Here is a 288,358-nt window from a genome sequence, read left to right as displayed (position 1 = left end):
TCACAGCCCCCACTGGGTGATATTAGAGGGTCCGGAAATTTGCTCTTTACTGCTGGGATTTTTTTTTCAGGTATACCCTTTGCTAAGTTTGAGTCATTTTCAAGTCTTATCAACTTGAAGTTTATTGGCAAAGGCACATACTACAACTTGCGAGAACAGTATATCTTTCCAGTTGCTAAATCAACTTGGGAAGAAGAACAGGCCAACGTGTTCTCCACTTTAAAGTCCAGAGAAAGTGGAGCTGTTTTGGCAGGTGATGGTCGTTGTGATTCACCAGGCCACTGTGGAAAATACTGTACTTATACATTTCTTGACGTTGAAAGTCAAAAAGTGGTTGACTTCAAAGTTGTATGTGTTTCAGAAGTGGCTAATTCCAACCAAATGGAAAAGAAGGGATTTGTGGACACCTTGGGACATGTCGAAGCCAATGGCATAAAGGTTGCTGTAATTTCCACTGACAGACATCCTCAGATAAAAAAGGAAATGAGAGTCAACCATGGTAACATCAGGCATGCTTTTGACCCATGGCATGTTGCCAAGTCTGTTAGCAAGAAGCTGTCTGCAGCATCAAAGAAATCAGGCTGCTCTGAGTTGGCAGCATGGATTCCTTCCATTGTGAATCATCTGTGGTGGTGTGCAGAATCCTGTGGCAAAGATCCTGATGTTTTGCGAGAGAAGTGCCTATCAGTCATTCACCATGTGACCAACAGACATGAATGGCCAGGCAACCAACACTTCCATAAGTGTGAACATGATCCACTTCCCACTGAGCAGCAGCGAAAGAAGAAATGGCTAAAGCCGGGAAGTTCTGCACACACTGCACTAGTGAATATTGTTAAAGACAAGGCTCTTTTGAAGGATCTTGCTCACCTTGTAGACTTTGTCCACACTACATCTCTGGAGGTTTACCATTCCTTGTACCTGAAGTATCTTCCTAAACTGACACATTTCTCTCATGAAGTAATGAAAGTTGGCACCATGCTTGCAGCCCTGGATCACAATTTTAATGTCAATAGACCCCAGGTATGTTGTTATTCACATTACAGAGGTACAGTATGATTTGAAAAATTCAAGGCATGCAAAATTCACGTTCCTAATTGAATTATAGATCCATATAGATAAGATTGACACATTATGTCATCCATGTGCAAACAAGTCAATACCTGAGACTGCCCTGTCATAAGCCTTAAAATAGCATACATTTGAGTAATTTCTTAACACTGGTGTCAGTAACTGTCCTTTCCTAAACTGTACTTATTATCATAATAATTTATAATTTGTGCCACAAGGTTCTAGTTGAAATATTTTCTTCAAAAAGGCCCTCAAACTCTGACAAGTAGTCATTTTTTTACTTGGCTGTAATCCAAACTGGAGAGTCACAGGGGGAGCCAAGGTTCAAAATATCATGGAGCAAGGTTTCAAAGAAGTTTGGTGCCGAGCCAGTTTTGGAAAAAAAACATTATGATTACCTAGAAGATATGTTGCAAGCAGCATTTCACTTGGCAGCATGAGGGACCAAACCTACTGCACGGGTTAATGACAGGTCTGGTATAATGGCTCCAAAGGAAAGGCCAAGCAGGAAAGAGATAATTGAAACACGACAGCAGCTATCTCGGTTCAAGTAACTAATTAAAATTCCCCCAAGTTGCTTCTTAACATTGTTTTTTTTTTTCGAGAAGTGGCAAGTTCTGTTTTCATGCATTTTTAGGAGGATTACAACTTTTTCTCTGATGATTGCCAATGATTTACAGAAAAAAACATACACTTTCAATTGTGAAAGTCAATAATTTTATTGACCACATTATAATGGTTTCTTGTTTATGTTGTTAAAATATGTAAAAAATAGACTTCTTGTCCCAAATGAACACATTTACCTTGAGAATAATACATAATTCAAATTCATCATAAGCATCAGTAATCAGAGTGCAAAAGTAGCAGTAAAAATGGGTGAAATGGGTTGGTTAGAAAGCCATTGTATGTGTGTTGTAATTGATTAAAAATTTGCTTTCAAGATGAATGTTTTAAATATTTAAAAAGTCCCTCCATGCTTGTTGAAGCTCACTGTCAAAGGCACTGTCATCATCATCGTCTCCAGGAAGATATCCAGAGTAAATCCCATCTTCACAAGGAAAAATTTCCCTGATAATTTTTACTGCACAAGAGGGGATAACACGTCGAATTTTCTTGCCAAGGTACCCATGAGCCCACCAGGTAAACTGTCCATAAGCTGCATAACGAAATGACCTTAAGACAACAATATTCAATGTTTAGAAGATAACAGAAGACAATACACAGGTTTGCTGCTAATTATACCAGACTTCCTTATAGACATTGACTGGCTTACTCCTGGCTCACATTCAAGTTACTTCAAGTCCATCCTAACCCAGACTGTAGCACCCCCCCCCCCCTTCAGATAGAAAATCTAATGTGGGTTTTGGTGACAGGCCACAAGCAAAGTAACATTCAACAGCAATGTAGATCTTGTATAAAATAAGTCACCCTTTTTTACGAAGCTCTTCTAAGCACCCCTTCCCCTGAGAACCTTTTTTCCAATCAAAACAATAAATGACAAACTGTTGAACACGAAATATATTTTATTGGCAACAACCACAAAATGTCAATACCTGTTGGGCACTTGTTGTCTGTCTGGAAGACCAGCACTTTCCCTGTCGTGCAGAATCGCTAGTGCTGTCCACAACACATCTTGGTTTAAACAAACTGCTCGAAAGCTTTCATTTTGAGTGATACATGTCAACCCTAAAATAATAGAAACAAACTTCATTCAGTTGAAGCAGAAGGTATCTCCTGCCTATGCTGTTTATCTTTAAAATTTCATAAGACATCAAAATCTAGTGTTCTCAGTGACCTTTGTAAACAACAGAAGATTGCATTCATACTCAAAACAATCCTCTCGTGTCCGAGTAACTGTGTCGAATTTTGGCAAGAGATTTGTTACAGTCGGGCGATTTGTGAGAGTAAAGAAGTGCCTTTTAGAAGAAAGTAAGCGAGAGATTCAGAGATAGCCCCGAGCAACCACGAGACCATGGACCCGGATTTACCGCAAAGAATACAATTATTCGGATTATAAATGTTTATGTTTCTGATACCCCTTCGGAAAACAGAAAGTGAGATTAAATTATATATTAAAACAAAATTAACTAACCTTCTACCAGTTGTGACAAAAAAGGAAGTTCTTTGCAGCAGACACATTCAACTTCACTTGGCATGACACTACATCTCTCACATTCACACCAAGACAGATCCGTTCGGCGACTTTCAACTCTCGAAGAATCTAACAAAGCTTCTTCCTCCCCAGAATCAACCTGTTCTTCCTCTCCTTCCTCACTGGAAGAATATTCTGGTTCAAGCTGATACGGCAGAATAGACATTGTAGAACTGATACTCAGTTTGTTTGAAAACAGATGACTGGAACATGTGCCGGACGAGCAACCTTTTTTCGTCATCACCCCAGAGAGCCTTGCGCGCCGATCAAAATGGCGATTGCGGGACGTTCGAAATGGTCGCGAAGGCCTCCTTTGAGAGGCCAAAACAAAAAATTTAACGGGAGAAAAATTTTTTTTGTCCGAAAAATCGTTTTTTGGACACTTAAAGAGCATTTTAAGCGATATTTTCAAAAACAGTGGAGGATCCCTTTAAGAGGCAGTTAGAAAAATTTCATTGTTTTGGCCAAAATTCAGAGCAAAACCGAAAATAAAATGTTTATTAAGTTCCGCCCTTTACAGACGGAGAAGTGATCATAATCGTGTGATACGGCCAGAAAGTTTGTATCGAACATGGATGCAAAAAAAAAAAAAACAATCACCCTGTTCAACCAACCTTTCACCTTCAGCGATGTTCTTGCATCGATTGTAAATTGCGGACTTTTGGCTTCACACACATAAATTCCTGAGTCTGATTCTCTCAGAACCGAAATAGTTAGGGTTCCTTTGTCTACTTTCATTCTCTTTTCGTCCCAGGCCCCCCTTGCTCGCTTCCAAGAGACGAGAGGAACAGTCTTCCCTGTGGCAGAACAGTTCAGAGACACTGACCCACCAACCCCATTGGTGAGCATGTCGGGTGGCTTTGAGACAATTTTTTGTGCCGACCAAACAAACAAGGTCGTAACTGCGGAACCTTCTCCAAGATGGTTTCTGGCTCTGCACTCGTGCGCTCCAGTGTCCTTTCTTTCCACATCAACCACTGTCAAATCCTGCTGATGGTAATCTGCCCTCTTTTGAGCCAAGGCACCGGTCAATCTTTTCCACGACACGATTGGTTTTGGAAAGCCGGTCACGTGACATTTAGGTAGCGTAATTTTTTTGTCCCACCCTTGCCTGAGTGGGACCTGAAGCAAGTTGAACATGTGGTTTGGCTAAATGGAGTTGATTTAAATAATTGATATTAAAGAATAGTAAAAAACAGATGATGAAATAAATTCACGCCCAGTTTCTTCTGCATGCCCATTCCTACTTTCAACGATTAGCTTCGCAGACTGACTCTCGGAACCAAGAACATTTCTTCCAACGCAAGAGTAATTTCCAGCGTCGCTAAGAGTCACGTGATGGAATTATAATCTCCCACCCCGAACGCCAAGGTGAGAATTACTTTGGAGATGAGTGTCATTTGTCCCCACCCACGTCATAGTCGGTTGAGGATTTCCACTCACCGAACATTGGAACACTGCAGTTTGATTTTCTTCGAGCGTTTGCTTCATTGGAGAAACAACAACTACAGGGAGAGAGATAGGTTCCCCAGGTTCTCCCTTAACTCCGGGTGGCCCCCTGGGACCCGGAACCCCTGTGATACCCTGTGCACTCTTTTGACCTGGTGGTCCGATATTTCCTTGCTTTCCGGAAGGCCCTAGTTCTCCTCTAAAACCACGTGACCCTTTCCTTCCTGTAGATCCACGCGGGCCTCTCCTTCCCCGTGATCCTTTTGGTCCTTGCAATCCTGGTGGCCCCTGTACGCAAATTTGTTCTTTGGGCGAACAAAATGATCGTGGTGACCATGAATTCATGGTCTTGTTTATCTCACTTCTAACCACCTCTATCGTAACATTACCAGGGTTGGCTCCTTTCTCAGGTAACTTGGAATGGCGACGGCTTCTGGCGTTAACTGGAAATTTATTTTTTTTTCAAAAAGTGTTTGAAAATTAAAGCGGTAACACTTTTAAATCTCCTTACCAGACAATAATCTCAACAGTGGTTTATTTATACAACGTTTGGCTCCAAACCAGATTCGTCTAAATGACGGTTACCTGGTTCTTACTAAGCTTTCCGTCGCTGAAAATTTATGCGGGCAAATAATGAAAGGAGGCTGCCTTATTCTCGAGCAAACACTGATTTTCTTTTGCTCGCTTTTACGTGTATGATCGCCTCGTTTAAACGAGAACCTAAATTAAGCTCAACCTTTCCTTGTGGCACGCAAGAGTACCTCACGTTTTTTCACCCCCCACCCCCCCCCCCACACCCATTCCTCACGTTTCAAAACGTTTAGCTATCCGAGACCTTTTTGTGCTGTTATTATGATAAACAGCAGACGTCGCACTGTTGTTTTAGTCATTCAGCGATGGACCCTTCATATTCCTGGAGGGTTTATCTGGCCAACAATACATCGAATATATTAATCCAAGTTACTGAAAAAGGGATATCTTTGAATGATCAATTGCATAATGTTACTCATATGATTGCTCTCTTGAACTTTTACAACGATGATCGCTATTACTTTTTTGCTATCGACCCCTCAGAAGTGAGTTTATGTAGTTATTAAAATAGACAAATTCATTAGCCTCTCTAAGTACCATTGTGACTCCCAATTTCTTCACCAAAGTAAGCCTCGGCAAAATTCAGGGGATCGAAAAGAGTTCGCCAGGAAAATTGTATTTCGTATCGTTGTCGTAGTGAGGGTCCTTTACTAAATTATAAGTTGACGAGAGAAAGCATACTGCCTTCGGTCATATCTCTGCTCTCCTGAGCAATATTGCCATCAAAGTTCCCGACAAAACCAGTGCTTTCAGAAGGTTGGGTACCTGCTGCTTCGGTAGAATCCCTCATGGATTCATGTATTCGCCCCACTTCCGCCATAACATCTTCAACATTATAAACTCGCTGGTTTATGATCTCAACACCAACCAAGACGGTAGAACAGAGCAATAAACATACGAACGATACTGGACAAGCAAACTTGGATGAACAGCTGGGCACATCACCAACAGAGGGGCGATCTTGTTTTTGAAACATAATAAAACGCTATTGGGATTGAACCGACTTGTAACGCTCCAACATGTTTTGAAAACCAGCCGAGACACGTACGATCGCGAAATGTAATACTGACATGCCAATCACTTGTTGACAAAAGTGCAGATTAACTTCCTTTCTGTCACGTTGACATCAAAAGTCAACACACGGGAAATTAAGCCATTAAATATCCATATTTTAGAATTCTTAGTTTCCATACCCATAGCGTAAATATGGATAAATAGACACAAGCATCTTCCCTTAAAGCGCGGCCTGCCGAGTTCAATATTAACCTCTAGATTAACATTCAAATTCTCCACACTGTTACCTGATCATTTTCTATGCCTCTGGTAAGCAGAAACTCCTTGAAAAGTAAGCTTAATGATTATTATTTCATCTCGCTAGGCTTTAGACTGAGCTTCTATGAGGAAAATGCTCTCTCTCTCTCTCTCTCTCTCTCTCTCTCTCTCTCTCTCTCTCTCTCTCTCTCTCTCTCTCTCTCTCTCTCTCTCTCTCTCTCTCTCTCTCTCTCTCTTTCTCTCTCTCTCTCTCTCTCTCTCCAGATTCATGGCTGAGTATCTGCTAATATTTTCTCCTCTTCTTTTTTTGATATAAAATTTTCCAATATTTTCCCGTTTCTACAGTGGAATATCAGTCTATTTTTCACTTATAATACTTCTATTCAAAGTTACCGACCAATAAGAAATCTTTGGTCAGTTTATCAATCTAAACACGACCAATGTAGCAAATACTCAATCTTTGGTACACGCATCGAAAAAATCACGAAAATAAAAAATTTTGGCGGACTTTAAAGGTCTTCAAGTTCCTTTTTTATTGCCGTAAAACCCCTCTGGGATCTGGAATATTTTACTTTCTAAACCATCTTAATTTTAGAACAAAACTGCGTTCCCACATATAGTATCAACTCGACTTAACAAGTCAGAATTTTTTGACAGGGTCAATTATCTTTTTTCTTTATAAAATCATCATATTTTACTTTAAATTGTTTTTTTTTTTGGTAGGAAAGTTCTGCGCTTGTGAAAGAAAACATGTTAAACCTGTTTTTTTTAATTATATGTCACAATTAAAAGATTTTATTGCACAAAAACCACTCCGTAGCAAATAACCATTTAACGTAGCAAGTACCCACTTTATGTAGCAAATACCCATTTCTACTTCTTTTGCTCTAGAGAAACATTTTCTTTGGTAAAAGATTAAGTTTTAAGGAACTATTTGGGTATTGCTTAAGAACAATCTATCCCTCTGTATTTTTCAATTTAAAATATAACACCCTTTACCGACAAAAAAAGCGTACACGCGCATTTTTGTAAGAAATAGTTTCGTTTCCAAATGGCTGAAACATTAAGCAATTAAAAGTGTTGTGAAAAGGATTTTGCTATGTTTATGTAAGTTAAATCATGATAGCATCTTAATCTTATAAACGCTGCACTTTACATAGGTAGTTTGAACGATTACGAGCGCTTATTGTGGTGTGAAAAATTTCCTTCAAGTGTTACTTTAGATAGCATAACATGCATCAGCAATCAATCCTTATTCAAATCTGAAAGGGACAAAAATGTTTCCAGTGTTACCCTTGTTCTGCTTTCACTGTATTTATAACTCTGTTGGAATGTGAACCTTATTCTTTTTTCTAGTGTAGGCCTAACGTTAACTTATATTAACTAATTGAGTTTTAAATCGCGCAAAGCTTTGTTACGATGTAATCTTAGTTTTGATTCATGTTTAAACTTAGTTCAGTTTTAAATGCCCGTACGATTCTATTCATACAAGTTTAGTTGCATTTCTGTAAAAGCCTTGTTCTGTTCTATATGCGCGAAAATAACTCACATTGTGACTTTAGCCTATTTCCAGTCTATGTGTGATATAGCTTTAGATGGACTCATACCTCACTTACAATGTGAGCTTGGTATTCTGTCTAGTTTATGCTTAGTTTAGTTGAGTTTTAAGCGGTACGCATAGCTTTGTTACAATACAAGTTTACTTTTGTCTCTATTGTGATCAGTTTTTAATGCGTGCATAACTCTGTGACAGTGTGAGCTAGTTTTTGTATCCAGTATGCGCCTAGTCCAGTTTAAAATACACACATAACTCTCTAACAATGCAAGCTTAGTTTTACTTCCAATATGCGCTAAGTCCAGTGTTAATTGCAAACATTACTAAGATAGGTCGGGATCTAAGTCATTCTAGTATACGCCTTGTTGAGTTTCAAAGGTAGGCATTACTCTGTTATAATGTAAACTTACTGCTTTTTCTAATATACCCTTGATTTGAGTTTTAAATGCGTGTAAAACCTTGCTACAACGTGGGCTTAGTTTTGTTTACTGTGTCAACCAAGTTCAGTTTTAACTGCTTGCATAAATCATATATTACAATGTGAGTCTAGTTTGTTTCTAGGGTTTATCAAGTTAAGTTTTAAATGAGCTTACAACTCAATTACAATGCAAACTTAGTTTTTTGTGTCCATGACCCAGTTTTAATATCATATGAGCTTCATCAGTCCATGCCTAGTTCAGTTTTAAATGTGAATATTGCTCAGTTAGAATGTGAGCTTAGTTTTGTTTGCAGTGTACTCCTAGTTCAGTTTTAAATTCTTGTGTGTAAGTCAGTTCCAATGCGGGCTTAGTTTCAGGCTTTAGCCTAGTTCCCAAAACACCCAGTATCAGATGAACACATATAGTTCATGAGTTCTTTTTCCTGTATGACTGCAACACTTAATAATAACGTACTGCTTCATTCACAATTGCTTGTTTTTTGCCTGATGCTTGATTCATTCACTCTTTACATTTCGTTATGGTCTTTACTTGCTACGTACTATACTTTAGATAGCATTTAGCAAGTGCAGAGAAACAGGGCCACAGAGAGTCGTATCTAACGAACGTGTTACCTTTAAGATACATTAAGCAATAAAGTATTAAGAAAAGATAGACGTAGAAAGCTTGTATTTTAGGGCTGATTTTACAGGCTGATAGTAATCGAAGCGTCCCTTTTTAAATGATAAACACCAACTATTCCCTTAGTTATACCAGCAAACGAACGCAGTCTTCAACCAACATGGGTATTGGGCATTTATCTTCCTAGGTAAGGGTATTCCCAAGCTGGGCTAGGGAGAAACAACAAAAACAGGACTACAACAACAATAACACCAGTAACAATGTATTCGTTAGCTACTTTACGTCATACAAATTGATATATCATTGGGATTAAACGCAACTGATTTTTGAAATGAAATTCAAGTTGAAATCTAAGAATAGAATTGAAATTATCTCAAGAAAACAGTTCCAGTCCTTTAACTCTTAGTCAGATATTATTACATGTAATCATCATACTTCTTATCCCTTTCACCTATAGTGTTTCCCGTTTTTTATGAACTTCTATTTCCTTTACCATTGTGAAAAGATGATTTCTTAACATAATCGATAGAATATTGCAACTATACATATATGAACGAGAACGACTAAATAAATCATTTTACTAAAAACCGACTAGAATTTCAAACGCTTACTGATAAGAACAACAATATCTGGATCTTCTTGAAAAAACAACTTCAAAAACCGTGGAGCGCTATTTAGTTGAAATTGGAGCGTCGTTATATCCAAATTCAGTAGGAGCCGAAATGTATCTTAAACTTATACCTGACTTTTTGCAGGCTAACCACATGTTACCCACCTCGTAGTGATTTTTTTTTTTTTTATATTCGTTAACGCTAAAATAAGAATCCATAAAGTAGAACCACTTTCATACGAGAAAAGTTCTTATAGTTTTGGCGTCAAATGTACAGTGCAGCCTACTGCATAGTACCATGTAACAGTTTTCAACAGTTCAGTGTACAGTGCAGCCCACTGCATAGTAAGATTTAGCAGTTCCAACAGTTCAGTGTCGTGTTCTTGAGCACAATGCAAAGGACTGCATTGTAACATTTTATCTTACTATGCAGTGTCCTTCACTGTACCGAACAACAATACACTGAATAGTACAGTGTAGCGCCCTATATAGTAATATTTAAGAGTTTTTTCCCAGTACGGTGTTGTTACTCAGTTCAGATGTTCTGTAAGTGCAGTCTGTACAGTATGGCGCACTGCTGAGTAATATTTGATAGTTGTGAACAGCTCAGCATACAATGCATTGCACTGCTTAGAACATATTTAAGAATTTTTTTAGTTGCAACGCTACCTGTGACTGAAAGTCTATGTTCTTGAGAAATAATAGTTTATCTCCATTGCGATTTCTTCGATCTGACGATCACGTTTCAGATTATTTGCTTATTTTACTTCAACCATCTACCACCTTTGCGCTTTGAGGTGACAATGCGGACGGTTTATTATGGCACGAACTAATCCTGTACGATTCTCAATATTTCACCCATTAAAATTTTTCAGAAAACTCGCCCGTTCTTTTCGCACCCTCATTCTTTTTTCTGAGGCCCGTGCTAAACGTTCCAACATTGTCATCGAAGATTTGTTGACTCAATAATGTTAAAGCATTTAGCATATATCCTTGTCCAACATTTTTTGCAGGACTAATGTTTGAGAACTTATGAAACGTTCGTCCAAAAAAAAATGTTGAACAAGCATGGATGCTTAACGCCCCAATAATGTCATCAACAAATCTTATCGAAGAAAGTTGGAACGTTTAACCCGACTTGATACTTCTCAACTCGTGCAAAACCATCTCGCGCACGCCTTTTCCAAGGATTAACCTCTAGTTGACATTATTTAACAGTTAAGAGTATTTTCGTGTAGTGGAGAGCATTTCAGAGCAAAATAAGACTCCGCGTTATAGCTTTGAAATCTGCGCGTTATCAACCTTTTCATTAAACTTTCATGTTTCTAGAAGCTTATTGTTAAATCGTGCGTTTACAACCGTAGAGGATAGAACACTCTCAGAGGAACTAAAACGTAGAACGTATACAATTAACATGGACACAGGGGCACCGAGAAGAGGACAAACTATCTATTTAAAATAGAAATACGATAAAACGACGTAGATGTGTGTTTTTCAGGTATTGAGCAGTTTGGTAGTAGTTAGAATTTAATTTGAGTATTTACTACCGTTGCAAATACTCAACTACCTACTGAGTATTTGTTACCGTAGAAAATACCCATTAATGGTAGCCAATACCCATCAATGGTAGCAAATACGCACTAGTGGGTATTTGCTACCGTAGCAAATACTCAGTGGGTAGTTGCTACGGTAGCAAATACGCAATCAATGTAGTAAATACCCACTCGAATCGGACTCTCTCTCTCTCTCTCTCTCTCTCTCTCTCTCTCTCTCTCTCTCTCTCTCTTTCTCTCTCTTTATCCCTTCGTTTAATAAAGGATAAAAAAATGGGTGACAATTTGTTTTTCGATGGGAGAACTTTTGGAAGGAAGGTTGTCAAGCAAAGTTTTACCAAATTAAATTGGTAACATAATGTCTTTAGCTTCTTTCGGGTTAAAAGCACGTCAGTGGTGGGAAATTGTTCATTACAATTTGACTGGCGTTTTGTTGCACTCGTTAGCACCAATCCATGGTTGAGGAATTGTGATTGAGGAATTGGTTGATTTATCTCATTAATTAAATTTCGCTGTGGGATTATTTGCCCTCAGGCGTAGCGGAGACTGTCACAATCGCTTACAACTGAACAGAAAAAGGGTATGGCATTTTAAGTGGCAATGTATGCAGAACCCACCCTCGCCGAAAAACGATTGGAGATCGTTTACAATATTCATACGTCTACTCACATTCTGCATCACGCAAAGCACTTCAAAGGAGAAAAACAAACCGATCTCTTTTAAGTCGCATGACATTTTTTGATCCAAGTCTAGATCTCCTCAAAGAAAAACGCGCACTGACCAACCGATTTAAAAACAAAATTCTGTTTTAAAAATAATTCTTCCGCCTTAAATTAAAAACAAAAACGACAATCGAGGGCCAAAAGACAAAATTTTTACAAGAGGAAACTGGTGTGCCTGCCTAGTACATCAAAATACTATATTTTTCTTTATTCTTTTCGCCGGGCTGAACCGCATTTGATTCTTTTTAAACACATCTGTTACCAAATAAATAGGAAGCTGTAAAAATACTACAGCCCATGTTCTTTTCAGGGCTGATAAGGAACAAAGCCGTAATAGGAAGCAAATTAAAGTTTATGTCCATTGTTTTCTCCTCCTCTAGGCGGAAACGGTCAGCGCATATAGACATAATTTTGAGCTCTCACGCAGTGCTTGCCCCAAAGGAGTAGGAGGGATAAAATAGGAAAAGTGGTACTCCAAACAAACCTACTCTTTTTACGGAAACCACGCTGGTGTTTCTCCCAGGGGAGCAGGGTAAGATAGAATAGGATAGGGGCACTCGAATCGACTTTACGACAAAATCAACACCGCATGCTCAAAAGAGATTAGGTTCTTCGCTGCCATTCCTCAAGATGTCTCGCATCGCCCAGAGGCGTTGCGTGACACCTCAAGAAGTGGTTCGAAAGAGAATTGACTAAAGAGAGAGAAGTTCAAGTTTCCTCATAACAGAGCGTCACTTTGTAAAAATCTTGAATATCATGATGGTCTATGATAGTAATTCGAAGTGAGCATGCGTGGACGTAAATCCAAGAGACAAAAAGAGATGGTGCAATTCGCTCTATGCTAGTGAAGTTAGAATCTCATTGTAAAGCACAACGAAGATATGAGAGACTCTGCCCCCAATTTTTACAACCACGGCAATCACTTATTGGATTCATTTTGACATTTATTCGCCACTAAACCTCTTATTCAGGTAAATTGTGCGCAGATCAATTGTATGTTTGATGTATCTTGTTCTTCTTCACACATCAGCGATTGAACTTCTCCACTGAAAAAGATGAATTTCAATTTAAATGAAGGTGGCACCTGTTTTTTAATATCGCCAGCCTGTGAACGCCGGTGACATAAAGGAAATTTCATATGGTGAGCTTAAGTGATCGAGAATTTCTTTGATTTTTCTTTTAACCAATTGCAACCAGATGCAAACTTGCCGGAAAGTCGATGACTCCTTAGTCATTTGCGTTTTTCATGCTCGAGGACACTAAGTGGCTTTTCCTAAGGGATTGTTGGAGTTTTAAGATATCTACCTTTACTGGGGCTAACCGATTCAGCGTAAAACGGCTAACCAATTCGGCCAATAGGCGTAGAAATTGACAAATTGTAAACGTTCGTCGTAAAAAGAAATTAACTGCAAAAAAGACTTCTAGTGACAATAATAGAATGATATTAACTGTTGGTTGTAAAATGGCCCAAATCGTAACCGTCACCTGTGAAAGCTATCACCCCTTTGAGACCCTCTGATTGGCAGTTATACTCTGCAGTAATCGCGCTTTTAGAAACTCGGCCCAGTCTTTCGTGTTCAAAACCCGGCTCTTCTTTATTGTTTTGTAAGCTAATATGGCGTGTCCTGGGCGCAAAGAAAATGTACTCTCTTTTCTTTTGTAATTTGGACGCGGTGTCGTCTTTAATTAATCATGAAGAGTTATACTTTCTTATGAATCAATGATATGTCGCACTTCGCCCTTAATATTTCTTGTCGAGGAGGAAGGCAAGAAGAATTCTCACGGGCTCAGGTTCTCTTAAGAACATCGATTTAAATATTTATGATCACTCAACTGCCGAGAGTAATTGCCGCCCATTAACGAAAGTTCCACAGGTTATCATGCAAAAGTAGAATGAAACAGTTTTGAACCGTGCCTCTTCGCACAAATTCCCCTACAGCAATTAATTACAAATTACAAATTCGGCCAGAATAGACTTTAATCCACATATACCTAATTACCAATTCGAACAGGTGCCAATTCCTCTTTCTTGTGGAGGTGTCAGTATGTATGTTGACGCCAGTTTAAATTACACAGTCCTCGAAAAAACCTCTAACGAGGCTTTCCAGGCCTTATGGATTGAACTCGAATTCTTAAAAGGTAAAACTGTTATATGTGGTGTAATCTATCGGTAACATACTTCTCTTGAACAATTTCAAACATATTTCGATATGACAATAGAAAGACTAAGCTCTACTAATAAACCGATATATGTCATGCGCGACTTCAACATTGATCTCCTCAAATCTGAAACCTGTGATTTTTCTCATAACTTTCTGCTGTCCCTGCAAAGTTACTCCTTTTTTTCCAGCAATTGATAAGCCTACAAGAGTCCATAATAATTCTGCCACACTTATTGACAATATTCTTGATAACAGAATTGGCTTTAAACTCTTCAGCGGCAACATTGTCTCAGATATAAGTGACCACTACTCTCAATTTTGCATCATCCATTCTCCATCTTTAAAATCTCGCTATCAGGTCTTTCACATCGCAATATGGATTTAGAGAGAACTGCTCAACTCAACATGCAATTCTGGATATTCTAAATACAATTCAAAACAACATTGATAAAAAATTATACTCCTGTGGCATTTTCATTGACTTGAAAAAGGCCTTCGACACGGTTGATCATTTGATTTTGTTGCATAAATTACACCACTATGGAATTAGAGGATTGATTAATGACTGGTTCTCGTCATACTTGTCTGTCAGGATGCAATCAACCCAAAGCGGTTCTATTGTCTCTAACAAAGAGAGAATAGTGTGTGGAGTCCCTCAAGGTTCTGTACTTGGTCCGCTTCTTTTCTTAATTTATTTCAATGACATGCATCGTTCCTCTAAAAAGTTTGACTTTTACCTATTTGCTGATGATACCAATTTACTATATGCAGAAAAAGATCTAAACAAACTTGAAGTTGTCGTCAATGAAGAGTAATTAAAGTTGTGTGAATGGCTGAATTCAAATAAATTATCTCTTAACGTATCTAAATCTAATTTCGTTATTTGTCATCCTTATCAACACAAACTATACCGATAAGTAAACCTTAAAATACTTGATAATAACTCGGAGCAATTGGTATCTCTTGAACGTAAGACATATGTTAAATACCTAGGTGTTCTAATTGACGGTAATCTCTCCTGGAAGCACCATATTAACTACATTTCCACGAAAATAAGCAAAGGTATCGGTATTACTGCAAGGCTAAGACACTTGGTACCGCTCACTACTATTATAAACATTTACCGCTCGCTCATTGAACCGTATATTTCCTATGGTCTCGTTGCTTGGGGCCAAGCCGCGAATACTCATCTAAAGAAAATCGTCATTTTACAAAAGCGGGTTCTTCGTCTAATGTACTTTTTCGATTATACATCTCACAGTGCTCCTCTTTTTAGTAGTTCGGGAATTCTACCGATAAAAATGCTTTACTTCAAATTGGTTGCCTCTCTGTTACATGATATCAAAAATCGCTGTGCTCCTCCCAATCTTTCTGAACTTTTTACTCACTCTGAACAGGTTCATTCCTAGTCTACTCGTTTCTCAGTAGCTGGAAGCTTTTATATAAAACAGGCGAGAACAAATCATCAGTTGTTTTCCTTTTCTAGAGTTGGTGCGAAATATGGAATGGCATCCCCCCTGAAATTCGTAAGCTAAGGAAAGCACCTTTTAAACGTGAGCTAACTCACTTGCTTTTGAAAATTCTTGAAATTGAGGAGATGAATGTTGACTTGCGCTACCTTGACCTTTCTAGCTTATATTTGTATTTCAACTGATTAGCTTTCTCTTTGACCTGTTAAAAACTCCCTTTTGTGACTGGCCCAGTTAAAACCTTTAACATGATTATCACTACTATTATTTATTATTTATTTTTATTTGCTCATTTATTTATTTATTTCATTGTTGCGTGTGTGTGTGCGTGTGTGTGTGTGTGTGTGTGTGTGTGTGTGTGTGTGTGTGTGTATGTGTGAGAGCCTATACAGTGTCTGTTTAGGTAGCCAGCCTAGAATAGCTTTGCTAACTGCGGGCTACAAAAGCCTTTATTTCTTTAATTAAAAAAAAAAAAAAAGTCCATGATGTTGTTGTTGCGGATCTCGATTTCTTTAATTTATTAAAGATAATCATAAAAGTAACTTCAGCCACTTTAATATCCTGAAAGAAAACAAGGTCCTTGCCGAGCAGCTCACCGGCCTCCATGCTGACTGGTCCATGACTCAGAGTCAAAGGTCTGATCAGAGTATTTAGCTGTCACAATTTAACTTTGGCATTGTCTTAGCAGAACAGATAAGAGCCCTTTTTGTGTCCCAAGCCTATAGATCATGGTTAAAACATGCCGGGTACAACGCAAATTACTTGGTAGTCACGTCACGCAGTATAATCAGGCTATCCTCAAATGTCATGACACATCTGGGCTTAGCTAGGCCGTTCCCGCCACCGAATCATTATACAACTGTGAAAATTGCCAGTTATACTACGATTGCGTAGTTATTTCTAAAGATTAAATTTTGCGAGAGAGTCCTAATTTAACACTGTTAACGCGCAAGCAGCACGGATCCTCGCGCCTGGAAATATTTTCATTGTTAACTTTAATTAATTTCACATTTGAAGCTAAACGCCTCTTCTTCACTTGCTCATGGAGTCCTCTCGCTTTACCTTGACAGACCTATGGATCATTATACGCTTTCCCGGTGAGAATTTGACCTGTAATGGGTAACCAATCAATTTCGACGCAAAACTGAAAAAAATTAAAGTTATATTTAAAGTTTATATTCCACGATGATTCCTGATAAAGTCCAGTAATTCTCTTTAATAGGTTTTTAATCTAAAATATACAAACAAAACTAGCATTGTTAACAATACTTATGTTACTTATATTGACCTATGTGCAACACAAAAGCAACTTGAAGAAACTAACATTACCTTTAGTGTTTTAATACATGTATGCCCTAGTGGTATATTTTCTAACAGCGATATTCAAGATCAACCCAGCTTGAAGGATCATCGTTTTAAAACAGACTACTATTCTAAAGTACAATCGCATCAGGTTCTGAGTATTCCCAAGTTATGCACAGTTTTATCCCGATTTCTCTGGCCTGCATCATGTAAGGTTCATTTTCATGAAGATTTGAAGTGAATTAAATCTAGATTCTTGTGTTGGCGATTTGAGAATTAGCTACCAATCATAATGATTAAATTACTGATAGATCTGAAGATTTCTAATTCAATTTGCATGTTACTATGCAGGGCCGTTGTTGCTAAAAGAAACATCAGGTTTCAGGCCGGGGGTTGATGAATGAATTCCTTTTTTTCATTGCGCACATTCTATACAATATTCAAAGGCGCAGTACCCCCCCCCCCCATCAATTTGATAGACACTACACAAAGATAGACCACAACACCAGGCACTACGTGCCCTACTCTTTTCGAACAGTGTGTAGTTTCTTTAACGTCCCACAAATTTTTATCACATACAAGGGCCTTGTGAGACGGGACCTCCATTTATCGTCCCTATCCGAGAAGACTAGAAAGTCTAACCATTTGCAGATATTATTACAAAAGCAGCACTTTCTTCTCAGTTATTTAAAGACCCTGCGTGTTGGTCCAGCGGGATTTGAACTCACGACCTCCCGCACAACAGTCCCGCGCTCTACCCATTGAGCTAACCGGGAGGCGGTTCGTATTTTCTTTTTTTTTCTCCTTTGTTTGTTTCTCCTTTTGTCGTTTTTCTTTTTATTATCTTATTAGACATTATTTATAATTGTGGACCCAAGAGTTATCCCTGCAAAAGTTATAGCTTCACTTAGTTTGAAAGTTGCTCTCGGTTTTCGTTTGTTGCGATATTTCTATTTCTAAGATAATCATCACAAGTGATTCCAGACGAAATGGTGTAAAACCTTTCAAAGTACATATTAATTAGCATATATACCACCACCCTCTACCTTTCTCCATGGGAATTTCGCATGTCATCTGATACGTTTTAATTTATTAATTATTACCAAGGGCTTCGAAAAGCTGATCTTAGATAGTAAATAAACGTTAAGTGCAACCTTTTTTCTCATTATAAAGATCATATATTATTTGTGGAGACATGCTATCCGGAGCAAACTGCGACTCTACCAATGCTTAAGTGCTGCTTGTCTTCATCCGGCAACGACGTTTGAATAGCTACTCGTCGCTAATGTTGTGGTATAGTGACTTGTCACTGATATGTCTTAGAGCACTGTTGTTGAAGCATTAATGCTCCAAGATGGCGTTGCTCTACCACAGATCTGTTTTGTTATTGGCTGGACTTACTACTCCGCCTTTAAGTTGCAGGTATTCGCGCTTACTCTCGATTCCTCTGTATCTTCTGATATTGTTTGCATAAGCTATCAACTTATCGGAAAATTGAGAAAACTCACACCGATAGCAACGATAATGCAGAATTAATAAGCGACAGTGACTAAACACAACTTTCAACACAGTTCTGGAATACCTTTTCCACTTCACGTTTATCCTGTGTAACTGTTTTATTATGCTGCAGCGAAAGGTGTGTAGAGATTAGATTTAAAAAGTTTCTTTAGTTTTTTGGTGATGCTTATTTTCCTACTGTACGCCATGCGTACACACTTTTTTTCCAATAGAACTCTTTCATGCATTACTTAAGCACGTATATTTCCACCCTCAAACAGGGATAAATATGGTGTGAGACAGGATAAAACCGAACATATCTGGCTTTGAAGTCAGGTCTAAGTGAATGCCTCACGATGCTTGTTCTATCTGAGTTTCCTTGAAAGACCTGGAATAAAGAAAACCGACAAAAAAAAAAAAAAAAGAAAGAAACTGAGCACCTTGTTGTAGTCCACCAATTCTAAAGTCCATTTAAACAAGGAGGTACTTGTAGGTGAAGGAGGGAAGGGAGGGGATGGAGGGGGCATCTGACCATGTCTCAACAGCTCACATCATTAACATAATGTTGTGCTTTTTTGTTGCGGCCGGAATTTTCTAAACGGAGTAAAATTTTCTGTCACTTTTCTTGTTTTGATCGCTCGTTTATACACCCTCCTATACTCATAGAAAATGTTAAAGATGGCACGAATTCCTTAGCTTTATATCTGCTTGCAAACTATCCGTATCCGCCACAAACTCTTTGATTTTTACTTAAAAAATGTCAATTGTAGTGCTTTCCAAACCTTTTAGACATGTGGTTCTTTTTTAATGCATTTAACAGATGGCTATTTTGTTTCTCCAACTGTGCAATATTTCTGGTTCACTAGTCACAAGACTTTCTGTCCCACCGTAAAATAACCATATGCATACTGTACTCGTGAATAACAACAATTCACACTCTTGCTTGCAGTGATACAATGTTGTAACTCACTCACGTTATTCACGGACCAAATTGGATTCCCCTTGCCCTATAACCATTACTGATAGTTGTCGATCAAATCAACGCTTTATTTACTGGTACTTCCAAACCTTTGTCTTATTCGTCTCCTCGTAGGTGTTCCAAGTCAAACCGTCAATGGATAGGCGCAGTTTATAGCTGGTGGTCCATTCCGGAAATTGCACTTCTCCTTGAGTAGCCACAGCACAAACAGACAGCACTGAACCCATATCTACTTGAAGGTAGTCGGTTCTATTAAATTTATTCCTAGGACACCACCCTCCCCGTCCTCTGGTTTCACTCAGTCGGCCGAAGTATGAAGCATAAGAATCATCATACACACTGCTTGCTGTCATTCTGGCATCTGGAATTGTGTTGCGGTCTGCTACACCAACAGGCCCACATGTGTTTCCTTTTCTATCTGGAAAAGTATGATATGATAAGTATACACTTTGGGCACGTATAATATTACTTTTCTCTCGAATGTGATGGTTCACAAATGTAATACATTAAATACCTGTACAATTGCTTCCATTTCCAGTACATTCGGGCTTACAAGTACAAACGTATGATCCGTTGCCGTTCGCGTAGGTAGCATTCAGGTGACAAGAGTGATTTCCTTTACATTCGTCAATACTTGAGACACCATAAATATATTTTGCACTTTTTTCATTTTTGTTGCCTTAAAGTGGATAAAGAATGTGAATCGTGCGATGCTATTAATCATTGCAAAGGATAAAACAACGGTTTCTCATTTTTGTGTTTTACGAGTTAGATATTGTAAACGAACATTTCATCACAATTATGTTTAACCCACCACTATAATGGCTCTGAAACAGGCAAAATGTAGATCACGGTGAACCCTTGCATAAACAGGCATGGGTAAGGCTGCTTAAAATGCAACACGTAGCACTTAATAGGATAATAGGGACTTTAAGCAGTCAGGACGGCAACGCCACGGAAGACGTCGATTAAAAAATGAGTTTCTACTTTTAGTTAGAATTTCGAAAATGGATGGATGTGTTTACCGTCTCATAGGGCGGCAGACCTCAAACGCAACATAACGCATAAAAGTAGCGTTGAGTTCAAAATGTAAATTGAAATAATTTTCCGCCGCGGTTTAGCTTCACAGACGACGCAAATTTTGGTGATTTCACGTTGTTGTATTGCAAAGGACGGCTAAGAAATGTACAAAGTTTGAAAACGCACATGCTGGGCTATTGTTCTGCAAATTAGATCTATTGTTTTTCCACGATCTCGTTGCCGTAGCCGTCATGGTTTGCTTAAAGTCCCTAATAGTTCCTGCTAACGATGCTTTGTTTAATGCTAAGGCTACTATGATGTAGCGTGCGATCAAAGTCATATTTCTGATTCATTATTCGCTCGTACCTTGGCATGACTGTCCATCTCCGATGTATTCTTCCCTGCAGGTGCAGTTGTGGGAACCGTCAGTGTTGGTACAGTTCGCATGGACGTCACAGAGATGGTCTCCGTTACTGCACTCATCGATATCTGGAAGTAAAAGCGATGTCGTGGCAATTCAATAGAAGCAAAAAACCAAAAAAACAAACAAACAAACAAACAAAGGAATAAACGAACAAAATTATATCGCTAAAAAGTATATCCGCCGTGATATACGAACAATATAGGCGATTTCGGTGAGTTTCGTAAAATTAATGCTAGCTAGAGAAGTGTCCACATGACTTGCCATCGGTATATTGCCATTATCATCTCATAGATGGAACAGCATTCAAAAATCCAAGAAGTAACAGCTACTAAGGCGATAGTAATTATATAGTTTCGGCTAGTGAGGCTAATCTGAATTACCCTCGCATGACCATCCATCTCCACTGTATCCTTCCTTGCATGTGCGATTATAAGGTGGTGCAGTTACGAGAGCCCTTAGTGTTGGTACAGTTGGCTTTCATATCACAAGCATGGTTTACATTACCGCACTCATCGATAACTTCAACGTAACTCTTTGGACAAAAAAATATCGTGGATGACTAGGAATTAAGTTAAGCAAACCAGGTTTTTTCTTTTTTTTTTTTTTTTTTTTTTGTCTTCTTTTTAAATCTCTATTGTCTTTGAGCGAAAAGAATTGAGTATTGCACCTCGAGATGACGGTAAGCTTTCTTTTTATCTGAACATGTGTCCATCTCTAGTAAATCCATCTTTGCAGGGGCAATTGTAAGACCCAAAGCATTGGAGCAGTACGCATTTTCGTCACAGAAGTTATTGCCACCTTCGCATTCATCGATATCGAATTAGATTTGTCGAAAGAAGACATTGCAAGTAGAAAACATTTAAACAAAAAGGAAGTTTTAAGGCGAAACAAACTTTGTATAAACTGATTCTGCTCTTTGTATACTGACTTAACTCCCAAGTTCAAAGCAAAATAACAATGTATCAGTTATTAAAATGTTTCATTCACAAGTCAGGAACATAACCCTAGAGGTCCTGACGGCTGCATAAACTAAAACTAGTCTAACTGATATATTTTCGAATTCCCTGGTAACTTGGCTGAATGGCGCGGCATTGTAGTCAACGCGTCTTGCTGGAATATTTTGATCAATATTTTATAACACAGAGATTCAATTCACCTGTACAATCTTGTCCATTTCCAGTATATCCAGGGTAACATTCACATAAATGTGATCCAATGTTGTTTGCGCAGCTAGCGTTCACGTGACAAGAATTGTTTCCTTTACACTCGTCAATATCTGTAAAATCATAAACATAAGAAAAAAATACGTAAGATGCACGATCCTCGCAGTAGAGAGCGCTATTTATGCAATAGCGAAAATCAGACCTGAGAAAAATCAGGCCTGTACAGGATTCGAACCACTGACCTCTGCGATACATATATTCATCGTATAAGAAAAAAAATTGAGTTCTAGATGCATGCACCAGATTTTTTTACGATTCCCTCGACTTCACATCCGTGGTTCTTCCCCGTTAGTAATCATCTAGTCTGTCTTCTACCAGTTGATATATTTCATGACTAATACATTTGTTTCATTAAGAGTTTTTATCACGGAATGTTTATTTAATACATTTCTGTCATTGTCAACATTGTCTTCAGGCCCACACTCATCGCTATTTTCTGTAAGGCATGCTAGTAAAACAAGTCTTGCAAAGATGATAGTACTTATCTTTCTGATATCAGGGGTTTCAAAAAGAAAGGAATCTAGTACCTATACAGTTGCGTCCATTTCCTGTAAATTCAGGATGACAAGTACAGGTATACTATACGTTGTTCATATTTTTCAGCAGAGTTTTTTTACCAGATCTATCAACACAACAGCTTTGAAACAAGCCGGATGTAGATCATGGTAACTGTACGAAAACTTACATGGGTACTGCTGTATAAGGTTATGAGACGATACACCAAAAAAAAAAAATGCTGAAGCATTTATCCACTAGACCATCTTCAAAGTTACCTGAACATGAGTGTCCATCGCCGGTGTATCCCACTTTACATGTGCAGTTGTAAGAACCATATGTGTTAGTACAATTTGCATTCACGTCGCAGTCGCTGATGTTATATTTACATTCATCCATATCTAGAGTTTAGAAAGAGAAGCAGTGACTAAGTTAGAGCAACTTGATTACGAGAGGCATCCACACTGGAACTGATCCAAACCAAATATTACGATGGAGATATTAATGAAAGCACATGCATAATTCATAATACTTTCATGATACGGATAACTATTCATAAAATAAAGTAACTCAAAAAGTAACCACTGTGATAACGACAGTATAGTTTATAATACTTTCGTGATACTGACAACTCCGTGCAAAATAAAACAATTCAAACAAAACTTATGGGACTTACCTTCGTTAACCATGTCGCAATAAATCAGTTGTGCCTTCCCTTTCTCTGTTGGATCCAGCCAATACTTGCCGCTTATGGTGTGTTTCCCTTCACTCGCTTTTATTTCTTGACAAGACATCGCCGGTAATTCAGGTATAGAGCCTAAGAGAGCTGCAATGATATATATACTTATTGACTAAGTGAGAGGGCCGCACGGAAAAATATTTGGTTCGAGGTCATGACGTAAGGACCAAGTGCAGCGAGGTCCGTGCCTTAAGACCGGCCCGACCAAACTCAGTCAATAAGCATTTTATAATATGACGACTTAGTGTTGAATATTTCAACCTAAAATAGGACGCGATAGACGAGCACACAGCCACACAAGCACAAAAAAAACTCAGCAACTAAAATTTTTCCTTTATTTTTCAAGTCAGAACAAGAAATTCGCAGTTCCTTGAAAAACGAGACCTTTTTCTCATTTCTCTTTCTTTTAAGTTTTTTCAACAAAGATACGCGAGGGCAGCAGGGTGGCTTTTTTTCCGGACCGAAGCACGTCAACCCGTCTGGCCATGCACACGTCAACTTTTAGTATGGTTTTCTATGGAATTGCGCGAGCGGGGTCGGACGGGTCATATGATAAAGACAATTATTTTATTTTCTTCATATTCTAAGTGTTATCAAGTGAGAAGAAACCGAAATACATAGACTTTTGATTTCTTACCTCTGCCGTTTAATCGCCGGATGTAAAACCATCCAGGGGCTGAAAGGAAATTCTCTGGTCTCGCCTCCTTGGTGCGGTTATTGAGTTCACATATCTGGTATTTTCGATCGTAATTATAGCTTTGGCACCTGATCTCTTGTCCACAATTGACATGGCAGAGGTGAGGAACCGCCACTGACCATCTTTTAAAGACAGAGCGCTTGAGAGCCATTCCTTCTATGCTTACTTCTGTCCCGCATTGATCAATAGCTGTGACAAGCTCCATGACAGAGGTGAAAAGGGCAAATCTCAAATGGCGGAACAGCCACCACATACTTCTTTTCTTGTGCTGAATCTGAAAACATTGAAAATGAGACCACGTGAGAACATTGTGAGAGCTTATCTTGAAAGGAAAAAATGTCGTTTTTCTCTAAAAAGATTGATTGTGTACTAGATAAAGACATATAGCAATCATATCTCATCCACATTAAACTATTGCTTCACAGTTTTATTTTGTAAGAACAAAATTTACACAATGTTAAGAAGAACAGAAAAACGCTTATTGAGCTTTATTCAAATATTTGAGTTTTAAAGGATCTTTCAGCGTCTGTCGAATTATGAATTTGATATGCTTCACCCATGATATTGTAATCCTTTTTTGATGTAATAACTCTTTATTGTGTTCTCCTGATGAATTCCAAACGCTTTACGCGACCTAAGAATAATGTATATACAAGTATGAAAAATATCCACCCAGAAATATTGGTTCTAAATGCTAAGTAAAAAGATTCTTATGTAAAGAAAACTTTGAAAGAAATGATCTGGTCATATTGACCGAGAAAAAAAAACTTTTAAACTGAAATCCAGAAGCTCCTGATTACAGGTATTCTCCGTTTTTTAAATAAAAATCCTGAAGCGTTTTACCCGTCATCTAACAGACTACGAACAGTTCCTCCTATTCGGCGATTCCTCTCGCGCAAGTCAAAAAAATACCAGTGAAAAAGAATTGCTGAAAGCTGACGTCATGCTGCAAAGTTAAATTCGTGCCGGAAAAAAATTGAAGGCGTGCCAGAATGATAAAGTCTTACAAGAAAATTGAAGGCGTGCCAGAAAGTTGAAGTTGTGCCGAAAAAATTGAAGGCGTGCCTAAAAGTTGCCACAGGGTGGCCAAACGTGCGCAACACTTCGCGCACAACACTGTCGCAAGTGGTTGCATTCAAATGTTGCATGAGTTTGGTCGGGCCACAAGACAAATGTGAGCTAAATAAATATGTACCAGGCAGGTGAAAACCGCAATGATTGTTGGCAGTAGAATGTTCTTATTCCAGTTCGTGTGAAATGATCGGTTGGTTTTGCCGCGATGTTATTGGCTGTAAGACTCAAGTGACGTAAGTCGGTCGTGATGGGTCTGTTTCGATCTGTCGGTAAAGTTATGTCGTTCTTTATCGGTCGTTTGTGATGTTTATGTCGTGAATGAGTCGTTTGTATGGATCGGGTAGTTGTTGACATCTGTTAGGGGAGTCTGTACTAAGTTAGTAAACCAGCTTACCAGAGTCAGTCGCTGAAAATAGTCAATGCTGTAGGTTAGGCATTGTGCAGAGTCCCAGTCAATGTTGTGGTTGGTAAGTCGATGGTGTTCAGCAATGTGATTGCTGACATTACCTTTCCTCGTCGCCCGTCAATTGGCATTACAATGCACTGAGACTGTAATCCGACAATCTACTGACCAAATACCGCTACCGATAGACGACATTATGTGTTAGTTTTGAAACGCTATTTATTTTCTTTGTCCTTTAGATTATTGCTTAACCGCCTATTGTCTATGCTTAGTTAATGTTTATCTACGTTACGGTTTATTTTTGGATACAATGAAATATATGAAGTTCATATATTTTGAACTGCGGTATTAGATACGTATGATGCACGATCCTCGCAGTAGATAGCGCTATTTAAGCAATAAATAGCGCTATTTGTCGATTACTGTAATTGGTGTGAAAATGTTACGCAATTTATGTCAGTCATTCGCTCATATTACGGGCTTGCGACAAAGAGAGAACCATTTGTTGATCGCTGTCAAGAGGTCGTGCGCTCCGCTACTCAGTGTAAAATTGTTTTGTCTACTCCGCTACCCGCGCTTTTCAAGTACGCTAGGAGCTCTACCAAAGTAAGCTACCTATATTGTTTATGCTCGATTTAGTTTATCTTTTCTTTCATTATTAGTTCAGCTGATTTCAAGAATAGTGACATTTCAAGAAGCTGATTTCAGCTGATTTCAAGAATAGATGACACAGCACAGTGACGTGCTGTGTCATCGTTTTGTAGGTCAATTAATTAGCTTCGTTTCGTTTTCTGTTACCTTCTAGTTTGAACTACACACACATAATTCTATCACATTTGCTATCGCAATCACACCAAGTATTCAGTAACTACCTTATTTATCGCTACCTGGCCGCGTTCCATTTTGTATCACATAAAATTAAAACACTTGGGATTGTTACATGTGGTGCTTGTGCGTTCGTTTTGGACCGCTGTGTAATAGCTATCCTTCCACTACTAAGCGACGCTACCCTGTGATTCTCTGGAATTCACATCATGGACTTGCTAAACATATGCCTAACGTCTACTCACTTTCAGCACAACGGTAAGGGTCTCCAGTTTCTGTTGTTATAGCAGAAATTGTGATGCAGAACATCGAGGAACGCACACTTTCGACTTGCCGACAAACGATACCGCTTTGGCTAAGTTACGTTGACGACACATTCACCGCCGTTCGACACGACGAAATTGACGCATTCCACCACCACCTTAATGAACAAAACACTGACATACAGTTTACCAGAGAAGTCGAAGAAAATGGTAAACTTCCTTTTCTAGACTGCCTGGTAAGCCACAACGACAACTCATTACGGACGAGAGTTTACAGGAAACCGACACACACCGACAGATTACTAGACGAGTCATCCTACAACCCTACATCACACAAAGCCACAAATATCAGAACTCTAACACGACGCGCACAACTAGCATGCCACTCGACAGACAGCTTATCCGACGAGAACAAATACCTTCACCGTGTTTTTACGAAGAGCAACTACAACAACGACTTCATCCGACTAAACACTCACCGACCCACTACCACTACCGAAACAAACGACACCGAAACCCCTACGACTACAGCAACCATATCGTACATAAAAGACAAGTCTGAAAATATCTCGCGCATCTTACTACCCTTCAATATCCGCGTCGCCCACAAACCCATCACCACACTACGTCAGTTACAAACCAACGTTAAAAACAAATACGAACCGAGGAACAGACAGGGAACGATTTATAAGATCAATTGTTCCGACTGCCAAGCCTTCTACATCGGTGAGACTGGCAGAAACCTCACAACAAGACTGACTGAACACAGACGGGCGACGAGAAAAGGTGATGTCAGCAATCACATTGCTGAACACCATCGACTTACCAACCATAACATTGACTGGGACTCTGCGCAATGCCTAACCTACAGCACTGACTATTATCAACGACTGACTCTGGTAAGCTGGTTTACTAGATTAGAACAGACTCCCCTAAACAGATGTCAACAACTACCCGATCCATACAAACGACTCATTCACGACATAAACATCACAAACGACCGAAAAAGAACGACCTAACTTTACTGACAGATCGAAACAGACCAAACACGACGGACTTACGTCATTTGAGTCTTACAGCCAATAACATCACGGAAAAACCAACCGATCATTTCACACGAACTGGAATAAGAACATTCTACTGACAACAATCATTCACTTGACTCTGCTGATGACTTCCGCACAGGTTGTCCAAACGTCAGTCACTACCACCGACAACAGTCCTTTTCAGGACTACACTCACCCGGACGATCAGACTACACCCTCACATGTTACCGCCGGGTTCAAGCCATTTACTACACAACTAGTGTTCTTTACATTCTCGCGCGCTTTATCTGTCTTGGCAATTACTGACTCATAGTAATACATTGTTGGTTTTTATCTTGTGTTATCAATACGAAACGAAGTTTTACGCCAGATATCTTTATTCTAGAAGAATTACATTGAATTGGAGGTGATATTTCTATAGACCACTATTTCTTTCCTCTAGCTGTTTCTGCCGACTTGTCTGTATTTCCTGACCTTACATTTTCTGAGGTTGAAGCGTTTACCCAGAAAGACTCTGGCTGCAGGCACACAACCAAAGGCTTTAAGTTTTTCGCTGAGCTTGGATATTTACACAATGTGCGTCGAATTTTTACGATCCACTCTGCTCTGAGTTGTTCGTCTTTCTTAGGAAAACGATGAAAAGACAACGAGCTGTGGTAACGGGTGTCATTTTTACGTTGTGGAACACAACAATGCAACGCACAGCAACGTTTTTTCTTGTTGGCAGGTTATAAAACAGAACAAAATATTGTAGTCAGTTGTGAATCCGCAATTGGTTGGCGAAAATATTATGATTACGAAATACCAAGATGGGAATTTGGCCACTCAGTTGCGACAAAAATGAAAGCGAGCGAGAGTGTGAACACTAGTTGCGTTCAACGAACTCAAAAGAATTCAACACGCAAAATCGGAAATACAGATCATAATGTTCTGGATACAAGCAAATGTAATTCCTAACACTAGAAACTGTTTTCTGTATCGAACGACATTACGTTTATAAGATTGAAGTACGACTGTTAACAAAGAAACTCACCGTCACTCGTTCTTGGGGAATCGGCCATATCTTGTCTTATATTTGGGCTTTTGCCTGGCCTTTACTCCCAGAGCAAAGGTAAATCAGGAGAAATTCAAGCTCGATGAAACTAAAGTCACAATAAATCTCGTTTTTCGTTCTTAAACAACAAACGTTTGAGATGTTTTCGATCAAAATGTCAAAGTTCGTTTCGCTTGAGTTGATCGCCACGATGAGCGGGACGCTGGTTTGCTTACTTACCAGCAGTGCGTTGCTATGTGGTATCCAAGCACGTGATTAAGTCCTGCAAAGAGCCTATTTATCTTTTATTTTCCGTCATAAGAGATGTTATGCTTGTTTTCGGTTTTGACAGTTGGTTTTCTAATCAAGAAAGGAGTTTTATTTTTTGACTTTGAAATTTTGTCTTAAAACTTCCTCTGGCCTCCAATAGAGAGAATTACTATTTTGTATAGTGTCAAATCGTCAATCCACTTTTAAAAAAGCACATTTGCAAATCTCTAAACTCACTTCCATCCAAACTATTTTTTTAGCAGAAAACCTAGACGTGATTTTCACCTGAGTATCATGATATGAAAAAAAAATTAAAAATTCAGATTGAAATATTTTAAAATTACAACAAAGTTTTCATACAATGGAAGGGTCATAGAATTATCTTATATCGCAATAGTCATGGTTTTTGATTCCGTTTCTGTTCACCACGAGAGGATGCGAAACACATTTTTTGGCGGTTTAAGGGCCTCTCGGAGGTGAAAATTCAAAAAATTATATTTTTGGAAAATATCAATTACAAGAAACCGAATCTTGTATTTCCTAAAAGAGCTTTATAAGGGATTTAATGTAACAAAGTTTGGGCGACTTCGATTTTTCCATCTTGGACACCTAACCTTAGTATTTACAGAAAGTCGCTATTAAGTGACAGAACAAAAATTCTGAGAAACAGCGAAAATATAAAAAAAGGTGCACCGCATTGGCTTTATAGAGCCAAAAGGACTATTCCTTTTTTGACCCTCTACTAAATACTGTTAGTTTACTTGAATAATGTTGTTTTGTTTTGCTTTGTTTGTTGTTTTTTTTTATTCGCAAAACTTTAGGTTAGATTAATTAAAAACTGGTTTGGCGTCTCTCATCCGCAACATTAAAGAAGAAAAGTATTTCAAAACTTTGCACCTCACAAAAATTCGTAGAAAGTTGTAGAACGTCAATAAAAAGCAATTCCATTTGAATTTCCTTAGGCTCTGGCCAAATTTCAGAATGTAAAGGTTTCTTGTCACCTTTGGCGATCAGTTATGCCTCATTCACGTCCAATGTGCTGCATCGCACACGTAAAATTCGAGATGTAATGAAGAGAATTTCATCATTATAAATGGACGAAAAGTTTGAAAAAATGTCATGTAAATATCATGTCTCGAATCTGTCGATTAAAAAATTGCGTTCTCTGTTATTTAGATATTTAGTGATATCATGTCAATTTTACCATCTTATTTCTCGACAGAAAATGATAAAATGCGAAATCTAGGCAAGGAATATAAAACTCAAAACTAATCGCTTTAAAGTTTAATTTTCTTCATGGGCGGAAAATCATCAGATCTTATTCGCTCGGAAACTTTTTAACTTTTTTATTTTTAAAGGGGAAGAAGTAGTATTCTCTCAATTATTTAAATGTAGTGTTTTCATTCATAGAGTGTCGACAAGTGTTAAAGAAACTAGCTTACCTTTCAAGATGCAACACCTTTTCTATGGAGTTTTTATGTTTTTTTCAGAAATTCAAAACGTCTTAAAAGGAGGCTGTTGTCAGCATTTGCCGTCTTGTTACCGTAGTTGCAGTTAAAATAGTCAAAAGAAAAAAACATTATCAATAATGAATTTCTTGTTCCTGTTTGTTTCTTGAGGATACATAACAACAATTCCTTTTTTAGTCGTGAAACGATTTAGAATTTATCTATTAATGTCGCAACTTTTCGTAGTAGCATGAGTGTCTCGAGTGTTGCTTTGAGAAACACTTACTTTCTTAAATTTGCCATCAGCCATAAGAAAGAAGAATATGAAGGACTCGGTAATGATGGAAGGAATCGCACACACCCTGTGGAGTAGAATAACAATAAGAAATAACACGTTTTTGATCCTCACAATGCACGCACGGACAATAGTACCATTATAAAGTAAGTATCCGCTTAGATAAATTATTTGCCTAGCACAAATCAAAGCTATACACGGGTTTCTACTTGTATTTTACTCAGTTTTCTAATAATTTAGTATCATTATTAGGTAACTTCTTTCCATAAAATGTCCATTTCAAAATTTTATTCTACCGCAAGGACGGCGTTAAAAAAAAAAAAAATTCTCGCTCTCGATTTTCGCTTTCTTCAGGAGCGGGAATCCCATCTTATTTGTTCGGATAATGCTTTTATTTTTACCTTCAGAAAGGAATAAGCACATTATTATTAGTTGTATCCAGATGATTTGAATGAAGTCTTTCATTTTCAGAGTTTTAACATGGTAGCATCAAAGAAAACTGGCCTACCTTTTCAGCGTGCAGCAGGCTTTCTCTAGGGTTTTTAATTGAGGAATTAAAAACATCTTAAAAACGATTCTGCCATCGACATTTGTCGTTTTACAACCGTAGTGACAGTGACAATAGGTAATATATAACCTGTAATTAATCATTTAGGTGTTGTTCCTATCTGGTCCTTGACAATAAAAATGGCTGCTTTTTTTTTTTTTTTTTTCTTCAGTCTTGGAAGTTTGACATTTTTTGAAAGAAATGTTACAACTGTTGAAGCGGTATGAGTATCGTGAGGGCAACATTTAGTAAAATAGAACGTAAATGGTTTTCTTAGACTTTTCATCAGTTGTTGACATAAAAATGAATCGCATACATCCCGTAGCGCAGAATAATTAGAAGGAATAACGCGCTTTTCTCCATCACAACACACGCATGTATTAGCGACCCAAAGAATCAATGATCAGCTATAACATATTACAGTCAGTGTACACACATCGAATCGGATCCCTTTATGTATTTTACTCTGGCCTACTGTATTTTCGTATCGCTATTAGTGTGTGAAGCATTTCATAGACGCGAATCCCCAGCAAGTCTGGGCGATTTCAATAAGTTAAACTATGAATTTGTTGCAATCCACTGAAAACCATTAAATTAAATATAATAAAAATACTTGGAATAAAAGGCGTCCTGTACTCTTAATATATATGATTGAAAAGAGCCAAGACACCGAAAACACACCGATACTGGACACAAAAACCCCTTAAATCCAGCAGATGGAAAAACGGGAAACGTGTACCCCCAACTAAGGCAGTGATACTAATTATGATTATGTGCAAGAGGTAAGAACGTCACCTTACGTGCACTGACATACAACTCACTATAATATGATGCGATCCACTACTTTGCTAAATGGAAAATATTAATTCCGGAAGCTGAGACCTTCATATTTCCAAAAGAATTTGTCAGCATAACATCCTACGCCGGTAATGGTATAATGAATAGATAATGACTAGATGTCAGAAGCAAATTGTCTCACACGAGTTAAAACATAACCACACGAACAGTGAGCCACGATATTTTAAAAGCGTACAACTTCTTTGTAGAGCAAAGAACAGAATATCCGTACTTGAACATGCTGTGTCCTCGCAAAGTCTGGAGTTATGCTTTTCCCTATTTTTGTTTCCTTTGGAAGATTTCTGTGAACGGTTCGATATTTATTTCGCTTTTTTTTTTGGCGAGAAAGCGGCTGTTTCTTGTGTTTTCATTTGACATTTCGCCAGGGAAATTCGCATGCAGTCGGCAAGAATTCATTCCCTCTCGCATGCCCGACGTTTGACCGCTATTTTACAAAAATTGAGCATGGTTACCCAATTCGATTCATCGTCGGAACTTAGATCTTTTCCGGCTTTGTCTCGAACCCTTGGCAAAATTGAATAGCATATTTCTTTGCATCACAACCAAGCTCAAATTTTACCATCTTCCTAACTCTATCTATTGTATCGCATCTCCCTTGAAAAGTACCACGCGAATAGACTTAATGACTATCTAATTGCAAAATAAAGCTCGTTACGCTGTTTAATGCTTTATGTCAAAGTATTTATATAGGTTATTCTCCTCTTCTACCTATTATATGTTTCCCAAGTATTCGGTGTTTCATCATCATCACGTCATCTGTTTTTAAAGGGGAAGAAGTTGTATTCTCTAGATTATTTAAATGTAGTGTCTTACTTCATAGCGTGTTGACTAGTGTTAAAGAAACTAGCCTACCTTTGAAGATGCAACACCTTTTCTGTGGAGTTTTTTTCTTTCAGAAATTCAAAACGTCTTAAAAGGAGGCTGTTGTCAGCATTTGCCTTCTTGTTACCGTAGTTGCAGTTACAACAATAATAAAAAAAAACATTATCAATAATAAATTTCTTGTTCCTGTTTGTTCCTTGAGGATATATATAACAATTCTTTTTTTAGTCGTGAAACGGTTTTAGAACTTATCCATAAATGTCGCAACTTTTCGTAGTAGTATGATTGTCTCGAGTGTTACTTTGAAAAAACAAGAAATGTATTTACTTTTTTTAAATTTGCCATCAGCCCTAAGAAAGAAGAAATTAGAGACCTTACGATTTGAGGACGTCACCTGTCTAGGACGCCACCGGAAGTTCGTTTTCACCTAAAAATGACATTGCGCATGTCTGCGTGTGAATGGGACAATGTTTCAGATGTGGTGAGTACGCCATTTTTTAAATTTCCCGTCGTGCACAAAACGTGAGTATTTGTTTGGTTTTGGAGCTGAAATTATTAATTTATATCGCCGTTTTCGCTGTTATTTTGTATAATCTGTGGTTAACAGTCCTTGTTTTTTCAGAGATAGACGATGGATTCCAGCTCCGAGTAAGTAGACTCCACATGTTTTCCTTATAAACAGAATGGAAAAAATTTATCATGTTTAGCATCAATTTATCATGTCATGTGAGAGGTCGGCTGATGTAAGTAGAGTATAGTTATAATCAGAAGTCAAACTCGCAGTTTCTACAGCGAACCTAATAAAAAGTTTTCGAGCGCTGCGATCTTTCTTTTAAAGTCTCAATACATTTTCCTCCTGTTTGCCATGTTTACCGATTTATTCATGAATTGGTAATTTAATGGTTACTCTCATGCCGTTTCCGCGACTTGAGAAGAGATATATCGCAGATGCTTGTTTTCTCGGCTTACCTTTAAAGCCAGTTTCATCCCACTACAAAGAATACTCATTTCGAAAGCCTCCATTGCATTAATTTTTTATACTTTATAAGAGACCAGCTAACCTCAGGATTTTAATTATATTTCGTCAGGTAAGCCAAGAACATCAACCAAGAGAGGGATGTCGTAATTTTCGAAGCGAAAATCTGTCTTACACTCAGTCTCACTTTTATCTTGCAATGTAAATCTTTCATAATTCCAATAAAGATACTGTGGATTTTTCGACTCGTTAACATCATACAACAACAGAAATTCATCCTCATTGATTATTTCCTCGCAAAAACTTAACAGACGTTCTTCCGGCGCTTTCCTGAAAGACGCTATTCTCGACCAGGGGCTGGAAAAAGTTCGCGTCTTATTTACCTTTTCTTAAGTCTAAATTCCCGCACAAAGAACGGCGTCCTCGCCCCAGGCCTTTATATGCCGTGAAGTCCCAGAAGAAGACGCCGTCCTCAAATCTTAAGGTCCCTATTGAAGGACTCGGTAATGATGGAAGGAATCGCACATACCCTGTAGAGCAGAAGGATGATAAAAAATAACACGTTTTTGGTCCGCAAAATGTAAGCGCAGACAATAGTACCGTAATAAAGTAAGTATCAGCTTAGATAAACCATTTATGCTCTTCTTATAACTTCCCGCTTGAAAGTAAGTGCTGGTCATGCTGCTTTGCCTGAGCTCTGTTTGCTGGGCCACGGGTCAATAAGCAAGCCAAGGTTGAACATAAAGGACTATGGGTAAAAACCCAAAGCCAGTTCTAAGCAAAATAAGTTCAATCCAGTAACAACATTAAAAAATGAAATTGCTTGAATTTGGCCCAGGGAAGGTGAGGGCAAAACAAACGCCAAACACATGTACAACCGGGCCGGGCTGGGAGGGAAAAAAATTGAAACTCTGTAAGCAACTTTTGGGGCAACTGGACCCATTAGACTGTTCACGTTATCTGGGGTGCCCAAGACTGAGAGCGCATGTTCGGTTTGGGCCTAGTGACGGTTGCCATGTAAATGGTGAAGTGTCTATGCTTTCATAGCAACTTAAGAACCACAACAAATGAGGAAGTTATAAGGAGCATAAAAATCCTATTCGCTAGCAAATGTTTAATTTACTTTACACAAATCAAACCTATACACGGGTTTCTACTTGTATTTCGTTCAGTTTTCTAATAATTTCGTATCATTATTAGGTTATAAATTACTTCGTAGACACGAGTTAACACAACTAAGTAATTAACTTAAACAAAGAAAGTCGTACAAATAAGTTAAAAAAGGTGTCTGCATTCTTAAAATATGCATGATAACTGAGAAACTCTGCACGTCTTAAGTGAACTCCGTGCCATCTAGGTTTGAAAAGAAAAAGAGAAATGCATGCTTAGCGAAATCATCCAAAATCGAAGAAGGCTTTCGTACATCGTTAGAACTTTGGAAGACTTTGATTTGAAAGCTATCGTTTAAAGTTATTGGTTTTCCCTTTTTTTTTTTTCATAAGTGAAATAATAGAGCTGGTGTATCAAATTTGTCTCCAAAGGGTAAAGATCATAATAGGCTACCACAACGTCAGTTATTCTTTTCTTCTTCACTTAAAACCACCTCCCGGTTAGCTCAATTGGTTAGAGCGCTGGACTGTTGTGCGGGAGGTCGAGGTCGATGGTTTGAGTCCCGGCCGGACCAACACTCAAGGTCTTAAAGTAACTGAGGAGAATGCGCTACCTTTCTATAATATCAAGAAATGGATGGACTTTCTAGTCTTCTCGGACAATAACGAATAAACCGTAGGCCCCGTCTCCTACATCTATTGATTAGTTAATTTAGTTAGGCAGGGGACGTTAAAGAACCCACTCACGAGATTACTATGATGTGGTCTGGCCTGTTTACTGGGAATTGGGGGGAGGGGGCATCTTCAAATAAGTTTCCTTCGATTGATTCTAAACTGCTGATGCAGTCCAGCCAAAGTCCCCCGAAAAGTGTTGTGATGCACATTTCATCATATCCACATGTTAATTTGCGCAATATAAATATTAATTTTTATTAATAATAAATATTATAATTCTGATTATCATTATTAAATCATAACCGTTATCTTCAATGGCGGTGTGCGTTAACCGCCGTAGCGGAAGAGTACAAACTATTTAATTCAAAAAGCGTGGTGTTATTAAAATTTCCTTTTTGAAATGCGTTTGCAGCCACAGCAGACAATGTTAGTCGTTTTATTGAAAGGCAACTACACATTTCTGCATAGTTCTCGATATTAATGGTGATGTTTATTTCTTATCATGATAGTCACGCAGCAAGACGTTTTTGAATCTTGCTTGCAATGATTCTTTAGAAACAAAAACAACCTTTCTTATTTTCATAACAATGAAAACTAAAATCGTGCTCACCCTTAAGGAATAATGAAAAAAATTACCACGCAACGAAGGAGGATATCCTCTCTTGCAAGAGATTTTTCTTTATAGCCCCCCGTCCTCACCAACATCGAAAAGAATTGATTATCGGCTCTTATGGGCTTTTAACCTTAAATATGTCGAGGCTAGATCTGCTCAGGCCAGATGTCCTTAAACAATTATGGATGATGTGCTGACATACTGTAATATAGAATGCCACAGAGATTACTTCCATTGCTGCACTCAACCATATCTGGAGGTAAAAGTAATATCGTGACAATTTCATAGGAGTAAGTCCCTCTAAAAAAAACCAAGCAAACAAACATATCTTGCTGAAATTTATATCCTTGTAACACGCATAACTATAAAACTAATTAATACCCCAACTTATTCCGCTGGATTAACGCCTGCTTTTTAATGAGGGAGTCCTCGAAAAATCTGCATTTTTTATGAATGCCGTGCCTGTAATAGGCGGAACAACATGACGAATGCGACGTGTGCGAATAAAGTTTTTTAAAGTTTAACAGAATGATAAGGTGGTGCCAATGAGCAGAGAACGAACCAAAGTCTAGATCTACATCAAGTCTAAACGAAAACTGTCAAAAATGGTATGTCATTTCGCATTTTTATAACGATCAGTAAAACGAGGGAAATGTGATGCTAAACTTTAAGGGTCCGTGAGAGGTCTGATGGATTTTACGGTCAATTCGCCATCACAACAAACTCGCCACCACAAAACTTGCCTGCACTCAAAGTCAAATCGCCACCGGTGGCGATTTGACTAAGGACGTTATGTGTGAAACTTACATCAAATAAAAGCTAAGACATAGTATATGTAGAGCGAGGTTTACTCAATAAACTTTGGCGTCCTTACTTTGTTTGGTAAACCCTTAGTTTTAATGAATTATCGAACGCGATCGTCAGAGGGAACATCGCTGACATGCGACTTATTACTCTAACTCAGTCTAAGTTTGATCCGTTTGCCCTTCAGGGACTCCTAGAGGATGCTAAGTCGCTTTCTGCGAAATTTTTCCGTGTTTGGATATAGTCTTAATATCGCATCATAACAATTAAACGATCAATAAACAGCAAGATCTAACCTTCTGTTTAACATAAGTCATTAGCTTTGATTGCGAATCATGTTTATAAGAACGAAATTCGTGTTAAACCTCACGTCGACATTCTTTGTGTTTGAAACATAGGGTTTACCAAACAAAGAAAGGACGCCAAAATCGGTTGAGTAAACCTCGCTGTATTTATACGCGCTTTTAATTTTGCAATATACTTCGACTTCTTAGCATTTATATGTTGTAAGTTGCATGTACGATTTCATTCCTATCGGCGGAAATCACTTATTTCACTGGGTAAATATCACCCTGGTTTCGCTGTTCGCTAACTGATCACAATCTTTCGTGATATCAGCATGTTTTGTTTCGTTTACTGTCCCATTATTGAGACGCTACATTTACCAAAAAGCTCTGCTCGTGTGGTCGGGATTCGTTTTGTGGTCATTTGACGGAGGCCGTATAAGAGACGGTTTTTTCAGAACCACCACAAAAATCGCAATGTTTAACTGATGAGTGTTTTTTTCTTCAACTTTGCAATATATATAATTCTGTTTCACTGGTCACGAGACTTTCGGTCCCACCATAAAGTCAATAACCATACTTGTGAATAACAACATTTCACACTCTTGCATAATATCACGATAAGTGAAAATACTGCTTGCTGTCAGTCTGGCATTTGGAATTACATTATTGTCTGCCTCGCCAACAGGCCCACAATGTTTTCCCTTTCCACTTAGAATATTATGATATGATTACAGAATTAAACGAGACTTACCTGTAAGTTGAAATTTGATTGGGATTCTATCCTGTCATCAGTCTGGAACGAAGGAGTCACATGAGATGCGCGCGCATGCTGCTGATCAGTCTTCAACGTGAATGGCACAGGATAAGGAACGAAGGAGAAGGGTGGGTGGGTTGGGATGTTACTCCTTCGTTCCGGACTGATGACAGGAGAGAATCCCAACCAAACTTCAACTTACAGGTAAGTCTCGTTTAATTTTGTAATTCTATCCTGTCATCAGTCTACGTCATTACGGTGTCACATGAGACTTCAAATTCCTGTGCCATGAGTTATCAACAAAATCAGACATAGTTCAACAACAATAACGACATTTATTGTCAAAAGGGGCTACAGATGTGAATTATTGTTCACTCCAATAACGTGTGTCCAAAATTTGCTGCTCTATCGACCGGCTTCTCATAGAAACGTGCAAAAGTTCCAGAGCTGAGCCATCCTGCTGCTTTCAAAATTTCTTGTATCGCAAGTCCCTTAGCTTTACAAGACGAAGTGGACGCAGATCTGGTACTGTGTGCAGAATAGGCAGTGATGTCAATTCCTGCTGATTTCATAGCTGCCTTTGTCCATCTAGATACAGTGTCCCGCGAAACAGGATCATGAGGCTTGATGTAGGTTGAGAGCAACTGGGAATACTCCTTCCTTAGTGGCTTGGTCCTACTAAGGTATTCAGTCAGGTGCTCCACTACACAAAGTTTTTTGTCCTCTTTAAAGGCTAAAAGTTGGATAGGCCCCAGGTGCTTTCCTGGCTTTGATTGCCTTAGCTTGTCCATGACGGTAATCCTATACATGTCCCCAACTGCTCGTATATGATTGATGTCAAATAAATGAACCGTCTGGCCTCGTTGGCCAGTTGTTAGATGTAACAACATTGTCAATTTTAACGAAAAATATTTCAACGATAACTCCTAGGTCAACTTCATGGTCCTGAAGTAGTCCAAAACAATATTAACGTGAAAGAAATATTAACATGAAAGAAGCGTAAGAGTTGCCCGAGGCGATAGCCGAGGGCAACTCTAGCTTCTTGAGTGCTCTCCAAACTTCCCACGTGCTCCATAACTCGATAATGCACAGCTGAAAGCATGAACCAATTGTTTTAGAACATAGCCGGTGGAATTGTGCATCAAATCCGACGCGAGAAGCGGAAACAATATCAGTTGAAGCCAATCGTGACGGCGCTGATGCCAAGTCTCCTTTTCCGTTGTTTTTCTCTTTTTCTGCCTCATTAAGAACTCTAGCCCAAGGGAAAAGGTTGAAACATTGTCTTCGTTTTCCGACTAGTAGGCCAAGCTTCTGTTTGTATCCATTATTATCGCGAAATATATTATTTTTCCCCGCACTAGCAATGGCTGCTCGCGTGAAACAAAACATTTCTCGCGAAGCGATTTGCTGACGCTGTCAGCGTGCACTATCGGGATTTTGAGCACGCTTACAAATAATTATTGAATTTGATTGTGCGGTTCTGCTAGCTGTGTTCTAAATTAGAAATAAAACATCCATTCATTAAGTTTAAACAATAAGAGTTTTTAGTAAATTAAAGTTTCCAGTAAAGCGTAAAATGAGAAGTTTCAAATACTTCCCACAGCATTGCTGTAATCAATTCCTTTTTTGAATGCTTTTGCTAAAGCGAAAGTCAAAACAGTTCTGTATATGAGAAGATTTAATTATTTCAAGATCATCTAAATTGCTCACGTCAGTTCAAATTGATATAAAAATGTGCGGAAACTTTCGTTCATTAAATAGAGGTGAAAATTTAATGAAATAGGCTTATCTGTGCGGAAATAAACTCAGACAGGAATGTTTTACATCGCTGCTGATGTTCCCGTTTTCAAAATAACTTCGCCTCACAATAAATTGATGGGGGTCTCCTGATATGTTATTTTATACCGTGCCTCACCTTGAAATCTAATTTTGATCAGGTCCAACGGATGCAGCACAAGAGTTAAAGTAACCCCTCCGGACACGCCGGCTACAAGATGCTCGTAGCGAATGAACCGAGTGTTTGAAGGCGTTTTTGAAGCTGTTCGACGGTCAGAAATTGCTTGTTGCTCACTCATGTTGTTTTAAATTGAATATATATTCTGACCTCATTATTACGTGTAAGGAAACCAATAACGGTTCACACGATCACATTCGCAATTATTTCATCAGCTTCGTCCGCCATGTTGACAAAAGGTTATTACCAGTTTCCCTCTGCACCTCTTGACCGGTGGTGTGCGCACTCTGATTGCGTTGCATCATGGTCGTAAAACAAAAATTGAGCATTGCGCGTTAGAGTAAACATCTTTGGTGGCAGCAAGATGCGGCGTGAATATACGTGGATTGTGATGGGGATTCACTGTCTGTTGCTACTCCTTAGAAAGTTAAATCGTTTGACGAGCCTGCGCGACTCCTGTCATTCCTCCGTGACGAATTCGTTCTTAGGAGACAACTGACGTTTTTTAAAAAGATTCAAAACTGCAATCTGCCTAAGAATCTCGACACAAATGGCAACAGTTACGCTCACAACCGATAGCAGGATGAGTAATTTCAAAGTCAGCGGTTATATTCCACGACGCGAGTTATTCAACTGTGAATTGACCCTTGACATGCAAACGCATATTAGAGAGAAAGAGACCTTGTAACACACGAACTTTTTCCACATAGCGTAAATAAGTGATTTGTAAAAGGAGAAGCCCCACGCCTCCTAAGAGCGAATTTGTCGCGCTCCACCTTTAGTAAAAGCGTACAGAGTTTCAAAATACCCTTCGAGAATAGAGGAAACCTACATGAGGGTTTTGAGAACGTATCTCTGGAGTTATTACTTCAAAGAAAATAGCGCGCGCACAAAAGAAAATATTGCCTTTTGTAACACAATCTCATCCGGCTTCGCCAAAGAGAAGTATGACACCTCAAAACTGACCCATATTATCACATCGCAAAGGAAAGTCATCAAAAGATATCCTAATAACGGCTAAACGTTGAGAGTAGAAGGTTTAAAAGCGCTAGCGAATGGTAGGAGACGCACTGGCCTATCAACACCTTTCAACAGTCGACTGCGTTTTGCTTTCCGGCTTTCCGCCGTGTCGCCTCATGCAAGGTAGAGGTTTTCATGGATCAAGAGACTCTTTTCATTGCCCTAATTAAACTGTCCTTCATTCAGTGATCAAGATAGAAGATTTACCCCACAACACTCGCTATTATTTAATTTTCCTTCACTTAGGAAAGTGGGTTTACAACACGATTGATAAATGCCCTTGCAGTAGTAACACTATGTAACGCAACACACTAAACGCAACAATGGGCCTTTTCGCTCCACAAAAGAGTCTCAAACACTATCACTTAAAATGCCTAAAACATTTGTACCATTGGAGTGCGTTCGAGCCCGTTTGGTCAGAGCTGCTGAACAAGGATCAAAGTGGCCGTATAAATCTTTGAAAGGCTTTAAACTACGACGTACAACGAGTTTGATCTGCTCGAAAACCGGTCTAAAATTACATGCTCAAACGCAGTGCTTGCGTTTGTTCTTGAGAACGATATAATACGTGACAAATACGCACGAAAAATACTTCTACACGTTCGGACTATATCAAACTATATTTACCTATAGTGAAAGGAAAAAGAAATGGCCTTACTTTTACGGAATGTTCAGTCAAACTCTACCCATTTCTGCGGCTTTTACCGCCATATTGAAAATAACGCTACCACAATGCAATGCAATCGGAGAGCGCACACCGCCTGGGTGAATGGAGACCGAACAGAAATAGTAAGAGTACATCTTATTAGACGTTTTACTGTGTAGCATACCTGAGTATTTTTTCGATTTGTGCCGTATTTTGACGAGAAAAATATGAATAATATACAAACAACGATGATTAAAAATAATCCAAGATACGACACACCAAAACGTTTAGTAAGTATGTATTATTCAACACGCCAAATTGTTAATTGAGTGAGGGCCAATTTCACGGATGTTTATTTAAGAGGAGTGCGTGACAGAAGTATGCGAAACGGAACGGAATTGAGGCGTTGCCGTGTTGCAATTTCTATTTCCTTCAGTAAATAATGAAATTTCATTGTCGTCTAACTGCTTTCTTCGTTCGATTTATCTGATAAACTTGGATCAATATTTGCTAGCCATTCCGACTCTTCGTCGTCAGAAAAATGATTTAAATTGTACGCCAATTTTTTTGGAACTTCAATCCAATTCGTCGCTTGCGCGGGAAAACCTGTCTAACCGGTTCTATGGAATACAAAATACCGCGTGATATTTGCACTCGTCTTAGGTGTTATTTGCGCTCTACGGAGTGTAGTTGGGTAATGATCGGTAATTTAGTTGTTATGGTCGAAGTCCATAAAAACGCAGAAAAAAGAACGAAGTTAAGATCCAAAATTGCGCAAGATCAAAGCAGGAATCCCGAGTGGTCAAGACGGGCCCATCTTGACCGCTGGGGTAGGCAATCGGAATACAGGATTTGCTTCATCATGCCGGCGGGCGCTGCAAACTATATAATAAATCGTATTACTGAAGTAGTAAGGCAGTTAACCAAGTTAACTAATCGTGTTAAATTCGAAATTTCTCCTTAAACAAGGCGATCAAAGTAGGAGATAAATAAACTCAGCCAATGAAATCCATAGGAGAGAATTGGTTACACAACATCTCCATGCTTTTTTACAGCGTTTTGCGTGTTGCTTTGTCGTATTTGTTGGAAGGTTTATTATACTTAAGGTTACCGTGCACCTTAAATAGCGTGCACGGTAACCTTAAGATATCTACAGTTGCACGGTAACCTTAATACCGTGCAACTGTAGATATCTAAACCACTATATCAAATTAAAGCTTATAGAACTGGCTATCGGACTATACCAAAACTTTTGAAAAAATTAATTGTCGAATTTTTCACGACTCCTAAACGGCGAGCGCCCGGATCACCTTTTAAGAGCTACAAGTCAAAGGGAATTTGTTCGATTGCTCTCAAATTTTGACAGTAGCTAGTTTTACATATAAACAACAAAAGTATGTCTCAGAATTGTTTATTTCTAAATACTTTTTTTCAAGAGCGATTTTTGTACGATCACTCCACATTTTTTTAATCCTATTTCAAAAATGTTCTGTAAATTTTCACTGAAATTAAATATGGCAAATCGCAGACACGTTTTTTTTAAGCGCTTTGGCCCCAGAAATGGAGGAACACATTCAATAAGTAAAAAAAAAAAAAAAAAAAAAATTCGCTTTAACATGTGACGTTCAAAAGGTGATTCGGGCGCTCGCATTTAAAAGTCGTGAAAAATTCGACAATTTAACTTTTTGGTATAGTCTTAAAGCCAGTCCTATAAGCTTTAATTTGATATGGGGTTTAGATATCTACAGTTTAAACCGGACGCGCAACATCGCTTGCATGCGAGACACCCCTGAAGGTGCAAGGTAACCTTAAAGCCACAAGCAGGTCCTCTATGGTCTAAAAGCCATGTTTTTCAATCAACCCAACTGCTTTGTGTTGACTCAGAGTATACAATGGTTTACAGAAGAAAGTTTAAGGTCTAAAAATGCCCTTCTTTTTTATTCTGTCCACTGCGCACTATCCTAATAGGCTAATGTTTAACAAGGAGATTATTTGGTTACGATGAATATATGAAGTTCCATATATTTTGAACTGCGGTTATAGATACGTATGATGCACGATCCTCGCAGTAAAATACGCTATTTATGCAATACAGGTAGAGAGCGCTATTTATGCATCACGGGTTTATTACGAATCAACTTAACGGCCTCCTCCCAGTTGGCTTGATAGCTTAATTGGTAGAGCGCTGCACTAGTATCGCGGAGTTCAATGGTTCGAATCCCTTACAGGCCTGACTTTCTCAGGTCTGATTTTCGCTACTGAATAAATAGCGCTCTCTACTGCGAGGATCGTGCATCATACGTAACGAAATTATTACTAGTTCCTCGAGTTTCACGCTATAGGCGATCATCAGACAGAGCGAGAAACTCGAGTAACAAGTAATAATTTCCTTCTTTCACATTTGTATTTTGCTCTGCACATCTGCATCGAGCACTCCAAGGATAATGAAACAACTTTATTTCTTGTTTATTCGTTTATATATATTAGACATAAATATATATATATATATATATATATATATATAGTAGCAAATGGACTACTCAAGTGACGCACATATGGATTTTAATACAGCCTGTTTCGTAGACCACAAAAGTTGATCCACTCATCAGTTAAACTCCATACACACTGCGTATGTGTGTATATGTGTATGTGCGTATGTGCGTATGTGTGTATACACTGTGTGTATGGAGTTTAACTGATGAGTTGATCAACTTTTGTTGGTCTACGAAACAGGCTGTATTAAAATCCATATGTGCGTCACTTGAGTAGTCCATTTGCTACTGTAATCGCTCCTTCATTGTCGAGCACTGTCATGGATCCTACGTTGCCTATTTCGCTTATATATATATATATATATATATATATATATATATATATATAAGCGAAATCAGGGGAATTTAAATCCCCTGATGAGGACAGGGGATTTAAATTCCACTCATTCCACTCATCCACTCAGGCCACTCATCAGGGGATTTAAATCCCCTGATGAGTGGGCGACCACGAAACAGGCTTGTAGGGATGAACTTGTAGTTTACTTGTCTTTTTCCTCCCACAATATATACTTCGCTCTACTTCTATGTATTGAGCACTGTTCTACGAAAATCAGGTCACACTTTATATATATATATATATATATATATATATATATATATATATATATATAATTATACCTCAAGATTTAGGTTACTTGAACTTTTACTGCAACTCTGCGTTTCATGCCTCTTGCGAAGCAATCGTCAGGTAACTGCCAGGAATAACGGTTACAATCCACCAAAATTTGAAAGACGAAACAATGTGTACATGCGCGCGCAACATACTGCACGCGCTATCGTAACGTTAGGTTCTTTAACAGGAATTTCCTGACATGTCTGCAACCTGATGTCAGCTAATTTCTTTTGTTTAAACTTGCCATCTGCGGTTTACAAATGATAAAATATTTTTCCCACAAACACAAATTGCATCTTTTAGCTACATTGGAATACGAACTAGCTTGTTTCACCTTGCGCCACTTAATATTAAACTTAGTGTCCTTATCTTTAAGACTCCATATATATTTGCTAAGTTCAGTAGCATGCCTGTAACGTTCGTTTCGGAATGAACACAAGTGGTTGCTGTAACGCATTTTAAAAGCCGTGTCACAGAGACCAATGTACGTTTCCTTTGCGGTTTCTGTGGTGACCTCTGCCTGGTAAATTATGCTTTCCATGTTACAGTTTCCATCCATGGGGCATATGTCAGGTATTCGACAGTTGCAGCGTTTCCTAGCTCGATTGTTAGCGCGTGCGAGTTTCCGGATTTCAGATTTGTTGTGGTTAGATATGACAGTTCTAATGCTGCCCATGCAGCTGTAGCTCAGTTTAAGGGTGTTCCGGTTGAAAATTTTGTGAAGAGGATTAGTTTTTGTGAAATGCTTATCAATAAGTGCAAGGAAGCATTTTCCGACGTTAGTTTCCACGTTCTTGCTGTATGGTGGGTTAAACCAAGTAATATTCCGCTGCCTGTTTCTTCGTGGACGTGGTGCCTGGTTTGATGCAGCGTTGAATGACAGGGTGTAGCTGTACCCACTTTTTTGAGAGCTTCTTGATAAATAGGTTTAGCGCTATCGAAACATTCCCTGTCAGAAGATATCTTGGAGAGCCTCCTATTGATTGATTCAGGGATGTTGTGCAGAATGGATGGTGGGTGGTTAGATTTTTTATGCACGTACAGGGGGATGTTCCCTTCCTTAGTAAAAGGGTAATACTTCCCACTTGAGAGGTCAAGCGTGACGTCTAGAAAATTGGTTTTGGTGATGTTAGCCTCGACTGTGATTTTTAAGTCATTGTCGCGGAAGACTTTGCAAAAACCTTTCTTGATATTCTCTATTTCCTGCGGTGTTCCATTGAGGGCAGCCAAACCATCATCCCGGTATAAACCAATATTTTGACCATACTTCTCGGTAAGAATTGACAAGAGAAAGCATCCAGCCAGCTCACACGTTTCCGCTCCATCGAAGGACCCCATGGTAACATCAAAGAGGTTGCTGGCAGATTTTTTCTCCCATGGGCAATCATCGTTAAATAGCAGAGATCGTTTTACATGCGAGATAATTTTACGCTCATGGCCGTTGATTGAGCAGTACTTAGAGGCAAAATCTAGTGCTTTGGAAAGCAACTTCTCAGTGATGGAGGGGTAGAATTCACAAACGTCGAAACAGATGAATGAAAGAGAGCTCTTGTTTACTAAACTATTAAACCATTTGAGGACACTTGAGGTGTTTTTCCACTGGTTTGCTTTACTGCTGGTGATGATAGCGTTGTTAATTTCATCGAGGAGATGCTTACTGATTTTCCCAATTTCAGGCTTAGAAGAGTTTATTAAGCGGCATGATAGATTGTCTTGAAAATTGGGCTTATGGTCTTTCAACGTGATGAATGCATCTTCCTTAGCCAATTTCTCAATGCGGTCGTCTAACTTGAGTCGCTCAGCAATTTTGGCAGACTGGGAGTCTAACTTGTCAACAAGATGATCGCTTGACTTTTTGTAGGGAATGGTAATGTTCTCTTGAAGCAATTTGTCGTATGAGGAAGGATTCATGGTATAGAAATTATTGGTTTTATCGGCGGAAATGAGGAGGGTGCCTGGCTTCTTAATCTTGTTCTTAATGTTACTATGTAGCTTACTTTGAATACTGCATTTGGTGTCCTTGAATTTTATGTTCTGGATAAGCTGGGTCATGGCATCTTCAAAAGGTTGCAACTCGTTGATTTGTGGCGGAGAGTTTCTGGATTTGAAACCGTATGACTCGTTGGTTGTGGATTCTGTATTATTTAAGAAATGATAAGCTTTCCACCGCATCCGACGTAGGAAATGCTCCGTCTTCTCGATGAATCTCTTCAAGTATTCGTTCTTTCCTGGCAGTGTTCCAATGTAGCTAAAAGATGCAATTTGTGTTTGTGGGAAAAATATTTTATCAGATGGCGAGTTCAAACAAGAGAAATGAGCTGACATCAGGTTGCAGACATGTCAGGAAATTCCTGTTAAAGAACGTAACGTTACGATAGCGCGTGCAGTATGTTGCGCGCGCATGTACACATTGTTTTGTCTTTTAAATTTTGGTGGATTGTAACCGTTATTTCTGGCAGTTGCCTGACGATTGCTTCGCAAGAGGCATGAAACTCAGAGTTGCAGTAAAAGTTCAAGTAACCTAAATCTTGAGGTATAATTATATATATATATATCTATATATATATATATATATATATATATATATATATATATATATACATATATTTAGCAATTATTCCACGAGCGCGCGTTGGATATAAGATGATAGATTGCCAACGAGGCGCGTAGCGCCAAGTTGGCTATAATCATCTCATATCCAACAAACGCGAGTGGAATAATTGTATTATTAAAAACGCTACATTAAATTATTAAATTTTATTACATTTTTAGCTCCCTTTCAATTTTAAGCTTATGCGTACGCTTACCATATCGCAGTTTATGGTATATTGGCTCATATACCATAATGGCTAAGCCAATAAAAAGTCTTGAATTGTATTATCCAATGATCCAGTATATATCCCGCTTAGGGCAAATTTTCTTTTCAAACATTTTCAAGTGTGACTTGATTTTCGTAGAACAGTGCTCAATACATAGAAGTAGAGCGAAGTATATATTGTGGGAGGAAAAAGACAAGTAAACTACAAGTTCATCCCTACAAGCCTGTTTCGTGGTCGCCCACTCATCAGGGGATTTAATGAGAATAAACTTTACCATTGCTTATATACAATATAATTTGCATGATCTAACTAGTCTAATTTATGCAGCGCGAAATTGACAGTTTAGTTGTTGCGTAGGAGGGCTTTGCTTCTGTGGCGGCATGAAGACATGCCACATATATAGATATATGTTTTTTTAATAATAATGAAAAGAAATTAACCGGTATCCGTATTTAACCATTAGCCGTACCTGAAAGCCATCACCCCTTGGAGGCTCTCCTACAACTTGCCCAAATTGTGATTCATAATTTCCCTTGTGGCTGCTACAAGTAGAGTCAATTTACGTGTGTCTAGATTACATTCGGCAGATGGATTTGAGCTATTATCAGGCCCGCGCGCTGGTCAGCACGGGGGAGGGGGAGAGGGAGAAGTAGGCTTTCCCCTTGTGATATCCATACCTTCATACCTTGAAATAGGAGAAGAAAGGATTATATCTTAATCGCTTTTAGAAGTAATGGACTAATCAACAACAAAAAAAGGGCATACATATCTTGATTTGCTTTTATCTGTTTATGTTAAAACTTCTTCTCGAAGAACTTATGAAAGAGACCCAATCGCTTTAAAATAACGTTGTCTAATCCGTAAGTAATATCGCTCAATCCTTGCTTTCATGAAGAACAATTGAAGGAAGCTCTTTCATTGTTCTATAATTTGCACCAAGCCGTCTTCTTTCACGTTGCCTCCAGTCACACCATGGCAATTTTCCCCGGCGCAATACGAACCACCTCCCCTCCGGCTTGTTTATCTTTGATACCGCTGCCTCCTCCAGAGTACCCTCCACCTCCACCCGATGCGCCGTTATCCTCCGCTCCTCCTCCACCACCACCAAACCCTCCTACTGCTTCTGGTGCTGGTCCGCCGTTACTTCCACTGTTCATAGCTCCTGCTTGACCTCCTATCCAGCCTTGAGCACGCGACCCACCTCTCTTTCCGTGCTCAGGTCCTTTTCTGGAACAACTTTGGCCATTCCATTCCGCACCCACTCCCCCATGGTAACTAGCGTCATTATTGTTACATTCTCCTGGCTGACCCTTGGTACCACCCTTCTTTGCATGTGATGGATCGTTCCCCTCACTACTGGTTCCACTTGTTCCTGCCTGACCATCCACACCATGATATCCACCAAACGCGCCCCCTCCTCCTCCAGCAGCTAAAAACAGCAAATCATTTGTGGTATAAACAAAACTTCCTCCCCCTCCCCCAGTGCCAGCGTTGTCTTCGACAGACAGTCCGAGCTCAGCTGCTGTCATGGTCGTGCTTTGGCCACCTTTCACCTCCACTGAATCTCCTCCTCTCTGCCCCACAATAATAATTAGAACAGTACCTTTGGTCAGTCGAAATGTCCCCTCTATCGCTGCACCATAACCCCCGTAATAAGTTCCTGGTCTGTATCCATAGTTGTAGGAATGTGTCCCTCCCCGAGCACCAAAGGCTTTGATGAGATATTTAGCTGTTCTTGTAACGGTGAATTTCTGAATGATACCGAGTCTCTCTTTGCGGCCATCAGGCGTAAACGAAAGGAGAGCTATAAGAAAATGACGTAATATGTACTTACTGACGTAATGGGAGGGCCGGACGGGAAACTATTCGGCTCGAGGTCGTAGCGCTGAGATCTCGGTAATTAGGGTAAAAAGGATACAGTGTTTTAACAAATACGTTAATCGGACTCGTGTGGGAAAAGTTATTCCAGTTACTGAGTTCTTGGTCAGCACTTAGTTAAGAAGGCTTCGTTTAAGAGGCAGTTAGAAAAATTTCATTGTTTTGGCCAAAATTCAGTGCAAAACCGAAAATAAAATGTTTATTAAGTTCCGACCTTTACAGACGGAGAAGTGATCATAATCGTGTGATACGGCCAGAAAGTTTGTATCGAACATGGATGCAAACAAAAAACAAACAATCACACTGTTCAACCAACCTTTCACCTTCAGCGATGTTCTTGCCTCGATTGTAAATTGCGGACTTTTGGCTTCACACACATACATTCCAGAGTCTGATTCTTTCAGAACCGAAATAGTTAGGGTTCCTTTGTCTACTTTCATTCTGTTTTCGTCCCAGGCCCCCCCTGCTCGCTTCCAAGAGACGAGAGGAACAGTCTCCCCTGTGGCAGAACAGTTCAGAGACACTGACCCGCCAACCCCATTAGTAAGCATGTCGGGTGGCTTTGAGACAAATTTTGGTGCCGACCAAACAAACAAGGTCGTAACTGCGGAACCTTCTCCAAGATGGTTTCTGGCTCTGCATTCGTACGCTCCAGTGTCATTTTTTTCCACACCAACCAGCGTCAAATCCTGCTGATCGTAATCTTCCCTCCTTTGAGCCAAGGCACCGGTCAATCTCTTCCACGACACGACTGGTTTTGGAAAGCCGGTCACGTGACATTTAGGTAGCGTAATGTTTTGTCCCACCCTTGCATGAGTGGGACCTGAAGCAAGTTGAACATGTGGTTTGGCTAAATGGAGTTGATTTAAATAATTGATATTAAAGAATAGTAAAAAACAGATGATGAAATAAATTCACACCCAGTTTCTTCTGCATGCCCATTCTTACCTTCAACAATTAGCTTCGCAGACTGACTCTCCGAACCAAGAACATTTCTTCCAACGCAAGTGTAATTTCCAGCGTCGCTAAGAGTCACGTGATGGAATTCTAATCTCCCACCCCGAGCGCGAAGGTGAGAATTACTTTGGAGACGAGTGCAATTTGTCCCCACCCACGTCATAGTCGGTTGATGATTTCCACTCACCGAACATTGGAACACTGCACTTTGATTTTCCCTGAGCGTTTGCTTCATTGGAGAAACAACAACTACAGGGAGAGAGATAGGTTCCCCAGGTTCTCCCTTAACTCCGGGTGGCCCCCTGCGACCCGGAACCCCTGTGATACCCTGTGCACTCTTTTGACCTGGTGGTCCGATATTTCCCTGCTTTCCGGAAGTCCCTAGTCCTCCTCTAAAACCGCGTAACTCTTTCCTTCCTGTAGATCCACGTGGACCTCTCCTTCCCCGTGATCCTTTTGGTCCTTGCAATCCTGGTGGCCCCTGTACGCAAATTTGTTCTTTGGGCGAAAAAAATGATCGTGGTGACCATGAATTCATTGTCTTGTTTATCTCACTTCTAACCACATCTATCGTAACTTTACCAGGGTTGGCTCCTTTCTCAGGTAACTTAGAATGGCGACGGCTTCTGGCGTTAACTGGAAATCATTTTTTTTTTTCAAAAAGTGTTTGAAAATTAAAATGGTAACACTTTTAAATCTCCTTACCAGACAATTATCTCAACAGTGGTTTATTTATACAACTTTTGGCTCCAAACCAGATTCGTCTAAATGATGGTTACCAGGTTCTTACTAAGCTTTCCGTCGCTGAAAATTTGTGCAGGCAAATAATGAAAGGAGGCTGCCTTATTCTCGAGCAAACACTGATTTTCTTTTGCTCGCTTTTACGTGTACGATCGCCTCGTTTGAACGAGAACCTAAATTAAGCCCACCCTTACGCAAGAGTACTTCACCTCCGCAAAGAAGAAAGCAATAACCAACCGATTTAAAGAAAAATTCTGTTTTACAAATAGTTCTTCCGCCTTAAATTAAAAACAAAAAGCGACAATTGAGGGCCAAAAGGCAAACTTTTCACAAGAGAAAACTGGTGTGCCTGGCTAGTATATCGAAATACTATATTTTCCTTTATTCTTTTCGGCGGGCTGAACCACATTTGTTTCTTTTTAAACACATCTGTTACCAAATAAATAGAAAGCTGTGAAAATACTACGAATATGACCATGTTCTGTTCAGGGTTGATAAGGAACAAAGCCGTAATAGGAAGCAAATTAAAGTTCATATCTAGCTATTGTTTTTTCCTCCTCAAGGCGGAAACGATTAGCGCATATAGACATAATTTTGAGCTCTCACGCCAGTGCTTGCCCCAGAGGGGTAAAGGTACGTAAAGTCTGTTTACGAGCCTAGTGGCCCATTACACCGGTGCTTAACTCCGATTTCTGTAGCATGAAGCGACTAGGGGTATTTCTACTCCCCCCTGGATGGGATGCCAGTCCATCGCAGGGTTACCCCCAACATTAAATTGCCGGTACCCATTTATACACCTGGGTGAAGAGAGGCACTGTGAGAGTAAAGTGTCTTGCCTAAGAACACAACACAGTGTCGCGGCCGGGGCTCGAACCCGGACCACTCGATCCGGAGTCGAGCGCACTAACCATGAGGCCACCACGCCTCCACGCCCCAAAGGAGTAGGAGAGATAAAATAGGAAAAGGGGCGCTCGAAACAAACCTACCCTTTAACGGAAACCACGCTGGTGTTTTCCCCAGGGGAGCAGGGTAAGATAGAATAGGATAGGGGTACTCGAATCGACTTCACGAGAAAACCAACAACTCATGCTCAAAAGAGATTAGGCTCTTCGCTGCCATTCCTCAAGATGTCTCGCATCGCCCAGAGGCGTTGCGTGACACCTCAAGAAGCAGTTCGAAAGAGACTTGACTGAAGAGAGAGAAGTTCAAGTTTGCTTATAATAGAGCGTCACTTTGTAAAATCTTGAATATCTTGATGGTCTATGATAGTAATTAGAAGTGAGTATGCGTGGATGTAAATCCAAGAGAAAAAAAGAATGGTACAATTCGCTCTATGCTAATGAAGTTAGAATCTCATTGTAAAGCACAACGAAGATATGAGAGACTCTGCCCCCAATTTTTACAACCACGGTAATCACTTATTAGATTCATTTTGACATTTATTCGCCACTAAACCTCTTATTCAGGTAGATTGTGCGCAGATCAGTTGTATGTTTGATGTATCTTGTTCTTCTTCACGCATCAGTGATTGGACTTCTCCACTGAAAAAGATGAATTTCAATTTAAAGGTGGCACCTGTTTTTTAATATCGCCGGCCTGTGAATGGCGGTAACATAAGGGAAATTTCAAATTGTGAGCTTAAAGTGATCGAGAATTTCTTTGATTTTTCTTTTAACCAATTGCAACCAGATGCAAACTCGCCGGAAAGTCCATGACTCCTGAGTCATTTGCGTTTTTCATGCTCGAGGACACTATGTGGCTTTTCCTAAGGGCTTGTTGCAGTTTTGAGATATCCACCTTTAATGGGGCTAACCGATATAGCGTAAAACGGCTAACAAATTCAGCCAGTAGACGTAGAAATTGACACATTGTAACCGTTCGTCGTAAAAAGAAATTAACTGCAAAAAAAAACTTCTGGTGACAATAATAGAATGGTTACAATTACAAGTTTAGTATAATTATAATTATTATTATCATTATCATTATCATTGTTGTTATTATTATTATAATTATTATTATTATTACGATATTACAAAAAATATGCACTGCCCGCAGTTAGCAAAGGCTAGTCGAAGCGGGCAGTGTTTAATACGTATATTATAAAATAATGAGAGATTTACAGAGCAAGAGATTCAAAATTCTAAAGAAATTACAACTACATTGATACATTTAAGATATGGCAAGAGAACAGAACAAGCTAGGGTCTTATAGTTTTAATTTGCTATTAAAGTGGACAAATCAATATAATCGTCATATTTTCCGAGTCTCTTTAGGAGGAAATCAAGAATTTTACTTTTAAAATTGTATTTTGATAGCCGGCGCACTTCACAAGAAAAGCTATTCCAGATTCTAACACCATTTCTTGAAAATGCCCTTTTTCGTATATCTAATCTTGAACTTTCAACAAAATAGTCGCCTCTTGAAGATGATCTTGTCTTATGGGAATGAATATTAGCTTGATAAGTGAACAAGTTAGAGATGTTAGAAGATGACAAATTATTGGGTATGTTATGCATCAAGATGGCAACTGATTTAAAGTAAAGCAGATCCAAAGGAAGAAAACGAGAAGAAACAAAAAACGGGATTGCATGAGATATGTAGTCACCAAAGTACATTAAGCGAAGGGCTCGTTTTTTAAGGATCAGAATTTTATCTTTATGAATTTTTTGCAGCTTGACCCCATGCGACTATACCATACAACAAATAGGGTCAGATAAGTGACCTGTAAATTTGGTTTAGAGTACTAAAGGGTACAAAGTGTCTTAATCTAGAGATAACGCCGACTGATTTACTTATTTTGGATGCAACATGAGCAATATGGTGACCCCATGAAAGAGTTTCACGAATAAGCACTCCTAAGTATTTAATAAATTCCTTACGTTCTAGAGAAATATAACTGTTAGAATGATGGTCAAAGATTCTCAAATTTATTTGGTGATTCAGTTTTTTTCTGTCTAGGCCGAAATATAACATAGTTAGATTTTTTAATATTCAGAGATAACTAGTTAGCGATTAATCTTAGATGTTACAGAGTTCAGTATTAACTATGGTTTCGAGTAACTTAAGATTTTTATCAGCATATAAGAGATAAGTATCATCTGCGAATAAGTAAAATTTAAGTCGACTAGAGCCATTAGATATATCATTTATATAAAATATAAATGAGGAAAGTAGGGGTCCTAACACCGACCCCTGTGGAACTCCTGATAAGATTACTTCCTTCTTGGATATATTTTAACACCAATTTGTGTTGTTAGTCATCGACCTACTAAGTAAGAAGCAAACCACTTGTTCACTATTCCACGTATTTCGTAATGATTCAGCTTTTGCAATAATATTGAATGGTCGACCGTGTCGAAGGCCTTGCTCAGATCAATGAGTATACCACACGAATACATCTTTTTGTCCATGTTATTTTCAATTTGACTAATTATGTCCAGGATAGCGTGTTCAGTAGATCGTTTTTCGCGGAAACCATATTGTGAATCATTAGGTATATTACGTTTCTCAAGAGAGCATTTGAGACGATGATACATCATTTTTTCGAGAATACGATTAAAACAGACAGAATAGATATAGGTCTATAATTAGAAGGGTCAGATTCATCATTATTGTATATTGGAATAACTTTAGCAAGTTTTAGCTTAGATGGATAAGTTCCACATTCGAGTGATTTATTTATAATTATAGACAAAGGTTGACTAATGACCTGTTGAGCAGATCTTAAAATGCGAATAGGTAGAGAATATAGTCCATGAGCTTTATTTTGAGGAATAGTCATCATTTCTAGTTCAATTTCAGAAGGAGACACAGGATTAAAGAAGAACGAACCAGAGGAATTTAACTTTAGAAGATATTCAGTAAATTGTTTTGATGGATTTGGCATTTTTGAGGCTAAATTATATCCAACTGAAGAAAAATACTTATTCATTATATCAGGGAACTCAGAGGGATTATAGCATACTTGTTTGGTTCGCGGGAATTTTAAAGAGCTTATATCTTTTTGGACCTTGTTTTCCCGCCCTTGAAGACTATTGATACCCTCCCAGGATTTTTTTGGTGTTTGTTAAAATTTATTCAAAATATTTTTGGAAGTGCCTTTTCTTGCTAATTCGTGTAAGCATCAATACTTTGTTACGATAGATTTTGTAAGCATCAATGTCACCTGAACAATAAAGAGAGTTCTTTATTTTAATTGATTTTCTGATTCCCTTTGGTATCCAAGGTTTTGAGAGTCGCTTTATCTTGCGTTTTGAAATTGGCTTTAAAGGAGCGTGCTTATTGAGAAGATTGTTTATTTTTTTATAAATTGAGGAGGAAGACTTATTCACGTCACTTTCTTTTGAGACTGCTTCAATCAGGTCAATCTGTGAGAGGTCCAGCAAAAAATTTTTCTCAGAATAGTTTGAATAATCACGAGTTAGTCTACTAAGACGGTTATAATTATAAATATTTTTAGTGGAGAGAAGATAATAGAATTGTGAAAAGTGATCAGTTAGATCCGAAATTATATTACCACTAGTTATGATATCTTCCATATTACTCAGGAAGATATTATCAATAAGTAAGTATGAATTGTTGTGTACTCTCGTTGGTTTGTCAATTGCTGGAGTTAAATTAAAACTTTGCAGAGAGAGCATGATATTTTGAGCATGTTTGCAGGAGTAAAGACGAAGAAGATTTAGACTAGTATTACCCATCAAGACATGTCTCTTCCCAGAGGCATTAAATCTTTCAATTATTTCCTCAAAATATTCCTGGAAACGCTCATGGTGAATTGTGCTGTCTATAAACAATACCGCAAGTTATATTTGCATATTTGGGTAGATGCAACTCAATCCAGAGAGCCTGAAAAGATTCATTTAAACTTCTTTCAAGAACTTTGAGTATTTAAATTGCTCATCAATATACCTATGCATGATATTAACTGTTGGTTGCAAAATGGCCCAAATCTTAACCGTTAGCTGTGAAAGCTATCACCCCTTTGAGACCCTCTGATTAGCCTTTATACTCTGCAGTAATCGAGCTTTTAGAAACTCGACCCTGGCTTTCGTGCTCAAAACCCAGCTCTTCCTTATTGTTTTGTAAGCTCAGCTCAGGTTCTTTTAAGAACATCGATTTAAATTCTTTATGATCACTCACCTGCCAACAGTAATTGCGCCCATTAACGAAAGTTCCACAGGTTATCATGCAAAGGTAGAATGAAACAGTTTTGACTTGACCCTCTTCGCACAAATTCCCCTGCAGTAACTGGTGCGAATCTCTTCTCGATTTCTTTATTAAAGATAATCATAAAAGCAACTTCAGCGACTTTAATATTCTGAAAGAAAACAAGGTCCTTGCCGAGCAGCTCACCGGCCTCCTTGCTGACTGACCCGTGACTCAGAGTCAAAGATCTGGCAAGAGTAGTTAGCTGTCAACATTTAACTTTGGCATTGTTTTAGCAAAACAGATCAGAGCCCTTTTTGTTTCACAAGCCTATAGATCATTGTAAGAACATGCCGGGTACAACGAACGTTACTTGGTAGTCATGTCACGCAGAGTATAATCAGACTATCCTCAAATATCATGACACGTTTGGGCTTAATTAGGCCGTTCCCGTCGCCGAATCATCATGCAATTTTGAAAATTGTCATTTATGCTAGGACTGCGTTGTTCCATGTTCCATCTAATTACCATGGTAATGATTACTTTTCTTGCTTCCAACGCATAGAAGCAAAAGTTAATCTTGCGTTGCTGATAAAAAGACTAGGCATCATCATTTTTAAGCAGCGAGAGTTACTGCGCATCATCATAGAGCTCTAAATGGAATTCGTCGGGCAAACAACTTTATCTTAATGTCAAAATAGTCATGCCAACGAGTAGAATTTCTTCTTTTGTGGGAGAAAGTCCGAATTTGTTAACGTGCAAGCCGCACGGATCCTCGTGCCTGTAAATATTTTCATTGTCAAATGTAATTAATTTCACGTTTGAAGCTAAACGCCTCTCCTTCATTTGCCAATGGAGTCCTCTCGCTTTACATTGACAGACCTATGGATCATTTTACACTTTCCCGGTAATAATTTTTTTATCTCGAACAAAGCTCGTCAAGAAGATTCACCTTTGACTTGTAATGGGTTCCAATCAATTTTGACAAGAAACTAAAAAAAATGAAAGTTATATTTAGAGTTTATATTCCACTGTGATTCTTGATAAAGTCCAGTAATTCTCTTAAATAGGTTTTTAATCTAAAATATAGAAACAAAATTAACATTGTTAACAATACTTATGTTACTTATATTGACCTATGTGCAACACAAAAACAACTTGAAAAAACTAACGTAACCTTTAATTTTTTAATACATGTATGCTCTGGTTGCGTATTTTCTAACACCGATATTCCAGATCAACCCAGCTTGAAAGATCATCGTTTTATAACAGACTACTGTTCTAAATTACAGTTGCATCAGGTTCTAAGTATTCCCAAATTATGCAGAGTTTTATCCCGATTGCTCTAGCCTACATCATGTAAGGTTCATCTTCATGAAGATTTGATGCAAATTAAATCCAAATTCTCGTGTAGGCGATTTGAGAATTAGCTACCAATCATAATAATTAAAGTACTGTTACATCTTAAGATTTTCAATTCAATTTCCATGCTATCAAGTAGTGTATTGTTAAAAAAAAAAAAAAAAAAAACATCAAGTTTTAGGAGGTTCGTAATTTTTTCTCCTTGTTTGTTTGTTCGTTTTTCGTTTTTATTATTGTTATTATTATTATTATTATTATTATATCATTATTATTATTATTATTATTACATCCGTGCCAGAGGCTTTTGGGAAAGGTAAAGGTCAGCGTTGTTTGATGTACGGGTATGTTACCCCAACGCTGATTCCTATAGAGACCTGGACCTCAGCAGATATACAAACAGCACGAGAACGAAAAGAAGAGATTTTATACGCAAAGAGTAATGGACGCGGAACAGGGAACATTTACACCATCAGTCTTTACAACAACAGACGGAATGGGAGAAGAGTGAAAGAGATACCATAACAGGCTGGCAGAACAAGCCGCAGCAAAGAAAGGAGAGGACTATGCTACCACTGCCTCTTGGATTCGTTTTAAAGTTTCCTTTGCCATCCTTAGGTCGGCCCTGTTCTGTCTTAGAGGGTCAAGAACAGTTAAAAGAACAATTAAAAGTAATGTTTAAGAAGCGGACTTTGAATTAGATAGATGCCTTGCCAAAATCTATGTCCTGCAATATTTATTTCTTTTTGTCTTATGTGTAAAATATAGTTTCATGGTTATGGAGTGTATTGTAAATATGTTTGAATGTAAATTATGTAAATGCTGAAACACTCTTTTAACTTCCTTGATCTTGAAAGTGATTGTTATTATTAAGAATTATTTTGATTTGAAAGCTTCAGTCATTCTTATCTAAACAAATATTATAGCTCGATTTTGAGCATTGTTCATTGAATTTATAAATTGATTTTACATAGTATCTAGGCTTAGCTTAAGAATCAAGTTGTGTAAAAATGTTAAATCATTTTATTGGCTGAATGTAAATAAAGGTTATTCATTCACCGTTTAATTTAAAAAGAAAATTGTTATTATCATTATTATTATCTCTGATTCTTCTTGATTCTTTTGTCCTTTCACCATGAGCTCAGATCCAATGCAGGTTCTGAGGCTCCAATCGGTCAATCATGGTCTTCATTCGATCGATAGAACTTTTTGGAGGATTTGGCTTGATCCTAGGAGGGTGATCTTTTGAAGTTCTGTGATGTTAATTCTTCCTGGTATCTTGTCAATGCGCTTTTCAATGCCTTTCTTTATTATTATCATTATCATTATTATTATCATTATTATTGTTTTATTTGTCATCAATTATAATCATCGACCTTAGAGTTATTCCTAAAAAGGTTATAGCTTAACTTAGCTTGAAATTTGTTCTCGGCTTTCGTTTGTTGTGATGTTTCGATTTCTTAGATAATCAACACAAGTGATTCCAGGAAAAATGGTGCAAACCCTTTCAAAATACATATTCATCATATATAACCATCCTCTACTTTTCTTAATGGGAACTTCACCTCTCATCTGATACATATTAATTCATCAATTATTACCAAGTGGTTCAAAATTTGTTGCTCAGGCAAAGATCTGTTTTGTTATTGGCTAGATTGTTAAAAGGATTTTTAGTTTTTTAGTATTTTTTTTCGTACTCTACATTATGTGTACATACTGTTTTTTTCCAATGGACATCTTTGTTATCTTACTTAAGCACATATATTTCAACCCTCAAACAAGGCCAACCGCGGTGTAAGACAGGATAAAATCGAACGTATCTGGCTATGAAGTCAGTTCTAAGTAAATGCTTCACGATGCTTGTTTCATCTGAGTTTCCTTGAAACACCTGGAATAAAGCAAACCGTGAAAAAACAAAAAAAGAAACTGAACACCTTGTTGTAGTCCACTAATTTTACAATCCATTTAAGTAAGGAGGTGCTGATAGGTGAGGGAGGGGAGGAAGGGATAATCTGAGTACCTCTCAACAGCTCACATCTTTAACACAATTTTCCAAACGAAATAAGCGGAGTAAAATTTTCTGTCACTTTTCTTTTTTGATCGCTCGTTTAATACTCATCCTCCGATGCCCATAGTAAATGTAAAGATGACAAGATTTCCTTAGCTTTATATCTGGGTGCAAACTATCCGTATTCACCACAAACTCTTTGATTTTTACTAAAAATTTCAATTGTAGTCCTTTCCGAACCTTTTAGACATGTGGTTCATTTTCCCTTGAAAAACAAGTAATCCTTTTTTTCAATGCATTTAAGAGATGACTATTTTGTTCCTCCTACTTCGCAATATTTCTGGTTCATTGGTCAAAAGACTTTTCCGTCCCACCGTAAAGTCAATAACCATACTCGTAAAAAACAAAAATTCACACTCTTGCTTGTAGTGATACAATGTTGTAACTCACTCACGTAATTTACAGACCAAGTTGGAGTCTCCTCGGCCCTATAACCATTACTGATAGTTGTTGATCAAATCAACTCTTCATTTACTGATATTCCCAAACCTTTGTTTTATTTGTCTCCTCGTAAGTGCTCCAAGTTAAACCGTCAGTGGATAGGCGCAGTTTGTAGCTGGTGGTCCATACCGAAAGTCCTTTTTCTCCTTGAGTAGCCACAGCACAAACAGACAGCACTGAACCCATATCTATTTGAAGGTAGTCGGTTTTATCAAATCTAGTCTTAGGACACCACCCTCCTCGTCTCCTGGTTTCATTCAGTCGGCCGAGGTATGAAGCATAATCATCAAGGAAAACACTACTTGCTGTCATTCTGGCATCTGGAATCGTATCATTATCTGCTACACCAACAGGCCCACACTGTTTTCCTTTTCTATCTGGAAAAGTATAATATGATAAGTTGACACTTGGGGCACGGATGAGATTACTTTTCTCTCGAAGGTGAAGGATCGCAAAAGAAAGACATTAATTAACAGTGCAATTGCGTCCATTTTCAGTATATCCGGGCTTACATGTGCAAACGTACAATCGGTTGGTGTTCGTGCAGGTAGCATTCACGTGACAAGAGTGATTTCCTTTATATTCGTCAATATCTGAGACACCATAAATATATTTTGCACTTTTTTAAAACTTTTGTCACCTTAGAATGGATTTAGACTCTCAGTCGTTCGATGCTATTGCAAAGGATAAAACAAAGGTTTCTCCTTTTTGCGTTTTACGAATTAGATGTTGTAACGAATATTTCATCACAAATATTCTTTAACCCATCATCATGATGGCTCTGAAGCAAGAAAAATGTAGCCGGATCATGGTGACTCCTTGCATAAACATGTATGGATAACGCTGCTTAAAATGCAAGACGTAGCAGTTAATATGATAATGGTTCCTGCTAAAGATGCTTTCTTTAATGCTAAGGCTTCTCTGGTATAGCGTGAGAGCGAAGTCGTATTTTTTTATTCATTATTGCTCTGAAACAACCAAAATATAGATCATGGTGACTCCTTGTATAAATGTGCATGGTTAACGCTGTTTGATATGCAAGACGTAGGATAATAGTTCCTGCTAAAGATGCTTCGTTTAATGCTATAGCTTCACTGACATAGCGTGCGAGTGAAATCGTATTTCTGATTCATCATTTGCCCGCCTGATGGTAGCTCAATTTTACCTTGGCATGACTGTCCATCGCCGATGTATCCTTTCCTGCAGGTGCAGTTGTGGGAACCGTGAGTATTGGTACAGTTCGCATTGACGTCACAGAGATGGTCTCCATTACTGCACTCATCGATATCTTGAAGTAAAAGTGATGTCGTGGCAATTTCATAGAAGCAAAATACCCCAAAATACCAAAGAAACAAACAAATAAACGAAAAAAAAAATATATATATATCGCTGAAAAGTATATCAAGCGTAATATGCAAACAAAATAGGCGATATCCGTAAGTTTCATAATATAAATGCTAGATATAAAAGTGTCTTCATGACTTGCCATCGGTATATTCCCACTTTAAACTCATAGATCGAACAACATTCAAACATCAGCAGTTGGAATGTCAACGTAACTTTTTGGACACAAAAATGTGGAGGATGACTATGAATTAAATTAAGCGACCCAGTTCTTTTAATTCAACATCTCCATTGACTTTGTGCGGAAAGAATTGAGTATTGTACCTCGAGATGACTGTAAGTTTTCTTTTACCTGAACATGAGTGTCCATCCCCAGTAAATCCATCTTTGCAGGTGCAGTTAAAAGAGCCAACAGCATTGGAGCAGTTCGCATTTTCGTCGCAGAAGTTATTATCGCTTTCGCATTCATCGATATCTGATTAAGAAGTTACCGAAAGAAAACATTACACAGAGAAATCATTTAAACAGAAAGGAACGTTTAAGGGGAACCAAACTTTGTGTAAACTGATTATGCTCTTGGTGTAATGCCTTACCTCCCAAGTTCAAAGGAGAATAACAGTGCATCAGTTACCAAATTGTTTCACTCACAACTCAGGAACATGACCTAAGAGGCTCTTAATACGAGTGATCGCTGCTTAAACTAGAACGAGTCTTAAATGATAAATTGAAACGCGGCTGAATGGTTCGGCGCCGTAGCTCGATGCGTCTTGCAGAATTATTATAATTATTATTCATTAGCAAAGAGATGAAATTCATCTGTACAGTTTTGTCCATTTCCAGTATAACCAGGGTGACATTTACATACGTGTGATTCAATGGCGTTTGTACAACTAGCATTCACTTGGCATGAGTGATTTTCTTTACACTCGCCAATATCTGCACAATCGTTTACATAAAAGAGAAAAAAAAATGTATAATTATGAACAATTGAGTTCCGTGGTTTTTCCCTCTAAGTACCCATCTAGTCTGCCTTCTACCAGTTGAAATTATTTACCACTGGCTGTTTCTATAATACATTTGTGTCATTGTCACCATTGTCACCATTTTCTTCAGGCCTATACCCATCTGTATTTTCTTTAAGGCATGCTGGTAAAACGATTCTTTTGAAGATGATAGTACTTTTCTTTTTAATATCAAGGGTTAAAAAAGAAAAGCCAGTATAGTTGCGTCCATTTCCAGTCTATCTGGAGTGACGATTACAACTAAGCAGTCCACTGTTCGTATATGTCAGCATAAATATCTTTTAATCTATCAACATGACAGCTCTGAAGCAAGCTAGACGTAGATCATGGTGACTCTCTGCATAAACCTGCATGGGTAACGCTGCTTGACATGGTGTATCCATCGCCAGTGTGCTCCACTTTACATGCACATTTATAAGAACCACACGTGTTAGTACAGTTTGCATTCACGTCGCAATCGCTGATTTTATATTTACATTCATCCATATCCAGAGTTTAAAGAGAGAAGTTAGTGACTAAGATAGAGCAAATTGAGAAGGGCATCCACGCTGGACTGATCCAAACCAAACATTACCATAAAGATATTAATGATAGTATAATTTATAAAACTTAAATAATACTGGTAACCCGCTAAAAAATAAAAAAATAATAATAATAACTCAAACAAAAACCTATGAGACCTACCTTCGTTAATCATATCACAGTAAATCAATAGTGCCTTTCCTTTCCTAGTTGGATCCAGCCAGTACTTGCCGCTTAGGGTTTGTTTACTTTCGCTCGCCTTTATTTCGTGACAAGACAGCGCCGGTAATTCAAGGATAAAACCTAAGGGAACTGTAGCAAAGAAACGTTTTTTTATTGTCTTAATATTTTTAGTTTTATCAGGTGCCGGGAACTGGGTCGGCCGAGGATAGAGAAGAAGTAAAGAAACACAAATCACAGATAGATAGACATTTGATTTCATACCTCTGCCGTTCAGTCTTCTTGTGTAAAACCATCCTGGGGCTGAAAGAAAATTCTCTGGTCTCGCCTCCTTGGTGCGGTTATTTAGTTCACATATTTGGTATTTTCGATTGTAGTTATAGCTTTGGCACCTGATCTCTTGTCCACATTTGACATCGCAAAGGTGAGGAGCAACCACTGACCATCTTTTGAAGACAGAGCGTTTTAGAGCCATTCCTTGTATGTTTACGTCTGTCTTGCATTGATCATTAGCTATGACAGACTTCATGGCAGAAGCGAAAAGGGCGAATATTAAATTGCGGAATATCCAAAACATACTTCTTTGCTTGAGATGAATCTGAAAATACAAGTTGAGTATAGCAGCACTTTGGAGCTTACTTTTAGGGTAAAAAAGCCGTTTTTCTCTCAACAAAACTGATGAAAACATATAACAGTCATACTAACTCCACATTAAAACCTTGCCTAAAGATTCCTAAAAACACACAATAGTTTAAATCGTACTAACAAAATTTGCACAATGCTCGATAGGACGTCATAATGTGATAAAAATTACATATTGCAGGTTATAAATCATCCTGTATGTTATTTTTTTCATTTTTTATCTTTCATCTTACTCTTTTAAAAGTTGCTCCTCTTTTACTTAAGCGCCCAAGTAATGAAACCGAACTGGAAAAAAACTTTTAAAACTCACGGTGGTTGCGGTAACAATACTACTTCTGCTGAGAACAATTCATTGATATCTACTGAAGGCCACCCAAACATGTCATTAACCTCCTCGTTTTGTAACTGAAAAGAGAATCTTTGGCACCTTTTTGCCATCACTGAGACATTACAGTATTTAGGGCCTTAATTTGTCAGAAACATGTTTCCAGCATATGGTATGTGAAGTAACATGAAACAGCTGGGTTTTAAAAAAAGAGAAATTTGATAATTTGACCAGGCCTTTTTGAGGTGTCATTACAAAGCGCTGAATAAATCTTGATGACATATGTAGATTTGATATAATGATATGAGTTTTACCACGTGGTTTATTCTAAAGATGGGACTTGGCATATTAGAAACTTCCCTTGATTTGAGGTCGTTGTGAAATTTAGGCGAAACGTTGCGTGACTTTAGCAGATGATGATTTTAATTTGTTAATATATAAAAGTAAACATCTTCAGAGTCTCTAAGAAGGAAAATTGGGGACTCATCTTGAATCAGTTAAACTCGTGTCCTTAGCCTCTGTCTTTATTATTATTTATTTACTATTATTTATTATTTCACCATTATTATTATTTCCTCGACATCGTTTTATGTTTAAAACTAAATGCATTAACCATTAATAACATTTAATTGAGTGTGTTCATTTATATTGATATCGCATAATCCGTATTCATATTCAGACTCAACCTAAGATATGATTTCTAACTATAAGATTCCCACTCTAAATGGATCATTTACAGTTGATAATAATGACTTAAGTTCTTTCTTTCCAACTGCTTTTGCTTTTTAATAACTTGCCAAAATGTAAAGTAAAACACCGGTACCGCCATTCATTTTGAACTATTAGATCTGCTTGCTATTTAGTGTCATTAATTATCAAGAACTTTTAGTCGATAAAGCTGTTAGTTTCCTTTTTACCGAAAATCTAAAGCTGAGAAAGCCGTTTAGGATGGGTTTACTGTTTGCCACATCATAAATTATCTATATTTTTAAGCCACTATGAGCAATGTGAATTGCATAGAGACCTTTTTGCATAGCTGAAGGTGTCAATGGGGGTAATAGCTTTTGCAGCTAACGGTTCAAACTTTGGTCGTATTGAGGCTATTGGTTAACGCAAAATGACTTTGAAGGCAGGAGAAATTTTTGCGTCATACTCTTTTATGGCTAAAGGTTAACCACATTAAGAACCTCGTAGCTAATGAACACGACTCTAATATAGGCCTTCCAAACAGCTCTTGTAAAATTACAAGATGTCCTCTCAAGAGAATCTATCTTTATGAAAATCTATCTTCGAAGTTGATATTTCCATCTACTTTTGAATTTATATCTTAAAGGCCCATTTCCAACCGAGATGCCTTGCGCGCCCGGATCATTTTTCATATGTGAAAAATACGCTATTTTCTTCGTGATTGCGGAATCGCTTTGATATCTTCTTCCATCTTACTAATTAGGGCTTTCAAAGTTCCATCTTGAATCATGTGTGAACAACAAACTATCGTAGTATCCATATCAGTAAATAGTTTTTAATTCTTACATGTATGACGGTGAAAAACGTCATTTGAAAAGTTGATGCCGCCGAAGAAGCGGTCTAGAGGAGGGCCGAGTCTGCCCGACTCGGCAAAGGTTATTCGACTTCGAGAGTCTGTGTATGATTTATGAAGAGCAAGGAAAACAACCATGGGTTTCGGTAACACTACAGACAGTGCTTTTGCAGAAATGTTATTGCATTGTTCCTACGATGGAATTAGAGACTCCGGAAGGATTTTTTCGAGGTGAGAATAATTATTTGACTGATTTTTACTTGAGATCCTGAGATATATATGTAAGCGATCTCATTTGTACAAGTCATTATTCTATAATTGAAATGCGTAAAGTAAATCATTTTTGGCCAATATTGGTTATTTGTTTATATTTTATTTAGTACTAGTGTTGAAGCCGAACAATTTCCTTCAACATCAAGTAAGCTTTGTACAAGTTTTATACACAGACTCGATTTATGATTTTTCAGTCTCAAATATTTAGCTGCAAATTTTTTACTGTGTTCTTCACCAAATCTTTGTTTTTCTTTTTAATAGTGCTTGTAAATGACTATCAGTGTTCGCCATTTAACAATAGCGCGATTTCAAAACAGAAACAAACGACTGCAAAGGATCTCGGATGGAAATGGGCCTTTAAACAGTAGCTCCTCTTCCTAATCTAAAGGTACAAGCTATTTATAAAATACAGCAAAATATTTGCTGCGCATTTCAATGCCCATGAAAATGACGAAACATAATACCATTAGTTAAAATGTATTTATTATACAGATACTGATGAAATACCAGAATTTTTCCTTGTACTAAAAAATCATATCTTCATCGCGCGAAGTGAAGATGCTATTTTTATCTTTCGCGTATGCGGATATTGGTGTCGCCATAGTTGCTAACACGATTAGCCTTTCGCTGTTATAGAATTTTTCTCTTTTCATTAGGATTTTGACTTTTTGGAACAGAAAGTATAAACATTATTGTCTTTTTTTTTTCTCATTTATAACTTTCTATCCGAGTTTCATAACATTTTTGTGACAGACATTTTGGGATAGGTGGTCACTTTAATTACACTATTTTGCTGATTCGAAAATGAATTAAGAAAAGTTGTTTTTATGTGGAAATTTCATCAGTATCTATTAAATAAACAGAACATTACACGGCCGCGCGTGGATACGAATTTTGTCTTCGAGTGCTGAAAGTATCTCTCGCTCACTCGGAAGAGATACTTTCAGCAATCGAAGATAAAATTCGTATTCCAGCGCGGCCATGTAATATCCTCTATTTCACCTTTAAATAACAGGACTAGAAGTTCCTTATGCTTTGGACTTACCTGAGGGAGTATCACAGTATTCCTTTACTTTTCAAGATCGATAGAAAGACCTTTGGAAACGAAATGTTTGTATAAACTTAGCCTGCGTTGAAGTAAGAACTTTCTAAAATGCTGCAACGGTGCAGCTATGAAAATCAATATCTCATTTTAAATTTTTTCTTAAATATGCCACCAGAAAGTTTTTCCTTAAACTCTTTTGGCTGAAATCCAAAAGGAACATCGTTTTTTCTGAAATTCAAAACATGCTATCCTTGTCACAATGTCAGTAGGGAAACTTGTGTTTTTATTCTTGCAAAATGTCTAAGAACTCGTTTGTTTTTCAAAACTCGTTTCTTTTCATAACATGTTCTATTTGATAATTTGATGTTGAATAAATTATGATGATGCGTGTAGATTTAATAATATGAGTTATACCTCGAAGTGTATTCCAAAGATTAGCCAAAAGGAGGTCAGTTGGCCCCATCTTGAATTTAAGGTGGCGCTTTTTCAACAAAGGGGCCCCAAAAGAGGGTAATTGATCTGATTTATATATTTTAGTCAGAAAATGTGAAAAAAAGGAAGGCGAAAGAGACATTAAGAGATTAAGAAATTAAAAGTGAGGTATATACAACAGGTGACATGTCATTGTTATCGTCAGTTATGTTTTCGAAGGATTGTGTTTCAACTAAAAAAAAAGAAGAAAACTAAACAAATAAACAAAAGGCTCAAACACTACAAGCTAGAGAATTTTTCGTCCGATTTTGCAGAACTTCAAATTATTTTAAAAAAATACTTCGGGCAACCCTCGTCGACGAGAGAGGCTATGGTCAGAACTACAATTCTAATTCAAAATAAAGCACCTGTTTGTCACCAGCGTCAAAATGATAATATTGATGTACCTGCGGAGCGATTTATGAATCCTCTTATCAAGTTAAGTATTCTTGGTTCACAGCTCAGTCAGTACCACAATAACGCGAGGCACAATTACAAAGCTAATAAAGTTTGTAGGTATAGAAGGATCCCCTGATTTTTACATGAATAGGGTTTTATTTTTACAACCAGTGGAGCGATCCCTAAAGCAGACCGTCCTAAGAACCTCACCATCTTCCACTGTAAGTTGAACACCATCCAACCAGCCCGACCAACTTTACCTATACTAGGGGAAACTTCATTTCCTGGGGAGAGAAATCCGCGTTAAATCGCATGAATCGCAAAGCGATGATTGCTGTATCGGTTTTTAATTGCAATTTATCGTGGAATTCACTTGTCAGGTAATAAATTTTCCTTGAATCGCATAATTGAATGACAATAAGAAAAAAAGAAAACAGCAGGGATATTGTTTATTGTTGTTGTGGTTTTTTTTTTTTATCCTGAACAAGAGATGCAGAACAATATCACTCAGCTTCGTTGTCAACTCGCAATTTCACGCTACATACCTCGCTTCGTTAACCATTCAGAATGCGAGATTTTATTCAACTGTAAATACTTCTCTTTAACCCATCGCAGCTCTAAATACTTGTCTTTTTGCGTGTTTATACTGTACCCAAACGTTAATCTCAGAAAAACAGATCAACCTTATTATTTGCGTGGTGACCAAACCTCTTAGGGCTGGTATCTTTGTCTGGAAACTGTGAATCAAGACTGTCTTAAACACGTATGGTAGCATCCAGCTGAGGTAGAAACAGCCCAGCAATGGCTGCGAAAATACTTGACAAACTTAATTTTGAGGGAATAAAGTGTCCGCGTGTTTAGGGACATAAGCGTGTAAGGACGCTTTGTGACCATTGCGTCAAAGTCTTTTCTTTGATTTAAAGTCAATCTGGGATATAAGCGATACGTTATGACTGAATCCTGTTCGATTCCGACAGATTTGAAACACAGTTTACACCGGATATAACATTAAATTTCTCTTACTGCATGTCTGGAGCTTTGTTCAACGTTTCAAAATGGTAAAGATAGGTAATTAAATCCTACTCGGAGCCATGTGGCACATCGGGCCGGCGCTTAACTCCGGTTTCCGTAGCATGAAGCGACTAGGAGTATTTACGTTTCAAAATACTGGATCATAGTTACAACATCAAATGTGCCTCTTTTTCCCTAGCCATCAATTTTGACTGTCATCAAATTTATTTTTTATACGATCATAACTTGATTTCTGATTTGATTTCTGATTTCTGATTTATAAGATTCGCCGACAGGCAGGGACAACGCAACAGCTTGCGCCAATCTCTGCGGGCTCAGTAAACCCACCCATCCCACCCAGGGGAGGACATCCTAACACAGTTATCTCGTGTGTGGGAAAGTAACGTCTCCTACCCCCAACCCTGCAGGAGACAGGACCTCCCCATTTATTCGTCCCTATCCGAGAAGACTAGAATATCTAACCATTTCTTGATGTTATAGAAAGGTAGCAAATTCTTCTCAATTATTTTAAGACCCTGAGTGTTCTTCCGGCCGGGGCTCGAACCCTCGACCTCCCGCACAACAGTCCAGCGCTCTATCCATTGAGGTAACTGGGAGGCGGTTGTAAATAACCATGGTTAATAATGAAATCAAAAGATCGATGAAAAAAATAAATCAAGGAAAACTAATAATTGATAAAAGGCTCGAAAATCACTAGCTAACATCAGAATTGTTTTGAATAAATGAAACACCTATTAAAAACGTAGTTAGCCCGTTATTGTAATCGTAATTCAAAAACACCTTGTACACATGTACCTATGGACCGACTATGGATCCCACTTGCTACACATTTCAGTCTGTACCGCAATAACGCGATTTACAAAGTGATGGCTTGATAAGTCTGTAAATGTAAAAGGATCTACATTTTTTCACCAAAATCTCGCTTGAAGATTTGCAACCGGTGGTACGAGTACTAAAACAGACCTTCCTTAAAACTTCACTTTCTTCCACCGTAGGGTGGGCACCATCCAACCAGCCTGGAAATATTGTACCACATCTGAGTGCTGGCACACGGGTTGTTGGCATTTTTGTTCCTGCAGCTCCCACAAAACGATACCATCCGTTAGGGAGTTCTATGTCACAAAACTTTGGTTGTCTGTATCCTTTGTAACTGCTCTTTCTATTAGATTCACTCAGGTTTTGATAATTATAGCATGGGTCACCTATCAAATTAAATAAACAATGTTATCAGATTTTAGAATCTGAGACTAGAATCTAGACGTTTTCCAAGTCAATCAGTTTAACAACAAGCAGACGATACTTATGTTTTACAAGTCAGAAGAACTTACATTAAGTAAAATGTGAAGATGTATTTGCGTTGAATAATGATGATGAAAAAGTGAACCGATTTATGCATTTTAAAGAGTTACGTTTCCTCTAGCTTTAGCAGCTAAGCAAGGCCTGGGTTGTTTCTACCTCGACTGGATGCAACCATACGCATTTAAGACATTCTTGTGCCCAAGTTCCCACATAACGATACCAGCCCGAAGAGATTTGGTCATCACACAAATAATTCCCTGTAGTGAGTGACAAGTCTACGTTGATTAACACCGTCTAATCATGATTATTATATATTAGCGTTACTATGAAACATCTGATTTGCCGATAGCATACAGTCAATATCGGTTACCACAATGTCCCATTTACAAGTGAGGAACATGACCTAAGAGTTCCCTTACATAATTGACGGCTGCTTAACCTAAAACGAGTCAGGAGGGATATATTTTCTAATTCTTTTGAACAATGGCGCTGTAGTCGACGCGTCTTGCAGGAATATTCTAATTCTTATTTAATGGCAAAGAGGTTTAATTCACCGGAACAGTTTTGTCCTTTTCCAGTATATCCAGGGTGACATTCACATACATGTGATCCCGTGGTGTTCGAGCAGCTAGCATTCACGTGACAAGAGTAATTTCCTTTACACTCGTCGATATCTGAAAAATCATAGACATAAAAACATGGTTTCCATCCCTGCACTCATCGCCTTCTCTCCGCATTGGGAATGTGAAAGTAACTTTTAGGACAAAAAGGTATCGAGGAAGACTAAGAACTAATTTGGCAGACTTCAGCTTTTTTTTTTTTAATCTAAATCGTTTTCTGCGAAAAGGATTGAATATTGCACCTCGAGATGACTGTAAAGGCCCGTTCAAACGGTTTCTACATTTGCTTCAACAAGCATTCAACACTTTGTTGAACGAAATGTTCGGTGCGTTTGAACAGGTCGTCCAAAATTGCTAAAAAACGTAAAAACTGTTGAAAGCTTGTTGGAAGCGTCTTGAATCAAGTTTAAATCCGTTTAAACTTTCTTTAAACATCGATTGAACTTTTCTTTGTAAGACCTTTAAAAACGCCTTCGCACAACTTTGCTTTTTGTGCCTAACCTTTCCCCAATAATTTCGATTACATGGTGAAAGCATGTAAACAAAAGTGAATGGGATAAGGTAAAAAAAAAAAAAAAAACACTCTATAAACTGTTTCTGCTTTTGACATACGGACTTACCTCCCAAATTCATGTTGCAGTAAACCAACTTTGAACTCCCTGCATTGCTTGGATCCAACCAGTACTTTTTACTGATACTGTCTTTACCTTCACTTAGCTTTATCTCGTAGCAAGATAACGCTGGTAACTCAGGAATGGAACCTAAGGGGGCTGCGGTAAAGATTTGACTTCATTAATAGTTTAAGGGTAAAAGTGGTGACAAAAGTGATTAGATTTAAAGAAAAAATGTGTACAGGTAAAGTAAAATGGATAAATATAATCAAGAGGTGTGAAGTACTTGGGTCAGTTTTAACTAGTGGGTATGTGCCGCTGGCTTTTTACAACCCCTGCCCTATAATAGTCTATTCTGTGGCCAATTATGGACCTCGCCCTAGTCACGCTTGAGTAATTGTAGTTTTCACGATCCTTATTTAGTCACTTTCTGTTTATGTATCTAACTTATGAAGACTTTTACTTGGCAAGTCATAATATCAATTGACAGATTTATTAAACGAATCTTCGCCTTTTAAATCCTTACTTACTAGAATTTTCTTACCTTCCCGGAAATGTGTGACTCTATCATAGTAACTCTATTAAAATTGCACTCCAGTACAGTCAATCTAGGTAGGCGTGAAAATGCGAATGCTCACCTTCCCTATTGATTAAGTATGGAAGGAAAATTATGCTGGCAGACACTGTTCTTATTTGTCGACAGAGAAATAAAACACTTTTTCTTACAGCGTGGAGTTTTTTTATTAAGAAATCATCTTGAAAAAATCTGATTATTAAAGAAGCTGGACCACATACATACTTCTACCATTAACACGTCCCATGTAAAAGCGTAAATCATCTGATTGGAAACTCTCGGGCCTTGCTTCCTTGATTCGGGTGTTTAACTCACAGGACTTTTCCCCAATCACATAGTTGTAGCTTTGGCATATCTTTTCCCTCTCGCAGGTGATATCGCACACATGAGGGGCTTTTACGGTGACTTTCTTAAAGACGAATCCCTTGAGAGCCATACCAGGTACACTAACTTCTGTCTTGCATGAATGTTTAGCAGCAGCCAATTCCATGAGATTCAGAGAGGCTAGAAGGCTTAAGAAGCTTGAAATCCACAGCATGTCTTTAGTGGCTGAAATGTTGAAGTGCATACTACTTCAATAGATGCATTGAACGTTTTGCCTAGCCCATGGATTACATGCAGACCAAACCAAAAAAGAATGCAAACAAATAGACGGATAAAGGCTGATAGTTTCTAAAGAATAAAGGCTGATAGTTTCGAAAGAAACTGTTTGGGGCTGCGTCGGTGGGAGTAACGACTTTAATGAGCATATCACTAAAACGGTATCTGACTGTATGTTTAAATTAACGAGAGTCAATAGGATAAAACATTTACTGGATCGAAGCACTCTGATATACCTCATAAATGCTTTCGTCTTTTGCAAACTTTTTTATTGTTCGACAGTTTGGAGCAACACAAGTAATAAGAATATCAAAAAACTTCAGTTAGTCCAGAACTATGCTTGCAGGATCGTGACTGGCTTGAAAAAGTACGATCACATCACAGAGGCACTGAATTCCCTTAAATGGCTTAACGTAAAGAAAAAACTACTTTTTAATGACTTAGTCATGGTTTATAAATGCATCAACAACTTGACTCCTAACTATCTCTGTGAACGATTTAAACAACGTTCCGAAATTCACCAAAGAGATACCAGACAGAAGAGCGAGCTTACGTTGCCCAAGTGCAGGATCGCGGCTGGGCAAAGGGCTTTTGCCTTCCGTGGGGCTAAAAGTTATAATTTTTTACCTAAATTTATCAGAGACACAGATAGCCTAAGTGGTTTTAAAAAGAAAATTTTTAAGAATATTCTTAATTCGTAACATGTGACTTTAGTATTAAAATATAAGCAAATTTTTTTTTTTTTTTTTAATATCATGTTATCTTATTGTGACGTTTTTATGACTTTTTTAATATCATGACTTTTTTTAATATCATGTTATCTTATTATGACGTTTTTATGACGTTTTTGTGACGTTTTTTTTTTTTTTTAATATCATGTTATCTTATTGTGACGTTTTTATGACTTAATATCTTATATTCATGTATGGCGGAAGAGCCCCCAGGGGGGAGCTATGCAATAAAGTATGTATGTATGTATGTATGTAACGAAATAATTTGGATATATCAACAAAGTTGAAATGGTAAATTGGCCACCTAAAGAAACTTTTTGGGGCTGCGTCGGTGGGGTAACGAAATAATTTGGATATATCAACAAAGTTGAAATAGTAAACTGGCCACCGTAATTAACGATTACAAAAGCTGACGTTTCGAGCGTTAGCCCTTCGTCGGAGCAAATAGACGAATAGACAAGCAAACACAAAATCGGTGAGGAAATCAATATTGATTCGACTGAACGTCGATTGCATGTCTATTAAATATTGTCTTTGTCTATTCTGAGTGGCCAAACCTTTGTTCTTTAATATCAGTAACTTTTAAATGCAGTTAATTGGAAATTAAGAAAGGTGTTCATAGACGAAGTCGCACCTGAAATGCTGGCCAGCCTCACTATTAAAATATGGAAATAAAACGAGCGAGGAAGGCATTCAAATATTTGATGAAACATCTTAATCCATTGTTGTCTTAAGTTGCGAGTGTTAACTTGGGTGCAGCCAACAGACGAGAATCGAAAATTTTTCCAAACGCTTGAATCTTTTTTTTCTTATCTATTTCTGTACAGAGAAAGCACGTTAGATTGTGCCGTTGTATTCCGTAGCCTCCTTTGGTAAAGGGAACAACCGTTTTTTTATGTATATACTGATGATTATTTCAAACAGTATTCATCTCCTTCCCTCCGAGATAACTCCTTAAAAAACAATTGTTAATAATTCTATGGTTCCGTGACCAAATAGCTCTTCGTCATTCGCCCTGACGAATGGCGAATGACGAAGAGCGTTAGCCCCTCGTCTTTCGCTCTGACGAAGGGCTAACGCTCGAAACTTCAGCGTTTTTATTCGTTACGGTGGCCAATTTACAATTTCAACTGAGTTGATTAACCAAATTACCTTGTTACCCCCACCGACGCAGCACCACTGTTTCGTTAGAACCTTTTAGCCTTTATCGAAAAGTTAAACTATCACCGTGCTAAGGATATTAATTTTTTTATCATTTTTCATGGAAGGAGCTCGAACCTCCTTACGAGGTTTTCATTGTAGGAAAGACGCCTCAGAGGACACAAATTACAACCCGACTGGGAGCACCTGTGTGCGGCTTAAAGGTAATTAAGTCCTGGAGATTCATAAAGCGAGGAATAAATCAAGGTCCTGGAGAACATTTGGCAAACCTGAAAAACGTCATTACCTTCTAAGGAAAGTAGGTAGGTAGGTAGGTAAGTAGACTTTATTTAGCCAGGGTGGCCCATTCAGCAACGAGGCTGATATGCAGAGGAGTCCTGGAGTAAAAAATTACAATAGTTTAGAATATAAGACAGCTTGAAAGCTGAAAATACAGGATAAAATTTAAAAATACAAGAAATATTTATAAGTAAAGGTATAAACAAACATGCAACAGTTTACAAGAATATAGTGTCTATAAAATTTTAAAATTTGTTGGTATTAATTAAAACTTTGAAGGAAGAAAGTGACTCGGCGTTTTGAACACAACGAGGTAAAAGGTTAAAAAGAGCTGAGCCAGAATACCTTAAAGTTCGTTTTGCAAGGATTAGTTTCGGTTTGGGCAGGTGCAAATCAGTTTCCTGCGAGTGTTATAGCTATGTACATTATAATTTCTAGTGAAATAGTCACTCAAATATTCAGGTACTAGATTATTTAGGCATTTGAATACTAAGGTACATTTATGTCTTTTCCGTTTTGTTTCTAGCTCAGCCCACCCTAAAACATTAAAAGTGTCTTTAGAAGAGTCACGCCTTAAAGTGCCCCTACGACGAAAATTTTTGTCTCTGGTTTTCACATTTTTTAGCGCCAATCAAGTTAATATGGTTAGAATTGTACTATGTGATAGTTTTTAGGTCGATGGAAGCGAAATACGCCTTGATATAGCTGGCCGAAATTCACGAAAAACCCGTCCGCCATTACTCAGCTCGCAACCGAGAGCCAGTGACTGAACTGAGAAGCGGTTTTACGCATGAGCTGGCCTGTGACGTCATATGCGCACTTTCGCATCGTGCTTCGTGTGTTGTGAGAGATTCGACAGTGGAAATTCTAGGCGTTTTATAAGATGTATTCTTCCTCGAATTCTTCTTCCAAATGGCATACAAATTTAGCCACGTTTTTTAGGTCGAGCTGCGCATATGACGTCACTTCCGAAAGGCTCCAACTAGTGCCAAGTCTTTTTGCCACACGCGGCCATTTTTGAATTGAGTAATGGCGGGCGACCAAAAACGAAAAACAAGGTTGAAATAATCATACTTCCCGTGAGGATTTTGCGATTAAACTTGGCATGGTAAGTGTTTCTTACTTCTAGTTTCCAGAAGTGTAAAGAAAAGGCAATGCGAAATTTTGTTCATAGTGGCACTTTAAAACGATGCGGGCAGCGCGATTTTGTAACCGTCAGTAGAGTTTTGCTGGACGTGGCTGACAATTCACCCCACACGGTGTCCGTATAAGTAGATCCGTTTGAAAACGGTGATCACCAAGTTGCATCACCTCGGTTTTTCAAAGTATGTTCTCGAATGGGTGGCTATTTACCTATGTGGCAGGAGACATTACGTTCAAACTGATGATCGCAAATCATCACCCGTGCTCTCCGAATTTGGAAACCCCAAGGCTCAATCCTTGGACCGATGTTGTTCCATCTCTACGTTGCGGATCTTCAAGATATTCTTCCACCTACAATCAAAAGTTTCCGATATGCTGAAGATACAACATTATACCGCAGATCACATCCCAAGCGGAAAACTGAATGCAACCCTGGCAGGCCTCGGTGCCTGGTCAAATGATTCAAACCTGGCCCTGAATTTTAAAAAAACCAAGGCCATTCTTATCTCAACTCCACAGATGGCTCATGTACATTCTCTCGGAAACCTGGAGTTGGGACTAGAAATCTCCGGTACACCACTGCCGGGAACGTATAAATGTTAAAAAACTCTTAGGAGTACACATTGACTCAAATCTTAAATGGGAATTTCATATCAGCTCTATCCTTAAATCTTGTTATGCGACTCTGAGAACCTTAAGAAAAATAAGGAACTTTACTAAGTTTAAATTACGGAAACATTTGTTAGAAACATTAATTCTGTCTAAAATAAGCAACTGTGACATTGTTTTTTATCCACTAACAAATATAATTAAAGTTCCTCTCAGCTAGACTACAAAGGCTCCAGTTCGCTATGGCTACTTTCGTCACTTGTAAATATGTAAGCAGTATATCTACCATTTTGGATCTTGGCTGGCTACCTATCCTGGAGCTAAGGGACTACTCGCTACTAAAGACTATTTTTAAAGCACTGTATTCTGATAACTGGCCCTCCCATTTGAATTTGCAAGTCGTTAAACCCGTTAGGCATCTCCGTTCCAGTGTTGCTCTAAGGTTTCATGTTTCATTTGTACAAGGCACCTTTCAGCATTCAGCAGCCATGATTTTTAACGAATTGCCAGCAAATATGAGGAATTTCACAGATTTTAAAGAATACTGCAGGCTCTGCAAGGCGTTCTCAAAGGCGCGCGCTTTGTCTTCCTTGTAAAGACATGGAAACAACCACCACCACCAACCAATATATTCTACATATTTACTTTCAGTTATAGTTTTACTAAAATTTAGTTGGTTATCATAATTTCGTTTAATATTAAATATTAGTATCGCAGGCCTTCACAGATGAAGAGCCATTCCTTTTTATGTGAATATACTGTGAATAAACCGTTATTATCATTATTATTATTATTATTTTTATTATTATTATTTTTATTATTATTATTTTTATTATTATTATTTTTATTATTATTATTTTTATTATTACCATCAAAGCGCTAAAACATATAAAAGCCTTCTATGGATGACAATTAAAGGTGATTTTTTAGGAAGCATTCTTGTAACTATTGTAATTAAAAACATCCCATGATAATATTTTACTCTTTTTTTTTTTAATTTTTTTTTCTTTATAATAGACACTTTTACAACAGTAAGTTTTTTTAAAACGGTATCTCACCGCTGCGAGCTTAAGAGCGACTTTCTGTAAATACCACGGATGGGTGTCCAAGATGGAAAAATCGAACTCCCAAAATTTGTCATATTAAAGCCCTACTAAAACTATTTTAGAAAATACAAGATTCAGTTTCTTGTGATTGACATTTTCCAAAAAAATAATTTTTTGGAATTTTCACCTCCGAGAGGCCCTTAAACTACCGAAAAATGTGCTTCGCATCCTAGCGTGGTGAATAGAAACGGAATCAAAAAATATCTATCATAAAGAAGATAAAATTAAAAAAAGAATAAAATATTATCATGGGATGTTTTTAATACAATAGTTACAAGAATGCTTCCTACAAAATCACCAGATATAGTTTTACTACAATTTAGTTAGTTATCATAATTTCGTTTAATATTAAATATTAGTATCGTAGGCCTTCACAGATGAAGAGCCACACCTTTTTATCTCGGAGGTGAAAATTGGGAGTTCGAGTTTTCCTCGCGTGGTGAATAGAAACGGAATCAAATACCATGAATACCATGACTATTGCGATATAAGATGATTTTATGACCCTTCCTTTGTATGAAAACGTTGTTGTAATTTCAAAAGATTCCAATCTGAATTCTTAATTTTTTTCAAAATCTCCCTCTAAGACAGTTTCATCGCGATTATCAATTTTGCCAATTTTCGAAGGCAAAAAACCCTTCTTGGCACTTGGCTTTCGTTGTGCAATCCTTTTTCTTTCAATTTATGAAATAAAATTTTGGCGCAATTCAAACGGCAAGTTTTTAGAACTGAAAACATCAACGGTACTTGCGTGAAATTTACAACTTTTGAACTTTCGGTTGCAATGACGAATACAAGTAGTACACGACTGAACTTGGAAAGCAGTTGAAATACTTCGAGAACTCGATCCTTTTCCACCAGTTGAAAAACTGATTAAAAACCAATTATGACTTAGTGGTTGCAACTGTCTGGAAGGAAAAGCATTTTTATTGTGCGAAATTGAGCTGTAAACCTCTCAACAATACTTCCCGTATCTGCGCAATTCTTTACTTGGAAGCCTGACTTGTATCAGTTATCTAAATATGAAAAGTATTCGTCAAAATTTTCGTATTTCGTCTGAAAGAAATCGTAAGAGCAATGATGGAAGAATAGGACAAACATTTACTCATTTCATATACATATATTGTTAAAAAAAAGACCAAAATCCCTCAGCTACACTAGATTGCGTGACATCGTCTTTGACTAGACCCAAATAAGGGGGTGAGGGTAGGGGGGCTTGAGCTTGGGCTTGGGCCTGGGTCGAAAGCAGACAAAAACATTCCCTAGTAAATCCCATAATCGCTAAAAGCAGCTGTGTAAGCTTTTCGAAAAAAAAAATACAAACAAACAAACAAAATCAATCTTGGGACAGGAGCCGATCTCCGGTTGGGAATTAAAAAAAAAAAAAAAAAAAGAAAAATGAGAATCTTTCCATCTCACCAAATTCCAAACCTTCCTCTTATTAGGTGCTTATTACCCGGAAAGAAAACCTTAGTAATCCATGATGAAATGAAAAATATTTATAGTTAAAAACCAGACAGCCTAGGATCTGAAGGATTTTGCAGGCATGGGGTCCTGGCTAGGCATTTATAGATTATGCTAGCATAATTTTTGGCATAATTCGAGCAAACTGGCATAATTTCTGCCAAGTAGCAATGCTAGCATAATTTGCGCATTTGATAATTATCAGATCATTTTTGATGCCATTATTTGATAATTTTTTGTCTGTAGTCCCAAGCACTTGGTGACCTTAATCGATAGTTAAAGTTTTAGTTAAACTAGTAGCATTTGTAGTTCACTGTGAAGCACTGAGCCCGGGTCTAACCTGAACCACATGTTTATTTGAAATTCAGTGTGGATTTGTTGCGTTTCTTTCCTGTAGACGAACGGCTTCTAGTTAAAAAATATATATTTTGGACTTATTTGCATTTTTTCAAAGAGCATAATTTACAAAAACGGTGGCATAATTTGGAAAAAAGAGCATAATGCTAGCATAATTTGGCCAAAAAAAAAGCAATGCTACTAGCATAATATGCCACTTTTACTAGCATAATCTATAAATGCCTAATCCTGGCAGGTACAATTTTGGCATCAGGCAATGTAAATTTCGACCGGTCAGAGAAAGTCTCATGGACAAGGTCAGAGTATTATACCATGATTAACTAGGTAATATGTACCTAATGGGAGGGAGATTGGGGTTTGGTGAGATGGAAGGATTCTCATTTTTTTTTTTTTTAATTCCCAACAGGAGATCGGCTCCTGTCCCAAGATTGATTTTGTTTGTTTGTTTTCTATTTTTCGAAAGCCTACACAGCTTTTTTTTAGCGATTATAGGATTCACAAGGGAATGTTTTTGTCTGCTTTGGACCCAAGCCCAAGCTCAACACCTCCCCCCCCTCCCCCCCCCCCACCATTTAAACTGCTGTCCAAGTTCACTCGTGTACAGCTTGTATTCGTCATTGCAACCGCAAATTCAAAAGTTGTAAATTTCACGCAAGTACCGTTAATGTTTTCAGTTCTCAAAACTTGCCGTTTGAATTGCCCCATAATTTTATTTCATAAATTGAAATAAAAAGGATTTCTCTTTCTCTGGAACAGCATTTGTACATCGAAAGCCGTGTACCAGGAAGGGTTCTTTGCCCTTAAAAATTGGCAATATGATAATCGCGATGAAACTGTTTTAGAGGGTGATTTTGAAAAAAAAATTAAAAATTTAGATTGAAATATTTTGAAATTACAACAATGTTTTCATACAATGGAAGGGTCATACAATTATCTTATGTCGCAATAGTCATGGTATTTGATTCCGTTTCTATTCAACACGAGAGGATGCGAAACACATTTTTCGGTGGTTTAAGGGCCTTAACGAAGGTGAAAAATTCAAAAAATATTTTTTTTGGAAAATATCAATCACAAGAAACTGAACCTTGTATTTTCTAAAATAGTTTTATGAGGAATTTAATGTGACAAAGTTTGGGAGACTTTTCCATCTTGGACACCTAACCGTGGTATTTACAGAAAGTCGCTCTTAAGGAGGCTCGAAAGGGTTTTTATTTTACCGCGCGGAGAATGGATTCCAAGATACATGCAAGCTAATTACTCGCGAGAGAAATAAGCGATAGCGCGCGCGATCAGATCCGCGGGCGAGTTGTAAACAAACATGGCCGCCATGAGCGTTTCAAAATTGTCGGCACCTCCATTGTTTCCAGCGGAAGTGGTTAATTGAGGAACAAAAATGGAAAGTTTACTTCTTGAAAGCAGGTAGGAAAATGTTCGGATGGCAGGATTCTTGCCGAAAGTGGTCAAAAAAATTTTATTTAACGAGCGAAAGGAGGATGGAGAAATCGACACCCCATCAATAATAAAGTCGCTTCGAGTGCATTCGGTAGATCTTACTTTGCTCCGCGAAAAAGTTAAGTGGATACCTCTGAGTGTTACGATTTGTTTGGCTTTGAATTTGATTCCTAATAAATGAAATGACCGAAAACTTTCCTAAACAACTCACTGGAAGATGAAAAGGAAAATGAAATCATTGTTGGATCCAGGATTGTAAACATTGACAGTTTTATTAACGGAAATGGAGAAGTGTAAATGTTGCCATAAAAATAAACATAATTTTCAGTAAATAAGAGATCGTAAAAATGTAGATGAGACGGTAAAATTAAAATACTGTATTCATCTTTAACTTGTGAGAAAGATTGTTAATATTTCCCTTGATAAACTGTAAATTACAACTACGAAAATGCAAACTCGCATTTGTTAAGAAAGGATTGCAAAATTTGTTTTGTTTTCCAATTAAACGGAATAATGAAAGTTCACGGTTATGACAGTGGCAAAGAGAAAAAAAGAAAAATGAAGCCAAGGCTTGTTCATACCTCTAGTACCTCGAAAATTATAGAAATTCGCGACATCTGTGAGGACCAACAAATTGCTGATGTATATGAAACCCTAATTTCCGCTGAGTTTGACGCTCGTAACAATCTGGAAGACGTCAAAGCAAATTCTTTTCACTCCAAATTGTTTTCACTCTTCCACTTCAAATTGCACATGAACAATTATATCGGTCAATCATGGTAAATGTGCATCGTCGAATGAGGCCTTCGATCAAGCCATCTTCTCGGAACAGCGACAAGATACCATCCAGACGTTCGATGGAAGCTTTATCTTTCGACAAACATGGTCCAGAAGCTGGCAGATGCTGGTCTGTCTCATGTTACACTATAGTCTCTGTACATAGTTAGTAGTACTAACTATGCTCTGTACGAGAAACTCAACATTTAACTGCCTCAATGGAGTACTGGCCAAGGCGCCATCTGCAAAATCAACTTGTCATCATATATCGAATTCAATTACGCTAGAGAATTCTCACAGGAGTTCATTTCCAACTGTCGTAAAACAATTTAAGTTATATTTAAAGTTCATATTCCACAGTGGTTCCTGATAAGTCCAGTAATTCTCTTTAATAGGATTTTAACGTAAAATATACAAACAAAACTAGCAGTGTTAACAATACTTACGTTATATATGTTGACCTATGTGCAACACAAAAGCAACTTGGAAAAACTAACGTTACCTTTAATGTATGCTCTAATGGTATATTTTCTAACACTGATATTCCAGATCAACTCAGCTTCAAAGATCATCGTCTTTATTACAAACTGCTGTTCTAAATTACAGTTGCATCAGGTATTGAATGATCCCAAACTATGGGCAGTTTTATCCCGATTTCTCTGACCTACATCTTGTAAGGTTCATTTTCATAAAGATTTCATGTGAACTAAATCTAAATTCTCAGGCAGGCGATTTGATAATTAGCTACTAATCATATTAATTAAAATACTGATAGATCGTAGGATTTCTAACTAAATTTCCATGCTATTAAATGGCATATTGCTAAAAGAAACATAAGGTTTTAGGAGGTTTGTATTTTTTCTCCTTTGTTTGTTTGTTCGTTTATAAGCTATTTGTTTTTTTTTTTTTATTGTTTTATTTGACATTATTTATAATTGCCAAGCTAGAAGTTTGGCAAAAGTTATAGTTTAACTTATTTTGAAATTCAGAGTTGTTCTCGGCTTTCGTTTGTTGCGTTTTTTCTATTTCAAAGATAATCATAACAAGTGATTCCAGACGAAATGGTGCAAACCCTTTCAAAATACATATTCCTTAGCATAGGTAGCACCATTCTTTCCTTTTCTTGATGGGAATTTCACATATCATCTGATAGTTACGTTTTAATTCATTAATTATTACCAAGTGCTTCAAAAAGCAGATCTTAGGTAATAAATGGCCGTTAAGGGTAACCGTTTTTCTCATAATAAAGATCATCTATTATTTGTGGAGTCAAGCTACCCAATGTAGATTGCGATTCTATCAATGCTTAAGTGCTTGTCTTCATCAGGCAATGACGTTGAAAAGTTACCCGTTGCTACTGTTGTGGCATAGCGAGTTGCTATTGGTATGTTTTGGAGCGCTCTTGTCGTTCTACATTGATGCTCCAAGATGAAGTTGCTCCGCCACAGGTCTGATTTGTTGTTGGTTGGGCTGACTAGTCTGCCTTTTAATGGTGGAACTGAGAATCTACTCTATAATCCGCCCTTAAGTTGGAGGTATCCACACTTCAGGAATCTCGATTGCTCTTTATCTACTGATATTGTTTGAATAAACTATCAACTTACCGGAAAATTGCGAAAAATTCACACCGATAGTAACTAATCATTATGCAGAATCAATAAACGACAGAGACTAAACACAACTTTCAGAACAGATCTATAATACCTTTTCACTTTACGTTTATCATGTGTAACTGTTTCATTATAATGCAGCGAAAGGTGTGTAATGGTTAGATTGTTAAACAAAAAAAAATATTTGTTTTGGTAATTTTTATTTTCCTACTGTAAACTGTGTTTTTTTCTGATAGAAATCTTAAATGTGTTACTTAAACACATATATTTCAACTCTCAAACAAGGCCAGATATTGTATGAGACAGGATGAAACCGAACGTATCTGGATTTGAAGTCAGTTCTAAGTGAATGCCTAACGATGCTTGTTTGATCTGAGTTTCCTTGAAACACCTGCAATAAAGCAAACCGAGAAAAAACAAAAAAGAGAAACTGAACACCTTGTGGTAGTCCACCAATTCTACATTCCATTTAAGTAAGGAGGTGCTGGTAGACGAGGGAGGGGAGGGAGGGGGCATCCGACTTGGTCTCAACAGCTCACATCTTTAACACAACTTTGTGCTCTTTTTTTGCTGCAGCCTGAATTTTCCAAACGGAGTAAAATTCCTGTCACTTTTCTTTTTTGATCGCTCGTTCAATACTCACCCTCCTACACCCATAGGAAATGTTAAAGATGACACGATTTCCTTAGCCTTATATCTGCTTACAAATTATCCGTATTCACCACAAGCTCTTTGATTTCTACTAAAAATGTCAAATGAAGTCCTTTCCGAACCTCCTAGACATATGGTCCATTTTCCTTTAAAAAACAGGTAATGCTATCTCTTTTAAAGCGTTTAACAGATGACTATTTTGTTTCTTGAACTTTGCAATATATATAATTCTGTTTCACTGGTCACGAGTTTTTCGGTCCCACCATAAAGTCAATAACCATCCTTCTGAATAACAACATTTCACACTCTTGCATAATATCACGATAAGTGAAAATACTGCTTGCTGTCATTCTGGCATCTAGAATTATGTTACTGTCTGCCACGCCAACAGGCCCACAATGCTTTCCCTTTCCACCTGAAATATTATGATACAATTAGTATACACTTTGGGCAAGGATATCCCTTTTCTCTCGAATGTGATGGGTCACAGTAAAAGACATTAAGTACCTGTAGAATTGTGTCCGTTTCCAGTATATCCGGACTTACAGGTACAAACGTAAAATCCGTTGGTGTTCGTGCAGGTAGCATTCACGTGACAAGAGGGATTCCCTTTACATTTGTCAATATCTGAGACACCATAAATATATTTTGCACTCTTTTTTTTATTTTTGTCACCTTAAAATGAATGAAGACTCTTAGTCGCACTATTAATCATTGTAAAGCATAAAACAAAGGTTTCTCCTTTTTGTGTTTTACGAATTAGACATTGTAAAAAAACATTTCAGCACAAATATCTCTTAACCCTCCAATATGATGGCTCTGAAACAAGCAAAATGTAGCCGGATCATTGTGACTCCTTGCATAAACATGCAAGGAGTAGTGATGCAAGACGTAGCGCTTAATAGGATTAATAGTTCCTGCTAAAGATGCTTCGTTTAATGCTAAGGCTTCTCTGATATTGAGTGCGAGCGAAGTCGTATTTCTGATTCATTATTCGCTCACCTGATGGTAGCTCAAACTTACCTTGGCATGACTGTCCATCTCCGATGTATCCTTCCCTGCAGGTGCAGTTGTGGGAACCGTTAGTGTTGGTACAGTTCGCATTGACGTCACAGAGATGGTCTCCATTATTGCACTCATCGATATCTGGAAGCGAAACACCCCAAAACACCAAACAAACAAACAAACAAATAAACGCACAACATTATATCACTGAAAAGTATATCAGCTGTAACGTAAAAGAAAAAAAAAAAATAGGCGACTTCCGTGAGTGTCGTAAAAATGTTACATAGAGAAGTGTCCACATAACTAATCATATTCAACTCATAGATGGAACAGCATTAAAAAATCCAAGGAATAACAGCTACTAAGGTGATAGTTGTTATGTAGAGTCGGATCTGATGTTAATTTGAATTACCTCGGTATGATTGCCCATCTCCAATGAACCCTTTCTTACAGGTGCAGTTACGAGAGCCCTTAGTGTTGGTACAGTTGGCTTTCATATCGCAAATATGGCTTCCATTGCTGCACTCATCGATATCTGGAAGCAGTAGGAATGTCAACGTAACTTTTTGGATCCAAAAATAAAGTGGATGACCAGGAATTAAGTTAAGCAACCCGGTTTTTTTTTGTTTTGTTTTGTGTTCTGTTTTTCAAAATCTCCATTGCCTTCGTGCGAAACGAATTGAGTATTGTACCTCGAGACCACTGTAGGTTTTCATTTTACCTGAGCATGAGTGTCCATCTCCAGTAAATCCATCTTCGCAGGTGCAATTACAAGACCCAACACTATTGGAGCAATTTGCAATTTTGTCACAGAGGTTATTGCTGCCTTTGCATTCATCGACATCTAATTAAAAAGTTGTCGAAAGAAAACATTACACGGAGAAAGCATTTAAACAAAAAGGAAGGTTTAAGGTCCTGGAACCAAACTTTGTATAAACTGATTCTGCTCTTAGTTTACTGACCAAGTTCAAATCAGAATAAAAATGCATCAGTTATTAAAATGTTTCATTTACAAGTCAGGAACAAAACCTAAGAGTTCCTGACGGCTCCTTAAACTTAAATGGGTCATGAGTGATATATTTTCTAATTCTCTAGTAACGCGGCTGAATAGCGCGGCATTATAGTCAACGGGTCATGTTGGAAAATCCTGGTCATGATTTGATTGCAATGTGACTAACTTCACTTGTACAGTTTTGTCCATTTCCAGCATATCCAGATTGAAATTTACATACGTAGTTCTTACCCACTAGTAATCATCTAGTCTGCCCTCTACCAGTTGAGATTTTTCACCACTAATACAATGATTTGTGTCATTAAGATTTTTTATCACGCAATGTTTATTTAATATACATGTGTTATTGTCGGCATTGTCTTCAGGCCTACACCCGTCGCTATTTTCTTTAAGGCATGCTGGTAAAACAAGTCTTGCTAAGATGACAGTACTTTTCTTTCTAATATGAGGGGTTTAAAAAAAGGAAGGAATCTAGTACCCGTACAGTTGCGTTCATTTCATGTAAATCCGTGGTGACAAGTACAAGTATACAATCTGTTGTTCGTATTTTTCAGCACAAAGATTTTTTTTAAATCTATCAACACAACAGCTTTGAAACAAGCCAGACGCACATCACGGAAACTTTACGAAAACATGCATGGGTAATGCTGTATAATAATATGAGACGATATACCAAAAAAAAAAACAATGCTAAGGCAGTTATTCGGAAGGCATCCACTAGATCATCCTCAAAATTACCTGAGCATGAGTGTCCATCGCCAGTGTATCCCACTTTACATGTGCAGATGTAAGAACCATACGTGTTCGTACAGTCTGCATTCACGTCGCAGCCGCTGATATTAAATTTACATTCATCCATATCTACAGTTTAGAAAGAGAAGAAGTGACTAAGTTAGAGTAACTTACGAGAGGCATCCACCATAGAACTGGTCCAAACCAAATATTACGATAGTGATATTAATGATAGTACATGAATAATTTATAATACTTTCATGATACAGATAACTATTCATAAAATGCAATAACTCAAACAAAACTTAGGGGACCTACCTTCGTTAACCATAACATAGTAAATCAGTACTGCCTTCGCTTTCCTAGTTGGATCCAGCCAATACTTTCTGTCCATGGTGTATTTACCTTCACTTGCTTATATTTCTTGACAAGTCAGCGCCGGTAATTTAGGGATAGAACCTAAGGGAGCTGCAGTAAAGGCAGATATTTTAGTTTCTTTATATTATAAGTTCTTTCAGGTGAGAAAGAACCGGATTGGCCCAGGATAGAGAATAATTCAAGGAATACAAACCAAACATAGAGATAAACTTTTGTTTTCATACCTCTGCAGTTCAGTCGCTGAATGTAAAACCATCCAGGGGTTGAAAGAAAATTCCCTGGTCTCGCCTCCCTGGTGCGGTTATTTAGTTCACACATTTGGTATTTCCGATTGTAATTATAGCTTTGGCACCTGATCTCCTGTCCGCATTTGACATTGCAGAGGTGAGGAGCCGCCACTGACCATCTTTTGAAGACAGAGCACTTGAGAGCCATTCCTTGTATGTTTACTTCTGTCCTACATTGATCACTAACTGTGACAAACTCCATCACAGAAGCGAGAGGGGCGAGTCTTAAATGGCGGAAAATCCACCAAATACTTCCTTTCTTGAGCTAAATCTGAAAATATTGAGTATAAGACCACATGAATACATTGTAAGTGCTTGCGCTGAAGCAAAATAATCCTTTTTTCACTCAAAGAAGAAATGATTGTGTGCCAGATGAAGACGTACAACAGTCATATTACTTCCACATTAAATTGTTGCCTAAAATTAACAAATGGTAAACACCACAGCGTACACTATTGAGTTATGGATGCACGCGGGAGGTTGTTAAGCACGAAAGAAGCGTAAGAGTCGCTCAAGGCGATAGCCAAGAGCGACTCTAGCTTTTTGAGTGCTTAGCAAACCTCCCAAGTGCATCCATAACTCAATAGTGTACGCTGTGGTGTTTACCATTTGTTTTATTTATAACATTGATGCACTGTAGCTAAAGAGTTCCTTTTATTTAACAAATCTTACGCGACCAGAAAAAACAAGCGCGCGCGGAAAAATAGTCTTTGCATTTGCTCACGTCAGCAGCGTACACCCATGGGCAAATGGGGGACGCTAAATTGACCAATCAGAGCGCGCGCTTTACTTTGGTTATGTTATAAAAATTAACGGTAAAAAACTACGACGTTTCGAAGTATGCATGACCTCATTATCAAGTAAAATGTTAAAACTGATGTAAAATTGTAGCTCAGAGATTATATACAAATAAAATGTGATAACTTCATTAGAATAATGAGCGTTCATTGTTATTGGTGTCAGATCGTGCAGTATATGTTTAAATAAATACTTTTGCACGTATTGAGTCAGACTGCGTGTTTAACTTTGGTTTTTGTTCGCGAATGAATAACATTTCGTGGATTAGGCAGTCCATTTTCCCGCGGCATTTCTTGAGAACGGAAAACATTTTCCCCAGGCCAGCGGACGCTACACCGTGGGCCTCCCTCAGATGCTTGCCAATGACAGAGGCTTTATGTTCTTCTATGCGTTGATGAAGATGGCGTGTGGTATAACCGATATAATCCGCATCGCACGAATCACATTTAAAAGTGTAAACAACGCATTGGTGGTTAATTAAAGCGGGCTTCTCTTCTTGTATCTTGAGCTTTCCCTCGATCTTACGACTCGTGAAAACTGGTTGTAGGTCAGTTCCGATTTTCCGGCCAAGATCTTTCAGCTGATGTCTTACTGTGTCGGCCGATTTTTGGTCTTTAAATGGTAAAGTTATTCTGACAGGTTTTTGTGTAGCCGCATCAAGTTCAGTTACGTGCAAAAGTATTTATTTAAACATATACTGCACGATCTGACACCAATAACAATGAACGCTCATTATTCTAATGAAGTTATCACATTTTATTTGTATATAATCTCTGAGCTACAATTTTACATCAGTTTTAACATTTTACTTGATAATGAGGTCATGCAGACTTCGAAACGTCGTAGTTTTTTACCGTTAATTTTTATCATCAAATGTATTTCTAAACATTCTCTGATTATGTTATAAAAACTTTTAAAAAACACTCCATACTTTAAATTGTGAGAACAGAACGAAATTACTCGTAATTTGCTATATTTGAATGTTTTAGTTTTGAAGGATCTTCAAGTTCAGCTTTTGTGGAATGATAAATTTGATATGCTTAAAGCATTTTGATCTAGTAGCCCTGTATTGCGTCCTCGTAATCAATCTAACTTTCCCCAGCCAATGCCTATGCAAGCAAAATGTATCGTATCAAGGGCTATCAGAATCCAATACAAAAAAAAAATTGGTGGTAGCCACGCAATATTACGAGATAACTGGCTTTGAAATGTGAGAAAAGTGCTGACTTTGCATTTTATAGAAAGTGAAGGAAAATAAAATTTCCCCGTCAATTCCATTTGAATTCGATATTTTTAGAAACAAAATGAATAATACACGTAGAGATTCTTTAAAATAACTAGCAAATACAATACTCAGAACAAGGTCCTGTAAGTTTTTATAATCAAAATGACTGCATTGAAGCCATTTTTAACCCTTATCACTACTACTAACACAACCAAAAATACTGGCAAAACAGTCTTTGCACAGGATGAAAAGTGAACTGCGTGTTTATAGATTTTTTCCTTTTATTCGGTGTCATTAAAATAGGAATCACTGCGCGTTTTTTTTTCTTTAAATCATTTCGTTATTTTTTAAAATTCTCATCGCACTTTGTTTAAGCTAGCCTACTCCCCTCCTCCTCTCCCCCATTGTAAGTAAACACATTGACGTCCGCGTGGCGCGCATGTCTCGCGTAAAGTAATTTCTTGAAAAGTAATTTCTCCTCAGAATAACAACACACTGTCAAGCAAAGGTGATGACAGGGCAGAAAATTTAAATGAATGGGGCATTACTTGCTTTATTACCAAATTCTCCAGATAGGAAAAAAATTTGCATTGTATGGTGAGCAGAAAGGGCAATACTCGAATTTTTGAAAGTGGTAAACATGGATTAAAAGAAAACTACTAACCTCCAAAATTAGTTAGTTGATTCACAAATTGTACCAGTATTACAATACTTTTTATTTAACTAAAAGTACCTGATATAATCCTTTTAAGCCGTTTGTTCTCACAATTGACTTAACTGCATCAGTAAGTCCTTTGTAAGCTAGTAACTTTCCACTTCCATCATTAACTAAGAAAAATTTATTTAAAAAATGTTTCATTGCATACAGTCACATACATGTACACTACAAACACATTCTTGCAGTAAATACTCTTGAGAAAGACTGTTCCTGGTATTGGTAATTGATGTTTTGACAACCTTAATGGAAGTTGACTCCGCATGCTAACTTCAATTAAAGTCTGCGACACACTGGGCCATTTAAAACGAAAATCACCGAGTATGCTTGGTATGGCAATCGTGATATTCGCAGATCACTGTGATTGGCGTATAAAATCACCAGGTGTGTCTCCGCATTTCTAACATGCTAATATCAGTGATTCAATGAGCCAATTACAGCTATGAAATTTGTTGCGATCCCCAAATAAAATTGCCACATGCATCATCAGCATAAGATTGTGGAAATAACAGTCACCCCAACCAACTTACCAACACATGGACAATAAGATTTTACAAGTTAAAACATTTTGCAGAAAAGCCAATCACCTCACATTTACAATAATTATAGGCATGAGGCTGACTTTTATCCACAAGTTGCCATTACGACCAGTATCTGCACAAGCAGACTAAACTAGAATTTCCCTGACAACATCAAAGGACACATTTTTTTTTTCATGACAAATTTTTGTCTCCTCTGTTGCATCTACACTAAAAATGTTGAAGCTGCTTAAACTATCAAATTCGGTTAACAGCCAAAAATAAGACCGATACCATATTTCACTTTATTACATTCATTTTGAAATCACTGGTGGTCCCTGTAATCTGATACGCTCTAATTGGTGCGATTTATTCCCAAATCGCACCAATTTTTGCTCTAAATCGCATCTTTTTTCCAGCCAATGAGGAATTTACACTTAAAACAAACAACCAATCAGATTTCAAGGCTTGTTTAAAGTGACCAATCAAATTGCAGGAAAATGAAGAACAAGGAGTATCATCTGGCAAATTTTGCAACTTTTGTTTCCAAAACTCTTATTTTTTTCCCCCAAAAATGGATGAGTTTAATTTCATCCAGTTTTTGAATGATGACAATGAGATTCTTCAGGCTGAAGACCAACATGCCAGGGACTTTCCCACTTGTTGTCTACATTTTGGTGAATATTTTGACGATTTTGTACCTTCTCAAGCTCAAAATCCGCGCGATCCCGAGTCCACCGAGTCAACAACAAACGAAGAAAATCAGAAGCCACTACAAGAGTTGGATATTGCAAGATTTCCCATCATTTCAAGCGATAAAATACATGAGCGTAAGTCTGTTACTTCCAATAAAAATACGTCCCGCTCCACAAAACAATGGATGAATGTTTTCAGAAGCTGGTGTCAATGCCGCCACCTTGAATAAGTCTTCATCGAAACAATGGCGCCTGAAGAACTTGACAAAGTCCTGAGTAAGTTTTACGCCGAAGTAAGAAAAAAGGACGGAGATGATTACGAGCCAGAATCCCTTAAAATCATGCAGAGTGCCATAGAAAGATATCTAAAGGAGAAGAACTATCCATTGAGCATCGAGCAATCGAGGGAGCTTCACTCCTCACGAGAAATCCTCAATGCGAAAGCAATTTCCCTGCGTCAACAAGGAAAGGGAAAGAGACCCAACAAAGCTCAGCCAATCACATCTGAAGAAGAGTCAGCCCTGTGGGAAAAAGGTCAGTTGGGCGATTTTAATGGAAAGGTCTTGACCAATGGCAACTTTAAAAATTTGACGGAACAACTGGGATTTCGGGGTCGCCAAGAACACTACGATGCGTACGTGGAAGATGTAATTATAACACAGCGAGAAGATGGAACTGAAGTTGTTGAGTTCAGAGAAGGTCCCACCATATGGTCCCACTAAAACACGGAGCGGTGGTCTCACCATCAGGCGAAGAACAACACCACAAACAATGTTCAGCACCGATTGCGGAAAAAGCGATCCAGTGCGGCTATTCAAGCTTTGGTTGTCCAAGCGACCCGAAGGAATGAAGAACACAGGGCCACTCTATCTAAGCATCATAAATCGTCCTAAATCAGCAGATGTTTGGTATACCAAAGTTCAAATGGGACAAAACACCATCGGCAATTAAATGAAATCTATGGCCTCCTGTCTCAGGACGATTAAGAAGCTGACGAACCACAGCATGAGGAAAACATTGTTATCAAAACTGAAGAAATCAGGTCAACCGCGCAATATCATCTGTGAAATAACAGGCCATGTACGTGAATCTTCGTTAGACGACTACGATAAAATAGACGAGAATCACAGGAAAGAACTGTCTCACATTACCAGTGGATATAAAGACGTGTCAAACGAAAATCAAGCAAACGAAGTCACCCGCCAAAACACTGCATATCAAGCCTTAAATCAGGAGATTGCAGTCCAACATTTAAAAAAACATTTAAAAAACTTGCGAGTAAAAATGATATCCTATTCCTAACAAGTGGTTGTCGCATATATCACCATAAACTAAATCATAATTAATAAGGAGGCCAACACTAATACAGGGATCTTTAATTAACAATTGGTTCATGCTTTAGCGTGCACTATCAAGTTATGGAGCACACGGGAAGTTTAGAGATCATGAAAGAAGCGTAAGAGTTGCCCGAGGCGATAGCCGAGGGCAACTCTAGCTTCTTGAGTGCTCTCCAAACTTCCCACGTGCTCCATAACTCGATAATGCACAGCTGAAAGCATGAACCAATTGTTTTAGAACATAGCCGGTGGAATTGTGCATCAAATCCGACGCGAGAAGCGGAAACAATATCAGTTGAAGCGAATCGTGACGGCGCTGATGCCAAGTCACCTATTCCGTTGTTTTTCTCTTTTTCTGCCTCATTAAGAACTCTAGCCCAAGGGAAAAGGTTGAAACATTGTCTTCGTTTTCCGACTAGTAGGCCAAGTTTCTGTTTGTATCCATTATTGTCGCGAAATATATTATTTTTCCCCGCACTAGCAATGGCTGCTCGCGTGAAACAAAAAATTTCTCGCGAAGCGATTTGCTGACGCTGTCAGCGTGCACTATCGGGATTTTGAGCACGCTTACAAATAATTATTGAATTTGATTGTGCGGTTCTGCTAGCTGTGTTCTAAATTAGAAATAAAACATCCATTCATTAAGTTTAAACAATAAGAGTTTTTAGTAAATTAAAGTTTCCAGTAAGTCGTAAAATGAGAAGTTTCAAATACTTCCCACAGCATTGCTGTAATCAATTCCTTTTTTTAATGCTTTTGCTAAAGCGAAAGTCAAAACAGTTCTGTATATGGGAAGATTTAATTATTTCAAGATCATCTAAATTGCTCACGTCAGTTCAAATTGATATAAAAATGTACGGAAACTTTCGTTCATTAAATAGACGTGAAAATGTAATGAAATAGGCTTATATGTGCGGAAATAAACTCAGACAGGAATGTTTTACATCGCTGCTGATGTTCCCGTTTTCAAAATAACCTCGCCTCACAATAAATTGATGGGGGTCTCCTAATATGTTATTTTATAACGTGCCTCACCTTGAAATCTAATTTTGATCAGGTCCAACGGATGCAACACAAGAGTTAAAGTAACCCCTCCGGACACGCCGGCTACAAGATGCTCGTAGCGAATGAACCGAGTGATTGAAGGCGTTTTTGAAGCTGTTCGACGGTCAGAAATTGCTTGTTGCTCACTCATGTTGTTTTAAATTGAATATACACTCTGACCTCATTATTACGTGTAAGGAAACCAATAACGGTTCACACGATCACATTTGCAATTATTTCATCAGCTTCGTCCGCCATGTTGACAAAAGGTTATTACCAGTTTCCCTCTGCCCCTCTTGACCGGTGGTGTGCGCACTCTGATTGCGTTGCATCATGGTCGTAAAACAAAAATTGAGCATTGCGCGTTAGAGTAAACATCTTTGGTGGCAGCGAGATGCGGCGTGAATATACGTGGATTGTGATGGGGATTCACTGTCTGTTGCTACTCCTTCGAAAGTTAAATCGTTTGACGAGCCTGCGCGACTCCTGTCATTCTTCCGTGACGAATTCGTTCTTAGGAGACAACTGACGTTTTTTAGAAAGATTCGAAACTGCAATCTGCCTAAGAATCTCGACACAAATGGCAACAGTTACGCTCACAACCGATGGCAGGATGAGTAATTTCAAAGTCAGCAGTTATATTCCAAGACGCGAGTTATTCAACTGTGAATTGACCCTTGACATGCAAACGCATATTAGAGAGAAAGAGACCTTGTAATACACGAACTTTTTCCACTTAGCGTAAATAAGTGATTTGTAAAAGGAGAAGCCCCACGCCTCCTAAGAACGAATTTGTCGCGCTCCACCTTTAGTAAAAGCGTACAGAGTTTCAAAATACCCTTCGAGAATAGAGGAAACCTACATGAGGGTTTTGAGAGCGTATCTCTGGAGTTATTACTTCAAAGAAAATAGCGCGCGCACAAAAGAAAATATTGCCTTTTGTAACACAATCTCATCCGGCTTCGCCAAAGAGAAGTATGACACCTCAAAACTGACCCATATTATCGCATCGCAAAGGAAAGTCATCAAAAGATATCCTAATAACAGCTAAACGTTGAGAGTAGAAGGTTTAAAAGCGCTAGCGAATGGTAGGAGACGCACTGGCCTATCAACACCTTTCAACAGTCGACTGCGTTTAGCTTTCCTGCTTTCCGCCGTGTCGCCTCACGCAAGGTAGAGGTTTTCATGGAGCAAGAGACTCTTTTCATCGCTCTAATTAAACTGTCCTTCATTCAGTGATCAAGATAGAAGATTTACCCCACAACACTCGCTATTATTTAATTTTCCTTCACTTAGGAAAGTGGATTTACAACACGATTGATAAATGCCCTTGAAGAAGTAACGCTATGTAACGCAACACACTAAACGCAACAATGGGCCTTTTCGCTCCACAAAAGAGTCTCAAACACTATCACTTAAAATGCCTAAAACATTTGTACCATTGGAGTGCGTTTGAGCGCGTTTGGTCAGAGCTGTTGAACAAGGATCAAAGTGGCCATATAAATCTTTGAAAGGTTTTAAACTACGACGTACAACGAATTTGATCTGCTCGAAATCCGGTCTAATATTACATGCTAAAACACAGTGCTTGCGTTTGTTCTTGAGAACGATATAATACGTGACAAATACGCACGAAAAATACTTCTACACGTTCGGACTATATCAAACTATGTTTACCTATAGTGAAAGGATAAAGAAATGGCCTTACTTTTACGGAATATTCTGTCAAACTCTACCCATTTCTACCGCTTTTACCGCCATATAGAGTCCTAAAGTGTGACGTCACGTTGCCATGACAGCATTTCTTTCTGGTCTAAACAGTTTAAACTCATACTTCAAACATGGCGTCTTTATCGATATGCTCACTCGTTTCTTTCTTTTCTGGAGAGCGGAAATCGCTTGATCGCGGAGAAAACCACTTCAAATCCGACCATGTCCAAAGCTTTATTTATTCCAGGGGAGTCATCAAAGGTGAAGTCCAAGCAAGCATGAAAAATAAGGACTACAAAGTCACAGTAAGTTGCCAATTTGGGATCACAACACGTATGTTCAATTCGAAGAACTCCCAACCCCGATTTCACCTCCAATTTAATGTTTATATTGCGGAATACATATTGCAACTTACGTGTCTGTTTCGAATTATCTTTTTATCAGATTTATCTCGATGAAAACCTTGAAATAAAAAACACAGAATGCGAGTGTCCTCGCGGCGAGTTCAAGTGCAGTCACGCGGCAGCCATGTTTATTTATGGCATCCATAACCTTAGCAGGACGGACCTGGAATGCCAATGGAAACGAAAGCGAAAGGCAGAAAGCGTACAGTCTGCAAGCCAGATGTTTCCAGCGCCACCAAAGAAGAAGGATTACAGCCCTTTGGCGCGCGATCCTAGCCGAGAAGATCGGATGTGGCTGTACAGCGAACTAAAGCGTTATGGCAAATTTACAGGGACCTGCTGGATCTTGAGTCCCGAACCACAACCTGCTACCCCTCTCCCGATCAAGACGATTGAGGATATCATTTACTCAGAAGGTTTCCTTATGGCATCTACGAAGGAAAAACAATTAGAGTACTTGATTGAGAATGCCAAAGTAGAGGAGAGAACCATAAATGTTGTGAGCACCCTCACGGCTGGCCAGCGAAACAGCCCTGCATGGCACCAAGCTCGTAGAGGCCGCCTGACTGCCAGTAATTTTGGCTCCGTCCTCCAGGCAAAAAGAGTTACACCGTCTCTTATCAAGCGACTACTTGGGGAATACAACTTGAGTGGAGTTAAAGCAATTGCATGGGGACAGGACAATGAGACTGAGGCCCTGAAATCCTTCACCAACATCACAAACTTTACACCTGTACAGACCGGCCTTTGGCTACACGAGTCGGGAGTTCTGGGTGCTTCCCCTGATGGACTTGTGGGAGACGACTCGGTGATTGAGTGTAAGTGCCCCTACACACATCGAAATGCGACAATCAAGGAAGCTTGTGGGCACAAAGACTTTTACTTGGAGGAGAAGGAAGGGAATTATACGCTGTCTACCACACATGTTTACTGGCATCAGTGTCAAGGCCAGATGTTCCTGACAAAGCGCAAATTCTGCTACTTTGTTGTATGGACCACAAAGGAAAGTGTAGTTATCAAGATTGAACGAGATGAATCTTGGGAGCACAATATTACTATCTTGAGTGATTTTTACTTTCATCAACTATTCCCAAAGATTACCGAGGGAGAACTTTGAAAAGTGGTGCACAGATGCTGGACATAATCAGAGTGGGGGGGGGGGGGGAGTGGGAGCTAATGTAAATAGGCAGTAGCTAATGTTAAAAGGTATTTTTTTAAATTTCATACATTAATTTCTTAATATAACATTACATATTCTACACTCAGATAGAGACACAAGATAAAGAACCCACATTTTTCCATTTAGCATAGTAACTTAATAATAAATTACATTCTTCCTGAAAGCAAGCTTAAACAATTTTTTTTTTGCAACCAATGGCTACTGGTAGCTGGTAACACTTATCCTGGTTACTCAACAGGGCCCAGGTACATAAAACTTATGCCACACTTAAGTAGGCTTGCATAGCAATGCAAAGGGAAGGGGTGAGAGCCAAAACAAAATCCATGCAGCACAGGTTATTTTTTCTGACTACCTCTCACCATCCCTTAAGCTAATTGAAGTGTGGCTTTAGTTTTATACACCTGGACTCAGGCTCCCAGCTTCACAGACACAAAAGTAAAACCTTTAAGCCAGCACGACTTTCACACTTGGAACTACTGAACGAAAGAATTCCATACTGGTCACATGCCCCTGACCTGGATTTAGTTGAAATGACAATTTAAGAATGTCACTGGTTTTCATTATAATCAATTTTTACAGAACACATAGTAGTTTGTATTAATGAACATAAAGGAGATGAATATCAGAAAAATGTAAAACTGACCACATCATATTTTTGACCAAAGCTATGTCAATACCATTTGATCTGTTACAGTAGGGCTTCTAGTAATACAAAAATAATATTAAAAACTCATTGTACTATAATTTAGTTGAAAAAAAGTTCTATTCAGTCAAATTCAAAGTCTTCGCAGCCATCCTTGATCAATGGATACTGCAAATTAACAAGAGCTGAGCACAGTTGGCATAGCTTGTCAGCATGGCACCTCAAAAATGCTGGGATGAAGCCAAGGATGCGAAAACTCTTAAGTCTTGCATTTGCACGCTCTACGTGGATGCGACATCGAGCTATTGATTTTGTTGCCCTTGCCTCACTCTCTGTAAACTTTCCATTGTTGAGAAATGGTGGTATGTTCACTGAAACACCTCTTGGAACTACATCGCTGATGAGAAAACCTTTGTCTGCCAGAACAAGATCACCAGCACTCAAATGTTTACAAAACCCAGACTCTTTAACCATGACCTTGTCACTGACTGAGCCAGGAAAAAGATCACTAACATAGGTTATAACTCCATTTGGGGCAACCCCTATAATGACTTTGAAAGAGTTCATTCCCCTGTAGCTGGAATATGTAGCATTCTGCTGGGACATGAGCTTAGGTGCAGCAATTTCAATGTCTGTACAATCAATCACAATGCGGCAACTGCTGTACTCAGTGAAAGAAGATGGCAAACACATCTTGTTCTTTTCTCTAGATGGCACAGTTGTCATGATGTCTTTGAACAGGAGAGAATGCAGAACATGGACAAAAGTTAGTACTATGTTAGCAACAGTTGCAACACTGCATGAAAACAACTGGGCTAAATGTAGATTGGTATAATTTTGTTTCAGTTTCATCAGAGTGATAAATATCTGGTCCTCAAGTGTGATCGCCTCAACCTTCCATCCAGCATAATAGTTTATTTCACCCTTGAATCTTGAAACATATCCCACAACAATATCAAAAACATCCTTAGTGGGTAGACCTGTCTCCATCCGTATCACCTCAGGGCTCAAGCTCTTAGCAGAGTAGTGTGCACTATAGTAACTTGACACTTCCTTGTGTTTAGCAAGTTCTGTTGAAGTCATATCAAGCTCTATTGACAGCAGAGCTTCTTTGGAACTTGTCTTTTCCTCTTGTGAGCATTCAGTGGAACATGGTTCAGAGTTCTCTTTAATCTCTTCAAGCACAGATGCTACAGTTGGTAATCTCGTGGGCTCGGCAGACACTTTCCGTTTTTTCTTGGGGGTAGGTGTACTGGGAGGTGTTGGTCCTGTACCTGGCAGCAAGTCCAAACTATCAAACAGCTTGTGCCTGTTTCTGTCACTGATGGTTGGCATATTTTCTTTTCGCCCATCTTTAAAGTGACAACTGCAAAGTCGCGAATGTTTGCTGGGCTTTCTATCTCCTCTCCTATAACAGAAAAAGACAGAAGCAGTTACTATACTTGCGCTTAAAAAACCCAAAGTTTAGTTGGTCACATGCTTAACCTTGTAGTCTAAGACGTGAATGCGAAGCGAGTATTTCTCTGAGCTTGTTACTTAATACTAGTTAGTGTAAAAGCTTTGATACTCACAACTATCATATAGTTTTTTAGTAACTAAATAATCTTAGATCAAGACTGAAGACAAGGAAAGGCAAAGCCGCGAGAAAAGAAATAAGACAAGAAAGAGAAACAGCTAATCGTGAATCAGTTTGAGATAAAAAAAAAAACCAGCTATTTCTAATCGATGGTACAGCATCGAAATATATATTTTTCGAAAAATACTCACCTTACAAATGATATCCACTTATCATAGAGTGTTTTATGTTTTTTCTGGTCTGGAAACGAAAAGAATCGGCAGCAGTGGCTTTCAGATGTGTGATTGCAATCTGGATGAAAACACTGGCCCATCGCAAACTTCGTCTCCGTGGCGTTTTGACTCGAATTATTGCTCACCAGGTGCTTTTGTCCGCTTATTATACTCTTCAATAGTAAGGCCAAAGGTTATCTTGATTCTCTTTATCTTATTTCTATTATTGGAGGATAAAATGCGCTATTATAGCTCTTGAAGTGTTCGAGGTCAACGACAATGTGTCACGCTAGGGACGCCATATTGGTTTGTTTAGACCACAGAATTCCGGTGCTATGGAAACGTGACGTAAGCACTTTAGGACTCTATTGAAAATAACGCTACCACAATGCAATGCAATCGGAGTGCGCACACCGCCTGGGTGAATGGAGACCGAACAGAAATAGTGAGAGTACATCTTATTAGACGTTTTATTGTGTAGCATAGCTGAGTATTTTTTCGATTTGTGCCGTATTTTGACGAAAATAATATGAATAATATACAAACAACGATGATTAAAAATAGTCCGAGATACGACACACCAAAACGTTTAGTAAGTTATTTATTATTCAACACGCCAAATTGTTAATTGAGTGAGGGCCAATTTCACGGATGTTTATTTAAGAGGAGTGCGTGACAGAAGTATGCGAAACGGAACGGAATTGACGCGTTGTCGTGTTGCTATTTCTATTTTCCTCAGTAAGTAATGAAATTTCATTGTCGTCTAACTGCGTTCTTCGTTCGATTTATCTGATAAACTTGGATCAATATTTGCTAGCCATTCCGACTCTTCGTCTTCAGGAAAATGATTTAAATTGTACGCCAATTTTTTTGGAACTTCAATCCAATTCGTCGCTTGCGCGGGAAAACCTGTCTAACCGGTTCTATGGAATACAAATACCACGTGATATTTGCTCTCGTCTTAGGTGTTATTTGCGCTCTACGGAGTGTAATTGTGTAATAATAGTAATTTAGTTGTTATGGTCGAAGTCCATAAAAACGCAGAAGAAAGAACGAGGTTAAGATCCAAGATTGCGCAAGATCAAAGCAGGAATCCCGAGTGGTCAAGACGGGCCATCTTGACCGCTGGGGTAGGCAATCAGAATACAGGATTTGCTCCATCATGCCCGCGGGCGCTGCAAACTATATAATAAATCGTATTACTAAAGTATTGAGGAAGTTAACCAAGTTAACTAATCATGTTAAATTAGAAATTTCTCCTTAGACAAGGCGATCAGAGTAGGAGATAATTAACCTCAGCCAATGAATTCCATAGGAGAAAGTTGGTTACACAACATCTCCATGCTTTTTTACAGCATTTCGCGTGTTGCATTGACGTATTTGTTGAAAGGTTTATTATACTTAAGGTTATTGTGCACCTTAATGGGTCTCTCGCGTGCAAGCGATGTACGTAGCGCGTGCGCTTTCAACTGTAGATATCTAAACCACTATATCAAATTAAAGCTTATAGAACTGGCTATCGGACTATACCAAAAATTTTGAAAAAAATTAATTGTCGAATTTTTCACGACTCCTAAACGGCGAGCGCCCAGATCACCTTTTAAGAGCTACAAGTCAAAGGGAATTTGTTCGATTGCTCTCAAATCTTGACAGTAGCTAGTTTTACCTATAAACAACAAAAGCGTGTCTCCGAGTTTTTTATTTCTAAATACTTTTTTTTCAAGAGCGATTTTTGTACGATCACTCCACATTTTTTTAATCCTATTTCAAAAATGTTCTGTAAATTTTCACTGAAATTAAATATGGCAAATCGCAGACACGTTTTTTAGCGCTTTGGCCCCAGAAATGGAGGAACACATTTAATAAGCGAAAAAAAAAAAAAATTCGCTTTAACATGTGACGTTCAAAAGGTGATTCGGGCGCTCGCATTCAAAAGTCGTGAAAAATTCGACAATTTAACTTTTTTCAAATTTTTTGGTATAGTCTTATAGCCAGTCCTATAAGCTTTAATTTGATATGGGGTTTAGATATCTACAGTTTAAACCGGATGCGCTACATCACTTGCATGCGAGACACCCCTGAAGGTGCACGGTAACCTTAAAGCCACAAGCAGGTCCTCTATGGTGTAAAAGCCATGTTTTTAAATCAACCCAAGTACTTTGTGTTGACTCAGAGTATACAATGGTTTATAGAAGAAAGTTTAAGGTATAAAAATGCTCTTCTCTTTTATTCTGTCCACTGCGCACTGTCCTAATTGGCTAATGGTTAACAAGGAGATTATTTGGTTACGATGAATATATGAAGTTCCATATATTTTGAACTGCGGTTATAGATACGTATGATGCACGATCCTCGCAGTAAAGAGCGCTATTTATGCAATACAGGTAGAGAGCGCTATTTATGCATCACGGGTTTATTACGAATCAACTTAACGGCCTGCTCCCAGTTGGCTTGTTAGCTCAATGGTAGAGCGCTGCACTAGTATCGCAGAGGTCAGTGGTTCGAATCCCGTACAGGCCTGATTTTCTCAGGTCTGATTTTCGCTACTGCATAAATAGCGCTCTCTACTGCGAGGATCGTGCATCATACGTAAGGAAATTATTACTAGTTACTCGAGTTTCACGCTCTAGGCGATCATTAGACAGAGCGTGAAACTCGAGTAACTAGTAATAATTTCCTTCTTTCACATTTGTATTTTGCTCTGCACATTTCTGCATCGAGCACTTCAAGGATAAGTGAAACAACCTTATTTCTTGTTTATTCGTTCATATATATTAGATATAAATATATATATATATATATATTTATATTTTATATATTTATATTTTTAACAATTATTCTACGAGCGTGCGCTGGATATGAGATGATAGATTGCCAACGAGGCGCATAGTGCCAAGTTGGCCATAATCATCTCATATCCAACAAACACGAGTGGAATAATTGTTTTATTAAAAACGCTATATTAAACTATTAAATTTTATTACATCTTTTAGCTCCCTTTCAATTTTAAGCTTATGCGTACGCTTAACATATCGTAGTTTGTGGTATATTGGCTCATATACCATAATGGCTAAGCCAATGAAAAGTCTTGAATTGCATTATCCAATGATCCAACTTTTAATAAATATATATATCTCGCTCAGGGCAAATTTTCTTTTCAAACATTTATCCTATATATATATAGATATATGTTTTTTTTAATACTAATGAAAAGAAATTAACCGGTATCCGTATTTAACCATTAGCCGTACCTGAAAGCCATCACCCCATTGAGGCTCTCCTACAACTTGCCCAAATTGTGATTCATAATTTCCCTTGTGGCTGCTATAAGTAGAGTCAATTTACGTGTGTCTAGATTACATTCGGCAGATGGATTTGAGCTATTATCAGGCCCGCGCGCTGGTACGCACGGGGGAGGGGGAGAGGGAGAAGTAGGCTTTCCCCTTGTGATATCGATACCTTCATACCTTGAAATAGGAGAATAAAGGATTATATCTTAATTAACAAATGGTAAACACCACAGCGTACACTATTGAGTTATGGATGCACGCGGGAGGTTGCTAAGCACGAAAGAAGCGTAAGAGTCGCTCGAGGCGATAGCCGAGAGCGACTCTAGCTTCTTGAGTGCTTAGCAAACCTCCCAAGTGCATCCATAACTCTATAGTGTACGCTGTGGTGTTTACCATTTGTTTTATAACATAACATTAACACATTGTAGCCAAAGGGTTCCCTTTTATTTAACAAATCTTACGTAACCAGAAAAAAACAAGCGCGCGCGGAAAAATAGTCTTTGCATTTGCTCACGTCAGCAGCGTACACCCATGGGCAAATGGGGGACGCTAAATTGACCAATCAGAGCGCGCGCTTTACTTTGGTTATGTTATAATCGCTTTTAGAAGTAATAGACTAATCAACAACAAAAAAAAAAGGGCATACATATCTTGATTTGCTTTTATCTGTTTATGTTAAAACTTCTTCGCGAAGAAGTTATGAAAGAGACCCAATCGCTTTAAAATAACGTTATCTAATCCGTAAGTAGTATCGCTCAATCCTTGCTTTCATGAAGAACAATTGAAGGAAGCTCTTTCATTGTTCTATAATTTGCACCAAGCCGTCTTCTTCCACGTTGCCTCCAGATACACCATGGCAATTTTCCCCGGCGCAATACGAACCACCTCCCCCTCCGGCTTGTTTATCTTTGATACCGCTGCCTCCTCCAGAGTACCCTCCACCTCCACCCGATGCGCCGTTATCCTCCGCTCCTCCTCCACCACCACCAAACCCTCCTACTGCTCCTGGTGCTGGTCCGCCGTTACTTCCACTGTTCATAGTTCCTGCTTGACCTCCTATCCAGCCTTGAGCACGCGACCCACCTCCCTCTCCGTGCTCAAATCCTTTTCTGGAACAACTTTGGCCATTCCAGCCCGCACCCACTCCCCCATGGTAACTAGCGTCACCATTGTTACATTCTCCTGGCTGACCCTTGGTACCACCCTTCTTTGCATGTGATGGATTGTTCCCCTCACTACTGGTTCCACTTGTTCCTGCCTGACCATCCACACCATGATATCCACCAGACGCGCCCCCTCCTCCTCCAGCAGCTAAAAACAGCAAATCATTTGTGGTATAAACAAAACTTCCTCCCCCTCCCCCAGTGCCAGCGTTGTCTTCGACAGACAGTCCGAGCTCAGCTGCTGTCATGGTCGTGCTTTGGCCACCTTTCACCTCCACTGAATCTCCTCCTCTCTGCCCCACAATAATAATTAAAACAGTACCTCTGGTCAGTCGAAATGTCCCCTCTATCGCTGCACCATAACCGCCGTAATAAGTTCCTGGTCTGTATCCATAATTGTAAGAATGTGTCCCTCCCCGAGCACCAAAGGCTTTGATGAGATATTTAGCTGTTCTTGTAACAGTGAATTTCTGAATGATACCGAGTCTCCCTTTGCGGCCATCAGGCGTAAACGAAAGGAGAGCTATAAGAAAATGACGTAATATGTACTTACTGACGTAATGGGAGGGCCGGACGGGAAACTATTCGGCTCGAGGTCGTAACGCTGAGATCTCGGTAATTAGGGTATAAAGGATACAGTGTTTTAACAAATACGTTAATCAGACTCCTGTGGGAAAAGTTATTCCAGTTACTGAGTTCTTAGTCGTTACTTAGTTAAGAAGGCTTCGTTTAAGAGGCAGTTAGAAAAATTTCATTGTTTTGGCCAAAATTCAGTGCATAACCGAAAATAAAATGTTTATTAAGTTCCGACCTTTACAGACGGAGAAGTGATCATAATCGTGTGATACGGCCAGAAAGTTTGTATCGAACATGGATGCAAACAAAAAACAAACAATCAGACTGTTCAACCAACCTTTCACCTTCAGCGATGTTCTTGCCTCGATTGTAAACTGCGGACTTCTGGCTTCACACACATAAATTCCTGAGTCTGATTCTCTCAGAACCGAAATAGTTAGGGTTCCTTTGTCTACTTTCATTCTCTTTTCGTCCCAGGCCCCCCTTGCTCGCTTCCAAGAGACGAGAGGAACAGTCTCCCCTGTGGCAGAACAGTTCAGAGACACTGACCCACCAACCCCATTGGTGAGCATGTCGGGTGGCTTTGAGACAAATTTTGGTGCCGACCAAACAAACAAGGTCGTAACTGCGGAACCTTCTCCAAGATGGTTTCTGGCTCTGCATTCGTACGCTCCAGTGTCCTTTTTTTCCACATCAACCACTGTCAAGTCCTGCTGATTGTAATCTGCCCTCTTTTGAGCCAAGGCACCGGTCAATCTCTTCCACGACACGACTGGTTTTGGAAAGCCGGTCACGTGACATTTAGGTAGCGTAATATTTTGTCCCCCCCCTTGCATGAGTGGGACCTGAAGCAAGTTGAACATGTGGTTTGGCTAAATGGAGTTGATTTAAATAATTGATATTAAAGAATAGTAAAAAACAGATGATGAAATAAACTCACACCCAGTTTCTTCTGCATGCCCATTCCTACCTTCAACAATTAGCTTCGCAGACTGACTCTCGGAACCAAGAACATTTCTTCCAACGCAAGTGTAATTTCCAGCGTCGCTAAGAGTCACGTGATGGAATTCTAATCTCCCACCCCGAGCGCCAAGGTGAGAATTACTTTGGAGATGAGTGCCATTTGTCCCCACCCACGTCATAGCCGGTTGAGGATTTCCACTTACCGAACATTGGAACACTGCACTTTGATTTTCTCTGAGTGTTTGCTTCATTGGAGAAACAACAACTACAGGGAGAGAGATAGGTTCCCCAGGTTCTCCCTTAGCTCCGGGTGGGCCCCTGGGACCCGGAACCCCTGTGATACCCTGTGCACCCTTTTGACCTGGTGGTCCGATATTTCCTTGCTTTCCGGAAGGCCCTGGTTCTCCTCTAAAACCGCGTGACCCTTTCCTTCCTGTAGATCCACGCGGACCTCTCCTTCCCCGTGATCCTTTTGGTCCTTGCAATCCTGGTGGCCCCTGTACGCAAATTTGTTGTTTGGGCGAACAAAATGATCGTGGTGACCATGAATTCATGGTCTTGTTTATCTCACTTCTAACCACCTCTATCGTAACTTTACCAGGGTTGGCTCCTTTCTCAGGTAACTTGAAATGGCGACGGCTTCTGGCGTTAACTGGAAATAGTTTTTTTTTTTCAAAAAGTGTTTGAAAATTAAAGCGGTAACACTTTTAAATCTCCTTACCAGACAATAATCTCAACAGTGGTTTATTTATACAACCTTTGGCTCCAAACCAGATTCGTCTAAATGACGGTTACCAGGTTCTTACTAAGCTTTCCGTCGCTGAAAATTTGTGCAGGAAAATAATGAAAGGAGGCTGCCATATTCTCGAGCAAACACTGATTTTCTTTTGCTCGCTTTTACGTGTACGATCGCCTCGTTTAAACGAGAACCTAAATTAAGCTCAACCTTTCCTTGTGGCACGCAAGAGTACTTCACGTTTTTCCACCCCCCCACCCCCCCCCCCACACCCATTCCTCACGTTTCAAAACGTTTAGCTATCCAAGACCTTTTTGTGCTGTTATTATGATAAACAGCAGACGTCGCGCTGTTGTTTTAGTCATTCAACGATGGACCCTTCATATTCCTGAAGGGTTTATCTGGCCAACAATACATCAAATATATTAATCCAAGTTAGGGAAAAAGGGATATCTTTGAATGATCAATTGCATAATGTTACTCATATGATTGCTCTCTTGAGCTTTTACAACGGTGACCGCTATTACTTTTTCGCTATCGACCCCTCAGAAATGAGTTTATGTAGTTACTAAAATAGACAAATTCATTAGCCACTTTAAGTACCATTGTGACTCCCAATTTCTTCACCAAAGTAAGCCTCGGCAAAATTCAGGGGATCGAAAAGAGTTCGCCAGGAAAATTGTATTTCGTATCGTTGTCGAAGCGAGGGTCCTTTACTAAGTTATAAGTTGACGAGAGAAAGCATACTACCTTCGGTCATATCTCTACTCTCCTGAGCAATATTGCCAGCAAAGTTCCCGACAAAACCAGTGCTTTCAGAAGGTTGAGTACCTGCTGCTTCGGTAGAATCCCTCATGGATTCATGTATTCGCCCCACTTCCGCCATAACATCTTCAACATTATGAACTCGCTGGTTTATGATCTCAACACGAACCAAGGCGGTAGTACAGATCAATAAACATACGAACGATACTGGAAAAGCAAACTTGGATAAACAGCTGGGCACATCACCAACAGAAGGGCGATCTTGTTTTTGAAACATAATAAAACGCTGTTAGGATTGAACCGACTTGTAACGCTCCAACATGTTTTGAAAACCAGCCGAGACACGTACGATCGCGAAATGTAATACTGACATTCGAATCGCTTGTTGACAAAAGTGCAGATTAACTTCCTTTCTGTCACGTTGACATCAAAAGTCAACACACGGGATATTGAGCCATTAAAAATCCATATTTTAGAATTCTAAATTTCCATACCCATAGTGTAAATATGGATAAATAGACACAAGAATCTTGCCTTAAAGCGCGGCCTGTCGAGTTCAATTTTAACCTCTAGATTAACATTCCAATTCTCCACACTGTTACCCGATCATTTTCTATGCCTGTGGTGAGCAGAAACTGCTTGAAAAGTAAGCTCAATGATTATTATTTCATCTCGCTAGACTTTAGACTGAGCTTCTATGAGGAAAACGCTCTCTCTCTCTCTCTCTCTCTCTCTCTCTCTCTCTCTCTCTCTCTCTCTCTCTCTCTCTCTCTCTCTCTCCAGATTCAAGGCTGAGTATCTGCTACCTTTTCTCCTCTTCTTTTTTTGATATAAAATTTTCCAATATTTTCCCGTTTTTACAGTGGAATATATCAGTCTATTTTTCACTTAGAATACTTCTATTCAAAGTTACCGACCAATACGAAATTTTAGTCAGTATATCAATCTAAACACGACCAATGTAGCAAATACTCAATCTTTGGTACACATATCGAAAAAATCACGAAAATAAACAATTTTGACGGACGTCTTTAAAGGTCTTCAAGTTCTTTTTTATTGCCGTAAAACCCCTTTGGGATCCGGAATATTTTACTTTCTACACCATCTTAATTTTAGAACCAAACTGCGTTCCCACATATAGTATTATTTTGACTTAACAAGTCAGATTTTTTGAGAAGGTCAATTATCTTTTTTCTTTATAAAATCATTATATTTTACTTTAAATTCGTTTTTATGGAAGGAAAGTTCTGCGCTTGTGAAAGAAAACATGTTAAACCTGTTTTTCAATTATATGTCACAATTAAAAGATTTTATTGCACAAAAACCACTCCGTAGCAAATAACCATTTAACGTAGCAAGTACCCACTTTATGTAGCAAATACCCATTTCTACTTCTTTTGCTCCAGAGAAACATTTTCTTTGGTAAAAGATTAAGTTTTAAGGAACTATTTGGGTATTGCTTGAGAACAATCTATCCCTCTGTATTTTTCAATTTAAAAAAGCGTACACGCGCATTTTTGTAAGAAATAGTTTCGTTTCCAAATGGCTGAAATATTAAGCAATTAAAAGTGTTGTGGAAAGGATTTTGTTATGTTTATATTAGTTAAATCATGATAGCATCTTAATCTTATAAACGCTGCACTTTACATAGGTAGTTTGAACGATTACGAGCGCTTATTGTGGTGTGAAAAATTTCCTTCAAGTGTTACTTTAGATAGCATAACAGGCATCAGCAATCAATCCTTATTCAAATCTGAAAGGGACAAAATTTTTTCCAGTGTTACCCTTGTTTTGCTTTTACTGCATTTATAACTCTGTTGGAATGTGAACCTTATTCTTTTTTCTAGTGTAGGCCGAACGTTAACTTATATCAACTAATTGAGTTTTAAATCGCGCAAAGCTTTGTTACAATGTAATCTTAGTTTTCATTCATGTTTAAACTTAGTTCAGTTTTAAATGCCCGTACGACTCTATTCATCCAAGTTTAGTTGCATTTCTGTAAAAGCCTTGTTCCGTTCTATATGCGCGAAAATAACTCACATTGTGACTTTAGCCTATTTCCAGTCTATGTGTGATATAGCTTTAGATGGACTCGTACCTCACTTACAATGTGAGCTTGGTATTCTGTCTAGTTTATGCTTAGTTTAGTTGAGTTTTAAGCGGTACGCATAGCTTTGTTACAATATAAGTTTACTTTTCTCTCTATTGTGATCAGTTTTTAATGCGTGCATAACTCTGTTACAGTGTGAGCTAGTTTTTGTATCCAGTATGCGCCTAGTCCAGTTTAAAATACACACATAACTCTCTAACAATGCAAGCTTAGTTTTACTTCCAATGTGCGCTAAGTTCAGTGTTAATTGCACACATTACTAAGATACGTCGGGATCTAAGTCATTCTGGTATACGCCTTGTTCAGTTTCAAAGGTAGGCATTACTCTGTTATAATGTAAACTTAGTGTTGCTTCTAATATACCCTTGATTTGAATTTTAAATGCGTGTAAAACTTAGCTACAACGTGGGCTTAGTTTTGTTTACTGTGTCAACCAAGTTCAGTTTTAACTGCTTGCATAAATCATATATTACAATGTGAGTTTATTTTGTTTCTAGGGTGTATTAAGTTAAGTTTTAAATGAGCTTACAACTCAATTACAATGCAAACTTAGTTTTTTGTGTGCATAACCCAGTTTTAATATCATATGAGCTTCATCAGTCCATGCCTGGTTCAGTTTTAAATGTGAATATTGCTCAGTTAGAATGTGAGCTTAGTTTTGTATGCAGTGTACTCCTAGTTCAGTTTTAAATTCTCGCGTGTAAGTCAGTTCCAATGCGGGCTTAGTTTCAGGCTTTAGCCTAGGTTCCAACACACCCAGTTTCAGATGAACACATATAGTTCATGAGTTCTTTTTCCTGTATGACTGCAACACTTAATAATAACGTACTGCTTCATTCACAATTGCTTGTTTTTCGCCTGATGCTTGATTCATTCACTCTTTACATTTCCTTATGGTCTTTATTTGCTACGTACTATACTTTAGATAGCATTTAGCAAGTGCAGAGAAACAGGGCCACAGAGAGTCTTATCTAACGAGCTTGTTTCCTTTAAGATACATTAAGCAATAAAGTATTAAGAAAAGATAGACGTAGAAAGCTTGTATTTTAGGGCTTATTTTACAGGCTGATAGTAATCGAAGCGTCCCTTTTTAAATGATAAACACCAACTATTCCCTTAGTTATACCAACAAACGAACGCAGTCTTCAACCAACATGGGTATTGGGCATTTATCTTCCTAGGTAAGGGTATTCCCAAGCTGGGCTAGGGAGAAACAACAAAAACAGGACTACAACAGCAATAACACCAGTAACAATGTATTCGTTAGCTACTTTACGTCAAAGAAATTGATATATCATTGGGATTAAACGCAACTGATTTTGAAACGAAATTCAAGTTGAAATCTAAGAATAGAATTGAAATTATCTGAAGAAAACAGTTCCAGTCCTTTAACTCTTAGTCAGATATTATTACATGTAATCATCATACTTCTTATCCCTTTCACTTATAGTGTTTCCCGTTTTTTGTGAACTTCTATTTCCTTTACCATTGTGAAAAGATGATTTCTTAACATAATCGATAGAATATTGCAACTATACATATATGAACGAGAACGACTAAATAAATCATTTTACTAAAAACCGACTAGAATTTCAAACTCTTACTGATAAGAACAACAATATCTCGATCTTCTTGAAAAAACAACTTCAAAAACCGTGGAGCGCTATTTAGTTGAAATTGGAGCGTCGTTATATCCAAATTCAGTAGGAGCCGAAATGTATCTTAAACTTATACCTGACTTTCTGCAGGCTAATCACATGTTACCCACCTCGTAGTGATTTTCTTTTTTATATTCGTTAACGCTAAAATAAGAATCCATAAAGTAGAACTACTTTCATACGAGAAAAGTTCTCATAGTTTTGGCGTCAAATGTACAGTGCAGCCTACTGCATAGTACCATGTAACAGTTTTCAACAGTTCAGTGTACAGTGCAGCCCACTGCACAGTAAGATTTAGCAGTTCCAACAGTTCAGTGTCGTGTTCTTGAGCACAATGCAAAGGACTGCATAGTAACATTTAATCTTACTATGCAGTGTACTTCACTGTACCGAACAACAATACACTGAATAGTACAGTGTAGCGCCCTATATAGTAATATTTAAGAGTTTTTTCCCAGTTCGGTGTTGTTACTCAGTTCAGATGTTCTGTAAGTGCAGTCTGTACAGTATGGCGCACTGCTGAGTAATATTTGATAGTTGTGAACAGCTCAGCATACAATGCATTGCACTGCTTAGAACATATTTAAGAATTTTTTTAGTTGCAACGCTACCTGTGACTGTAAGTCTTTGTTCTTGAGAAATAATCGTTTATCTCCATTGCGATTTCTTCGATCTGACGATCACGTTTCAGATTATTTGCTTATTTTACTTCAACCATCTACCACCTTTGCGCTTTGAGGTGACAATGCGGACGGTTTATTATGGCACGAACTAATCCTGTACGATTCTCAATATTTCACCCATTAAAATTTTTCAGAAAACTCGCCCGTTCTTTTCGCACCCTCATTCTTTTTCTGAGGCCCGTGCTAAACGTTCCAACATTGTCATCGAAGATTTGTTGACTCAATAATGTTAAAGCATTTAGCATATATCCTTGTCCAACGTTTTTTGCAGGACTAATCTTTGAGAACTTATGAAACGTTCGTCCAAAAAAAAATGTTGAACAAACATGGATGCTTAACGCCCCAATAATGTCAGATCAACAAATCTTATCGAAGAAAGTTGGAACGTTTAACCCGACTTGATACTTCTCAACTCGTGCAAAACCATCTCGCGCACGCCTTTTCCAAGGATTAACCTCTAGTTGACATTATTTAACAGTTAAGAGTATTTTCGTGTAGTGGAGAGCATTTCAGAGCAAAATAAGACTCCGCGTTATAGCTTTGAAATCTCCACGTTATCAACCTTTTCATTAAACTTTCATGTTTCTAGAAGCTTATTGTTAAATCGTGCGTTTACAACCGTAGAGGATAGAACACTCTCAGAGGAACTAAAACGTAGAACGTATACAATTAACATGGACACGGGCACCGAGAAGAGGACAAACTATCTATTTAAAATAGAAATACGATAAAACGACGTAGATGCGTGTTTTTCAGGTATTGAGCAGTTTGGTAGTAGTTAGAATTTAATTTGAGTATTTACTACCGTTGCAAATACTCAACTACCTACTGAGTATTTGTTACCGTACAAAATACCCATTAATGGTAGCCAATACCCATCAATGGTAGCAAATACGCACTAGTGGGTATTTGCTACCGTAGCAAATACTCAGTGGGTAGTTGCTACGGTAGCAAATACGCAATCAATGTAGTAAATACCCACTCGAATCGGACTCTCTCTCTCTCTCTCTCTCTCTCTCTCTCTCTCTCTTTCTCTCTCTTTATCCCTTCGTTTAATAAAGGATAAAAAAATGGGTGACAATTTGTTTTTCGATGGGAGAACTTTTGGAAGGAAGGTTGTCAAGCAAAGTTTTACCAAATTAAATTGGTAACATAATGTCTTTAGCTTCTTTCGGGTTAAAAGCACGTCAGTGGTGGGAAATTGTTCATTACAATTTGACTGGCGTTTTGTTGCACTCGTTAGCACCAATCCATGGTTGAGGAATTGTGATTGAGGAATTGGTTGATTTATCTCATTAATTAAATTTCGCTGTGGGATTATTTGCCCTCAGGCGTAGCGGAGACTGTCACAATCGCTTACAACTGAACAGAAAAAGGGTATGGCATTTTAAGTGGCAATGTATGCAGAACCCACCCTCGCCGAAAAACGATTGGAGATCGTTTACAATATTCATACGTCTACTCACATTCTGCATCACGCAAAGCACTTCAAAGGAGAAAAACAAACCGATCTCTTTTAAGTCGCATGACATTTTTTGATCCAAGTCTAGATCTCCTCAAAGAAAAACGCGCACTGACCAACCGATTTAAAAAAAAATTCTGTTTTAAAAATAATTCTTCCGCCTTAAATTAAAAACAAAAACGACAATCGAGGGCCAAAAGGCAAAATTTTTACAAGAGGAAACTGGTGTGCCTGCCTAGTACATCAAAATACTATATTTTCCTTTATTCTTTTCGCCGGGCTGAACCGCATTTGATTCTTTTTAAACACATCTGTTACCAAATAAATAGGAAGCTGTAAAAATACTACAGCCCATGTTCTTTTCAGGGCTGATAAGGAACAAAGCCGTAATAGGAAGCAAATTAAAGTTTATGTCCATTGTTTTCTCCTCCTCTAAGCGGAAACGGTCAGCGCATATAGACATAATTTTGAGCTCTCACGCAGTGCTTGCCCCAAAGGAGTAGGAGGGATTAAATAGGAAAAGTGGTACTCCAAACAAACCTACTCTTTTTACGGAAACCACGCTGGTGTTTCTCCCAGGGGAGCAGGGTAAGATAGAATAGGATAGGGGCACTCGAATCGACTTTACGAGAAAATCAACACCGCATGCTCAAAAGAGATTAGGTTCTTCGCTGCCATTCCTCAAGATGTCTCGCATCGCCCAGAGGCGTTGCGTGACACCTCAAGAAGTGGTTCGAAAGAGAATTGACTAAAGAGAGAGAAGTTCAAGTTTCCTCATAACAGAGCGTCACTTTGTAAAAATCTTGAATATCATGATGGTCTATGATAGTAATTCGAAGTGAGCATGCGTGGACGTAAATCCAAGAGACAAAAAGAGATGGTGCAATTCGCTCTATGCTAGTGAAGTTAGAATCTCATTGTAAAGCACAACGAAGATATGAGAGACTCTGCCCCCAATTTTTACAACCACGGCAATCACTTATTGGATTCATTTTGACATTTATTCGCCACTAAACCTCTTATTCAGGTAAATTGTGCGCAGATCAATTGTATGTTTGATGTATCTTGTTCTTCTTCACACATCAGCGATTGAACTTCTCCGCTGAAAAAGATGAATTTCAATTTAAATGAAGGTGGCACCTGTTTTTTAATATCGCCAGCCTGTGAACGCCGGTGACATAAAGGAAATTTCATATGGTGAGCTTAAGTGATCGAGAATTTCTTTGATTTTTCTTTTAACCAATTACAACCAGATGCAAACTTGCCGGAAAGTCGATGACTCCTTAGTCATTTGCGTTTTTCATGCTCGAGGACACTAAGTGGCTTTTCCTAAGGGATTGTTGGAGTTTTAAGATATCTACCTTTAATGAGGCTAACCGATTCAGCGTAAAACGGCTAACCAATTCGGCCAATAGGCGTAGAAATTGACAAATTGTAAACGTTCGTCGTAAAAAGAAATTAACTGCAAAAAAGACTTCTAGTGACAATAATAGAATGATATTAACTGTTGGTTGTAAAATGGCCCAAATCGTAACCGTCACCTGTGAAAGCTATCACCCCTTTGAGACCCTCTGATTGGCAGTTATACTCTGCAGTAATCGCGTTTTTAGAAACTCGGCCCAGTCTTTCGTGTTCAAAACCCGGCTCTTCTTTATTGTTTTGTTAGCTAATATGGCGTGTCCTGGGCGCAAAGAAAATGTACTCTCTTTTCTTTTGTAATTTGGACGCGGTGTCGTCTTTAATTAATCATGAAGAGTTATACTTTCTTATGAATCAATGATATGTCGCACTTCGCCCTTAATATTTCTTGTCGAGGAGGAAGGCAAGAAGAATTCTCACGGGCTCAGGTTCTCTTAAGAACATCGATTTAAATATTTATGATCACTCAACTGCCGAGAGTAATTGCCGCCCATTAACGAAAGTTCCACAGGTTATCATGCAAAAGTAGAATGAAACAGTTTTGAACCGTGCCTCTTCGCACAAATTCCCCTACAGCAATTAATTACAAATTACAAATTCGGCCAGAATAGACTTTAATCCACATATACCTAATTACCAATTCGAACAGGTGCCAATTCCTCTTTCTTGTGGAGGTGTCAGTATGTATGTTGACGCCAGTTTAAATTACACAGTCCTCGAAAAAACCTCTAAAGAGGCTTTCCAGGCCTTATGGATTGAACTCGAATTCTTAAAAGGTAAAACTGTTATATGTGGTGTAATCTATCGGTAACATACATCTCCTGAACAATTTCAAACATATTTCGATATGACAATAGAAAGACTAAGCTCTACTAATAAACCGATATATGTCATGCGCGACTTCAACATTGATCTCCTCAAATCTGAAACCTGTGATTTTTCTCATAACTTTCTGCTGTCCCTGCAAAGTTACTCCTTTTTTTCCAGCAATTGACAAGCCTACAAGAGTCCATAATAATTCTGCCACACTTATTGACAATATTCTTGATAACAGAATTGGCTTTAAACTCTTCAGCGGCAACATTGTCTCAGATATAAGTGACCACTACTCTCAATTTTGCATCATCCATTCTCCATCTTTAAAATCTCGCTATCAGGTCTTTCACATCGCAATATGGATTTAGAGAGAACTGCTCAACTCAACATGCAATTCTGGATATTCTAAATACAATTCAAAACAACATTGATAAAAAATTATATTCCTGTGGCATTTTCATTGACTTGAAAAAGGCCTTCGACACGGTTGATCATTTGATTTTGTAGCATAAATTACACCATTATGGAATTAGAGGATTGATTAATGACTGGTTCTCGTCATACTTGTCTGTCAGGATGCAATCAACCCAAAGCGGTTCTATTGTCTCTAGCAAAGAGAGAATAGTGTGTGGAGTCCCTCAAGGTTCTGTACTTGGTCCGCTTCTTTTCTTAATTTATTTCAATGACATGCATCGTTCCTCTAAAAAGTTTGACTTTTACCTATTTGCTGATGATACCAATTTACTATATGCAGAAAATGATCTAAACAAACTTGAAGTTGTCGTCAATGAAGAGTAATTAAAGTTGTGTGAATGGCTGAATTCAAATAAATGATCTCTTAACGTATCTAAATCTAATTTCGTTATTTGTCATCCTTATCAACATAAACTATACCGATAAGTAAACCTTAAAATACTTGATAATAACTCGGAGCAATTGGTATCTCTTGAACGTAAGACAATGTTAAATACCTAGGTGTTCTAATTGACGGTAATCTCTCCTGGAAGCACCATATTAACTACATTTCCACGAAAATAAGCAAAGGTATCGGTATTACTGCAAGGCTAAGACACTTGGTACCGCTCACTACTATTATAAACATTTACCGCTCGCTCATTGAACCGTATATTTCCTATGGTCTCGTTGCTTGGGGCCAAGCCGCGAATACTCATCTAAAGAAAATCGTCATTTTACAAAAGCGGGTTCTTCGTCTAATGTACTTTTTCGATTATACATCTCACAGTGCTCCTCTTTTTAGTAGTTCGGGAATTCTACCGATAAAAATGCTTTACTTCAAATTGGTTGCCTCTCTGTTACATGATATCAAAAATCGCTGTGCTCCTCCCAATCTTTCTGAACTTTTTACTCACTCTGAACAGGTTCATTCCTAGTCTACTCGTTTCTCAGTAGCTGGAAGCTTTTATATAAAACAGGCGAGAACAAATCATCAGTTGTTTTCCTTTTCTAGAGTTGGTGCGAAATATGGAATGGCATCCCCCCTGAAATTCGTAAGCTAAGGAAAGCACCTTTTAAACGTGAGCTAACTCACTTGCTTTTGAAAATTCTTGAAATTGAGGAGATGAATGTTGACTTGCGCTACCTTGACCTTCCTAGCTTATATTTGTATTTCAACTGATTAGCTTTCTCTTTGACCTGTTAAAAACTCCCTTGTGTGACTGGCCCAGTTAAAACCTTTAACATGATTATCACTACTATTATTTATTATTTATTTTTATTTGCGCATTTATTTATATATTTCATTGTTGCGTGTGTGTGTGTGCGTGCGTGCGTGTGTGTGTGTGTGTGTGTGTGTGTGTGTGTGTGTATGTGTGAGAGCCTATACAGTGTCTGTTTAGGTAGCCAGCCTAGAATAGCTTTGCTAACTGCGGGCTACAAAAGCCTTTATTTCTTTAATTTAAAGAAAAAAAATCAATGTTGTTGTTGTAGCGGATTTCGATTTCTTTAATTTATTAAAGATAATCATAAAAGTAACTTCAGCCACTTTAATATCCTGAATGAAAACAAGTTCCTTGCCGAGCAGCTCACCGGCCACCATGCTGACTGGTCCGTGACTCAGAGTCAAAGGTCTGATCAGAGTATTTAGCTGTCACAATTTAACTTTGGCATTGTCTTAGCAGAACAGATAAGAGCCCTTTTTGTGTCCCAAGCCTATAGATCATGGTTAAAACATGCCGGGTACAACGCAAATTACTTGGTAGTCACGTCACGCAGTATAATCAGGCTATCCTCAAATGTCATGACACATCTGGGCTTAGCTAGGCCGTTCCCGCCACCGAATCATTATACAACTGTGAAAATTGCCAGTTATACTACGATTGCGTAGTTATTTCTAAAGATTAAATTTTGCGAGAGAGTCCTAATTTAACACTGTTAACGCGCAAGCAGCACGGATCCTCGCGCCTGGAAATATTTTCATTGTTAACTTTAATTAATTTCACATTTGAAGCTAAACGCCTCTTCTTCACTTGCTCATGGAGTCCTCTCGCTTTACCTTGACAGACCTATGGATCATTATACGCTTTCCCGGTGAGAATTTGACCTGTAATGGGTAACCAATCAATTTCGACGCAAAACTGAAAAAAATTAAAGTTATATTTAAAGTTTATATTCCACGATGATTCCTGATAAAGTCCAGTAATTCTCTTTAATAGGTTTTTAATCTAAAATATACAAACAAAACTAGCATTGTTAACAATACTTATGTTACTTATATTGACCTATGTGCAACACAAAAGCAACTTGAAGAAACTAACATTACCTTTAGTGTTTTAATACATGTATGCCCTAGTGGTATATTTTCTAACAGCGATATTCAAGATCAACCCAGCTTGAAGGATCATCGTTTTAAAACAGACTACTATTCTAAAGTACAATCGCATCAGGTTCTGAGTATTCCCAAGTTATGCACAGTTTTATCCCGATTTCTCTGGCCTGCATCATGTAAGGTTCATTTTCATGAAGATTTGAAGTGAATTAAATCTAGATTCTTGTGTTGGCGATTTGAGAATTAGCTACCAATCATAATGATTAAATTACTGATAGATCTGAAGATTTCTAATTCAATTTGCATGCTACTATGCAAGGCCGTTGTTGCTAAAAGAAACATCAGGTTTCAGGCCGGGGGTTGATGAATGAATTCCTTTTTTTCATTGCGCACATTCTATACAATATTCAAAGGCGCAGTACCCCCCCCCCCCCCATCAATTTGATAGACACTACACAAAGATAGACCACAACACCAGGCACTACGTGCCCTACTCTTTTCGAACAGTGTGTAGTTTCTTTAACGTCCCACAAATTTTTATCACATACAAGGGCCTTGTGAGACGGGACCTCCATTTATCGTCCCTATCCGAGAAGACTAGAAAGTCTAACCATTTGCAGATATTATTACAAAAGCAGCACTTTCTTGTCAGTTATTTAAAGACCCTACGTGTTGGTCCGGCCGGATTTGAACTCACGACCTCCCGCACAACAGTCCGGTGCTCTACCCATTGAGCTAACCGGGAGGCGGTTCGTATTTTCTTTTTTTTTTCTCCTTTGTTTGTTTCTTCTTTTGTCGTTTTTCTTTTTATTATCTTATTATACATTATTTATAATTGTGGACCCAAGAGTTATCCCTGCAAAAGTTATAGCTTAACTTAGTTTGAAAGTTGTTCTCGGTTTTCGTTTGTTGCGATATTTCTATTTCTAAGATAATCATCACAAGTGATTCCAGACGAAATGGTGCAAAACCTTTCAAAGTACATATTAATTAGCATATATACCACCACCCACTACCTTTCTCCATGGGAATTTCGCATGTCATCTGATACGTTTTAATTTATTAATTATTACCAAGGGCTTCGAAAAGCTGATCTTAGATAGTAAATAAACGTTAAGTGCAACCTTTTTTCTCATTATAAAGATCATATATTATTTGTGGAGACATGTTATCCAGAGCAAATTGCGACTCTACCAATGCTTAAGTGCTGCTTGTCTTCATCCGGCAACGACGTTTGAATAGCTACTCGTCGCTAATGTTGTGGTATAGTGACTTGTCACTGATATGTCTTAGAGCACTGTTGTTGATGCATTAATGCTCCAAGATGGCGTTGCTCTACCACAGATCTGTTTTGTTATTGGCTGGACTTACTACTCCGCCTTTAAGTTGCAGGTATTCGCGCTTACTCTCGATTCCTCTGTATCTTCTGATATTGTTTGCATAAGCTATCAACTTATCGGAAAATTGAGAAAACTCACACCGATAGCAACGATAATGCAGAATTAATAAGCGACAGTGACTAAACACAACTTTCAACACAGTTCTGGAATACCTTTTCCACTTCACGTTTATCCTGTGTAACTGTTTTATTATACTGCAGCGAAAGGTGTGTAGAGATTAGATTTAAAAAGTTTCTTTAGTTTTTTGGTGATGCTTATTTTCCTACTGTACGCAATGCGTACACACTTTTTTTCCAATAGAACTCTTTCATGCATTACTTAAGCACGTATATTTCCACCCTCAAACAGGGATGAATATGGTGTGAGACAGGATAAAACCGAACATATCTGGCTTTGAAGTCAGGTCTAAGTGAATGCCTCACGATGCTTGTTCTATCTGAGTTTCCTTGAAAGACCTGGAATAAAGAAAACCGACAAAAAAAAAAAAAAAAAGAAAGAAACTGAGCACCTTGTTGTAGTCCACCAATTCTAAAGTCCATTTAAACAAGGAGGTACTTGTAGGTGAAGGAGGGAAGGGAGGGGATGGAGGGGGCATCTGACCATGTCTCAACAGCTCACATCATCAACATAATGTTGTGCTTTTTTGTTGCGGCCGGAATTTTCTAAACGGAGTAAAATTTTCTGTCACTTTTCTTGTTTTGATCGCTCGTTTATACACCCTCCTATACTCATAGAAAATGTTAAAGATGGCACGAATTCCTTAGCTTTATATCTGCTTGCAAACTATCCGTATCCGCCACAAACTCTTTGATTTTTACTTAAAAAATGTCAATTGTTGTGCTTTCCAAACCTTTTAGACATGTGGTTCTTTTTTAATGCATTTAACAGATGGCTATTTTGTTTCTCCAACTGTGCAATATTTCTGGTTCACTAGTCACAAGACTTTCTGTCCCACCGTAAAATAACCATATGCATACTGTACTCGTGAATAACAACAATTCACACTCTTGCTTGCAATGATACAATGTTGTAACTCAATCACGTTATTCACAGACCAAATTGGATTCCCCTTGCCCTATAACCATTACTGATAGTCGTTGATCAAATCAACGCTTTATTTACTGGTACTTCCAAACCTTTGTCTTATTCGTCTCCTCGTAGGTGTTCCAAGTTAAACCGTCAATGGATAGGCGCAGTTTATAGCTGGTAGTCCATTCCAAAAGTTCCTCTCCTCCTTGAGTAGCCACAGCACAAACAGACAGCACTGAACCCATATCTACTTGGAGGTAGTCGGTTCTATTAAATTTAGTCTTAGGACACCACCCTCCTCGTCCCCTGGTTTCATTCAGTCGGCCGAGGTATGAAGCATAAAGATCATCTTTGATAAGAAACACACTGCTTGCTGTCATTCTGGCATCTGGAATTGTGTTGTTGTCTGCCACACCAACAGGCCCACATGTGTTTCCTTTTCTATCTGGAAAAGTATGATATGATAAGTATACACTTTGGGCACGTATGGTATTACTTTTCTCTCGAATGTGATGGTTCACCAACAAAATACATTAAATACCTGTACAATTGCGTCCATTTCCAGTACATTCGGGCTTACAAGTACAAACGTACGATCCGTTGCCGTTGGCGTAGGTAGCATTCAGGTGACAAGAGTGATTTCCTTTACATTCGTCAATATTTGAGACACCACAAAGATATTTTGCACTTTTTTCATTTTTGTTGCTTTAAAGTGGATAAAGAATCTCAGTCGTGCGATGCTATTAATCGTTGCAAAGGATAAAACAACGGTTTCTCCTTTTTGTGTTTTACGAGTTAGATATTGTAAACTAACATTTCGTCACAATTATTTTTAACCCACCACTATAATGGCTCTGAAACAGGCAAAATGTAGATCATGGTGAACCCTTGCATAAACATGCATGGGTAAGGCTGCTTAAAATGCAGCACGTAGCACTTAATAGGATAATAGTTCCTGCTAACGATGCTTTATTTAATGCTAAGGCTACTATCATGTAGCGTGCGATCGAAGTCATATTTCTGATTCATTATTCGCTCGTACCTTGGCATGACTGTCCATCTTCGATGTATTCTTCCCTGCAGGTGCAGTTGTGGGAACCGTCAGTGTTGGTACAGTTCGCATTGACGTCACAGAGATGGTCTCCGTTACTGCACTCGTCGATATCTGAAAGTAAAAGAGATGTCGGGGCAATCAATAGAAGCAATAAAGCCCAAAAAACCAAACAAACAAAGGAATAAACGAACAAGAGTATATCGCTGAAAAGTATATCAGCCGTGATATAAAAAAAAAAAAAAAAAAAAAAAAATAGGCGACTTCGGTGAGTTTCGTAAAATAAATGCTAGCTAGAGAAGTGTCCACATGACTTGCCATCAGTATATTGCCATTTTCATCTCATAGATGGAACAGCATTCAAAAATTCAAGAAGTAACATCTACTAACACGATAGTTATTGTATAGTTTCTAAGTTATTATATAGTTTCTATAGTTGCTAAGCGTTTCTATAGCTGACATTCCTTTGTCGATCAGCTGGTTAAGTTTGCTCTCATAATCTATACTATCATTCACTGACTCGTCATTTGCTTTGGACTTCAGGTCCAGCATTTCTTTGAGCATTTTGATGACCTCAATGACACCTTTGATCAACATGCCTTGGGCTGTTTGTACCCTCGAGTCAAAGGACCTCGTGTTCGGCCTCAATCTGTTCCAAATAAGCTCGTCCACTTTTGTGACGACCAAACTTTCGCAGTTTTGTGGTCGGACGATTTTTTCCCCTTCTCCTTTGAGCTTTGATTCTTGAGGTTTTTACAATTTCAACATGAGTCCGTTCACGATTGTAGCAAGTTTTTCGTTGACAGCAACATCGGTCGGCTCTGTCTTTGTGAGGCGTTGAGCAATTGCGTCGAGTACATCACATTTTTTATCTACGTTTTTCGACCGTTTTGCAGCGGTTTCTGTCACATCGCCATTTTCATTGTCACTCTCACTCCTGTATTCTCCCTCGGAGCTCGCCAACAGATTATTTTCCTCTGTGGACCAAGTTCTTTCAATAGTATTTTGCAGTTTTTCAAACTGCTGAGTCAAAGTTGTTTGGAGAGTAAGCATAGAATTCGTTAGCATACTGCCAACTATTGACAGCTCACTCTGTAGTGTTATGTCATTTTCGGGCGCGTTTTCCGACAAACCGTTTGAAGTAGTGTTTTCTACACCACTAGTGCCCTCTGACCTGGGAACCTCGTTCCCGCCATGAGGGAGCTTCTTTGCCTTCTTTATAAAAGAGGTTTTCAAGGCGTAATCCTCAATATGTTCAATATTTGACATTTTTTCACGCCTGATTCGAACGTTCGTGACCAATCTTGCTAACAAGCTAACGTGCACTGATCTCGCGCATGCGCGTTGCAATCTCACATGGTCCTCAAATGTGGTGATTTAGAAGAATTGCCGCTGTTAAGAATTTCTTAGGTGCAGCCCAGGCTCTTCTTAGTCCCATAACAAACGAGTGAGATAGGTGAGTCCTAGATCATCAAATCTATCTCAAAAACACGTGAGGATTGAATAAAACGTTTAAAGCTGTTGTGCATGATGTGCAGAGTTTTTATGATTTTCAGCGTTGATAAAAAAGCATTCAGTCATCCATTAAGCAATTATTCTACTAGACCATCATCTTCCGAATCATATCAGGTTACCATTTATGGTGCATTAATTTGGCCAGTCAACCAAGTGGCCCATCACGCCGGTGCTTAACTTCGGTGTCTGTAACATGAAGCGACTAGGAGTATTTCTACTCCCCCTTGGATGGGATGCTAGACTATCGCAGGGTTACCCCTCCCCCCCCCCCCAGCATTAAATTTGCCAGTAGCCATTTTTAATTAAACACCTGAGCGAAGAGAGGCACTGTGAGAGTAAAGAACACGACACAATGTCTCCGGCCGGGGCTCGAGCCCGGACCACTCTATCCGGAGTCGAGCGCACCGACTATGAAGCCACCGCGCCTCCAACAATTTCGCCCAGTTCTAAAAGGTTTTATCGCGCTGATACGACAAAGCATCGTGTTCTGGATAGGAGAGTTCAAATCCATTGTTCTACTTTTCCACTGAATGCCTGAAATAGACTGGTCCTAATGGAGGTGGCTTGAGTTCTTATTGATATCAAAAGACTCCACCTAGGGATATCTAGAGAATAATACATGAGTGCACCCGAGGCTGCAACTTGAAAAAGGCAGGACGATCTTTAAAAAAGAAAACGAATTTTACAAGTAACGGAGCTGGTTACAGCTCCTTCCTGTTCACCCTAAACAAGACATAATACCCAGAAATTAGAAAAAGAAAAAGAAATTGGATATTGCGCCCCTAAACCCCTTTTCCTCGGCATTAGGTCACTGTTAACAAGTGAAAGAAGTACAGCCGACTTTGAATCTTAAACCACCCACTGTGTTGCGATTAAATACAAAATTAATTTCTATCAATTCAAGTCTTACCCACGTCACAATCGTGGCCAGTAAATCCAGACGCACATAAACAGCGAAATCGTTGTCTTGTAAATCCCGAGTGGCAGGTGCCGTTGTTTTTGCATGGAGATTGAGCGCAAAAGTTCTTAAAAAGAAAAAAAATGGGATGTCACAGGTAGTTGCCCAGAGAACGTGAGCGCACAAAAAAAAAAAAAAAACAAATCGGGAAGGGGCGTCTTTAGACAGGAATTAAAGAGTACAGTGTCGTTCCTAAGAACAGCACTTAGTAACCCCAGTCATAGGTCGGCTATATCGTTATATCCATCGTTGTGATCTTCTCCTGAGCCATGAAATGGATTTAATTATTTCGATTAAATTTAAACGTAGTATATTCAAGCTTCGAAAAACCAATTGAATAAAAACTTTTGCGGTAATGCCTTAAAATGACCCATTTATTTTTGCCTACGAGAATTATCATGTAAGAGGCATGGATGTGCTTTCTTTATTAAAACAAAGAAAGCGATCAATTGCCAGTTTACTCAAGGCCGGTGACGCATGGTTCTAAACTGACAAATTACATACTTTTGTTAATAGAGTTGGGTGTCCACAAGGCACTCAAAGGATTTTTGTTCTTGGTAACTGCTTATTTATAAAAGCACTTGCCTAAAATTGTTTAAGAATAACAAATAATGGACGAAAGTACCCCTCTGCTCTCATGAATCGCTAGAAGAGAGAGAGGTGCAATTAACAGCTCGTCCATGTACCTTAGTTCCATGGTACACATAGTTCGCTGCTTCCACCAGATCTTTATCATGCTCTTTAGCCGTTGAGTTATTCAGTTCACAGTTGTGTTCTTCTGCTCCATTTTCTCCAAAATAAAAGTTAACACTGACGCAGTCATAGTCCAGGTAGCAACGATATTCACACGTGTCCCTGTCAATCACACTAGTATTTCTTACGGTGTGGTTAACAAGACGTTTTCCCACAAAGAACAGAGTCGGTGGAAATGCTAATATACGGCATTGATCTAAAAATTGAAATCATTAAATGTTAAATAGCGATATGGGTCATGAATTCTAAAGGTCGCAGCCGTTGTTAATTAAACTCGCTTTTCGAGCGCTTGGGACTTATATTGATAAGTATGACATACTCAGTAAAATGCCAACATCAAATTATATAAATTCTTTAGTTTTTTCGAGCCAAATAGATCTCTAGAAAAGGATCGCATGACCTCCAAAAGACAGAAAATGTATTTTTTCTTTCTTTTATATAAATGCAAATCATTTTCATGATCACCTCTTATATTCATCAAAGAATTTTTTTTTTCATCTAATTACTTTTTGCGAGACACCTGAAACACATAGTTTCACAGTTGTTAAAAATGATACCGAAAATTGAAAAAGTGTAACTTTGACGAGCCCAAATTCCAAAGAAAATTTGTCTTCAGAAAACTAAATACTTGCCATTAATGTTCAAAGATAAAAGAGGCAAGAAGTTTCAATTATGAACTTTCAACTTGCGTACATTTTTTCAAATCACATTTTCCTCGCCTAAACGAAAATAGCTTTGGGGCTAAAAATATCTAATTTCTAAACGCGATACGAGTTATGGCCGTAACAAGGATTATTTGAGCACTGTTGATTTACTTATTTTTTTTCTTAAAATCTTTCAGAATTTTTAACTCAAAGCTACACATTCTCGTCATAAATTCTAGCAAATCAAAGGCTCTGTGAGCCAACTTGTGAATTGGAAAACCATACAATGTCGTCAATGGAAAGTGATGTTTGATTTCCACACTAGGATATGAATCGTTCTAAGAAGTGTTGGACTGGTAAATGAACGTTTTGAGGAATATGATGTAAAATTAATTTAGGCGTCAAAGACAGAAAATATGGTCTGGGTAGGAGTTAGTATAAGACAATCACTGTTCCAGATTTAACTGTAAAGGTTTGTGGAAAGAAAGTTCAAAATGGCGCTGTTTTGTTTATCGATAAACTATCGTTGCAATATTAAGCTTGGTATTTACTTGCGATGTAAGTAAGGGTTATCGGCCTTCAGCTCGTGGTTATGTGATTTATTTCCCTCGTGCGTTGCCCGAGGGAAACGCACGAGGGGAATAAATCACATAACCACGAGCTGAAGGCCGATAAATGGCATTTTTTACATGTGCGAGGATTCCTCAAGCGATGCAAAAATACACTGAAGAAAAATGGCTCTATTGTTCATGTTTGTTTTGTTTTTTAACACTCCATGCTGGCATTAGTGGGATTCACAGGTTTCTCGGCTTTTTCATTATATGTTAGTTTTTTAAAGTCGCATTTCGAATTAGTTGGTCGTCTCGTTCGTAGTGAATGCTGGGAACAGGCTAGCAATGTTGAGCGATTCAGAGTCAGAACTGTTTGTTACTCAAAGCAGTTTTAGTGGCGGCACCTCAATTGAGGTTTCGGAAAACAACTTCGAATCTTTATTTGCGGGTGCAGACAACGAGAAAGCAGTTGACAATTTTAAATTACGCACCGAGAATCTTTTGACCGACCGATTCCCCCCGAAAAGAACAAAGGAATTCAAGTTTATGTAAAACTAAGCATGGGGATAAACATACAAAAGCTTATACGCTGGATGGGACGCTCGGACATAAGAATAAGCATGTATGCATAAGATTATCACATGCTTTCGTTCTTTTTATGCTTATGCTGTCTAGTGAGTCATTTTGTAGATGGCCTTGTGGCACTGCCACAAACATAGTAACCTTCCCTGTTACGAAGGAGAGGTTGGATCAAATCCGCAGCGCGAAAGTAAATTCAGTTCGTTTTGCTTAACTGCGCATAACCGCCCGAACCGCGCGATTTGTTCGCGCGAGAACGCTTCCCTCCTACCTCCCCTACTAAGCAAAATTTTGTCTCCAAACTTACTCCATAGTTTGGAGATCAATAAACAAATCAGAATCCGTCGTTTGCGCATATATTTTCATGGCCTTAGGGGTACTAGAGGGTCATTATTCTGTGTGTTCATACTAAAATGATCAAATTTGAAAATATGGCGTCTGCCCGGCCGACCTTCAAAATTTTCCAGTGGGAATTTTCGTTCCTTTGCCATCGAGTTAGACCTTGGGGAACTGAGAATATAAAGTAGCAATGCTGTAGAATACTCTCCTTGGAAAATAATGGATTTCAAGGTCTTAAAGGTGACTGAATAAGCTCTCGAGTCAACGACAGCACGATTCTCTAAAGCGATGCGAATTGTGGACGTAGACTGAAAACCGAACTTTCGGACTTCAAGCAGGGCCTAGCGACAATTTGACGATTCCATGGCCCGATAAATATTATGTTCGAGAAACAACGCGTTCATAAAGTATAGTTTGATAGAAGATTTTGCCTTAATTCACAGTTTTTCAGAATTTTCAACAGAACGCTACGCAATTTTCTGGCCGTGAAGTCAAGTAATCAACGATCTAATCAGATAAAATTTACTGCGTGGGCTTTGTACTTGAGAGAAATTCGTACGTTTTTTGCTTATAATCAGCAAATGAAGAACTGTTTTGAATAAAAATGTCTTCCCGAAATATTTCTTGGTCATTTTCGTCGTGCTTCCAATTGACAGATTCCATGAAACTTGAGATCTCTCCACTCACGCACAAATTCGCATATTCCTTTTAAAATATAAACCGCGTGCCTATTTGGCACACCTACGAAACTATTTAGCAATGTTTACCTTTCATCTTCATTTTTTAGTTAAAACTTAATACGTAACTATCACTTTATTTCCTTTCTTTGGTTTTTTTTTTCTTTTTCGAACACAATAATCATTTTCCTGTACATATACATTCAAAGCATTGACGCCACCAAAGAAATATACGCTGCATGAGACATAAGTGTATATTGAGAGATTTGGCAAAACTTTAATTCACGGATGAAAAACGTATAGTTTTAAACTCTTTCAAGATTATCATTGGCTTCTTTTTCACCCCACCACTATTCTTAGCAACAAAGATTGCCATTTCATTTGTCTATTACTCGCCAAATGCTTTCAAATGCACTTAAAAGCCTAAATTCGAAAAACGTTGACAGGAATTGACCAATCGAGCGAGCTACCGACTGCCATTCTTTACATCATATCTACAACTCGCTCTTGCGCATGCGCGCAATTCACGAGGTAAAAATTATTTAAGCATGCTGATTGTACTACGCGGGCGTCGTAAACGAGAGAAATTTGTTAGTTTTCCGCTTCCAAGAATAAGATTTAGCGCTCCTTGGGAAAAGCTTTGGTCTTGAAATATCTCATGACCTCAGCTCAACCAACTCTCATGCCCCCCTTGTGCTCTGCAGACTTCCTGCAGCGTGCATACGTTTCACGATACGCACGCGCCAAGCACGAACAAATTCTTGATTTTACATTCTGATTTTTATATTGTTTTTCTTCTTTTTGTTTTTCTCATTATCGATATAAATTAAACTTGTTTGAGATAAAACGTGTCCGTAGAAAATTAATATTCAAAAACCCTTAGAAACCGCCATTGAACTTTAAAATCGTCCTGTCCCTTCATTGTGCGTCGATTTTAATTGAATTGCGAGAATGTTCCAAGAAAGAGTTGTTAAATATAACTACATTCAATATGTTCATGTTTAGACATCCATGTCATCTATCTCTTAGCCACCCGTCAAGTGAGAAGTTTTAAATTTCCCACTCATTCGCAGCCAGTATTCCTTTTGCATTATTGGAAACATAATTGCTCTGTCTGCATTTCAACAACTTTCTCTACGTTTTTATTAGCTTTGAAAAAACCCACTCATCGGGCTCCCAAAAATTGCGTAATACATAACACAGAAAGGGTGCTATGAAGAAAACAGTCTTCCTCGAATGCCGAGTTCCAAAAATTACTAGAAAGTCGTTTTGGTATATGTTTAACACCTGTCGGCAACATGTTTCCGATGTCAACTAAATATTACACCAGCGAATAATCACAGATCCAAAGAGAGATTCTTATTCCACAGCAGCATGTAAAAACAACAAAAAAGGGAAGGAAATTTTTCGAATTTAGAAAAAAATTTTTCCAACTAGTTAAGATATCAATTTTTATTTCCCTAAGTGCGAGGCTAACGTTAGGCTCTTACTTTAGTTCGTGCAAGCACCAGACAAACAAAAGAAATTTGCGAAAATATAGTCATTAATTTTAAGTAACCTTGATAGAACTTTATGGATTCAAATAAGTGTCTGAAAAGAATTCGAGGCTATAAGCTGTAAAATAGATGACCAATTAAGTAATTGCGGATATTGTTCAGTTATAACTAAAAAACTTTGCAAACACACTTTCATATGTTGTGAAAAAGGATCTAAAATAATTTTGAATGAACAAAAGATACCAGCGTACTAAAATGGACGACGAGTTTCACTAGCCATTTTGTTAGTGAGGCCTCTATGCACGAGACTTTCAGTCTTTAAAAATTTGCGTTTCCTTTTTGTTTTTGGTATTATGCTTAGCTGGAAAATGAAGAGCAGAAAAATAAAGGTTTCTTATCAACAAATGCAAGCTTCAATACATACCATCTGGGCAGGACTGAAATTGTCTGAGGGGAAGCACCACAGAGACAAGGAACAAGTGGAGAAAAACTCTCATGTCCGCACAAAACCAGCCAAAAAGGAATACTTTGGATGTTTTGGAGCTATTGAGCACACCAAGTAGTTTATAACAGCAATTTGTTGACTAAGATGTAACTCCAATTTAAGGCTACACTTCCTAGAAACGTGTTCGCCAATCACATTTGGCCGTGATATGTGAAAGATGTTTTATCGCCCGTCACGGAGACGCTGTTCTGAAACAGTTAATTTGGTTAGTTTTCTCCTCAGGCAGTTATTTCCATCGTTCGCCCTCTGTCCTTAAGGACTCTTCTTGTACCTGTTTCAGTGATTAGAAGTAGCATCAAACCAGAAAAGAAATTATTAGTTAAACTCTGCGAAAAGGAAGCAAGCACATAAGAAATCTTATTTATTATTATTTTTTTAAGATTCAAATTGATATCTCTGTGGCATTTTGACCAAAGTTCTTAAGAAATTTAGAACACAATTTTAGAGATCATGGCTTCAATGAGGTAAACTCTTTTGTCAAGTGTCGTTCTCACTGAGAGTTTTTGTTTCAGCCCGACTTGCACCTGCATTTTAAGTATTCTTTCCTCTAATTTAGTGAGTTTTTGATATGCAAATTAAGTCCAAAAAAAGGTTCTCCTCTTATTTTGATCGCTGTCCACACGGGCGGTCTGGCCAGAAATCAGTTTTAGCTTGTGGCGACACAAAAACAGGAGAATTGGAGAACAACCAAACTATGAAAGCTGAATGTTCCACCAAACACTTTTCATGGGCAAAGAAAAAAGAGAACCTTCTTTCGACGGGAAGTCGAGACGGCCCCCCCTAAGAGAGAAAAGCATACCTTGCCAAACCGATACATGCAAACTGAACTGTAAAATACCCTAACTGGTATGTTCCGCATCTTTTCTTGAAAACTGGTCTATATGATAATATCTGCCACAAAAATTCAACTTGTTTGGGACAAAACTCTTAGATATGAAATGAATGGCTTTGAAAAGACCTTTGAAACCGCTATAGATCTTCCTTTCGCTTCATTGTGCATTGACAATTATTGAATTATGAAACTCAGGACATGGAGGGTTGTTTTATGTCACTACGTGATGATGGTAAACATCTTTTTTGAACTCGTGGTCATCCCATCAGATGAGCAGAGTCTTCGCTTATCTACGGTTAAAACTTGTTTACTTCATTTTGTTTTTGTTTTTGTGTTATTACTTAGTCTATATTCCCACAATTTTCTAAATGTCTTTATTTAGCAATAATTTCCATTAAATCCTCTACAATACAAATGTCTTTAATTTAGCTAGAACTTGTTTTTCTCATTATCGATATAAATTAAACTTGTTTGAGATAAAACGTTTCCATAGAAAATTAATATTCAAAAAGCTTTAGAAACCGCCATTGAACTTTAAAATCATCCTGTCCCTTCATTGTGCGTCGATTTTAATTGAATTGCGAGAATGTTCCAAGAAAGAGTTTTTAAATATAACTAAATTCAGTATGTTCATGTTTAGACATTCATGTCATCTATCTTTTAGCCACCCGTCAAGTGAGAAGTTTTGATGTTCCCACTCATTCGCAGCCAGTATTCCTTTTGCATTATTGGAAACATAATTGCTCTGTCTGCATTTCAACAACTTTCTCTACGTTTTTATTAGCTTTGAAAAAACCCACTCATCGGGCTCCCAAAAATTGCGTAATACATAACACAGAAAGGGTGCTATGAAGAAAACAGTCTTCCTCGAATGCCGAGTTCCAAAAATTACTAGAAAGTCGTTTTGGTATATATTTAACACCTGTCGGTAACATGTTTCCGATGTCAACTAAATATTACACCAGCGAATAATCTCGTATCCAAAGAGAGATTCTTATTCCACAGCAGCATGTAAAAACAACAAAGAAGGGAAGGAAATCTCTCGAATTTAGAAAAAAAATTTTTCCAACTAGTTAAGATATCAATTTTTATTTCCCTAAGTGCGAGGCTAACGTTAGGCTCTTACTTTAGTTCGTGCAAGCACCAGACAAACAAAAGGAACTTGCGAATATATATTAATTAATTTTGAGTGACCTCGATAGAACTTTATGGATTCAAATGAGTGTCTGAAAAGAATTCGAGGCTCTAAGCTGTTAAATAGATGACCAATTAAGTAATTGCGGATATTGTTCAGTTATAACTAAAAAACTTTGCAAACACACTTTCACATATTGTGAAAAAGGATCTAAAATAATTTTGAATGAACAAAAGATACCAGCGTATTAAAATGGACGACGAGTTTCACTAGCCATTTTGTTAGTGAGGCCTCTATGCACGAGACTTTCAGTCCTCGAAAATTTGCGTTTCCTTTTTGTTTTTGGTATATTGCTTAGCTGGAAAATGAAGAACAGAAACATAAAGGTTTCTTATCAACAAATGCAAGCTTTAATACATACTATCTGGGCAGGACTGAAATTGTCTGAGGGGAAGCACCACAGAGACAAGGAACAAGTGGAGAAAAACTCTCATGTCCGCACAAAACCAGCTAAAAAGAAATACTTTCGATGTTTTGGAGCTATCAAGCACACCAAGTAGTTTATAACAGCAGTTTGTTGACTAAGATGTAACTCCAATTTAAGGCTACACTTCCTAGAAACGTGTTCGCCAATCACATTTGGCCGTGATATGTGAAAGATGTTTTATCAGAACTCAGGACATGGAGGGTTGTTTTATGTCACTACGTGATGATGGTAAACATCTTTTTTGAACTCGTGGTCATCCCATCAGACGAGCAGAGTCTTCGCTTATCTACGGTTAAAACTTGTTTACTTCATTTTGTTTTTGTTTTTGTGTTATTACTTAGTCTATATTCCCACAATTTTCTAAATGTCTTTATTTAGCAATAATTTCCATTAAATCCTCTACAATACAAATGTCTTTAATTTAGCTAGAACTTGTTAGCTGATCTGTTAGGTTGCCAAGCAACTGTAAAAATGGCAGCCTCAAGCCCATATGAAGACAATTTTCGAAAGAGTAGACTATTTTTTGAGAGCTGATAATTTAATACATTTTTTGCCGGACGATGCTTCCTTCACCTTTTAAGTTTGCACCGTTAAACATTGCTTATGTTTTTCCATTCAAATCTTCTACGTCTTGAGTCTTACTTCACCCTAGTTTGCAGCTGATAAACTTTCTTAAACAGATCGTTAATGAATCAGTCTTGCGATAGACATAAAACAAAACATATGATTTCACTGCAGTAAACACTTTTTTTTTTAGTTTTAAACGAAAATATAACAGTTGTAATAAATAGAACTTCGACAAGCCTACAGACCTAATCGAGTGCTGTTGCTCAGGAGCCCTCAAAACAGAAGTTCATCTTTAATTATTTTTTTAGAAAAAATAATGTAGCGATAAAGTCCCGACTTTTTCATATTAATTTTTAATATAAAATTTTCCACACTGATTCTTAAAGTTGCTTTACATAACAATATTTCCCATCCTTATTATTCAAGCCAGGGAAACAAATATAAACTGGGGCGTGCCCTGTTCTTTTCTCCTGCCCTTGTGGTACCCTTTTAGACATATTTTTGTGTTGTATGTTGGCGAACCTCAATAAACTAAACCAAACTAAACCTTGTTAAAGATGAAACGTCTACACATCGAGTAAACCATGGGAAGTCCTTTGATTAAATTCGAGGTCTTCTCTTGGCTTCTCTGGATATGGGCGATAATCGAAATAGGAAAAAATTAGTGTGTGTTTCCATAGTAATCGTATAGCATGTACATCGTTTATTGGCGGCCAGTATCACAGTTATTCCAGGTTAAACACAAGAGAGCCTCGATTGTTTAAGCATGTGTTTCTCAGCGTATCAATAATAGTTTGCATATTTTTTATTATACTTTATTACACGACTCGGGCATTCAGAGGGCCAATAACTAAAGTCAACCAATCAAAATGCTCTATTGCCGGTCAATATTCTCTCAGTATTGGGCCGGGTACTGTCCCGAATGGTCCCGAATGATACCGCACTTGTGTCCCTTTCAACTTCAGTCGCATAATAGATCTCTTATCAACCAAGCTTGCTCGGGACCGTACCGGAAGAATATCGACCCCCTGTCTTTTTTGTACGGACCTCGCTGCGCTCGGTCCGTACTGTCAAGACCTCGGGCCGATATTCTCCAAGTACGGCCCTCGCGCTTGGCTAATAAGATATATGTAACAAATGAAAACGAAGAACCACAAGCATCTAGAATTACAGGTGAAAGACGTCCTTGAAGGACGAGCGCGTCATGTACCAAAACAAATTATAACATAGCGCGCGTGCTTGCCCCAACTAAGTCCTATTGAGCCGCTATGAACAAAATCTTTATTTACGCACGCCTGTGCGTAATAAGATGACGTGAGCTTTTTTTTACCTGGGTGCAGATCGCTAGAGTTGCCTTCCTGTTTAGCTCCAATGCAGTTTTCCTTCTCTTTAAACTATGGAAGAAACTAGCGAAAAACTGCCAAATTTTTCTATCGACATTGACCTTTTAGGTCCTTTAAGGTCCTGATCCAACAAGCAGCAAAAACAAAGCCGACAAAAACTTGCAAGTTGCACATTTCGCAAATTTGTCGGATCGTTGAGTTTTAAAACATTTTATAGTGACACGACTTCATTTAGCTTTGACTTTCTCCATTTTTCCCGTTAACTTTTAGCTTTTCCTTCAAAGTTATCGATTAACTGGATCAATTGCGCTCGCTCAAACAAAAGTATAAAATGTGGCGTGTTTCTGGCCAGCCAATAGGGACGTTTCTTTACTTTTTTTATGCGTTGTGAAAGTTTTGCACTCTATCACAATAAAAAAAAGCTTCTTCGCACAAACCTTGTTGTCGCTCTGTTTTAAGAGAATTTCGTCATGCTTTTAGCTGTGCGCATATCGAGTTATGGATGCACGCATGCTAAGCATGAACAAATTCTTAATTATAACATAACCAAAGTAAAGCGCGCGCTCTGATTGGTCAATTCAAAGTCCACCATTTGCCCATGGGTGTACGCTGCTGACGTGAGCAAATGAAAAGACTAATCTCCGCACGCGCTTGTTTTTTCTGGTCATGTAAGATTTGTTAAATAAAAGAAAACTCTTTTGGTACGATGTATTAATGTATCAAACGCCACAAAGTACACTATTGAGTTATGGATGCACTGGGAGGTTTTCTAAGTACTCAAGAAGGTAGAGTCGCTTTCGGCTATCGTCTCGCGCGATTCTTGCACCTCTTTCGTACCTATCAACCTCCCGCGTGCACCATAATTCAACAGTGTACGCTAAGGTGTTTACCATTCACTACGCTATCTCTTGTGTTGTCAAGAATTTTCTCTCTCTGAGCCCCCTGTTGAATTTCTGCCGTAAGCCTTTGCCTTTTTCCTTTTGGTAGCCACACATGCTAGATGTCCCTCGTGTGGCCATGATGAGCCTTGGGTATGGCAGATCTCCACTTTTACTTTGCTATCGGTTAGTTTAGATACACTAAATGTGCAAGTATAGTTCCTCTCTATCCTACAGGTTCCTGTTCAAACTAAAATACAGAGTATTTCATTATTAACACTAAATGCAAGTTTAGTACAATAAAGTAAAGATACATTATTGATAGAAAAAGACAGACAGATGGCGGAAAGATACGCAGAAAGAGAGGTAAATAAATATCTCCTGTAGCATTGATAAATGAAAATGATGTTTATGACAGGTAATTTTTAGGTTTCTCTTAGTTTTGAAACAGGCATTTTGAGATGACATGCGTACAAAGTAGGAATTTCTTTCGTTGACCTGAACTATTACCTTAAGGCTTTCCTCTTCTCTTTCCAGTCGTGCGCGCGTGGCCTGTAACTCCCACAATGGTTGCACTAGAAATAATCAATACTAAGCCCACTGTTTTTTTTTTGGTCTCTTGGAACCTGTATCAGGTGCAGTTACGAGAGCCCTTAGTGTTGGTGCAGTTGGCTTTCATATCACAAACATGGATTCCATTGCTGCACTCATCTATATCTGGAAGCAGTAGGAATGTCAACGTAACCTTTTGGATACAAAAATAAAGTGAATGACCAGGAATTAAGTTAAGCAACCCGGTTTTTTTGTTTGTTTTGTTTTGTCTTGTTTTTTGTTTCTCAAAATCTCCATTGCCTTCGTGCGAAACGATTTGAGTATTGTACTTCGAGACGACTGTAGGTTTTCATTTTACCTGAGCATGAGTGTCCATCTCCAGTAAATCCATCTTCGCAGGTGCAACTATAAGACCCAACAGTATTGGAGCAATTTGCAATTTCGTTACAGAGGTTATTGCTGCCTTTGCATTCATCGACATCAAATTAGAGAGTTGTCGAAAGAAAACATTACACGGAGAAAGCATTCAAACAAAAAGGAAGGTTTAAGGTCCTGGAACCAAACTTTGTATAAACTGATTCTGCTCTTAGTTTACTGACCAAGTTCAAATCAGAATAACAATGCATCAGTTATTAAAATGTTTCATTTAAAAGTCAGGAACAAAACCTAAGAGTCCCTGACGGCTCCTTAAACTTAAACGGGTCATGAGTGATATATTTTCTAATTCTCTAGTAACGCGGCTGAATAGCGCGGCATTATAGTCAACGCGTCATGTTGGAAAATTCTGGTCATGATTTGATTGCAATGAGACTAACTTCACTTGTACAGTTTTGTCCATTTCCAGCATATCCAGGTTGAAATTTACATACGTAGTTCTTACCCACTAGTAATCATCTAGTCTGCCCTCTACCAGTTGAGATTTTTCACCACTAATACAATGATTTGTGTCATTAAGATTTTTTATCACGCAATGTTTGTTTAATATACATGTGTTATTGTCGGCATTGTCTTCAGGCCTACACCCGTCGCTATTTTCTTTAAGGCATGCTGGTAAAACAAGTCTTGCTAAGATGACAGTACTTTTCTTTCTAATATGAGGGGTTTAAAACAAGGAAGGAATCTAGTACCCGTACAGTTGCGTCCATTTCCTGTAAATCCGTGGTGACAAGTACAAGTATACAATCTGTTGTTCGTATTTTTCAGCACAAAGATTTTTTTTAAATCTATCAACACAACAACTTTGAAACAAGCCAGACGCACATCACGGAAACTTTACGAAAACATACATGGGTAATGCTGTATAATGATATGGGACGATATACCAAAAAAAAAACAATGCTAAGGCAGTTATTCGGAAGGCATCCACTAGATCATCCTCAAAATTACCTGAGCATGAGTGTCCATCGCCAGTGTATCCCACTTTACATGTGCAAATGTAAGAACCATACGTGTTCGTACAGTCTGCATTCACGTCGCAGCCGCTGATGTTAAATTTACATTCATCAATATCTACAGTTTAGTAAGAGAAGAAGTGACTAAGTTAGAGTAATAAAGGCTGATAGTTTCGAAAGAAACTGTTTGGGGCTGCGTCGTAGAGTAACTTACGAGAGGCATCCACCATAGAACTGGTCCAAACCAAATATTACGATAGTGATATTAATGATAGTACATGAATAATTTATAATACTTTCATGATACTGATAACTATTCATTAAAATACAATAACTCAAACAAAACTTATAGGACCTACCTTCGTTAACCATAACATAGTAAATCAGTACTGCCTTCGCTTTCCTAGTTGGATCCAGCCAATACTTTCTGTCCATGGTGTATTTACCTTTACTTGCTTATATTTCTTGACAAGTCAGCGCCGGTAATTCAGGGATAGAACCTAAGGGAGCTGCAGTAAAGGCAGATATTTTAGTTTTTTTATATTATAAGTTCTTTCAGGTGAGAAGGAACCGGATCGGCCCAGGATAGAGAATAATTCAAGGAATACAAACCAAACATAGAGATAAACTTTTGATTTGATACCTTTGCCGTTCAGTCGCTGAATGTAAAACCATCCAGGGGTTGAAAGAAAATTCCCTGGTCTCGCCTCCCTGGTGCGGCTATTTAGTTCACACATTTGGTATTTTCGATTGTAGTTATAGCTTTGGCACGTGATCTCATGTCCACATTTGACATTGCAGAGGCGAGGAGCCGCCACTGACCATCTTTTGAAGACAGAGCGCTTGAGAGCCATTCCTTGTATGTTTACTTCTGTCCTACATTGATCATTAGCTGTGACAAACTCCATCACAGAAGCGAGAGGGGCGAGTCTTAAATGGCGGAAAATCCACCAAATACTTCCTTTCTTGAGCTAAATCTGAAAATATTGAGTATAAGACCACATGAATACATTGTAAGTGCTTGCGCTGAAGCAAAATAATCTTTTTTTCACTCAAAGAAGAAATGATTGTGTGCCAGATGAAGACGTACAACAGTCATATTACTTCCACATTAAATTGTTGCCTAAAATTAACAAATGGTAAACACCACAGCGTACACTATTGAGTTATGGATGCACGCGGGAGGTTGCTAAGCACGAAAGAAGCGTAAGAGTCGCTCAAGGCGATAGCCGAGAGCGACTCTAGCTTCTTGAGTGCTTAGCAAACCTCCCAAGTGCATCCATAACTCAATAGTGTACGCTGTGGTGTTTACCATTTGTTTTATAAAATAACATTGATGCACTGTAGCTAAAGAGTTCCTTTTATTTAACAAATCTTACGCGACCAGAAAAAACAAGCGCGCGCGGAAAAATAGTCTTTGCATTTGCTCACGTCAGCAGCGTACACCCATCTGCAAATGGGGGACGCTAAATTGACCAATCAGAGCGCGCGCTTTACTTTGGTTATGTTATAAAAATTTTTAAAAAACACTCCATACTTTAAATTGTGAGAACAGAACGAAATTACTCGTAATTTGCTATATTTGAATGTTTTAGTTTTGAAGGATCTTCAAGTTCAGCTTTTGTGGAATGATAAATTTGATATGCTTAAAGCATTTTGATCTAGTAGCCCTGTATTGCGTCCTCGTAATCAATCTAACTTTCCCCAGCCAATGCCTATGCAATCAAAATGTATCGTATCAAGGGCTATCAGAATCCAATACAAAAAAAATTTGGTGGTAGCCACGCAATATTACGAGATAACTGGCTTTGAAATGTGAGAAAAGTGCTGACTTTGCATTTTATAGAAAGTGAAGGAAAATAAAATCTCCCCGTCAATTCCATTTGAATTCGATATTTTTAGAAACAAAATGAATAATACACGTAGAAAATCTTTAAAATAACTAGCAAATACAATACTCAGAACAAGGTCCTGTAAGTTTTTATAATCAAAATGACTGCATTGAAGCCATTTTTAACCCTTATCACTACTACTGACACAACCAAAAATACTGGCAAAACAGTCTCTGCACAGGATGAAAGTGAACTGCGTGTTTATTGATTTTTTCCTTTTATTCGGTGTCATTAAAATAGGAATCACTGCGCGTTTTTTTTTTCTTTAAATCATTTCGTTATTTTTTAAAATTCTCATCGCACTTTGTTCAAGCTAGCCTACTCCCCTCCTCCTCTCCCCCATTGTAAGTAAACACATTGACGTCCGCGTGGCGCGCATGTCTCGCGTAAAGTAATTTCTTGAAAATTAATTTCTCCTCAGAATAACAACACACTGTCAAGCAAAGGTGATGACAGGGCAGAAAATTTAAATGAATGGGGCATTACTTGCTTTATTACCAAATTCTCCAGATAGGAAAAAAATTTGCATTGTATGGTGAGCAGAAAGGGCAATACTCGAATTTTTGAAAGTGGTAAACATGGATTAAAAGAAAACTGCTAACCTCCAAAATTAGTTAGTTGATTCACAAATTGTACCAGTATTACAATACTTTTTATTTAACTGAAAGTACCTGATATAATCCTTTTAAGCCGTTTGTTCTCACAATTGACTTAACTGCATCAGTAAGTCCTTTGTAAGCTAGTAACTTTCCACTTCCATCATTAACTAAGAAAAATTTATTTAAAAAATGTTTCATTGCATACAGTCACATACATGTACACTACAAACACATTCTTGCAGTAAATACTCTTGAGAAAGACTGTTCCTGGTATTTGTAATTGATGTTTTGACAACCTTAATGGAAGTTGACTCCGCATGCTAACTTCAATTAAAGTCTGCGACACACTGGGCCATTTAAAACGAAAATCACCGAGTATGCTTGGTATGGCAATCGTGATATTTGCAGATCACTGTGATTGGCGTATAAAATCACCAGGTGTGTCTCCGCATTTCGAACATGCTAATATCAGTGATTCAATAAGCCAATCACAGCTATGAAATTTGTTGCGATCCCCAAATAAAATTGCCACATGCATCATCAGCATAAGATTGTGGAAATAACAGTCACCCCAACCAACTTACCAACACATGGACAATAAGATTTTACAAGCTAAAACATTTTGCAGAAAAGCCAATCACCTCACATTTACAATAATTATAGGCATGAGGCTGACTTTTATCCACAAGTTTCCATTAGGACCAGTATCTGCACAAGGAGACTAAACTAGAATTTCCCTGACAACATCAAAGGACACATTTTTTTTTCATGACAAATTTTTGTCTCCTCTGTTGCATCTACACTAAAAATGTTGAAGCTGCTTAAACTATCAAATTTGGTTAACAGCCAAAAATAAGACCGATACCATATTTCACTTTATTACATTCATTTTGAAATCACTGGTGGTCCCTGTAATCTGATTGGCTCTAATTGGTGCGATTTATTCCCAAATCGCACCATTTTTTGCTCTAAATCGCATCTTTTTTTCCAGCCAATGAGGAATTTTTGATAATAAAAATTAACGGTAAAAAACTACGACGTTTCGAAGTCTGCATGACCTCATTATCAAGTAAAATGTTAAAACTGATGTAAAATTGTAGCTCAGAGATTATATACAAATAATGTGATAACTTCATTAGAATAATGAGCGTTCATTGTTATTGGTGTTTAGCATGTCAGATCGTGCAGTATATGTTTAAATAAATACTTTTGCACGTATTGAGTCAGACTGCGTGTTTAGCTTTGGTTTTTGTTCGCGAATGAATAACATTTCGTGAATTAGGCAGTCCATTTTCCCGCGGCATTTCTTGAGAACGGAAAACATTTCCTCTAGGCTAGTGGACGCTACACTGTGGGCTTCTTTCAGATGCTTGCCAATGACAGAGGCTTTATGTTCTTCTATGCGTTGATGAAGATGGCGTGTGGTATAACCGATATAATCCGCATCGCACGAATCACATTTAAAAGTGTAAACAACGCATTGGTGGTTAATTAAAGCGGGCTTCTCTTCTTGTATCTTGAGCTTTCCCTCGATCTTACGACTCGTGAAAACTGGTTGTAGGACAGTTCCGATTTTCCGGCCAAGATCTTTCAGCTGATGTCTTACTGTGTCGGCCGATTTTTGGTCTTTAAATGGTAAAGTTATTCTGACAGGTTGTTGTGTAGCCGCGTCAAGTTCAGTTGGGGTTTCGTGACGGCTTTGGATCGTAGAACTCGTGTACCAGGCGATAGCTGAGTTGATGAGTTTCACTGGGTACTTAAGCTTAGTAAACATCCGCTTGAGATGCTGGCATTCCTTCGTAAAAGATTCTTTCGTTGATGACAGGCGGTAAGCTCGGTTCAGCATTGTATTCAGCAGAGATCTTTTGTAACGCTGATCGACATGGCTCTGGTAATGTAAGAGCAGTCCTGTATCAGTTGGTTTATGATATACGCTTGTTGTCAGGTGGCAACCGTTTTTCTCAATCATCATACCGAGGAATGTAAGCTTGTTGTTTTCAGCAATTTCCATTGTGAACTGTATGGCAGGATGGCATTCGTTCAATGTTGAAAGGAAAGCTGTTGCGGCTTGAATATTTGGCATCGTGGCTAATGTGTCATCGACGTACCTTTTGTAGAAACTTGGTAACTTGTTGTTGCGATCCAGTTGTTCTTCAATGGAGCACAGGAGAACGTTTGCCATAAGGGGTCCCAGGGGCGAGCCCATGGCCACACCGTCCACCTGCTCATAAAGTTGACCGTCGAACTGAAATAGCTGATCTTTGGTTGCTATTCTTAAAAGTTCGGTAAGACCTGTCTTTGTGAGGTTGAGACCATGCGTTTCATTAAACCAGTTGTTTTTAAAGGCTTTTTCAGCGATGATCTCAATAGTCTCGTCGAGTGGCACGTTGGTAAATAAAGCACATACGTCATACGACACGAGAATGTCATTCGGGTTGAGTGGTGTTTCCCTTATCACTTCGGCGAAGGAGAAGATATCGCAGATAGTGTGCTGATTTAATGAAAGGGGCTTAAGCTTCTCTTCAAGCCACTTGGCCAGGGCGAAGTTGTAGGTCCCAGTCGATGATAATATCGGTCGCATTGATAGTTGCTGTTTGTGAGTCTTTGGAAGACCATAAAGGTGAGCAAGCCGGGAACCTTTGCGACAAACTGTGTCAGCAATCGGCTTTAACAGGATTTTTCTGACGACGGACTCCAGCTGTTTTTCTTTTTGTAGTAAGGGATGGTAGTGTTTAGGAGGCCGGCCGCGTGTTTTTGGTCTTTCTGTGTTGATAGGGGTGAACTTCGTTGTGTCTTTGATGGAAGCATCACTTAGTAGACGGATGTACTCTGTCTTGTCCATTACTACTACGCCAGATCCTTTGTCGGGTTTTGTAATGACAATGTCTTCCCTTCGTCTAAGTTGATTTATGGCTTGTTGCAGTGCTTTGGGTGGTCTTGGGCCTCTCCTTTGAATATAATTCAGGGCAATCGAGCGAAGAGTCGCGGCGGCTAATTCTTTTTGGTCCTCCGGTAATGTGGGTTCAAAGTCGCCAGTAAGCTTTTTCAAAGCTGGCTTTTACATCACGAGCTGGCACAGGTTGAGCGATGGAGAATTTCAAACCACGGCAGAGAACTAACTTTTCAAAGAATGACAGTCGGTACGATGAGATGTTTGTAATGTGTTCGTCAACGTCAAATTCCTTGTTAATTAACCTTGCAATCTTGCTCGTGTGGTTGGTCATTACGTCTTCGTAAAGTTTCTTTCGAAGATCTGTCATAACGCGTAAGGTAAGCATGTACTGTAGCGGTGAACATTGTTGGCGGATTTCGTCATAGATGGTGTTCATTTCCATCTTTAACATAGCATTCTGTTTCACTTTTGATCTTAGCTCCTCGGCGATGACATTTGTTGAGAACGCTTTCGATGATTGTTGCCAGTTCTTCGACTTCGTCTGGTCGACTTTGGCGAAGGTTGGTGTAAGATCTACATTCTGGCAAAGGCGAAGAAATTCAATGGCTCCATCACATTTGATTTGCTTACTGCTTAACTGTTCAAGACGCCTGAACAAGTGCAGTCGATTCTCCCGTTTTAGAATTCTAATCAGAGAATGTTTAGAAATACATTTGATAATAAAAATTAACGGTAAAAAACTACGACGTTTCGAAGTCTGCATGACCTCATTATCAAGTAAAATGTTAAAACTGATGTAAAATTGTAGCTCAGAGATTATATACATTATTTGTATATAATCAGAGTTATCACATTATATACATTATTTGTATATATACATTATATACATTATTTGTATATAATCAGAGTTATCACATTATTTGTATATAATCTCTGAGCTACAATTTTACATCAGTTTTAACATTTTACTTGATAATGAGGTCATGCAGACTTCGAAACGTCGTAGTTTTTTACCGTTAATTTTTATTATCAAATGTATTTCTAAACATTCTCTGATTAGAATGAGGAATTTACACTTAAAACAAACAACCAATCAGATTTCAAGGCTTGTTTAAAGTGACCAATCAAATTGCAGGAAAATGAAAAACAAGGAGTATCATCTGGCAAATTTTGCAACTTTTGTTTCCAAAACTCTTATTTTTTTCCCCCAAAAATGGATGAGTTTAATTTCATCCAGTTTTTGAATGATGACAATGAGATTCTTCAGGCTGAAGATCAACATGCCAGGGACTTTCCCACTTTTTGTCTACATTTTGGTGAATATTTTGACGATTTTGTACCTTCTCAAGCTCAAAATCCGCGCGATCCCGAGTCCACCGAGTCAACAACAAACGAAGAAAATCAAAAGCCACTACAAGAGTTGGATATTGCAAGATTTCCCATCATTTCAAGCGATAAAATACATGAGCGTAAGTCTGTCACTTCCAATAAAAATACGTCCCGCTCCACAAAACAATGGATGAATGTTTTCAGAAGCTGGTGTCAATGCCGCCACCTTGAATAAGTCTCCATCGAAACAATGGCGCCTGAAGAACTTGACAAAGTCCTGAGTAAGTTTTACGCCGAAGTAAGAAAAAAGGACGGAGATGATTACGAGCCAGAATCCCTTAAAGTCATGCAGAGTGCCATAGAAAGATATCTAAAGGAGAACAACTATCCATTGAGCATCGTGCAATCGAGGGAGTTTCACTCCTCACGAGAAATCCTCAATGCGAAAGCAATTTCCCTGCGTCAACAAGGAAAGGGAAAGAGACCCAACAAAGCTCAGCCAATCACATCTGAAGAAGAGTCAGCCCTGTGGGAAAAAGGTCAGTTGGGCGATTTTAATGGAAAGGTCTTGACCAATGTCAACTTTAAAAATTTGACGGAACAACTGGGATTTCGTGGTCGCCAAGAACACTACGATGCGTACGTGGAAGATGTAATTATAAGACAGCGAGAAAATGGAACTGAAGTTGTTGAGTTCAAAGAAGGTCCCACCATATGGTCCCACTAAAACACGGAGCGGTGGTCTCACCATCAGGCGAAGAACAACACCGCAAACAATGTTCAGCACCGATGGCGGAAAAAGCGATCCAGTGCGGCTATTCAAGCTTTGGTTGTCCAAGCGACCGGAAGGAATGAAGAACACAGGGCCACTCTATCTAAGCATCATAAATCGTCCTAAATCAGCAGATGTTTGGTATACCAAAGTTCAAATGGGACAAAACACCATCGGCAATTAAATGAAATCTATGGCCTCTTGTCTCAGGACGATTAAGAAGCTGACGAACCAAAGCATGAGGAAAACATTGGTATCAAAACCGAAGAAATCAGGTCAACCGCGCAATATCATCTGTGAAATAACAGGCCATGTACGTGAATCTTCGTTAGACGACTACGATAAAATAGACAAGAATCACAGGAAAGAACTGTCTCACATTATCAGTGGATATAAAGACGTGTCAAACGAAAATCAAGCAAACGAAGTCACCCGCCAAAACACTGCATATCAAGCCTTAAATCAGGAGATTGCAGTCCAAAATAAACGAACACCTCTGGTTCCTATTTATCACGTCCAACAACAAGGCCAAATGTATCAGGCCATGGGTTCCAATCGTGGTTTTCAGCCAGCTGAATTTTCAGGATTTCAACCACGTTTTCCATTACAGTCTCCGCAGTACCGCATGGAAGCCTTCAGTTGTGCTGCTCCCGTTCCATCGCAGAATAACACAGGCTGAACCTTCAATTTCTTCTCCAGAGACAGCCAGAATTCTCCACCCCAACCACAGAAGAAACGAAGGGCTTACATCATTGAATCACACGACGAGGATTGAACTTTAACGCTTCACTATTTTTCTGAGTTATTGAGGACTTCTCGAATTTGTTGAATGATACTTGTCTTTCTTTAGATACGCTTGACTGAGTTTTTGACACATGACGTCAAAGTCTTTCTGTTTTGCATACAAAATAAGATGTAAATGTGTTTCCGTTTCCGCTTTTTATTTAAAAACCGGCTCAGTTCTGCACCAATAAAATATTTGAATTGACCAAGTTCTGTATTTTGGCGATTTCAAAATGGATGTAATAAAGTGGTAATTGAACCTCGTGTCGTGCAATTTTGGTCTGAAATCATACTTGTGATTTCAAATTGAACTCGCGCTGCGCGCTAGTTCGATTTTGAAATCACGCGTATGATTTCAGCCCAAATTGCACTCCACTCGAGTTCAATTACCATTATTTATTATATGGCTGTGTCTCACAAGGACTGGGAACTACCGAATTCACAAATTTGATTGGCTGAAAACAATATTTAAAGCGGTCTAGATTTTTCGGCATCTAGACCGGTCTAGAAAAAAAAGGTACAAAGAATATAAAAAATTGGCATATTAGACACGACCATATAATAAACATCTTATCAACCGAGCTAGGTTGGTCTGTATGGGAGAATCTTGACCTCGGTCGCTGGTACAGACCTCACTGCGTTCGGTCTGTACGGGTGACCTCAGTCAAGATTCTCCCATACAGACCTCCCACTCGGTTAATAAGAACTAAGTAATCTTATTCTATTTAGCTTTTCCCTTCCCTTTGCTTGGAGTGGGCACTTCGGAATCTTGTGCCACATCTACTGCTTCATTGTTGGACTGATAAAGTGGTAACTGGAAAATTATTCCACCATTATTATAATCTTACCCTAGCTGCATCCAGTGCCTGACCTGCTCATAAGACTGGCTGCTATAATTTGCCAATGGATTAAAACTCCTGGCCAATCACCAGGATTCATCTTAAGTTGTTCAAAGTTGTAAAATCCGTGAGTTTTGCAATGAAAGACAATTATTGCAACTTTTTGGTAAAGTAAACTCAGTTCAATTACCACACTGGTGGTGTTTATAACAAAATGGTCAACCAGTTTATAACAGTTTTGTTTATTTAAATGATTTTGCCAAGGTTTTACCCAGGACAAATTTTATCAGCAATGCCATTGAAAATTTGTTTGCTTCAGCCAAAATTTGTCAAGCCACAACAAACCATCCACACTTGTAAAGTAATTAAAATTTGTACAAATAAACAATTTTTTTGCTAGTGCAGATAGGCCCTTAAATACAAATTTTGTGGCTCGTCTACCTAAAGACTCCCTTAGTAGTATTAAAAACTTGTGAGTAAAAATGATATCCTATTCCTAACAAGTGGTTGTCGCATATATCACCATAAACTAAATCAAAATTAATAAGGAAGCCAACACTAATACAGGGATCTTTAATTAACAATTGGTTCATGCTTTAGCATGCACTATCAAGTTATGGAGCACACAGGAAGTTTGGAGACCATGAAAGAAGCGTAAGAGTTGCCCGAGGCGATAGCCGAGGGCAACTCTAGCTTCTTGAGTGCTCTCCGAACTTCCCACGTGCTCCATAACTCGATAATGCACAGCTGAAAGCATGAACCAATTGTTTTAGAACATAGCCGGTGGAATTGTGCATCAAATCCGACGTGAGAAACGGAAACAATATCAGTTGAAGCAAATCGTGACGGCACTGATGCCAAGTCTCCTTTTCCGTTGTTTTTCTCTTTTCTGCCTCATTAAGAACTCTAGCCCAAGGGAAGAGGTTGAAACATTGTCTTTGTTTTCCAACTAGTAGGCCAAGTTTCTGTTTGTATCCATTATTGTCCCGAAATATATTATTTTTCCCCGCGCTAACAATGGCTGCTCGCGTGAAACAAAAAATCTCTGGCGAAGCGATTTGCTGACGCTGTCAGCGTGCACTATCGGGATTTTGAGCACGCTTACAAATAATTATTGAATTTGATTGTGCGGTTCTGCTAGCTGTGTTCTAAATTAGAAATAAAACATCCATTCATGAAGTTTAAACAATAAGAGTTTTCAGTAAATTAAAGTTTCCAGTAAGTCGTAAAATGGGAAGTTTCAAATACTTCCCACAGCATTGCAGTAATCAATTCCTTTTTTGAATGCTTTTGCTAAAGCGAGGGTGAAAACAGTTCTGTATATGGGAAGATTTAATTATTTCAAGACCATCTAAATTGCTCACGTCAGTTCAAATTGATATAAAAATGTGCGGAAACTTTCGTTCATTAAATAGAGGTGAAAATTTAATGAAATAGGCTTATCTGTGCGGAAATAAACTCAGACAGGAATGTTTTACATCGCTGTTGATGTTCCCGTTTTCAAAATAACCTCGCCTCACAATAAACTGATGGTGGTCTCCTAATATGTTATTTTATACCGTGCCTTACCTTGAAATCTAATTTTGATCAGGTCCAACGGATGCAGCACAAGAGTTAAAGTGACCCTCCGGACACGCCGGCTACAAGATGCTCGTAGCGAATGAACCGAGTGATTGAAGGCGTTTTTGAAGCTGTTCGACGGTCAGAAATTGCTTGTTGCTCACTCATGTTGTTTTAAATTGAATATACACTCTGACCTCATTATTACGTGTAAGGAAACCAATAACGGTTCACACGATCACATTCGCAATTATTTCATCAGCTTCGTCCGCCATGTTGACAAAAGGTTATTATCAGTTTCCCTCTGCCCCTCTTGACCGGTGGTGTGCGCACTCTGATTGCGTTGCATCATGGTCGTAAAACAAAAATTGAGCATTGCGCGTTAGAGTAAACATCTTTGGTGGCAGCGAGATGCGGCGTGAATATACGTGGATTGTGATGGGGATTCACTGTCTGTTGCTACTCCTTCGAAAGTTAAATCGTTTGACGAGCCTGCGCGACTCCTGTCATTCTTCCGTGACGAATTCGTTCTTAGGAGGCAACTGACGTTATTTAGAAAGATTCGAAACTGCAATCTGCCTAAGAATCTCGACACAAATGGCAACAGTTACGCTCACAACCGATGGCGGGATGAGTAATTTCAAAGTCAGTAGTTATATTCCAAGACGCGAGTTATTCAACTGTGAATTGACCCTTGACATGCAAACGCATATTAGAGAGAAAGAGACCTTGTAATACACGAACTTTTTCCACTTAGCGTAAATAAGTGATTTTTAAAAGGAGAAGCCCCACGCCTCCTAAGAACGAATTTGTCGCGCTCCACCTTTATTAAAAGCGTACAGAGTTTCAAAATACCCTTCGAGAATAGAGGAAACCTACATGAGGGTTTTGAAAACGTATCTCTGGAGTTATTACTTCAAAGAAAATAGCGCGCGCACAAAAGAAAATATTGCCTTTTGTAACACAATCTCATCCGGCTTCGCCAAAGAGAAGTATGACACCTCAAAACTGACCCATATTATCACATCGCAAAGGAAAGTCATCAAAAGATATCCTAATAACAGCTAAACGTTGAGAGTAGAAGGTTTAAAAGCGCTAGCGAATGGTAGGAGACGCACTGGCCTATCAACACCTTTCAACAGTAGACTGCGTTTTGCTTTCCGGCTTTCCGCCGTGTCGCCTCATGCAAGGTGGAGGTTTTCATGGATCAAGAGACTCTTTTCATTGTTCTAATTAAACTGTCCTTCATTCAGTTATCAAGATAGAAGATTTACCCCACAACACTCGCTATTATTTAATTTTCCTTCACTTAGGAAAGTGGATTTACAACACGATTGATAAATGCCCTTGCAGTAGTAACGCTATGTAACGCAACACACTAAACGAAACAATGGGCCTTTTCGCTCCACAAAAGTCTCAAACACTATCACTTAAAATGCCTAAAACATTTGTACCATTGGAGTGCGTTTTAGCGCGTTTGGTCAGAGCTGCTGAACAAGGATCAAAGTGGCCATATAAATCTTTGAAAGGCTTTAAACTACGACGTACAACGAATTTGATCTGCTCGAAAACCGGTCTAATATTACATGCTAAAACACAGTGCTTGCGTTTGTTCTTGAGAACGATATAATACGAGACAAATACGCACGAAAAATACTTCTACACGTTCGGACTATATCAAACTATGATCACCTATAGTGAAAGGATAAAGAAATGGCCTTACTTTTACGGAATATTCAGTCAAACTCTACCCATTTCTACCGCTTTTACCGCCATATTGAAAATAACGCTACCACAATGCAATGCAATCGACGTGCGCACACCGCCTGGGTGAATGGATACCGAACAGAAATAGTAAGAGTACATCTTATTAGACGTTTTATTGTGTAGCATAGCCGAGTATTTTTTCGATTTGTGCCGTATTTTGACGAAAATAATATGAATAATATACAAACAACGATGATTAAAAATAATCCGAGATACGACACACCAAAACGTTTAGTAAGTTATTTATTATTCAACACGCCAAATTGTTAATTGAGTGAGGGCCAATTTCACGGATGTTTATTTAAGAGGAGTGCGTGACAGAAGTATGCGAAACGGAACGGAATTGACGCGTTGTCGCGTTGCTATTTCTATTTTCTTCAGTAAATAATGAAATTTCATTGTCGTCTAACTGCGTTCTTCGTTCGATTTATCTGATAAACTTGGATCAATATTTGCTAGCCATTCTGACTCGTCGTCGTCAGAAAAATGATTTAAATTGTACGCCAGTATTTTTGGAACTTCAATCCAATTCGTCGCTTGCGCGGGAAAACCTGTCTAACCGGTTCTATGGAATACAAATACCGCGTGATATTTGCTCTCGTCTTAGGTGTTATTTGCGCTCTACGGAGTGTAGTTGGGTAATAATAGTAATTTAGTTGTTATGGTCGAAGTCCATAAAAACGCAGAAGAAAGAACGAGGTTAAGATCCAAAATTGCGCAAGATCAAAGCAGGAATCCCGAGTGGTCAAGACGGGCCCATCTTGACCGCTGGGGTAGGCAATCAGAGTACAGGACTTGCTCCATCATGCCCGTGGGCGCTGCAAACTATATAATAAATCGTATTACTAAAGTATTAAGGAAGCTAACCAGTTTAACTAATCATGTTAAATTCGAAAGTTATCCTTAAACAAGGCGATCAAAGTAGGAGATAAATAACCTCAGCCAATGAACTCCATAGGAGAAAGTTGGTTACACAACATCTCCATGCTTTTTTACAGCGTTTCGCGTGCTGCATCGACGTCTTTGTTGAAAGGTTTATTATACTTAAGGTTATCGTGCACCTTAATGGGTCTCTCGCGTGCAAGCGATGTACGTAGCGCGTGCGCTTTCAACTGTAGATATCTAAACCACTATATTAAATTAAAGCTTATAGAACTGGCTATCGGACTATACCAAAAATTTTGAAAAAAATTAATTGTTGAATTTTTCACGACTCCCAAACGGCGAGCGCCCGGATCACCTTTTAAGAGCTACAAGTCAAAGGGAATTTGTTCGATTGCTCTCAAATTTTGACAGTAGCTAGTTTTACATATAAACAACAAAACCTTGTCTCCAAATTTTTTATTTCTAAATACTTTTTTTTCAAGAGCGATTTTTGTACGATCACTCCACACTTTTTTAATCCTATTTCAAAAATGTTCTGTAAATTTTCACTGAAATTAAATATGGCAAATCGCAGACACGTTTTTTAGCGCTTTGGCCCCAGAAATGGAGGAACACATTCAATAAGCGAAAAAAAAATTCGTTTTAACATGTGACGTTCAAAAGGTGATTCGGGCGCTCGCATTTAAAAGTCGTGAAAAATTCGACAATTTAACTTTTTTCAAATTTTTTGGTATAATCTTATAGCCAGTCCTATAAGCTTTAATTTGATTTTGGTGTTTAGATATCTACAGTTTAAACCGGACGCGCTACATCACTTGCATGCGAGACACCCCTGAAGGTGCACGGTAACCTTAAAGTCACAAGCAGGTCCTCTATGGTGTAAAAGCCATGTTTTTCAATCAACCCAAGTACTTTGTGTTGACTCAGAGTATACAATGGTTTATAGAAGAAAGTTTAAGGTATAAAAATGCCCTTCTTTTTTATTCTGTCCACTGCGCACTGTCCTAATCGGCTAATGGTTAACAAGGATATTATTTGGTTACGATGAATATATGAAGTTCCATATATTTTGAACTGCGGTTATAAATACGTATGATGCACGATCCTCGCAGTAAAGAGCGCTATTTATGCAATACGCTATTTATGCAATACAGGTAGAGAGCGCTATTTATGCATCACGGGTTTATTACGAATCAACTTAACGGCCTGCTCCCAGTTGGCTTGTTAGCTCAATGGTAGAGCGCTGCACTAGTATCGCAGAGGTTAGTGGTTCGAATCTCGTACAGGCCTGATTTTCTCAGGTCTGACTTTCGCTACTGCATAAATAGCGCTCTCTACTGCGAGGATCGTGCATCATACGTAAGGAAATTATTACTAGTTACTCGAGTTTCACGCTCTAGGCGATCATCAGACAGAGCGTGAAACTCGAGTAACTAGTAATAATTTCCTTCTTTCACGTTTGTATTTTGCTCTGCACATTTCTGCATCGAGCACTTCCAGGATGAGTGAAACAACTTTATTTCTTGTTTATTCGTTTATATATATTAGATATAAATATATATATATATATATATATATATATATATCTATATATATATATATATATATATATATATATATATATATATATATATATATATATATATATATATATATATATATATATATATTAACAATTATTCCACGAGCGCGCGCTGGATATGAGATGATAGATTGCCAACTAGGCGGGTAGCGCCAAGTTGGCCATAATCATCTCATATCCAACAAACGCGAGTGTAATAATTGTTTTATTAAAAACGCTACATTGAATTATTAAATTTTATTACATTTTTAGCTCCCTTTCAATTTTAAGCTTATGCGTACGCTTACTTTATCGTAGTTTATGGTATATTGGCTCATATACCATAATGGCTAAGCCAATGAAAAGTCTTGAATTGCATTATCCAATGATCCAGCTTTTAATAAATATATATATCCCGCTCAGGGCAAATTTTCTTTTCAAACATTTATTCTATTTATATATATATATCTTTTTATATATAGATATATATATATCTTTTTATATATAGATATATATATATCTTTTTATATATAGATATATGTTTTTTTTAATACTAATGAAAAGAAATTAACCGGTATCCGTATTTGACCATTAGCCGTACCTGAAAGCCATCACCCCATTGAGGCTCTCCTACAACTTGCCCAAATTGTGATTCATAATTTCCCTTGTGGCTGCTATAAGTAGAGTAAATTTACGTGTGTCTAGATTACATTCGGCAGATGGATTTGAGCTATTATCGGGCCCGCGCGCTGGTACGCACGGGGGAGGGGGAGAGGGAGAAGTAGGCTTTCCCCTTGTGATATCGATACCTTTATATCTTGAAATAGGAGAATAAAGGATTATATCTTAATTGCTTTTAGAAGTAATAGACTAATCAACAACAACAAGAAAAAGGGCATACATATCTTGATTTGCTTTTATCTGTTCATGTTAAAACTTCTTCGCGAAGAACTTATGAAAGAGACCCAATCGCTTTAAGATAACGTTATCTAATCCGTAAGTAACATCGCTCAATCCTTGCTTTCATGAAGAACAATTGAAGGAAGCTCTTTCATTGTTCTATAATTTGCACCAAGCCGTCTTCTTCCACGTTGCCTCCAGTCATACCATGGCAATTTATCCCGGCGCAATACGAACCACCTCCCCCTCCGGCTTGTTTATCTTTGATACCGCTGCCTCCTCCAGAGTACCCTCCACCTCCACCCGATGCGCCGTTATCCTCCGCTCCTCCTCCACCACCACCAAACCCTCCTACTGCTCCTGGTGCTGGTCCGCCGTTACTTCCACTGTTCATAGCTCCTGCTTGACCTCCTATCCAGCCTTGAGCACGCGACCAACCCCCCTCTCCGTGCTCAGGTCCTTTTCTAGAACAACTTTGGCCATTCCAGCCCGCACCCACTCCCCCATGGTAACTAGCGTCATCATTGTTACATTCTCCCGGCTGACCCATGGTACCACCCTTCTTTGCATGTGCTGGATCGTTCCCCTCACTACTGGTTCCACTTGTTCCTGCCTGACCATCCACACCATGATATCCACCAGACGCGTCCCCTCCTCCTCCAGCAGCTAAAAACAGCAAATCATTTGTGGTATAAACAAAACTTCCTCCCCCTCCCCCAGTGCCAGCGTTGTCTTCGACAGACGGTCCGAGCTCAGCTGCTGTCATGGTCGTGCTTTGGCCACCTTTCACCTCCACTGAATCTCCTCCTCTCTGCCCCACAATAATAATTAGGACAGTACCTTTGGTCAGTCGAAATGTCCCCTCTATCGCTGCACCATAACCGCCGTAATAAGTTCCTGGTCTGTATCCATAATTGTAAGAATGTGTCCCTCCCCGAGCACCAAAGGCTTTGATGAGATATTTAGCTGTTCTTGTAACGGTGAATTTCTGAATGATACCGAGTCTCCCTTTGCGGCCATCAGGCGTAAACGAAAGGAGAGCTATAAGAAAATGACGTAATATGTACTTACTGACGTAATGGGAGGGTCGGACGAGAAACTATTCGGCTCGAGGTCGTAACGCTGAGATCTCGGTAGTTAGGGTAAAAAGGATACAGTGTTTTAACAAATACGTTAATCGGACTCGTGTGGGTAAAGTTATTCCAGTTACTGAGTTCTTCGTCGTTACTTAGTTAAGAAGGCTTCGTTTAAGAGGCAGTTAGAAAAATTTCATTGTTTTGGCCAAAACTCAGTGCAAAACCGAAAATAAAATGTTTATTAAGTTCCGAACTTTACAGACGGAGAAGTGATCATAATCGTGTGAAACGGCCAGAAAGTTTGTATCGAACATGGATGCAAAAAAAAAAAAAAAAAAACAATCACCCTGTTCAACCAACCTTTCACCTTCAGCGATGTTCTTGCCTCGATTGTAAATTGCGGACTTTTGGCTTCACACACATAAATTCCTGAGTCTGATTCTCTCAGAACTGAAATAGTTAATAGTTAGGGTTCCTTTGTCTACTTTCATTCTCTTTTCGTCCCAGGCCCCCCTTGCTCGCTTCCAAGAGACGAGAGGAACAGTCTCCCCTGTGGCAGAACAGTTCAGAGACACTGACCCACCAACCCCATTGGTGAGCATGTCGGGTGGCTTTGAGACAAATTTTGGTGCCGACCAAACAAACAAGGTCGTAACTGCGGAACCTTCTCCAAGATGGTTTCTGGCTCTGCATTCGTACGCTCCAGTGTCCTTTTTTTCCACATCAACCACTGTCAAATCCTGCTGATTGTAATCTGCCCTCTTTTGAGCCAAGGCACCGGTCAATCTCTTCCACGACACGACTGGTTTTGGAAAGCCGGTCACGTGACATTTAGGTAGCGTAATATTTTGTCCCACCCTTGCATGAGTGGGACCTGAAGCAAGTTGAACATGTGGTTTGGCTAAATGGAGTCGATTTAATTAATTGATATTAAAGAATAGTAAAAAACAGATGATGAAATAAATTCACACCCAGTTTCTTCTGCATGCCCATTCCTACCTTCAACAATTAGCTTCGCAGACTGACTCTCGGAACCAAGAACATTTCTTCCAACGCAAGTGTAATTTCCAGCGTCGCTAAGAGTCACGTGATGGAATTCTAATCTCCCACCCCGAGCGCCAAGGTGAGAATTACTTTGGAGATGAGTGCCATTTGTCCCCACCCACGTCATAGTCGGTTGAGGATTTCCACTTACCGAACATTGGAACACTGCACTTTGATTTTCTCTGAGTGTTTGCTTCATTGGAGAAACAACAACTACAGGGAGAGAGATAGGTTCCCCAGGTTCTCCCTTAGCTCCGGGTGGGCCCCTGGGACCCGGAACCCCTGTGATACCCTGTGCACCCTTTTGACCTGGTGGTCCGATATTTCCTTGCTTTCCGGAAGGCCCTGGTTCTCCTCTAAAACCGCGTGACCCTTTCCTTCCTGTAGATCCACGCGGACCTCTCCTTCCCCGTGATCCTTTTGGTCCTTGCAATCCTGGTGGCCCCTGTACGCAAATTTGTTCTTTGGGCGAACAAAATGATCGTGGTGACCATGAATTCATGGTCTTGTTTATCTCACTTCTAACCACCTCTATCGTAACTTTACCAGGGTTGGCTCCTTTCTCAGGTAACTTGAAATGGCGACGGCTTCTGGCGTTAACTGGAAATAGTTTTTTTTTTCAAAAAGTGTTTGAAAATTAAAGCGGTAACACTTTTAAATCTCCTTACCAGACAATAATCTCAACAGTGGTTTATTTATACAACCTTTGGCTCCAAACCAGATTCGTCTAAATGACGGTTACCAGGTTCTTACTAAGCTTTCCGTCGCTGAAAATTTGTGCAGGAAAATAATGAAAGGAGGCTGCCATATTCTCGAGCAAACACTGATTTTCTTTTGCTCGCTTTTACGTGTACGATCGCCTCGTTTAAACGAGAACCTAAATTAAGCTCAACCTTTCCTTGTGGCACGCAAGAGTACTTCACGTTTTTCCACCCCCCCCACCCCCCCCCCCCACACCCATTCCTCACGTTTCAAAACGTTTAGCTATCCAAGACCTTTTTGTGCTGTTATTATGATAAACAGCAGACGTCGCACTGTTGTTTTAGTCATTCAACGATGGACCCTTCATATTCCTGAAGGGTTTATCTGGCCAACAATACATCAAATATATTAATCCAAGTTAGGGAAAAAGGAATATCTTTGAATGATCAATTGCATAATGTTACTCATATGATTGCTCTCTTGAGCTTTTACAACGATGACCGCTATTACTTTTTCGCTATCGACCCCTCAGAAATGAGTTTATGTAGTTACTAAAATAGACAAATTCATTAGCCACTTTAAGTACCATTGTGACTCCCAATTTCTTCACCAAAGTAAGCCTCGGCAAAATTCAGGGGATCGAAAAGAGTTCGCCAGGAAAATTGTATTTCGTATCGTTGTCGAAGCGAGGGTCCTTTACTAAGTTATAAGTTGACGAGAGAAAGCATACTACCTTCGGTCATATCTCTACTCTCCTGAGCAATATTGCCAGCAAAGTTCCCGACAAAACCAGTGCTTTCAGAAGGTTGAGTACCTGCTGCTTCGGTAGAATCCCTCATGGATTCATGTATTCGCCCCACTTCCGCCATAACATCTTCAACATTATGAACTCGCTGGTTTATGATCTCAACACGAACCAAGGCGGTAGTACAGATCAATAAACATACGAACGATACTGGAAAAGCAAACTTGGATAAACAGCTGGGCACATCACCAACAGAAGGGCGATCTTGTTTTTGAAACATAATAAAACGCTGTTAGGATTGAACCGACTTGTAACGCTCCAACATGTTTTGAAAACCAGCCGAGACACGTACGATATGAAATGTAATACTGACATTCGAATCGCTTGTTGACAAAAGTGCAGATTAACTTCCTTTCTGTCACGTTGACATCAAAAGTCAACACACGGGATATTGAGCCATTAAAAATCCATATTTTAGAATTCTAAATTTCCATACCCATAGTGTAAATATGGATAAATAGACACAAGAATCTTGCCTTAAAGCGCGGCCTGTCGAGTTCAATTTTAACCTCTAGATTAACATTCCAATTCTCCACACTGTTACCCGATCATTTTCTATGCCTGTGGTGAGCAGAAACTGCTTGAAAAGTAAGCTCAATGATTATTATTTCATCTCGCTAGGCTTTAGACTGAGCTTCTATGAGGAAAACGCTCTCTCTCTCTCTCTCTCTCTCTCTCTCTCTCTCTCTCTCTCTCTCTCTCTCTCTCTCTCTCTCTCTCTCTCTCTCTCTCTCTCTCTCTCTCTCTCTCTCTCTCCAGATTCAAGGCTGAGTATCTGCTACCTTTTCTCCTCTTCTTTTTTTGATATAAAATTTTCCAATATTTTCCCGTTTTTACAGTGGAATATATCAGTCTATTTTTCACTTAGAATACTTCTATTCAAAGTTACCGACCAATACGAAATTTTAGTCAGTATATCAATCTAAACACGACCAATGTAGCAAATACTCAATCTTTGGTACACATATCGAAAAAATCACGAAAATAAAAAATTTTGACGGACGTCTTTAAAGGTCTTCAAGTTCTTTTTTATTGCCGTAAAACCCCTTTGGGATCCGGAATATTTTACTTTCTACACCATCTTAATTTTAGAACAAAACTGCGTTCCCACATATAGTATCATTTTGACTTAACAAGTCAGATTTTTTGAGAAGGTCAATTATCTTTTTTCTTTATAAAATCATTATATTTTACTTTAAATTCGTTTTTATGGAAGGAAAGTTCTGCGCTTGTGAAAGAAAACATGTTAAACCTGTTTTTCAATTATATGTCACAATTAAAAGATTTTATTGCACAAAAACCACTCCGTAGCAAATAACCATTTAACGTAGCAAGTACCCACTTTATGTAGCAAATACCCATTTCTACTTCTTTTGCTCCAGAGAAACATTTTCTTTGGTAAAAGATTAAGTTTTAAGGAACTATTTGGGTATTGCTTGAGAACAATCTATCCCTCTGTATTTTTCAATTTAAAAAAGCGTACACGCGCATTTTTGTAAGAAATAGTTTCGTTTCCAAATGGCTGAAATATTAAGCAATTAAAAGTGTTGTGGAAAGGATTTTGTTATGTTTATATTAGTTAAATCATGATAGCATCTTAATCTTATAAACGCTGAACTTTACCTAGGTAGTTTGAACGATTACGAGCGCTTATTGTGGTGTGAAAAATTTCCTTCAAGTGTTACTTTAGATAGCATAACAGGCATCAGCAATCAATCCTTATTCAAATCTGAAAGGGACAAAATTTTTTCCAGTGTTACCCTTGTTTTGCTTTTACTGTATTTATAACTCTGTTGGAATGTGAACCTTATTCTTTTTTCTAGTGTAGGCCGAACGTTAACACGTTAACTTATATCAACTAATTGAGTTTTAAATCGCGCAAAGCTTTGTTACAATGTAATCTTAGTTTTCATTCATGTTTAAACTTAGTTCAGTTTTAAATGCCCGTACGACTCTATTCATACAAGTTTAGTTGCATTTCTGTAAAAGCCTTGTTCCGTTCTATATGCGCGAAAATAACTCACATTGTGACTTTAGCCTATTTCCAGTCTATGTGTGATATAGCTTTAGATGGACTCGTACCTCACTTACAATGTGAGCTTGGTATTCTGTCTAGTTTATGCTTAGTTTAGTTGAGTTTTAAGCGGTACGCATAGCTTTGTTACAATATAAGTTTACTTTTCTCTCTATTGTGATCAGTTTTTAATGCGTGCATAACTCTGTTACAGTGTGAGCTAGTTTTTGTATCCAGTATGCGCCTAGTCCAGTTTAAAATACACACATAACTCTCTAACAATGCAAGCTTAGTTTTACTTCCAATGTGCGCTAAGTTCAGTGTTAATTGCACACATTACTAAGATACGTCGGGATCTAAGTCATTCTGGTATACGCCTTGTTCAGTTTCAAAGGTAGGCATTACTCTGTTATAATGTAAACTTAGTGTTGTTTCTAATATACCCTTGATTTGAATTTTAAATGCGTGTAAAACTTAGCTACAACGTGGGCTTAGTTTTGTTTACTGTGTCAACCAAGTTCAGTTTTAACTGCTTGCATAAATCATATATTACAATGTGAGTTTATTTTGTTTCTAGGGTGTATTAAGTTAAGTTTTAAATGAGCTTACAACTCAATTACAATGAAAACTTAGTTTTTTGTGTGCATAACCCAGTTTTAATATCATATGAGCTTCATCAGTCCATGCCTAGTTCAGTTTTAAATGTGAATATTGCTCAGTTAGAATGTGAGCTTAGTTTTGTATGCAGTGTACTCCTAGTTCAGTTTTAAATTCTCGCGTGTAAGTCAGTTCCAATGCGGGCTTAGTTTCAGGCTTTAGCCTAGGTTCCAACACACCCAGTTTCAGATGAACACATATAGTTCATGAGTTCTTTTTCCTGTATGACTGCAACACTTAATAATAACGTACTGCTTCATTCACAATTGCTTGTTTTTCGCCTGATGCTTGATTCATTCACTCTTTACATTTCCTTATGGTCTTTATTTGCTACGTACTATACTTTAGATAGCATTTAGCAAGTGCAGAGAAACAGGGCCACAGAGAGTCTTATCTAACGAGCTTGTTTCCTTTAAGATACATTAAGCAATAAAGTATTAAGAAAAGATAGACGTAGAAAGCTTGTATTTTAGGGCTTATTTTACAGGCTGATAGTAATCGAAGCGTCCCTTTTTAAATGATAAACACCAACTATTCCCTTAGTTATACCAACAAACGAACGCAGTCTTCAACCAACATGGGTATTGGGCATTTATCTTCCTAGGTAAGGGTATTCCCAAGCTGGGCTAGGGAGAAACAACAAAAACAGGACTACAACAACAATAACACCAGTAACAATGTATTCGTTAGATTGATATATCATTGGGATTAAACGCAACTGATTTTGAAACGAAATTCAAGTTGAAATCTAAGAATAGAATTAAAATTATCTGAAGAAAACAGTTCCAGTCCTTTAACTCTTAGTCAGATATTATTACATGTAATCATCATACTTCTTATCCCTTTCACTTATAGTGTTTCCCGTTTTTTGTGAACTTCTATTTCCTTTACCATTGTGAAAAGATGATTTCTTAACATAATCGATAGAATATTGCAACTATACATATATGAACGAGAACGACTAAATAAATCATTTTACTAAAAACCGACTAGAATTTCAAACTCTTACTGATAAGAACAACAATATCTCGATCTTCTTGAAAAAACAACTTCAAAAACCGTGGAGCGCTATTTAGTTGAAATTGGAGCGTCGTTATATCCAAATTCAGTAGGAGCCGAAATGTATCTTAAACTTATACCTGACTTTCTGCAGGCTAATCACATGTTACCCACCTCGTAGTGATTTTCTTTTTTATATTCGTTAACGCTAAAATAAGAATCCATAAAGTAGAACTACTTTCATACGAGAACAGTTCTCATAGTTTTGGCGTCAAATGTACAGTGCAGCCTACTGCATAGTACCATGTAACAGTTTTCAACAGTTCAGTGTACAGTGCAGCCCACTGCACAGTAAGATTTAGCAGTTCCAACAGTTCAGTGTCGTGTTCTTGAGCACAATGCAAAGGACTGCATAGTAACATTTAATCTTACTATGCAGTGTACTTCACTGTACCGAACAACAATACACTGAATAGTACAGTGTAGCGCCCTATATAGTAATATTTAAGAGTTTTTTCCCAGGTCGGTGTTGTTACTCAGTTCAGATGTTCTGTAAGTGCAGTCTGTACAGTATGGCACACTGCTGAGTAACATTTGATAGTTGTGAACAGCTCAGCATACAATGCATTGCACTGCTTAGAAAATATTTAAGAATTTTTTTAGTTGCGACGCTACCTGTGACTGTAAGTCTTTGTTCTTGAGAAATAATCGTTTATCTCCATTGCGATTTCTTCGATCTGACGATCATGTTTCAAATTATTTGCTTATTTTACTTCAACCATCTACCACCTTTGCGCTTTGAGGTGACAATGCGGACGGTTTATTATGGCACGAACTAATCTTGTACGATTCTCAATATTTCACTCGTTAAAATTTTTCAGAAAACTCGCTCGTTCTTTTCGCACCCTCATTCTTTTTCTGAGGCCCGTGCTAAACGTTCCAACATTGTCATCGAAGACTTGTTGACTCAATAATGTTAAAGCATTTAGCATATATGCTTGTCCAACATTTTTTGTAGGACTAATGTTTGAGAACTTATGAAACGTTCGTCCAACAATTAATGTTGAACAAACATGGATGTTTAACGCCCCAATAATGTCAGATCAACAAATTTTATCGAAGAAAGTTGGAACGTTTAACCCGGCTTGATACTTCTCAACTCGTGCAAAACCATCTCGCGCACGCCTTTTCCAAGGATTAACCTCTAGTTGACATTCTTTAAAAGTTCAGAGTATTTTAGTGTAGTGGAGAGCATTTCAGAGCAAAATAAGACTCCGCGTTATAGCTTTGAAATGTGCACGTTATCAACCTTTTCATTAAACTTTCATGTTTCTAGAAGCTTATTGTTAAATCGTGCGTTTACAACCGTAAAGGATAGAACACTCTCAGAGGAACTAAAACGTAGAACGTATACAATTAACATGGACACAGGGGCACCGAGAAGAGGACAAACTATCCATTTAAAATAGAAATACGATAAAACGACGTAGATGTGTGTTTTTCAGGTATTGAGCAGTTTGGTAGTAGTTAGAATTTAATTTGAGTATTTACTACCGTTGCAAATACTCAACTACCTACTGAGTATTTGTTACCGTAGCAAATACTCATTAATGGTGGCAAATACGCACTAGCGGGTATTTGCTACCGTAGCAAACACTCAGTGGGTAGTTGCTACGGTAGCAAATACCCATCAATGGTAGCAAATACGCACTAGTGGGTATTTGCTACCGTAGCAAACACTCAGTGGGTAGTTGCTACGGTAGCAAATACCCATCAATGGTAGCAAATACGCACTAGTGGGTATTTGCTACCGTAGCAAATACTCAGTGGGTAGTTGCTACGGTAGCAAATACGCAATCAATGTAGAAAATACCCACTCGAATCGGACTCTCTCTCTCTCTCTTTCTCTCTCTCTCTCTCTCTCTCTCTCTCTCTCTCTCTCTCTCTCTCTCTCTCTCTCTCTCCCTCTATCTATCTCTCTCTCTCTCTCTCTCTCTCTCTCTCTCTATCTCTCTCTCTCTCTCTCTCTCTCTCTCTCTCTCTCTCTCTCTCTCTCTCTCTTTCTCTCTCTATCTCTCTCTATCCCTTCGTTTAATAAAGGATAAAAAATGGGCGACAATTTGTTTTTCGATGGGAGAACTTTTGGAAGGAAGGTTGTCGAGCAAAGTTTTACCAAATTAAATTGGTAACATAATACCTTTATCTTCTGTCGGGTTAACAGCACGTCAGTGGTGGGAAATTGTTCATTACAATTTGACTGGCGTTTTGTTGTACTCGCTAGCACCAGTACATGGTTGAGGAATTGTGATTGAGGAATTGGTTGATTTATCTCTTAATTAAATTTTGCTGATGGATTATTTGCCCTCAGGCGTAGCGGAGACTGTCACAATCGCTTACAACTGAACAGAAAAAGGTATGGCATTTTAAGTGGCAATGTATGCAGAACCCACCCTCGCCGAAAAACGATTGGAGATCGTTTACAATATTCATACGTCTACTCACATTCTGCATCACGCAAAGCACTTCAAAGGAGAAAAACAAACCGATCCCTTTTAAGTCGCATGACATTCTTTGATCCAAGTCTAGATCTCCTCAAAGAAAAACGCGCACTGACCAATCGATTTAAAAAACAAAATTCTGTTTTAAAAATAATTCTTCCGCCTTAAATTAAAAACAAAAACGACAATCGAGGGCCAAAAGACAAAACTTTTACAAGAGGAAACTGGTGTGCCTGCCTAGTACATCAAAATACTATATTTTCCTTTATTCTTTTCGCTGGGCTGAACCGCATTTGATTCTTTTTAAACATATCTGTTACCAAATAAATAGGAAGCTGTAAAAATACTACAGCCCATGTTCTTTTCAGGGCTGATAAGGAACAAAGCCGTAATAGGAAGCAAATTATAGTTTACGTCTATTGTTTTCTCCTCCTCTAGGCGGAAACGATCAGCGCATATAGACATAATTTTGAGCTCTCACGCCAGTGCTTGCCCCAAAGGAGTAGGAGGGATAAAATAGGAAAAGGGGCACTCGAAACAAACCTACTCTTTTTACGAAAACCACGCTGGTGTTTCCCCCAGGGGAGCAGGGTAAGATAGAATAGGATAGGGGCACTCGAATCGACTTTACGAGAAAATCAACACCGCATGCTCAAAAGAGATTAGGTTCTTCGCTGCCATTCCTCAAGATGTCTCGCATCGCCCAGAGGTGTGACACCTCAAGAAGCGGTTCGAAAGAGACTTGACTAAAGAGAGAGAAGTTCAAGCTTGCTCATAACAGAGCGTCACTTTGTAAAAATCTTGAATATCATGATGGTCTATGATAGTAATTCGAAGTGAGCATGCGTGGACGTAAATCCAAGAGACAAAAAGAAATGGTGCAATTCGCTCTATGCTAGTGAAGTTAGAATCTCATTGTAATGCACAACGAAGATATGAGAGACTCTGCCCCCAATTTTTACAACCACGGCAATCCCTTATTGGATTCATTTTGACATTTATTCGTCACTAACCCTCTTATTCAGGTAAATTGTGCGCAGATCAATTGTATGTTTGATGTATCTTGTTCTTCTTCACACATCAGCAATTGGACTTCTCCACTGAAAAAGATGAATTTCAATTTAAATTAAGGTGACACCTGTATTTTTAATATCGCCAGCCTGTGAACGTCGGTGACATAAAGGAAATTTCATATGGTGAGCTTAAGTGATCGAGAATTTCATTGATTTCTCTTTTAACCAATTGCAACCAGATGCAAACTTGCCGGAAAGTCGATGACTCCTTAGTCATTTGCGTTTTTCATGCTTGAGGACACTAAGTGGCTTTTCCTAAGGGATTGTTGGAGTTTTAAGATATCTACCTTTAATGGGGCTAACCGATACAGCGTAAAACGGCTAACCAATTCGGCCAATAGGCATAGAAATTGACAAATTGTAAACGTTCGTCGTAAAAAGAAATTAACTGCAAAAAAGACTTCTAGTGACAATAATAGAATGATATTAACTGTTGGTTGTAAAATGGCCCAAATCGTAACCGTCAACTGTGAAAGCTATCGCCCCTTTGAGGCCCTCTGATTGGCAGTTATACTCTGCAGTAATCGCGCTTATAGAAACTCGGCCCAGGCTTTCGTGCTCAAAACCCGGCTCTTCCTCATTGTTTTGTAAGCTAATATGGCGTGTCCTGGGCGCAATAAAATGTACTCTCTTTTCTTTTGTAAATTTAATTAATCATGAAGAGTTATACTTTCTTATGAATCAATGATATGTCGCACTTCGCCCTTAATATTTCTTGTCGAGGAGGAAGGCAAGAAGAATTCTCACGTGCTCAGGTTCTTTTAAGAACATCGATTTAAATATTTATGATCACTCACCTGCCGAGAGTAATTGCCGCCCATTAACGAAAGTTCCACAGGTTATCATGCAAAAGTAGAATGACACAGTTTTGAACCTGTGCCTCTTCGCACAAATTCCCCTGCAGCAATTAATTACAAATTACAAATTCGGCCAGAATAGACTTTAATCCACCTATACCTAATTACCAATTCGAACAGTTGCCAACTCCTCTTTCTTGTGGAGGTGTCGGTATGTATGTTGACGCCAGTTTAAATTACACAGTCCTCGAAAAAACCTCTAACGAGGCTTTCCAGGCCTCATGGATTGAACTCGAATTTTTAAAAGGTAAAAATGTTATATGTGGTGTAATCTATCGGCAACATACTTCTCCTGAACAATTTCAATCGTATTTCGATATGACAATAGAAAGACTAAGCTCTACTAATAAACCGCTATATGTCATGGGCGACTTCAACATTGATCTCCTCAAATCTGAAAACTGTGATTTTTCTCATAACTTTCTGCTATCCCTGCAAAGTTACTCCTTTTTTTCCAGCAATTGACAAGCCTACAAGAGTCCATAATAATTCTGCCACACTTATTGACAATATTCTTGTTAACAGAATTGGCTTTAAACTCTCCAGCGGCAACATTGTCTCAGATATAAGTGACCACTACTCTCAATTTTGCATCATCCATTCTTCATCTTTAAAATCTCGCTATCAGGGGACTAAAATCCGTGACTATTCGAGATTTTCGGAAGAAAACTTTATTAGTGATATTTCTCAAACTGACTGGACCGGTTTGATCTCTAATGGCTCTCTTGACAAACGCTTTTCTTCGTTCTACAACAAATTGAATAAACTTGTTAATGGACATGCTCCTCTCAAAATTCTATTAAAACGCAAACCCAAGCAACTATCTAAACCGTGGATAACTAGAGGTTTACGTAGATCAATAAAAATAAAGAACGATCTCTTTTACTCTGGTGACATGGCTACATACAAGCTGTACAGGAACACAATTTTAAGCCTTACTCGCCAAAGTAAAAGACTTTACTATCAATCCTATTTTAGTAGAAACCTAAATAATATGAAAAAATCTTGGGAGGGGATTAACACTTTAATTAATAAGCACAAAAAGACTAAGCTCGTATTATCGCTCCAGCTTCCAGACAACCGGGGTACAACACAAAACCAGTCAGAAATGGCTAATGCATTGAATTATCATTTCGCATCCATCGGACCTAAACTTGCAAATAGCATACCATTATCCACCAGGGACTTTAAGGATTACCAAGGGAATTCAAATTACACCAATTCTTTCTTCTTTGACCCTGTCACTTTTACTGAAATTGAAATGGAAATTTTGAGTACTCCATCAAAAAAAGCCTACGGACTTTATTCATGTCCAGTTCGTCTTTTGAAGTCCGCACATCAAGCTAAATTTCATACCCTAGCTGAACTAATGAACATGTCCATTTCAACTGGTATCTATCCCCACAAATTAAAGCACGCTATAGTAATTCCAATTTATAAAGCGGATGATGAAACTGACCCAAACAATTATCGCCCAGTATCGTTACTGTCCGTGTTTAATCGAATTTTCGAAAAGCTAATGTACAAACGCCTAAAATCTTTTATAAATAAGAATGATATATTTTTTCACATCGCAATATGGATTTAGAGAGAACTGCTCAACTCAACATGCAATTCTAGATATTCTAAATACAATTGAAAACAACATTGATAAAAAATTATATTCCTGTGGCACTTTCATTGACTTGAAAAAGGCCTTCGACCCGGTTGATCATTCGATTTTGTTGAATAAATTTCACCATTATGGAATTAGAGGATTGATTAATGACTGGTTGTCGTCATACTTGTCTGTCAGGATGCGATCAACCCAAAGCGGTTCTGTTGTCTCTAGCAAAGAGAGAATAGTGGGTGGAGTCCCTCAAGGTTCTGTACTTGGTTTGCTTCTTTTCTTAATTTATGTCAATGACATGCATCGTTCCTCTAAAAAGTTTGACTTTTACCTATTTGCTAATGATACCAATTTACTATATGCAGAAAAAGATCTAAACAAACTTGAAGTTATCGTCAATGAAGAGTTATTAAAGTTGTGTGAATGGCTGAATTCAAATAAATTATCTCTTAACGTATCTAAATCTAATTTCGTTATTTCTCATCCTTATCAACACAAACTATACCGAGAAGTAAACCTTAAAATACTTGATAATAACTCGGAACAATTGGTATCTCTTGAACGTAAGACATATGTTAAATACCTAGGTGTTCTAATTGACATTAATCTCTCCTGGAAGCACCATATTAACTACATTTCCATGAAAATAAGCAAAGGTATCGGCTTTGTTGCAAGGCTAAGACACTTGGTACCGCTCACTACTCTTATAAACATTTACCGCTCGCTCATTGAACCGTATATTTCCTATGGTCTCGTTGCTTGGGGCCAAGCCGCGAATACTCATCTAAAGAAAATCGTCATTTTACAAAAGCGGGTTCTTCGTCTAATGTACTTTTCCGATTATACATCTCACAGTGCTCCTCTTTTTAGTAGTTCGGGAATTCTACCGATAAAAATGCTTTACTTCAAATCGGTTGCCTCTCTGTTACATGACATCAAAAATCGCTGTGTTTCTCCCAATATTTCTGAACTTTTTACTCACTCTGAACAGGTTCATTCCTACTCTACTCGTTTCTCAGTAGCTGGAAGCTTTTATATAAAACAGGCGAGAACAAATCATCAGTTGTTTTCCTTTTCCAGAGTTGGTGCGAAAATATAAAATGGCACCCCCCCTGAAATTCGTAAGCCAAGGAAAGCACCTTTTAAACGTGAGCTAACTCACTTGCTTTTGGAAAATTCTTGAAATTGAGGAGATGAATGTTGACTTGCGCTACCTTGACCTTTCTAGCTTATATTTGTATTTCAACTGATTAGCTTTCTCTTTGACCTGTTAAAAACTCCCTTGTGTGACTGGCCCAGTTAAAACCTTTAACATGATTATCACTACTATTATTTATTATTTATTTTTATTTGCGCATTTATTTATATATTTCATTGTTGCGTGTGTGTGTGCGTGCGTGTGTGTGTGTGTGTGTGTGTGTGTGTGTGTGTGTGTGTGTGTGTGTATGTGTGAGAGCCTATACAGTGTCTGTTTAGGTAGCCAGCCTAGAATAGCTTTGCTAACTGCGGGCTACAAAAGCCTTTATTTCTTTAATTTAAAGAAAAAAAAATAAAGTCAATGTTGTTGTTGTAGCGGATTTCGATTTCTTTAATTTATTAAAGATAATCATAAAAATAACTTCAGCCACTTTAATATCCTGAATGAAAACAAGGTCCTTGCCGAGCAGCTCACCGGCCTCCATGCTGACTGGTCCGTGACTCAGAGTCAAAGGTCTGATCAGAGTATTTAGCTGTCACAATTTAACTTTGGCATAGTCTTAGCAGAACAGATAAGAGCCCTTTTTGTGTCCCAAGCCTATAGATCACGGTTAAAACATGCCGGGTACAACGCACGTTACTTGGTAGTCACGTTTCGCGGTATAATCAGGCCATCCTCAAATGTCATGACACATCTAGGCTTAGCTAGGCCGTTCCCGCCACCGAATCATTATACAACAGTGAAAATTGTGCGAGAGAGTCCTAATTTAACACTGTTAACGCACAAGCAGCATGGATCCTCGCGCCTGGAAATATTTTCATTGTTAACTTTAATTAATTTCACATTTGAAGCTAAACGCTTCTCCTTCACTTGCTCGTGGAGTCCTCCCGCTTTACCTTGACAGACCTATGGATCATTTTAGGCTTTCCCGGTGAGGATTTTTTATCCAGAGCAAAGCTCGTCATGAGGATTCAACTTTGACCTGTAATGGGTAACAATCAATTTCGACGCAAAACTGAAAAAATTAAAGTTATATATAAAGTTTATATTCCACGATGATTCCTGATAAAGTCCAGTAATTCTCTTTAATAGGTTTTTAATCTAAAATATACAAAAAAAACTAGCATTGTTAACAATACTTATGTTACTTATATTGACCTATGTGCAACACAAAAGCAACTTGAAGAAACTAACATTACCTTTAGTGTTTTAATACATGTATGCTCTAGTGGTATATTTTCTAACAGCGATATTCAAGATCAACCCAGCTTGAAAGATCATCGTTTGAAAACAGACTACTATTCTAAATTACAATCGCATCAGGTTCTGAGTGTTCCCAAATTATGCACAGTTTTATCCCGATTTCTCTGGCCTGCATCATGTAAGGTTCATTTTCATGAAGATTTGAAGTGAATTAAATCTAATTTCTTGTGTTGGCGATTTGAGAATTAGCTACCAATCATAATGATTAAATTACTGATAGATCTGAAGATTTCTAATTCAATTTGCATGCTACTATGCAGTGCCGTTGTTGCTAAAAGAAACATAGACCACAACACCAGGCACTACGTGCCCTACTCATTTCGAACAGTGTGTGAGTTCTTTAACGTCCCACAAATTTTTTTATCACATACAAGGGCCTTGTGAGACGGGACCTCCATTTATCGTCCCTATCCGAGAAGACTAGAAAGTCTAACCATTTGCAGATATTATTACAAAAGCAGCACTTTCTTCTCAGTTATTTAAAGACCCTGCGTGATGGTCCGGCCGGATTTGAACTCACGACCTCCCGCACAACAGTCCGGCGCTCTACCCATTGAGCTAACCGGGAGGCGGTTCGTATTTTCTTTTTTTTTTTCTCCCTTGTTTGTTTCTTCTTTGGTCGTTTTTCTTTTTATTATCTTATTTGACATTATTTATAATTGTCGACCCAAGAGTTATCCCTGCAAAAGTTATAACTTAACTTAGTTTGAAAGTTGTTCTCGGTTTTCGTTTGTTGCGATATTTCTATTTCTAAGATAATCATCACAAGTGATTCCAGACGAAATGGTGCAAAACCTTTCAAAGTACATATTAATTAGCATATTTAGCACCACCCTCTACCTTTCTCCATGGGAATTACGCATGTCATCTGATACGTTTTAATTCATTAATTTTTACCAAGTGCTTCGAAAAGCTGATCTTAGATAGTAAATGAACGTTAAGTGCAACCTTTTTTCTCATTATAAGGATCATATATTATTTGTGGAGACATGCTATCCAGGGCAAATTGCGTCTCTACCAATGCTTAAGTGCTGCTTGTTTTCATCAGGCAACGACGTTTGAATAGCTACCCGTCGCTAATGTTGTGGTATAGTGACTTGTTACTGATATGTCTTAGAGCACTGTTGTTGATACATTAATGCTCCAAGATGGCGTTGCTCTGCCACAGATCTGTTTTGTTATTGGCTGGACTGACTACTCCGCCTTTAAGTTGCAGGTATTCGCGCTTACTCTCGATTCCTCTGTATCTTCTGATATTGTTTGCATAAGCTATCAACTTATCGGAAAATTGAGAAAACTCACACCGATGGCAACGATAATGCAGAATTAATAAGCGACAGTGACTAAACACAACTTTCAACACAGTTCTGGAATACCTTTTCCACTTCACGTTTATCCTGTGTAACTGTTTTATTATGCTGCAGCGAAAGGTGTGTAGAGATTAGATTTAAAAAGTTTTTTTAGTTTTTTGGTGATGTTTATTTTCCTACTGTGCACCATGCGTACATACTTTTTTTCCAATAGAAATCTTTCATGCATTACTTAAGCACGTATATTTCCACCCTCAAACAAGGATGGTTATGGTGTGAGACAGGATAAAACCGAACATATCTGGCTTTGAAGTCAGTTCTAAGTGAATGCCTCACGATGCTTGTTCTATCTGAGTTTCCTTGAAAGACCTAGAATAAAGAAAACCGAAAAAAAAAAAAAAAAAGAAAGAAACTGAGCACCTTGTTGTAGTCCACCAATTCTAAATTCCATTTAAACAGGGAGGTACTTGTAGGTGAAGGAGGGGAGGGAGGGGATGGAGGGGGCATGTGACCATGTCTCAACAGCTCACATCATTAACATAATGTTGTGCTTTTTTGTTGCGGCCGGAATTTTCTAAACGGAGTAAAATTTTCTGTCACTTTTCTTGTTTTGATTCCTCGTTTATACACCCTCCTATACTCATAGAAAATGTTAAAGATGGCACGAATTCCATAGCTTTATATCTGCTTGCAAACTATCCGTATTCGCCACAAACTCTTTGATTTTTACTAAAACATGTCAATTGTAGTGCTTTCCAAACCTTTTAGACATGTGGTTCTTTTTTAATGCATTTAACAGATGGCTATTTTGTTTCTCCAGCTGTGCAATATTTCTGGTTCACTGGTCACAAGACTTTCTGTCCCACCGTAAAATAACCATATGCATACTGTACTCGTGAATAACAACAATTCACACTCTTGCTTGCAGTGATACAATGTTGTAACTCACTCACGTTATTCACGGACCAAATTGGATTCCCCTTGCCCTATAACCATTACTGATAGTTGTTGATCAAATCAACGCTTTATTTACTGGTACTTCCAAACCTTTGTCTTATTCGTCTCCTCGTAGGTGTTCCAAGTTAAACCGTCAATGGATAGGCGCAGTTTATAGCTGGTAGTCCATTCCAAAAGTTCCTCTCCTCCTTGAGTAGCCACAGCACAAACAGACAGCACTGAACCCATATCTACTTGAAGGTAGTCGGTTCTATTAAATTTAGTCTTAGGACACCACGCTCCTCGTCCCCTGGTTTCTTTCAGTCGGCCGAGGTAGGAAGCATAAAAATCATCACTCATAAGAAACACACTGCTTGCTGTCATTCTGGCATCTGGAATTGTGTTGTTGTCTGCCACACCAACAGGCCCACATGTGTTTCCTTTTCTATCTGGAAAAGTATGATGTGATAAGTATACACTTTGGGGACGTATGATATTACTTTTCTCTCGAATGTGATGGTTCACAAATGTAATACATTACATACCTGTACAATTGCTTCCATTCCCAGTACATTCGGGCTTACAAGTACAAACGTATGATCCGTTGCCGTTCGCTTAGGTAGCATTAAGGTGACAAGAGTGATTTCCTTTACATTCGTCAATACTTGAGACACCATAAATATATTTTGCACTTTTTTCACTTTTGTTGCCTTAAAGTGGATAAAGAATGTGAATCGTGCGATGCTATTAATCATTGCAAAGGATAAAACAACGGTTTCTCCTTTTTGTGTTTTACGAGTTAGATATTGTAAACGAACATTTTATCACAATTATTTTTAACCCACCACTATAATGGCTCTGAAACAGGCAAAATGTAGATCATGGTGAACCTTGCATAAACATACATGGGTAAGGCTGCTTCAAATGCAACACGTAGCACTTAATAAGATAATAGGGACTTTAAGCAATCAGGACGGTAACGCCACGGAAGACGTCGATTAAAAAATGAGTTTCTACTTTTAGTTAGAATTTCGAAAATGGATGGATGTGTTTACCGTCTCAGAGGGCGGCAGACCTCAAACGCAACATAACGCATAAAAGTAGCGTTGAGTTCAAAATGTAAATTAAAATAATTTTTCGCCGCGGTTTAGCTCCACAGACGACGCAAATTTTGGTGATTTCACGTTGTTGTTTTGCAAAGGACGGCTAAGAAATGTACAAAGTTTTAAAACGTACGTGCTGGGCTATTGTTCTGCCAATTAGATCTATTTTTTTTCCACGTTCTCGTTGCCGTAGCCGTCATGGTTTGCTTAAAGTCCCTAATAGTTCCTGCTAACGATGCTTTGTTTAATGCTAAGGCTACTATGATGTAGCGTGCGATCGAAGTCATATTTCTGATTCATTATTCGCTCGTACCTTGGCATGACTGTCCATCTCCGATGTATTCTTCCCTGCAGGTGCAGTTGTGGGAACCGTCAGTGTTGGTACAGTTCGCATTAACGTCACAGAGATGGTCTCCGTTACTGCACTCATCCATATCTGGAAGTAAAAGGGATGTCGTGGCAATTCAATAGAAGCAGAAAACCCAAAAAACAAACAAGCACAGGAATACAGGAATAAACGAACAAAATTATATCGCTGAAAAGTATATCAGCCGTGATATACGAACAAAATAGGCGACTTCGGTGAGTTTCGTAAAATTAATGCTAGCTAGAGAAGTGTCCACATGACTTGCCATTGGTATAATGCCATTATTATCTCATAGATGGAACAGCATTCAAAAATCCAAGAAGTAACAGCTACTAAGTCGATAGTAATTATATAGTTTCGGCTAGTGAGGCTAATCTGAATTACCCTCGCATGACCATCCATCTCCACTGTATCCTTCCTTGCATGTGCGATTATAGGGTGCAGTTACAAGAGCCCTTAGTGTTGGTACAGTTGGCTTTCATATCACAAGCATGATTTACATTACCGCACTCATCGATAACTTCAACGTAACTCTTTGGACAAAAAAATATCGTGGATGACTAGGAATTAAGTTAAGCAAACCAGTTTTTTTTTTTTTTTTCTTTTGAAATCTCTATTGTCTTTGAGCGAAAAGAATTGAGTATTGCACCTCGAGATGACGGTAAGTTTTCTTTTTATCTGAACATGTGTCCATCTCTAGTAAATCCAACTTTGCAGGTGCAATTGTAAGACCCAAAGCATTGGAGCAGTACGCATTTTCGTCACAGAAGTTATTGCCACCTTCGCATTCATCGATATCGAATTTGATTCGTCGAAAGAAAACATTGCAAGTAGAAAACATTTAAACAAAAAGGAAGGTTTAAGGTGAAAAAAACTTTGTATAAACTGATTCTGCTCTTGGTATACTGACTTAACTCCCAAGTTCAAAGCAAAATAACAATGTATCAGTAATTAAAATGTTTCATTCACAAGTCAGGAACATAACCCTAGAGGTCCTGACGGCTGCATAAACTAAAACTAGTCTAACTGATATATTTTCGAATTCCCTTGTAACTTGGCTGAATGGCGCGGCATTGTCGTCAACGCGTCTTGCTGGAATATTTTGATCAATATTTGATAACACAGAGATTCAATTCACCTGTACAATTTTGTCCATTTCCAGTATATCCAGGGTAACATTCACATAAATGTGATCCAATGTTGTTTGCGCAGCTAGCGTTCACGTGACAAGAATTGTTTCCTTTACACTCGTCAGTATCTGTAAAATCATAAACATAAAAAAAAATTGAGTTCTAGATGCATGCACCAGATTTTTTTACGATTCCCTCGACTTCACATCCGTGGCTCTTCCCCATTAGTAATCATCTAGTCTGTCTTCTACCAGTTGATATATTTCATGACTAATACATTTGTTTCATTAAGAGTTTTTATCACGGAATGTTTATTTAATACATTTCTGCCAATGTCAACATTGTCTTCAGGCCTACACTCATCGCTATTATCTGTAAGGCATGCTAGTAAAACAAGTCTTGCAAAGATGATAGTACTTATCTTTCTGATATCAGGGGTTTCAAAAAGAAAGGAATCTAGTACCTATACAGTTGCGTCCATTTCCTGTAATTTCGGGGTGACAAGTACAGGTATACAATATGTTGTTCATATTTTTTAGCAGAATTTTTTTACCAGATCTATCAACACAACAGCTTTGAAACAAGCCGGATGTAGACCATGGTAACTGTACGAAAACTTACATGGGTACTGCTGTATAAGGTTATGAGACGATACACCAAAAAAAAAATGCTGAAGCATTTATCCACTAGACCATCTTCAAAGTTACCTGAACATGAGTGTCCATCGCCGGTGTATCCCACTTTACATGTGCAGTTGTAAGAACCATATGTGTTAGTACAATTTGCATTCACGTCGCAGTCGCTGATGTTATATTTACATTCATCCATATCTAGAGTTTAAAAAGAGAAGCAGTGACTAAGTTAGAGCAACTTAATTACGAGAGGCATCCACACTGGAACTGATCCAAACCAAATATTACGATGGAGATATTAATGAAAGCACATGCATAATTCATAATACTTTCATGATACTGATAACTATTCATAACATAATAATTTGGATATATCAACAAAGTTGAAATGGTAAATTGGCCACCGTAATGATTACAAAAGCTGACGTTTCGAGCGTTAGCCCTTCGTCGGAGCGAATAGAGGAATTGTGGGTTGTGTGTGCTTTTAAAGGCAGAAAATGGAGCTACGTTATTGGTGGGTGCATGGCAACGAGAAAAACATGAATAAATTAGTGGAATGAAAAGCGTTCATTGATCCCTGTGGGATCATCTTTCAAACCGGCAGTCTCAATCCCACAGGGATCAATGAACGCTTTTCATTCCAGTAGTTTATTCATGTTTTTCTCGTTGCCATGCACCCACCAATAACGTAGCTCCATTTTCTGCCTTTAAAAGCACACACAACCCACAATTCCTCTATTCGCTCCGACGAAGGGCTAACGCTCGAAACGTCAGCTTTTGTAATCATTACGGTGGCCAATTTACCATTTCAACTTTGTTGATATATCCAAATTATTTCGTTACTCCCACCGACGCAGCCCCAAACAGTTTCTTTCGAAACTATCAGCCTCTATTCATAACATAAAGTAACTCAAAAAGTAACCACTGTGATAACGACAGTATAGTTTATAATACTTTCGTGATACTGACAACTCCGTGCAAAATAAAACAATTCAAACAAAACTTATGGGACTTACCTTCGTTAACCATGTCACAATAAATCAGTTGTGCCTTCCCTTTCTCTGTTGGATCCAGCCAATACTTGCCGCTTATGGTGTGTTTACCTTCACTCGCTTTTATTTCTTGACAAGACATCGCCGGTAATTCAGGGATAGAGCCTAAGAGAGCTGCAATGATATATATACTTATTGACTAAGTGAGAGGGCCGCTCGGAAAAATATTTGGTTCAAGGTCATGACGTAAGGACCAAGTGCAGCGAGGTCCGTGCCTTATGACCGGCCCGACCAAACTCAGTCAATAAGCATTTTATAAAATGACGACTTAGTGTTGAATATTTCAACCTAAGATAGGACGCGATAGACGAGCACACTGCCACACAAGCACAAAAAAAAACTCAGCAACTACAATTTTTCCTTTATTTTTCAAGTCAGAACAAGAAATTCGCAGTTCCTTGAAAAACGAGACCTTTTTTCTCATTTCTCTTTCTTTTAAGTTTTTTCAACAAAGATACGCGAGGGCAGCAGGGTGGCTTTTTTTCCGGACCGACGCACGTCAACCCGTCCGGCCATGCACATGTCAGCTTTTAGTATGGTTTTCTATGGAATTGCGCGAGCGGGGTCGGACGGGTCATATGATAAAGACAATTATTTTATACTCTTCATATTCTAAGTGTTATCAAGTGAGAAGAAACCGAAATACATAGACTTTTGAATTCTTACCTCTGCCGTTTAATCGCCGGATGTAAAACCATCCAGGGGCTGAAAGGAAATTCTCTGGTCTCGCCTCCTTGGTGCGGTTATTGAGTTCACATATCTGGTATTTTCGATCGTAATTATAGCTTTGGCACCTGATCTCTTGTCCACAATTGACATGGCAGAGGTGAGGAGCCGCCACTGACCATCTTTTAAAGGCAGAGCGCTTGAGAGCCATTCCTTCTATGCTTACTTCTGTCCCGCATTGATCAATAGCTGTGACAAGCTCCATGACAGAGGTGAAAAGGGCAAATCTCAAATGGCGGAACAGCCACCACATACTTCTTTTCTTGTGCTGAATCTGAAAACATTGAAAATGAGACCACGTGAGAACATTGTGAGAGCTTATCTTGAAAGGAAAAAATGTCGTTTTTCTCTAAAAAGATTGATTGTGTACTAGATAAAGACATATAGCAATCATATCTCATCCACATTAAACTATTGCTTCACAGTTTTATTTTGTAAGAACAAAATTTACACAATGTTAAGAAGAACAGAAAAACGCTTATTGAGCTTTATTCAAATATTTGAGTTTTAAAGGATCTTTCAGCGTCTGTCGAATTATGAATTTGATATGATTCACCCATGATATTGTAATCCTTTTTTGATGTAATAACTCTTTATTGTGTTCTCCTGATGAATTCCAAACGCTTTACGCGACCTAAGAATAATGTATATACAAGTATGAAAAATATCCACCCAGAAATATTGGTTCTAAATGCTAAGTAAAAAGATTCTTATGTAAAGAAAACTTTGAAAGAAATGATCTGGTCATATTGACCGAGAAAAAAAAAACTTTTAAACTGAAATCCAGAAGCTCCTGATTACAGGTATTCTCCGTTTTTTAAATAAAAATCCTGAAGCGTTTTACCCGTCATCTAACAGACTACGAACAGTTCCTCCTATTCGGCGATTCCTCTCGCGCAAGTCAAAAAAATACCAGTGAAAAAGAATTGCTGAAAGCTGACGTCATGCTGCAAAGTCAAATTCGTGCCGGAAAAAAATTGAAGGCGTGCCAGAATGATAAAGTCTTACAAGAAAATTGAAGGTGTGCCAGAAAGTTGAAGTCGTGCCGAAAAAATTGAAGGCGTGCCTGAAAGTTGCCACAGGGTGACCAAACGTGCGCAACACTTCGCGCACAACACTGTCGCAAGTGGTTGCATTCAAATGTTGCATGAGTTTGGCCGGGCCACAAGACAAATGTGAGCAAAATAAATATGTACCAGGCAGGTGAAAACCGCAATGATTGTTGTCAGTAGAATGTTCTTATTCCAGTTCGTGTGAAATGATCGGTTGGTTTTGCCGTGATGTTATTGGCTGTAAGACTCAAGTGACGTAAGTCGGTCGTGATTGGTCTGTTTCGATCTGTCAGTAAAGTTATGTCGTTCTTTATCGGTCGTTTGTGATGTTTATGTCGTGAATGAGTCGTTTGTATGGATCGGGTAGTTGTTGACATCTGTTTAGGGGAGTCTGTTCTAAGTTAGTAAACCAGCTTACCAGAGTCAGTCGCTGAAAATAGTCAATGCTGTAGGTTAGGCATTGTGCAGAGTCCCAGTCAATGTTGTGGTTGGTAAGTCGATGGTCTTCAGCAATGTGATTGCTGACATTACCTTTCCTCGTCGCCCGTCAATTGGCATTACAATGCACTGAGACTGCAATCCGACAATCTACTGACCAAATACCACTATCGACAGACGACATTATGTGTTAGTTGTGAAACGCTATTTATTTTCTTTGTCCTTTAGATTATTGCTTAACCGCCTATTGTCTATGCTTAGTTAATGTTTATCTACGTTACGGTTTATTTTTGGATACAATGAAATATATGAAGTTCATATATTTTGAACTGCGGTATTAGATACGTATGATGCACGATCCTCGCAGTAGATAGCGCTATTTAAGCAATAAATAGCGCTATTTGTCGATTACTGTAACTGGTGTGAAAATGTTACGCAAGTTATATCAGTCATTCGCTCATATTACGGGCTTGCGAAAAAGAGAGAACCATTTTTTGATCGCTGTCAAGAGGTCGTGCGCTCCGCTACTCAGTGTAAAATTGTTTTGTCTACTCCGCTACCCGCGCTTTTCAAGTACGCTAGGAGCTCTACCAAAGCAAGTTACCTATATTGTTTATGCTCGATTTAGTTTATCTTTTCTTTCATTATTAGTTCAGCTGATTTCAAGAATAGGTCACTGTGCTGTGTCATCGTTTTGTAGGTCAATTAATTAGCTTCGTTTCGTTTTCTGTTACCTTCTAGTTTGAACCACACACACATAATTATATCACATTTGCTATCGCAATCACACCAAGTATTCAGCAACTACCTTATTTATCGCTACCTGGCTACGTTCCATTTTGTATCACATAAAATTAAAACACTTGGGATTGTTACATGTGGTGCTTGTGCGTTCGTTTTGGAGCTCTATGTAATAGCTATCCTTCCACTACTAAGCGACGCTACCCTGTGATTCTCTGGAATTCACATCATGGACTTGCTAAACGTTTGCCTAACGTCTACTCACTTTCAGCACAACGGTAAGGGTCTCCAGTTTCTGTTGTTATAGCAGAAATTGTGATGCAGAACATCGAGAAACGCGCCCTTTCGACTTGCCGACAAACGATACCGCTTTGGCTAAGTTACGTTGACGACACATTCACCGCCGTTCGACACGACGAAATTGACGCATTCCACCCCCAACTTAACAAACAAAACACTGACATACAGTTTACCAGAGAAGTCGAAGAAAATGGCAAAATTCCTTTTCTAGACTGCTTGGTAAGCTACAACGACAACTCATTACGGACGACAGTTTACAGGAAACCGACACACACCGACAGATTACTAGACGAGTCATCCTACAACCCTACATCACACAAAGCCACAACTATCAGAACTCTAACACGACGCGCACAACTAGCATGCCACTCGACAGACAGCTTATCCGACGAGAACAAATACCTTCATCGTGTTTTTACGAAGAACAACGACTTCATCCGACGAACCACTCACCGACCCACTACCACTACCGAAACAAACGACACCGCAACCCCTACGACTACAGCAACCATATCGTACATAAAAGACATGTCTGAAAATATCTCGCGCATCTTACTACCCTTCAATATCCGCGTCGCCCACAAACCCATCACCACACTACGTCAGTTACTAACCAACGTTAAAAACAAAGACGAACCGAGGAACAGACAGGGAACGATTTATAAGATCAATTGTTCCGACTGCCAAGCCTCCTACATCGGTGAGACTGGCAGAAACCTCACAACAAGACTGACTGAACACAGACGGGCGACGAGAAAAGGTGATGTCAGCAATCACATTGCTGAACACCATCGACTTACCAACCATAACATTGACTGGGACTCTGCGCAATGCCTAACCTACAGCACTGACTATTTTCAACGACTGACGCTGGTAAGCTGGTTTACTAACTTAGAACAGACTCCCCTAAACAGATGTCAACAACTACCCGATCCATACAAACGACTCATTCACGACATAAACATCACAAACGACCGAAAAAGAACGACCTAACTTTACTGACAGATCGAAACAGACCAATCACGACCGACTTACGTCATTTGAGTCTTACAGCCAATAACATCACGGCAAAACCAACCGATCATTTCACACGAACTGGAATAAGAACATTCTACTGACAACAATCATTCACTTGACTCTGATGATGACTTCCGCACAGGTTGTCGAAACGTCAGTCACTACCACCGACAACAGTCCTTTTCAGGTCTACACTCACCCGGACGATCAGACTACACCCTCACATGTTACCCCCGGGTTCAAGCCATTTACTACACAACTAGTGTTGTTTACATTTTCGCTCGCTTTATCAGTCTTGGAAATTACTGACTCATAATAATACATTGTTGGTTTTTATCTTGTGTTATCAATACGAAACGAAGTTTTACGCCAGCTATCTTTATTCTAGAAGAATTACATTGAATTGGATGTGATACTTCTATAGACCACTATTTCTTTCCTCTAGCTGTTTATGCCGACTTGTCCGTATTTCCTGACCTTACATTTTCTGAGGTTGAAGCGTATACTCAGAAAGAATCTGGCTGCAGGCACACAACCAAAGGCTTTAAGTTTTTCGCTGAGCTTGGATATTTACACGATGTGCGTCGAGTTTTTACGATCCACTCTCCTCTGAGTTATTCGTCTTTCTTAGGAAAACGATGAAAAGACGACGAGCTGTTGTAACGGGTGTCATTTTTACATTGTGGAACACAACAATGCAACGCACAGCCTCGTTTTTTCTTGTTGGCAGGTTATAAAACAGAACAAAATATTGTAGTCAGTTGTGAATCCGCAATTGGTTGGCGAAAATATTATGATTACGAAATACCAAGATGGGAATTTGGCCACTCAGTTGCGACAAAAATGAAAGCGAGCGAGAGTGTGAACACTAGTTGCGTTCAACGAACTCAAAAGAATTCAACACGCAAAATCGGAAATACAGATCATAATGTTCTGGATTCAAGCAAATGTAATTCCTAACACTAGAAACTGTTTTCTGTATCGAACGACATTACGTTTATAAGATTGAAATACGACTGTTAACAAAGAAACTCACCGTCGCTCGTTCTTGGGGAATCGGCCATATCTTGTCTTATATTTGGGCTTTTGCCTGGCCTTTACTCCCAGAGCAAAGGTAAATCAGGCGAAATTCAAGCTCGATGAAACTAAAGTCACGATAAATCTCGTTTTTCGTTCTTAAACAACAAGCGTTTGAGATGTTTTCGACCAAAATGTCAAAGTTCGTTTCGCTTGAGTTGATCGCCACGATGAGCGGGACGCTGGTTTGCTTACTCACCAGCAGTGCGTTGCTATGTGGTATCCAAGCACGTGATTAAGTCCCGCAAAGAGCCTATTTATCTTTTATTTTCCGTCATAAGAGATGTTATGCTTGTTTTCGGTTTTGACAGTTGGTTTTCTAATCAAGAAAGGAGTTTTATTTTTTGACTTTGAAATTTAGTCTTAAAACTTCCTCTGGCCTCCAATAGAGAGAATTACTATTTTGTAAAGTGTCAAATCGTCAATCCACTTTTGAAAAAGCACATTTGCAAATCTCAAAACTCACTTCCATCCAAACTAATTTTTTAGCAGAAAACCAAGACGGTTATTTTCACCTGATTATCATGATATGAAAAAAAAATTAAAAATTCGGATTGAAATATTTTGAAATTACAACAAAGTTTTCATACAATGGAAGGGTCATAGAATTATCTTATATCGCAAGAGTCATGGTTTTTGATTCCGTTTTTGTTCACCACGAGAGGATGCGAAACACATTTTTTGGTGGTTTAAGGGCCTCTCGGAGGTGAAAATTCAAAAAAATTATATTTTTGGAAAATATCAATTACAAGAAACCGAATCTTGTATTTCCTAAAAGAGCTTTATAAGGGATTTAATGTAACAAAGTTTGGGTGACTTCGATTTTTCCATCTTGGACACCTAACCTTGATATTTACATAAAGTCGTTCTTAAGTGACAGAACAAAAATTCTGAGAAACAGCGAAAATATAAAAAAAGGTGCACCGCATTGGCTTTATAGAGCCAAAGGCACTATTCCTTTTTTGACCCTCTACTAAATACTGTTAGTTTACTTGAATAATGTTGTTTTGTTTTGCTTTGTTTGTTGTTTTTTTTTTATTCGCAAAACTTTAGGTTAGATTAATTAAAAAATGGTTTGGCGTCTCTCATCCGCAACATTAAAGAAGAAAAGTATTTCAAAACTTTGCACCTCACAAAAATTCGTAGAAAGTTGTAGAACGTCAATAAAAAGCTATTCCATTTGAATTTCCTTAGGCTCTGGCCAAATTTCAGAATGTAAAGGTTTCTTGTCACCTTTGGCGATCAGTTATGCCTCATTCACGTCCAATGTGCTGCATCGCACACGTAAAATTCGAGATGTAATGAAGAGAATTTCATCATTATAAATGGACGAAAAGTTTGAAAAAATGTGATGTAAATATCATGTCTCGAATCTGTCAATTAAAAAATTGCGTTCTCTGTTATTTAGATATTTAGTGATATCATGTCAATTTTACCATCTTATTTCTCGACAGAAAATGATAAAATGCGAAATCTAGGCAAGGAATATAAAACTCAAAACTAATCGCTTTAAAGTTTAATTTTCCTCATGGGCGGAAAATCATCAGATCTTATTCGCTCGGAAACTTTTTAACTTTTTTATTTTTAAAGGGGAAGAAGTAGTATTCTCTCAATTATTTAAATGTAGTGTTTTCATTCATAGAGTGTCGACAAGTGTTAAAGAAACTAGCTTACCTTTCAAGATGCAACACCTTTTCTATGGAGTTTTTATGTTTTTTTCAGAAATTCAAAACGTCTTAAAAGGAGGCTGTTGTCAGCATTTGCCGTCTTGTTACCGTAGTTGCAGTTAAAATAGTCAAAAGAAAAAAACATTATCAATAATGAATTTCTTGTTCCTGTTTGTTTCTTGAGGATACATAACAACAATTCCTTTTTTAGTCGTGAAACGATTTAGAATTTATCTATTAAAGTCGCAACTTTTCGTAGTAGCATGAGTGTCTCGAGTGTTGCTTTGAGAAACACTTACTTTCTTAAATTTGCCATCAGCCATAAGAAAGAAGAATATGAAGGACTCGGTAATGATGGAAGGAATCGCACACACCCTGTGGAGTAGAATAACAATAAGAAATAACACGTTTTTGATCCTCACAATGCACGCACGGACAATAGTACCATTATAAAGTAAGTATCCGCTTAGATAAATTATTTGCCTAGCACAAATCAAAGCTATACACGGGTTTCTACTTGTATTTTACTCAGTTTTCTAATAATTTAGTATCATTATTAGGTAACTTCTTTCCATAAAATGTCCATTTCAAAATTTTATTCTACCGCAAGGACGGCGTTAAAAAAAAAAAAAAAATTCTCGCTCTCGATTTTCGCTTTCTTCAGGAGCGGGAATCCCATCTTATTTGTTCGGATAATGCTTTTCTTTTTCCTTCAGAAAGGAATAAGCACATTATTATTAGTTGTATCCAGATGATTTGAATGAAGTCTTTCATTTTCAGAGTTTTAACATGGTAGCATCAAAGAAAACTGGCCTACCTTTTCAGCGTGCAGCAGGCTTTCTCTAGGGTTTTTAATTGAGGAATTAAAAACATCTTAAAAACGATTCTGCCATCGACATTTGTCGTTTTACAACCGTAGTGACAGTGACAATAGGTAATATATAACCTGTAATTAATCATTTAGGTGTTGTTCCTATCTGGTCCTTGACAATAAAAATGGCTGTTTTTTTTTTTTTTTTTTTTTTCTTCAGTCTTGGAAGTTTGACATTTTTTGAAAGAAATGTTACAACTGTTGAAGCGGTATGAGTATCGTGAGTGCAACATTTAGTAAAATAGAACGTAAATGGTTTTCTTAGACTTTTCATCAGTTGTTGACATAAAAATGAATCGCATACATCCCGTAGCGCAGAATAATTAGAAGGAATAACGCGCTTTTCTCCATCACGACACACGCATGTATTAGCGACCCAAAGAATCAATGATCAGCTATAACATATTACAGTCAGTGTACACACATCGAATCGGATCCCTTTATGTATTTTACTCTGGCCTACTGTATTTTCGTATCGCTATTAGTGTGTGAAGCATTTCATAGACGCGAATCCCCAGCAAGTCTGGGCGATTTCAATAAGTTAAACTATGAATTTGTTGCAATCCACTGAAAACCATTAAATTAAATATAATAAAAATACTTGGAATAAAAGGCGTCCTGTACTCTTAATATATATGATTGAAAAGAGCCAAGACACCGAAAACACACCGATACTGGACACAAAAACCCCTTAAATCCAGCAGATGGAAAAACGGGAAACGTGTACCCCCAACTAAGGCAGTGATACTAATTATGATTATGTGCAAGAGGTAAGAACGTCACCTTACGTGCACTGACATACAACTCACTATAATATGATGCGATCCACTACTTTGCTAAATGGAAAATATTAATTCCGGAAGCTGAGACCTTCATATTTGCAAAAGAATTTGTCAGCATAACATCCTACGCCGGTAATGGTATAATGAATAGATAATGACTAGATGTCAGAAGCAAATTGTCTCACACGAGTTAAAACATAACCACACGAACAGTGAGCCACGATATTTTAAAAGCGTACAACTTCTTTGTAGAGCAAAGAACAGAATATCCGTACTTGAACATGCTGTGTCCTCGAAAAGTCTGGAGTTATGCTTTTCCCTACTTTTGTTTCCTTTGGAAGATTTCTGTGAACGGTTCGATATTTATTTCGCTTTTTTTTTTGGCGAGAAAGCGGCTGTTTCTTGTGTTTTCATTTGACATTTCGCCAGGGAAATTCGCATGCAGTCGGCAAGAATTCATTCCCTCTCGCATGCCCGACGTTTGACCGTTATTTTACAAAAATTGAGCATGGTTACCCAATTTGATTCATCGTCGGAACTTAGATCTTTTCCGGCTTTGTCTCGAACCCTTGGCAAAATTGAATAGCATATTTCTTTGCATCACAACCAAGCTCAAATTTTACCATCTTCCTAACTCTATCTATTGTATCGCATCTCCCTTGAAAAGTACCACGCGAATAGACTTAATGACTATCTAATTGCAAAATAAAGCTCGTTACGCTGTTTAATGCTTTATGTCAAAGTATTTATATAGGTTATTCTCCTCTTCTACCTATTATAGGTTTCCCAAGTATTTGGTGTTTCATCATCATCACGTCATCTGTTTTTAAAGGGGAAGAAGTTGTATTCTCTAGATTATTTAAATGTAGTGTCTTACTTCATAGAGTGTTGACTAGTGTTAAAGAAACTAGCCTACCTTTGAAGATGCAACACCTTTTCTGTGGAGTTTTTTTCTTTCAGAAATTCAAAACGTCTTAAAAGGAGGCTGTTGTCAGCATTTGCCTTCTTGTTACCGTAGTTGCAGTTACAACAATAATAAAAAAAAACATTATCAATAATAAATTTCTTGTTCCTGTTTGTTCCTTGAGGATATATATAACAATTCTTTTTTTAGTCGTGAAACGGTTTTAGAACTTATCCATAAATGTCGCAACTTTTCGTAGTAGTATGATTGTCTCGAGTGTTACTTTGAAAAAACAAGAAATGTATTTACTTTTTTTAAATTTGCCATCAGCCCTAAGAAAGAAGAAATTAGAGACCTTACGATTTGAGGACGTCACCTGTCTAGGACGCCACCGGAAGTTCGTTTTCACCTAAAAATGACATTGCGCATGTCTGTGTGTGAATGGGACAATGTTTCAGATGTGGTGAGTACGCCATTTTTTAAATTTCCCGTCGTGCACAAAACGTGAGTATTTGTTTGGTTTTGGAGCTGAAATTATTAATTTATATCGCCGTTTTCGCTGTTATTTTGTATAATCTGTGGTTAACAGTCCTTGTTTTTTCAGAGATAGACGATGGATTCCAGTTCCGAGTAAGTAGACTCCACATGTTTTCCTTATAAACAGAATGGAAAAAATTTATCATGTTTAGCATCAATTTATCATGTCATGTGAGAGGTCGGCTGATGTAAGTAGAGTATAGTTATAATCAGAAGTCAAACTCGCAGTTTCTACAGCGAGCCTAATAAAAAGTTTTCGAGCGCTGCGATCTTTCTTTTAAAGTCTCAATACATTTTCCTCCTGTTTGCCATGTTTACCGATTTATTCATGAATTGGTAATTCAATGGTTACTCTCATGCCGTTTCCGCGACTTGAGAAGAGATATATCGAAGATGCTTGTTTTCTCGGCTTACCTTTAAAGCCAGTTTCATCCCACTACAAAGAATACTCATTTCGGAAGCCTCCATTGCATTAATTTTTTATACTTTATAAGAGACCAGCTAACCTCAGGATTTTAATTATATTTCGTCAGGTAAGCCAAGAACATCAACCAAGAGAGGGATGTCGTAATTTTCGAAGCGAAAATCTGTCTTACACTCAGTCTCACTTTTATCTTGCAATGTAAATCTTTCATAATTCCAATAAAGATACTGTGGATTTTTCGACTCGTTAACATCATACAACAACAGAAATTCATCCTCATTGATTATTTCCTCGCAAAAACTTAACAGACGTTCTTCCGGCGCTTTCCTGAAGGACGCTATTCTCGACCAGGGGCTGGAAAAAGTTCGCGTCTTATTTACCTTTTCTTAAGTCTAAATTCCCGCACAAAGAACGGCGTCCTCGCCCCAGGCCTTTATATGCCGTGAAGTCCCAGAAGAAGACGCCGTCCTCAAATCTTAAGGTCCCTATTGAAGGACTCGGTAAAGATGGAAGGAATCGCAGATACCCGGTAGAGCAGAAGGATGATAAAAAATAACACGTTTTTGGTCCTCAAAATGTAAGCGCAGACAATAGTACCGTAATAAAGTAAGTATCAGCTTAGATAAACCATTTATGCTCTTCTTATAACTTCCCGCTTGAAAGTAAGTGCTGGTCATGCTGCTTTGCCTGAGCTCTGTTTGCTGGGCCACGGGTCAATAAGCAAGCCAAGGTTGAACACAAAGGACTATGGGTAAAAACCCAAAGCCAGTTCTTAGCAAAATAAGTTCAATCCAGTAACAACATTAAAAAATGAAATTGCTTGAATTTGGCCCAGGGAAGGTGAGGGCAAAACAAACGCCAAACACATGTACAACCGGGCCGGGCTGGGAGGGAGAAAAATTGAAACTCTGTAAGCAACTTTTTGGGCAACTGGACCCACTAGACTGTTCACGTTATCTGGGGTGCCCAAGACTGAGAGCGCATGTTCGGTTTGGGCCTAGTGACGGTTGCCATGTAAATGGTGAAGTGTCTATGCTTTCATAGCAACTTAAGAACCACAACAAATGAGGAAGTTATAAGGAGCATAAAAATCCTATTCGCTAGCAAATGTTTAATTTACTTTACACAAATCAAACCTATACACGGGTTTCTACTTGTATTTCATTCAGTTTTCTAATAATTTCGTATCATTATTAGGTTATAAATTACTTCGTGGACACGAGTTAACACAACTAAGTAATTAACTTAAACAAAGAAAGACGTACAAATAAGTTAAAAAAGGTGTCTGCATTCTTAAAATATGCATGATAACTGAGAAACTCTGCACGTCTTAAGTGAACTCCGTGCCATCTAGGTTTGAAAAGAAAAAGAGAAATGCATGCTTAGCGAAATCATCCAAAATCGAAGAAGGCTTTCGTACATCGTTAGAACTTTGGAAGACTTTGATTTGAAAGCTATCGTTTAAAGTTATTGGTTTTCTCTTTTTTTTTTTTTCATAAGTGAAATAATAGAGCTGGTGTATCAAATTTGTCTCCAAAGGGTAAAGATCATAATAGGCTACCACAACGTCAGTTATTCTTTTCTTCTTCACTTAAAACCACCTCCCGGTTAGCTCAATTGGTTAGAGCGCTGGACTGTTGTGCGGGAGGTCGAGGTCGATGGTTTGAGTCCCGGCCGGACCAACACTCAAGGTCTTAAAGTAACTGAGGAGAATGCGCTACCTTTCTATAATATCAAGAAATGGATGGACTTTCTAGTCTTCTCGGATAATAACGAATAAACCGTAGGCCCCGTCTCCTACATCTATTAATTAGTTAATTTAGTTAGGCAGGGGACGTTAAAGAACCCACTCACGAGATTACTATGATGTGGTCTGGCCTGTTTACTGGGAATTGGGGGGAGGGGGCATCTTCAAATAAGTTTCCTTCGATTGATTCTAAACTGCTGATGCAGTCCAGCCAAAGTCCCCCGAAAAGTGTTGTGATGCGCATTTCATCATATCCACATGTTAATTTGCGCAATATAAATATTAATTTTTATTAATAATAAATATTATAATTCTGATTATCATTATTAAATCATAACCGTTATCTTCAATGGCGGTGTGCGTTAACCGCCATAGCGGAAGAGTACAAACTATTTAATTCAAAAAGCGTGGTGTTATTAAAATTTCCTTTTTGAAATGCGTTTGCAGCCACAGCAGACAATGTTAGTCGTTTTATTGAAAGGCAACTACACATTTCTGCATAGTTCTCGATATTAATGGTGATGTTTATTTCTTATAATGATAGTCACGCAGCAAGACGTTTTTGAATCTTCCTTGCAATGATTCTTTAGAAACAAAAACAACCTTTCTTATTTTCATAACAATGAAAACTAAAATCGTGCTCACCCTTAAGGAATAATGAAAAAAATTACCACGCAACGAAGGAGGATATCCTCTCTTGCAAGAGATTTTTCTTTATAGCCCCCCGTCCTCACCAACATCGAAAAGAATTGATTATCGGCTCTTATGGGCTTTTAACCTTAAATATGTCGAGGCTAGATCTGCTCAGGCCAGATGTCCTTAAACAATTATGGATGATGTGCTGACATACTGTAATATAGAATGCCACAGAGATTACTTCCATTGCTGCACTCAACCATATCTGGAGGTAAAAGTAATATCGTGACAATTTCATAGAAGTAAGTCCCTCTAAAAAAAACCAAGCAAACAAACATATCTTGCTGAAATTTATATCCTTGTAACACGCATAACTATAAAACTAATTAATACCCCAACTTATTCCGCTGGATTAACGCCTGCTTTTTAATGAGGGAGTCCTCGAAAAATCTGCATTTTTTATGAATGCCGTGCCTGTAACAGGCGGAACAACATGACGAATGCGACGTGTGCGACTAAAGTTTTTTAAAGTTTAACAGAATGATAAGGTGGTGCCAATGAGCAGAGAACGAACCAAAGTCTAGATCTACATCAAGTCTAAACGAAAACTGTCAAAAATGGTATGTCATTTCGCATTTTTATAACGATCAGTAAAACGAGGGAAATGTGATGCTAAACTTTAAGGGTCCGTGAGAGGTCTGATGGATTTTACGGTCAATTCGCCATCACAACAAACTCGCCACCACAAAACTTGCCTGCACTCAAAGTCAAATCGCCACCGGTGGCGATTTGACTAAGGACGTTATGTGCGAAACTTACATCAAATAAAAGCTAAGACATAGTATATGTAGAGCGAGGTTTACTCAATAAACTTTGGCGTCCTTACTTTGTTTGGTAAACCCTTAGTTTTAATGAATTATCGAACGCGATCGTCAGAGGGAACATCGCTGACATGCGACTTATTACTCTAACTCATTCTAAGTTTGATCCGTTTGCCCTTCAGGGACTCCTAGAGGATGCTAAGTCACTTTCTGCGAAATTTTTCCGTGTTTGGATATAGTCTTAATATCACATCATAACAATTAAACGATCAATAAACAGCAAGATCTAACCTTCATTTTAACATAAGTCATTAGCTTTGATTGCGAATCATGTTTATAAGAACGAAATTCGTGTTAAACCTCACGTCGACATTCTTTGTGTTTGAAACATAGGGTTTACCAAACAAAGAAAGGACGCCAAAATCGGTTGAGTAAACCTCGCTGTATTTATACGCGCTTTTAATTTTGCAATATACTTCGACTTCTTAGCATTTATATGTTGTAAGTTGCATGTACGATTTCATTCCTATCGGCGGAAATCACTTATTTCACTGGGTAAATATCACCCTGGTTTCGCTGTTCGCTAACTGATCACAATCTTTCGTGATATCAGCATGTTTTGTTTCGTTTACTGTCCCATTATTGAGACGCTACATTTACCAAAAAGCTCTGCTCGTGTGGTCGGGATTCGTTTTGTGGTCATTTGACGGAGGCCGTATAAGAGACGGTTTTTTCAGAACCACCACAAAAATCGCAACGTTTAACTGATGAGTGTTTTTTTCTTCAACTTTGCAATATATATAATTCTGTTTCACTGGTCACGAGACTTTCGGTCCCACCATAAAGTCAATAACCATACTTGTGAATAACAACATTTCACACTCTTGCATAATATCACGATAAGTGAAAATACTGCTTGCTGTCAGTCTGGCATTTGGAATTACATTATTGTCTGCCTCGCCAACAGGCCCACAATGTTTTCCCTTTCCACTTAGAATATTATGATATGATTACAGAATTAAACGAGACTTACCTGTAAGTTGAAATTTGATTGGGATTCTATCCTGTCATCAGTCTGGAACGAAGGAGTCACATGAGATGCGCGCGCATGCTGCTGATCAGTCTTCAACGTGAATGGCACAGGATAAGGAACGAAGGAGAAGGGTGGGTGGGTTGGGATGTTACTCCTTCGTTCCGGACTGATGACAGGAGAGAATCCCAACCAAACTTCAACTTACAGGTAAGTCTCGTTTAATTTTGTAATTCTATCCTGTCATCAGTCTACGTCATTACGGTGTCACATGAGACTTCAAATTCCTGTGCCATGAGTTATCAACAAAATCAGACATAGTTCAACAACAATAACGACATTTATTGTCAAAAGGGGCTACAGATGTGAATCATTGTTCACTCCAATAACGTGTGTCCAAAATTTGCTGCTCTATCGACCGGCTTCTCATAGAAACGTGCAAAAGTTCCAGAGCTGAGCCATCCTGCTGCTTTCAAAATTTCTTGTATCGCAAGTCCCTTAGCTTTACAAGACGAAGTGGACGCAGATCTGGTACTGTGTGCAGAATAGGCAGTGATGTCAATTCCTGCTGATTTCATAGCTGCCTTTGTCCATCTAGATACAGTGTCCCGCGAAACAGGATCATGAGGCTTGATGTAGGTTGAGAGCAACTGGGAATACTCCTTCCTTAGTGGCTTGGTCCTACTAAGGTATTCAGTCAGGTGCTCCACTACACAAAGTTTTTGTCCTCTTTAAAGGCTAAAAGTTCGATAGGCCCCAGGTGCTTTCCTGCCTTTGATTGCCTTAGCTTGTCCATGACGGTAATCCTATACATGTCCCCAACTGCTCGTATATGATTGATGTCAAATAAATGAACCCGTCTGGCCTCGTTGGCCAGTTGTTAGATGTAACAACATTGTCAATTTTAATGAAAAATATTTCAACGATAACTCCTAGGCCAACTTCATGGTCCTGAAGTAGTCCAAAACAATATTAACGTCCCAAATCTCGCTGTATCTAGGCAATGCAGGCCTAAGTTCATAAATCCCTTATAAACAACGACAAACTAAGGGTGCTCCCCAAATTTACTCCCATCATCAATGATTATCACCGCTGAGAGTGCTGAGCGTGCCGAATTTACAGCAGTATAGCCAAGTCCTGAAGAGTAGAGAGATACTAAAAATTCAATTGCCTGGGTAATGGTCGGATGACATCTGTTAATGCCATTATCCTTGCAAATAGCAAGACCACTTTCTGAGGTAGGAATCATACTGTTTCGAAATACCAGGCCTCCATGATGCCATTACCACTTTTTGTGCACTAGAGGACAGCCCAATGCGATTTAGGTTTCCCTGATAATAGACATACCATCAGACTGAGTTTTTCCCACAGGGGATGTACTTCGGACGGGTGGCTCGGTAGAAACAGAAGTTCCTTTCTTGCTTTTATCAGCACTCTCTCCTTGACCATCATGTGCAGAACTTTGGGAAACCAACTCTGAGTTGGCCAATCTGGGAGAACAACAATTCCTGCTGCCTGATCTGATACCATTTTGCTTAGGCAGGCTGGAATGACACTAAAGGGGGGAAATGCATATAATTTCAGCACCGACCAATCCAATGAGAATGCATCTATAGCACTAGCAGTTGGATCTGGTTTGTAGGAAACACAACTTGGAAACTGATTATTAATGCGAAAAGCGAATAAGTCAATTTCTGGAAGGAACGTTAATTTTTCTAAGGCATGAAACAAGGCATCTTTGTCTAGCATCCACTCTGACTCTCTCTCATTTCTCCTGGATTCAAAATCAGCAACCAAGTTATGCTTTCCTGGTATATGGGCAACGCTCAGCCAGATTCCCCTGTCCGTACACCATTCCCAAATTTCTTTTGTCATTAGATTACAGCTATGCGAATGGCTAGAACCCATATGATTTAACACACTGACAGCTGTTGTATTATCACACATTATTCTGACATGGAGATTTTTCTTTTCTTTTGCAAAGGTTTTCAGAGCCAGTAGAATAGCATGCATTTCTAGCTGATTAATATGATTCTGGGATTCAGAGAAAGACCAGTTTCCTCCAGTTGAGATCTCCCCACAATGAGCACCCCTCCCAAAGAGTGAGGCATCTGTGGTTATAAGGAGCTCAAGTTTAGGGTGGTAAATTACATAGAAGGACTTTTCGACTTTTCTAACCCACCACTGTAGCTCCTGAAGGGCTCCATGTGACAATGTCATATAGTAGTCAAAATTTCCTTTATTTCTTTTAAGAGCTGCAGTTTTGTCAGCCTCGAGTTGTCTGTAGTATAAAGGACCATGCATGACCCCTGGGAAACTTGATACTAGTTTACCAAGTACTCTGGCTTCTTCTCTGATGGTAATTTTGCCATGCTGAACATCCTTGCACGCATCGCATATTCCTTTTTGCTTTCTCATTGATAAGTCTGATAGTCATTGTCACTGAGTTTATGAGAAAACCAAGGACTACTATCTCATGGGAAGGGATCAAAAGAGACTTCACAGGGTGTACAATGAAGCCAAGCTACTCAAGAATCAGCATAGCCTCTGTGACATTCAAAATAAATTGATCATATGTCTGCGCTTGGAGATAAACATCATCCAAGTGAGCAACTGACATGTACCCTTTAGTATGCAGGTGGGCCAGCACTGGCCTAAGTATTTTAGTAAACTTCCGGGGGGCACAAGCTAACCCATTTGGCAGACAGGAAAACTGGTAGGTCTTATTTTCCCAGTGAAAACGTAAATACTTTCTTTCTGATTGCTTGATTGGTATAGAGTAATAGGTATCCTTCATGTCTATGCCTGCCATGTAGCAATTTTGGGTAGCCAATTTTGTTATAGTGCCAAGAGAATCCATTTTAAAATGATAGTTAGTAACAACCTCATTAAACTTTTTTAAGTTTAAAATAAGTCTATGAGTCCCATATTTCTTAGGTATTAGAAAGATAGTTGAGCTTATTTGTTCTGGATAATAGCTAGCCTCTTCAATTAGCCCTTTCGAAGGCAATTTTTGAACTTCCAGATTGATGTTTATAGTATCATTCTCATTGTGCTTGTTTGTTGGGAGTTTATGTTGCACTGGAGTGTCATCACATTGGATGCTTACTCCGAGGACATCAGATAAGATATCCTTGTCACTAGTTAGTTTTGTCCAAGCTGAGTAGTGTAATTTCACCTGCCCAGCTGTAAAACTGGTACATCGGCTATGAAGGTAATTCAATAAGAGTGGCAAAATTTGTGTAAACATACTTACCGAGTTTTGGATTTCTCTCAATTTTTTTACCACTTGGTGGCTCTCTGGCCCTGTTGTTTGCCTTGATTGCCCCGGCTTTTGAAAGGTGGCTATCTCCCTGAAACGAGTCTTTCCTGGCAGGCACATTTCGATTGGGGTCGGTTGCTTGCAGTGTTTTTGGGTTTTATAACCTTCCTCAGTTTACTAGTTTCCCTTGCATCCTTTAGATGCTTGGACAATTCGTCCCCAAAGAGTTGTTGTGAAGTAGCAGGTACTTCAAATGAGCATATTGACTTATACTCGTAGCTTAGTGCAGGCTTAATTTGCTCTCGTCTTAACTGAGACATCTGGGTCTGTACATGACCCAACATTGCAATGGTATCGGCGAGATTATTTATAAGCTCTGGTGTATTTTCAGCATTTGCAGTAATCCACTGAGGGGTTTGTAAATTGATGATAGCTGTCTTATTGACAAGCTGCTGAGGATTGGCAGTTTGTAAAACAGCTTTCCGCTGGCGGGCATTTAATTGCGCCCATATCTCCTGATTGACCTTTATCTGTTTGAGTTCAGGACAATTTACCGGACGTTTGTGCTTTTCAACAATTGTCTTGATTTTATTAGGATTTAATTTCTTACCCCATCGCTTTTTGACAAGAGTTGTCACATTCTCATCCAAATCATCGCCGATGGCGTCTTCAGTGTTATAGGCATCAGTCAATGAGTTGAGCATCTTTCCTTTGCTACTTTTCTGGTCGGTGACCTTTTTAGGGTTTTTATTACGCTCGGTGAGCACTTTGACGGCATCGTCGTCCTCCAATTCACCGCTAGCATACAACTTAACATTATCATCCATGTGATGAGAGGTTGAAAGCCCGGCCTCCTCCTCTGACTCTGGGTCAGAGGCTGACATGCTGTCTTCACCTCTAGCCTTTCGTTTCTTGGCCGGTGGCCCTTTAGTGTCGCACATGTTCTCAAAAATGGCCGCCATCTTAGTCATATTTTCGTTAATTGAGAAAATAGCCTTGTTAAGGCTGCCCTCCTCGGCACTCTGTGATCTTCGTGAGGTGTCCTCGTGCAATTCATTCATTTCAGGAGCGGCATTGTTTGAATCGCCCATCAGGATATTTTCGCTGAGATTTGTGGACAAATCAAAAAATCATGGACTTCCACGTACCTTAAGCTTGGAATTTTGTAGAAAGGATTCCAAAGGAGCGCAGGATTGCGGATATTTTCCTTGCATTACGAAGTTGAAAAAAGATGGTTTGAAGATCTAGACCAGCAAGCGAGCACTGACCAGCAGCATGTGCGTGCATCTCGTAGTGACGTAGACTGATGACAGGATATAATTAATATACACTTTGGGCAAGGATATTACTTTTCTCTCGAATTTGAAGGGTCACAGTAAAAGACATTAAGTACCTGTAGAATTGTGTCCATTTCCAGTATATCCGGGCTTACAAGTACAAACGTACGATCCATCGGTGTTCGTGCAGGTAGCATTCACGTGACAAGAGTGATTTCCTTTACATTCGTCAATATCTGAGACATCATAAATATATTTTGCACTCCTTTTTTATTTTTGTCACCTTGAAATGGATGAACACTCTCAGTTGCACGATGCTATTAATCATTGCAAAGCATAAAACAAAGGTCTCTCCTTTTTCTGTTTTACGAATTAGATATTGTAAACAAACATCTCAGCGCAAATATCTCTTAACCCACCAATATGATGGCTCTGAAACAAGCAAAATGTGGCCGGACAATTGTGACTCCTTGCATAAACATGCAAGGAGACATGATGCAAAACGTAGCGCTTAATAGGATTAATATTTCCTGCTAAAGATGCTTCGTTTAATGCTAAGGCTTCTTTGATATTGCGTGCGAGCGAGGTCGTATTTCTGATTCATTATTCGCTCGCCTGATGGTAGCTCAAACTTACCTTGGCATGACTGTCCATCTCCGATGTATCCTTCCCTGCAGGTGCAGTTGTGGGAACCGTTAGTGTTGGTACAGTTCGCACTGACGTCACAGAGATGGTCTCCATTATTGCACTCATCGATATCTGGAAGCAAAACACCCCAAAACACCAAACAAACAAACAAATAAACGCACAAAAATATGTCACTGAAAAGTATATCAGCTGTAACCAAAAAACAAGATAGGCGACTTCCGTGAGTTTTGTAAAATAAATGCTAGATAGAGAATTGTCCACATAACTAAGCATATTCAACTCATAGATGGAACAGCATTAAAAAATCTAAGGAATAACAGCTACTAAGGTGATAGTTGTTATGTAGAGTCGGATTCTGATGCTAATTTGAATTACCTCGGTATGATTGCCCATCTCCAATGAACCCTTTCTTGCAGGTGCAGTTACGAGAGCCCTTAGTGTTGGTACAGTTGGCTTTCATATCACAAATATGGCTTCCATTGCTGCACTCATCGATATCTGGAAGCAGTAGGTATGTCAATGTAACTTTTTGGATACAAAAAATAAAGTGAATGACCAGGAATTAAGTTAAGCAACCGGTTTTTTTGTTTGTTTTGTTTTGTTTTTTGTTTTTCAAAATCTCCATTGCCTTCGTGCGGAACGATTTGAGTATTGTACTTCGAGACGACTGTAGGTTTTCATTTTACCTGAGCACAAGTGTCCATCTCCAGTAAATCCATCTTCGCAGGTGCAACTATAAGACCCAAAAGTATTGGAGCAATTTGCAATTTCGTCACAGAGGTTATTGCTGCCTTTGCATCCATCGACATCAAATTAGAAAGTTGTCGAAAGAAAACATTACACGGAGAAAGAATTTAAACAGAAAGGAAGGTTTAAGGTCCTGGAACCAAACTTTGTATAAACTGATTCTGCTCTTAGTTTACTGACCAAGTTCAAATCAGAATAACAATGCATCAGTTATTAAAATGTTTCATTTACAAGTCAGAACAAAACCTAAGAGTCCCTGACGGATCCTTAAACTTAAACGGGTCATGAGTGATATATTTTCTAATTCTCTAGTAACGCGGCTGAATAGCGCGGCATTATAGTCAACGCGTCATGTTGGAAAATTCTGGTCATGATTTGATTGCAATGAGACTAACTTCGCTTGTACAGTTTTGTCCATTTCCAGCATATCCAGGTTAAAATTTACATACTTAGTTCTTACCCACTAGTAATCATCAAGTCTGCCTTCTACCAGTTGAGATTTTTTACCACTAATACAACGATTTGTGTCATTAAGATTTTTTATCACGCAATGTTTATTTAATATATTTGTGTTATTGTCGGCATTGTCTTCAGGCCTACACCCGTCGCTATTTTCTTTAAGGCATGCTGGTAAAACAAGTCTTCCTAAGATGACAGTACCTTTCTTTCTAATATGAGGGGTTTAAAAAAAGGAAGGAATCTAGTACCCGTACAGTTGCGTCCATTTCCTGTAAATCCGTGGTGACAAGTACAAGTATACAATCTGTTGTTCGTATATTTCAGCACAAAGATTTTTTTTAAATCTATCAACACAACAGCTTTGAAACAAGCCAGACGCACATCACGGAAACTACGAAAACATTGCATGGGTAATGCTGTATAATGATATGAGACGATATACCAAAAAAAAAAAATGCTAAGGCAGTTATTCGGAAGGCATCCACTAGATCATCCTCAAAATTAACTGAGCATGAGTGTCCATCGCTAGTGTATCCCACTTTACAAGTGCAGATGTAAGAACCATACGTATTCGTACAGTCTGCATTCACGTCGCAGCCGCTGATGTTAAATTTACATTCATCCATATCTACAGTTTAGAAAGAGAAGAAGTGACTAAGTTAGAGTAACTCACGAGAGGCATCCACCATAGAACTGGTCCAAACCAAATATTACGATAGTGATATTAATGATAGTACATGAATAATTTATAATACTTTCATGATACTGATAACTATTCATAAAATACAATAACTCAAACAAAACTTATGGGACCTACCTTCGTTAACCATAACATGGTAAATCAGTACTGCCTTCCCTTTCCTAGTTGGATCCAGCCAATACTTTCTGTCCATGGTGTATTTACCTTCACTTGCTTATATTTCTTGACAAGTCAGCGCCGGTAATTCAGGGATAGAGCCTAAGGGAGCTGCAGTAAAGGCAGATATTTTAGTTTCTTTATATTTTAAGTTCTTTCAGGTGAGAAGGAACCGGATCGGCCCAGGATAGAGAATAATTCAAGGAATACCAACCAAACATAGAGATAAACTTTTGATTTCATACCTTTGCCGTTCAGTCGCTGAATGTAAAACCATCCAGGGGTTGAAAGAAAATTCCCTGGTCTCGCCTCCCTGGTGCGGCTATTTAGTTCACACATTTGGTATTTTCGATTGTAGTTATAGCTTTGGCACCTGATCTCCTGTCCGCATTTGACATTGCAGAGGCGAGGAGCCGCCACTGACCATCTTTTGAAGACAGAGCGCTTGAGAGCCATTCCTTGTATGTTTACTTCTGTCCCGCATTGATCATTAGCTGTGACAAACTCCATCACAGAAGCGAGAGGGGCGAGTCTTAAATGGCGGAAAATCCACCAAATACTTCCTTTCTTGAGCTAAATCTGAAAATATTGAGTATAAGACCACATGAATACATTGTAAGTGCTTGCGCTGAAGCAAAATAATCCTTTTTTCACTCAAAGAAGAAATGATTGTGTGCCAGATGAAGACGTACAACAGTCATATTACTTCCACATTAAATTGTTGCCTAAAATTAACAAATGGTAAACACCACAGCGTACACTATTGAGTTATGGATGCACGCGGGAGGTTGTTAAGCACGAAAGAAGCGTAAGAGTCGCTCAAGGCGATAGCCGAGAGCGACTCTAGCTTCTTGAGTGCTTAGCAAACCTCCCAAGTGCATCCATAACTCAATAGTGTACGCTGTGGTGTTTACCATTTGTTTTATTTATAACATTGATGCACTGTAGCTAAAGAGTTCCTTTTATTTAACAAATCTTACGCGACCAGAAAAAACAAGCGCGCGCGGAAAAATAGTCTTTGCATTTGCTCACGTCAGCAGCGTACACCCATGGGCAAATGGGGGACGCTAAATTGACCAATCAGAGCGCGCGCTTTACTTTGGTTATGTTATAAAAACTTTTAAAAAACACTCCATACTTTAAATTGTGAGAACAGAACGAAATTACTCGTAATTTGCTATATTTGAATGTTTTAGTTTTGAAGGATCTTCAAGTTCAGCTTTTGTGGAATGATAAATTTGATATGCTTAAAGCATTTTGATCTCGTAGCCCTGTATTGCGTCCTCGTAATCAATCTAACTTTCCCCAGCCAATGCCTATGCAAGCAAAATGTATCGTATCAAGGGCTATCAGAATCCAATACAAAAAAAAAAAAAATTGGGGGTAGCCACGCAATATTACGAGATAACTGGCTTTGAAATGTGAGAAAAGTGCTGACTTTGCATTTTATAGAAAGTGAAGGAAAATAAAATTTCCCCGTCAATTCCATTTGAATTCGATATTTTTAGAAACAAAATGAATAATACACGTAGAAATTCTTTAAAATAACTAGCAAATACAATACTCAGAACAAGGTCCTGTAAGTTTTTATAATCAAAATGACTGCATTGAAGCCATTTTTAACCCTTATCACTACTACTAACACAACCAAAAATACTGGCAAAACAGTCTTTGCACAGGATGAAAAGTGAACTGCGTGTTTATAAATTTTTTCCTTTTATTCGGTGTCATTAAAATAGGAATCACTGCGCGTTTTTTTTTTCTTTAAATCATTTCGTTATTTTTTAAAATTCTCATCGCACTTTGTTCAAGCTAGCCTACTCCCCTCCTCCTCTCCCCCATTGTATGTAAACACATTGACGTCCGCGTGGCGCGCATGTCTCGCGTAAAGTAATTTCTTGAAAAGTAATTCCTCCTCAGAATAACAACACACTGTCAAGCAAAGGTGATGACAGGGCAGAAAATTTAAATGAATGGGGCATTACTTGCTTTATTACCAAATTCTCCAGATAGGAAAAAAATTTGCATTGTATGGTGAGCAGAAAGGGCAATACTCGAGTTTTTGAAAGTGGTAAACATGGATTAAAAGAAAACTGCTAACCTCCAAAATTAGTTAGTTGATTCACAAATTGTACCAGTATTACAATACTTTTTATTTAACTGAAAGTACCTGATATAATCCTTTTAAGCCGTTTGTTCTCACAATTGACTTAACTGCATCAGTAAGTCCTTTGTAAGCGAGTAACTTTCCACTTCCATCATTAACTAAGAAAAATTTATTTAAAAAATGTTTCATTGCATACAGTCACATACATGTACACTACAAACACATTCTTGCAGTAAATACTCTTGAGAAAGACTGTTCCTGGTATTGGTAGTTGATGTTTTGACAACCTTAATGGAAGTTGACTCCGCATGCTAACTTCAATTAAAGTCTGCGACACACTGGGCCATTTAAAACGAAAGTCACCGAGTATGCTTGGTATGGCAATCGTGATATTCGCAGATCACTGTGATTGGCGTATAAAATCACCAGGTGTGTCTCCGCATTTCTAACATGCTAATATCAGTGATTCAATAAGCCAATCACAGCTATGAAATTTGTTACGATCCCCAAATAAAATTGCCACATGCATCATCAGCATAAGATTGTGGAAATAACAGTCACCCCAACCAACTTACCAACACATGGACAATAAGATTTTACAAGCTAAAACATTTTGCAGAAAAGCCAATCACCTCACATTTACAATAATTATAGGCATGAGGCTGACTTTTATCCACAAGTTTCCATTACGACCAGTATCTGTACAAGCAGACTAAACTAGAATTTCCCTGACAACATCAAAGGACACATTTTTTTTTTCATGACAAATTTTTGTCTCCTCTGTTGCATCTACACTAAAAATGTTGAAGCTGCTTAAACTATCAAGTTCGGTTAACAGCCAAAAATAAGACCGATACCATATTTCACTTTATTACATTCATTTTGAAATCACTGGTGGTCCCTGTAATCTGATTGGCTCTAATTGGTGCGATTTATTCCCAAATCGCACCATTTTTTGCTCTAAATCGCATCTTTTTTCCAGCCAATGAGGAATTTACACTTAAAAAAAACAACCAATCAGATTTCAAGGCTTGTTTAAAGTGACCAATTAAATTGCAGGAAAATGAAAAACAAGGAGTATCATCTGGCAAATTTTGCAACTTTCGTTTCCAAAACTCTTATTTTTTTCCCCCAAAAATGGATGAGTTTAATTTCATCCAGTTTTTGAATGATGACAATGATATTCTTCAGGCTGAAGACCAACATGCCAGGGACTTTCCCACTTTTTGTCTACATTTTAGTGAATATTTTGACGATTTTGTACCTTCTCAGGCTCAAAATCCGCGCGATCCCGAGTCCACCGAGTCAACAACAAAAGAAGAAAATCAGAAGCCACTACAAGAGTTGGATATTGCAAGATTTCCCATCATTTCAAGCGATAAAATACATGAGCGTAAGTCTGTTACTTCCAATAAAAATACGTCCCGCTCCACTAAACAATGGATGAATGTTTTCAGAAGCTGGTGTCAATGCCGCCACCTTGAATAAGTCTCCATCGAAACAATGGCGCCTGAAGAACTTGACAAAGTCCTGAGTAAGTTTTACGCCGAAGTAAGAAAAAAGGACGGAGATGATTACGAGCCAGAATCCCTTAAAATCATGCAGAGTGCCATAGAAAGATATCTAAAGGAGAAGAACTATCCATTGAGCATCGTGCAATCGAGGGAGTTTCACTCCTCACGAGAAATCCTCAATGCGAAAGCAATTTCCCTGCGTCAACAAGGAAAGGGAAAGAGACCCAACAAAGCTCAGCCAATCACATCTGAAGAAGAGTCAGCCCTGTGGGAAAAAGGTCAGTTGGGCGATTTTAATGGAAAGGTCTTGACCAATGGCAACTTTAAAAATTTGACGGAACAACTGGGATTTCGTGGTCGCCAAGAACACTACGATGCGTACGTGGAAGATGTAATTATAAGACAGCGAGAAGATGGAACTGAAGTTGTTGAGTTCAGAGAAGGTCCCACCATATGGTCCCACTAAAACACGGAGCGGTGGTCTCACCATCAGGCGAAGAACAACACCACAAACAATGTTCAGCACCGATGGCGGAAAAAGCGATCCAGTGCGGCTATTCAAGCTTTGGTTGTCCAAGCGACCCGAAGGAATGAAGAACACAGGGCCACTCTATCTAAGCATCATAAATCGTCCTAAATCAGCAGATGTTTGGTATACCAAAGTTCAAATGGGACAAAACACCATCGGCAATTAAATGAAATCTATGGCCTCCTGTCTCAGGACGATTAAGAAGCTGACGAACCACAGCATGAGGAAAACATTGGTATCAAAACTGAAGAAATCAGGTCAACCGCGCAATATCATCTGTGAAATAACAAGCCATGTACGTGAATCTTCATTAGACGACTACGATAAAATAGACGAGAATCACAGGAAAGAACTGTCTCTTATTATCAGTGGATATAAAGACGTGTCAAACGAAAATCAAGCAAACGAAGTCACCCGCCAAAACACTGCATATTAAGCCTTAAATCAGGAGATTGCAGTCCAACATTTACAAAAACATTTAAAAAACTTGCGAGTAAAAATGATATCCTATTCCTAACAAGTGGTTGTCGCATATATCACCATAAACTAAATCATAATTAATAAGGAAGCCAACACTAATACAGGGATATTTAATTAACAATTGGTTCATGCTTTAGCGTGCACTATCAAGTTATGGAGCACACGGGAAGTTTGGAGATCATGAAAGAAGCGTAAGAGTTGCCCGAGGCGATAGCCGAGGGCAACTCTAGCTTCTTGAGTGCTCTCCAAACTTCCCATGTGCTCCATAACTCGATAATGCACAGCTGAAAGTATGAACCAATTGTTTTAGAACATAGCCGGTGGAATTGTGCATCAAATCCGACGCGAGAAGCGGAAACAATATCAGTTGAAGCGAATCGTGACGGCGCTGATGCCAAGTCTCCTTTTCCGTTGTTTTTCTCTTTTTCTGCCTCATTAAGAACTCTAGCCCAAGGGAAAAGGTTGAAACATTGTCTTTGTTTTCCGACTAGTAGGCCAAGCTTCTGTTTGTATCCATTATTATCGCGAAATATATTATTTTTCCCTGCACTAGCAATGGCTGCTCGCGTGAAACAAAAAATTTCTCGCGAAGCGATTTGCTGACGCTGTCAGCGTGCACTATCGGGATTTTGAGCACGCTTACAAATAATTACTGAATTTGATTGTGCGGTTCTGCTAGCTGTGTTCTAAATTAGAAATAAAACATCCATTCATTAAGTTTAAACAATAAGAGTTTTTAGTAAATTAAAGTTTCCAGTAAGTCGTACAATGAGAAGTTTCAAATACTTCCCACAGCATTGCTGTAATCAATTCCTTTTTTGAATGCTTTTGCTAAAGCGAAAGTCAAAACAGTTCTGTATATGACAAGATTTAATTATTTCAAGATCATCTAAATTGCTCACGTCAGTTCAAATTGATATAAAAATGTGCGGAAACTTTCGTTAATTAAATAGAGGTGAAAATTTAATGAAATAGGCTTATCTGTGCGGAAATAAACTCAGACAGGAATGTTTTACATCGCTGCTGATGTTCCCGTTTTCAAAATAACCTCGCCTCACAATAAATTGATGGGGGTCTCCTAATATGTTATTTTATACCGTGCCTCACCTTGAAATCTAATTTTGATCAGGTCCAACGGATGCAGCACAAGAGTTAAAGTAACCCCTCCGGACACGCCGGCTACAAGATGCTCGTAGCGAATGAACCGAGTGATTGAAGGCGTTTTTGAAGCTGGTTGACGGTCAGAATTGCTTGTTGCTCACTCATGTTGTTTTAAATTGAATATATACTCTGACCTCATTATTACGGGTAAGGAAACCAATAACGGTTCACACGATCACATTCGCAATTATTTCATCAGCTTCGTCCGCCATGTTGACAAAAGGTTATTACCAGTTTCCCTCTGCCCCTCTTGACCGGTGGTGTGCGCACTCTGATTACGTTGCATCATGGTCGTAAAACAAAAATTGAGCATATGCATCTTGACGCGTTAGAGTAAACATATTTTGTGACAGCGTGATGCGGCGTGAACATACGTGGATTGTGATGGGGATTCACTGTCTGTTGCTACTCCTTCGAAAGTTAAATCGTTTGACGAGCCTGTGCGACTCCTGTCATTCCTCCGTGACGAATTCGTTCTTAGGAGGCAACTGACGTTATTTAGAAAGATTCGAAACTGCAATCTGCCTAAGAATCTCCACACAAATGGCAACAGTTACGTTCACAACCGATGGCGGGATGAGTAATTTCAAAGTCAGTAGTTACATTCCAAGACGCGAGTTATTCAACTGTGAATTGACCCTTGACATGCAAACGCATATTAGAGAGAAAGAGACCTTGTACTAGACGAAATTTTTCCACTGAGCGTAAATACGGGATTTGTAAAAGGAGAAGCCCCACGCCTCCTAAGAACGAATTTGTCGCGCTCCACGTTTAGTAAAAACGTAGAGTTTCAAAATACCCTTCGAGAGTAGAGGAACCTACATGAGGGTTTTGAGAACGTATCTCTAGAGTTATTACTTCAAAGAAAATAGCGCGCGCACAAAAGAAAATATTGCCTTTTGTAACACAATCTCATCCGGCTTCGCCAAAGAGAATTATGACACCTCAAAACTGACCCATATTATCACATCGCAAAGGAAAGTCATCAAAAGATATCCTAATAAGAGCTAAACGTTGAGAGTAGAAGGTTTAAAAGCGCTAGAAAATGGTAGGAGACGCACTGGCCTACCAACACCTTTCAATAGTCGACTGCGTTTTACTTTCCGGCTTTCCGGCGTGTCGCCTCACGCAAGGTAGAGGTTTTCATGGATCAAGTGACTCTTTTCATTGCTCTAATTAAACTGTCCTTCATTCAGTGATCAAGATAGAAGATTTACCCCACAACACTCGCTATTATTTAATTTTCCTTCACTTAGGAAAGTGGGTTTACAACACGATTGATAAATGCCCTTGCAGTAGTAACGCTATGTAACGCAACACACTAAACGCAACAATGGGCCTTTTCGCTCCACAAAAGAGTCTCAAACACTATCACTTAAAATGCCTAAAACATTTGTACCATTGGAGTGCGTTTGAGCGCGTTTGGTCAGAGCTGCTGAACAAGGATCAAAGTGGCCGTATAAATCTTTGAAAGGCTTTAAACTACGACGTACAACGAGTTTGATCTGCTCGAAAACCGGTCTAAAATTACATGCTAAAATGCAGTGCTTGCGTTTGTTCTTGAGAACGATATAATACGTGACAAATACGCACGAAAAATACTTCTACACGTTCGGACTATATCAAACTATATTTACCTATAGTGAAAGGAAAAAGAAATGGCCTTACTTTTACGGAATGTTCACTCAAACTCTACCCATTTCTGCGGCTTTTACCGCCATATTGAAAATAACGCTACCACAATGCAATGCAATCGGAGTGCGCACACCGCCTGGGTGAATGGAGACCGAACAGAAATAGTAAGAGTACATCTTATTAGACGTTTTACTGTGTAGCATAGCTGAGTATTTTTTCGATTTGTGCCGTATTTTGACGAGAAAAATATGAATAATATACAAACAACGATGATTAAAAATAATCCAAGATACGACACACCAAAACGTCTAGTAAGTATTTATTATTCAACACGCCAAATTGTTAATTGAGTGAGGGCCAATTTCACGGATGTTTATTTAAGAGGAGTGCGTGACAGAAGTATGCGAAACGGAACGGAATTGAGGCGTTGCATAACGAGCCTCACGCCGTTAGCAACCAAAAAAAGTCTAGGTATCCAGCACAGAATCCGTACTTTTAGTCCGCATTCTCTGCTGGATACCAGTGGCTTGCTTGGGTAAAATTTTTGATCGTTTTTCGCTCCTAATCTGATAGAGGCGTCAACTTTTACACAATCATGTCATCATCCTATGGCGTGAAAAGGTAATTAAAGAAGCCGTATCCGAAAAAAGTGTACATGGCCGGCGCTTAAAAATAGTGACAAGACGAAGCGCTCGCCCGTAGTCTGTTGCGGCAGTTACAGTCACGTCGAAGAAACATTTCTTAGTCAATGCTTGCGGATTTAGTTAACTTCATTAATACTAACATAGGCTGCGACGCTTATTTACTACGACATTTAACTGGCGGCCTGAGTGTTTTGTTTTCTAATCAATTTTACCAGATTTTTGAAAGTAAATTCCAGAACCGACGACTTTTTTTCCGCTGTGTTCGGAATCTTTGACAGCTGACGCTTGGTGCTGTAATTTTTGAGCATCCGGGTACCAGTTATTGGGAATAAACTCGGGGTATTACAACCTATAATTTCATTTGCTGTTTAACGCAGAGTCCACAATACATGGCGGCTTTTTCTCACTGATATTTTAAGTCGCATTTATAGTTTACACACTGTTCCAGTTTTTTTAATCTATATTCATGCAGTACTCATAAGATTCTTTGTCACTGGCCTTCAGATGACCTATATTGGTGCCGGAATCCTCTAGATAGTTGCGAGAGATTACAGACATTATAGGTACGATGTGATTAAGGCACTGGTGTTGAAAATATTTTTGCGCTACCTCCTCCGCAACGATGATTAAAATCGTGAATAAACAGAGACCGGGGGTAGTAATAATTGTTTTCAAATCAAGATAGATGTTGAACAAGCTGACAAAGCTTTTAAACAGACAAAGACCAACTTTCGTTTAATGACACGTTACGAACAAGTTTAAACTCCGTTGAACTTTAACAGGGTTCGTACTGTCTTGCAAGTCCGTTAATTTCAGGGCAAGTCCCCCAATGAATTTAACCAATCCTTGGAAAGTCCTTGAATTTTTATATTCTAAAAGCTTCTTGAGAGGGGTGGGACGTTGACTTTTTCCGAAACACCAACTTAAAATACTGAGTCAAGCGCTCTGCGCTAGGGTGGTTTGGAAATTAACATAGACCGCGGTAGATCCAGTAATGCGTTATTGACCAAGCAGGAAGACTCAAACCTGAGCCAAGCGTTAAGAGCCGAGCGAGAGCTTGCCTGCAGGTTACACAAAGACAAAATGGCTGCAACGCTGGCCACCGCAGAAAACGAAAAATAAGCAAGGGTTAATAGCCAATCAGCTCACAGAATTCGCTGCATCTTGCACCGCTTGCGAAGCCAGCCATATAAAAAGGAAAGGTAATACATCGGCGTAATATAACTCTTAAAGCAAGAATCTCTCCCAACATATTCATCTAAGGTAGTAAAAGTTTAAAATGTTATGAAAGCTGAAAAAGAAAGGGTTCCGGTGTCGCGCTTATTCAGAGTTACAAGTTTGAATGGCCGAGGGGTGGGCACTTATTCAAGGAAATACGGTATATCGATCACTTGAGGCTGTGCGCGTTATTTCGCGTTGTTTCATACTTTATATTATCTCATATTACCCAGTTTGTCAGGAAATCAATCGTCGTCGTGTGTTTACGTCCTACAAAAACGTCGCATCAGAGATTTCACGATCTAGCTTCGCAAAGAAATGTACCAGCAATGTTTTGCCTTCTGTTATTTATTGAGTTTTTTGGCAGCATTTTTTGTTTTGATGTTCTCTTCCCGTCGCGGTTTGCAGGGCGACTTTTAACAGTAAATGAAGCTGTTTTTCAACTTTTTGTCCCAAACGACTATTTATTCCTGTCGCTCTGCTGTAGATATAGGTGAAGAGCTCAAATAACAGAAAAGTTTGCATCACAAGAATTTCTTCACATATATCCCAGAAAACATCAGGCATTACTCTGAATGCCAGAACTTCAGCCTGGGTAAACCAGAAAGGATAGACAACACTTCCCTATATTAACCATGAATGAAAAGCTAAGTAAGTCAAATATCTCAGAAGCGCTCAGGCATTAAACTGAATGCCAGGACTTCAGCCTGGGTGAACCAGTAAGGCCGATAGACAACACTTCCCTAGATTAACCTGTGAATGTCAAAGAAAATAAGAATGTTAGGTATCCCAGAAGCACTCAGGGATTACTGTGAATAGCAGAACTTCCGTTCAGCCTGGGTGAACCAGAAAAGATAAACAACACTTCCCCGTATTGACCATGAATGAAAAAACTTGAAGTATGTTGTATATCCCAGAAGCGCTCAGGCGTTACACTGAATGCCAGGACTTCAGCCTGGGTGAACCAGAAAGGATAGACAACACTTCCCTATATTCACCATGAATGAAAAGCTAAGTATTTTGTATATCCCAGAAGCGCTCAGGCATTACACTGAATGCCAGGACTTCAGCCTGGGTGGACCAGAAAGGATAGACAACACTTCCCTATATTGACAATGAATGAAAAGCTACGTATGTTATATATCCCAGAAGCCCTCAGACATTACTCTGAATGCCAGGACTTCAGCCTGGGTGGACCAGAAAGGATAGACAACACTTCCCTATATTGACCATGAATACAAAGCTCAGTATGTTGTATATCCCAGAAGTGCTCAGGCATTACACTGAATGCCAGGACTTCAGCCTGGGTGAACCACAAAAGGTTAGACAACACTTCCCTATATTGAACATGAATGAAAAGCTAAGTATGTTGTATATCCCAGAGGCGCTCAGGCATTACGCTGAATGCCAGGACTTCAGCCTGGGTGGACCAGAAAGGACAGACAACACTTCCCTATATTGACAATGAATAAAAAGCTAGGTATGTTATATATCCCAGTAGCCCTCAGGCATTACTCTGAATGCCAGGACTTCAGCCTGGGTGGACCAGAAAGGATAGACAACACTTCCCTATATTGACCATGAATACAAAGCTCAGTATGTTGCATATCCCAGAAGTGCTCAGGCATTACACTGAATGCCAGGACTTCAGCCTGGGTGAACCAGAAAGGATAGACAACACTTCCCTATATTGACCATGAATGAAAAGCTAAGTATGTTATATATCCCAGAGGCGCTCTGGCATTACACAGAATGCCAGGACTTCAGCCTGGGTGGACCAGAAAGGATAGACAACACTTCCCTATATTGACCATGAATGAAAAGCTAAGTATGTTATATAACCCAGAGGCGCTCAGGCATTACTCTGAATGCCACTACTTCAGCTTGCGTGAACCAGAAATGATAGACAACACTTCCCTATATTGACCATGTATAAAAAGCTCAGTATGTTGTATATCCCAGAAGTGCTCAGGCATTACACTGAATGCCAGGACTTCAGCCTAGGTGAACCAGAAAGGATAGACAACACTTCCCTATATTGACCATGAATGAAAAGCTAAGTATGTTATATATCCCAGAATCGCTCAGGCATTACTCTGAATGCCAGGACTTCAGCTTGGGTGAACCAGAAATGATAGACAACACTTTCCTATATTGACAATGAATAAAAAGCTCAGTATGTTGTATATCCCAGAAGTGCTCAGGCATTACTCTGAATGCCAGGACTTCAGCCTAGGTGAACCAGAAAGGATAGACAACACTTCCCTATATTGACCATGAATGAAAAGCTAAGTATGTTATGTATCCCAGAAGCGCTCTGGCATTACACTGAATGCCGGGACTTCAGCCTGGGTTAACCAGAAAGGATAGACAACAACTCCCTCTATTGACCATGAATGAAAAGCTATGTAAAACTTTGTTATATATCCCAGAAGCGCTCAGGCAATACAGTCAATACCAGGACTTCAGCCTGGGTGAACCAGAAAGGATAGACAACACTTCCCTATATTGACAATGAATGAAAAGCTAAGTGTGTTGTATATCCCAGAAGCGCTCAGGCATTACACTGAATGCCAGGACTTCAGCCTGGGTGAACCAGAAATGATAGACAACACTTCCCTATATTGACCATGAATGAAAAGCTAAGTATGTTATATATCCCAGAAGCGCTCTGGCATTACACTGGATGCCGGGACTTCAGCCTGGGTTAACCAGAAAGGATAGACAACAACTCCCTATATTGACCATGAATGAAAAGCTATGTAAAACTTTTTTATTTATCCCAGAAGCGCTCAGGCATTACAGTCAATGCCAGGACTTCAGCCTGGGTGAACCAGAAAGGATAGACAACACTTCCCTATATTGACAATGAATGAAAAGCTAAGTATGTTGTATATCCCAGAAGCGCTCAGGCATTACACTGAATGCCAGGAATTCAGCCTGGGTGAACCAGAAAGGATAGACAACACTTCCCTATATTGACCATGAATGAAAAGCTAAGTATGTTGTATATCCCAGAAGCGTTCAGGCATTACACTGAATGCCAGGACTTCACCCTGGGTGAACCAGAAATGATAGGCAACACTTCCCTATATTGACCATGAATGAAAAGCTATGTATGTTATATATCCCAGAAGCGCTCAGGCATTACACTGAATGCCAGGACTTCAGCCTGGGTGGACCAGAAAGGATAGACAACACTTCCCTATATTGACCATGAATGAAAAGCTATGTATGTTATATATCCCAGAACCCCTTAGACATTACACTGAATGCCAGGACTTCTGCCAGGGTGAACCAGAAAGGATAGACAACACTTCCCTGTATTGACCATGAATGAAAAGCTAAGTATATTATAAATCCCAGAAGTGCTCTGGTATTACTCTGAATGTCTGGACTTCAGCCTGTGTGAACCAGAAAGGATAGACAACACTTCCCTATATTGACCATGAATGAAAAGCTAGGTATGTTAGATATCCCAGAAGTGCTCAGGCATTACTCTGAATGAAGGACTTCAGCCTGGGTGAACCAGAAAGGAAAGACATAATTTCCCTCTATTAACAGTGAATGAAAAACTAAGTTTGCTATATCCCAGAAGCTATCAGGTATTACGCTGAATGCCATATAAATCTTAGAAATATGACAAATAAATATATATCTCAGAAGTGACCAGGCAACACTAAACAAAATAATATTGTTACAGGATAAGACTTCAAGAAAATAGATTTTTTTAAATGATACAATGTTGACTATGCCTTACTACAATGGGTGCACAGAATTTAAAAATTAAAATGTTATACACTACAGGCAGAGCACATAAATTAACATCACATGGCTCCTCTTCAAGGAGAAAGAGCAAGTCATCTCTTAACCCCTTCCATCTGAAACAGACAGAAAAAAAACAGTAAATTTAGTTTCCACCTTTATAATCCAAGCTTACCATATTTTTGCTGGTAACTGGGTAAAAGTGTAGAACAGCTCCCCTAAAAGTCTGTCGGCCAAATGTCAGCCAACTGTCGGCCGGCAGTATACCAACTGTCCATCAAACTAAGTATCTCAAGTGAGATTTAAAGACATGTATTCCAATAGAAAGTGAAATACCATACTGCAAGCTGGAACTTTTTATGCATGTCAATGCAGAAATGCAGAGTTGTACCTACCCCCCCCCCCCAATATTTGCTTTGCTCTTTAGGAAACACTCAGCAAAGGCTTCCCCAAAAGGAACATCAGGAGAGGCACATTCCTACAAATAAACTGCATGTATCACTCAATAATGAATTAACTGAGCTAAAGTCATATAATGTTCACTATTAATGGTAGATATATAATCATTGTTCACCACAGATAAAATATGTTCACTTTTATGGAAACCTTTCGTCTGCCTTTCTGTAAAGTCAAGAAAGCCAAGAAAGCTCTCACTAATTGAATATAAATAAATTGCATAACAAATACCGGTAGGCTGAATATGTTTTGTGTTATTGTATAATTCCGCTACGATGCATGTCATTTAGCATTGCAGGTATAACCTACCTTAAGAACTTTGCAGAATACACAGCACTCTGTGTCCAATCCTTGCTTGCAAAGTTCATTGATATATTTTTTGGCATCACCAACTCTTTGCTTGAGCAGCATCATCAGTGTTTTGTAATCAAGAGTAACTGTCATGAAAAAAGACAAGAAGATAACAAGAAGTTGAAGTTAAAATAGCTACACCAAAGATCTCAAATGTTATACTTTCCCAGATATTTTCTAACACTGCCAAGCATAAAATGGATTCAATAATTACTATCACGTAGCTAGACATGTAACATAAAAACATTGCAAAAATAAAAAATAATAAGATAAAAAAATATGAAGAGTCAAGATTGGCACACACAAATAACCTGGAAATTTAACTTGAAAGCATCTTCCATTGACTACTATTCCAGTTTTCTCAATGGCATCCCTCTGGCGATTTAAATCTTTTATCGTAGAAAAATAGAAATGAAATAAATTATAATACTGTCAAGACCCTATTAAGGAAACAAACCCGAAATTTCTCCTAAGTAGCCATAAAAAGTGATCATAGCTAGAAGACTTAGAGGCTCAGCGTAAAATCAAACTCAGCCAATTATGCGATTTTCCTGCCAAGCAGAGATGAGTTCTGATACACCGTAAAACCAGCATTCACATCAAAACATAAGACAGCAAACTCACTTTTTCCAATCTTGATAAAAATATAAACGTTATGACTTACCCCGGTTCGTCTTAGCTTGGAAATGCTAAGTAACGTTTGCCAAGGTTTTCTTGATCCAGGATCCTCGACTGCAGTTTGAAAAACAGCAGGGTCCAGTCTGGTACTCTGAAAGATTGCAAAAACTGACGGTTACTGTCCCCCAGTATTGTTTCCAACGCTTGCAGTAGGCTGCTGCTGTTAATTTTAGTTTTGTCAAGGATGTCGTTGAGCATTCGCCCCACCTCAGGACTGTGGACCTGACAGCTACGATATACATTTGATCGATGTCCACATATCCTCGCGGCGACCTTCTCCACAATTTTAACTCTGATGCTGGTCTTACTTACCTAATTCTTTTATTTCCTCTAATAGGAATTCTAGCTGACTCCGCGCTTGATTGAGGTCGGCCTTCTAAGTCGATCATTTTCAATTCGAATAACTGCGGAGGCATCACGAACAGCTTTCAGCTCCTCGCAAAAGTCATCGCTTGGTCGAGTCTTGCTAGTCTCCGTTTTGATTTTAGGCGAATTTATTTTATCGATCAACCAAAGATATCTCACCACTTCTCCTTCTTCGAATTTCTGCCGGAAGATGGTGGAAACAACTCCAAATAGAGAGGCGATGGCCACTTTGTTGTTCTGAACATATCGGCCATCCAAGCTTCCGCCATTTTTTAAAGCTGGACCGTACAAAACGCTTGGAAAATGTGCCACTAACAGGCTACTTCAAAAAACTTGCTGACTCTTATGCCACATTTCTTGAAATTTAAGATAAACCACTCCCTTGACTCATCTGGAGGATAATGAAGCAATTCAACCCTTCGAAGTTTGAAGGGATCCATAACTGCACTCGACCGCGGGAAACTAAACATTCCCTCTTTTGCTTACGCATATTAATATGAAATCCAATCTCCAAATGTCAATAGGCCGATCCAACCCCTAATAAAAAAAAAGGCTTTATTGTACCCAGCAGGAACAGAGATTGTACAAATTCAAGCAACTACTCAGATTACTGCGAGCAATTATCGAAAAAGGCTGTCAAGGCGCTGATGGAAACTTATCCGGTTTATGACGTCACTCCATAGCAGCCAGCCTTTTCGAATATTTGAACTTCCGTTTACCTGTGGCTCGTGATGCGTGTTGCTATTTCTATTTCCTTCAGTAAATAATGAAATTTCATTGTCGTCTAACTGCTTTCTTCGTTCGATTTATCTGATAAACTTGGATCAATATTTGCTAGCCATTCCGACTCTTCGTCGTCAGAAAAATGATTTAAATATTACGCCAATTTTTTTGGAACTTCAATCCAATTCGTCGCTTGCGCGGGAAAACCTGTCTAACCGGTTCTATGGAATACAAAATACCGCGTGATATTTGCACTCGTCTTAGGTGTTATTTGCGCTCTACGGAGTGTAGTTGGGTAATGATAGTAATTCAGTTGTTATGGTCGAAGTCCATAAAAACGCAGAAAAAAGAACGAAGTTAAGATCCAAAATTGCGCGAGATCAAAGCAGGAATCCCGAGTGGTCAAGACGGGCCCATCTTGACCACTGGGGTAGGCAATCGGAATACAGGATTTGCTTCATCATGCCGGCGGGCGCTGCAAACTATATAATAAATCGTATTACTGAAGTAGTAAGGAAGTTAACCAAGTTAACTAATCGTGTTAAATTCGAAATTTCTCCTTAAACAAGGCGATCAAAGTAGGAGATAAATAACCTCAGCCAATGAAATCCATAGGAGAAAATTGGTTACACGACATCTCCATGCTTTTTTACAGCGTTTTGCGTGTTGCTTTGTCGTATTTGTTGGAAGGTTTATTATACTTAACGTTACCGTGCACCTTAATGGGTCTCTCGCGTGCAAGCGATGTACGTAGCGCGTGCGCTTTAAACTGTAGATATCTAAACCACTACATCAAATTAAAGCTTATAGAACTGGCTATCGGACTATACCAAAACTTTTGAAAAAATTAATTGTCGAATTTTTCACGACTCCTAAACGGCGAGCGCCCGGATCACCTTTTAAGAGCTACAAGTCAAAGGGAATTTGTTCGATTGCTCTCAAATTTTGACAGTAGCCAGTTTTACATATAAACAACAAAAGTATGTCTCAGAATTGTTTATTTCTAAATACTTTTTTTCAAGAGCGATTTTTGTACGATCACTCCACATTTTTTTAATCCTATTTCAAAAATGTTCTGTAAATTTTCACTGAAATTAAATATGGCAAATCGCAGACACGTTTTTTTTAAGCGCTTTGGCCCCAGAAATGGAGGAACACATTCAATAAGTAAAAAAAAAAAAAATTCGCTTTAACATGTGACGTTCAAAAAGTGATTCGGGCGCTCGCATTTAAAAGTCGTGAAAAATTCGACAATTTAACTTTTTGATATAGTCTTAAAGCCAGTCCTATAAGCTTTAATTTGATATGGGGTTTAGATATCTACAGTTTAAACCGGACGCGCAACATCGCGTGCATGCGAGACACCCCTGAAGGTGCAAGGTAACCTTAAAGCCACAAGCAGGTCCTCTATGGTCTAAAAGCCATGTTTTTCAATCAACCCAACTGCTTTGTGTTGACTCAGAGTATACAATGGTTTATAGAAGAAAGTTTAAGGTCTAAAAATGCCCTTCTTTTTTATTCTGTCCACTGCGCACTATCCTAATCGGCTAATGTTCAACAAGGAGATTATTTGGTTACGATAAATATATGAAGTTCCATATATTTTGAACTGCGGTTACAGATACGTATGATGCATGATCCTCGCAGTAAAATACGCTATTTATGCAATACAGGTAGAGAGCGCTATTTATGCATCACGGGTTTATTACGAATCAACTTAACGGCCTGCTCCCAGTTGGCTTGATAGCTCAATTGGTAGAGCGCTGCACTAGTATCGCGGAGTTCAATGGTTCGAATCCCTTACAGGACTGACTTTCTCAGGTCTGATTTTCGCTACTGCATAAATAGCGCTCTCTCCTGTGAGGATCGTGCATCATACGTAAGGAAATTATTACTAGTTCCTCGAGTTTCACGCTATAGGCGATCATCAGACAGAGCGAGAAACTCGAGTAACAAGTAATAATTTCCTTCTTTCACATTTGTATTTTGCTCTGCACATCTCTGCATCGAGCACTCCAAGGATAAGTGAAACAACTTTATTTCTTGTTTATTCGTTTATATATATTAGACATAAATATATATATATATATATATATATATATATATATATACATATATTTAACAATTATTCCAAGAGCGCGCGTTGGATATGAGATGATAGATTGCCAACGAGGCGCGTAGCGCTAAGTTGGCTATAATCATCTCATATCCAGCAAACGCGAGTGGAATAATTGTATTATTAAAAACGCTACATTAAATTATTAAATTTTATTACATTTTTAGCTTCCTTTCAATTTTAAGCTTATGCGTACGCTTACCATATCGCAGTTTATGGTATATTGGCTCATATACCATAATGGCTAAGCCAATAAAAAGTCTTGAATTGTATTATCCAATGATCCAGTTTTTAATAAATATATATATCCCGCTTAGGTCAAATTTTCTTTTCAAACATTTATTCTATTTATATATATATATATATATATATATATATATATATATATATAGATATATGTTTGTTTAATAATAATGAAAAGAAATTAACCGGTATCCGTATTTAACCATTAGCCGTACCTGAAAGCCATCACCCCATTGAGGCTGTCCTACAACTTGCCCAAATTGTGATTCATAATTTCCCTTGTGGCTGCTATAAGTAGAGTCAATTTACGTGTGTCTAGATTACATTCGGCAGATGGATTTGAGCTATTATCGGGCCCGCGCGCTGGTACGCACGGGGGAGGGGGAGAGGGAGAAGTAGGCTTTCCCCTTGTGATATCGATACCTTCATACCTTGAAATAGGAAAATAAAGGATTATATCTTAATCGCTTTTAGAAGTAATGGACTAATCAACAACAAAAAAAGGGCATACATATCTTGATTTGCTTTTATCTGTTTATGTTAAGACTTCTTCGTGAAGAACTTATGAAAGAGACCCAATCGCTTTAAAATAACGTTGTCTAATCCGTAAGTAATATCGCTCAATCCTTGCTTTCATGAAGAACAATTGAAGGAAGCTCTTTCATTGTTCTATAGTTTGCACCAAGCCGTCTTCTTTCACGTTGCCTCCAGTCACACCATGGCAATTTTCCCCGGCGCAATACGAACCACCTCCCCCTCCGGCTTGTTTATCTTTGATACCGCTGCCTCCTCCAGAGTACCCTCCACCTCCACCCGATGCGCCGTTATCCTCCGCTCCTCCTCCACCACCACCAAACCCTCCTACTGCTCCTGGTGCTGGTCCGCCGTTACTTCCACTGTTCATAGCTCCTGCTTGACCTCCTATCCAGCCTTGAGCACGCGACCCACCTCTCTCTCCGTGCTCAGGTCCTTTTCTGGAACAACTTTGGCCATTCCAACCCGCACCCATTCCCCCATGGTAACTAGCGTCATCATTGTTACATTCTCCTGGCTGACCCTTGGTACCACCCTTCTTTGCATGTGATGGATTGTTACCCTCACTATTGGTTCCACTTGTTCCTGCCTGACCATCCACACCATGATATCCACCAGACGCGCCCCCTCCTCCTCCAGCAGCTAAAAACAGCAAATCATTTGTGGTATAAACAAAACTTCCTCCCCCTCCCCCAGTGCCAGCGTTGTCTTCGACAGACAGTCCGAGCTCAGCTGCTGTCAAGGTCGTGCTTTGGCCACCTTTCACCTCCACTGAATCTCCTCCTCTCTGCCCCACAATAATAATTAGAACAGTACCTTTGGTTAGTCGAAATGTCCCCTCTATCGCTGCACCATAACCCCCGTAATAAGTTCCTGGTCTGAATCCATAGTTGTAGGAATGTGTCCCTCCCCGAGCACCAAAGGGTTTGATGAGATATTTAGCTGTTCTTGTAACGGTGAATTTCTGAATGATACCGAGTCTCCCTTTGCGGCCATCAGGCGTAAACGAAAGGAGAGCTATAAGAAAATGACGTAATATGTACTTACTGACGTAATGGGAGGGCCGGACGGGAAACTATTCGGCTCGAGGTCGTAACGCTGAGATCTCGGTAATTAGGGTAAAATGGATACAGTGTTTTAACAAATACGTTAATCGGACTCCTGTGGGAAAAGTTATTCCAGTTACTGAGTTCTTGGTCAGTACTTAGTTAAGAAGGCTTCGTTTAAGAGGCAGTTAGAAAAATTTCATTGTTTTGGCCAAAATTCAGTGCAAAACCGAAATAAAATGTTTATTAATTTCCGACCTTTACAGACGGACAAGTGATCATAATCGTGTGATACGGCCAGAAAGTTTGCATCGAACATGGATGCAAACAAAAAACAAACAATCACACTGTTCAACCAACCTTTCACCTTTAGCGATGTTCTTGCCTCGATTGTAAATTGTGGACTTTTGGCTTCACACACATAAATTCCTGAGTCTGATTCTCTCAGAACCGAAATAGTTAGGGTTCCTTTGTCTACTTTCATTCTGTTTTCGTCCCAGGCCCCCCCTGCTCGCTTCCGAGAGACGAGAGGAACAGTCTCCCCTGTGGCAGAACAGTTCAGAGACACTGACCCACCAACCCCATTTGTGAGCATGTCGGGTGGCTTTGAGACAATTTTTGGTGCCGACCAAAGAAACAAGGTCGTAACTGCAGAACCTTCTCCAAGATGGTTTCTGGCTCTGCATTCGTACGCTCCAGTGTCCTTTTTTTCCACATCAACCAGTGTCAAATCCTGCTGATGGTAATCTGCCCTCCTTTGAGCCAAGGCACCGGTCAATCTCTTCCACGACACGACTGGTTTTGGAAAGCCGGTCACGTGACATTTAGGTAGCGTAATGTTTTGTCCCACCCTTGCATGAGTGGGACCTGAAGCAAGTTGAACATGTGGTTTGGCTAAATGGAGTTGATTTAAATAATTGATATTAAAGAATAGTAAAAAACAGATGATGAAATAAATTCACACCCAGTTTCTTCTGCATCCCCATTCCTACCTTCAACAATTAGCTTCGCAGACTGACTCTCGGAACCAAGAACATTTCTTCCAACGCAAGTGTAATTTCCAGCGTCGCTAAGAGTCACGTGATGGAATTCTAATCTCCCACCCCGAGCGCCAAGGTGAGAATTACTTTGGAGATGAGTGCCATTTGTCCCCACCCACGTCATAGTCGGTTGAGGATTTCCACTCACCGAACATTGGAACACTGCACTTTGATTTTCCCTGAGCGTTTGCTTCATTGGAGAAACAAAAACTACAGGGAGAGAGATAGGTTCCCCAGGTTCTCCCTTAACTCCGGGTGGCCCCCTGGGACCCGGAACCCCTGTGATACCCTGTGCACCCTTTTGACCTGGTGGTCCGATATTTCCTTGCTTTCCGGAAGTCCCTAGTCCTCCTCTAAAACCGCGTGACCCTTTCCTTCCTGTAGATCCACGTGGACCTCTCCTTCCCCGTGATCCTTTTGGTCCTTGCAATCCTGGTGGCCCCTGTACGCAAATTTGTTCTTTGGGCGAACAAGGTGATCGTGGTGACCATGAATTCATTGTCTTGTTTATCTCACTTCTAACCACATCTATCGTAACTTTACCAGGCTTGGCTCCTTTCTCAGGTAACTTAGAATGGCGACGGCTTCTGGCGTTAACTGGAAATCATTTTTTTTTTTTCAAAAAGTGTTTGAAAATTAAAATGGTAACACTTTTAAATCTCCTTACCAGACAATTATCTCAACAGTGGTTTACTTATACAACTTTTGGCTCCAAACCAGATTCGTCTAAATGATGGTTACCTGGTTCTTACTAAGCTTTCCGTCGCTGAAAATTTGTGCAGGCAAATAATGAAAGGAGGCTGCCTTATTCTCGAGCAAACACTGATTTTCTTTTGCTCGCTTTTACGTGTACGATCGCCTCGTTTGAACGAGAACCTAAATTAAGCTCAACCTTTCCTTGTGGCACGCAAGAGTACTTCACCTCCGCAAAGAAGAAAGCAATAACCAACCGATTTAAAGAAAAATTATGTTTTACAAATAGTTCTTCCGCCTTAAATTAAAAACAAAAAGCGACAATTGAGGGCCAAAAGGCAAACTTTTCACAAGAGAAAACTGGTGTGCCTGCTAGTACATCGAAATACTATATTTTCCTTTATTCTTTTCGGCGGGCTGAACCACATTTGTTTCTTTTTAAACACACCTGTTACCAATTAAATAGGAAGCTGTGAAAATACTACGAATATGACCATGTTCTGTTCAGGGTTGATAAGGAACAAAGCCGTAATAGGAAGCAAATTAAAGTTCATATCTAGCTATTGCTTTTTCCTCCTCAAGGCGGAAACGATTAGCGCATATAGACATAATTTTGAGCTCTCACGCCAGTTCTTGCCCCAGAGGGGTAAAGGTACGTAAAGTCTGTTTACGAGCCTAGTGGCCCATTACACCGGTGCTTAACTCCGTTTTCTGTAGCATGAAGCGACTAGGGGTATTTCTACTCCCCCCTGGATGGGATGCCAGTCCATCGCAGGGTTACCCCCAACATTAAATTGCCGGTACCCATTTATACACCTGGGTGAAGAGAGGCACTGTGAGAGTAAAGTGTCTTGCCTAAGAACACAACACAGTGTCCCGGCCGGGGCTCGAACCCGGACCACTCGATCCGGAGTCGAGCGCACTAACCATGAGGCCACCACGCCTCCACGCCCCAAAGGAGTAGGAGAGATAAAATAGGAAAAGGGGCGCTCGAAACAAACCTACCCTTTAACGGAAACCACGCTGGTGTTTTCCCCAGGGGAGCAGAGTAAGATAGAATAGGATAGGGGCACTCGAATCGATTTTACGAGAAAACCAACAACGCATGCTCAAAAGAGATTAGGCTCTTCGCTGCCATTCCTCAAGATGTCTCGCATCGCCCAGAGGCGTTGCGTGACACCTCAAGAAGCAGTTCGAAAGAGACTTGACTGAAGAGAGAGAAGTTAATTTTTGCTTATAATAGAGGGTCACTTTGTAAAATCTTGAATATCTTGATGGTCTATGATAGTAATTTGAAGTGAGTATGCGTGGATGTAAATCCAAGAGAAAAAAAGAATGGCACAATTCGCTCTATGCTAGTGAAGTTAGAATCTCATTGTAAAGCACAACGAAGATATGAGAGACTCTGCCCCCAATTTTTACAACCACGGTAATCACTTATTAGATTCATTTTGACATTTATTCGCCACGAAACCTCTTATTCAGGTAGATTGTGCGCAGATCAGTTGTATGTTTGAGGTATCTTGTTCTTCTTTACGCATCAGTGATTGGACTTCTCCTCTGAAAAAGATGAATTTCAATTTAAAGGTGGCACCTGTTTTTTAATATCGCCGGCCTGTGCATGGCGGTAACATAAAGGAAATTTCATATTGTGAGCTTAAAGTGATCGAGAATTTCTTTGATTTTTCTTTTAACCAATTGCAACCAGATGCAAACTCGCCGGAAAGTCCATGACTCCTTAGTCATTTGCGTTTTCATGCTCGAGGACACTATGTGGCTTTTCCTAAGGGCTTGTTGCAGTTTTGAGATATCCACCTTTAATGGGGCTAACCGATATAGCGTAAAACGGCTAAAAAATTCAGCCAGTAGACGTAGAAATTGACACATTGTAACCGTTCGTCGTAAAAAGAAATTAACTGCAAAAAAAACTTCTGGTGACAATAATAGAATGATTACAATTACAAGTTTAGTATAATTATAATTATTATTATCATTATCATTATCATTGTTGTTATTATTATTATTATTATTATTATTATTATTATTATTACGATATTACAAAAAATATGCACTGCCCGCAGTTAGCAAAGGCTAGTCGAAGCGGGCAGTGTTTAATACGTATATTATAAAATAATGAGAGATTTACAGAGCAAGAGATTCAAAATTCTAGAGAAATTACAACTACATTGATACATTTAAGATATGGCAAGAGAACAGAACAAGCTAGGGTCTTATAGTTTTAATTTGCTATTAAAGTGGACAAATCAATATAATCGTCATATTTTCCGAGTCTCTTTAGGAGGAAATCAAGAATTTTACTTTTAAAATTGTATTTTGATAGCCGGCGCACTTCACAAGAAAAGCTATTCCAGATTCTAACACCATATCTTGAAAATGCCCTTTTTCGTATATCTAATCTTGAAATTTCAACAAAATAGTCGCCTCTTGAAGATGATCTTGTCTTATGGGAATGAATGTTAGCTTGATAAGTGAACAAGTTAGAGATGTTAGAAGATGACAAATTATTGGGTATGTTATGCATCAAGATGGCAACTGATTTAAAGTAAAGCAGATCCAATGGAAGAAAACGAGAAGAAACAAAAAACGGGATTGCATGAGATATGTAGTCACCAAAGTACATTAAGCGAAGGGCTCGTTTTTTAAGGATCAGAATTTTATCTTTATGAATTTTTTGCAGCTTGACCCCATGCGACTATACCATACAACAAATAGGGTCAGATAAGTGACCTGTAAATTTGGTTTAGAGTACTAAAGGGTACACCGACTGATTTACTTATTTTGGGTGCAACATGAGCAATATGGTGACCCCATGAAAGAGTTTCACGAATAAGCACTCCTAAGTATTTAATAAATTCCTTACGTTCTAGAGAAATATAACTGTTAGAATGATGGTCAAAAATTCTCAAATTTATTTGGTGATTCAGTTTTTTTCTGTCTAGGCCGAAATATAACATAGTTAGATTTTTTAATATTCAGAGATAACTAGTTAGCGATTAATCTTAGATGTTACAGAGTTCAGTATTAACTATGGTTTCGAGTAACTTAAGATTTTTATCAGCATATAAGAGATAAGTATCATCTGCGAATAAGTAAAATCTAAGTCGACTAGAGCCATTAGATATATTATTTATATAAATGAGGAAAGTAGGGGTCCTAACACCGACCCCTGTGGAACTCCTGATAAGATTACTTCCATCTTGGATATATTTTAACACCAATTTGTGTTGTTAGTCATCGACCTACTAAGTAAGAAGCAAACCACTTGTTCACTATTCCACGTATTTCGTAATGATTCAGCTTTTGCAATAATATTGAATGGTCGACCGTGTCGAAGGCCTTACTCAGATCAATGAATATACCACACGAATTCATCTTTTTGTCCATGTTATTTTCAATTTGACTAATTGTGTCCAGGATAGCATGTTCAGTAGATCGTTTTTCGCAGAAACCATATTGTGAATCATTAGGTATATTACGTTTCTCAAGAGAGCATTTGAGACGATGATACATCATTTTTTCGAGAATACGATTAAAACAGACAGAATAGATATAGGTCTATGATTAGAAGGGTCAGATTCATCATTATTGTATATTGGAATAACTTTAGCAAGTTTTAGCTTAGATGGATAAGTTCCACATTCGAGTGATTTATTTATAATTATAGACAAAGGTTGACTAATGACCTGTTGAGCAGATCTTAAAATGCGAATAGGTAGAGAATATAATCCATGAGCTTTATTTTGAGGAATAGTCATCATTTCTAGTTCAATTTCAGAAGGAGACACAGGATTAAAGAAGAACGAACCAGAGGAATTTAACTTTGGAAGATATTCAGTAAATTGTTTTGATGGATTTGGCATTTTTGAGGCTAAATTATTTCCAACCGAAGAAAAATACTTATTCATTATATCAGGGAACTCAGAGGGATTATAGCATACTTGTTTGGTTCGCGGGAATTTTAAAGAGCTTATATCTTTTTGGACCTTGTTTTCCCGGCCTTGAAGACTATTGATACCCTCCCAGGATTTTTTTGGTGTTTGTTAAAATTTATTCAAAATATTTTTGGAAGTGCCTTTTCTTGCTAATTCGTGTAAGCATCAATACTTTGTTACGATAGATTTTGTAAGCATCAATGTCACCTGAACAATAAAGAGAGTTCTTTATTTTAATTGATTTTCTGATTCCCTTTGGTATCCAAGGTTTTGAGAGTCGCTTTATCTTGCGTTTTGAAATTGGCTTTAAAGGAGCGTGCTTATTGAGAAGATTGTTTATTTTTTTATAAATTGAGGAGGAAGACTTATTCACATCACTTTCTTTTGAGACTGCTTCAATCAGGTCAATCTGTGAGAGGTCCAGCGAAAAATTTGTCTCAGAATAATTTGAATAATCACGAGTTAGTCTACTAAGACAGTTATAATTATAAATATTTTTACTGGAGAGAAGATAATAGAATTGTGAAAAGTGATCAGTTAGATCCGAAATTATATTACCACTAGTTATGATATCTTCCATATTACTCAGGAAGATATTATCAATAAGTGAGTATGAATTGTTGTGTACTCTCGTTGGTTTGTCAATTGCTGGAGTTAAATTAAAACTTTCCAGAGAGAGCATGATATTTTGAGCATGTTTGCAGGAGTAAAACGAAGAAGATTTAGACTAGTATCACCCATCAAGACATGTCTCTTCCCAGAGGCATTAAATCTTTCAATTATTTCCTCAAAATATTCCGGAAACGCTCATGGTGAATTGTGCTGTCTATAAACAATACCGCAAGCTATATTTGCATATTTGGGTAGATGCAACTCAATCCAGAGAGCCTGAAAAGATTCATTTAAACTTCTTTCAAGAACTTTGAGTATTTAAATTGCTCATCAATATACCTATGCATGATATTAACTGTTGGTTGCAAAATGGCCCAAATCTTAACCGTTAGCTGTGAAAGCTATCACCCCTTTGAGACCCTCTGATTAGCCTTTATACTCTGCAGTAATCGAGCTTTTAGAAACTCGACCCTGGCTTTCGTGCTCAAAACCCAGCTCTTCCTTATTGTTTTGTAAGCTCAGCTCAGGTTCTTTTAAGAACATCGATTTAAATCTTTATGATCACTCACCTGCCAACAGTAATTGCGCCCATTAACGAAAGTTCCACAGGTTATCATGCAAAGGTAGAATGAAACAGTTTTGACTTGACCCTCTTCGCACAAATTCCCCTGCAGTAACTGGTGCGGATCTCTTCTCGATTTCTTTATTAAAGATAATCATAAAAGCAACTTCAGCGACTTTAATATCCTGAAAGAAAACAAGGTCCTTGCCGAGCAGCTCACCGGCCTCCTTGCTGACTGACCCGTGACTCAGAGTCAAAGGTCTGGCAAGAGTAGTTAGCTGTCAACATTTAACTTTGGCATTGTTTTAGCAAAACAGATAAGAGCCCTTTTTGTTTCACAAGCCTATAGATCATTGTAAGAACATGCCGGGTACAACGAACGTTACTTGGTAGTCATGTCACGCAGATTATAATCAGACTATCCTCAAATGTCATGACACGTTTGGGCTTAATTAGGCCGTTCCCGTCGCCGAATCATCATGCAATTTTGAAAATTGTCATTTATGCTGGGACTGTGTTGTTCCATGTTCCATCTAATTACCATGGTAATGATTGCTTTTCTTGCTTCCAACGCATAGAAGCAAAAGTTAATCTTGCGTTGCTGATAAAAAGACTAGGCATCATCATTTTTAAGCAGCGAGAGTTACTGCGCATCATCATAGAGCTCTAAATGGAATTCGTCGGGCAAACAACTTTATCTTAATGTCAAAATAGTCATGCCAACGAGTAGAATTTCTTCTTTTGTGGGAGAAAGTCCGAATTTGTTAACGTGCAAGCCGCACGGATCCTCGTGCCTGTAAATATTTTCATTGTTCAATGTAATTAATTTCACGTTTGAAGCTAAACGCCTCTCCTTCATTTGCCAATGGAGTCCTCTCGCTTTACATTGACAGACCTATGGATCATTTTACACTTTCCCGGTAATAATTTTTTTTTATCTCGAACAAAGCTCGTCAAGAAGATTTACCTTTGACTTGTAATGGGTCCCAATCAATTTCGACAAGAAACTAAAAAAAATTAAAGTTATATTTAGAGTTTGTATTCCACTGTGATTCTTGATAAAGTCCAATAATTCTCTTAAATAGGTTTTTAATCTAAAATATACAAACAAAATTAACATTGTTAACAATACTTATGTTACTTATATTGACCTTTGTGCAACACAAAAACAACTTGAAAAAACTAACGTAACCTTTAATTTTTTAATACATGTATGCTCTGGTGGCGTATTTTCTAACACCGATATTCCAGATCAACCCAGCTTGAAAGTTCATCGTTTTATAACAGACTACTGTTCTAAATTACAGTTGCATCAGGTTCTAAGTATTCCCAAATTATGCAGAGTTTTATCCCAATTGCTCTAGCCTACATCATGTAAGGTTCATCTTCATGAAGATTTGATGCAAATTAAATCCAAATTCTCGTGTAGGCGATTTGAGAATTAGCTACCAATCATAATAATTAAAGTACTGTTACATCTTAAGATTTCCAATTCAATTTCCATGCTATCAAGTAGTGTATTGTTAAAAAAAAAAAAAAAAAAAAAAACATCAAGTTTTAGGAGGTTCGTAATTTTTTCTCCTTGTTTGTTTGTTCGTTTTTCGTTTTTATTATTGTTATTATTATTATTATTATTATTATTATTATTATTATTATATCATTATTATTCTTATTACTATTACATCCGTGCCAGAGGCTTTTGGGAAAGGTAAAGGTCAGCGTTCTTTGATGTACGGGTATGTTACCCCAACGCTGATTCCTATAGAGACCTGGACCTCAGCAGATATACAAGCAGCACGAGAACGAAAAGAAGAGATTGTATACGCAATGAGTAATGGACGTGGAACAGGGAACATTTACACCATCAGTCTTTACAACAACAGACGGAATGGGAGAAGAGTGAAAGAGATACCATAACAGGCTGGCAGAACTAGCCGCAGCAAAGAAAGGAGAGGACTATGCTACCACTGCCTCTTGGATTCCTTTTAAAGTTTCCTTTGCCATCCTTAGGTCGGCCCTGTTCTGTCTTAGATGGTCAAGAACAGTTAAAAGAACAATTAAAAGTAATGTTTAAGAAGCGGACTTTGAATTAGATAGATGCCTTGCCAAAATCTATGTCCTGCAATATTTATTTCTTTTTGTCTTATGTGTAAAATATAGTTTCATGGTTATGGAGTGTATTGTAAATATGTTTGAATGTAAATTATGTAAATGCTGAAACCCTCTTTTAACTTCCTTGATCTTGAAAGTGATTGTTATTATTAAGAATTATTTTGGTTTGAAAGCTTCAGTCATTCTTATCTAAACAAATATTATAGCTCGATTTTAAGCATTGTTCATTGAATTTATAAATTGATTTTACATAGTATCTAGGCTTAGCTTAAGAATCAAGTTGTGTAAAAATGTTAAATCGTTTTATTGGCTGAATGTAAATAAAGGTTATTCATTCACCGTTTAATTTAAAAAGAAAATTGTTATTATCATTATTATTATCTCTGATTCTTCTTGATTCTTCTGTCCTTTCACCGTGAGCTCAGATCCAATCCAGGTTCTGAGGCTCCAATCGGTCAATCATGGTCTTCATTCGATCGATAGAACTTTTCGGAGGATTTGGCTTGATCCTAGGAGGGTGATCTTTTGAAGTTCTGTGATGTTAATTCTTCCTGGTATCTTGTCAATGCGCTTTTCCATGCCTTTCTCTATTATTACCATTATCATTATTATTATCATTATTATTGTTTTATTTGTCATCAATTATAATCATCGACCTTAGAGTTATTCCTAAAAAGGTTACAGCTTAACTTAGCTTGAAATTTGTTCTCGGCTTTCGTTTGTTGTGATGTTTCGATTTCTTAGATAATCAACACAAGTGATTCCAGGAAAAATGGTGCAAACCCTTTCAAAATACATATTCATCATATAAAGCCATCCTCTACTTTTCTTAATGGGAACTTCACCTCTCATCTGATACATATTAATTCATCAATTATTACCAAGTGGTTCAAAATTTGTTGCTCAGGCAAAGATCTGTTTTGTTATTGGCTAGATTGTTAAAAGGATTTTTAGTTTTTTAGTATTTTTTTTTTTCGTACTCTACATTATGTGTACATACTGTTTTTTCCAATAGACGTCTTTGTTATCTTACTTAAGGACATATATTTCAACCCTCAAACAAGGCCAACCGCGGTGTAAGACAGGATAAAATCGAACGTATCTGGCTATGAAGTCAGTTCTAAGTAACTGCTTCACGATGCTTGTTTCATCTGAGTTTCCTTGAAACACCTGGAATAAAGCAAACCGTGAAAAAACAAAAAAGGAAACTGAACACCTTGTTGTAGTCCACCAATTTTACAATCCATTTAAGTAAGGAGGTGCTGATAGGTGAGGGAGGGGAGGAAGGGGTAATCTGAGTACCTCTCAACAGCTCACATCTTTAACACAATTTTCCAAACGAAGTAAGCGGAGTAAAATTTTCTGTCACTTTTCTTTTTTGATCGCTCGTTTAATACTCATCCTCCGATGCCCCTAGTAAATGTAAAGATGACAAGATTTCCTTAGCCTTATATCTGGGTGCAAACTATCCGTATTCACCACAAACTCTTTGATTTTTACTAAAAATGTCAATTTTAGTCCTTTCCGAACCTTTTAGACATGTGGTTCATTTTCCCTTGAAAAACAAGTAATCCTTTTTTTTTTAATGCATTTAAGAGATGACTATTTTGTTCCTCCTACTTCGCAATATTTCTGGTTCATTGGTGAAAAGACTTTCCGTCCCACCGTAAAGTCAATAACCACACTCGTAAAAAACAAAAATTCACACTCTTGCTTGTAGTGATACAATGTTGTAACTCACTCACGTAATTTACAGACCAAGTTGGAGTCTCCTCGGCCCTATAACCATTACTGATAGTTGTTGATCAAATCAACTCTTCATTTACTGATATTCCCAAACCTTTGTTTTATTTGTCTCCTCGTAAGTGCTCCAGGTTAAACCGTCAGTGGATAGGCGCAGTTTGTAGCTGGTGGTCCATACCGAAAGTCCCTTTTCTCCTTGAGTAGCCACAGCACAAACAGACAGCACTGAACCCATATCTATTTGAAGGTAGTCGGTTTTATCAAATCTAGTCTTAGGACACCACCCTCCTCGTCTCCTGGTTTCATTCAGTCGGCCGAGGTATGAAGCATAATCATCAAGGAAAACACTACTTGCTGTCATTCTGGCATCTGGAATCGTATCATTATCTGCTACACCAACAGGCCCACACTGTTTTCCTTTTCTATCTGGAAAAGTATAATATGATAAGTTGACACTTGGGGCACGGATGAGATTACTTTTCTCTCGAAGGTGAAGGATCGCAAAAGAAAGACATTAATTAACAGTGCAATTGCGTCAATTTTCAGTATATCCGGGCTTACATGTGCAAACGTACAATCGGTTGGTGTTCGTGCAGGTAGCATTCACGTGACAAGAGTGATTTCCTTTATATTCGTCAATATCTGAGACACCATAAATATATTTTGCACTTTTTTAAAACTTTTGTCACCTTAAAATGGATTTAGACTCTCAGTCGTTCGATGCTATTGCAAAGGATAAAATAAAGGTTTCTCCTTTTTGCGTTTTACGAATTAGATGTTGTAACAAATATTTCATCACAAATATTCTTTAACCCATCATCATGATGGCTCTGAAGCAAGAAAAATGAAGCCGGATCATGGTGACTCCTTGCATAAACATGCATGGATAACGTATATAAGAACGATCCTTCGCAGTAAAGCACTATATGAGCAATAGTGGAAATCAGACCTGAAAAAAATTTCAGGCCTGTACGGGATTCGAACCACTGACCTCTGCGATACTAGTGCAGCGCTCTACCAATTGAGCTAACAAGCCAACTGGGAGCAGGCCATCAAATTAATTCGATAAAAACCCGTAGATGATAAATCGAACAACAACAAACATATGAAACATATGAGTGAACTGCGGTTATGAGACGTATATAAGAACGATCCTTCGCATAGTGCTTTACTGCGAAGGATCGTTCTTATATACGTCTCATAACCGCAGTTCACTCATATGTTTCATATGTTTGTTGATGCATGGATAACGCTGCTTAAAATGCAAGACGTAGCAGTTAATATGATAATGGTTCCTGCTAAAGATGCTTTCTTTAATGCTAAGGCTTCTCTGGTATAGCGTGAGAGCGAAGTCGTATTTTTTTATTCATTATTGCTCTGAAACAACCAAAATATAGATAATGGTGACTCCTTGTATAAATGTGCATGGTTAACGCTGTTTGATATGCAAGACGTAGGATAATAGTTCCTGCTAAAGATGCTTCGTTTAATGCTATAGCTTCACTGACATAGCGTGCGAGTGAAATCGTATCACTGATTCATCATTTGCACGCCTGATGGTAGCTCAATTTTACCTTGGCATGACTGTCCATCGCCGATGTATGCTTTCCTGCAGGTGCAGTTGTGGGAACCGTGAGTATTGGTACAGTTCGCATTGACGTCACAGAGATGGTCTCCATTACTGCACTCATCGATATCTTGAAGTAAAAGTGATGTCGTGGCAATTTCATAGAAGCAAAATACCCCAAAATACCAAAGAAACAAACAAATAAACGAAAAAAAATATATATATATCGCTGAAAAGTATATCAAGCGTAATATGCAAACAAAATAGGCGATATCCGTAAGTTTCATAATATAAATGCTAGATATAAAAGTGTCTTCATGACTTGCCATCGGTATATTCCCACTTTAAACTCATAGATCGAACAACATTCAAACATCAGCAGTAGGAATGTCAACGTAACTTTTTGGACACAAAAATGTGGAGGATGACTATGAATTAAATTAAGCGACCCAGTTCTTTTAATTCAACATCTCCATTGACTTTGTGCGGAAAGAATTGAGTATTGTACCTCGAGATGACTGTAAGTTTTCTTTTACCTGAACATGAGTGTCCATCCCCAGTAAATCCATCTTTGCAGGTGCAGTTAAAAGAGCCAACAGCATTGGAGCAGTTCGCATTTTCGTCGCAGAAGTTATTATTGCTTTCGCATTCATCAATATCTGATTAAGAAGTTACCGAAAGAAAACATTACACGGAGAAATCATTTAAACAGAAAGGAACGTTTAAGGGGAACCAAACTTTGTGTAAACTGATTATGCTCTTGGTGTAATGCCTTACCTCCCAAGTTCAAAGGAGAATAACAGTGCATCAGTTACCAAATTGTTTCACTCACAACTCAGGAACATGACCTAAGAGGCTCTTAATACGAGTGATGGCTGCTTAAACTAGAACGAGTCTTAAATGATAAATTGAAACGCGGCTGAATGGTTCGGCGCCGTAGCTCGATGCGTCTTGCAGAATTATTATAATTATTATTCATTAGCAAAGAGATGAAATTCATCTGTACAGTTTTGTCCATTTCCAGTATAACCAGGGTGACATTTACATACGTGTGATTCAATGGCGTTTGTACAACTAGCATTCACTTGGCATGAGTGATTTTCTTTACACTCGCCAATATCTGTACAATCGTTTACATAAAAGAGAAAAAAAAATGTATAATTATGAACAATTGAGTTCCGTGGTTTTTCCCTCTAAGTACCCATCTAGTCTGCCTTCTACCAGTTGAAATTATTTACCACTGGCTGTTTCTATAATACATTTGTGTCATTGTCACCATTGTCACCATTTTCTTCAGGCCTATACCCATCTGTATTTTCTTTAAGGCATGCTGGTAAAACGATTCTTTTGAAGATGATAGTACTTTTCTTTTTAATATCAAGGGTTAAAAAAGAAAGGCCAGTATAGTTGCGTCCATTTCCAGTCTATCTGGAGTGACGATTACAACTAAGCAGTCCACTGTTCGTATATGTCAGCATAAATATCTTTTAATCTATCAACATGACAGCTCTGAAGCAAGCTAGACGTAGATCATGGTGACTCTCTGCATAAACCTGCATGGGTAACGCTGCTTGACATGGTGTATCCATCGCCAGTGTGCTCCACTTTACATGCACATTTATAAGAACCATACGTGTTAGTACAGTTTGCATTCACGTCGCAGTCGCTGATTTTATATTTACATTCATCCATATCCAGAGTTTAAAGAGAGAAGTTAGTGACTAAGATAGAGCAAATTGAGAAGGGCATCCACGCTGGACTGATCCAAACCAAACATTACCATAAAGATATTAATGATAGTATAATTTATAAAACTTAAATAATACTGGTAACCCGCTAAAAAATAAAAAAAATAATAATAATAACTCAAACAAAAACCTATGAGACCTACCTTCGTTAATCATATCACAGTAAATCAATAGTGCCTTTCCTTTCCTAGTTGGATCCAGCCAGTACTTGCCGCTTAGGGTTTGTCTACTTTCGCTCGCCTTTACTTCGTGACAAGACAGCGCCGGTAATTCAAGGATAGAACCTAAGGGAACTGTAGCAAAGAAACGTTTTTTTATTGTCTTAATATTTTCAGTTTTATCAGGTGCCGGGAACTGGGTCGGCCGAGGATAGAGAAGAAGTAAAGAAACACAAATCACAAATAGATAGACATTTGATTTCATACCTCTGCCGTTCAGTCTTCTTATGTAAAACCATCCTGGGGCTGAAAGAAAATTCTCTGGTCTCGCCTCCTTGGTGCGGTTATTTAGTTCACATATTTGGTATTTTCGATTGTAGTTATAGCTTTGGCACCTGATCTCTTGTCCACATTTGACATCGCAAAGGTGAGGAGCAACCACTGACCATCTTTTGAAGACAGAGCGTTTTAGAGCCATTCCTTGTATGTTTACGTCTGTCTTGCATTGATCATTAGCTATGACAGACTTCATGGCAGAAGCGAAAAGGGCGAATATTAAATTGCGGAATATCCAAAACATACTTCTTTGCTTGAGACGAATCTGAAAATACAAGTTGAGTATAGCAGCACTTTGGAGCTTACTTTTAGGGTAAAAAAGCCGTTTTTCTCTCAACAAAACTGATGAAAACATATAACAGTCATACTAACTCCACATTAAAACCTTGCCTAAAGATTCCTAAAAACACACAATAGTTTAAATCGTACTAACAAAATTTGCACAATGCTCGATAGGACGTCATAATGTGATAAAAATTACATATTGCAGGTTATAAATCATCCTGTATGTTATTTTTTTCATTTTTTATCTTTCATCTTACTCTTTTAAAAGTTGCTCCTCTTTTACTTAAGCGCCCAAGTAATGAAACGGAACTGGAAAAAAAACTTTTAAAACTCACGGTGGTTGCGGTAACAATACTACTTCTGCTGAGAACAATTCATTGATATCTACTGAAGGCCACCCAAACATGTCATTAACCTCCTCGTTTTGTAACTGAAAAGAGAATCTTTGGCACCTTTTTGCCATCACTGAGACATTACAGTATTTAGGGCCTTAATTTTTCAGAAACATGTTTCCAGCATATGGTATGTGAAGTAACATGAAACAGCTGGGTTTTAAAAAAAGAGCAATTTGATAATTTGACCAGGCCTTTTTGAGGTGTCATTACAAAGCGCTGAATAAATCTTGATGATATATGTAGATTTGATATAATGATATGAGTTTTACCACGTGGTTTATTCTAAAGATGGGACTTGGCATATTAGAAACTTCCCTTGATTTGAGGTCGTTGTGAAATTTAGGCGAAACGTTGCGTGACTTTAGCAGATGATGATTTTAATTTGTTAATATATAAAAGTAAACATCTTCAGAGTCTCTAAGAAGGAAAATTGGGGACTCATCTTGAATCAGTTAAACTCATGTCCTTAGCCTCTGTCTTTATTATTATTTATTTACTATTATTTATTATTTCATTATTATTATTATTTCCTCGACATCGTTTTATGTTTAAAACTAAATGCATTAACCATTAATAACATTTAATTGAGTGTGTTCATTTATATTGATATCGCATAATCCGTATTGATATTCAGACTCAACCTAAGATATGATTTCTAACTATAAGATTCCCACTCTAAATGGATCATTTACAGTTGATAATAATGACTTAAGTTCTTTCTTTCCAACTGCTTTTGCTTTTTAATAACTTGCCAAAATGTAAAGTAAAACACCGGTACCGCCACTCATTTTGAACTATTAGATCTGCTTGCTATTTAGTGTCATTAATTATCAAGAACTTTTAGTCGATAAAGCTGTTAGTTTCCTTTTTACCGAAAATCTAAAGCTGAGAAAGCCGTTTAGGATGGGTTTACTGTTTGCCACATCATAAATTATCTATATTTTTAAGCCACTATGAGCAATGTGAATTGCATAGAGACCTTTTTGCATAGCTGAAGGTGTCAATGGGGTAATAGCTTTTGCAGCTAACGGTTCAAACTTTGGTCGTATTGAGGCTATTGGTTAACGCAAAATGACTTTGAAGGCAGGAGAAATTTTTGCGTCATACTCTTTTATGGCTAAAGGTTAACCACATTAAGAACCTCGTAGCTAATGAACACGACTCTAATATAGGCCTTCCAAACAGCTCTTGTAAAATTACAAGATGTCCTCTCAAGAGAATCTATCTTTATGAAAATCTATCTTCGAAGTTGATATTTCCATCTACTTTTGAATTTATATCTTAAAGGCCCATTTCCAACCGAGATGCCTTGCGCGCCCGGATAATTTTTCATATGTGAAAAATACGCTATTTTCTTCGTGATTGCGGAATCGCTTTGATATCTTCTTCCATCTTACTAATTAGGACTTTCAAAGTTCCATCTTGAATCATGTGTGAACAACAAACTATCGTAGTATCCATATCAGTAAATAGTTTTTAATTCTTACATGTATGACGGTGAAAAACGTCATTTGAAAAGTTGATGCCGCCGAAGAAGCGGTCTAGAGGAGGGCCGAGTCTGCTCGACTCGGCAAAGGTTATTCGACTTCGAGAGTCTGTGTATGATTTATGAAGAGCAAGGAAAACAACCATGGGTTTCGATAACACTACAGACAGTGCTTTTGCAGAAATGTTATTGCATTGTTCCTACGATGGAATTAGAGACTCCGGAAGGATTTTTTCGAGGTGAGAATAATTATTTGACTGGTTTTTACTTGAGATCCTGAGATATATATGTAAGCGATCTCATTTGTACAAGTCATTATTCTATAATTGAAATGCGTAAAGTAAATCATTTTTGGCCAATATTGGTTATTTGTTTATATTTTATTTAGTGTTGAAGCCGAACAATTTCCTTCAACATCAAGTAAGCTTTGTACAAGTTTTATACACAGACTCGATTTATGATTTTTCAGTCTCAAATATTTAGCTGCAAATTTTTTACTGTGTTCTTCACCAAATCTTTGTTTTTCTTTTTAATAGTGCTTGTGAATGACTATCAGTGTTCGCCATTTAACAATAGCGCGATTTCAAAACAGAAACAAACGACTGCAAAGGATCTCGGATGGAAATGGCCTTTAAACAGTAGCTCCTCTTCCTAATCTAAAGGTACAAGCTATTTATAAAATACAGCAAAATATTTGCTGCACATTTCAATGCCCATGAAAATGACGAAACATAATACCATTAGTTAAAATGTATTTATTATACAGATACTGATGAAATACCAGAATTTTTCCTTGTACTAAAAAATCATATCTTCATCGCGCGAAGTGAAGATGCTATTTTTATCTTTCGCGTATGCGGATATTGGTGTCGCCATAGTTGCTAACACGATTAGCCTTTCGCTGTTATAGAATTTTTCTCTTTTCATTAGGATTTTGACTTTTTGGAACAGAAAGTATAAACATTATTGTCTTTTTTTTTCTCATTTATAACTTTCTATCCGAGTTTCATAACATTTTTGTGACAGACATTTTGGGATAGGTGGTCACTTTAATTACACTATTTTGCTGATTCGACAATGAATTTAAAAAAAGTTGTTTTTATGTGGAAATTTCATCAGTATCTATTAAATAAACAGAACATTACACGGCCCCGCGCGGATACGAATTTTGTCTTCGAGTGCTGAAAGTATCTCTCGCTCACTCGGAAGAGATACTTTCAGCAATCGAAGATAAAATTCGTATTCCAGCGCGGCCATGCAATATCCTCTATTTCACCTTTAAATAACAGGACCAGAAGTTACTTATGCTCTGGACTTACCTGAGGGAGTATCACAGTATTCCTTTACTTTTCAAGATCGATAGAAAGACCTTTGGAAACGAAGTGTTTGTATAAACTTAGCCTGCGTTGAAATAAGAACTTTCTAAATGCTGCAACGGTGCAGCTATGAAAATCAATATCTCATTTTAAATTTTTTCTTAAATATGCCACCAGAAAGTTTTTCCTTAAACTCTTTTGGCTGAAATCCAAAAGGAACATCGTTTTTTCTGAAATTCAAAACATGCTATCCTTGTCACAATGTCAATAAGGAAACTTGTGTTTTTATTCTTGCAAAATGTCTAAGAACTCGTTTGTTTTTCAAAACTCGTTTCTTTTCATAACATGTTCTATTTGATAATTTGATGTTGAATAAATTATGATGATGCGTGTAGATTTAATAATATGAGTTATACCTCGAAGTGTATTCCAAAGATTAGCCAAAAGGAGGTCAGTTGGCCCCATCTTGAATTTAAGGTGGCACTTTTTCAACAAAGGGGCCCCAAAAGAGGGTAATTGATCTGATTTATATATTTTAGTCAGAAAATGTGAAAAAAAGGAAGGCGACAGAGACATTAAGAGATTAAGAAATTAAAAGTGAGGTATATACAACAGGTGACATGTCATTGTTATCGTCAGTTATGTTAGGTTTTCGAAGGATTGTGTTTCAACTAAAAAAAAAGAAGAAAACTAAACAAATAAACAAAAGGCTCAAACACTATAAGCTAGAGAATTTTTCGTCCTTTATTGCAGAACGTCAAATTATTTTAAAAAAATCCTTCGGGCAACCCTCGTGGACGAGAGAGGCTATCGTCAGAACTACAATTCTAATTCAAAATAAAGCACCTGTTTGTCACCAGCGTCAAAATGATAATATTGATGTACCTGCGGATCGATTTATGAATCCTCTTATCAAGTTAAGTATTCTTGGTTCACAGCTCAGTCAGTACCACAATAACGCGAGGCACAATTACAAAGCTAATAAAGTTTGTAGGTATAGAAGGATCCCCTGATTTTTACATGAATAGGGTTTTATTTTTACAACCAGTGGAGCGATCCCTAAAGCAGACCGTCCTAAGAACCTCACCATCTTCCACTGTAAGTTGAACACCATCCAACCAGCCCGACCAACTTTACCTATACTAGGGGAAACTTCATTTCCTGGGGAGAGAAATCCGCGTTAAATCGCATGAATCGCAAAGCGATGATTGCTGTATCGGTTTTTAATTGCAATTTATCGTGGAATTCACTTGTCAGGTAATAAATTTTCCTTGAATCGCATAATTGAATGACAATAAGAAAAAAAGAAAACAGCAGGGATATTGTTTGTTGTTGTTGTGGTTTTTTTTTTATCCTGAACAAGAGATGCAGAACAATATCACTCAGCTTCGTTGTCAACTCGCAATTTCACGCTACATACCTCGCTTCGTTAACCATTCAGAATGCGAGATTTTATTCAACTGTAAATACTTCTCTTTAACCCATCGCAGCTCTAAATACTTGTCTTTTTGCGTGTTTATATTGTACCCAAACTTTAATCTCAGAAAAACAGATCAACCTTATTATTTGTGTGGTGACCAAACCTCTTAGGGCTGGTATCTTTGTCTGGAAACTGTGAATCAAGACTGTCTTAAACACGTATGGTAGCATCCAGCTGAGGTAGAAACAGCCCAGCAATTGCTCCGAAAATACTTGACAAACTTAATTTTGAGGGAATAAAGTGTCCGCGTGTTTAGGGACATAAGCGTGTAAGGATGCTTTGTGACCATTGCGTCAAAGTCTTTTCTTTGATTTAAAATCAATCTGGGATATGAGCGATACGTTATGACTGAATCCTGTTCGATTCCGACAGATTTGAAACACAGTTTACACCGGATATAACATTAAATTTCTCTTACTGCATGTCTGGAGCTTTGTTTAACGTTTCAAAATGGTAAAGATAGGTAATTAAATCCTACTCGGAGCCATGTGGCACATCGGGCCGGCGCTTAACTCCGGTTTCCGTAGCATGAAGCGACTAGGAGTATTTACGTTTCAAAATACTGGATCATAGTTACAACATCAAATGTGCCTCATTTTCCCTAGCCATTAATTTTGACTGTCATCAAATTTATTTTTTATACGATCATAACTTGATTTCTGATTTGATTTCTGATTTATGATTTATAAGATTCGCCGACAGGCAGGGACAACGCAACAGCTTGCGCCAATATCTGCGGGCTCAGTAAACCCACCCATCCCACCCAGGGGAGGACATCCTAACACAGTTATCTCGTGTGTGGGAAAGTAACGTCTCCTACCCCCAACCCTGCAGGAGACAGGACCTCCCCATTTATTCGTCCCTATCCGAGAAGACTAGAATATCTAGCCATTTCTTGATGTTATAGAAAGGTAGCAAATTCTTCTCAATTATTTTAAGACCCTGAGTGTTCGTCCGACCGGGGCTCGAACCCTCGACCTCCCGCACAACAGTCCAGCGCTCTATCCATTGAGGTAACTGGGAGGCGGTTGTAAATAACCATGGTTAATAATGAAATCAAAAGATCGATGGAAAAAATAAATCAAGGAAAACTAATAATTGATAAAAGGCTCGAAAATCACTAGCTAACATCAGAATTGTTTTGAATAAATGAAACACCTATTAAAAACGTAGTTAGCCCGTTATTGTAATCGTAATTCAAAAACACCTTGTACACATGTATCTATGGACCGACTATGGATCCCACTTGCTACACATTTCAGTCTGTACCGCAATAACGCGATTTACAAAGTGATGGCTTGATAAGTCTGTAAATGTAAAATGATCTACATTTTTTCACCAAAATTTCGCTTGAAGATTTGCAACCGGTGGTACGAGTACTAAAACAGACCTTCCTTAAAACTTCACTTTCTTCCACCGTAGGGTGGGCACCATCCAACCAGCCTAGAAATATTGTACCACATCTGAGTGCTGGCACACGGGTTGTTGGCATTTTTGTTCCTGCAGCTCCCACAAAACGATACCATCCGTTAGGGAGTTCTATGTCACAAAACTTTGGTTGTCTGTATCCTTTGTAACTACTCTTTCTATTAGATTCACTCAGGTTTTGATAATTATAGCATGGGTCACCTATCGAATTAAATAAACAATGTTATCAGATTTTAGAATCTGAGACTAGAATCTAGACGTTTTCCAAGTCAATCAGTTTAACAACAAGCAGACGATACTTATGTTTTACAAGTCAGAAGAACTTACATTAAGTAAATTGTGAAGATGTATTTGCGTTGAATAATGATGATGAAAAAGTGAACCGATTTATGCATTTTAAAGAGTTACGTTTCCTCTAGCTTTAGCAGCTAAGCAAGGCCTGGGTTGTTTCTACCTCGACTGGATGCAACCATACGCATTTAAGACATTCTTGTGCCCAAGTTCCCACATAACGATACCAGCCCGAAGAGATTTGGTCATCACACAAATAATTCCCTGTAGTGAGTGACAAGTCTACGTTGATTAACACCGTCTAATCATGATTATTATATATTAGCGTTACTATGAAACATCTGATATGCCGATAGCATACAGTCAATATCGGTTACCACAATGTCCCATTTACAAGTGAGGAACATGACCTAAGAGTTCCCTTACATAATTGACGGCTGCTTAACCTAAAACGAGTCAGGAGGGATATATTTTCTAATTCTTTTGAACAATGGCGCTGTAGTCGACGCGTCTTGCAGGAATATTCTAATTCTTATTTAATGGCAAAGAGGTTTAATTCACCGGAACAGTTTTGTCCTTTTCCAGTATATCCAGGGTGACATTCACATACATGTGATCCCGTGGTGTTCGAGCAGCTAGCATTCACATGACAAGAGTAATTTCCTTTACACTCGTCGATATCTGAAAAATCATAGACATAAAAACATGGTTTCCATCCCTGCACTCATCGCCTTCTCTCCGCATTGGGAATGTGAAAGTAACTTTTAGGACAAAAAGGTATCGAAGAAGACTAAGAACTAATTTGGCAGACTTCAGCTTTTTTTTTTTTTTAATCTAAATCGTTTTCTGCGAAAAGGATTGAATATTGCACCTCGAGATGACTGTAAAGGCCCGTTCAAACGGTTTCTACATCTGCTTCAACATGCATTCAACACTTTGTTGAAAGAAATGTTCGGTGCGTTTGAACAGGTCGTCCAAAATTGCTAAAAAACGTAAAAACTGTTGAAAGCTTGTTGGAAGCGTCTTGAATCAAGTTTAAATCCATTTAAACTTTCTTTAAACATCGATTGAACTTTTCTTTGTAAGACCTTTAAAAACGCCTTCGCACAACTTTGTTTTTTGTGCCTAACCTTTCCCCAATAATTTCGATTACATGGTGAAAGCATGAATGGGATAAGGTAAAAAAAAAAACACTCTATAAACTGTTTCTGCTTTTGACATACTGACTTACCTCCCAAATTCATGTTGCAGTAAACCAACTTTGAACTCCCGGCATTGGTTGGATCCAACCAGTACTTTTTACTGATACTGTCTTTACCTTCACTTAGCTTTATCTCGTAGCAAGATAACGCTGGTAACTCAGGAATGGAACCTAAGGGGGCTGCGGTAAAGATTTGACTTCATTAATAGTTTAAGGGTAAAAGTGGTGACAAAAGTGATTAGATTTAAAGAAAAAATGTGTACAGGTAAAGTAAAATGGATAAATATAATCAAGAGGTGTGAAGTACTTGGGTCAGTTTTAACTAGTGGGTATGTGCCGCTGGCTTTTCACAACCCCTGCCCTATAATAGTCTATTCTGTGGCCAATTATGGACCTCGCCCTAGTCACGCTTGAGTAATTGTAGTTTTCACGATCCTTATTTAGTCACTTTCTGTTTATGTATCTAACTTATGAAGACTTTTACTAGGCAAGTCATAATATCAATTGACAGATTTATTAAACGAATCTTCGCCTTTTAAATCCTTACTTACTAGAATTTTCTTACCTTCCCGGAAATGTGTGACTCTATCATAGTAACTCTATTAAAATTGCACTCCAGTACAGTCAATCTAGCTAGGCGTGAAAATGCGAATGCTCACCTTCCCTATTGATTAAGTATGGAAGGAAAATTATGCTGGCAGACACTGTTCTTATTTGTCGACAGAGAAATAAAACACTTTTACTTACAGCGTGGAGTTTTTTTATTAAGAAATCATCTTGAAAAAATCTGATTATTAAAGAAGCTGGACCACATACATACTTCTACCATTAACACGTCCCATGTAAAAGCGTAAATCATCTGATTGGAAACTCTCGGGCCTTGCTTCCTTGATTCGGGTGTTTAACTCACAGGACTTTTCCCCAATCACATAGTTGTAGCTTTGGCATATCTTTTCCCTCTCGCAGGTGATATCGCACACATGAGGGGCTTTTACGGTGACTTTCTTAAATACGAATCCCTTGAGAGCCATACCAGGTACACTAACTTCTGTCTTGCATGAATGTTTAGCAGCAGCCAATTCCATGAGATTCAGAGAGGCTAGAAGGCTTAAGAAGCTTGAAATCCACAGCATGTCTTTAGTGGCTGAAATGTTGAAGTGCATACTACTTCAGTAGATGCATTGAACGTTTTGCCTAGCCCATGGATTACATGCAGACCAAACCAAAAAAGAATGCAAACAAATAGACGGATAAAGGCTGATAGTTTCTAAAGAATAAAGGCTGATAGTTTCGAAAGAAACTGTTTGGGGCTGCGTCGGTGGGAGTAACGAAATAATTTGGATATATCAACAAAGTTGAAATGGTAAATTGGCCACCTAAAGAAACTGTTTGGGGCTGCGTCGGTGGGGTAACGAAATAATTTGGATATATCAACAAAGTTGAAATAGTAAACTGGCCACCGTAATTAACGATTACAAAAGCTGACGTTTCGAGCGTTAGCCCTTCGTCGGAGCAAATAGACGAATAGACAAGCAAACACAAAATCGGTGAGGAAATCAATATTGATTCGACTGAACGTCGATTGCATGTCTATTAAATATTGTCTTTGTCTATTCTGAGTGGCCAAACCTTTGTTCTTTAATATCAGTAACTTTTAAATGCAGTTAATTGGAAATTAAGAAAGGTGTTCATAGACGAAGTCGCACCTGAAATGCTGGCCAGCCTCACTATTAAAATATGGAAATAAAACGAGCGAGGAAGGCATTCAAATATTTGATGAAACATCTTAATCCATTGTTGTCTTAAGTTGCGAGTGTTAACTTGGGTGCAGCCAACAGACGAGAATCGAAAATTTTTCCAAACGCTTTAATCTTTTTTTTCTTATCTATTTCTGTAGAGAGAAAGCACGTTAGATTGTGCCGTTGTATTCCGTAGCCTCCTTTGGTAAAGGGAAAAACCGTTTTTTTATGTATATACTGATGATTATTTCAAACAGTATTCATCTCCTTCCCTCCAAGATAACTCCTTAAAAAACAATTGTTAATAATTCTATGGTTCCGTGACCAAATAGCTCTTCGTCATTCGCCCTGACGAGTGGCGAATGACGAAGAGCGTTAGCCCCTCGTCTTTCGCTCTGACGAAGGGCTAACGCTCGAAACTTCAGCGTTTTTATTCGTTACGGTGGCCAATTTACAATTTCAACTGAGTTGATTAACCAAATTACCTTGTTACCCCCACCGACGCAGCACCACTGTTTCATTAGAACCTTTTAGCCTTTATCGAAAAATTAAACTATCACCGTGCTAAGGATATTAATTTTTTTATCATTTTTCATGGAAGGAGCTCGAACCTCCTTACGAGGTTTTCATTGTAGGAAAGACGCCTCAGAGGACAGAAATTCCAACCCGACTGGGAGCACCTTTGTGCGGCTTAAAGGTAATTAAGTCCTGGAGATTCATAAAGCGAGGAATAAATCAAGGTCCTGGAGAACATTTGGCAAATCTGAAAAACGTCATTACCTTCTAAGGAAAGTAGGTAGGTAGGTAGGTAAGTAGACTTTATTCAGCCAGGGTGGCCCATTCAGCAACGAGGCTGATATCCAGAGGAGTCCTGGAGTAAAAAATTACAATAGCTTAGAATACAAGACAGCTTGAAAGCTGAAAATACAGGATAAAATTTAAAAATACAAGAAATATTTATAAGTAAAGGTATAAACAAACATGCAACAGTTTACAAGAATATAGTGTCTTACGTATATGAGAACGATCCTTCGCAGTAAAGCACTATTTGAGCAATAGTGAAAATCAGACCTGAAAAAAATTTTCAGGCCTGTACGGGACTCGAACCACTGACCTCTGCGATACTAGTGCAGCGCTCTACCAATTGAGCTAACAAGCCAACTGGGAGCAGGCCATCAAATTAATTCGATATAAACCCGTAGATGATAAATCAAACAACAACAAACATATGAAACATATGTGTGAACTGCGGTTAAAATACAGAATAAAATTTAAAAATACAAGAAATATTTATAAGTAAAGGTATAAACAAACATGCAACAGTTTACAAGAATATAGTGTCTATAAAATTTTAAAATTTGTTGGTATTAATTAAAACTTTGAAGGAAGAAAGTGACTCGGCGTTTTGAACACAACGAGGTAAAAGGTTAAATAGAGCTGAGCCAGAATACCTTAAAGTTCGTTTTGCAAGGATTAGTTTCGGTTTGGGCAGGTGCAAATCAGTTTCCTGCGAGTGTTAGAGCTATGTACATTGTAATTTCTAGTGAAATAGTCACTCAAATATTCAGGTACTAGATTATTTAGGCATTCGAATACTAAGGTACATTTATGTCTTTTCCGTTTTGTTTCTAGCTCAGCCCACCCTAAAACATTAAAAGTGTCTTTAGAAGAGTCACGCCTTAAAGTGCCCCTACGACGAAAATTTTTGTCTCTGGTTTTCACATTTTTTAGCGCCAATCAAGTTAATATGGTTAAAATTGTACTATGTGATAGTTTTTAGGTCGATGGAAGCGAAATACGCCTTGATATTGCTGGCCGAAATTCACGAAAAACCCGTCCGCCATTACTCAGCTCGCAACCGAGAGCCAGTGACTGAACTGAGAAGCGGTTTTACGCATTAGCTGGCCTGTGACGTCATATGCGCACTTTCGCATCGTGCTTCGTGTGTTGTGAGAGATTCGACAGTGGAAATTCTAGGCGTTTTATAAGATGTATTCTTCCTCGAATTCTTCTTCCAAATGGCATACAAATTTAGCCACGTTTTTTAGGTCGAGCTGCGCATATGACGTCACTTCCGAAAGGCTCCAACTAGTGCCAAGTCTTTTTGCCACACGCGGCCATTTTTGAATTGAGTAATGGCGGGCGACCAAAAACGAAAAACAAGGTTGAAATAATCATACTTCCCGTGAGGATTTTGGGATTAAACTTGGCATGGTAAGTGTTTCTTACTTCTAGTTTCCAGAAGTGTAAAGAAAAGGCAATGCGAAATTTTGATCATAGTGGCACTTTAAAACGATGCGGGCAGCGCGATTTTGTAACCGTCAGTAGAGTTTTGCTGGATGTGGCTGACAATTCACCCCACACGGTGTCCGTATAAGTAGATCCGTTTTAAAACGGTGATCACCAAGTTGCATCACCTCGGTTTTTCAAAGTATGTTCTCGAATGGGTGGCTAATTACCTATGTGGCAGGAGACATTACGTTCAAATTAATGATCGCAAATCATCACCGGTGCTCGCCGAATTTGGAAACCCCAAGGCTCAATCCTTGGACCGATGTTGTTCCATCTCTACGTTGCGGATCTTCAAGATATTTTTCCACCTACAATCAAAAGTTTCCGATATGCTGAAGATACAACATTATACCGCAGATCACATCCCAAGCGGAAAACTGAATGCAACCCTGGCAGGCCTCGGTGCCTGGTCAAATGATTCAAACCTGGCCCTGAATTTTAAAAAAACCAAGGCCATTCTTATCTCAACTCCACAGATGGCTCATGTACATTCTCTCGGAAACCTGGAGTTGGGACTAGAAATCTCCGATACACCACTGGCGGGAACGTATAAATGTTAAAAAACTCTTAGGAGTACACATTGACTCAAATCTTAAATGGGAATTTCATATCAGCTCTATCCTTAAATCTTGTTATGCGACTCTGAGAACTTTAAGAAAAATAAGGAACTTTACTAATTTTAAATTACGGAAACATTTGGTAGAAACATTAATTCTGTCTAAAATAAGCAACTGTGACATTGTTTTTTATCCACTAACAAATATAATTAAAGTTCCTCTCAGCTAGACTTCAAAGGCTCCAGTTCGCTATGGCTACTTTCGTCACTTGTAAATATGTAAGCAGTATATCTACCATTTTGGATCTTGGCTGGCTACCTATCCTGGAGCTAAGGGACTACTCGCTACTAAAGACTATTTTTAAAGCACTGTATTCTGATAACTGGCCCTCCCATTTGAATTTGCAAGTCGTTAAACCCGTTAGGCATCTCCGTTCCAGTGTTGCTCTAAGGTTTTATGTTTCATTTGTACAAGGCACCTTTCAGCATTCAGCAGCCATGATTTTAACGAATTGCCAGCAAATATGAGGAATTTCACAGATTTTAAAGAATACTGCAGGCTCTGCAAGGCGTTCTCAAAGGCGCGCGCTTTGTCTTCCTTGTAAAGACATGGAAACAACCACCACCACCAACCAATATATTCTACATATTTACTTTCAGTTATAGTTTTACTAAAATTTAGTTGGTTATCATAATTTCGTTTAATATTAAATATTAGTATCGCAGGCCTTCACAGATGAAGAGCCATTCCTTTTTATGTGAATATACTGTGAATAAACCGTTATTATCATTATTATTATTATTATTATTATTATTTTTATTATTATTTTTATTATTACCATCAAAGCGCTAAAACAAATAAAAGCCTTCTATGGATGACAATTAAAGGTGATTTTTTAGGAAGCATTCTTGTAACTATTGTAATTAAAAACATCCCATGATAATATTTTACTCTTTTTTTTTAAATTTTATTTTCTTTATAATAGACACTTTTACACCAGTAAGTTTTTTTAAAACGGTATCTCACCGCTGCGAGCTTAAGAGCGACTTTCTGTAAATGCCACGGATGGGTGTCCAAGATGGAAAAATCGAACTCCCAAAGTTTGTCATATTAAAGCCCTACTAAAACTATTTTAGAAAATACAAGATTCAGTTTCTTTTGATTGACATTTTCCAAAAAAATAATTTTTTGGAATTTTCACCTCCGAGAGGCCCTTAAACTTCCGAAAAATGTGCTTCGCATCCTCGCGTGGTGAATAGAAACGGAATCTAAAAATATCTATCATAAAGAAGATAAAATTAAAAAAAGAATAGAATATTATCATGGGATGTTTTTAATACAATAGTTACAAGAATGCTTCCTAAAAAATCACCAGATATAGTTTTACTACAATTTAGTTAGTTATCATAATTTCGTTTAATATTAAATATTAGTATCGTAGGCCTTCACAGATGAAGAGCCACACCTTTTTATCTCGGAGGTGAAAATTGGGAGTTCGAGTTTTCCTCGCGTGGTGAATAGAAACGGAATCAAATACCATGAATACCATGACTATTGCGATATAAGATGATTTTATGACCCTTGCTTTGTATGAAAACGTTGTTGTAATTTCAAAAGATTCCAATCTGAATTCTTAATTTTTTTCAAAATCTCCCTCTAAGACAGTTTCATCGCGATTATCAGTTTTGCCAATTTTCGAAGGCAAAAAACCCTTCTTGGCACTTGGCTTTCGTTGTGCAATCCTTTTTATTTCAATTTATGAAATAAAATTTTGGCGCAATTCAAACGGCAAGTTTTTAGAACTGAAAACATCAACGGTACTTGCGTGAAATTTACAACTTTTGAACTTTCTGTTGCAATGACGAATACAAGTAGTACACGACTGAACTTGGAAAGCAGTTTAAATACTTCGAGAACTCGATCCTTTTCCACCAGTTGAAAAACTGATTAAAAACCGATTATGACTTAGTGGTTGCAACTGTCTGGAAGGAAAAGCATTTTTATTGCGCGAAATTGAGCTGTAAACCTCTCAACAATACTTCCCGTATCTGCGCAATTCTTTACTTGGAAGCCTGACTTGTATCAGTTATCTAAATATGAAAAGTATTCGTCAAAATTTTCGTATTTCGTCTGAAAGAAATCGTAAGAGCAATGATGGAAGAATAGGACAAACATTTACTCATCTCATATACATATATTGTTAAAAAAAAGACCAAAATCCCTCAGCTACACTAGATTGCGTGACATCGTCTTTGACTAGACCCAAATAAGGGGGTGAGGGTAGGGGGGCTTGAGCCTGGGCTTGGGCCTGGGTCGAAAGCAGACAAAAACATTCCCTAGTAAATCCCATAATCGCTAAAAGCAGCTGTGTAAGCTTTTCGAAAAAAAAAAAATACAAACAAACAAACAAAATCAATCTTGGGACAGGAGCCGATCTCCGGTTGGGAATTAAAAAAAAAAAAAAAGAAAAATGAGAATCTTTCCATCTCACCAAATTCCAAACCTTCCTCTTATTAGGTGCTTATTACCCGGAAAGAAAACCTTAGTAATCCATGATGAAATGAAAAATATTTATAGTTAAAAACCAGACAGCCTAGGATCTGAAGGATTTTGCAGGCATGGGGTCCTGGCTAGGCATTTATAGATTATGCTAGCATAGTTTTTGGCATAATTCGAGCAAACTGGCATAATTTCTGCCAAGTAGCAATGCTAGCATAGTTTGCGCATTTGATAATTATCAGATCATTTTTGATGCCATTATTTGATAATTTTTTGTCTGTAGTCCCAAGCACTTGGTGACCTTAATCGATAGTTAAAGTTTTAGTTAAACTAGTAGCATTTGTAGTTCACTGTGAAGCACTGAGCCCGGGTCTAACCTGAACCACATGTTTATTTGAAATTCAGTGTGGATTTGTTGCGTTTCTTTCCTGTAGACGAACGGCTTCTAGTTAAAAACTATATATTTTGGACTTATTTGCATTTTTTCAAAGAGCATAATTTACAAAAACGGTGGCATAATTTGGAAAAAAAGAGCATAATGCTAGCATAATTTGGCCAAAAAAAAAAGCAATGCTACTAGCATAATATGCCACTTTTACTAGCATAATCTATAAATGCCTAATCCTGGCAGGTACAATTTTGGCATCAGGCAATGTGAATTTCGACCGGTCAGAGAAAGTCTTATGGACAAGGTCAGACTATTATACCATGATTAACTAGGTAATATGTACCTAATGGGAGGGAGGTTTGGGATTTGGTGAGATGGAAGGATTCTCATTTTTTTTTTTTTTTAATTCCCAACAGGAGATCGGCTCCTGTCCCAAGATTGATTTTGTTTGTTTGTTTTCTATTTTTCGAAAGCCTACACAGCTTTTTTTTAGCGATTATAGGATTCACAAGGGAATGTTTTTGTCTGCTTTGGACCCAAGCCCAAGCTCAACACCTCCCCCCCTCCCCCCCCCCACCATTTAAACTGCTGTCCAAGTTCACTCGTGTACTGCTTGTATTCGTCATTGCAACAGCAAATTCAAAAGTTGTAAATTTCACGCAAGTACCGTTAATGTTTTCAGTTCTCAAAACTTGCCGTTTGAATTGCCCCATAATTTTATTTCATAAATTGAAATAAAAAGGATTTCTCTTTCTCTGGAACAGCATTTGTACATCGAAAACGTGTACCAGAAAGGGTTCTTTGCCCTTAAAAATTGGCAATATGATAATCGCGATGAAACTGTTTTAGAGGGTGATTTTGAAAAAAAAATTAAAAATTTAGATTGAAATATTTTGAAATTACAACAATGTTTTCATACAATGGAAGGGTCATACAATTATCTTATGTCGCAATAGTCATGGTATTTGATTCCGTTTCTATTCAACACGAGAGGATGCGAAGCACATTTTTCGGTGGTTTAAGGGCCTTAACGGAGGTGAAAAACTCAAAAAATAATTATTTTGGAAAATATCAATCACAAGAAACTGAACCTTGTATTTTCTAAAATAGTTTTATGAGGGATTTAATGTGACAAAGTTTGGGAGACTTTTCCATCTTGGACACCTAACCGTGGTATTTACAGAAAGTCGCTCTTAAGGAGGCTCGAAAGGGTTTTTATTTTACCGCGCGGAGAATGGATTCCAAGATACATTTACTCGCGAGAGAAATAAGCGATAGCGCGCGCGATCAGATCCGCGGGCGAGTTGTAAACAAACATGGCCGCCATGAGCGTTTCAAAATTGTCGGCACCTCCATTATTTCCAGCAGAAGTGGTTAATTGAGGAACAAAAATGGAAAGTTTACTTCTTGAAAGCAGGTAGGAAAATGTTCGGATGGCAGGATTCTTGCCGAAAGTGGTCAAAAAAATTTTATTTAACGAGCGAAAGGAGGATGGTGAAATCGACACCCCATCAATAATAAAGTCGCTTCGAGTGCATTCGGTAGATCTTACTTTGCTCCGCGAAAAAGTTAAGTGGATACCTCTGAGTGCTACGATTTGTTTGGCTTTGAATTTGATTCCTAATAAATGAAATGACCGAAAACTTTCCTAAACAACTCACTGGAAGATGAAAAGGAAAATGAAATCATTGTTGGATCCAGGATTGTAAACATTGACAGTTTTATTAACGGAAATGGAGAAGTGTAAATGTTGCCATAAAAATAAACATAATTTTCAGTAAATAAGAGATCGTAAAAATGTAGATGAGACGGTAAAATTAAAATACTGTATTCATCTTTAACTTGTGAGAAAGATTGTTAATATTTCCCTTGATAAACTGTAAATTACAACTACGAAAATGCAAACTCGCATTTGTTAAGAAAGGATTGCAAAATTTGTTTTGTTTTCCAATTAAACGGAATAATGAAAGTTCACGGTTATGACAGTGGCAAAGAGAAAAAAAGAAAAATGAAGCCAAGGCTTGTTCATACCTCTAGTACCTCGAAAATTATAGAAATTCGCGAAATCTGTGAGGACCAACAAATTGCTGATGTATATGAAACCCTAATTTCCGCTGAGTTTGACGCTCGTAACAATCTGGAAGACGTCAAAGCAAATTCTTTTCACTCCAAATTGTTTTCACTCTTCCACTTCAAATTGCACATGAACAATTATATCGGTCAATCATGGTAAATGTGCATCGTCGAATGAGGCCTTCGATCAAGCCATCTTCTCGGAAGAGCAACAAGATACCATCCAGACGTTCGATGGAAAGCTTTATCTTTCGACAAACATGGTCCAGAAGCTGGCAGACGCTGGTCTGTCTCATGTTACACTATAGTCTCTGTACATAGTTAGTAGTACTAACTATGCTCTGTACGAGAAACTCAACATTTAACTGCCTCAATGGAGTACTGGCCAAGGCGCCATCTGCAAAATCAACTTGTCATCATATATCGAATTCAATTCCGCTAGAGAATTCTCACAGGAGTTCATTTCCAACTGTCGTAAGGGTAAGCAGTCTGAGTCTCAAATGCTGACTCACTTTTCAGGAATGTGTAAAATCACAAAACAATGTGAGTCCATCTTCAGGATGAACGATTTTTTTCCGCGCTGAGGGCATCCGTCAATTAATCGCGCGGACACGGACTCTTCCTCGCGAAAATGAGCCCTTGAGTCAGCGGTATCGTTTAAAACGCGTGACCCTATATAAAAGTGTGAGCTAAAATTGCAAAAACCGGAAATAAAGCTTTCTAAGTTGATGAAACAATAACAAACATATGAAACATATGTATGAACTGCGGTTATGAAACGTATATATTCACGATCCTTCGCAGTAAAGCACTATTTGAGCAATAGTGGCTTTATGTCGAATTAATTTGATGGCCTGCTCCCAGTTAGCTCAATTGGTAGAGCGCTGCACTAGTATCGCAGAGGTCAGTGGTTCGAATCCCGTACAGGCCTGAAATTTTTTTCAGGTCTGATTTTCACTACTGCTCAAATAGTGCTTTACTGCGAAGGATCGTGCATATATACGTTAAGTTGATGAACTAATATCTCGAAAATTAGTTCGGTGACCTAACCTGATTTTTTGTGTACAAATTAATTTCATCATTACGCGTTCCTGAAGAAAATTTAAAAAAAAATTTATCGAGTGGAAATTTTTTTTACATTTTAAAACAGCATTTTCCTAAATAATTCAAGTTCTTCTAGATAGTTTTTTTTTTAAATATCACGTATACGGGTAGAGAATGTGATGATGTTTAATAGATTTGAAAAAAAAAACTAGGTCACCTACTTGGTTTCTGAGATATCTTTCAAAAACTGAGTTTTAGAGGGTCTTCATATCAAACTCACGGGGTACAAATAGGCTCTTACTGAATTTCGTGACCACGCCCACTTCATCGGCCCACTCAAATCGAGTGCGATTTTTGGATGTTATATCATCTTGCCGACTCTCTGTATAAAAAGTTCACAATGTACCACCGAAATATTGAACTATAATATCATGGCTTTCCATTTTGTGTATTTTCGTACTACAAAGTAAAGTTTTTCCCTCGTCATTTTCACCTTTTCTCGAGCGGGTCCGTCAAAATTAAGAAGGCGTTCGTGGTCAAAACAAGACCGAGCAAGGAGTCTTGGGCGATTTCTCTCTTACGCAAGCGCAAATTGAAAATGTACCGCCAAAATCAAAGAGAGGAACAAATTTTCTTTGTTTTGATATGTAAATTGTCGAACAAGGAGCAGATTGAACCTCGTCAAATGGCTAGTCAAAACAGTTACACCTTCCTCCTTTTGCTCGTTTCCTGTTTTATAAGCGTGAAAGCAGTGGGAGAAGAATCGGGTAGCTCGGAGAGCGCTTCACTATCGTTTACTTACGAGATAAACAAGTAAGATTTGTAAAGTTATTTTCCGAAAGAGTCGGAATAAGTACATTTTTTTCACGTTAGATTGCTGTTTTACCCTAAACGACGTCCAATAAGTTTTTGTTGCAGCCTACTAATCTATACAATTTCGAAGGAAAATATTCAGATGCTTCACCGTCCCCTAAGGGGGTTCTGTCCTGGTCTACCGGTTCACAAGGGAATTACCATTGTTATTTCTTTGTTTAGGAGTTATCGGTTAGCTATTGTGTATCGTTTGGTCTTTTGTATTGGCTCTTGTGAACCGGTACACGAGGACAGAACCTCGAAGGGTCTCCACTCATCGAAGCGTGTACTGTAGCCAATGTAGTGAATTTTCAGTCTTTTGTTGGGTTTGTCAACCTCCGTGACTTCAATATCATACAATTTTGTATCTTTTCTCTGTGAAATGACCTTTTTAACAGGGGTGTGTGCTGAGTGTTCGTTGCAGAATCGCTTTGGTTCTTTCAGTCTCTCTCTTAGGCTTGTCCGCCATTTTGAAAATTTGCTCAGGAGGGCATCTGGGTTAGCGGCCGCGCCAGGCTGGAACCGACTAAAAACAAATGTCCATCGCAGTGGGAAACAGTTTGATATGTAGCACTACTGTACGGTTGCCATGGCAACAGATAATGCCTGACGAACCCCCTTAAAAGATTGCCCTAACATAGTGTTATGCATATGTCAAGTCATTATCCTGATGACAAGTCTGACAGTCCTGATATCTTTTACTGATTGGCACTTGCTGTTAATTGTGGAAAACGCCTTCGAGCCTCCTTAAGTGACAGAACAAAAATTCTGAGAAACAGCGAAAATATAAAAAAAGGTGCACCGCATGGCTTTATAGAGCCAAGTTGATATCAAAGGGACTATTCCTGGCTTTTTTGTTCCTCTTCTAAATACTGTTAGTTTACTTGAATAATGTTGTTTTGTTTTGCTTTTTTTTTTCTTTTTTCCTTGTTTTTTTTTTCGCAAAACTTTAGGTTAGATTAATCAAAAACTGGTTTGGCGTCTCTCAGACGCAAAATTAAAGAAGAAAAGTATTCCAAAACTTTGCACCTCACATAAAATTCGTATAAAGTTGTAGAACGTCAATAAAAAGAAATTCCATTTGAACTTCCTTAGGCTCTGGCCAAATTTCAGAATGTAAAGGTTTCTTGTCACCCGTGGCGATCAGTTATGTCTCATTCACATCCACTGTGCTGCATCGCACACGTAAAATTCGAGATGTAATGAGGAGAATTTCATCATTATAGATGGACTAAAAGTTTGAAAAAATGTGATGTAAATATCATGTTTTGAACCCGTCGATTAAAAAAAATTGCTTTCTCTGTTATTTAGAGATTTAGTGATATCGTGTCAATTTTAACATGTTATTTCTCGACAGAAAATGATAAAATGCGAAGTCTAGGCAAGGAATATAAAACTCAAAACTAATCGCTATAAAGTTTAATTTTCTTCATGGGCGGAAAATTATCATATCTAATTCGTTCGGAAGCTTTTTAATTTTTTCATTTTTAAAGGGGAAGAAGTAGTATTCTCTCCATTATTTAAATGTAGTGTTTTCATTCATAGAATGTTGACTAGTGTTAAAGAAACTAGCTTACCTTTGAAGATGCAACACCTTTTCTATGGAGTTTTTATGTTTTTTCAGAAATTCAAAACGTCTTAAAAGGAGGCTGTTGTCAGCATTTGCCGTCTTGTTACCGTAGTTGCAGTTACAATAGTCAAAAGAAAAAAACATTATCAATAATGAATTTCTTGTTCCTTTTTGTTTCTTGAGGATACATATAACAATTCTTTTTTTTAGTCGTGAAACGGTTTAGAATTTATCTATAAATGTCGCAACTTTTCGTAGTAGTATGAGTGTCTCGAGTGTTACTTTAAAAAAACACTTACTTTCTTAAATTTGCCATCAGCCATAAGAAAGAAGAAATTGAAGGACTCGGTAATGATGGAAGGAATCGCACACACCCTGTGGAGCAGAATGACGATAAGAAATAACACGTTTTTGATCCTCACAATGCAAGCGCAGACATTAGTACCATTATAAAGTATCAGCTTAGATAAACTATTTACTTTACACAAATCAAACCTTTACACGGGTTTCTACTTGTGATTTATTCAGTTTTCTATTAATTTCGTATCATTAGTAGGTTATAAATCACTTCGTGGACACGAGTTAACACATCAAAGTAATTAACTTAAACAAAGAAAGACGTACAAATAAGTTAAAAAGGTGTCTGCATTCTTAAATTATGCATGATAACTGAGAAACTCTGCACGTCTTAAAGGGAACTCCATGCCACCTAGGTTTGAAAAGAAAGAGAGAAATGCCTGCCTTGCGAAATCATCCAAAATCGAAGAAGACTTTCGTACATCGTTAGAACTTTGGAAGACTTTCATTTGAAAGCTATCGTTTAAAGTTATCGGTTTCCTTTTCTTTTTTTTTTTTTTTTTTTTTGGATAAGTGAAATAATAGAGCTGGTGTATCAAATTTGTCTCCAAAGGGTAAAGATCACGGTACGGTACCACAACGTCAGTTATTCTTTTCTTCACTTAAATTATAACCGTTATCTTCAATAGCGGTGTGCGTTAACCGCCCTAGCGGAAGAGTATAAACTATTTTATTAAAAACTAGATCATTGGATAATGCAATTCAAGACTTTTTATTGGCTTAGCTATTATGGTATATCAACCAATATACCATAATCTAAAACTATGGAAAGCGTATGTGTCAGCTTGAAATTAAAAGGGAGCTAAAAATGTAATAAAATTCAATGAAATTTAATAATTTAATTCAATATTTTTTATAAAACAATTATTCCACTCGCGCTTGTTGGATATGAGATGATTATAGCCAACGAGGCGCTTAGCGCCTCGTTGGCTATCTATCATCTCATATCCAACGAGTGCTCGTGGAATAATTGTTAATAATTAAAAAAGCGTGGTGTTATTAAAAAATTTCCTTTTTGAAATGTGTTTGTAGCCAAAGCAGACAATGTTAGTCGTTTTATTGAAAGGCAACTACACATTTCTGCACAGTTCTCGATATTATAGGGTGATGTTTATTTCTTATCATGGTAGTTACGCAGCAAGACGTTTTTGAATCTTGCTTGCAATAATTCTTTAAAAACAAAAACAACCCTTCTTATTTTCATAACAATGAAAACTAAAATCGTGCTCACCCTTAAGGAATAATGAAAAAATTAGCACGCAACGAAGGAGGATATCCTCTCTTGCAAGAGATTTTTCTTTATAGCCCCCGTCCTCACAAACATCAAAAAGAATTGATGATCGGCTCTTATTGGCTTTTAACCTTAAACATGTCGAGGCTAGCTCTGCTCTGTCCAGATGTCCTTAAACAGTTATGGAGGACGTGCTGACATACTGTAATATAGAATGCCACAGAGATTACTTCCATTCCTTCACTCATCCATATCTGGAGGTAAAAGTAACATCGTGACAATTTCATAGAGGTAAGCCCTTCTAAAAGAAAAAAAAAAAACCAAGCAAACAAAAAATATCTTGCTGAAATGTATACCCTTGTAACAGGCATAACTATAAAACTAATTAATACCCCAACTTTTCAGTTGGATTAACGCCTGTTTTTTAATAATGGAGTACTCGAAAAATCTGCATTTTTTATGAATATAACAGGCGGAACATCATGACGACTGTGACGTGTGCGACTAAAGTTTTTTGAAGTTTAGCGGAATGATAAGGTGGTGCCAACGAGCAAAGAACGAACCAAACTCTAGATCTACACCAAGTCCAAACGAAAACTGTCAAAAATAGTATGTCATTCCGCATTTTTATAACGATCAGTAAAACAAGGGAAATGTGATGCTAAACTTTAAGGGTCCGTGAGAGGTCTGATGGGTTTACGGTCAATTCGCCATCACAACATACTCGCCACCACAAAACTTGCCTGCACTCAAAGTGAAATCGCCACCAGTGGCGATTTGACTAAAGACGTCATGTGTGAAACTTACATCAAATAAAAGCTAAGACATAGTATATGTAGAGGGAGGTTTGCTCAATAAACTTTGGCGTCCTTACTTTGTTTGGTAAACCCTTAGTTTTAATGAATTATCGAACGCGACCATCAGAGGGAACATCGCTGACATGCGACTTATTACTCTAATTCATTCTAAGTTTGATCCCTTTGCCCTTCAGGGACTCCTAGAGGACGCTAAGTCGTTTTCTGCAAGATTTTGCCGTGTTTGCATATAGTCTTAATATCGCATCATAAAAATGAAACGATCAATAAACTTCAAGATCTAACCTTTTGTTTAACATAAGTCATTAGCTTTGATTGCGAATCATGTTCATAAGAACGAAACTCGTGTTAAACCTCACGTCGACATTCTTTGTGCTTGAAACAAAGGGTTTACCAAACAAAGAAAGGACGCCAAAATCGGTTGAGTAAACCTCGCTGTATTTATACGCGTTTTTAATTTTGCAATATACTTCGACTTACATATGATACACGATCCTCGCAGTAGATAGCGCTATTTTAAGCACGATCCTCGCAGTAGATAGCGCTATTTTTTTCAGGTCTGATTTTTGCTATTGCTTAAATAGCGCTATCTACTGTGAGGATTGTGTATCATATGTATCTAATACCGCAGTACAAAATATATGAACTTCATATATTTCATTGTATTTTATTTATCATATTCACGGGTTTATTACGAACCAACTTAACGGCCTGCTCCCAGTTGGCTTGTTAGCTCAATTGGTAGAGCGCTGCACTAGTATCGCAGAGGTCAGTGGTTCGAGTCCCGTACAGGCCTGATTTTTTTTCAGATCTGATCTTCGCTATTGCTTAAATAGCGCTATCTACTGCGAGGATCGTGTATCATATGTTCTAATACCGCAGTACAAAATATATGAACTTCATATATTTCATTGTATCTCATACCTCGACTTCTTACCATTTATATGTTGTAAGTTGCATGTACGATTTCATTCCTATCGGGGGAAATCACTTATTTCACTGGGTGAATATCACCCTGGTTTCGCTGTTCGCTAACTGATCACAATCTTTCGTGATATCAGCATGTTTTGTTTCCTTTACTGTTCCCTTATTGAGACGCTACATTTACCAAAAAACTCTGCTCGTGTGACCGGGATTTGTTTTGTGGTCATTTGACGGAGGCCGTACAAGAGACGGTTCTTTCAAAACCACCACAAAAATCGCAATGGTGGAGGAAGTAAAGTAAAGACGTTTTCTGTCTGTGGAACAGAACCAAACACAAAATTGAAGAATATAGGGTAAAAGATTCTAAAGAAACTGTGATAGTGCGTCGGTGGCGGTAACAAGGTAATTTAGTTATATCAACTAGGTTCAAATTGTAAATTGGCCACCGTAACGAGTTAAAAAGCTGACGTTTCGAGCGTTACCCCTTCGTCAGAGCGAATGATGAAGGGCTAGCGCTCGAAACGTCAGTTCTTTTAAATTGTTACGGTGGCCCATTTACAATATCAACCTAGTTATTATAACCAAATTAAAATACAAGATTAATCCAGGAACTTGCACGCAAAAGAGTATGAAAGCGAGGTGAGGAGAACTCTCTCTCTCTCTACATTCAATAAGTGCAAGGTACATATATGACAATTTGTTATTTCAATGGGAGAACTTTTGGAAGGAAACCGAAGTTGTCGAGGCAAAAAAAAAAAATAAAAGGTTCTGCCATCTGGCCTTTAAATAACAACAGCCTAAACATAATAGGACCGACTACCCAAGAAAGACAGAGCCAGGCAAAAAAAAAAAAAAATAAAGGTTTTGCCTTCAGATAACAAAAGCCCAAATAGGATTGTCTATCCGACAGAGACAGAACCAGGAGAAAAAAAAATGAAAATTTCTGCTTTCAGATAACGAAACCCCAAATAGGACTGACTCCCCAAGTGAAACGGAGCCAGGCGAACCGGGTGGTAAAACCGAACGATAAAAAAGGGGGAAAAATTGAATAAAGGCTCTTCTCTCAGATAAGAATGGGTGATATTGTAAATTGATTACCGAAGAGAATGGAAAGGAAAGTTACAAAAACAATTACAGCATGCTTAGGATTCTGCTTTTGAAACTATGGAATAGTACCATACATTTTTTTAGGAATCACACTAACCTGCCAAGAGCCCGTCGTATTATTGGGAGGGAATACTTGAGCTTTGATGTCAGGGCTCATTCCATAATTAGTTCATCTCTCGATCCAAATACAACATGTGATTTTAAGCATGTTCCATTTAACTGCCATAGAAATGATTCCTTTTCTTGCTCCGAACGCATAGAAGCAAAAGTTAATCTCACATGTTTTGCTGATAAAACGACTAGGCATCATCATTTTTAAGAAGCGAGATTTATTACGCATCATCAAATAGCTCTAAATGGAATTCGTCGGGCATACAACTTTATTATGATATAAAAATGGTCAGGCCAACGTGTAGAATTTCTTTCCCGCGAAGTAATATATAGTTAGAGCTTACAAAGAGTAAATTGTGCGAGAGGGTCCTATTTTTAAGGAACACTTGTTAACGCGCAAGCCGCACGGATCCTCGTGCCTGGAAATTGTTTCATTGTCAACTTTGGTTAATTTTACGTTCGAAGATAAACGCCTCTCCTTCTCTTGCTAATGAAGTCCTCTCGCTTTACATTGACTAGCCTATGGACCATTTTGCGCTTTCCTGGCGAGAATTTTTTTTTGTCGAGCAAAGTTCGTCATGAGTATTCAACTTTGACCTGTAATGGGCAACTGATCAATCTCGAAGGAAAAATAAAAACAATTTAAGCTATATTCAAAGTTAATATGCCACAGTGGTTCCTGATAAGTCCACTAATTCTGCTTACTAGGATTTTAACGTAAAATATACAAACAAAACTAGCAGTGTTAACAATACTTATGTTATTTATGTTGACCTATGTGCAACACAAAAGCAACTTGAAAAAACTAACGTTACCATAGGGGTATGCTCTAATGGTATATTTTCTAACACTGATATTCCAGATCAACCCAGCTTGAAAGATCATCGTTTTTACAACAAACTACTGTTCTAAATTACAGTTGCATCAGGTTTTAAGTATTCCCAAACTATGCACAGTTCTATCCCGATTTCTCTGGCCTACATCTTGTAAGGTTCATTTTCATAAACATTTGATGTGAATTAAATCTAAATTCTCATGTAGGCGATTTGAGAATTAGCTACTAATCATATTAATTGAAATACTGATAGATCGTAGGATTTCTAATTAAATGTCCATGCTATTAAATGGTATATTGCTAAAAGAAACATAAGGTTTTAGGAGGTTCGAATTTTTTCTCCTTTGTTTGTTTGTTGGTTTGTAAGTTATTTTTTATTTTTTTTTATTGTTTTATTTGACATTATTTATAATTGCCAACCTAGAGTTATCCCGGCAAAAGTTATAGTTTAACTTAGTTTGAAATTCAGAGTTGTTCTCGGCTTTCGTTTGTTGCGTTATTTCTATTTCAAAGATAATCATAACAAGTGATTCCAGACGAAATGGTGCAAACCCTTTCAAAATACATATTCCTTAGCATATGTAGCACCATTCTTTCCTTTTCTTGATGGGAATTTCACATGTCATCTGATAGTTACGTTTTAATTCATTAATTATTACCAAGTGCTTCAAAAAGCAAATCTTAGGTAATAAATGACCGTTAAGTGTAATCGTTTTTCTCATAATAAAGATCATCTATTATTTGTGGAGTCAAGCTACCCAATGTAAATTGCGATTCTATCAATGCTTAAGTGCTTGTCTTCATCAGGCAATGACGTTGAATAGTTACCTGTTGCTACTGTTGTGGCATAGTGAGTTGCTATTGGTATGTTTTAGAGCGCTCTTGTCGTTCTACATTGAGGCTCCAAGATGAAGTTGCTTCGCCACAGGTCTGATTTGTTGTTGGCTGGGCTGACTAGTCTGCCTTTAAATGGTGGAACTGAGAATTTACTCTATAATCCGCCCTTAAGTTGCAGGTATCCACACTTCAGGAATCTCGATTGCTCTGTATCTACTGATATTGTTTGCATAAAACTAGCAACTTATCGAAAAATGACGAAATGAATAAACGACAGAGACTAAACACAACTTTCAGAACAGATCTATAATACCTTTTCACTTTACGTTTATCATTTGTAACTGTTTCATTATAATGCAGCGAAAGGTGTGTAGTGGTTAGATTGTTAAACAAAAAAAAAAGGATTTTGTTTAGTAATTTTTATTTTCCAAGTGTAAACTGTGTTTTTTGCTAATAGACATCTTAAATGTATTACTTAAACACATATATTTCCACCCTTAAACAAGGCCAGATATTGTATGAGACAGGATAAAACCGAACGTATACGGCTTTGAAGTCAGTTATAAGTGAACGCCTAACGATGCTTGTTTGATCTGAGTTTCCTTGAAACACCTGCAATAAAGCAAACCGAGAAAAAAACAAAAAAGAGAAACTGAATACTTTGTGGTAGTTCACCGATTCTACATTCCATTTAGGTAAGGAGGTGCTGGTAGATGAGGGAGGGGAGGGAGGGGGCATCTGACTTGGTCTCAACAGCTCACATCTTTAACACAATTTTGTGCTCTTTTTTTGCTGCAGCCTGAATTTTCCAAACGGAGTAAAATTTCTGTCACTTTTCTTTTTTGATCGCTCGTTCAATACTCACCCTCCTATACCCATAGGAAATGTTAAAGATGACAAGATTTCCTTAGCCTTATATCTGCTTACAAATTATCCGTATTCACCACAAGCTCTTTGAAATTTACTTAAAAAATGTCAAATGTAGTCCTTTCCGAACCTCCTAGACATATGGTCCATTTTCTTTTAAAAAACAGGTAATGCTATCTTTTTTTAAAGCGTTTAACAGACGACTGTTTTTTTTCTCCAACTTTGCAATATTTCTGTTTCACTGGTCCCGAGACTTTCGGTCCTACCATAAAATCAATAACCATACTTGTGAATAACAACATTTCACACTCTTGCATGCGGTGATACAATATTGTAACTCACTCACGTAATTCACGGACCAAGTTGGAGTCCCCTTGCCCCTATTACCATTACTAACTGAGTTGTTGATCAAATCAACTCTTCAGTTACTGATATTCTCAAACCTTTGTTTTATTTGCCTCCTCGTAAGAGTTCCAAGTCAAACCGTCTGTGGATAGGCACAGTTTGTAGCTGGAAGTCCATATTAAAGTTTCTTCTTCTGCTTGACTAGCCACAGCACAAACAGACAGCACTGAACCCATATCTACTTGAAGGTAGTCGGTTTTATCTAATTTAGTCTTAGGACACCACTTTCCAAATCGCCTAGTCTCATTCACTCGGTCGAGGTATGAAGCATGATGATAAGTGAAAATACTGCTTGCTGTCATTCTGGCATCTGGAGTTATATTATTGTCTGCTACACCAACAGGCCCACAATGTTTTCCCTTTCTACCTGGAAAAATATGAAATCATTAGTATACACTTTGGGTAAGGATATTACTTTTCTCTCGAATGTGAAGGGTCACAATAAAAGACATTAAGTACCTGTACAACTGTGTCCATATCCAGTATATCCGAACTTACAAGTTCAAACGTACGATTCATTGGTGTTCGTGCAGGTAGCATTCACGTGACAAGAGTGATTTCCATTACATTCGTCAATATCTGAGACACCATAAATATATTTTGCACTCTTTTTTTATTTTTGTCACCTTAAAATGGATGAAGACTCTCAGTCGCACGATGCTATTAATCATTGCAAAACATAAAACAAAGGTTTCTCCTTTTTGTGTTTTACGAATTAGATATTGTAAACAAACGTTTCAGCACAAATATGTCTTAACCCACCAATATGATGGCTCTGAAACAAGCAAAATGTAGTCGGATAATTGTGACTCCTTGCGTAAACATGCAAGGAGTCATGATGCAAGACGTAGCGCTTAATAGGAATAATAGTTCCTGCTAAAGATGCTTCGTTTAATGCTAAGGATTCTCTGATATTGCGTGCGAGTGAAGTTGTATTTCTGACTCATTATTCGCTCGCCTGATGGTAGCTCAAACTTACCTTGGCATGACTGTACATCTCCGATGTATCCTTCCCTGCAGGTGCAGTTGTGGGAACCGTTAGTGTTGGTACAGTTCGCATTGACGTCACAGAGAGGGTCTCCATTATTGCACTCATCGATATATAGAAGCAAAACACCCCAAAACACCAAACAAACAAATAAATGCACAAAAATATATCGCTGAAAAGTATATTAGCTGTAACATAAAAACAAAATAGGCGACTTCCGTGAGTTTCGTAAAATAAATGATAGATAGAGAAGTGTCCACATAACTAACCATATTCAACTCATAGATGGAACAGCATTAAAAAATCCAAGAAATAACAGCTACTAAGGTGATAGTTTTTATGTAGAGTCGGATTCTGATGCTAATTTGAATTACCTCGGTATGATTGCCCATCTCCAATGAACCCTTTCTTGCAGGTGCAGTTACGAGAGCCCTTAGTGTTGGTACAGTTGGCTTTCATATCACAAACATGGCTTCCATTGCTGCACTCATAGATATCTGGAGGCAGTAGGAATGTCAACGTAACTTTTTGGATACAAAAATAAAGTGGATGACCAGGAATTAAGTTAAGCAAACCGGTTTTTTTGTTTGTTTTGTTTTGTTTGTTGTTTTTTTCAAAATCTCCATTGCCTTCGTGCGAAACGATTTGAGTATTGTTCCTCGAGACGACTGTAGGTTTTCATTTTACCTGAGCATGAATGTCCATCTCCAGTAAATCCATCTTTGTAGGTGCAACTATAAGACCCAACAGTATTGGAGCAATTTGCAATCTCGTCACAGAGGTTATTGCCGCCTTTGCATTCATCGACATCTAATCAGAAAGTTGTCGAAAGAAAACATTACACGGAGAAAGCATCTAAACAAAAAGGAAGGTTTTAGGTCCTGGAACCAAACTTTGTATAAAATGATTCTGCTCTTAGTTTACTGACTAAGTTCCAAATCAGAATAAAAATGCATCAGTTATTAAAATGTTTCATTTACAAGTCAGGAACAAAACCTAAGAGTTCCTGACGGCTCCTTAAACTTAAACGGGTCATGAGTGATATATTTTCTAATTCTCTAGTAACGCGGCTGAATAGCGCGGCATTATAGTCAACGCGTTATGTTGAAAAATTCTGGTCATGATTTGATTACAATGAGACTAACTTCACTTGTACAGTTTTGTCCATTTCCAGCATATCAAGGTTAAAATTTACATACGTAGTTCTTACCGACTAGTAATCATCAAGTCTGCCTTCTACCAGTTGAGATTTTTCACCACTAATACAATGATTTGTGTCATTAAGATTTTTTATCACGCGATGTTTATTTAATATTTTTGTGTTATTGTCGGCATTGTCTCCAGGCCTACACCCGTCGCTATTTTCTTTAAGGCATGCTGGTAAAACAAGTCTTGCTAAGATGATAGTACTTTTCTTTCTAATATGGGGGGTTTAAAAAAGGAAGGAATCTAATACCCGTACCGTTGCGTCCATTTCCTGTAAATCCGTGGTGACAAGTACAAGTATACAATCTGTTGTTCGTATATCATTCAGCACAAAGATCTTTTTTAAATCTATCAACACACCAGCCTTGAAACAAGCCAGACGAACATCATGGTAACTTTACGAAAACATGCATGGGTAATGCTGTATAATGATATGATACGATATACCAAAAAAACAAAAAGAATCCTAAAGCAGTTATTCGGAAAGCATCCACTAGATCATCTTTAAAATTACCTGAGCATGAGTGTCCATCGCCAGTGTATCCCACTTTACATGTGCAAATGTAAGAACCCATCCTCGGAGACCCAGGGGCTGTGAGTCGATTTCAAGTTAAGGGCAGAGGAGCCCCTGGGGACATTGTCTTACAAGACTAGTTCCAAACGGTCGCACTCGTTCTGGCATCTGATTGATGCCAGAAAATCTTTGTGTTTTTCTGCCCAATCAGAGAGAAGTGTCCTTTGGAGTCCTTTCGTGTGTTTTAACACACTCATATAGAACAAGCTCTGTTGCTCGCTATGTTTGTTTGGGCCGTGCGACGAAGCTTTGCCCGAGGTGAAAAGTTTCAGTCTCAGCACACAATGTAAGAGAAATCGATCAGATTGTCCGCGAAATCTTACCGGAAATTGTACTGAATACTTTCGCAGGTATCACAAGAGAACGTGTTTAAAAGTTTGCGAGGTTTGTGTAAAACATAATGGTTGCAGGCATTGAAATGTCGCTTTAAACGTTAGATGAGATGTAAGCCTAAATCTTTCAAAATTTTTTGTACAATTTGTTGTGACTGAAACTTTTCCAATCCCGTGAAGCTATTTCGTAGCACGGGCCACGCAGGTATGTCGAGCAACTGGCGCTTACGCAATTTTTTGTGCACACCCGGCCAAAATCTAATGTAATCTTCGCTTGAAAAAAGAAAAAAGGTAAACGTGGAAACTTTTGTTTATTAGATGTGGGTAAATAACCCTGTACTAGGCTGACATTTACAATAAAGGAAGCCCGCCCTTTCTTGGTCTTTGGTTTTGTTTTCCCCAATGAAAGCAGCATCGATTCCCACTGATCAAAGGTATTTAACTTGGTCTTCAACAATCGGCAAAAGAGGTGAAATGACAATGACCAAGGGACTAGAAGAGAATCCGTGGCCTTTCGAGCTCAAGAATTTGAACACTCTACACAGCAGTTGAAAGATTAAACTTTTTCCAAACCCCTTCGGTAACTGTCCGAAAACATATCTCCTTTCCACGATGTTCTCGATGATTAGTTTTTGTTCAGATTTTAATTAGCTAATCGGAAACACAGCTAAGCTTTCTTTAAGCGCTTGCTGGAGGTCGTCCACGTACTTAACGTTCTCTGCAACCTTGGCCATATTGTTGCGAAAGACTTTACTACAAAGCAACGATTAGAATTTGGCGCGTACAGAAGGCTACGTAAGCGTAAGCGCCAGTTGCTTGACATACCTGCGTGGCCCGTGCGACGAAATAACTTCACGGGATTGGAAAAGTTTCAGTCACAACAAATTGTACAAAAAGTTTTGAAAGATTTAGGCTTACATCTCATCTAACGTTTAAAGCGACATTTCAATGCCTGCAACCATTATGTTTTACACGAACCTCGCAAACTTTTAAATACGTTCTCTTGTGATACCTGCGAAAGTATTCAGTACAATTTCCGGTAAGATTTCGCGGACAATCTGATCGATTTTCCTTACAATGTGTGCTGAGACTGAAACTTTTCGCCTCTGGCAAAGCTTCGTCGCACGGCCCAAACAAACATAGCGAGCAACAGTGCTTGTTCTATATGTGTGTGTTAAATCACACGAAAGGACTCCAAAGGACACTTCACTCTGATTGGGCAGAAAAACACAAAGATTTTCTGGCACCAATCAGATGCCAGAACGAGTGCGACAGTTTGGAACTAGTCTTGTAAGACAATGTCCCCAGGGGCTCCTCTGCCCTTAACTTGAAATCGACTAATAGCCCCTGGGTCTCCGAGGATGGTAAGAACCATACGTGTTCGTACAGTCTGCATTCACGACGCAGACGCTGATTTTATATTTACATTCATCAATATCTAGAGTTTAGAAAGAGAAGAAGTGACTAAGTTAGAGTAACTTACGAGAGGCATCCACCATAGAACTTGTCCAAACCAAATATTACGATAGTGATATTAATGATAGTACATGTATAATTTATAAAACTTTCATGATACTGCTGATGATAACCATTCATAAAATACAATAACTCAAACAAAACTTATGGGACCTAACTTCGTTAACCATATCACAGTAAATAAGTACTGTCATCCCTTTCCTAGTTGGATCCAGTCAATACTTTCCGTCCATGGTGTATTTACCTTCACTTGCTTTTATTTCTTGACAAGTCAATCAATCAATCAATCAATCCTTTATTTAAACACGTGACACCTACGAGTACAGAAGTTCTCGTTAAAACGTGTACGTGTATGTACAATTAGAATAATTGTACATACAGCGCCGGTAATTCAGGGATAGAGCCTAAGGGAGCTGCAGTAAAGGCAGATATTTTAGTTTCTTTATATTATAAGTTCTTTCAAGTGAGAAGGAACCGGATCGGCCGAGAATGGAGAATAATTCACGGAATACAAACCAAACATAGAGATAAACTTTTGATTTCATACCTCTGCCGTTCAGTCTTCTAATGTAAAACCATCCTGGGGCTGAAAGAAAACTATCTGGTCTCGCCTCCCTGGCGCGGTTAGATCACACATTTGATATTTTCGATTGTAGTTATAGCCTTGGCACGTGATCTCTTGTCCACATTTGACATTGCAGAGGTGAGGAGCCGCCACTGACCATCTTTTGAAGACAGAGCGCTTGAGAACTCTTCTGGGTTACCTGTTTCTTCCATGAGAGTTGCTCAGATTTTCAACTTACCAATAACGTTGCTAAGATCCCCATCGTGTGATATGCTACTGAACTATAGAACAGAATTTTTGAACAAAGTGTTACTTAAAATGAGAAAATCAGAGAAGAAATTGTGCGGTCCTAATTTCTCGTCGTAAAGATTTTTTTCTTTTAACTGTAGTCGGTGGGTGGTTTAATTTCTTGAATCTCCTACCTCCTGGAGATTCTTTGTGTTTATTCATGGGCGACCTTTGATCAACAGTCTTTATATTCTTATTTTGTTTTCTTAAGCTAAGTGCTGTATGATTTCGAGAAAAAAAATTGTTGTTGTGAAAGCCAAGAAGATCGAATTTGCAAGCAAGGTCAGTCAGCTTGGGTCTCGAGGTCCTTTCGGCAAGATGAAAGTTTCTCACTTGGATGTCGGTGGACAAGTGAAACAGTTTGAAGCTTGGTGAAAGCACATGTAGACCTAGCCTGCTTGGTAACTTGACCCTCAGCTACTATGGAATGAAAACCATTTCACCAGTTTTGAGTGTTAGCTCCAAACCTTTTAAATGGTGGACAAGTGGTTTGCATTTTTGTTCCAGCAGCTCCTTGGAAATGATACCAACCATCAGAGATTTATCTATCGCACTTTTGTGATCAGGTCGTTTTTATGTGGTTTTACGGTCCCTTCTGGTTATACTTGAATATTCTAAACATTAGTTAGCGTCATCTAAACAAAAATAACAAAAAAATCTTTGCTAAAGCTTTCTGTTGGAATTCATGCATTTTCAACCATTCACAAGTTTATTTTAAAAAATCTGAGGACGATTTGGCCATTTTGTATAAATTTAAACAGCGAGAAAAGCAATTAATTATTTTGTCTCGTTCAAGGAAAAGTAAAAACAAAAGCATCCTATACGGATAACAACTAGTTCAATATCATTTCAGTGTGTGTTGAGGCTATTCCTCAACAGTTGTCCCTATTCGTTCCGGTTTTAGTAATTACGGAATGCCATGATGGTAATTAGCGGGCTTTTTATTCGCTTGTGGTGAAGCGCTCGTGAAAGAAAATTTGCTCCAACTGTGATTTCTCGCCGCTTTTCAAATATTACCTCCTTTCAATAATTTGCTAAGATTGTTTTTCCCTTTTTGTTTTCGGCTCGTTCGTGATCAGAATTTTGTTTCGTTAGAGAACTCTAACTTTGCATCGTCCACAGGTTATTACGGCTAGTCAGCTTGTAATCCATGGTCGAGGCTTGTTATGTTGAAGCAAAAGTAAAATTGTTGAGTTCGTTTAAAGACTGATTTCTCTCGTTGTTACGAGGGTTTTCCATGTCCGACCCGGACAGTGTGTGTCAATTTCTAATATTACATTTGGTCAACTCGTTTCGAAAGCTGACGAATAAGAGATGGCTGATCTAGACTTTTTACGAAACAGTAAATGGTACTTCGAGCTTTCGATCGATAGTCAAAATTAGGCATCTAGTGGGTCATACCGATGATCTGGTGATGACTTGGGCGAGATCTCGCCCGATTATCGGTTTATGTGACTTGCCTTGTTTTCCGTGCGATCCTGGTTCTCCTCTGATACCACGTGACCCTTTTCTTCCCTGGGCTCCACGGGGTCCTCTTCTCCCACGGAATCCTTTAGGTCCTTGCATTCCCGGCGGTCCCAGCGCACATATTTGTTCTTTCGGTGGACAGAATGATAGTTGGCGCAGCGAGTGTAAGGTTTTATTTATTTCATTTCTCACTGTCACCATGGTAATTTGATCTTGTTTGGATCTAGAATCCACTGAAGATCGGCGAACTCTGTCGATGCGAGCTGACGAGGGAAAGAAAGATGGTGACCTGATATCGTTGTTATTTCCCATTTATAAAAAAAAAAAAGCCATTGTTGATCAATGTGAAAATTGTGGCTATCGCTGATGGATGAGCATTAATTGCATTTCTGAATTTTTAGCGATCAACCTTAACGTGTTTAACGTCACAGACCTTGCATTGTACTTTTTGCTAACAAATTACTTACAGACTTTGATATTTAAGCTTATTTTCGGCATTTTGCGGATGGATATGCTTCCAACAGTATAATGAATACATCGATGGTGATAAATCCCGATATCAGAGTTGTAACTTTTTGTATATACCACAAAATCACGCGAAAGGCGCTTTTAGCGGCCCTGATAGGCTGGTTCGGAAGGGCTAGGTAAGTGCTTTTGCCCGTCAAGAGTTTAATTTCCAAGCATTTCGGTAAATATATAGAAACAGAATAAATTTTTATTTTTATTTCTGTGCGGTGTATTCTATAACAGTTGTGCTCCTCTACTTCGGTGAATAATTGTCAAATATGAATTTTAATGACCGCGCGAAAATTGGTTCCTGTCAGAGAACGGTCACCAATTTTAATAGAATTTACCTGATTGCCCCTTTAGCTCTGTAGCAATCTAAATATTCCATTTCTCTCCCCTCGGTGGAAGGCAATTTTCTATAATCGCAATAATCTGGATATATCAACAAAGTTGAAATGGTAAATTGGCCACCGTAACGATTACAAAAGCTGACGTTTCGAGCGTTAGTCCTTCGTCGGAGCTCCGACGAAGGGCTAACGCTCGAAACATCAGCTTTAGTAATCGTTACGGAGGCCAATTTACCATTTCAACTTTGTTCATATATCCAGATTATTTCGTTACTCCCATAGACGCAGCCCCAAACAGTTTCTTTCGAAACTATCAGCCTTTATTCATTTCTATAATCGATCCCGACTTTTATACTTTTTTTGTCTTATTTGCGACGGCTGATTTCCCCTCTCCTCCCATCCCCCCTGAAAACTAGGTGATCCCCTGAAAAAAATATCTGAGCTTCTTGGCCTTTAATAATGTTGTTCACTAATACTTATCGACAAAGGATCAAACTTTTTGACATCTTTATTACTTCCTTCAAGATGCTGCATGTTTAAAAACAACCATTTAATGCAGTTTAGTTTTTTTTTTTCAGGAAAGTAACCTCCTGACACTCCACTATCTTATGTCTAGTACGCAACTAATCACTTCAGCACGCGAGGAAACATTTGTAGAAATAAAAACATATTCTACAGTTCAGAGATCTTTGAAAGAGAGATAAAACGAAGCAAACTGTAAATTTTTCTTCTCTTTTCAAGTGTTACCTTTTCTTTTGTCTTCCTCGCCATATACCAAGCCAATTGCTTGTTAAAACATTAATGATAAATGATTAAGAATCAAGGAGTAATATAGAAGGTTAATCCATGTGTCATATTACCAGTCATGTCAGTTCGTTGAAAAATCAGCTAAAAATGAAAACAAAAAATCTACGAAAATGACACATGTATCAAACGAGATGAAAAGTCTTGCCTGAGACTGAACGCATTTTAGCAGAATTCACTTTTATGTTCGTAAACGGATCTCGAGTACACTGAGTTGAGCAGAAAGCACAGTGAAAATTTTAGAATCAATCCCTGGTAGTGCAATTGATGATTCAAAACAAAACGCAATGTCAAAGGAATACCTTTCATCGCACCTTTTCCCTCTTTGGAGATGTTTTTGAGGCTGCTTGCATCATTTGTATCATTGATTGAGTCGTAAGTTTGCCTCACTTCCGCCATAACATCTTTAAGATGATGAACTCGCCGGTTTATTATCTCAACACGAACCAAGGCAGTGGTACAGATTACTGAACACACCAACGATACTGGAAAAAACAAATTTAGATGAACAACTCTGCATATCACCAACAGATGAATGGTTTTGTTTCTTGGACATATCGAAGCAGTGTTGTTGATTGTTCAAGTAACGCGAAATGTTTCTTGTAGTGGGAGAAACCCAAGCTTAGACAAATATGAAAAGTGATCTTGAAATGTGAATCTGTCGTAGGCAGTTGTGTAGATTAACACCTCAAAGTCACCGGATGGCTTAAAAAATTCAAAATTATTAGATCATCGAGTTAAGGCCAAAAGTCATGTTTGGAATAAAATAAAATTCAATGCGTCAAAAGCTGAAAATGGAAAGAAGGAAATGGCGGCTTGGAGTTAAGTTGTTACTTACGTTGTCTAGTTGAATACAGCTCACGTTGGGTGCCAAAATGTCCCAGTATATTTGCCCGAGTGAGCTCTATACCTTAAAATACCGCTTGTAAGCCCTAGGCTAATACAACTTCGTGAGGAGTTTCAGGTGGGCTCATAAACGGAGGGGCTAATATTCGGAGGGGACTATAACCGGAAAAGAAAAAGCACTTCGAAACGCGCCAAAGCAGCGTTGATCAAAATAATTTTTGCCTTTACTAGTTTTTAATTAGCCTTCAACAACTTATCATAAACTTTTTCAATTCTTTGTTTTTGGAAGAAAATTAAATTTGACAACACGAGAGGGGGACTTCTATCCAGGAAGGGCTTATAATTGAGAATATGTTTTTGTTTACAGAGAGATTGGCCTTTAACCGAGGGACTTATGAGGAGGGAGGGAGGAAGCTTCTGGTTTTCACTCGCGACCGTGTTGGAGTCGGAGAAAGTAGAGTACAGCTGCGCTGTCGTTTGACTCCGTTGCATGTGATCTGTTAATTCTACGTTATATAGAATTAAAAGCAATCAGATGTGCAATGCTCGCCAGAGCTGGAAATAACTTGGTTTTATTAACTGGGTTGAGAATGATACAAATTAGCCACCGTAGGGAGGTTCTGGAGCTGACGTTTCGAGTGTTGGCCTTCCTTCAAACGTAGGATCTAATAAAACTAAAAATTCAAATTTTATCTGCCCGCCACCCTCGCAGCACCTCACTTTCTTTGCCCCCCCCCCCCCTCCCCTCGCCTGAGCATAGTTTAGTGCTTCTTTAACTCGCTTCCGCTCGCGACTTCGCCATTGAGAGCGTATCAGTCATAAGCACAATCAAAATGAATTGAAATGTTCAGATTATTTCAACGCCCCCCTTGTCCTTATCACTGCCATGACTGTGTTATCCGGACTTGGTGCTATTTTTGAAGTCATAATTATTTTCAAAGAAAAGGAAGTTCTCTAAAAATAATTATTTTTACGCATTGCGACTGCAAATATATATTTACTTCTAACATATTAAAAGCGTTTATTCTCAATTAAATGTAAGATTTACACACAATATTGCAGAAATCAAACATGCAGACTCACAACTTCAATTCACACATTTGAATTAGCTTATAATTTAACTTTCCGTGACATTTAAAACTGAACAGAAGTAATCCTTCTTCAGCTGCAAATCATCTGCGAGGATCATTTCTCTACTTGTATTTCACCCGAAGGTAAACAAATGGTATTTAATTCAACTGTGATGGATAATTCTGGTAGGCAGCCACAATAAACTGGTAAGTTGCAGGTGTGTGTTTATTCAATTCAAAGGACCTATCAAAAACTGCCGAAAAATAAACTGTTACTTGAAGATACTTAAAGACTATCTCATTACAAAATAAAGCCCGTAAAGCTGTTTAACCCTTTCTGTCAAAGTATTTTGATCGGTAATTCTTCTCTTTTATTTGCTACAGGTTTCCCAATGATTTTGTAATGAGTATTTGATGTTTCTTTATCATCATCTCGTCATCTCTTTGCTTGACGATGATTTCAAAATTGTCAGGAGAGGTTCTATGGAAATCACTATTGAAAGTCAAAGGGTACTTTAAATAAAACAAAAAAACTCACCCAAGGCAATTTGAAACACGGAGACCTCATAACTTGAAAAAAAACACCAAAAGAGTCAATAATATACAGTTTATATTTTTATAGTCCTTACTGTAAATTTGCAGCTGTCAACGTTTTGTTCCTGAATAAGAAGTAACTAGTCTGTGCTACAATAACGTAAATAACAATTCGATGTACTAGAGAGATTATATACATAATAAGAGTCACAGTTTCTCACTTGGATGTTGGTGGACCATGTACAACAGTTTGAAAATAAATGAAAGCAGACCTTCCTAGTAACTTGACCCTCAGCCACTGTGGGATGAACACCATTAAGCCAGCCTGGGGCACGAGTTCCACACCTATCAGCTGGTGGACAAGTGGTTGGCATTTTTGTTCCTGCAGCTCCTTGGAAACGATACCAGCCAGAAGAGATGGAGTTGTCGCACTTTAAAGACCCGGTTTTCCAGTATGTGGTTTTACGGTCACCACTGGTCAGAGTTGAATAGCTTGGGCAGTCTTCAACTAAAGCAAACATTTTTTGTTTGGTCAAAGTATTAAGGAGGTTCACGCTTATGCAAACTCAATGAAAGATATTGTAAGTAAATAACAACTTTTAAATTCGGAACGAGTTGTGATCATTTTGTATGAATGGACACAAATAATTCTGTACAATCGTTTATGTACATAATAATACTTTAGTGTATGTAATTTACCGATTGTGCGGTTGGTAAACTTGTTTCAAGAGTTGCCGATGATCCAGACGTTTCATGAAACTATTGTAACACCCATGTGCACTATGGGTAGCCACGGTAGATAACAGATTGATCCGGCATTGGTCAGTAGTAGACTTATAGTAGGCCGAAAACCTACCAATAATTTACCGATGCCTTAGTCGAATTGTCAATCGACATTTGATTGGTTGTGGGTTCACCATGGATAAATACTCGTATAGTCAAAACAAATCTTTTCTCTTTGGATGCTTAAAACTTTGGGCATGTTTGATTTACTTATATCATCTTTAATACGTTAGTTTCAGTACTGAGGCAATAGCTATTGTCAAGAGATAGGTCGTTACGTGATGAATACACACATTGGAAGCGACCGCTTTTTCAGTTGTTAGCGACAAGTAGCTACTGTGAAATTTAGTACAAGAACTCATTTTCTTATTCTAAGACTAGTTTAATGTACCTTGACACAGTTTTCCATTTCCAATATACCCTTTCTTACAGGTGCAATTGTGAGAGCCCTCAGTGTTGGTGCAGTTCGCATTCACGTCACAAACATGGCTTCCATTGCTGCATTCATCAATATCTGGAAGAAACAGTGATTTATAAAAGACAATTTTAGCGTAAAAAGTAAATTATCCTCAAGTCGCTTTCAAAAATTACTTTCAGTACTGAGGCAATAGCGATGGCTAAAAGTGTTAAATGACGAATCCACGAATAAGAAACTACAGTTATTTATTAGGAACCAAGCAACTAGAACTACAACAAAAACATTTCTAAGTTTTGCCTTTTTACGCTGTCGATTTGACTCACGGCGAAAACATTGTAAAAGTTAACGGCATTTTATGGTTTCGTTGAGGTGTCCGCTGACCAATAAAATATTGTATCGTGCCTTAAAAAAACCTATTTCCGCGGTGTCCCTCCCCCTCCCCCCCACTGTAAGTAAACACATTGACACCCGCGTGGCGCGCATGTCTCGCGTAAGAGACACTTTCTCCCTACCTCTCCAAGCTGGCGATGTCAACAAATGAAGAAACTGGAAAGTTGTCGAAGGGAAACGTTACACGGAGACAGCATTTAAGCAAAAAGGAAGGTTTTAGGTGAACTAAACTTTGTATAAACTGATTCTGCTCCTGGTATACTCGCTTAACTCCAAGGTTCAATGCAGAATAACAATGCATCAGTTACTAAAATGTTTCATTCACAAGTCAGTAACATAACGTAAGAGGTCCTTAACATGAATAACGGCTACTTAAACGAAAACGAGTCATAAGTGTTAAATGATATAACTCTTGTGACGCAGCTGAATGGTGCGGCGCTTATATAACAAAGATATTAAATTCACCTGTACATTTTTGTCCATTTCCAGAATATCCAGGGCGACATTCACATACATATGATCCAATGGTGTTTTGGCAGCTAGCATTCACGTGACAAGAATGATTTCCTTTACACTCGTCAATATCTATAAAATCATAACCAAATTTGAGCTCTAGATGCATGCACATCACACTACCAATCACCAGATTTTTTTTACGGTTCCGTCGACTTCATATCCGTGGTTCCTCGCCACTAGTAATTATCTAGTCTGCCTTCCACCAGTTGAGATTTTTCACCACTAATACATTTGTGTCATTAAAATGTTTTAGCACGGGATGTTTTTATAAAATACATATGTGCCATTCTCAACATTGTCTTCAGGCCGACAACCATCGCTATTTTCTGTAAGGCATGTGGTAAAACAAGTCTTGTAAAGATTATAGTACTTTCTTTCCAATATGAGGGGTTTAAAAAAGGAAGGAGATTGCGTCCATTTCAAGTAAATCCGTGGTGACAAGTACAAGTATACAATCCGCTGTTCGTGTATTTCAGCAGAAGGATTTTTTTGTAAAATATATCAACAGAACAGCTCTTAAACAAGCCAGATGTCGATTATGGTAACTGTACAAAAACCTGCATGGGTAATGCTTTATAAGCTTATAAGGTAATGAAACGATTTAATGCAAAAAAAAATGTTGAAGAAGTTATTCGGAAAACATCCACAAGATCATCTTTGGCGTGAGTAGTCCAGTTGTCAGTACGCTGGACTCTGGGTCAGATAGGCCGGGTTCAAGTCCTGCTAGGGCTTGACGTTGAGTCCTTAAGCAAGACGCTTCACTCACATTTCATCGTCTTCTCGGATAGGACGTAGAGCCGGAGGTCCCGTCTCCTGCACCTATCAATTGCAGTTGGACCCCGATAATTCGAAGTCTCAAGCGAAAAGCAAAATAGTTCGAATTATCGGGGGTTCGAGTTATAGGGGTGAAAGATAAATACGCAATTTTTACCCTTGCATAACTTTATTTACTCTATTTTCGCGATATTAGTGAACAGTTTGTAATCCCTGAATGTATTTCAAATGTTTTCATCAACAAAACAGTTTTTTTTTTAATTTCACAAGAACAAACAAAAAGCAGAACAGTGACCAAAATAAAAGGTGCTTAGCCTAAAAAGCTGTCAATTGCAAGCTGCCTCTGAGATTTGCGAATGTTTTTCTCGATGATGTATGCGATCTGACTCATGTTTCGACGAATCTCGTCAGCTCCATCTGCAGCAAACAGACTATAGGACGAAAGCGTGTTTATAGCCTCGGTTATTTGTGCTCTTGTTGGCTTCTGTGGTCTCTCCTCGGAGTCATCATCGTCACTATCATCCTCTACTTCCATCACTGTGCTGTCACGTTCTCTGAATTCTTCTAATATTTCTTCATCACTTAACAGCGCACTTTCCGATGTCATAACGCCGTCATCTGCCTCAATGACATCTTCAGCTCTTACTTCTGTCGTTGCCAGTTCCGCGTCTTTCTGTCTCAATGCATCGAAATCTTCTTCTAGGATTTTAAATGGGTCATCTTCGTCAGCGATTGCGCTTTGTTGCTCTTTGCCCCCGATGTCTCCCTTCCTAAAACAGTTGCGAATAGTATCCCTTGAAACCGTGCTCCAGGCCTGTGTCAGAAGGACCATTGCATCAAGAACGGTAATGTTTGGCATAGGCTTGTTCTTGTCGATCGGAAGAAGTAGATTCTGCATTTTCTAGAGCCGTGTGATCACCTCACAAGCTCCAGTACAGAAATACATGCCAATTAGCACCTCGGTAAAACGCCTAAATTGATAAACGATACCGACAAAGTGATCCATTTCCGCTAAAACTGTGATTTAGCGTGTGTTGTTAACTCATATCGCGTCCTTGTCATTAGACGCATGCACTCAACTGCTAGATACCGACTTTGAATTTACTAAATCAAGCTCTGCTTAAATAATGGTTTGCCCAAGGAATGTTGCTTTGCTTCAGATTAACTCCTACATAAAAGTATATCACGACTACCAGGAAATCTGGCAACCAGCAGTGAATGAAAAACTTTCAACCAGAAGAGAGCCCGATAACCCAGTGGACAAATATGCCGTATGTGTGATGTAAGATCAAGAAACCATTGTTGAACATCTGAAGAAGGGAAAGAGTGGACGATTCGCTAAAACAATCTTTATTTTCTGAGAGTGGATAATAGAAATTCATGCACTGTTATTGTGACAGGCATGCCTGTTAATCTTGGCGACGGTGAACGGATGCAAGTGCCATGCAAACTTTTGATTGAAGGAGAGAAGAAATACGTCAGAATTCTTGAAAGAGAGTTCACAAAGCTGAAAGACTAAAATTGGATTTTTCGTCAACTCTTTAGGCACATGGATTTTCATCACATCGAAATGTTAAGAGTAAATGCCTATAAAAATCCAGCAACCAACGGTCAGAGTGGAAAAATTTTTTTCGTTGATATTTTTGCCCATGGTTGGTACATAACTAAACGTGATGTAGTTTGTTTTCAGAAAAGCCACTTCAATTTGGAGAAAATCGAAAAAATCTATTTTTGCTGTCGGCGACTTCAAAACAGCCAAAATTGAAGACGAAATGGGTCGTTCTCAAAATTTCGTATGCATGCTGAAGGGAAGGAAGATGGATAAAGTATTTTCTGATGCGTCAGTTCTTGGACGGTTTTACTTCTAGTTCGGTGACAAATATTCACCTTAGCAGTTATTTGAACAGCGATCAATAATATTTTAGAACTGCTTTATTCTTAATCGAAAGAAATTTATATTTTAGCTGAAAGTCGCGATTTAAATTTTAGGCATGTGCTACACCTTGGTTTACCCTGAGACTCAAGTCATAAGGTCTTTAAATATTGTACTAAATCTTATGTAAAAACTGGCTTGGGTAATTCAGTTTGCGCTTCACACGAACTCTCCAAAGTTGAACCAAATTTGGTTGAAATTTCAGACCTAAGTAGCGGTTTGTTGGTGTTTACGACGCCTTGCCGCTACTGCCGAAAACTAACTTCGCATAAACTTAAAATATTAGTGTTTAAAAAAAAAAACCTTACTGTCTTACTCTTCTCTGGTTGACTTTAAATTTGTCCTGGGAAATTTGCTTCCTGGTTATCCCTGTTTCTTCTTCCCAAAATTATGTTAACGAGCTCGAAACAAACCTTAATTCTTACTTCACCCGGGAACTTTAGGAGTCGAGCATTTTATCGGAAATATTAGATTCGAACAATCCTTTTTCTTCGATCCAACTTCCACATCTTGTACGCTTTCAAAGTTTAAGCTTTCATAAAGCTCAAAATAATTTACAGGTAAAAGCTCCAGTAGTCAAGAGCACATTCGTCTTTAATTATGTTCTAGCGTTGCAGTAGAGTTGCGTGAGAGAACAAAATTATTTCCACCGGGAGGGTGTAAAGAAACAACGACGCAAAAACGGTGTCTCCGTTGTTTTCGATTTCACTTTAAGAGAACATTTTGTAATTCTCTTGCGGTCTTTTCTTCAGATTTCAATTGTCCATCAAGCCGTAAACAACTGATTTTGGTTTTTTTATTGTTTTTTTGCGTTTTTTTTTTTTTAACCAGTGTTCTAGTTTGCGACTGTAGACATGTTCGCAATACTATTTTGCTTGAATTAAAAAGGAAAACAAAACTGGGGTCTTACAAAATTAAAAGCTTTTCACACAATTTAAAACAAGCAATTGACAACAATCTCCTGAGTTGATCTTTCTGAGAGACTTTAGCTGCAAAGCGCTGCACTCTTTACTATTATTATGCCGATTTTTATCGGTTGAGCTTTATAGGCAAGTCTTTCAGACCGGTAAATGTTCTTACACATCACAGATATCGTTTTAAAAAAACGCGATTTAAAGTTTCCCCTGACAGGTGCATTATTTGCCAAAGGTGATCAATGATAATAATAATAATAATAATAATAATAATAATAATAATAATAATAATAATAACAATAATAATAATAATCATTTCATTTATATAGCGCTAAGCTCGACTAGCTCTCCGTAGCGCTTTCATAGACTAATTAACATAGATATTAAATTATAAAAAATCGTAAATTAAAAAGCGTCTTTGAACAAGTATGTTTTAAGGTTCTTCTTGAAAATTGCAACAGATTCAGATGTTTTCAGGGACTATGGTAAATCGTTCCAAAGCTTGGGACCGGCAATGGAGAAGGCAAGGTCACAATAGTTTTTTCGAAATGTTCTTGGAACCCCATCTGGAGCATTTGTGATGAGAAACGCAGTACACGAAAGCCATAATTCCTTTGATGCAACTGTTCAGCAATATAAGTTGGAGCTAAGCCACGTAGACAAGTAGAAGTATTTTGAAGATAATGCGATACTTGACAGGTAGCCAATGAAGTTTCTTTAATGCAGGTGTAATATGTTCCCATTTCTTTGTCATAGTAATAACTCGCGCAGCAGCGTTCTGTATAGACTGTAGCTTGTTAATCATATAGTTGGGTAGTCCATTGAGAAGTGAATTGCAATTATCATGTAATTGTCATGTAAGCATAAATCACAATCAACCTCTTCCTCTTCACTTTGATGTCGGTTTTTGGGATATCAAAGTGCTCATAGATATTCCGAAGCATCTGAATGGGCGTGGACAATACGTGGGGCAGGCCATGGCCCACCTTGTGACCCACCCTGTGGCCCCACCCCATGGCCTACCCCATGGCCTAACGGTGGTCAGATTTTTAAAAAAATAAAAACAAAATCAGTGAGAGTCGAACGAGTACGCTGGCGTACAATGCTATGCCTTTAAAAAGGGTATACTAAAAAGTCACTAACACGATTTTCAACGTCCGAGGGAACGAAACGATGCAAATATTACAGCACTCAGCCTTAAAACATCTTAACTCTGTCTTCCCCACCCAAACACTCAACCATAACGATAGGTTAATGGGAGGGGAGAGGAGGGGCTTATATTACGTGGTCGCTGAGGATATCCAAAATGGCGGCTTCACGATCCATAAAGGCTGCCAGCTGGTAACATAGAGTGGAGTGCTGGTGTAAAAATGTAATGAACGACGTTATATCGGACAACTGTGACATATCTTAGTAGGAAAAAAGCAAACAGTACGTGCCAGGCCAATTTTTTAAGTGCCGCTTTAGTGCAGTAGAGTATTGAATTTGCAACAAGCAGCCCCCATAAACATTTCCTAAACTTTACTCGCTTTTCCTATTGAAGTGTGGTAGCATAACAATACAAGTGGTGTATAAGCTGTTCTCTGTGCGACAGGAAATTTATATGGGATACTGTATTGCATGACATTGTGTCAAAAAGACATAACACAGAGTAATTGACAAATTTAACAATTTTTTTATATATTTCTTTTCTTTTTATATCTCAAAATAAATGTCCTAAAGTTAGTTAATTAAATAATTATTGGCTTGTTCCTCAAAAAACAAATGGTGACATAGCACAGACTGACCATTGGTTTGAGCCATGAATATTTTCAACTTGACTGTCGATGTCAGAAGGTTACGAAATTTTGATCGGAATGTAGCCGCCCAAACAGCAGAAGAAAGCCCTTGGTAAGACAGTCCCCAGGAAAACGTTGAAAGGTTTGCAGCAATGCTGTGCTTTAAAAAAAAATCTGACCACCGGTAGGCAATAGGGTGGGCAACAGGGTAGGCCATTACTTAGGCCATGGCCTACCCCACGTTTTGTCCACACCCCATCTGAATAATTGCAAATCTTGACAGCTTTGAATCTGCAACAAGTTCGCAAATGGTATCTAACTGTCATAGCAGATGGGATGCCTGAGGGCAACTTCTTGAAGGATTGAACGGTTTATCTAAAAGAAACCTCCTTATTGAGAAAGGACCTGAATGGTAAATTAATAAGCAGTACATTTGACCCATTCACCGCAGTGTTGGAGGACAAACTTTGCTTAATTAGAGCTGGGTTAGTTTTTAAAAGGCGGGGGTAGCAGGTGATAGCGTCACTATTTCTCAAACTAATTTTCCATCCTGCCGTGCTACCCCTTTCCCGGGCTGCCTTTTCCGTCAACAAGGCACTTATAGTGGCCTGAGGACAAAGTTCCATCACGGTTACAATAGCTTGAACGTCAAAAAATATTCTCTGAGCCAACAGCAAGAAAAACTCCAGTTTCTTGTAACACTGCATAGGAACCCGCTTTGGTTATATATCCATCTGCTCTTGGCCTTTTGCTGATATCCTCACTATGATGAGACAGTATTGAAGGCTCTTTACACTTGTCTGGAACTCGGCGTGTCCATCCAATACTTAGCAATGCTCTATGCGCTGGGCATACTGTCATCTGGGCGATATTTTGGGGAGAGAAGAAGATGGATGCTCTCGCGAGAATCAACTCAACTTCACTATCTATGCCGTATAATGCAAACATCGCGTTGTGGCCGGTAACATCCCGCTGACAGCTAAGTAATGGAATACATTCCTTTGCTTTATTCCTGTCTCTTTTGTCGTGACCACATTGACCTCCCACAATCGATTGAAATGAACAAGTGTTTTTCATAGTTCTTAAGAGGTTTGAACCAGTTTTCGTGTTTTCAGTTCACTAAGTTTATATTTAATTTATTGACGCAGTTGTCAAAAACTGACTGTTGTAAATTTAAATTACCAGCTATATCTTTTTAAAAGTATTTAATCGTTATGATGCAAAGAGTCTAAAAGTCTACGAGATTTATAAACAATGCCGTCTTTTGCTCTTTTAATAGAATAAACCCTTTTTTCAGTCACCCGAAGCGGACAGAAGGAGTTTGTCACGCAACTCCACTCCTTATCGGTTTAATTTATAACTCTATTTATAACTCAATTTATAACTCAATTTATAACTCTATTGTAACTAATTTAGAGGGTAGCAACATCAATAACATTTATTTAAAAATCCAGTAAACCTTGTCTCAATTTAATGTTTGTATTGCGATAGCGTATTTAAGAAATACGTTAGGTTTCGGCTAAGAAAAAGGTTATCGTTCCCTTATAGAAATAACAAGTCGTTTCAGTCAAATATTCAAATGTCTCATATTTCAACCAAATTTTGTTCAACTTTGGAGAGTTCGTGTGAAGCGCAAACTAAATTACCCAAGCCAGTTTTTACATGCCTTTTAATACAATGTTCAAAGACCCTTTGGATTGAGTCTCAGGGCAAACCAAGATGTAGCACATGCCTAAAATTAATCGCGACTTTCGGCTACATTATAAATTTCTTACGGTTAAGAATAAAGCAGTTCTAAAATATTATTGTTCGCTGTTCAGATCAAGGCTAAATGGAATATATACCACCAATCTAGAAGCAACATCTTCTCTGACCTGACGCATCAGAAAATATTTCATCTCTCTTTCTTCCCTTTTGCATGCAAGTGAGTTTTGAGAACGGACCCATTTCGTCTTAAATTTTGGCTGTTTTGAAGTCGCCGACAGCGAAAACAGATTTTATCGATTTTCTCCTAAATTAAAGCGGCCTTTCTGAAAACAAACTACCTCATGTTTAGTTACTTACCAATAGCTATCTATGGTAAAAATGTCAGTGGAAAAAAAAAATTTGGCTGTGGCCGCGAAATTTCAGTTTTGCTCGATTTTTATAGGCATTGGCTCTTAATGACTTTTATAAAGCACCGCACATACAGTAAAGGGATTAATGCACAGCGAACTGTTTTACACAATTATAAAGGGATTAACGAGCTTTGAAATGTTCGAAACTGTTATTACATAAATATATATTCTAATTTCCGATAGAGTCTGTTCTTTTTTATTCAGCTGGTAACTTATTATCGGGGTAAAATCCGACCTAAGGGAACAGAAATTACTTCGAATTAGCGGGGACTTCGAATTATCCGAGGTAAAATCACTGAGAAAAGTGGGGCAAAACCAAGGGAAATTAATTTTACTTCGAATTAGCGGGGACTTCGAATTATCTGAGTTCGAGTTATCGGTGTCCAACTGTAGTTAATTTCGGCAGGGGACGTTAAAGAACCCACATCACGAGATTACTGTGATGTGGACTGGCCTGTTTACTGGGAAGGGGGGGAGGGGGCATCGGAAAAAAATTCTCCTTTATTAATTGTAAACTGCCGCCGTCAGTCTGGAAAAGTCCCCCGCACAGTGTTGTAAAGCGCATTAGAGCATTTACATGGAAATGCGCTATAGAAATCGGTCTATATTATTATTATATTACTATTATCTTCAAAGTTACCTGAACATAAGTGTCCATCTCCGGTGTATCCTACTTTACATGTGCAGTTATAAGAACCATATGTGTTGGTACAGTCTGCATTCACGTCGCAGTCACTCATGTTAGATTTACATTCATCCATATCTAGAGTTAAGAAAGAGAAGTTAAAGAGTAAGTTAGAGAAACTTACGAGAGGAATCCACGCTGGACTGATCCAAACCAAACATTACGATAAAGATATTAATGATAGCAGTATAATTTATAATGTTTTCATGATACTGATAACTCGTTACAAAATAAAATAACTCAAACTAAAACTTATGGGACCTACCTTCATTAATCATGTCACAATAAATCGCTAATGCCTTCCCTTTCCTAGTTGAATTGAGCCAATACTTTCCGTTTGTAGTATGTTTACCTTCACTTGCTTTTATTTCTTGACAGGACAGCGCCGGCAATTCATAGATAGAACCTAAGGGAACTGCAAAAAAGTTAAATCTTTCATTTTTTTCATATTCTAAGTTCTATTAGGTGAGAAGGAACGGGTTCGGCGGAAGATGGAGAGTATCAAGGAAATAGAAATCACACAGAAAGATAGACTTCTGATTTCATACCTCTTCCCTCTAGTCTTCTAATGTAAAACCATCCGGGGGCCGGAAGGAAATTTTCTGGTCTTGCCTCCTTGGTGCGGTTATTTAGTTCACATATCTGGTATTTTCGATTGTAGTTATAGCTTTGGCACGTGATCTCCTGTCCACATTTGGCATCGCAAAGGTTTGGAGCCCCCATTGACCATCTTTTGAATACAGAGCGCTTGAGAGCCATTCCTTGTATGTTTACTTCTGTCCTACATAGATCATTAGCTTTGACAAACTCAATGGCAGAAGCGAAAAGTGCGAATCTTAAATTGCGGAATATCCACGACATACTTCTTTCCTTGGGATGAATTTGAAAATATCGAGTATCAGACTACATGAGTACATTGTAAGAGCTTACTTTGAAATAAAAAAGCCTTCTTTCTCTGAAAAAGACTACTTGCGTGCTAGATGAAGACGTATAGCAATCACATTACATCCATATCAAAATGTTGCCTAAAAATTCCTTAAAAAAACATTTCATACTTTAAATTGTGAGAACAGAAATAAATTACTCAACAAGCTTTACTCGAGTATTTGAGGTTTGAAGTATCTTTAAGCTTTGGCGGAATGATAAATTTGATATGCTTGACGTATATCTAGGAGCCCTTTATCATGTCCTCGTGATCATTTCGAACGATTTACGCGACCTAAGAAGAACTTATGTACAAGCATGAAAAATCTCCCTCACAAAAAGCGATTCTTATGCAAAGGAAACTTTGAAGGAAATAATCTAGTCTTATTGACCGTAAAAAAAAGAAACCTTTATCACGTTGAATACCTAAAACTTAATGGTGCTGTTCATCACCACTTTTATGAAATAAATATTTCGTTGCGTGTTTTCCCATGATCTAATTAAAAGTTCAATGACCAAAAGGGCAAAACAGATCCAAAGAGTAAAAGAGGAAACTATAACAAGTAATGCTCCCTCGCTTGTGCAAAATGTATTCATAAGGAAAAGAAATTCCATGTTCAATTACAACACATTCAAATCTCGCAAGAGGATGAAACCTTGGTGACTTTTTGGTAATTATAGGTAAAGCAACATATTGTTAACCAGAGCTTTCATATTTCAACGAAAAAACATATAAAGTTTCAGAAAATTAACCCGTAGGAAAACGAAAACTAATTCTTCGACTTGATTACCTGCTTTCTTGCAAAAAAATTAGTTTGCCGTCAAAATTCTACCATACCCTTATTCGAGAGTTATGCCAGACATAAATGACACACATTTCGTAAGGAGTATGAATTTTCCCCGAAGAATATTACTCAAATCACCCGTTGGTGTATTAGATATGATCAACTCTTACCGCACAAGAAGCAAAGTTCTTTGTTCCCTCGCCGTTTTTTAGTTAAGGGTGCTCTCTTTTATAACAGCACTGTAGCTATGGCTACGAGTAAAACAGCTGGTTTCGAGCCAAAACAGTAATGAACTTTAGAACAGGAATTCCTCGCTCACTCTGAAAAATTTCACCGGTCAAACGCATTGATAAGACATCTTTTTTTCCGAGAAAAAAAAAAGGAAGTTGCCATCACGATCCTGAGGCGTGCAATTATTGTATTTTGCAACTGCCAAAGCTGAAAAATTATAATTATGAAACATCAGGGTCGGTCTAAAGTACCTGTCAAACCTCTTTTGTGATATATTTTTCGAGTTCTCCAACTATCCAGTGATTGATCAACGAAACTCCACTATGTGTATAAAAAAGAATCGCTAATGAAAAACTCATAAGAAAAGACTATCTTTGACGAGGGAACGTAATAAGCCTCAAGAAACGTCAAGCCTAAGATTGCATAAACTATCCCCTAAAAATAAATAGAAAAATAACACGCTCTTGATTGGCTGGAAACGAGCGCATTTTTTTTTTTATGTAAAATGAGTGAAAAGTTTTAAAATGAGAGTTTGTCTGTTGACTTTCTCTGATGCATTCATTTTTAAAAAATCATTATCATGTAATTATATGATTTCTCGTGGAATTTGGTGTTAGTAAGCACTTGTAAACTTTTCAAAGGTTTCTTATTGCTTTTGCGATTTTGTTGTCTTTGTTGTTATTTACAACAAATTGCATTCAAAGTCATGTTATTACCTATACAAAAAACCCCAATGATAGTGCAGGTAACTTCCGCAATACTATTTGTATTAAGCAGGTGACAACCGGTTATTTGTTTTGTCTGCTTGGTTGTTTGTCATATTCCATCATAACAGGTTATTATGTTATGCTTATTTTCGATTCTAACGATTAGTTACCTAATTAAAAAAAAATTCCCAATCCTTAGTTGTGTATATTAATCTTAAAATTTCCTCTAGCCTTGATTAAGTCTGCGACCATATAATGATGATTTTGTGATTGAGTCTGTTTATCAAATTTTGTGAGGCTCCACCATACGCAAAGGGCATAACGACTATATTCCATGGTTGGCGTTAAGTATACGCAATGCAAACGGTTTACTCGAGACTCGAGGGCTACAGAAGTACAACGAAAATTCAATTTGATTAATAGGACAAGCAGATTAAACAAAATTTAATTCAAATTCACAGAAGTATAGAGAAAGAAGATTTTTTCTGCGTCATCCACAATTTATTGAGATATACTTAGGTAAAAGCATATTTGCCATAAAACATTGAATTAAACATCTAAAGGTCCTTTAATTTTACATTACTCTCTTAAATTCCTGACTGTCTTACTTAACGATAAAAAATTGCGGTAAAACATTTCGTAAAAGCATATTAAAGTAGTGTTGACGACGTTGTTTAACTACGCGTGACCAAGTGCTCAGCTAATATAATGGCTGCATGGACCCCTAGAGTGTCAACAAAATAAAATCTACAGCCCAACGGCCGAAGTTAGGTGAAGGTGCCATAAAGAAACTTAACAATTGAAAGAACATTTTAACTAACATACCTTGGTTTTTCAACCAGTAATTGTAAGAGAAGGCCTTGGCTTTGGCTTTTCAAAATGCTCGCAAATAGATCTTATTAAAACTTTAGAAAAAGGGAAAAGTCTTTAAGAACCTAATTGCTGACTCCGAGATGAATTTTTCACTGTGATTATTACTCAAATCACCCGTTGGTGTATTAGGTATGATCAACTCTTACCGCTCAAGACGCAAAGTTCTTTGTTCTCTCGCCGTTTTTGAGTTAAGGGTGCTCTCTTTTATAACAGCACTGTAGCTATGGCTACGAGTAAAACAGCTGGTTTTGAGCCAAAACAGTAATGAACTTTAGAAAAGGAATTCCTTGCTCACTCTAAAAATTTCGCCGGTCAAACGCATTGATAAGACATCTTTTTTTCCGAAAAAAAAAAGGAAGTTGCCATCACAATCCTGAGTCGTGCAATTATTGTATTTTGCAACCGCCAAAGCTGACAAATTATAATTATGAAACACCAGAGTCGGTCTAAAGTACCTGTCAAACCTCTTTTGTGATATATTTTTCGAGTTCTCCAACTATCCAGTGATTGATCAACGAAACTCCACTATGTGTATAAAAAAGAATCGCTAATGAAAAACTCATAAGAAAAGACTATCTTTGACGAGGGAACGTAATAAGCCTCAAGAAACGTCAAGCCTAAGATTGCATAAACTATCCCCTAAAAATAAATAGAAAAATAACACGCTCTTGATTGGCTGGAAACGAGCGCATTTTTTTTTATGTAAAATGAGTGAAAAGTTTTAAAATGAGAGTTTGTCTGTTGACTTTCTCTGATGCATTCATTTTTAAAAAATCATTATCATGTAATTATATGATTTCTCGTGGAGTTTGGTGTTAGTAAGCACTTGTAAACTTTTTAAAGGTTTCTTATTGCTTTTGCGATTTTGTTGTCTTTGTTGTTATTTACACCAAATTGCATTCAAAGTCATGTTATTACTTATACAAAAAACCCCAATGATAGTGCAGGTAACTTCCGCAATACTATTTGTATTAAGCAGGTGACAACCGGTTATTTGTTTTGTCTGCCTGGTTGTTTGTCATATTCCATCATAACAGGTTATTAAGTTATGCTTATTTTCGATTCTAACGATTAGTTACCTAGTTAAAAAAGAATCCCAATCCTTAGTTGTGTATATTAATCTTAAAACTTCCTCTAGCCTTGATTAAGTCTGCGACCATATAATGATGATTTTGTGATTGAGTCTGTTTATCAATTTTTGTGAGGCTTAACCATACGCAGAGGGCATAACGACTATATTCCATGGTTGGCGTTAGGTATACGCAATGCAAACGGTTTACTCGAGACTCGAGGGCTACAGAAGTACAACGAAAATTCAATTTGATTAATAGGACAAGCAGATTAAACAAAATTTAATTCAAATTCACAGAAGTATAGAGAAAGAAGATTTTTTCTGCGTCATCCACAATTTATTGAGACATACTTAGGTAAAAGCATATTTGCCATAAAACATTGAATTAAAAGGTCCTTTAATTTTACATTACTCTCTTAAATTCCTGACTGTCTCACTTAACGATAAAAAATTGCGATAAAACATTTCGTAAAAGCATATTAAATATGTGTTGACGACGTTGTTTAACATGCTTTTACGAAATATTTTATCTCAATTTTTTATCGTCACATGTTTTAAAAAATCGCTTCTTTTTCGTGTCTCAAAGTTGGATTAACGCACGGAAGAGGTTCGCAAATTATCTCATTTCTAATCTATCACAATTGTTGACGCTAGTTTTCAAGACCTCGTCATAGCGAGTTCAATAACAACAATCATAACACTTTTTGTCGGTAGAATGAGATAACCCAACAACTTTTGCACATGGATAAAACATTTTACAAGCTTTCCGCGCTCTATAGGAGTTTAATGAACCGTCCTTTGTTTTACCTTTGGAATGAGGACAACAACAACTTTGAGTGGCTGAAAATGGGGAAGCGGGTGACCAAGTGCTCAGTTAATATAATGGCTGCATGGACCCCTAGAGTGTCAACAAAAGAAAACCTACAGCCCAAGGGGATGTACACAGTGGATGAAGAGAACGGAGTTTGCCCTCTCTCAGGGCCACTGTGAATATTCTTGGGTAGAGAGGAGGGAGTGGGGCCTCCTCTTTGACGGGAGGGAGTGGGCCTCCACTAACCTAGCTCCAGGGGGCACAAAGGAGGGAGTTGGCCTCCGAAACTCGAGTCTATGGGGGCAAGACTGTGATGAGAGGAGCACTTCATCCCCACAGAATGCAAAGCATTCCCCCAGTGACGAGCCACAAGGAATAATAGTTCACATCTCCTTTAAAAAGGATATAATGCCCTTCATCTCGGGTGAATGAGGAAAACTACATGGTGTCTTAATATATTTACGAGATGGGTGCGACGAGAAGGTACATTTGTCAGAGTTACCGGTGACATGTGAGGGTCCAAAGCTCGCAAAATAAAGGCATGTATATCACTTTGTATAACAGGCTGACAAGCTTATGATTTGCTAACGAGCTTTTGGGGGACCTGTGCCAGAACAGAGGGTGGAGTTTTGATATACCTCTCAAAACAGTCAGGTGACCAACGACCCAGAACCTTATAATTAATGAGCCATGGAGGTAAGTTTGCTGAGGCAGCTGTCGTAGCTGCACCCTTCCGGAAGCTGCACCCAGCAAATTCGCTGGAGTCTAGAGCCCCCTTGCAGATTAGGAGACTTGTTTCCCTTGTTAGCTTCTCCCGGGCTAAGAAATTACCAGATACGTAAGTGAAAAGGGGTTCTGAGTCTGAAGACAGTAGCCTGAAATTCAGGTATGCCACCATTGCGGAGATGGGGCACAAACGGGAATTCGTCTTTCCGATGACAGTGGTTTGTCGTTGTCTAAAAGGGTTTGTTTTGGACACTTTTAATCGCACTAGCATATACTGGGGTGAATTTCTTGGCATAAAAGTTATGTCTCTGTTTGTGAGATGGTGTTTTAGATCAAAAGTTCAATTGCAAGTGAGTTCACCTATGTGCAGGAAACCAAAAAAGGCGAGGGTCATCGCTGCCCAGAGCTTTTTGGTAAAGTGGACGCTGTTGCTTATTTCGTGTGAGAACAAAAGACCTTGGTTGAGTTAGCAGGTACGTATCGAGATGCCAAAGTTCGTCATTTAAACAAAAATAAGAAAAAAAAAAACCTTTTTGAAAAAGCTTTGTGTCAGAATTCATACATTTGCAATCGTTCATAAGCTTTTTTTTAAAAAAACCTGAAGACGATTCGGCCATTTTGTATAAATTTAAACAGCGAGAAAACTAATGAATTATTTCCTCTCGTTCATGAAAAATTAAAATAAAAAGGCATCCTATTATGGATAACAACTGATTTAATATCATTTTGTGTGTGTGTTGAGGCCATTCCTCAACAGTTGTCCCTATCCGTTCTGGTTTTTGTAAGTACGTAATATCACGATAAGAAGCGTGCTTTTTATTCACATGGGGTGAAGCCATTGTTAATGAAAATGTGCTCAAACTGTGATTTCTCGCCGCTATACTACTGCCTGGTCTCAATAATTTGGTAAGATTTTTTCAATTATATTTCTTCAGTTTCAATTTTTTTTATCAGAAATTCAAAAGTTCTCAAAAGGAGGCTGTTGCCAGCATTTGTCGTCTACGTCTTGTTACCATAGTTGCAGTTACAATAGTCAAAAGAAAAAAACATTATCAATAATAAATATCTTGTTCCTGTTTGTTCCTTGAGGATATATATAACAATTAGTTTTTACTCGTGAAACGGTTTACAATTTATCTGTAAATATCGTAACTTTTCGTAGTAGTATGAGTGTTTCGAGCGTTACTTTGAGAAAACAAGAAATGTATTTACTTTCTTAAATTTGCCATCAGCCATAAGAAAGAAGAAATTGAAGGACTCGGTAATGATGGAAGGAATCGCACACACCCTGTACAGCAGAATGATGATAAGAAATAACACGTTTTTCATTCTCACAAAGCACGCGCAGAGATTAGTACCACAATAAAGTAAGCAGCTAAGATCAACTATTTAATTTACACACATCAAACCTATACACGGGTTTCTACTTCTATTTCACTCAGTTTTCTAAAGATTTCGTTTCATTATTAGGTTATAAATTATTTCGTGGACACGAGTCAACACATCTGAGTAATTAACTTAAACAAAGAAAGACGTACAAATAAGTTAAAAAAAAGCGTTCG

At 38.3% G+C, this 288,358-nt stretch overlaps 16 protein-coding genes, 2 long non-coding RNA genes, 1 other non-coding gene and 7 pseudogenes across 19 annotated transcripts in view; 6 read left to right on the top strand and 20 right to left on the bottom strand.

Annotated features, from left to right (window-relative positions):
- The window catches only part of LOC148739390 (uncharacterized), a 3,069-nt pseudogene extending 1,382 nt beyond the window's left edge, over positions 1-1,687 (top strand).
- Positions 1-6,239, bottom strand: part of LOC111319068 (uncharacterized) — an 8,963-nt pseudogene extending 2,724 nt beyond the window's left edge.
- LOC148739388 (uncharacterized) overlaps positions 1-24,941 on the bottom strand; it is a 77,052-nt gene extending 52,111 nt beyond the window's left edge. Inside the window, exons 1-6 of the mRNA XM_088749468.1 lie at positions 23,981-24,941; positions 23,281-23,430; positions 22,883-23,005; positions 22,043-22,162; positions 20,834-20,951; positions 19,957-20,081 (exon numbers count right to left, since the gene is read on the bottom strand). Coding sequence (XP_088605594.1) covers positions 19,957-20,081; positions 20,834-20,951; positions 22,043-22,162; positions 22,883-23,005; positions 23,281-23,430; positions 23,981-24,293 — 949 coding nt within the window. The 5' untranslated portion in view covers positions 24,294-24,941. The remainder of the gene's footprint in view (positions 1-19,956; positions 20,082-20,833; positions 20,952-22,042; positions 22,163-22,882; positions 23,006-23,280; positions 23,431-23,980) is intronic.
- On the bottom strand, positions 2,022-3,400 carry LOC111319067 (P2X purinoceptor 7-like). The gene is made up of 3 exons (XM_022921897.2): positions 3,164-3,400; positions 2,625-2,757; positions 2,022-2,244 (listed from the first exon to the last, which is right to left on the bottom strand). The coding sequence occupies exons 1-3, from the start codon at positions 3,387-3,389 to the stop codon at positions 2,022-2,024; spliced, it is 582 nt and encodes a 193-aa protein (XP_022777632.2). The 5' UTR covers positions 3,390-3,400.
- LOC148739389 (retinoschisin-like) lies at positions 16,835-20,006 on the bottom strand. The gene is made up of 2 exons (XM_088751259.1): positions 19,532-20,006; positions 16,835-18,851 (listed from the first exon to the last, which is right to left on the bottom strand). Exons 1-2 carry the CDS (start codon positions 19,793-19,795, stop codon positions 18,711-18,713), a joined length of 405 nt encoding a protein of 134 aa, XP_088607385.1. The 5' UTR covers positions 19,796-20,006; the 3' UTR covers positions 16,835-18,710.
- A 23,668-nt stretch (positions 24,942-48,609) lies between the features above and the next one.
- LOC148739386 (uncharacterized) lies at positions 48,610-54,861 on the bottom strand (annotated as a pseudogene).
- On the bottom strand, positions 52,176-52,247 carry Trnar-ccg (transfer RNA arginine (anticodon CCG)). Its single transcript has one exon. It is a non-coding gene; the product is annotated as a tRNA-Arg (tRNA).
- A 2,681-nt stretch (positions 54,862-57,542) lies between the features above and the next one.
- LOC148739385 (lactadherin-like) lies at positions 57,543-61,597 on the bottom strand. The gene is made up of 3 exons (XM_088751257.1): positions 61,504-61,597; positions 60,387-60,715; positions 57,543-59,717 (listed from the first exon to the last, which is right to left on the bottom strand). The coding sequence occupies exons 2-3, from the start codon at positions 60,648-60,650 to the stop codon at positions 59,577-59,579; spliced, it is 405 nt and encodes a 134-aa protein (XP_088607383.1). The 5' UTR covers positions 60,651-60,715; positions 61,504-61,597; the 3' UTR covers positions 57,543-59,576.
- A 7,943-nt stretch (positions 61,598-69,540) lies between these two features.
- On the bottom strand, positions 69,541-182,262 carry LOC148739375 (uromodulin-like). The gene is made up of 6 exons (XM_088751223.1): positions 182,179-182,262; positions 75,016-76,502; positions 72,463-72,786; positions 71,673-71,822; positions 70,987-71,106; positions 69,541-70,335 (listed from the first exon to the last, which is right to left on the bottom strand). The coding sequence occupies exons 3-6, from the start codon at positions 72,773-72,775 to the stop codon at positions 69,965-69,967; spliced, it is 954 nt and encodes a 317-aa protein (XP_088607349.1). The 5' UTR covers positions 72,776-72,786; positions 75,016-76,502; positions 182,179-182,262; the 3' UTR covers positions 69,541-69,964.
- LOC148739379 (uncharacterized) lies at positions 84,420-129,886 on the bottom strand. The gene is made up of 8 exons (XM_088749467.1): positions 129,491-129,886; positions 124,714-124,976; positions 123,980-124,094; positions 121,546-121,668; positions 86,933-87,055; positions 85,201-85,323; positions 84,685-84,804; positions 84,420-84,592 (listed from the first exon to the last, which is right to left on the bottom strand). Exons 1-8 carry the CDS (start codon positions 129,561-129,563, stop codon positions 84,420-84,422), a joined length of 1,113 nt encoding a protein of 370 aa, XP_088605593.1. The 5' UTR covers positions 129,564-129,886.
- LOC148739384 (uncharacterized protein KIAA1958 homolog) lies at positions 91,422-92,844 on the top strand (annotated as a pseudogene).
- On the top strand, positions 95,727-97,155 carry LOC148739383 (uncharacterized). Its single transcript, XM_088751198.1, has 2 exons — positions 95,727-95,938; positions 96,078-97,155. Exons 1-2 carry the CDS (start codon positions 95,765-95,767, stop codon positions 97,152-97,154), a joined length of 1,251 nt encoding a protein of 416 aa, XP_088607324.1. The 5' UTR covers positions 95,727-95,764; the 3' UTR covers position 97,155.
- On the bottom strand, positions 97,232-100,021 carry LOC148739382 (uncharacterized). The gene is made up of 2 exons (XM_088751182.1): positions 99,628-100,021; positions 97,232-99,268 (listed from the first exon to the last, which is right to left on the bottom strand). The coding sequence occupies exons 1-2, from the start codon at positions 99,747-99,749 to the stop codon at positions 97,984-97,986; spliced, it is 1,407 nt and encodes a 468-aa protein (XP_088607308.1). The 5' UTR covers positions 99,750-100,021; the 3' UTR covers positions 97,232-97,983.
- LOC148739381 (uncharacterized) lies at positions 103,361-105,561 on the bottom strand. Its single transcript, XM_088751181.1, has 2 exons — positions 105,015-105,561; positions 103,361-104,624 (listed from the first exon to the last, which is right to left on the bottom strand). Exons 1-2 carry the CDS (start codon positions 105,538-105,540, stop codon positions 103,735-103,737), a joined length of 1,416 nt encoding a protein of 471 aa, XP_088607307.1. The 5' UTR covers positions 105,541-105,561; the 3' UTR covers positions 103,361-103,734.
- LOC148739380 (uncharacterized) lies at positions 105,565-120,883 on the bottom strand. Its single transcript, XM_088747941.1, has 2 exons — positions 120,611-120,883; positions 105,565-106,344 (listed from the first exon to the last, which is right to left on the bottom strand). Exons 1-2 carry the CDS (start codon positions 120,881-120,883, stop codon positions 105,565-105,567), a joined length of 1,053 nt encoding a protein of 350 aa, XP_088604067.1.
- On the bottom strand, positions 134,718-137,855 carry LOC148739378 (uncharacterized; annotated as a pseudogene).
- Positions 140,383-142,961, bottom strand: LOC148739377 (uncharacterized). The gene has a single exon (XM_088751139.1). The coding sequence runs from the start codon at positions 142,087-142,089 to the stop codon at positions 140,443-140,445; it is 1,647 nt and encodes a 548-aa protein (XP_088607265.1). The 5' UTR covers positions 142,090-142,961; the 3' UTR covers positions 140,383-140,442.
- Positions 143,645-145,016, top strand: LOC148739376 (uncharacterized protein KIAA1958-like; annotated as a pseudogene).
- Positions 152,215-196,917, bottom strand: LOC148739373 (uncharacterized). Its single transcript, XM_088749466.1, has 8 exons — positions 196,842-196,917; positions 196,532-196,652; positions 195,505-195,629; positions 195,194-195,316; positions 194,807-194,929; positions 173,885-174,007; positions 171,994-172,116; positions 152,215-153,577 (listed from the first exon to the last, which is right to left on the bottom strand). Exons 1-8 carry the CDS (start codon positions 196,915-196,917, stop codon positions 152,688-152,690), a joined length of 1,704 nt encoding a protein of 567 aa, XP_088605592.1. The 3' UTR covers positions 152,215-152,687.
- Positions 184,071-185,636, top strand: LOC148739374 (uncharacterized). Its single transcript, XR_015997383.1, has 3 exons — positions 184,071-184,899; positions 185,041-185,066; positions 185,507-185,636. It is a non-coding gene; the product is annotated as an uncharacterized LOC148739374 (long non-coding RNA).
- Positions 196,918-200,442: 3,525 nt separating the features above from the next.
- On the top strand, positions 200,443-201,466 carry LOC148739372 (uncharacterized protein KIAA1958-like; annotated as a pseudogene).
- Positions 201,467-210,327: 8,861 nt separating this feature from the next.
- LOC148739371 (uncharacterized) lies at positions 210,328-212,423 on the bottom strand. Its single transcript, XR_015997367.1, has 4 exons — positions 211,731-212,423; positions 211,405-211,509; positions 210,699-210,826; positions 210,328-210,411 (listed from the first exon to the last, which is right to left on the bottom strand). It is a non-coding gene; the product is annotated as an uncharacterized LOC148739371 (long non-coding RNA).
- A 3,104-nt stretch (positions 212,424-215,527) lies between these two features.
- On the bottom strand, positions 215,528-241,507 carry LOC111320127 (uncharacterized). Its single transcript, XM_088749465.1, is given in 11 exon segments — positions 215,528-216,417; positions 227,675-227,803; positions 228,736-228,858; positions 229,265-229,391; positions 229,733-229,856; positions 230,308-230,394; positions 231,606-231,639; positions 238,213-238,332; positions 238,883-239,032; positions 239,673-239,996; positions 241,372-241,507. Coding segments are annotated over 10 exon segments (2,097 nt in total). The 5' UTR covers positions 239,986-239,996; positions 241,372-241,507.
- LOC148739370 (roundabout homolog 1-like) lies at positions 216,646-217,985 on the bottom strand. The gene is made up of 3 exons (XM_088747939.1): positions 217,847-217,985; positions 217,439-217,810; positions 216,646-217,340 (listed from the first exon to the last, which is right to left on the bottom strand). The coding sequence occupies exons 1-3, from the start codon at positions 217,983-217,985 to the stop codon at positions 216,646-216,648; spliced, it is 1,206 nt and encodes a 401-aa protein (XP_088604065.1).
- LOC148739369 (lactadherin-like) lies at positions 224,336-227,583 on the bottom strand. Its single transcript, XM_088751256.1, has 2 exons — positions 227,259-227,583; positions 224,336-226,588 (listed from the first exon to the last, which is right to left on the bottom strand). The coding sequence occupies exons 1-2, from the start codon at positions 227,520-227,522 to the stop codon at positions 226,448-226,450; spliced, it is 405 nt and encodes a 134-aa protein (XP_088607382.1). The 5' UTR covers positions 227,523-227,583; the 3' UTR covers positions 224,336-226,447.
- A 27,986-nt stretch (positions 241,508-269,493) lies between the features above and the next one.
- Positions 269,494-282,858, bottom strand: LOC111346634 (uromodulin). The gene is made up of 7 exons (XM_088751201.1): positions 282,547-282,858; positions 281,216-281,537; positions 280,933-281,082; positions 280,623-280,745; positions 272,416-272,535; positions 271,534-271,656; positions 269,494-270,867 (listed from the first exon to the last, which is right to left on the bottom strand). The coding sequence occupies exons 2-7, from the start codon at positions 281,526-281,528 to the stop codon at positions 270,500-270,502; spliced, it is 1,197 nt and encodes a 398-aa protein (XP_088607327.1). The 5' UTR covers positions 281,529-281,537; positions 282,547-282,858; the 3' UTR covers positions 269,494-270,499.
- Between the last annotated feature and the right edge of the window lie 5,500 nt (positions 282,859-288,358).

The sequence above is a fragment of the Stylophora pistillata genome, chromosome 2, assembly GCF_964205215.1.
Source record: "Stylophora pistillata chromosome 2, jaStyPist1.2, whole genome shotgun sequence".
NCBI lineage: Eukaryota > Metazoa > Cnidaria > Anthozoa > Scleractinia > Pocilloporidae > Stylophora > Stylophora pistillata.
Note: the sequence above shows the minus strand (reverse complement) of the source record. Positions and strands in the feature narration are given on the sequence as shown.

What these genes read in the sequence shown, in the direction of transcription:
- LOC111319067 (XM_022921897.2), bottom strand. Translation starts at nt 3,389, where the DNA reads ATGTCTATTCTGCCGTATCAGCTTGAACCAGAATATTCTTCCAGTGAG. An exon ending in TTTGTCACAACTGGTAGAAG is followed by an intron (nt 2,758 to 3,163) that starts GTTAGTTAATTT and finishes CTATTATTTTAG; the next exon opens with GGTTGACATGTATCACTCAA. An exon ending in AGACAACAAGTGCCCAACAG is followed by an intron (nt 2,245 to 2,624) that starts GTATTGACATTT and finishes TGTTGTCTTAAG; the next exon opens with GTCATTTCGTTATGCAGCTT.
- LOC148739389 (XM_088751259.1), bottom strand. Translation starts at nt 19,795, where the DNA reads ATGACAGCAAGCAGTGTGTATGATGATTCTTATGCTTCATACTTCGGC. An exon ending in AGGAGACGAATAAGACAAAG is followed by an intron (nt 18,852 to 19,531) that starts GTTTGGAAGTAC and finishes TCTTTATTCCAG; the next exon opens with GTCTTTCAAGGAAACTCAGA.
- LOC148739385 (XM_088751257.1), bottom strand. Translation starts at nt 60,650, where the DNA reads ATGACAGCAAGTAGTGTTTTCCTTGATGATTATGCTTCATACCTCGGC. An exon ending in AGGAGACAAATAAAACAAAG is followed by an intron (nt 59,718 to 60,386) that starts GTTTGGGAATAT and finishes GCTTTATTCCAG; the next exon opens with GTGTTTCAAGGAAACTCAGA.
- LOC148739375 (XM_088751223.1), bottom strand. Translation starts at nt 72,775, where the DNA reads ATGCTGTGGATTTCAAGCTTCTTAAGCCTTCTAGCCTCTCTGAATCTC. An exon ending in CTGCAACATGAATTTGGGAG is followed by an intron (nt 71,107 to 71,672) that starts GTAAGTCCGTAT and finishes ATGATTTTTCAG; the next exon opens with ATATCGACGAGTGTAAAGGA. An exon ending in AAAAGGACAAAACTGTTCCG is followed by an intron (nt 70,336 to 70,986) that starts GTGAATTAAACC and finishes TTAATTTGATAG; the next exon opens with GTGACCCATGCTATAATTAT.
- LOC148739383 (XM_088751198.1), top strand. Translation starts at nt 95,765, where the DNA reads ATGGCGTCTTTATCGATATGCTCACTCGTTTCTTTCTTTTCTGGAGAG. An exon ending in ATAAGGACTACAAAGTCACA is followed by an intron (nt 95,939 to 96,077) that starts GTAAGTTGCCAA and finishes TCTTTTTATCAG; the next exon opens with ATTTATCTCGATGAAAACCT.
- LOC148739382 (XM_088751182.1), bottom strand. Translation starts at nt 99,749, where the DNA reads ATGGGCCAGTGTTTTCATCCAGATTGCAATCACACATCTGAAAGCCAC. An exon ending in AAGTGGATATCATTTGTAAG is followed by an intron (nt 99,269 to 99,627) that starts GTGAGTATTTTT and finishes TTTCTGTTATAG; the next exon opens with GAGAGGAGATAGAAAGCCCA.
- LOC148739381 (XM_088751181.1), bottom strand. Translation starts at nt 105,540, where the DNA reads ATGTTCAACTTGCTTCAGGTCCCACTCATGCAAGGGGGGGGACAAAAT. An exon ending in AACATCGCTGAAGGTGAAAG is followed by an intron (nt 104,625 to 105,014) that starts GTTGGTTGAACA and finishes ATTTTCTTATAG; the next exon opens with CTCTCCTTTCGTTTACGCCT.
- LOC148739380 (XM_088747941.1), bottom strand. Translation starts at nt 120,883, where the DNA reads ATGACAGCAAGCAGTGTGTTTCTTATCAAAGATGATCTTTATGCTTCA. An exon ending in AGGAGACGAATAAGACAAAG is followed by an intron (nt 106,345 to 120,610) that starts GTTTGGAAGTAC and finishes GAGATTTAAAAG; the next exon opens with TGTTACCGCTTTAATTTTCA.
- LOC148739379 (XM_088749467.1), bottom strand. Translation starts at nt 129,563, where the DNA reads ATGAGAGTTTTTCTCCACTTGTTCCTTGTCTCTGTGGTGCTTCCCCTC. An exon ending in TGGCCACGATTGTGACGTGG is followed by an intron (nt 121,669 to 123,979) that starts GTAAGACTTGAA and finishes TTTTACTTTCAG; the next exon opens with ATATCGACGAGTGCAGTAAC. An exon ending in AAACGGACACAATTCTACAG is followed by an intron (nt 84,593 to 84,684) that starts GTACTTAATGTC and finishes ATAATATTTCAG; the next exon opens with GTGGAAAGGGAAAGCATTGT.
- LOC148739377 (XM_088751139.1), bottom strand. Translation starts at nt 142,089, where the DNA reads ATGGACAAGACAGAGTACATCCGTCTACTAAGTGATGCTTCCATCAAA.
- LOC148739373 (XM_088749466.1), bottom strand. Translation starts at nt 196,917, where the DNA reads ATGGACAGAAAGTATTGGCTGGATCCAACTAGGAAAGGGAAGGCAGTA. An exon ending in CCATGTTATGGTTAACGAAG is followed by an intron (nt 196,653 to 196,841) that starts GTAGGTCCCATA and finishes TCTAAACTGTAG; the next exon opens with ATATGGATGAATGTAAATTT. An exon ending in AGATGGACACTTGTGCTCAG is followed by an intron (nt 195,317 to 195,504) that starts GTAAAATGAAAA and finishes TACTGCTTCCAG; the next exon opens with ATATCGATGAGTGCAGCAAT.
- LOC148739370 (XM_088747939.1), bottom strand. Translation starts at nt 217,985, where the DNA reads ATGAATTCATGGTCACCACGATCACCTTGTTCGCCCAAAGAACAAATT. An exon ending in AGGAAGGAAAGGGTCACGCG is followed by an intron (nt 217,811 to 217,846) that starts GTTTTAGAGGAG and finishes CCGGAAAGCAAG; the next exon opens with GAAATATCGGACCACCAGGT. An exon ending in TGCGAAGCTAATTGTTGAAG is followed by an intron (nt 217,341 to 217,438) that starts GTAGGAATGGGG and finishes AACTCCATTTAG; the next exon opens with CCAAACCACATGTTCAACTT.
- LOC148739369 (XM_088751256.1), bottom strand. Translation starts at nt 227,522, where the DNA reads ATGACAGCAAGTAGTGTTTTCCTTGATGATTATGCTTCATACCTCGGC. An exon ending in AGGAGACAAATAAAACAAAG is followed by an intron (nt 226,589 to 227,258) that starts GTTTGGGAATAT and finishes GCTTTATTCCAG; the next exon opens with GTGTTTCAAGGAAACTCAGA.
- LOC111346634 (XM_088751201.1), bottom strand. Translation starts at nt 281,528, where the DNA reads ATGTCGTGGATATTCCGCAATTTAAGATTCGCACTTTTCGCTTCTGCC. An exon ending in AGATGGACACTTATGTTCAG is followed by an intron (nt 272,536 to 280,622) that starts GTAACTTTGAAG and finishes ATGATTTTATAG; the next exon opens with ATATTGACGAGTGTAAAGGA. An exon ending in AAATGGAAAACTGTGTCAAG is followed by an intron (nt 270,868 to 271,533) that starts GTACATTAAACT and finishes TGTTTGCTTTAG; the next exon opens with TTGAAGACTGCCCAAGCTAT.